We start from the raw sequence: 222200 nt of genomic DNA on the forward strand, positions 1-222200 counted from the left end.
TCCCTGCACCCTGTGTGACTGACTCCTCAGGTAATTGCTGCCACATCAGGTTTGGAAATTGCCAGAATAACAGCACACCTGAGGCAGAGTAAAGTGTACCTACTCATCGCTGCAGCTGTAGCAGAAAGCCAGAGCCTGCTTGTGTGTGTGTGTGTGTGTGTGTGTGTGTGTGTGTGTGTATGTGTGTGTGTGTGTGTGTGGACCTTAACCCAGTAGAGAAGTAGGAAAACTGAGGTCAAGATCACCTTCTACCTCCATGCTGTGTGTATTCCTCCTGTTGATTTGGCTGTTGTATAACTTAGAATTCTGGAAGAATTTTAGAGGCCCGGTGAAGTTCAGAACAGGCATTCAAATGCTTACAAAATGTGAGCTAATTTGCAACAATTAACATCTTAATTTAAATTTCCCAGAACATTAGAGAGTAAAGTGAATTATCAGGAGTATGAATCTTTACCTCCATGTTGTGATCATGCAATTTAAAATGCCTTTTTTGATGAAGAAATTAAAAGTCTACATACAAGTAGTATTAATGCCACAAGTTGACTTTAGAAAAAAATTTAATTATTCTTTTTTAGACTAATATGTAGAAACACTGCCCTGGCTTGAGAATATACGTCATGTACTTAGCTGATCTCTGGTTTGTCGCAGTCACTTTGTTACTGAGCTTTCTTGGTTCTAGGTATGTGACATTAAAAACAGTCATGATGCATTCCATTAGTTAATGCATTTTCTCTTCTGAGGCGTAAGCATACGTGTATGAGTACAGCATAAAAACAAAGCCTAAGAAGACAAAAGGAGCAATTCTCCCTTGATGTTAGTTTGGAAGATTGTTTTAGTTAGGGTTCCTATTGTTGTGAAGCGACACCATGACTGTGGCAACTCGTATAAAGAAAAACATTTAACTGGGGCTCACTCACAGCTCAGAGGTTTAGTCAGTTATCATCACGGCAGGAAGCGTGGTGGCATGCAGGCAGATATGGTTCTGAAGAAGGAGCTGAGAGTTCTTACATATTAACTCACGGGCAACAGAAGTGGTCTGTCTCACTGGGTGTGGCCTGAGCATATATGAGACTTCAAAGCCCACCTCCATGGTGACACACTTCCTCCAACAAAACCACACCTACTCCAACAAGGCCTCACCTCCTAATAGTGCCACTCCCTTTGGGGGCCACTTTCTTTCAAACCACCACAAAGGTAAATAATAAATTAGTCTTGCCTATAAAACCATGATGATAATTTTCCTTACTAGGTAAAGTATTTAAGTGTGAAATCAGTTTGATTTGCTTTTACTTCAATCCTATATGAAATATTCCATATAGAGAGGCTTATAAAACTGTGGTTGTGTTCTGATAATTCCAACATGAGTTTAAAAATATCTCTCATGGGTCAGAAATACATTTAACCTTAACGCACAAGAATATCATAGTTTAACAGATTGGCACAGAGAGTGTTAATTATTTACACCCATGATCCTATGAATGATTTGAGAGCAGTGGCTCATTGCCATAACGCACAAGACTGCCTTCCTGCATATCCCTAACCTGGGAGCTGATCAAAACCAAATTTTGAAGTACAGTCTATACTGAATGGTGGTGTTTTTACAACATTATAAAGTGAAAAACTAGTCAATCAAACCATGTTCACTGGGGATAATCTGTGAGACTAAAGCAGAAGAGCAAGGTTGTTGTGGTACTGACTCTCCATCACGTTCCCTGGGAAGCTGGCTCAGAACAAATTAGCAGGCAGGGAACATCAGGGAGGCCCTGGGACCAGCACCTGAAAAGACGCGAGCTCTGGTGGAGAATGTCTAACGCATAGTCAGAACATGCCTAGGTAGCACCGCGGAGCGCCCTTCTGCACTCACATACTAGTAGAAGACAATGCTCCTTGGCCAAAAACAATCTTCAAATATGTCTTCGGGATGGAGCTGGCCCGCTAGCAGATATCAATGTAGAGCCTTCAGTCTCCGGGGAAGATCAGTATCTACATTTACAGTAACAGCATCTACTCTACCCTCCATTCTTTTCTTCCCTCCCCTTCCCATAGTGCCTGAGTCCTTCCAGAAGCCCCATTCTTAGCTGGGTGTAGCAGTGTACCTCGTCAGCCAGAGCACTCAGGAGCCAAAGGCAGGCAGATCTCTGAGTTGGAGGCCACCTGTTCTTTGGAGTGCTATGTAAATTATTTCATTGTAAACGAGTTTGTCACAGTGGTCAGAGGAGGGCTGAGCTGTGTGACCTGGCATCTCTCACAGGGCTAATAATGGATGGCAGTAAAGTTTGTGTGCACAGTTAACAGTGTGTGCAGCAGAGACCTCCAGACAATATTAGGAAGTGGCAAAAAAGTACATAAAATGCCACCATCGAGAATCACAGGACATCCATTTTGTGCACATAAACTACTTAGATTACTATCTCACCCAACCCCTCAGGTGGGGCAAGTCATCGTCAAAGCTTGTCTTTGAGCTGGTGGGTTCAAGAGTAGATGTAGGTGTTTCCAACACTCTGGGTTGAGCTTTCTGGCTCTGTTCCAGTTCTCAAGGCAGTTTGAATAAATAAGAATAAAAAGACTTTCAGAACATGTTTGAAATAAAATATTCAATGTTGGAGAAGAACTCATTTATTCAGAGACCAGGTCCTGTGTCCCCCACCCCCACACCAGCATGCAGTTGCAACCTATTTATGACTTGGCTTTAATCATGATTTTCCTACTTATTTTTAGCACAAAGGATCTTTGCATCCAGATTTGGTAGTTCAGCAGGCACACACACAAAAAAAAGCTTTCTCCAGTCTTAGTCCAGAATATTGTAGAGCCCTTACAAGTCCTTCTAGCTTCTATTTTTATCCCTAGAATCTTAGTCATATACCAAGATCAAGTAAGACAATGACCCAAAGCCAGTTATATACCAAAACTATAACAGTGCTTAGCCATAATTTTCCCTTTTGCTTATAGGAAAACAACAGAACTATGTTCAAACAAACTTTCAGATCAAAAGATTTCTTTATGTCAGATTTGAATTTGAGAGTTGGCTCTGCTGTTTACTGACTGCAGGATTTGTAAAAATCTTATCTACATCTTTTAAAGTTCAAATACTTACCACTGACTGGGAGAAAATCTTCACCAACCCTGCAACTGACAAAGCTCTAATCTCCAAAATATATAAAGAACTTAAGAAACTACACCGTAAAAGGCTAATCAGCCCAATATAAAATGGGGCACTGAGCTGAACAGAGAATTCTCAACAGAAGAAGTACAAATGGCCAAAAGACACTTAAGATCATGCTCAACTTCCTTAGCGATCAGGGAAATGCAAATCAAGACAACTTTAAGATACCATCTTACACCTGTCAGAATGGCTAAAATCAAAAACACCAATGATAGCCTTTGCTGGAGAGGTTGTGGAGAAAGGGGTACACTCATCCATTGCTGGTGGGAATGCAAACTTGTGCAACCACTTTGGAAAGCAGTGTGGCAGTTTCTCAGGAAATTCGGGATCAACCAACCCCTGGACCCAGCAATACCACTCTTGGGAATATACCCAAGAGAGGCCTTATCATACAACAAAAGTATATGCTCTACTATGTTCATAGCAGCATTGTTTGTAATAGCCAGAACCTGGAAACAACCTAGATGCCCTTCAATGGAAGAATGGATGAAGAAAGTATGGAATATATACATATTAGAGTACTACTCAGCAGTAAAAAATAAGGACTTTCTGAATTTTGCATGCAAATGGATGGAAATAGAAAACACTATCCTAAGTGAGGTAAGCCAGACCCAAAAAGAGGAACATGGGATGTACTCACTCATATTTGGTGTCTAGCCATAAACAAAGGACATTGTGCCTATAATTAGTGATCCTAGAGAAGCTAAATAAGGAGAACCCAAAGAAAAACATATAAGCATCCTCCTGAATATTAACCTTCATCAGGCCATGAAAGGAGACAGAGACAGAGACCCACATTGGAGCACCAGACAGAAATCTCAAGGTCCAAATCAGGAGCAGAAGGAGAGAGAGCATGAGCAAGGAACTCAGGACCGCGAGGGGTGCACCCACACACTGAGACAATGGGGATGTTCTATCGGGAACTTACCAAGGCCTTCTGGCCTGGATCTGAAAAAGCCTGGGATAAAACTGGACTTGCTGAACATAGCGGACAATGAGGACTACTGAGAACTCAAGAACAATGGCAATGGGTTTTTGATCCTACTGCATGTACTGGCTTTGTGGGAGCCTAGGCAGTTTGGATGCTCACCTTACTAGACCTGGATGAAGGTGGGTGGTCCTTGGACTTCCCACAGGGCAGGGAACCGTGATTGCTCTTTGGGCTGACGAGGGAGGGGGACTTGATTGGGGGAGGGGGAGGGAAATGGGAGGCGGTGGCGGGGAAGAGACAGAAATCTGTAATAAATAAATTAAAAAAAGAAATTAATATAACCAAATGAAGTGATTTACATATAGAAAACTGTCAGTCAATCTTACCATTATCAAATATAAATGTTAGTATCAAAGACATAGCATTCACTTTAAATTTCATGCATTGAGAGTCATTAAAGCTTATTCTGTTGTTGGTGCAAGAAAAGAAAATATAATTCTAGAAAAGAAAATTTGCTTTCAACTCTTTCTAATTTAAGTCCTTGTGAACTGTTGTTGCTTCTTGAGGACCCCAGAGTTGATGAGCAAGATACAGGGTCCTGTGTAACCACATCGTCTTTGGCTTTGTTTGCCTGAAAGACTTAACCACAGACCCACACAGTTTGTCGCCCCCTTTTCTTAGCAGTCAGATGGGAAACCACACTCAACAGAATACCCACAGTTCTGTTGTGAATTTGAACATTTCCAGCATAAAAACAATCCTGAAAACACTTCTAACTTCTGTGTGACATAAGCCCAGAGTATTATGGTATATTTACAGGATCAGAGAGAACATATTAACACTTTGTCATCAAAGTAAAAATTAAGAACTTAGCTGTGTGGTGGCTCTCACCTTTAATTCCTGCACTTAAAAGGCAGAGGCAGGTGGATCTCTGTGAGTTTGAGGTCAGCCTGGTCTACAAGAACTAGTTCCAGGACAGGCTCCAAAGCTACAGAGAAACCATATTTCAAAAGAAAAAGAAAGAAAGGAAGAGAGAGAGAGAGAGAGAGAGAGAGAGAGAGAGAGAGAGAGAGAGAGGAAAGAAAGAAAGAAAGTTGAAAGCCTAATGCACTAGTATATATTATAATTTTAGTGCACTGATTGAGATACTTTACCAGTTAAACACAATTGGACTAGGTGTAATCCCCACTCAAAGTAGTATTCTCACATAAAAAACAAAATCCAACCCTGCCAATGTCCACGGATGCAGTCTGAACACAAGAAGATAGAAGCCAAAGCAATGTGATAAATGGGTAGTAGTATTTTCATAAGTCTTATCTTTGTTGGTCTATGGAAGTATGTTGCATATATAATGTGATATTTCTTTGACTTTGTTTTGATCACGCCAACTCTGCCATTAAAAGTGTTCTATCTTGACTCACCCATTAGTATTTTCAATCTGGCTCACCCTTCACACTTCCTTCCTCTCCACACAATTCTCCAGGCCTGAGAGTAGTTCCTTGCGGTAGATGTTCATAGATATGAACACCTGTGGCCAATCTTTTTTTCCATCTCATAGAGCTCCAAAACCGGTTCTCCCACATTTTCTGCACTGTCAGGTTGTGCTCGCAGGGACATTTATGAGATGTTCAGATAGAGCTGGGCTTGGACAGGTAGAGTGCTCCTCGGGCATTTCATTCGCCAGCCGTGAGGGACGTTTCTTGGACGCTCTGTGCAGGGCCAGCTGATCACAATTGCCTTTGCCGTGGAAACTTTGCGTTTCCCCTGCACACCACATGGCTGACACACAGGTCTGTGACATAGGCTTTCTCCCACCAACCTGGCTTGCAGATGTCTTTAGGGTATCAGAAGACATTTGTTTTCCATCCTAGCCACAATTTCCCCCCATCCTTTCTGATCCCCTCCCCACGCTCCCTCTGTTCCCCCTGCCATCAACTCCTCCTCCACCAGAGGACATTTTTTAAATGACAGAAATACCTAGAAGGAAACAAAGAACTGGAGTTTAAGTCTTGGTTATGATTACAGGGGTTTTCCTAGCACCCTTTCCTGACGCTGGGTGGTGCTCTATGGTCTCTGTCAATCAAGTAAGACAAAGAACCACTGAAACCACTCTATTTCACCAAATGAATCAAGTCTCTGTCTCTGCCTGCAGAATGCTCATATCAGAAGCATGCAACTGTTAAATCCTCAGAGTATATCCACACTTCGTATGCCCTATCAGCTTTGCTAGTCAGAGAGCAGTGTGGCTGTCCCTCGTGACCAGCTTGTTGGTCTTGTGAGGTCTATGCAGGGCCCTGTTCCCAGAACCATGATTTTACTACAATCTAGTTTTTCGAAGCGGCCTACAGATAAGATTTAAGATGTCGATTTTTGAGTAGTTTGAACATGCAATCATAGCAAAACCAAAATAGAATTTCCTGTGAGACACCATCTGCTGCCATTTTTTTTTTTTGCCTTTCAGTACATAGCAAGGAACATCAATACGAACTCATCTAGAGTTTAATATAGATGTAGATAAATACATATGGAGATAAGCTCGGAAGTGAGTACATGCGCTAAAGATGTTGTGATTTAACTGTGAAATGCCCCTGTGTTGTCAGCATGCTCATATATACTGAGTTATTAGAGTGGCTTACAGACTGTGGCCCACCTAGCCCAACAATGGCTGTCTTCTAACAGAAAGTCAAAGAATCTAGCAGTTATTCCATCCATGAGGCTGGGTGTCTCAGTTGGTCTTCAGTAGATGTGGGAATCCTGAAAAGGAGGCTCTGTTGACAGCTAAGTATTAAGCTTGCCAGTGAGGGCTAGAATAAGCAGGCAGAGCAAAAGCTTCCTCTTTCCACGTCCTTTAGATAAACTGCCACAAGAAGGTGTGGTCCGGATTTAAGGTGGATCGAAAGGTCTGGTTTAAAGATGGGTCTTCCCGCTTCAAATGATTTAATTAAGAAAAATCTGTCACAGGTGCTCAGCTGCGTGGGTTTTAGTTGATTCCAGATGTAGTCAAGTTGACAACCAAGAATAGCCACAAGATCACTCCTTGTCTACTTGACACACAGTTGTACCTCCTTATATCATGGTTAGTTTCCAAATGCAAACAATTCCCAAGTCATAAGTACACCTAACATGATATAACTGTCCCATGTACTATGGCAAACACATGTATTTTAGAATAGGTGGCACTCTCTCTTAAGGAACATTCTTTTAGAATTTCAAACTTAAATATAACAACTACTGGTATTCTCTCAGTTGATGTTACATTGCATGATAAATCAAGAAAATAAAATACAATGCCTTCACAAACATATTCTGTTTTTAAAAGACTTATTTTTATTATGCATACGGTGTTCTGTCTGCATGTATATGCACACCCAGATGAGAGCACCAGACCTCATTACAGATGGTTGTGAGCTACTATGTGGCTGCTGGGAATTGAACTCAGCATCTCTGGAAGAGGAACCTGTGCTCTTAACCTCTGAACCATCTCTTTAGCCCCTGCACAAACATATTCTTAACAAAATATGACAGAAACACTCATGTCAATTATAATCCTCGTTTTTGTAACTGGTTACATGACAAGCAGTTAGCTGCCTTCCTCTACTATCCATTCTGTCTTTCCTCTTCTCTCAGCAAGCTCCTTGGTAGGTCTTTTCCTAGAGGGGAGGAGTGACCATTAACTTTATTACTGAAGGGTCTGTGCCCTTTGTCATCCTGGATTGGGGTGTTGTAGTTTCCTGTTGTCTTTAAACTTCTCTTTTATCTACTGTTCTATTATATGAAGAGACACCATGGCCAAGGCAATTCTTATAAAAGAAACCATTTCTTTAGGGGGGGGGTGTTTACAGTTTTAGAAGGTTAGTCCGTGATCATCGTGGGAAAAAGCAGACAGGCATAGTGCTGGAGCAGTAGCTGAGAGCTTTACATCCTGAACTCAGGCAGCAGACACAGAGGAGACTGGGCTTGGCATGGGTTTTTGAAACCTAAAAGCATACCCCTTGATGTAAAACCTCTTCCAACAAGGCCACACCTACTCCAACAGGGTTGCACCTCCTAGTTCTTCCCTAATAGTTTTGCTAAGTGGTGACTAAGCATTCAAATACACAAGCCTATGATGGTCATTCTCATTCACCTACTGCCTTAGGCTCAAATGTTTGAACACTTGGCCCTCAATTGGTGAGGCTCTGTAGAAAGGTCATGAAACCTTTCAGAGGTGGAGCCTTCCTGTAGGAAGTGGAACATAGGCTATAAGATTTGATAGCTAGTTCTCTTCACTCCCTGCCTCCTGAGTGATGGATGCAGCCAGCCTGCAGCTCCTGTCAAGCATGCCTTCATGCCTTATTGCCATGTCCTCACCACCATGGCAGAAGACTGTAGCCTTCTGAATTGTAAGCCAAAATATACCATTACTCTCCGAAGTTGCTTTCGTCCGGGTATTTTATTACCACAAGTGGGAAAAAGCTAAGAGAAGAAGTTAGTATATACTACTCCTCCAAGCTTAGAGTGCCTGGAAGCAGACCCATCACAAAACCAATCAAGAATCCCGAAGTGGGTCTCTGTTCTAATACTGTTCTCCAATAAAAGGAGCCCAGAGTCCCTGGAGAAGTGGCTGATTTCACTGCTGGGCAGGCAGCAGGCAGCATGAGCCTGAAATATCTTCCTGTGCTCGTGCTCAAGAAGTACCAGGACCACATGAAACTCTTTCATCTCATCTCTCTCACCCTCCCTTCCTCCCCTCCTCCCCTAACACACTCATGATCATGTGCACACACACACACACACACACACACACACACACACACAGTAGGGAGTAAATTGAAGAGACAATTGAAAGAGCTCTCAATAACCAACTAGCTGGTACAGTCCGTGCAGCAAAGCCTTAAAGGGCTCTGGAGAGGAGCTGGAAGGAAGGCAGCCTGGCAACTTCCCCTTTATTGGTGCTCGCCATGGAGCCTCTTCCATACTTCAGGGTATCCCCCGAGAGTCCCTCCTTGGGAGGAAATAGCAGGTGCTGAGTCCCCTCTGGAGTAGAGGTTACTCTGAGACTTGACAACCCCTTCTGACAGCACCACCTGTTTTCCGCTCATTAGGAGATCCTCTAGTTCTCGGGAACTTGAGTGTCTCCACCCTAGGCACGGTTGTTCTGCTGCCGGGGTGTCCAGCGATGACTGTGACACTGTGCGCAGTGAACATGCAGAGCAGCGAAGCAAGGGGGCAGCACACCCAAGCTGCTCTAGAAATTGCCCCGTGTTTTAGTTTCCTCCTTAAAAATACCAACAAATAGTTCCCCAAGAGGCAAAATATTGCTGGATAATGGCTAAAGCATTGTTTCCTTGTGTGATAATTTATGTACTTAGCACATAAGAGTCTCTACTTCTTGTCTGTAATTTGTCTGCCACAGAGAAGTGGTTTTCCTTTTTTCTCTCCTAAAGAATGATCTTTATTATTTTTTTAAGTACCACAAAAATATGTTAACTGGGTTTCTTTAGTAAATAAAACTCTTCTCAAAGTTTTCCACAAGGGGCTGGCCTTCACGATAAAACTTTCCAAAGTATTTTTATTTGCCACAATAAAAACTGCATGAGTGGTCAGGCCTGGTGGCAGAGGGTGGAAGCCGGCGATGCCTGGGTGACGACAGAGGGTTTCAAGGCCCAGATGTGAAGCTTTTTCCTTCGGGCTGTGCTTGGTCTGTGGGGACCAGAGGCTGTGTGTCATCACTGACTGCTGAGACAGCAAGTTTAATGCCAAAAAAGGGCAGACATGACACTGAAGATTTTTGAAAATGGAAATTTACCACTACTTATCCCTTTTATTTAATTTTTAGACAATTACTTGCACAACTGTTTGCAACTGGCGGGGGGGCAGTGATTAAAGCTTAACTTCTGGAATCCCTGAAGACATTTTTGCAGAAAGTTCCCTGCCTCTGCTTCTCTTCCGTTACCAAAGCAGAATGCCAGGAAACTGGGAATAAACACAAGTGGGGGTCAAGAGGAGTTCCTCACAAAGCCCTTTGGGGTGTCTGCTTAGCGCCCTTGTGACTTTTTTTTCCAGTTGTTAATAATGCCTGTCTTCACTGGACTAAATAAACAAGTGACCAAAACTCATTTCTTACATTTAATACTTCTTCTATGATATCTCCAAATGCTTTGGGGTCCTGCTTAGGTGATCCTTGCTGTATCCTGGGTAGTTTAGGAGCTGGACGTAATAGCTCAAAATAAAGAACCACAGTAAAGGAGTACAGTGAGAGCGAGTCCAGCCATCTCCACGCTGTCGCTTGCACAGCCAGCCATCTTTACAGCCCCCACCTCCCTGTGGCAACAGACCATTAAAAAGGTGAGTCCTCCAAGAGTTCAAGGCATTAGGAGGAGAGCACTGGAAATGGGGGGTTTCCACATTTACTTGGAGGAAGGGAAGGCCAAGGTTTTCTAGGACAGACTCAGAGCCACAGATAATGGGATAGATTGGAGCTTCCCACAGAAGCCTAAGTGCCTCCGTGTCCAATCTTAAAGAGGCAAGCAAATCTCATCTAGAGCCTGCTGTTCCCATAGCAACACCAGCAGCACAGCACAGGGCCATCCAGCGTTAGGACTTGTTCTCGTTGGGAACTTACAGGCATATGTACAGAAAGTCAGAGAGAGAGACAGATAAACAGATAAAGAGAAACTTTCTGAAATAGATAGATAGATAGATAGATAGATAGATAGATAGATAGATAGATAGATACTTTCATTGCAATGGGATCATGAAATTGGCTACTTAAATATTTTTTTCACTGAACTTGAATTAGCATATAGTGAAAACTGACAATATGGGCCAAATATCAAGTCAGAATCATAGCAGTGTACTTCCTGTTTTACACATAGGTTGTTCGTTCTATATTTTAAATACTATAAAACAAATATTTTATGACTGAGACAGGCTGCACTAAGTAGTCCAAGCTAGTCCTTTTTGATTCTGATGCTGAGGTTACAGAATAAGCCACCCATCTGTTATATATAGTAGATCTATATAACAGCTGCCCGGCTATTCTGGCTGATGTGAAAACAAGGATCCCTTTTGAATGGTGAGTTATCACAGTAACTTGTTAAATTTTAAGTCCACTGTTGATATGTTCCAGTGAAAATGGCTACTTAGTCTGGGGTTTTCTTGAATTATTTGGTTATTTGTTAATATGTGTTAAGATATAAGAAAAGGCCATGGAGCTATTGACAATTGTTAGCTTCTGGGACAGGGAGAGCATACATAGCCCCTGGAAAGCCAAACGTGCTCCAGAAGTCCACCATCCAATAGGTCATCCAGACAAAACTCAACAGAAAAATGCTGGAGCTAAATGATGTCATAAACCAAATGGACCTAGCAGATCTTCCTATTACATTTCACCCAAACACAAAAGAATATAACTTCTCAGCACCTCATGGAATCTTCTCCAAAACTGACCACATACTGGACAAGTCTCAACAGATACAAGAAAACTGAAACAATAGCTCGTATCCTGTCTGCCATAAATTAAAGCTGGATATCCAGGGAAAGGGAAAGATGGGCGGTGGGCAGGGCCCTTTTATAGGGGAACCTAGTGGATGTGCACAGGAGGTGTTCTTAGTGACTACAGCTGAGGATGTGTACCCCAAGGTCAGGCCGTTACAGATGCCTGAATACTAACATTCAGGACTCCACGGACAGACTCAAGACTGAGATCCCTGTGCATGAGGCTTCTGCCTCTGTCAACGGAAGGGGCTTTACTGAACTACTACTGCAGGCAGGGGACACTCTACCCTGTCTGGGTCTCCAAGGCTCTACACTGCAGTCAGCTGCCTCACTACAGCCACCTAATCTTTGACAGAGGCGTCAAAACATGCCTGCGGGGAAGGAGGAATACAGTATCCTCAACCAAGAGAAATAATGGTAACACTGGATGGAGTTTATCCTTTGAAAAGAAGGAAGCGCCGTCCTTTTCTCGCCCTGCGCAGGGCAAAAATCAGTTTACAATGTACCAAAGACCTTAATGCAAAACCCGTAACTCTGACATTTCTGGGGCAAACAGGCGTAAGATACTGACTGCCCCCAGAGCCCTGCGCGGCCGCCGCAAGGGTTCTCTCAGCCACACCTCTAGCTCAAGGCTGTCGTAGCTCACGGCCACCACTCGTAGCCTCACTGAGCACTGCTGCTCCTCGTACGCTGTCTTTTAAAACACCAAGAAGTCTTTCTTGTTGGGGAGAACTATGCCCAAAAGTCAACTTCTGAAGAGCGGCAAAACTGAGCTCAGATCCTCGGAGGTGACGTGGCTCCCCCTTTTGGCTGAACAGAAATCAGCTCCTCTTGCTCTCTACCGAATCTCATTATCAGCCTTCGTGTAAGGCTTTCATTGGTATGACCTAATGCTGTTCTCTAACTTTTTATAATAGACCTAAAACGTTAGTCTTCATTTAAGAGGCAAATGATTTGGTTTTCCCTGAGGTATTTAGAGGGCTTAACTAAAACATTAACTAAGACATAAGAAATTGTATTTATTATTACAAGTTTTTATTATTCTTATTTATTATTGATCTAGAGTGGGGCTTTTGCTATTGCATGCGCGTTGGAAGTCAGAGGACAACTTCATGAAGACAGGTTTCCCCTTCCACTTTTATGTGTTTTCTGGGATTAAACTGGGGTCACTGGGCCAACACGGTAAACAGTTTACTAGCTGAACCTTCTTGCTGTTCCCAACACGGTTTCTATAAAATGTAAATTTTTATGTATAAATTGTAAGACAATTTGATGTCCTATCAAAATACTTGAAACAAATTGTCTAAGGAGGGGAAGAAAGTTGTTGATTGTTTCCTGTAGCTGCTGTCGTTGGCTGTCCTCCATTCTGATGATGTCTCCTTAGAAAGCATAGCAGCCCTTGCCAATTCAGCACTAAACGTAGCAGAGTGAGCTCTCTCTGTGAAGGATCGGACAGTAGACACCTCAGGCTTCACAGACCACGTGACTCCTGATGCAGTCTCTTAAATCTTTGAATAAAGTATGGAATCAGCCCACTATGGAAAAGATGACCACTGTTCCACTCCAACAAAACCATTTCTGAATAGTAAAATTGAAATCCATTACATTTCACTGAATTTCAATAGATTAGTATCTTTCTTTGGGGGCAAAAATAAGCCTTAATTTTTGAGTTATGCAAAGTGGGTAGTGGGCTAGCTAGCCAGGGACCAGACTGCTTGACTCCTATAGCCAGGGCCAACCTGCTTGAGTCTGTGTCTCCCATTTGGACACACATCCTGAGTTGCAGCTACCTTCTCAGTATTCTCCAATTCCTCCCGCTGTGAGTATCCCGAAGCACCTCAAACCAAAGCCCTTTCAAAGCAGCTCAGAACATATGTCTCATCCAGGCCCGTCTGCCTGTCGAAAGCCACTATTTCTGTTCACAGCGCATCATCTCCCAGTCTCCAGGCCTGACAATTGGAACTCACAGTACCCTAGCAGGACCCTCGTCTAGTTCTGCCTTGCTTTGAGACTGTCTTTGCTTTCAGTCCTCATCTCCAGCATCTGGGTTGTGCCCTTGCCCTCTGAGCCATCTTGACAGCCTAGTACTACTTGTATAAGAGTATTGCAAAGGATAGAATTCCATATAAAGAATATTGCACTGTACACACTACTATCGTCATTAGTTGTCATGGTGATACTCATGCCATGCCAATCCGGAGGGTGTTCAGGACATAAACACAATGTAGCTTGCCAAGGGGTAGGAGGTTTCGGTTTAGAGAGTAATTACCGCAGGCCAGACTTTGGGTGATATATATTATACATCATTCTACTGACTGAATTTTTTTACTAAAGTTTTATTGGATGTTTTAAAACATGATAGTACTGTTTTATTCCTTCCTTTTGCTGCATAGAAAGGGTAGAATGACCTTTTCTGTAAAGTGCTGGTCAGAAAGTATTTCAAGTTCTTGCATAAATTAGTTCACAAGCATGGCTGTGTTCCAACACATTATTTACAAAACAGAAAGCTGTGCCTGTTGTTTTCAACTTGTGTCAAGAAACAGTAATTCTTGAGCCTGAGAACATGAACCCCTCATGGGAAACTTATTTTAAAAAACCATGGAGACCAGACTAGACAGATCAAGATTATAAAGATAGATTTCAGTACTAATTGACTTTTTTTGTTTGATTTTTTGTTTTGTTGTTGTTTTGAGACAGGATTTTTTTCTGTGTAACAGAGCCCTGGCTGTCCTAGAACTCACTCTGTAAGCCAGGCTGGCTTCAAACTCACAGAGTTCCTCCTGCCTCTACCTCCTGAGTGCTGGGATTAAAGGTGTGTGCCACCATGCCCAGCCTGATTGGACTTTTAGAGTTCCTTTTCCTTAAGAATTTCCAAGATGGTATTAAAATATTTTATAATCAATAAGCTAATCTAAGTTACTATAGAAATCAGTGTACAGACTAGAAGATTTTAAATGCATTTTGTACTGTGCTTTCAATAAATTAATATTATACAACTATTTACTAGACAAGCAAGCTGTACTGTACAACATTTATCAACACTCCAGCAATTTCCAATCCTTTGCAGACTTTAGTACCTTGTCGCTGCAATCTCTTGTTTGACACAGGTGTCTCTGCTCTAATAATTCTTCTCTCTTAGCCATGATTTGATCAGGAAAGGGTTAATAAATTCCCCATCAACTCAATAGTAGTTAGGTGACTTGTGGTCTAGGGATGTAGTTAGCTTAGTGACAGAGGACTTGCTTAGCATGTGTGAGTCCCTGATTTAAACCTCAATTCTGTTAGAGAAAATCAATTTTTCCTGTTACTTTTTTTTCAATCCTCAAATTATTTACATAAAGACTTTAGCTTTTACTGGCATATCATATCTAGTTAGTTAATACTCCTAATGCCTAGTATGTGCAGGGAGAATGAGCATGGATTTCCTTTACTGGATGTCTTTGGTGATTTCCAACAGGGGACCATGTTTATCTCCACGGGACACAAGATGACTATCTGAAGAAAGTTTGGGTTGTCACGGGAGAAAGTATGTGTAGCTGCCATCTCTTGCACAGAGACCAAGAATGTTTCTAAACACCCTCCGTGTACAGAACAGCCCCGTGACAAAGAATCAATTGGACCAGACACTAATGCTGATACTAAGACGCCCTGTGCTAGGGACGAATATATACATCCTAAATTTATCAGATTACATTGAAATTACATTAAACCACATTTTTACAAATAGAAATAAAGCTCACAACTTAAATGTCATTCCAATGGACACTTCCTTTATTGCTCTATTTTCTTCAGCTTTCTACAATTCCTAAATTATGCTGTTAATTTTTAATAATGAGATCAATTTTCCTCATAAATTTAAAAAACAGTGGCTTGTATTTATCCACTTCCAGTTCTCTTCGTTTGTTCTTTTCTATAATCTGGGTGTCCATCTGCTGTTTTTTCCCATAGGCTGCTGCGCTCCTGTAAGCATTTGGTTTTGCTTTGTTTTTGGTTTTCGTTTGTTTTTGTCAACCCTCTCTTCCAGAGTCCAGTAACTAGATCTAGGTCTCAAAGCCCACTTCAGTGTTTCCTTTTGTATATGGATCTCCATTCTACTTATTTTTGTATCCACTTAAAAAGTTTTAATTTATTGCCACTGTCTAAAATGCAACCTTAAAGAAAAGCGTAATTTTTTTGTTTTTTCTCTCTCTATCATTCCTAAGGAGTCAGGGTCTTTTTTCTTCCTTTTATGTAAAAGCAATTTTTCCAACTCTCCCTACATTGCTTTAAGCTTTCATTCACCTGCAATTTGCCTAATACTCAAATAATAACTGTGTCCTTGAAGTGTTTGTTTGGTGGTTTTCCTTCTGTTTTAGCTCAGAGGAGAGTGATAGTTTTGACCCACTGTCATGTTCAGCCCCCCCCCCCTTGTCCAAGACCCTAAGTGCTACGGGGTATGCAGAATGGGTATCCCATCTACTTCCCAACCCACCCTGCGCTCTTGCTTTCTTGTCGATGTTGTGACTGGTGAGTGGGAAAATAAGGGTTTTATTTTCAAATCTGCAGAGTGTTCTGCTGACACACTGCATTACACATGACCACGGATTTAGTAGGTCTAGATCTGAAAAATGAAACATTTGAACTGAAATCAAATAGTAATATTTGAAATGGGAACAAATGTTTGACTACGCTTGGGGATTGCATGAATCAGACTGGCTAGGACCCCACGGCAAGGGGCACGAATCATTTAGAGACAGCACTGATCACGAGTGTGCTGACGGATGCTGATGATGCACGTGATCCAAACACTCTCCTAAGACCTCTCCTCATGCGGGCGCCTGAAATTGGATTTGCAGACTTAGGAGAACCAGTTGTGCGGCCAGGAGTGGAGCAGCTAGAGACTGCTCCACACTGCCACCTACAGCACCCTGAAGACCTCGGAGATGGGTGAAGTTGGAATTCTTGGTTGTTTTGTTTTGTTTTTCAGGACGAGTCAGTGTATAAAGCAGAGTCGGAGTTAATTAAGACAGATCCTACAATGGATTTAAGCTCCAGGGCTAATAGGAAAAGAGGTGCGGGGAAAGGATAAACTACACCTAAATATGGGTGTGGCTTCTCAGAGAGTTGGGTTTAACTATCTTTACAGTAGCTAAGTACATGTCTTTGAAGGTTTCTGTACTTACTTCTCAAAGAGTTATGAAGGAATTTAAATGAGATGAGAGGGTGTCCCTGAGGTGCTCGGGATAGGATTATAGCTGAGAAGGTAAAACCCTAGGTCACACAGTTGCACACGGCAGCTAAGACTTATTATTACTGTAAATAAGGTTTATGGTCCTGTTAGTGAGTTCCCAGAAAGGAATAAGACCATACTTGAAGGCCATATATGCTCAGGCCTTAGGCATGTATGGTGGTTTGAATAGGGATGGCCCACACAGACTCACTTGTTTGAAGGCTTGGCCCACAGGTAGTGGCACTATTAGTAGGTGTGGTCTTGATGAAGGAAGTATGTCACTGTGGGGGCCGGTGATACCTGCTTGAACTAAGCCCAGGGTGGCTCACTCTCACCTGTTGACTGCATGTATAACTCGCAGTTCCTTTTCCAGCGCCATGTCTGCCTGCATGCCACATGATAAAGGGACTAAACCTCTAATTTGTAAACCAGCCCCAACTAAATGTTTCCCTTTATAAGAGTTGCCATGGTCATGGTGTTTCTTCGTAGCAATAAAACCCTAAGGTAGCATCGTTAGTTGTTATTAATATTCTTACTAATATAATTGTAATTAATATTCTTATTCAGAACACTTCTTTATGAAAGGAATATTGTCCTTAGGTAGGCAACCTCCAGAACAAGTGTTACTTGTGCTGGAATGCTTGACTTTTCAGCTGGCGAGAGGCTTTAAACTTCCACTTTGGAGTGAAGGGTTCTCCTCTCATATTCCCTTGAGTCCCCCATCTTTCTATCCTGCCTCAGAAGCCTTGTCCTTTTCTTTAAGTTAGCATCAGAGATAACTGCCAGATAGTAGATATTTCTGCCACTATTCGAAGCTTGATTAGATAAAAGGGAAGGCTCCTGGGATGTACCATTCAATGGGAAAACTGTTAAATTGCACTGTAGGACAGGACACCATCAGTGGGAGATGATGAAGTCACGTGGATTCTCTGGCTTTACAGTGTTTGGTCTCAGCTCTTCCTCTTGTGGGGGCCTAAGGCTCTCGTTTTCAGGACAGTGGTGAGACCTGTGCAGTTTCTTACCCTTCTTTACCATGATGCCTGATGTCACACAAGCACTGCAGACTCTAGCTGAAAGGTTCTATGTAAAGATCTTCCAGTGGAAGGCACTGCGGGGACATTCTTAGTGTGAAGGTAATGTCTCCCTTCCCACTTCCTGCCCATATGGCAGCAGGTGCATGGGCAGGAAGGAGTCATGCCATGTTCCCCAGTGGTGAGCACCCTCCTGCACAGTGAGTGGGTTCAAAGTAGGCGCCTTCAATTCTTGTCTTCTCTGCAACCACGATGGAAGACAGTATATCTCCACAGCACCTATTAACCATCTCAGAAATCGTGTCCGCCTTCAAGGGACTTCTGAACCTCTAAATTCCTTCCTTGTTCAATGTCCAGGGCTCTCAGGCATGATAGCTGTTCCCTGCAACAGCCACATCTGTAGGACCTGGGAATTTCCTTCTAGCATTAAGCACAACTAACTGGCTTAGTGATTCCTTGTGCTGAATTCTCCCCGTTCTAATTAGTAATGTGGTTTCTGGCTTGGCAGGAGAGATTTGAGACAAACTCTGCCCAATAAATGCAATAGGCCACTTATATAGTCATTTGTGTGAATGCCTCTCCTGTGGAATGGAAACGTTTGGCAGGCAAAGAGGGAAGCAAATCACCTGGTGTCTTGTAAATGATGTTGAGCAACCATGCTAATTTACCACACACCCATAGGGCAGACAACAAGCTGCTAGTGATTCGGTTACATAATTATCCTGTGTGTCTTCAAGCATACTTCCATGTGCTCGCTTTCTTTGAAAAGCATCCACATAGTTCATTTCTCTACTTAACTGCACACATGTAAAGTAAAAGACTATCATGAAAAAGAAGGGATTTCATTTTTCTGTCTTGCAAGTCTCTGTGTGCTGGCTGTGTGTGTGTGTGTGTGTGTGTGTGTGTGTGTGTGTGTGTGTGTTTCCTCACCCCTAATAAAGCCTTTCTTCATCTATAGAACAGAATTTATAAGTATCTGGAATACTTTGTTAGTATTAAAAAGAGTTAGGTAATGCTGGGCCAATTTAAACCTGAACTGGATAATAAACCTTTCACATGATATTATTTAAGCTGCCTAAAGGAGATTTTATGAATCTAAATGAGATATTACAAATTCTTGCATTGAGATTGTTCTGTTTGGGTTTAAGATACTATTAATAGATAGCAATGTCTCCTTTTATTGAAGATTATGTGACAGACATGGGCTGAAAGTGTATAATTTTTCCTTACATTCAGGGTACCTTTTCTTTTCTTTTCCAATATAGGGTCTCAGTATATAACTCTGGCTGTCCAAGAACTCACTATGTAGACCAGGGTGGCCTCAAAATCAGAGATTCAACTGCCCTTGCCTTTGAGTGCTGGGATTAAAGGCGTGCACCACTATAGTAGTATGAATACACTCGGAGGGGCAAGTCTAAATAAAAGGTTGAATTCTGGAAGAGGAAGCATTTCTCACAGGATGCTTCTACGGAACTACAAGGTATATCTGTATACTTAGTAATCAGGAACATTCCCAATTAGGGTATTTAAAGTTCACATAATACCGTGTCAGGATTAATATACTAAGCAGTTGACAGTATTTTATCCTCCCAAAATAAGCTTTTTAATAGTTTTATTTTGTTGAAGAGGTTTACTGTAATTTCAGTTTTATACTGGTCATATGCCACATCCTGTGTTAGCTTTGGTAATCTAAACTATGAAGTGAATTAAATGAAATCTGTGTCCCTGCTTTACAATAAGGAAAACAAAATTCTCCCCAAGAACTGCTACCATGTTAGAACATGATCACACACAAAAAGATTACTAGCCAATGAGAAATTCTGAGCCAAGAAAATCAAATTCGGAATCAAATGATCAGAAGACAGGTGGAAGGTACAAAACATTTTCTGACGCCAGAGCATCTATGAGGGAAAAAACTTCATAATAAAATACTAGAAAAGAGAATTTTGAAGCAGGCAAGGAAGAAGAGGGGCCCCTACACCTGAAAGGCAAGGGCAGGACTCTCTAGAAAGCTGACATTAAAAGTCCATCCCTGGGGTGGATTTATGTATGTGTCTCTTACTGATAAACCGAATATTCCACTTGGTCAGTTGTGACATAAATGTGCTCTCTAGTTATGATAAATTTCACACGTGTATCTTGGAATGTTCTTGGCTATGGTTCTTACTAACTTCACCTTCTGCCCAAACAGAAAGAAAAACAAGATTGTACCTTAGTAGGAACCCAAGTCTATGCCAGCAGCACTGGGTTTTCTTCACATTATCTGTCTCATAAATATCCCTTGTTTCCAGGTTGTCCATCTGTCAGTTCTTAACCAACAGATCAATACTTGACTGCATGGAAAAACTTCAAAACTGCATTACACATATTTACCCAGAAAGCTCCCAACCCCCAGCATGGTGGGGTACACCTGTAACCTCACTATTAGTTCAATAGTAGGGAGATCTCCAGTTAGGGAGATCTAAGCTACAGGGCAAGACCCTGTATCAAAAACAAGCAAGCAATTAGCATTTTCATACATTAGTCAAAAGCATTTCCTCTATCATTAGCTTTTAAAGATACTTCTGATGACTACAAAATGCGAAATGCCAGCAAACTTACCATCCTTCATATGTTAATCATTTAGTTTGGTGATTATTGATGAATATTTGCAAATCACTTCCCATCACGAGTTTCCGTCTGAGGCTCAAGAGAGTGCCGATTCACTGTACCCTCGCAAAAATAATGGGATATTCTATTTGCAAACCTTTCTTTACCCATGAATGACTTATTATTTTAAGTTGCTTAGATTTGCTTAGCAAAGTTTTTTTAAGGTTTATTCATCTACATTGATTCTGAAGAGCATCCACATCTCTAACTAAGCCCTGATTTAAACAGTGTTAGTATTTACTTTTCATGGAGGTTTTAAGAGCACCTATGAGAAGTACCCTGTCAAGTCTATAGCTGTAATTACTTAACGTTTGTTGTTGTTGTTTTTGAAATGGGGTTTCACCATGTAACTCTGGATGGCCTGGAACTCCAATATGTAGACAAGGTTGGCCTAAATCTCCCAGAGATCTACCTGGCTATGCCTCTCGAGTGCCACCATGCCCCATCCATTTCATAAGTGTTCTAAATTAGCAATAATCATGGGGTCACATGACATTTATGTGACTGAAGAGAGGGGTTAGAGGACCTGAGCTGGGTTGCCAGCACCTACATCTGGTGACTTACGACCACCTGTAACTTCAGACCCAATGTCCTTTTCGGGTGTCCATGGGCATCTGCATGCATGTCTCACCCCCCGCACACACACACACACCCAATCTTAAAAAGACATTAAAAAAGTATTATTTATTATCACCGTTCTACCTTAAGCTCCTTTCCCTCAATATCAGTGTCCTACAAAACAACAGGGCAGCACAAACAAGGGTGTGCCGATAGCCACAGAGCCAAAATGTAGGCTTCCTATCATGAATCCACTTCTTATTACCTGTTTGTCATTTGTGTCACTGTCTTCTTTTAGAATTTCCTACAAGTATACTTATGCAATATGTAAGCTTTGCAAACTAGTTGTTCATTTAGCCTACTTTTCTACAGACCCATGCTCTCGAGGTATGCTCGTCGGCATTATGGGTAATATCCATAGGATTCACGTACCAGCATCCTTAAACATTTATAGTTCAATTTCAAAGACTACTTTATTAATATTGATTTCAGGTACAGGAAGGAAGAAGGAAAATGCAGTAACAACTTAGGTTTCAAACCATTAAGTCATTTCACAGGCATCCACTGAGCCAGTTTGCGTACTTGGATACCAAAGAGTCAAGTGCATTAGTTTAAGTGCTAGCGCTGAAATCCTGATTGGTCTTGACAAGAATCAACAAAATGACCAACTCAAAAAACGTTTATCATTAATATTATTTTTTCAGATGAAACTACTTGCCTGGCATTGAAGCACGTTAAGACGGTAAGATCTGATTGCCAATGAAGCACAAGGCTAGGCATTTATGAAACCGTGTTTTGTATCCAACTGGGGCCAGGGCAGGATTTCATTACATAATCCTAGCTGGCCAGGAACTGGCCCTGTAGACAAGGCGGGCCTCCAACTCACAGTACTCCTGCCTTCAGCTTTCAAGGCTATCTGGTGCCGGAAACCAGGTTTTAAAGCACAATTTGAGAACGTGGACCTTTCCCTTAGACTTGCTTCACTTTGGGACAGGATGTTTGAATTGGCAACGGCTAGTGCTCCTGAAAAACCCAAGCCCTTTTGATGATTTCCCCTGGATCTCAACTTTCCTACCTGAAATACTTGAACTTTTTTTTTTTAAGGCAGGGTCTCCCGCAGCGCAGGATGACCCTGAATTTAGGATTCTGCGTTCACCTCCCAGGTGCTGGGTTTGGAGATTTTCCACCACTTCAACCAACTGAGCTACATCCCCAGCCTGGAACTTTTCATTTTTAAAAGAAAACCTTGCTAGTAGTGCACCATTAAGGTCTCTCCACAATGCTTGCAGTATAGAAACTGTCCCGCAAAAGAGACTATTTGAAGAATAAAAAAAAAAAATCCCTTTTGTGTACTCTAAGTAATGGCAACGAGTCCTTAGCATCTACCTCCAGCTATGGTTGCAGTACTGGAAGCCACTTGCTGGGTGACTTCCGACCCGCTGCTGCAGGCGGGAGACTCGCATGTCTTAGCTACAAAGTTTAAAGCTCCAGGCTCCCCGCGAGATCCTCCCCGCTCGACAGCGACGAAAAGCCAGAAACGCCACAGAGAGAAGAGAAAAATCGCCTAGGATCAGAGTTCAACCCAGTAAAAGACAGCCAAGAACAGCGCCTCCTGTGAGGCTGAGACGCCAAAGCGGAAGCGGGAGGAAATGACGCACGCGCCGGCCGCCGGAAGCGGGGCCGCAGGAAGCGTGTCCAATGGGAGCACGGGAGCGGCAGGGGGCGTGGCGGCACGGGCCTCCCGGGGCTGCCGGGGCGGTGACCGGCGCGGGCGGCGGATGGCGAGCGGGCCATGCGGACGGCTGGCGACCCGGGACCCCACGGCCCTGCGCTCGTCCCTCGCGCCGCGGTAGCCCGGTACCCGCGTGCCTAGCGGTGGCCTTTGTCCCCTGGGTCGCCGATTGCCGCGCTCCGGCCGGCGCGGATGCAGCTGCTCCGCCTGGGCTCGCGGCTGGAGGAGGAGCGGCGGCGCCGGGCGGCATGCGATGGGGAACTGCTGCTGGACGCAGTGCTTCGGGCTGCTCCGCCGGGAAACGGGGCGGCTGCAGCGAGCCGGCGGAGGGTAAGCGGCAGCGCAGGCCCGGGAGGCCCGGCCGAAGGTCGGCGGTGATGGTCCCTGCCGCCCCCGTCCAAGCTCTCTGTCCCCGAGGATCCGCCTCGGGAGGCAGCGTCCCCGGTGTGCACCCGGCATTGACTCCTGGACACACCCTACTTTGAATTTGTTTCACGTCAAATCGTCCTTCCACGTCTTTGAGTTTCTTTTGGGCCTTAACAGAGCAGGTGAAAACCCGGCCCCGAGGTTAATGCCTCAGGTGAATTTTAAGTAGAAGTCACTTTCTCCAGGCTCTGATGAACTAACTCTGTTAGGTCTAGAGCTGCCGGATCACAGCGCACATTGGACATTTAAGTGATTGGTGCGGCACTATGTAATTCTTTTCATATTAATACTTAGAAATTTGGAAAGGATAGCACACTGTGATTGCTACTCGCGTTCTTGGTAATCCAAGTATCGCCAAACATCACTTCTCTTGTGCGAAGTGGAATATGCTTATGATTTTTCTATCCACGCCATCCAATAGCAAAATTTTATGATTATCTCCTTCTTATACTTTTTATTTCCTAGAGTACTGGGAAGAAAAACGAGGCACATAGCACATAGCGTTGATGTTGACTTTATTGTTACTAAGTATTTCCCAGGAACTTTAGCCTAGAATTAAAAAATCTAAGCCAGGCACTATTTTGTACTTTCTTAAGCATACTGCCAGATTTTCAGCCAATAGCTTTGTACCTTCCAGCATGCATACTGTAACCAAGGGATTTGTAATTTAGAATCTTTGAGTCATGGAGACGTTTTAAAATGTGATTCACTAATCGGGCAGCGTATCCCCTGGGATACAGAATAACTAAGGCTTTACACTATGCATCCTTAGAATCGGAGTGAATGGACTTAGAAGATTTCTGCTTAGTTTGGAATTTTGATTTCCCTTATTTCTATAGTATTATGGTCACAGGGGAGTGACAGCTGTTTAATATTGTCATCCAAAATCATATTGCTGTAAATTTTATGTGGATAAACCCTTTCACTAAGCTATGCAAATAGACTCATGACAGAATTGGACATGTACCATCTTTGGCTTTAGGTTATTACCTTGGAAGTTGTAATGTTCCAACTTAGGGAAGGAGTCTTTTATATTCTGTGATAGATAAAATATTTTTATATTTAACATTACTTGGATTCCTGTTTTTTATAAAAACGACATTTTATATATGCTATTCATTAAAATTGTGGGTTCTACTGGTTGAACACAGGCTTGGCAGCATAGGACAGGAGTCACAGGAGGAACTGAGGGAGTCAAGTGTGCGTTGTCTGTACATACGTCATAATACTTGATCGTGAGTCTGCACTTTGCCCTGGGTAGACACTGAGTAAGCCCTATATGGCGTGGATACTTGATCTAAGACCATCTGACCAGTACCAATCCTGTTTCTTTTCATCTGCAAACACAGGTTTCAACAGTTTCCTTACTTGAATCTTCTGGTAAACGCACTGCTTAATATTAGTCTTAACAATTCTTAGCAGCATCCTGGAAGCATGTAGTTACTTAAACACAGTAAGATTAAACAGTCTTTCAGTTTAGTTGCTTTGTTAGGCATGCATTTGACCAGTTAGTAGTTACTTCTAGAGGTGAAAAAAAAAATGGGTAATCACAAAAGTTTACCTTGATTTTATGTCACTGTACTTATCATGACTAGAAAAATATAGGACATCCTAGCCTTTCCTAGGCTCATTTAGGCTGAACTCCACAGGGGTGTTTTGTCATTCGAGGCCTGATTTCTTAGCCTTGCAGATTTCCCTGGAGTCTCTCAAAACGAGATCACTAACTCTACACTATGCAGTCTCAACACTATAATTACCAGCTGTACTCGAGTGCGCTCTAGGATTTTATATGCTAGAATAACTGCTGACCAGTCAAAATATCAGTGTAAGTGCTAAAGCAAGTTGGAGACCTTACCTGCCAAAAAACAGAATGTTGATATCCTGAGGGGTTAACCTTCTTCATTTTGAGGGTTAGCTGATGAGCACATTTTGAAGAACTCTATATGCTCGCCAATTCTGTTTCTCTGGACAATATTAGAAGTGTGTGTTAACTTTTAGCATGTCCCTTGAACTTCTAATTGTTCTGTCTACAACTCCCAAATTCTGGCATTAGAGGTGTGCAACCTCGCCTGGTTCATGCAGTGCTGGGGCTTGAATCCTGGGTGTCACATGGTTTAAGACAGCTCTCTCCAGCTGAGCCACATCCCCAGCCGTCCATGGCACTTTCTCTTAGATAGGTTCTTGGAAACCTAGTTGTGTTTTGTTGTGTTCTGTTTTAATTCCAGACTTTAGGTCGCAGTAAAATTGCCCACACTTGGTCCGGTTAAGATGTATGACTTATGCAAAACTGATCATGTTCGGTGTGCTCTATTTAATGGGTGTCAGCCCTTTGGGTTCTAGCAGCAGACTTGCTTCCAGACAATGGTTTTCAGTGATTTGCTTATCCTTTCCCAGTGAAAATGACTTGGTGCCTGCAATGTTTAGCTGTTTGCTGTGTGCCAGGCAGAATTCGAAATACTACACGTTATCTCGTTTATTCTTTTGCACACTCCTGTCTGTTGAAAATTTTGTACACTAGCTAGCCAAGATGCTTGAGACCAATTTCTTAAATTTTTCAATAGGATTTTGGAATATTCCTATATACAACACTCTTAGACATGGACTCAAGTTGTATTTCATACACACTTTATATACCTGAAAGTGATTTTGTAATATTTTTAGTCTGTCTGGTTTTACACTGTTTGCTTTAAACAGTGTAATGTTTATGTAATGTTTGTCTTAATGTTACCCAGGCTGGCCTCAAACTCTCCTGCATTTGACCGTCTTCCTGTCATGTGAAGTCAGGTGTGGAATTTCCACGTTGTGGCCTCAGGTTGGCTCACAAAAGGTTTTAGAGTTTGGAGTATTTTGAATTTTGAACTTTTAGATTAATGTTATTGAGCTTGCACTTGTATTATAGGCTGAAAACCAAAGCTTAGAGAGTTTAACTGGCCTGAGATAACAGAGCTGGAATTGCAGTCAAAGTCCCTCTGCAACCAGAGCCCTTATCTGGTAATAGCTTATAGCTTTTTATTTTGTAGATAACATTTCTTACCCTCTGTGTCTGAAGAATCCTGGATGCTCTTGGTGAAGAATTTATGAGTAGCTCAACAACTTGACCCTGTCTCGTGTGATAAGCTTCTTGAAGCTGTTTACTTGATCTCTGCAGCGTCCTGCCATCTCCTTTTCTGTCTCTTTCTTGGCTAGTCTTACTCTTTCTAGCTGTCAGATAATGGGGTTTCTGGTGTCTTTCCTTCATTTAATTACCTTTACATGTACACTGCTTATCCCAAGGAAATTTAGCCTTTCCTCTTACTTCAGCCCCTACCATTTCGTGTACCTTTGTAGACTACTATAAGGATGCTCTTGCCTAAGATTCTGTTTTAGTTTCCCTTTATACACACTTGGACTCTGTTTTGTCTTTCTAAGTGTTGGCTTTCTTTTCATCCAATTAGTGGCTTCCAAATTGTTCTCCTAGTACTATCTGAATCTCATAGTAGTTGGGCTTTCTACACTGCATCGTGGTGTTTCCTTGTTTAATGACTTCTGCTGCTATTTCCTATAGCTAAATTTCTGGATCTTGTTTTTCTCCTGCAGCAGCCTGATCACTTATGTGGAATTCATGTTCATTTCATATATCCATCATATATCCATCACATATCCACCACATATCCATCACATATCCATCATATATCCATTTTATCATATGCATTCCTGTGCTTCAGCATCTGTAACTTAATTTTGTTCTCAGCTAAAACACATCAATACAAATAGATCTGAAAAAAAAGCATTTTTAAAAATTAAAGAAATGAAGATATTCTTGTTTCAAAACAACATATTTACAAATCTTCATATTTTAACTTTTTGATAAAATGTTATCCTTCATTTGAAAATAGTATTGATCCTATCTTGCCAGCCTTACTCTCCTCAATTCTCCAATTGGCCACTCTTTTAGCATCCTGTGCTCCAGCCGGATTGTGTTATCCCTGATGCTAAGGAGCAGTGTTCTCTCTCACCCTTTGCCTTTACGTGTGATGTTTTGCCATACTGTGTGTTGCTAAGATAGGGGAATCTGTGTTGTCAATAGTAAGTGATTTGTTTTATTGGTGTGCATATTTATGGGCTTTGAGAAACTTACAGATTAAAGATGCTTCTGAGATTTCACAAGTTACCTTTCACAGTAGTGGATTTAAATTGATACAAAAAACGTGGCCTGTTCTGTGTTGCCGCTTAGAGATTTCAGGACTTTGCTCTGATCTTTGTTCTTCCTGGATATATTTTTTCCCAGTGTACTTTTGGGTAGTACTGTGAACCACATGCGTTTATCCACTCCCTGTATCCTGTTGTTCCATCTGCTCCGTCTGTGTTCTGAGGCACTACCTGCTCACTCCCAGTGGCTGTCAGTACAACTTGCAGTCCGCCTTTCCTTCTCAGCCCTTTCTTCCTTCTGGTTTTTAAACCCGAATTATTTTTTACTTTATTGTTTCCTACATTCTTAGAAAACTGCTCTACAGCCACCTTGGCTGTGAACCTGAGGCTCATAATACCCCTTTCTTCCTGTGTCTGCAGCCTCTGCATCTGTGCTGGCTCGTTGTGTGTGTTCGTTGTTGTCAAGATGACACAAACCTAAACATATTTTAGAAGAGGGAATCTCTCCTGAGGAACTGACTGCATCAGATTGGCCTGCAGATTCCTCATTTTAGTGCTTACCCCACTTCTAGGATAAAGGCTAAAATCTGCAAAACCTACACTATGTATTTCTTGCCTGTTTTTTCTTTTCTTGTCTCTGTGTTACATTCTTCCTTGAATCTGTTTCTTCCCTTTTCACTTAGATAACACTTGCTTACTCATCTTTTCACTGTCTATTCAAGAATTATCTTCCAGAGTTTTCTTGAAGCATCACCAATCCTTTGGCAATAAGAGCTCACAGCCCTGCTGAACGGTCTGCTCTTCTGAGCTCCTCTTACCTACTTAGCCTTTTGAATACACGCTTTGCAGTCGTGTCCACGCTGATCTTGGCTTCCTGTTGAATACCTGAGTCCTAGTTAAGTTCCTAGCCCATAGTAGATGTAAATAATTGTGACTCTGGGAATATAGTTTCTTTACTATGTCACTGTTTTCACATCCCTGGCTTTTGATCTCTGATATTCTGAACCACCCTTCCCCTATTTGGTATGGGCTGATTCCTCTTCAGGGTGATTAAAACACAGCCTTGTTTGTAATTTAAATTTGTGTCTTCCCTGTTTGACTTTAAGGTTAATTATTATTTATTTTCATGTCCTAAATATTAACACGTTGCTTTGCCTGTCATTCAGTAACTTAGAGAAGGAAGAAGAGAAGATTCTGTGTCACCCATGAAAAGAAGTCACATATCTTACTTTCCACAAGCAGGGGATGGGTGAGCTCAGGTGTGCACACAGCATGGAAGCTGGAGGCCTGAGCTTCCTTCTGTTACTAGTGTCCTCTTGAGCATGCTCTTCTCAAGAAGCAGTGGCTGTTTTGTTTGTTTTTAGTCTATGTTTTCTGTCTTTGCCATGCACAGAGGGAAAACCTAACTCCACTGCTCTTCCAAGGCATAAAAATAATTTTCTGAATATCCATTCTAAATTTCATCACTCAGAAGGCACTGTTAATAGTAACTCTTTTTCCTTTATGATTACCAGTTCTGTAAGGCCTCCACAGATACATAGCCATATGTCTACCAGTAGCTGCAACGTAGATACACAGTGACATTCGTTATGAGGGATTGGCTCCAGTGCAAACTGTCAATGTCTACGGTATACAAGCTACTGACCAGGAAAGCCAGTTTGAGTCCTAGCACATAGGCAGAAGACAGCCAGGCCATCAGCTCAGGCAGTGAGGCAGAGAATAGGCATGGCATACTCACGTTGGCATCATCCCTCCTTGAGACATCTGTCAATCTTACCCCTTCAGATTTGAGTGGTTAAACCTCCGCTGAAATATTTGATGTCAGCTGGAGAGCAGTGCCCATCATCATCTTCATAATAGCGTTTGCCAGGCATATGATTCATATCCTGCCCAGTCTTTTGTTGGGAGTGGGGAGGTATCTTGGGAGGCTTTTAATTTTTAGTAGACTTTGGAACCACTTACGTTTGTTGCTCATCATTTATTTATAATCTTCAACCAAAATACGAAGGATCGTCTTACTGTATTTCACCAGGTAGGATATAAAATGAGTTGAAAAAGAAGAATACCAATGTGTACTTTTGAGTTTTATTGTTTTTTAACCCACTATGCAACATAACAGAAAAGCATTAAAAACTTCATTTTCAGCCTGTTTTCAACAAGATTTAAATTTATCTTTGTATCTTGATAACAAGGCAATACATTTTTTTACTCCCAGGCTATTCTGAATTCCTGTTATTAATGTTTCAACCACAGTCTGTTTTGCTTCTCTGCTGCTCTTTTCATGTTGAGCCCACATTCACGTTTTTAGTGGTAGAATGAACGCAGGAATCTGTCTCATGTTGAGACTCTTCAGGGACATAAGGACTGTCTACTAGTCAAGCATGGTGACGCTCAACTTTGCAGAGCTCCAGGCTGAGATGGGAAATACACTTCTGTTTTCTTTAATTGCTGTTTAGATCGCCCTGGTGCTAAGTGTGCATCTTATTACAGCCATGGTCAAGTTTTGCCTGCTATTTCTTACCTCCCTTTTCTCCTGCGCAGATGCTTGACTTGATAAAAGTTAAATGTACATGAGATGTGACCTTAATCATTGTCTTCTCCGCTCAGCTCTGTGGCCCTGCTGTATTCCCAGAGGACTCTGCTGGCTTCTCACCTCCCTGTTTCTTATCCTTTCCCTGCTGAAGTCTTGCATCTCTAACTTGCCCTGTTCACATTTTCGCTGTCCCCATTCTTGCCTTTTGTCTCTTGCACATGGTACCCCATTAGGATTCTGACCTCACTTCCCATCATTCTCACTGTCCCATCCTTCCCCGGGATGTTTTTATCCGCTAAGTATTTGCCTGCTTCTCTCACTGGCACCACCCTAACCCAAGCGATCCTTGGTTTCTCCCCAGCTTCAAGTTGGTCACATGTATTATTCATGCGTTCACTCTGCATCATCTCCACTCAGTGCCCTCAGACTCTGTGGTTCCTGGCACTTGAAGCAAGCTTATGCTGACTTGCCTAGCTAGATTTAAGGAAAGAATTGTGTTCTTGCTCCTCTGTAATTACCTCAGATACAGTAAATTTGTTATGTTTGTCTTTGCTCCCAGTGACTTTGAACAATGCTTGTCTGAAACTCTATTTTCATACCTGATCACCCACTCATCTCTCTTTCTTTGCAGCATTAAATTATATTTTATAATACCACAGTTTATCCATTGATAAATTGATGGGCATTTCTGTTATTTCGAGGGTGGTTGTAGTCTTTTCCTTTTGTTTTTTGCTGTTACCATTAGTTAGCATTCTAATGACATCACAAGAGAGTCCCAGGAATGAAACGACAGGTTCATAGCTTATGCACATCTTCATCAGTATTAAACTATGTTAAAGTTTTTCAAGTTTATGACAGTGTATACTTTTACTAATAAGAGATTTCCATTGCTCCACTTCCTTAGTACTAAGAAGGTACTTTTTTCTAGCCCATTAATGTGGAATGCCAAGTGTTTGTACAAGAACTTTATTATAGCCCTTTGTGCCTGTAACAAATAGAATGTACAGAAATTCTCTTAGTGATAGCAATGGAAATAAATATAAGAAACTAGGAATGAGTAATAGGAAATTTCAAATTATAACAGTAGCCGGGCAGTAGTGGCAGCACTGGGGGGTGGGGGGGAACGGTAGATCTCTGAGTTCAAGGACAGCCTGATCTATAGAGCTAGTTACAGGACAGCCAGGGCTATGCAGAGAAATCCTGTCTCGAAAAAGCAAATACAAAACCAGAAGTGTAGACATAAAAATAGACAGAGAGAAAGAGAATAGAGCACTGGTAGGTGACACAGCCGTCTTCATAGCAAGGTGACTGCCTCTTGTCACGTTGGGAGAATGGCTGCTTCCAACCTGAAATAGTTAGTGGAACTAAACAAAATCTGTTATTTTATGTATGTTGTCCAATCCAGAGACTCTTCCTTCTTGTGCCCCTTCTTTTTCTCTTTTTCCTAGCTCAACTATCCAAGGTGGCAGCAGTGACCTAGTAACCCATTTTTCTGTTGATTTTTGCTACAAACAGGACCTGGGGGACTCTGTAGGCGGAGTTTTCCTGTCCTGCCATAGTTCTCAAATAAACACACTGAGACTTATATTAATTACAAATGTTCAGCCAATAGTTCAGGCTTGTTACTAACTAGCTCTTACAACTTAACATATTTCTATTCATCTGAATGCTGCCCTGAGGCTTGAGGCTTTTACCTCTCTATCCTGCCTTGTGTATCCAATTCCTTCTGGCTGGCTGGTGACTCCTGACTCTGCCCTTCTCCTTCCCAACATTCTCAGTTTTACTTTCCCACCTAACCTTATTCTGTTCCACTATTGGCCAGTCAGCTTGTTTATTAAACTAATCACAGTGACACATCTTCACAGTGTACAAAAGGATTATTCCACAGCAGACTTCCTCATTTGTTGGTGCCATCTTGCTTGTTAACTCCAAGAATCTCTGAACTTGGGAGTTACCTAGTGACCTTATTTTATTATCATAAGTGAAATAATTTGGAGCTGAGTAGCTTGGCCCTTACCTACTTTTTTAATATTTATTTATTTATTATGGATACAATATTCTGTTTGCATATATGCCTGCAGGCTAGACAAGGACACCAGACCTCATTACAGATGGCTGTGAGCCACCATGTGGTTGCTGGGAATCGAACTCAGGTCCTTTGGAAGAGCACACAATGCTCTTAACCGCTGAGCCCCCCCTTACCTACTTTTTTAAGTGTATATTTTCTTCTCTTAACCCTAGTGTTTGAAATCTGTACCAAAGAAACACTAGCTCTTCTTCCCAAAGCATTCAGTGTCTTTAGTCACGTTGTACAAATGTGAAAAGAGAAAAGTTTTTATCTTCTTGTTTTCTCGTATAAGCATGATAGAAGAAAATCAGATTTTCCATTCTGGATTGCTCTTTTTTTTTTTAAGTAAATCCAGAAACTTTTGTACAATCTGACCCATTTAAATGTGCTAACAATAGAGTTTTAGAAAGTAGGATGGCTGTTTATCCCTTATTCATAGATAGTATGATTTAATTACTTGACCTGTTTTGAATGTTATCAGCTATTTGTTACCAATGTTTGGTGAGAATCTTTTTTTTTTCTTTTTTAAAATTAATTTATTTATTAAAGATTTCTGCCTCCTCCCCACAACCGCCTCCCATTTCCCTCCCCCTCCCCCGATCAAGTCACCCTCCCTCATCTGCTCGAAGAGCACTTAGGGTTCTCTGACCTGTGGGAAGCCCAAGGACCGCTCACCTCTATCCAGGTCTCCTAAGGTGAGCATCCAAAATGCCCAGGCTCCCCCAAAGCCAGCACGTGCAGTAGGATCAAGAACCTACTGCAATTGTTCTTGAGTTCTCAGTATTCCTCATTGTCCTCTATGTTCAGCTAGTCCAGATTTATCCCATGCTTTTTCAGACCCAGGCCAGATGGCCTTGGTGAGTTCCCGATAGAACATCCCCATTGTCTCAGTGTGTGGGTGCACCCCTCGCGGTCCTGAGTTCCTTGCTCGTGCTCCGTCTCCTTCTGCTCCTGATTTGGACCTTGAGATTTCTGTCCCGTGCTCCTCTGTCTCTGTCTCCTTTCATCGCCTGACGAAGGTTAATATTCATGAGGATGCCTATGTGTTTGTCTTTGGGTTCACCTTCTTATTTAGCTTCTCTAGGAACATGCATTATAAGCTCAATGTCCTTTATTTACGGCTAGAAACCAAATATGAGTGAGTACATCCCATGTTCCTCTTTTTGGGTCTGGCTTACCTCACTCAGGATAGTGTTTTCTATTTCCATCCATTTTGTATGCAAAATTCAAGAAGTCCTTGTTTTTTACTGCTGAGTAATACTCTAATATGTATATATTCCATACTTTCTTCATCCATTCTTCCGTTGAAGGGCATCTAGGTTGTTTCCAGGTTCTGGCTATTACAAACAATGCTGCCATGAACATAGTTGAGCATATACTTTTGTTGTATGATAAGGCCTCTCTTGGGTATATTCCCAAGAGTGGTATTGCTGGATCCAGGGGTAGGTTGATTCCGAATTTCCTGAGAAACCGAAACACTGCTTTCCAGAGTGGTTGCACAAGTTTGCATTCCCACCAGCAATGGGTGAGTGTACCCCTTGGTGAGAATCTTTTTTATGAAAACGCAGCCATGTGTTACGTGAAAGCACTAATGTGGATGCATCACATCTAAAGTGAACACAGCTAGACTCACAGCTGTGCTCTTAGTCCTGGAACCTGTGTGCGGATGTTTTCAGCTGCAGAACTGATAGATTAAACACAGAGATGAGATGAATTGATGACGTTCTGGGCGTTTTTCACATCTGACCTTGCAAATACGCTGAGGAACTTAGTGACTGAAGTAGATATTTCAGTTGCTTTTGTTGTGTCTTTAACATCCAGTTTGGTTTGATATTTCATAGCCCCCCAAATTCAGACGGTTGCATTTCCAGTGCTTCATAGCATTTACCGTACCGGACAGTGGGGTTCCCTCTGGGGTAACTGCCGCTGTAGGAGTGTGGAGGAAAGGAAGTTCCTAAGAAACAAGCGGGAACCGTTCTGGACACGTTCTGTATTCTTGAAGTCTGCGCTCCTCGCCGTGTTAGCACCCGGACGCTTGCCTTCTTGTGGTCGTTGCTCTGCAGGCTGCACACTTGTTCCGTTTCCAACCTTCCTCATCTCCGACAGCTCCATCTTGATTTCCGCCCTCTCCCATAGTCCACCTCTGTTAGCACATTCTGCCTGTCTGTCTTCGTGGTTCTTGTCATTCTCTGTGCTGCCTCTTACAGCAGCAACTCATCTCTGAGATCCCCTAGGGAAGTTCTTACAGCGCTGAAGGCTTCTGAAAATTGTGTGAGGAATTGAACAGTTATGGACTTGCGCATTCTAGTGAGGCAGAGCAGTGGCTGTTGATGGGTGTGGCAGCCATGGTAAAGGTGAATAAGGAACTAACCACAACAGTGGATGCGTTAGGATCTTGGGTGATTGACAAAAGACTCACCCTTCACTCTGGAACAGATCTGTGAGGTAGAAAATAAGTCAAGATAGCTTTTTGTATTCCAAATTTGTTAAACCTAGCAGTTCATAGTGTGGAAGACTTGAGTCCTGGGTCCTTCATGCTTTTGATGGAGTCCCCACCGAAGGGCCCTGCGGTGGACTGGCATTACCTGTGCTCTAAGGAGGCATTATTGAAATGTTCTTTCTTGTTTCATTTGTGAAGGCATAAGAAAAAAACAAAAGCTTTCTGTGAATATATGACTATTATCTAGAAGGCTCTCTTTGTCTTGTTTTGTCTTAAGACTAAGACCTGGCTATGTAGCCTGAGCTGGATTCAGACTCACAGCAGCTCTCCTGTCTCAGCCTTTTAAGCAATGGGATTGCAGGCAGGGGCGCCCCCAGCTGTAGACCATCATTCGGCTTGACACGTTGCCAGATATTACCCTTCCAGAGTTGTGATATTTTGCATATCTAAAATATAAAGGGCATACTCATTGTATATTATTTAGTATGATCATTTGTGTATTTTTAAAGGACTTTCTAGTTTTTGACATATTAATTATACATAATAATGAAATTCACTGAAATATTCATACATAATATGTCAATGCATAATGACATGACAAACGCATAATGTGATTTGGTTATATTCACCTCCATTATTAACAAGATATTTTACTTGATAACAGTAAAGGAAAATAAATTTTAAATGTCATTGTATTCTTTACTTTGTGATAATTGTATAAATTATTACAGTCTTAGTATGCATTAGTGCCAATAAAAAGATTGGTTAACTAAATTTAAACATCTAAACATCTGGTGCGAATGCCTTTAATCCCAGTAGTCGGGAGACAGAGGCAGGCCCATCTCAGTGAGTTCGAGGCCAGCCTGGTCTACAACGTGAGTTTTAGGACAAGCAGGGCTGTTATACAGAGAAACCCTGTCTCAAAAAAACAAAAGAAAAAAAACCCCTAAACTATATAGTCTTGGATAAATTTGGTTTTTAGAAATACAAGGTGTTCTATATTTCTTGTTGTTTGCTTTATGAATACTTTATGCCATAATATTAAATCTATTTTAAGAGTTCGTTGTGATTTTTATCATTTTTATGTTTTTCTTCCCAGATCAAAGTACTTTAGAACATGCCCAAGAGGAGAGCATTTGACCATAGAGGTGAGTCCTTGAGCATTTAGTGGAATCCAAAAATGTCCACAGTTCTTTTTTTTCTTCTTCTTTTCTTTGATGTGTTTTATGTGTATAAGATTTTGCCTGCACGTGAGGGCACCATATGTATGCAGTGCTGACAGAGACCAGAAGAGGGCAGCAGATTCCTAGTGAGTTACAGACTTTTTGAAACAAGGCTTTACTAGTAGCTCTGGCTGGCCTTGAACTGGCTTTGTAAACCAGACTGGCCTTGAACTCTCTGAGCTCCTCCTGACTCTGCCTCCCAAGTGCTGGAATTAAAGGCAAGTTAACTGACTTTTGTGAGCCACCGGGTAGGTGCTAGGAACTAAACCTGAGTCTTTAAGATAAGGGGAATGAGGGCTGGAGACGTGGCTCAGTGGTTTCGAGCACTAGCTACTCTTCCAGAGGACCTGGGTTCAACTCCCAGCACCCACATGGCAGTGCACAGCTGTCTATAACTCCAGTTCCAGAGAATCTGGCACCTTCATATCAAATGAACATTAAATAAAGTTAAATAAATACTAACAAAGAAAGATGGGGAATGGTGCAGCACCACTTCTAGTATGGACTATAAAATTTACATCACGTGTCCAGTGTTTATTTCAGTATTGTCCCTTGTTTAGGAGGCAGGTCCCAGGAGTACTTGGTTAGCACTCTGAGCCACGTCCGCATCCCTCTTAGTTCACTTTTTATTGTGAGATGGGGTCTCACTGACTCTCACAGGCTGGACTTAAACCCACGCCGTCACCAAGGCTGGTCTTCCTGCCTCTGCCTTCAGAGTAACTGAGATCTGTACCACCAGGCCTGGCTTAGTATTGTGAATTCTGATGCACAGAAAAAGAATTATATATGCTTGCTTGTGTTGGCCATTTTGTGGACTAGAATATACCAAATATGCTGATTATAAAAGACACTCATATAAAGATGTGTTATTTTGAAGGTTAAGAGTCGTGTCGGTTTCTTGTGAGATGTGTACACTCGACAAACATCCCTCCTGATGGTTGTCTTTTTATCCTTTCAGTTTGAGAACCTAGTAGAGAGCGATGAGGTAAGTATATAACTTACAGTCTGTTCTTCCTGATTGGTGCTTTAGTTATACCTTTATTGTCTTGCTTTATACTTCTTTCTCATCCCTTCTGCATCTTTTTCTTCTTTGATTAATTTATTTTAGTAATAATTCAGAATTTTCTACTGTATTGTGAATATGATGCTGGACACAAGAGGGTTTTTTTGCCTTTTATAGAATCCAAGAAACTTCAAAAAGAAGATATTTCTAATTCCTTTCCTTTACATAAGTAGAATACTTCAATCTAGAATCCCTGTTTTCTGTGGCTTTTTGAGGGTAGAATATATGTATGATTATAAAATTCCTCACTTTGACCTTTACCTCCCATCAATTGTTATTAATATTGATTTTCTGTATCATTTTATTAAAAGCTCAGTCAAATTTAAGATGAAATTAAGAATAGAAATGCCAAAATCTTTTTAAAAAAATACAATTTCGAGTCAGTGAGCTGTGCTATATACTGAATATGCAGAGGCACAGTTAGGAGAGCTTGAGTCTGTGTGCTGAGGTCCAGCGTTAGCCGTGTGAATGTGTGCAGAGGACTCCCCTTCCTAGGGTCCTCTGAAAGGAAAATGTGTCTACTTTCCTCTGAGTGTTTACATCACGGGACCACGGAGATAACTCAGCGGGTAAAGGCCCTTGCCACCAGGCGTGAGTTCAGCCGCCAGGACCTACCTGGCAGAAGAGGGGAGCTGACTCCTGCAAGTTGTCCGCTGACCTCCACATGCCTGCCATGACTCACGTGTGGAGTTGAGCACGAATATACATACATAAGTAATAAAATGTAATTTTAAGTTATTAGAGTAGTTTAAATTTGTCCATTTCAACATTTCGCAAAGTAATTTGATAGAAAGACTGCCCCAGCCAGGCAGGACTGGCACACACCTTTAATCCCAGCATTTGAGAGGCAGAAGCAGGTAGATCTATGGGTTCAAGGCCAGCCTGGTCTACACAGTGAGTTCCAGGTCAACCAAGGCTACACAGAGAAACCCTGTCTAGAAAAACAAACAAAAGAAAAAAGATCTTCCAAAAGCAGGCACATACAACATCATCTAGTAGACAGTTTAGGGAACCAGCCTTCGTTTTTCTAGAGAAGCAGCACCCGACTTCCATGAAGTCTCTTCCCTTCCATTCTCAGCGGTTCCTCCGTCTCCTCCTGCTCCTCCACAAATAAGGCTTCTTTCAGCTTCACAGCCCATCTCAGCAGCATCCTGCTTCTCAGAAGAGCCGGTGCCTTTCCCTGAGGTGCTCTTTAGGAGTCTGCTAGGGGCTTTTTGCTAGCTCTCACTCTGCTGACCAGCCCTTCTCCTGCCACACCTGGTCCTGGCTACTTACCATCCTGTTTTGTGATGCTACTTCCCACATGACTGTGGACCTTTGAGAATTTAATTCATTATTTTGTAAAAGAAACTGAGCCAGCCCATTTTTTTCTTCTTTTTAGATTTATTATTTATTTTTATTCATGTACGTGTATATTCTTCTGAGCATATGCCATGTGTGCAGGTACTTTCAGAGAGCAAAAGAAGGCAGTAGATCAGGTCCTCTGCAGCTGGAATCACAGGCGGCTATAAATCACACGGTTTGGGTGCTGGGAACTAAATTCAGATCCCTCTGCAAGAGCAACACTGGACATAGTAATCATTTTCCCAGCCCCAACTCATGTATGTGGTGGTTTAAGTGTTTCAGAATCCCCATGAATGCTGGCAGCAAATCCTCCTAGGGGAACTAAGATAGACTCCTGAAACCTGTGTTCTTAGCATTTCATCACATGATAAATTTATAGGCTTATTCCATGTGTTTCTATTGAAAATACTTTCCTTAGCATAGGTGCTAGCTCGAACTTTGAACTCACTGTCAACACGCCTTACTGAAACTTTTCTGCCCACATAGTCTCTGTGCGAGATCCGTCACACCTTGTGCTAGGAACATCAGGGAGCAGCTGTACACCATAATGGGGGGGAGGGTTGTATTTTAAGCCAAAATCTCTCAGTGCTAGGGATTATTTTATTTTATTTTTAAATTAGAACATTGTTATTTATTATGCCATTTTTTAGCTTTTAAGCCCCATGGCCATTACATTTTTTAAATTTTTAGCTTAGTTAATCATAAAACAACTTTTGAGGCTTTTGCCTGAGAGGCTGACTACTTGTAGTTTATAGAAGCATAGTTTAGTGGGTTTTACTCCATTGTCGTACCTTATTTATTGCTTTTTTTTACAATTTTAATTTTGTTTCATAAGGCCATGGGCAGTCAGCCCTAAAGCCCTAGGTTTTTTAGAAACATTATTTATTATAGTCAAGTTTTTTTTTATTTTAGTATAATTCTTTTATTATTATTTTTTTTTAATTTATTTATTTTAAATAGTGAAGCCACAAAGCACAAAATGTAGGCAGCATGACAGAAGTTCCCCTTCTGCGTGAGACCTGTAACGAAGGCAGAGTGACAGCCATTGTACTTCCCATCCTTGGCCGGCTCCCAGTCATTTGCTCGTCTGCATGCTCTCAAGTGGCCAGAAAGTCTACGGCAGTGGTTCTCAACCCTCCTAACACTGCAGCCCTTGATACAGTTCCTCATGGAGTGGCCCCAGCCGTAACATTAGTTTGCTTACTTCATAACTGTAATTTTGCTACTGTTAGGAATGATATGTGATCCCCACACACAAAGGGGTCATGACCCACAGGTGGAGAACAAGAGTACTGACTTCCAGGGCAGGGTTACAAAAAAAAACTTTTTAATAGGTATGTAAATTTTAAAATTTTAAGATCCGAATAGCAGACCGCCACAAATGTTGAAGACATAGTGAGTGTGTTGTCTGACACTTCCTAACTGTGAGTTCATTTCCTACATAACAAATATTAGAAAAATTTAAGAATTATCCAACAGATGGTTATTCTATAATTGAGTTTTGCCTTTGAAAAATAGTAAAGGTTTTTTTGTTTGTTTTAAATCCTTTTAATAATGAATTTGCTTACTGTGGCAGAAGTAGGTAAGTAAAAATATTTTTGATTAAATGAAAATTGCTTTGGCTTGCCTTAGTGAGTACAACTAGTGAAAATCCTTTTACTTGTTTAATTTTCGTGCAGGGGGAGAGTCCAGGAAGCAGCCATAGGTAAGGCTTTTCAAAACAATAAAATGTTTAAGTGTTATGTGACAGAACTTTTCCTGGGGAGATACAACACACCCATCTCTCACTCCAGACAGGGAGCCCAGACAGACTACAAAGTACAGACACCACTGAGTCCCCCTTGAGGTACCAGTGAGTTAGCAGAAGTGACTCAAAAGACAGCTGGATCACCTAGGCCACCCCAGCATGGGTGACAGCTCACAAGACTGGGGACCTGGAGCTTGCTGCACAGCCTACAAGTGGTTCAAATGGCTGGGCTACAGGGTCCTTTCCAGGTACCTTGGTTGGTCTAAAGTTCTTGTAGGCAACTGGTCTGATCTCAGAGTCTTCTTTGCAGCTTGGTTTATCTAAGAGGGACCAGCAGCTTTCATTGCTCACTGTAGCAGGAAAAGGGCCTAGTGAATCCAGTCAGTTTCAGGGACTTTCTGAAGCCATTTTGAGTGTGTGAGCCCTTGAAATAAGCATTCCAGAGAGTTTCTTATCATAGTCTTCAAGACCGTGAACACTTGTGTTTCAGAAGCAAAATTTTCTCTTTATATAAAAGAAAAATAGCCAGGTGGTGGTGGTGCACGCCTTTAATCTCAGCAGTGAGGAGACAGGACAGGCTACAAAGATGCAGAGGAACCCTGTCTCAAAAACAGAGAGAGAGAGAGAGAGAGAGAGAGAGAGAGAGAGAGAGAGAGAGAGAACGAACTAATAATTGCCCCAAATACTATTTTGAATAATAAAAATGTGTGTTTATGCCAATTTATCGATTTTCTGTCTAAGTTAGGCCTAGGTTATAAATAATTTAGTTTTCTTAGAGCCACTTAGCACTGACAACTCCATCTCTTTTCTTGTCCTACCCCGTTTTCTTCATTGTGACATTCTAAACAGTGGTTCTCAGCCTGTGGAAGTAGACCCCCTCTGGGGTCTTTTCACAGTGGTCACACGTCACATATTTACATTATATACATAACAGTAGCGAAGTTACAGTGTGAAATAGCAACAAAAATAATTTGGTGGTGGGGGAGGTCACCAAAACGTGAGAAACTGTATTGAAGAGCCGCAGGGTTAGGAAAGTTGAGAACCACTCTACAAAAACATTCTACAATTCAAAACCCCTCTTACTACTTCAGAAGTAACTAGAACCTTATACTGTAGTTTATTCACATAGTCTTCTGTGAATTATCTGCTGTTAAATTGCATAGACTGCGTGCTAAAGAAGGCTTAGTCTTTAACTCAGAAGTTCCTAAGCAGGAGAGATGGCTCAGTGGTTAAGAGCACTGACTGCTGGTCCACAGGTTTGATTTCCAGCACCTGCAGGGTGGCTCACAATCATCTGTAACTCCAGTTGTAGGGGATCCAATACCTTCTTCTGGCCTCCCTGGGTACCAGGCATGTCGTGGTGCATAGACATACATGCAGGCAAGACAACCCATACACATAAAAAAGAAAGATGTTCCTAATGTCAAGGGAATTGTTTCCTTTTTGGTCATTTTGCTCTTGCATTTTTTTAGTTTAGCAAACCTTATTGGGCAGCTATCCATGTGCTAGATACTATGTTAGGTACTGGGATTGAAAGGTCGAGTGTGCACTTGATGTGATGTTGCAGATTGTGATGGCTGCGCTGGAAACAAAATCAGGTGAGGTAGGCTTCTGATAGCATACTCAGGAAGATTGCCTGGGCTGCACGAACCTCTTAAAAAGAAAAAAGCAAAGGCTGAGAATATAGTTTGGTGGTAGAATGCTTGTGTAGCATGCACAAGGCCTCCCTTGTGCAAAGCCCTGGTTAGTCTAGTCTCAAGCTCACTGGTACGCTCTCGCGCGCTCTCGCGCTCTCTCTCTCTCTCTCTCTCTCTCTCTCTCTCTCTCTCTCTCTCTCTCTCTCTCTCTCTTAACTATTATAAAACAAACTAGTGAAGCTAGGGAATATGTGACAAAGTATGTGTGGGGAGGTTGTCCAAAGGGGCTTCTTTTAAGCCAGTGACATCTGGCTTAATGATTGGTTAGCAATTATTAGCCTGGCGAAGGAGACCTTCATGTATAGTCAAAAAATGTGCATACAAAGTGAGAAAATTGATGAGAAGGAAGCACTGGGGGACTGTATAGAGTGATGGAAATGTGTGTCTTGCTTTCAGTGGAAGATATGGAGAAAACAGTAAAAGTCCAGGGTCTCTGCACAGGTTCAAACCAGACAGAATCCCAGCACTGACAAGGGGGAAGTTAACACAGGGTCCCACCCCTAACCAAGAAGCTGTTTGTAGTTGGCACCTGCCAGGACAAGCAATTTTAGTTCTCTTCGATGGAGTGTTTGTGTGTGTGCGCATGCGCTTATGTACATACGTATATGTATATATATGTATATACATCAGCCACACCCAGGAGTAGTTGGCCAAAACAAAACAGATTCCATTTTTTTGTAAGCCTTTTGTTTTGTTTTGGTATTTTTTTTAATCTTAACTGATTTTCTTTTTAGTTATCTGTTTTCATTTTTGTTCTATGTTTATTTTTCTTCTTTTTGAGGCAAGAGAAGAGAGGGCATGAAATTGGATGGAGAAAGAGGTAGAGAAGATCTGGGAGGCATTAAGGGAAGGGAAAGAATACAATTGAAATATATTACGTGAGAAGTTTTAAGTTAGCTTTTAAATAAATATATCTAAGGTCTTAGTATTGTTGTACTTTGCTTTGTTTCAGGATGTGTTTGTCTGGGGTTGGGAATTTGCTACACAGCCCAGCTGGCCTAGAGTTCTGTGTGGTTCAGAGTGGCCTTTAATTATTGATCCTTCTGAATGCTAAGAATTTTAGCCTACTTTGCCATGCCCAGGGGTAACCAGCTCAGTGGTAGAGCATTTATCTAGCATTTACTAAGTCAGAGGGTCATTTCCCACCCACCACCTTGGAGGGCTGGGCTCGCAAACCTGTGGAGGATGATAAAATGGAGTGGGAGGAAGAATGTGTGGGAATTACAGAGGCACTCAGTGGAAGAGTTTGAAAACAAATGAGAAGTGGTAGGAAGAAAGAAAGGAAAATGAGAAGGGTCGGGCCAGGCTAGGTGGGTGCTCAGCCTGTTCATGAAACCTCAGTAGGAAGGACTTAAGTTGTTTAACAACACAGAAGCCATTGAGTCCAGCGTACTGGAGTGGCGGAAGCTGAGGACTGTGTACCAATGAGGGAGGGCAAGCGAGGACGAGAGGGCAGGAAACAAGGGGCTGGACCGCCTGCCTTATATCCTAGTTGTGCCACGTGCTCGCCCTTAATCTGCGTCCATCTCGTTGCCTTCTCATGAAATCGCTGCCTCTATACTTCCTATGTTGTTGGGAGCAGCTGGCACCATATACGTGCAAAGCATCTAAGTGTAGCAATGACCTCAGGCAGGTTACTGCCTCGTTAGGACAGGGAAGGAAGAATAATTTGATATATTTAAGCAAGGGAGTAGAGGTCAAATTAAGTTACCATTAAGAAAAAGTTTGAACTTAAAGTTACAGAGTTATGTAGGCAGTCACGTGGTAAGTTAAAGGAGTGTTGCTGGAGACTGGGGGCCAAATTGTTGCCGCATTTTTTCCCTCGCAGCCCACAGCAGAAAGGACTAAAGTGGAAAATGTTCAGGACCCAGAGATAGGCAGAGTAATTGGTATGATGAACACAGGAGGGTGTGTGGTAAGAAAGGAATTGGGGCCTGCTGTGAGATCCCTGATGTCCTGAGTGGAGGCCAGGAGATACTGGCTGGAAGGCGCAGTGTGAGGAAGGAGCCCGGGGTGATCGGTGGGAGGGCTAGGCTCTGGCTGTGAGCCCTGGGAAAAGAGTACAGCACACTGAAGTTGTGCTCTGTGGTGAGCTGTTTGGGTGTAGTGTAGGATAGCTGTCAGGTAGAGCCTGTGCAGAGAGTAGCCAAGTCTGTACTTCCTAACGGGCAGCTACAGAGAAAAGGAAAGCATATCCTCTTACACCAACAGGAAGACTACTATTGTATTTCAGTTTATAGTCTCACAATTGAAGCTCTATCAGGTTGCTTTCATTCAGTTTTGGGTAGGAAAAGTTTAGCGTTCCCCTGGCTTTGGAATGTTTTATTTGGACTCAGGTTCATCAGAAGGCTTTTGTTTGTTTTGTTTCCCTTCCCCTCCCTCCCTGTTCCCCAGGCCACTTACTGAGGAAGAAATTGTTGACTTACAAGAGAGGCATTATGATTCGATTGCTGAAAAGCAGAAAGACGTGGATAGGAAACTCCAGAGGGAGGTAAGTGCTATACCCTGTTGATTAAATATTCTTGAAGCCTGTTGGTGGGAGTCTCACCGGTGTGTTACCAACAGTCACTGGCCTCTGTTTTCATAACTACAGAGAAAAATGATTTAAAAGTGGAAGCTTATTCCGCCTTACTGTGATTGGTTTGATAGAGGTCATGTGATGTCGCAGCAAAACAGGTAGTTCTCAGTTCGCTAACAGGAATGCCAAGCCAGAACAAGCACCTTTGCCGCAGCCAGCCTAAATCAGCTGCTCCGTTTCTCACTGAGCCGTGTTTAAGGTTTTGTTTGTCTTGGGTTTTTTTGTTCTCAGTGAACCAAGGACCCTACCAGTCACAGTTGTTACATATATCTATGGATGTGGCTTGTGATCACAGCTTCATTATCACTGAACTAAAGAGAATTAGTTGTATTCCACTCCACAGTGAAAGCAGTCTTTTGAGCTGGGCATGGTGCTGTATGCCTATAACCCCAGCCCTTGAGAGGTGCAGGCAGGAGAATGAGTTTGAGGCTAGCCTTAGGAACAAGCAAGTTCAAGGTTGGCCTGAACAATATATTTAAGGAGACCCTGTACCAGAAGTAACCTTCTGGTCCTCTAGGCCAGCTATAGTGTACAAGGTGCTGGGCTCAGTCTGCAGTACCAGAGGGAATTGTTCAAAGTAAAAATAAAAACAGTACGTTTAGTACCATTAGTAAGTTACAGTGTGTTAATTTAATCTACACAGGAGATGACGACAGTACTCTAAAGAAGAAAGGTTAATACTTGGTGTGTTAACTTTGGTTTCATATGCAGTACTTACCACTGAGCTTCTGTGTAAGCTATTGTGGGGGATAAGAGCTTAAATTGGAAAGCAGTTTTTGAATGATGAATGCTAATAAAATTGAAAAATATGTATGGATGTCAATTAAATGGAAAGACCAGAATTCGGAAAAAAGCATAGATATTATTGGCCTTGTATTTAGGGCTCTTTGATTTGTGAGGGCCAAACCTACTATAGTCGGGGTGACAAGTATTAAAATGGTGACTGGAAATGAGGATCATTGCATTTTCTAAAGAACTCAGTCATGTCTTACATAAATCGGGGGTATGTTGTGGGCAGCCACAAAAATAGCAGGATTGATATGCTTCATAGATATCATTATTTTCAATGATTTCTGTTTTGTTTTGTAATCGGAATAGCTGGTGTTTAGAGCAGCTAGACAGGTTCTGGTTTCCGTTAATCCTTACCGTTTTGTTCATGTACAGTTAGCCTTACAAGAGGAGAAGTTAAGACTAGAAGAAGAAGCTTTATACGCTGCCCAGCGTGAAGCAGCCAGGGCAGCAAGGCAGCGAAAGCTCCTGGAGGTGAGGGGGAAGACCCCAGCGCACACCAGGGTTACCTCTCCTTGTTTTCTCTGACTATTCCAAGTTGGGACTTTCCTGCTAGAATCAACAGCTCCTTGGGAAGCAGAGGATGTACTTACGCATATATCCCTAGGATTCTCAAAGGCAAATGAATCCATCCTGACCTTCTAGAAGAAACATAAACATGATACTGTGTACTCTACAGCTTTAGATTAGCAGGAACTGATCCTTGTTTAGCCTAAGATGAATACTAGGGTTCTGAATTCATATCCTTTTAGGGAAAATGTATTTAGAAGGCAAATATTTCAAAACTTGGTCTTCAGTATAATTTCTCAAGCATTTTATTGTATTTTCATGAAGATTTTTTTAAACAATTTCTTAAATTATAAGATTCTTATACTTAATATAAGTCAAGATATATGATTTATGGCTCACTAGGGGTTTTGTTTAATTCTCAATTTCTTATGTGTCTGAGACACTAAGAGGTAGAGTCTTGAACTTCTTTGGCATATTATCAGGAAAGACAGATGTACCATCTCTTACCGTAACGTGGGGTTATGGCATTATTCCACGTGCTTGACAGCTGTCAGGAGCAGATTTTTATAGCAGTGTCAGAACGCTACTAAGAAGGTTCTTAGTTGAAAATTCACAGCAGTCTGGGAGAAAGGGGGCATTTGAAATCCCTACTCTACAGACGAGGAAGGTGAAGGGCAGGTCTTATAGCTGGGACCCTGGAGAGCCAGAGTCGAGGCCAGTGGTTCTTAGCCGGTACACTGCTTACTGTCTCCCTCCGTCATTGCCTGGGTGGGTTTGCCACCAGTGTTGTGGTCCAGTGTTGAGTACAAAACTCAGATCACACGGAGATTTAGACAAACTGAAAAATCTTGTCTTTGTGATTTCTATGCCCCCACCTCTCTCCTCCTTCCCTCCCTCCCTCCCTTCTTTTCTTTCTCCCTCCCTCTTTCTCTTTCTCTCTTCATGGGGGTGGGTTTCAGCAGGGTCCTTATGGGGAAGTGTCCTTTTTAGTATATCCTAAGTACTGGAAAATGTTAAAATCAACTTCACTTTCTATGAAACTAATTGATGCTCTTAATATAGGCATTCTTTTTACAATAATAAATTCTCTGCCGTATCTGGTTAAAGCAGTGGTTCTCAACCTGTGGGTTGTGACCCCTTTAGGGGTCAAAAGATCACTTTCACAGGGGCTGCATATCAGATATTTACATTATGATTCATAGCAGTAGCAAATTTATAGTTATGAAGTAGCAATAAAAGTAATGTTATAGTTGGGGGCCACCACAACATGAGGAACTATATTGAAGGGTCACAGCATTAGGAAGGTTGAGAACCACTGGGTTAAAGCATTTCACTGAAGCATGTGTCACTGTGGGTAATCGAGGTTCTCTGTATTCTTGCTTCCATGGCTAAACGCTTGTTCTGGGAATACATCATTTGCATATCATACATGAACCCAACTGTACAGACACGTGCTGGTTCATTGCTTTTCATAGTAACTGAATCTGCTAAGGCAGGAAAGTAGCCGTCTGTATTTAAAAGATGCAGACGCAGAAGGTTACACTGTGCCAGGAATACACAGCCACTATCAAAGCACAGCTCCAAGAGGTCTAGAGAAGCCTATGCTAAGTCCCAGATGCTCCACCGCCATTAACATTCCCGAGTCAGCTCAGCCTTCCAAACCCTTACATTTCTCCTTATTCCGTGTCAAAGAAGAGGCAGCATGACCTGAATGCAGGCTTCCTGCCATAGCCTTCTAGTCATGGAGGTTCTTAGAGTGTTGAGAACGTGAGGGGCTCCAGTACACTTCACAACAGCAGAATTCTCAGTCCGACAGCATCACACTGATGAGCTGAGAGTAATTCTGGCCTTAAATAAAAGGATGTAGAAGTAGCGATGAAGGAAAAGACTTCAGTGGAATAATGCTAACTTTTTGTTTTTAGAAACTAGGCAAAAGATGTTGGCATGGGTATTTTTTTTTAAAGCGTTAACATCAAAATAATTCTGTATTACATTGTGTTTCCAAAGCAAGAAAAGCAGAGAGCTACACAGCGCTATCATCCTGGCAGTGGAGACTATCAAAGGTAAAGAGCAACGTGTTTCCTCCTCCATTTGTGGCAGAAAGTGTTATTTCCAGACAGACCACTGTTCTCAAGATGTGTGTAAATGTATTCACACACTCGAGACCCCAGGTTCAATCCTAACACCCTTTCATATATATACTCATATACTTTCCTCTAAGACATTATCATAGAGAATACTGAGAACTTTTTCTTTTAGCTCTATGATCATTTATTCAAAATGACTTTGATGCATTTGTAAGGATAACAGCATCTTCATGTAGAAAGGGCTGTGGTAACTGGACTCCTTCAGGTAAGTTGGTAGCAACCTTCATTGTTTATTTTCCTTAATGAAGAACATGCTCATGCTTGTTGGTCGAGGGTTATTGTGAATTGAACTTACCAATCAGCTTTGAGGATTGGCCTTCACAGTTAATCTGTTTTCAGTTTCATGGTAGCATTAAAAATATTAAGACCCATTTTCACCAGAATATTCTGATTGTACAGCAGTTACAACTTGGGGAAGAGGCTTCAGGCGAGAAATCCCGTCACTCACATAAGTATTCTGTTAGTCTATTCCAGACGCGTTTCCTAAATTCGCTTTTATTACAGTGCAGGACCAGAAGATGACTTCGAATCTTGTTTGAGAAACATGAAGTCACAGTACGAAGTTTTTCGAAGCAGTAGTAAGTCTTTTAAAAGATTCTCTCCACATTTTCAGTTTACTTTTTGCCACATTAAGAGCTATGTTTGTGGAAGCTTGGAGGAACATGAAGATTTAGAGAGAGAGTCGTTACCCAGGAAAAGATAAGAAAGCCCACGGCTGCTGTGAGAAGAGCGCAGTGACATCTCGTTCGTTTGGTGTGTGTTCCAGGACTCTCATCTGATGCCACAGTACTGACACCAAATACTGAAAGCAGCTGTGACTTAATGACCAAAACCAAATCAACTAGCGGGAATGACGACAGCACCTCCCTGGACCTGGAGTGGGAAGATGAAGAAGGTCTGTCACCTGTTGTCCCTCAGAGTCACACTGACCCTTGTTGATCCAAAGGTTTCTGCCTTGTTTAGTGGTTTTTAAATTGAGTATATTCAAGCCCATTAAAAAATTATTATCAGACTTTTTTTTTTCTTTAGTGGAGTTTCACTGTGTAGTCTTAGCTGTCTAGGAGTTCACTCTGTAGACCAAGCTGGCCCGAACTCATAGAGATCCACCCACCTCTGCCTGCTGAGTACTAGGCTTCAAGACATGAGTACAACATCCAGCTAACAATGACTATTATTTGTTTCTTAATGTGTAGGTTTCTATGTGTTTATGTGCACATGTATAGCAAGTCTTTCTCCATCCTGCCAGCCAACTCCCAAATTATGACCAGAGACTTCCTATTAATTGTGAAAGCTCAGCTGATAGCTTAGGCTTGTTTCAATTAACCCATACCTTTTTATGTACATTCTTTTACATGGCTCGGTTACCTTTATGCTGTATTGCCCGTGCTGCTTCCTCTGCATCTCCTGGCATCTCTCTTCCCAGCGTCCTCTGCCCAGATTCCTGCCTAGCTGTTGGCCGTTCAGCTTTTTATTAAACTAATCAGTGACACTGTGTGCAAAAGGTTTATCCCACAACACACATGTGCACACCACAACATGTGTGAAGGACAGGGAACAGCTCTTCTACAGGATTCCGGAAGCTCAGCCCAGCACTTAGCTGTGGATCTCTGCATCTGCTTCCATCAGTTACTGGGTCTAGGTTCTGTGATGAAATTAGGGCAGTCATCAGTCTGTTTACAGGGGGAGGCCAGTTCAGGCACCCTCTCCACTATTGCTAGGTTTCTTAACTGGGGTCATTCTTGTGGATTCCTGGGGGTTTCTCTAGTACCAGATTTCTCCCTAACCCTATAATGAATGGCTCCTTGTATCAAGATAATTGCTTTCCTTGCTTTCCCTCTTTGTCTCTCCCCCAATTCAACCATCCTGTTTCCTCATGTTCTCCTTCCCTTCTCCTTAATCCCTCCCTCTTTTTTCTCCTCCCCTTTATTCCTCCATCCCCTCTCCCCCTTTCAATTTCCTCAGAAGATCTTTTCTATTTCTCTTAGAAAGCAAATATTAAGTTTTAAAAAAATGTTTCTAACCTAACTCAGGAAGTTTTCCACATGAGGGATTACTGCCTCTTTCTGAGCAGTTTAAAGTCAAAACTCGATTAATGACTGATTCACTATAAATGAGCAATTTAATTCTTAAGGATTTTTTTTATAGAACACAAGCTGTTGTTCTATAGAAGTCTGAATTTTATCTGGTTAGTCTTCCAGGACATAGTATCTTACATAGATTGCCTAATCTCTCTAAACCATGGTTGTTCATCCTCAAAATGGAAGAATAAAGGATAATTTTCATGTTTTGTTTAAGTGCTAATGTATTGCTATATATTGCTAAACAATCAAATATCTGTGTAAGGAAGGTGTAGCTCAGAGGTGGAGTGTTTGCCTAGCATGTGCAAGGACCTGGCTTTGATCCTCAGCACACAAAAAAGAAGTAATAAAAAATTAATAAACATTTGGGGAAAATGAATATGGTAGACAGTCAGTATATGAAACACCTAATAGGGAATGGTATTACATACAAGTGCTCAGAATTATAGTTAAATTATTTACTTGTTTTCAACACAATTTCATTAATATCCAATTTTTTATCTTCATGTTTAAAAACAGACAATGTACGAAAGAACTACAGAATATAGAACTTAAACGAAAATCATAAGCTTTAAACAGTTCATAGAATGTTGAAATGGATTGGATCTTAGATGCCTTTAATCACGCTGGTTTGTTTGTCAGTTAGAAGACTTGACAGGCAGAGCTCGCATAGTGTTATGACAGGCTACATTAGTCTGTTTAATCTTCTCCAGTCCTGTACGAACCTTAACGTAGGCTTGGATCCCAGCACCAGTGCGTTTGTACTCACTCTGCCATCTACATGTGCCAATCATATTCCTAGACTCAGCTCATTAGCAAAATCGTTCAACCAGCGTAGGCAGAGGAAAGAATCCACTGGAAACCTCCTTTTTGGTCGATACACAGTTGCCGCTTCCTTTAGAGAAATTTCAATCCAAGGTACAAATCCGTAGTCATAGGCATTCTCAGCCTACATAGCTACATAGTTTGTTTTTGTTTTTGGTGAGTGTAGATGTGTGTGTGCTCGCACACACGTCTGGAGGCGGGAGTCAACCTTGCCGTCAGCCCTCTAGAGCTATCATTCTTTCTTGAGATGGTCTCTAGGACCTGGGTTTACTAATGTTGCTAGGCTGGCTGGCCATATTTTTATAATGTTCTCATCTTGTACTAATTAGTTGCTTTACTGAGTTGTCTGATTTTTTTCAGGAGTGGCAGACAACAGTGGTAAAGATTTACTACTCCTTTTCCTTTCTTTACTGTGAGAGCTGATTCTTTAAGGTCAGAAGATAGAGTTGTCTCCTATTCCTTAGAACCTCTTTGCCCACCCTAGATTTTAGTTTTTACCAATGAAGATTAGTATTTAGAAATTTTTGTTCTTTCTCCCCTCCATCTCCTTCAGTATTTTTGAGATTCATGTTACTAACAATTTATATCCAGAATGAATACTGCACTCTAGTGTAGTAGAGAATCTAAATAGCACGAGAACACAGACTTTGGAGCCAGACTTGGCTAGGACGAAATTCAGCAGTAGACTTCAGCCTGCAGAGAGCCCTGGGTTCAGTCCCTGTTCTACTTCATAGCTGTGTGACTTCGTGGACACGTGCCTCTCTGTTGCAGACTCTTTTCTCTAAAGTCTAGCTGGTGCTTGTGCTCCACTTAACTTCACAGGGTTGGCTAAGGAGCTAGAAGTGCAGGCAGTGTTAGCAGGGACCTGGGAGATGCAGGAAAGCCTGTCTTCTCCTTTCCCCAGGAAACACAGCTTTCATCCAGTGGGAAAAAGACCTTGGCAAAGCTACTGAGTGGCCTTATGAGACTCAGAGCAATGGACTCTCGGTCTCTGTTGTGTTTGATTTATGGCCCTTCTGAGATCCTATCAGGGGATGAGTGTTGCGTTTTTTATCAGAGACATGTGACGTGAGTGCACCCCAGATTCTTCTCTGAAGAAAGCTCCCACAGGACTGGCTCCCTAGGTTAATTCACAACTAGAGTCACAGAAGAGCAGTCCTGGTTGGTTCATTGGTTTATTCGTTTTTTTGAGACAGAGTTTCTCTATAGCCCTGGCTGTCCTGGAGCTCACTTTGTAGACCAGACTGGCCCCAAACTCAGAGCTCTGCTTCCTGGGTACTGGAATTAAAGGTGTGTGCCACTATGCTGGTTTAGTTGGCAAGTTCCTTAATACAGCTTTTTATTATGCTAGGAATGAATCGGATGCTGCCCATGAGAGAGCGCTCGAAGACAGAAGAGGACATCCTTCGGGCAGCACTGAAGTACAGTAGCAAGAAGGGCAGCAACCCCACGTCCGCCTCTGATGATTCCAACGGGCTGGAGTGGGAGAACGACTTCGTCAGCGCCGAGATGGATGATAACGGCAATTCTGAGTACTCCGGGTTTGTGAATCCTGTCTTAGAACTGTCGGATTCTGCCACCAAGCAGTCTGATACGGACCAGCAGATCCGATAGGATGAAACTGTGTGACCTACTTACCAAATGTTAGAAATCACCTAGAATGTACAGATGGATGCTGAGCCTTTTTGTAAGGTGGCATAGGAACCTAAGTGCAGGAGTGAAGAGACAGCTGAATGCTTCGGTCAGGTGCGGTCTCAACGTCTGCCTTCTGTGTCCCAGGACTGACTCAGTGAGCTGACATATCAAACATTCATGGCATTCCTGTTCACCCTGCTCAGAGTTCTGCATCTTAAATCATTTTTGTTTTACTTTGACTGCTTTAGTAAACCTATTTTATTACAGAAATAAAAATCTGAAAGTCTTTTGTTAGTTCTCAGCAGATGTAAAGGCAACATGAGGAAGGGATGTTGGATTTATTTAGAAGGCTGGTCCCTTTTCCAGCATCGTTTACGTTGATGACTTCCTTTTATTTTGTTGTCGAGTAGTCAACAGTTAATCGGAGATGACCCCAAAGCGTGCTGAGATCTCACATATACACATCCTAATCCAGTGTTTACTCAATCTGAATAGAAAATAATAAGATTAAAGAAACTTTCAGTTTGGATACTTTGAGTTGGTAATAATCAAATAATAGTTAACAATATAAATTAAATTTTTTTTACTTCCTTTTACATGCCACTATGTTGGGTTTAAATTGAGATCTTAACTGTTTGCTTTCATTTTTTTTATTTCTATATTTCCAGTGGATGATCTTTGCAAGATTTTACACAGAACATATTCTGTGAATGAATTAAGAAAACATTAAAATACGGGTATTTCCAAGTAAATAAAATCCTTTCTGATAGGAAAGGTCCTGTTGATTGTATTGCCCTTTCCTTTGCCTTGTAGTACAAGGTGCTTTGTGGGACGGAACTAATGTATCTGTGTATTGACGGCCTGTGTCTGGATCCATGTGGAAGACCAGAGCTGAGAAACGCTCCCTAACTGCATTCTTTGGTTTGGCTGAGGACTGAGTGTCACTGTGGTGGGCACACTGTTCTGTCTCCCTTGCTGTCTTGCTTTCTTCAGCAGTGATGGTGCATGCTCTCAACAGTACAGGAAGGCCCAGGTAGAGATAGTGAAGTTCTTCTGTCCATGAAAAGTTGTGTGGCCCTTTCGATATCTGAACTGCTATACAATGACATCTGCAGTTTTGTCATTTTTAAGTCTCATAGAAATAAATATACTTTGATATGTAAATATGTATTAGGTTATGCTATTATTTATATCTGTCTTAAAATTTAAATTGCAGTTGTGCCATGGAAATAATTTAAAAAATACTCTATATTCACATTGCCTGTGTTCCTGCTTTTTAAGGTTTATATTACATCAGATGTATATTTTTGGTTTGGCATAAGCTACTGTTGTAATTTTTTGGCTTTTTGTTCATAAAGAATTTTCTGAAGGAATGGTAACTTCTCAAGGATTGTGAATAAACATTTTTACATTTAATGATATTTGCATATTGCTGGTATTGCTTCATAACAGTAGAGATAGTGAGACTCTTTGGTATATAATTATTTTCCTTAATCAGATATGAAGATAAAAGACTGGAACTGCCAGTAAAATTATGCTTTCATTACCAAGAAAAGGAATTGTTGTGTTTTGGGTTTTTTTATTGTTGTTTGTTTTGTTTTTTTCTCTTTGCTTTGTTTATAGAATGCTAAGAATGACATTTGTTCAGCAGACTTTGGCGAATCTGCTGGGTAGGGAAGAGTTTGAGGGGCCCTGCTCTCTCACTTACTGTTCTGATGAGAGACGTTGATGAACACTGTCTTAGTGACTTTTCTCCTGCCAAAACAAAACACCGCGACCAAGGATCTATTGGGAACTTATGGTTCCAGAGGACTGGAGTGTACAACCGTCATGGCAGGGAGCAGGCAGCAGGCAGAGAGGCATGGTGCTGGAGTAGAAGCTGGGAGCTCACGTCTGATCCACAAGCACAAAGCAGACAGAACTAACAGAGAAACGGCATGGGCATTTGAAACCTCAGAGCACAGCCGCTCCCACCAGCTGTACAAAAAGCATTCAAATAGATGAGTCTTTGAGAGCTGTTTTCATCCAGACCATCAAATTTTGCTTCCACTTCCTGGCCCCCATAGGCCCATGACCATACCATAATATAAAGTGCGTTTAGTCCAGTTTGAGAAATCCCCACAGCCTTGCACAGTCTCAGAGTTTCATCTGAGGCTCAAGACAGTCTCTTAATGGTAACCCTTTGCAAGATGGAAAAACTATTAAATTACATGCATCTGATATACAGTGGCGCAGAGTGTACAGCACCATTCGAAAGGGAGGGATGGTGGCAAAGCAAGGAAGTACTGCACCAAAGCCAGACAGAAACAAAGAACAAACTCCCAACTCCTGTAGTTCTTTTTCCAATACCAGCGGGCTTACATGGACCCATCCTTCCAGCTTTGCTGACTGCAACACACTTCTCTATCGAGGGCTGGTTCCACTCCCTCTATGGCGCTCTCCTTGACAGACATTCCAGGGCTCTGACATCTCCAACACCATCTAGGCTTCACCTCCACATCTTCACTCAGTGGTCTCCGTACAAAGACTCCCCTGCCATACCTGGCTTCAGGCTTTCCTTAACTGGAGCGTCCATAGCCCCTTACTCCCCTATCCTTAAGACTCTGAAGTCAGAACTACAGGGCCCTTGTTGCCAAGTTTGGCTGCCCCCTAGGGATACGACCTATCTCCTCATTACATTTGAATAAGCCATGATTTATTGGTGCTTTTCTTTATTGGATAAGCTTTTCTTTATTTTAGAAGATTGATTTGGCATTTCCTTTTTGTAAGGTGGACGCATAGCTGGGTGGGGCCTTGCCCGGAAGGTACCACTCCTGTGACTCCATTTCACACCAGACCTTTCTTGAGACTTCTCTCTTTAATCACAGGGTGGCTTCGGCATTAAACTTCCTGGTGCCCTTTTTCTCTTCACACTGTACATTTCGTGTGCCTTTTTGTCCTGCGTGGACCTGCCTAATGGTGTTCACTAATAAGCACACCACAGCCACTATTAGGCTGTCTCCTGTGCCAGGGAAGTTAGTCCCCAACTCTTCACTTGCTTCAGGCAGAGTCTTAGGACAAGGGTGAAAAGCAGTCACATTCTTTGCCAAAATAGTACAAGAATTTCCTCTAGCCCACTAATATTGTTCCCCTCTGAAACCTCTTGAGCTGGGACCCTGGAGGTCACATTGCTCTCAGCACCACTCAGGGTTTTGTTTTGTTTTAATTTTTCAAGACAGGGTTTCTCTGTACCTTTGGGTTCTGCCCTGGAACTAGCTCTTGTAGACCAGTCTGTCCTCAAACTCACAGAGATCCACCTGCCTCTGCCTCCCAAGTGTTGGGATTAAAGGTGTGCACCGCTACTGCCCGGCCACTCTAGCTTTCAAGCTTCTGCTAGGATAGCTTACAGCATTCAACCGCTTCCCTAATCCCAAACCCTCTGTGATCCTTCAAAAAACAGCGTGGTCAGCCTTGTCATAGCAATACCTTACTCACTGGTACCAACTTCTGTCTTTCTTGGCAGAAGTTTCTGTCCTGCCTGGTCCTACAACTGTTCAGTCCCAAAAAAGCACATAGAGGTTTACATTCATTGTGAATTGGTTGGCCTCTTAGCCCAGGCTTCTTATTATCTTTCACATCTTAAATTCATCCATAATTCTTATCTGTGTTAGCCACAGGGCTTGGTACCTTTTATCAGTGAAGCATTCTCATCTTGCTTCCTTTGCATCTGGGTGATGACTACAGACTGAGCCTTTCCTCTTCGCAGAATTCTCCTGTTCTAATTACCTCGCCTTTACCTCCTACCTGGCTACTGTCTGATCAGAATTTTATTAAACCAGTACAACTGATAAATCTCTACAGGGTACAAGACCATTGTCCCACAGCATGTCTTATTCCATTGCTGTGAAGAGACACCATGACTAAGGTATCTTCTACAAGATAAAGTGTGTTGGGGGTTCGTGGCTCCAGGGGGTTAGAGTCCATATCCATCATGGCAGGAAGCATGGCAGCAGGCAGGCAGACATGGCACTGAAGCAGTGACTGAGAACTCCTGGTCCACACACATGAGGCAGAAAGAGTATTGAGACATTGCACGAAGCCCACCCCTAGTGACACATCCTCCAAGGCTACACCTCCCAATCCTTCCCAAACAGTTCCGCCAACTGGGGACCAAATATTCAATTATAGGGGCCATTCTCATTCAAACCACCACAAATATATATGTCCAGAAAAAAAAAATCACAGACCAGTTAGGAAATACACAAAGCGACAGGGCAAGGCAACAAGATCTAGTGAGGTCTTCCCACAGGTCAGGAGACTTCATGGAGGAGACATTTGTTTTGGGTCTTGAGCAGATGGGAGAGCCTGGTGAAGAAGATTGTAGGTCAGGAGAAGAGTATTGCAAAGTTCATGGGGAAAAAGACTCAGGGACTGAAATATCGCAAGTGAGGGGAGGAGTTGTAAGAGATGAGAGGAGTGTGTCAGGGGCCATTCATGGACGCTTCACAGGCCATTGTCAGGAGCAAAAGAGAGAAACTTGATGTGTGATAGAACGCGCCTGACAGAGTGATCTTCATTTCTGAAAGTTGTTAAGTAGGGAATAGGTCATAAGAAGGGCTAGCTCAGACACATAGTACTCCCAGTGGGGTGACGTGTGGCTAAGTTCACAATGGCCATAGAGAATAGGAGCCAATTTTAGAGGGAGACCCACGAGGGTTTCCCATTGAGTTGAATATGGGGATAAAAGCAAGGGCTGAATCAGATCATCTGCTCGATGTGTCCAGTCCATACAGGCAGGACTCAACACTGATGCAGATCTTGGCCGAAAGCCTTAGAAGCTCTCTTGGGATGTGGGAAAGTAGTCAGTGCATATAGGAACCGTCAGGCATTTCTCATCTCCCTCTCTGCCAAGAGGCGGTGCTCATCCAGCTCCATCACTCCAGTGACGCATAGAACTGACGTCACCCCATTGAGACATCTTCTAAACTTCTTGGCCACAGTTCAGTTGGTCCTCAACAATGTAAACATACTCTGATTCTGCTTATGTCACCTCTAATTTGTCCCCTGTGACTCAGTGACATCTTAAGAGCATCCCTGAGAATGACCCCATGCTCCTTTGGTTTGCTCGTAAAAATAAGTATCTGAGTTCATTGTTTCTGGATAAACCTGTGGATACTTGACAGCCGACCTGGCAGTCACAGCCTACCTGACAATAACCTCTTGCCTCTGACTTGACTTAATCAGAGCAATGGAAAGAACAGGATTAGTTAGGTGGGAGAAATGAAATTTTTTGTTGGAAAACTCGAATGAGATATTTCCATGAGGGGCAGATCAAAAGGTGTTTGTGTATGTCTGCCACTCAGGGAAGAATTGCCGCTGTAAGTTTGAGGATTATTGGCAGACATGTCTCATTTCTGCCATTAAATACGCAAGCAACAGCCACTTAAGGGGAAAAAAATTTGTTCTGACTCACGGTCAGGAATGCAGTCCATAACAAAGAAGTCTGGACATGGACACATTCTGTCCACAACCAGGAAGCCCAGAATGATGATCCCAGGCCTCGGCTAGTATTCTTCTTTCTGTGTAGTCCAAGTCCCCACCCCCTCAAATGGACCGTCCGCAGTTAAGGTGCCTTTTCCCACCTCCACCTAGAGAATCCCTCCCAGCCACGCCCCGAGGTGTGTCTCCTAGAAGACTCTAGATCCTCTAAAGTGACATTAGTTATCCCAGTAAGTGGGTGCTATTTTAAGTCGTATCAGCTGAGAAGTCCAGCTTCTTGGGATAGGGTGGGGGGTATAGAAAGCCACCTATCTGATGCAGATACAGAATTTGAGAGTTGGGTCACTGGCACCAAATGATTTGAAAAGGTGACCATTGAGCTTAGGGAATGGCAGGATTGATGGAATGGCTGATGGAATGCGGGTGTTAGACAATGGAAGGGTGGTGAAGAACAGAGAAGAGTCGGCATAGATATTCTGTTTGCAGGGTTTTTCTGTAGAAGTGCGGTAGCTGGAGGGGGATGGAGCGTCGTGGGAGGATCTCAATGAAGAGTCTACGGTATCCCTCTGAAATGGTGGAATTTGGAAAGGGGCCCCTTTTTTCAGAAGTTGTATAAATATATTCCAGCAAAGGTCAAACTTTACATTTTACTTTTGCTACAGTTACCCCAATCATAGATAATTAACAGACATCTACTAAGATATTCTATTCAATACAATATTTTCCTATCTCCATTTACTTTGTGTCTCCTATTAGTATTCTGATCGCAGAGAGAAAAATGGAATTCAGTGAAAGAAACAGCTTCACCAAAACAATACTTAGAAAACATTAAAGAAGAAATGAGATGAAATTTGGAGATTATTCTTATGAGTATTTGATTAAAATTACAAATTTATTTGAAGGAAATCCTTTCCCTGATACCTAGACGTAGTAACATCCTTTCTGTGTTAATCCTTTAGGAAAATAACGAGCTGCCCCGCGTTGAGGAGTCATAACGGCTGACTGGCCAGTTCAAACTTAACCATGTGGGAGAGTTAGACTGTTGTAGACTCAGGGCTAAATTTATCCCGAGTCATTTGTAGTTCTTTGAAAGCCTCCATTGCTTGCCCTTCTGCCCCACCAATATTCGTAGAGTCATCCAAACCTTTGAAATCTATTTTTGGCAGAATAGTTTTATCAATCTAGAAGATAAGAATTCATGCCACCTGTCCACTAGCCCCACCCCCTTGTAGTCATTCTTTGGTTAATAAAAAAATAACATATATGAAACATCTTCTGGGGCAATCCTGGCATATGGTTGCTCTAATTTGACTCAAGAATAAACTCTTATCCCCTTTTTAGTTCATAGAGGTGAGAGCTCTTTTAATTCAGAGAACGTTAGACCAGATGCTCAGTGTTCCTCCTCCCACAGCACGGAGCACTGTGATGAGGGACTCCAAGTTACACCTCAGCTGGGCCTCCCAGAGGCCCTGTGTGGGAGGTGCTGTCTTAATCCTCAGTTTCAGAAAAGGAGAAGGGGAGAAAAGAAAGTGTCAGGATACATAGGAAATGAGTAAACCCTGACAGTGGGTCGATCATATTGCTGATCCCATAATCGAGAATAAGACCACTACCCCAGGTTAAAGCTGAATTGGAAGCACGCTTTAATGAAATACTGATCAGGTGTGTGGGTTCTGGCCGGGTCCATACCCAGGTTCCTGGGGAAATGGCCCAGAATCACAGTGTGTAGAGGAATTGTGGGAAAACCCACAATTCATTGCATTTCCTATCCGGTCCAGTCAGGGCAAGCCTACCTCTAGGCATAGGTCCATCCTGTGAACCTCCCACCTCTATGTGATCAGCATATCGGTGCAGATGGGTCAAGCAAACTTGTTTAGGGGAACGAAAACCAGTGGCTTGTTGACGCCCGTAAACAATAGCCTTGGACATTTCAGGAACTATCTGTCCTTGGGCAAGGGGCTTACAGATCAAAGACGTTTTTGTTTCATGGGTCTCTTAGGCATAGTAATTAAAACTAAAAATGTAACTTTGGCTCACAATAGGCCACAATTGAACATCATGTTTCCTTTTCTAGAAACTGGGTCCACACTGTTTATGGATGCTCGGGAAGTTTGGGGTTTGTTTTGTCTTATTTTCTTTGCTAAGGTTTTAGAGCGAGTTTTAGGCTAACCCAGTGATTGTTCTTGTAGAAGACTATCTCCTGTAGAGTTCAGAATAGTGCGGTCCAGAGGCTAATCTCAGTTTATCTCCAGCTATTTTTAGCCCACCACACAGCCACTCCTGGCTCCCATCTATGTTAAAAACCTAACCTCCTAATTACAGAGAAAACCTTTTGGCGTCTATTAAGAATACCTTATACCTGAATTTCCCACCACCCCTAAGGGTATGAGTCATCAAACCACATAGCAGACTTCTAGCAGAGATTTTCCAAGCTGCTGTAACCACCCACCCTGTCACACCACTGCCTTTGAAAAGCACCTTGATTTACGACTTCCCTTGTGTTACTATAAAAGTGTCATGAGACTGCTTCCAAGTCGATACACGAAATTTGGGGTAACCTAAATCTATGTTTCCAGGCCTCGGTCACTCATAATTTGGCTTCAGAATGAAACTATTTTTTATCCCCTTTGAGTTGAGATTTTTTTTTTGTGCCCGTATCTCTGAGTCAAACTGCTGTGCCCACCTACACAGGATCATCGCAGCTGGCCTTGCTGACTCCTGACTTCCTTCATGGGAAGAGGATCTTGGGACCCTCACCCAAATATCCATCCCTCTCTCGGGACCACTTGCATGCTTGGTTCAGTGTGTGTGACTTCAGAGAGAGTCAGAGTACACAGTGGGAAGGTCTAGGGGAGGAGGCTCCATCTGTGAGGCCAGAGGCCACCATCCACTCTGGGTGCCCCAGCCCTTCCTTCTAGTATGGCTCCTTTAAGGCCAGCCATGCTCCTGCCTGTAGCCCTCACCTACTGCCCTGTCTGTAAACCTACTCAGCTGGTGAGAATGAACTCCATTGGAACCACACCTTGCTTTGTGGTTGGGACTTCAGGAAGAGGGGTGAACGTTATTTATGTCTTTTGGGGGGGGGAAGAAATTAACCTCAGAAGTTTTCTGTTTTACCATGATTTGGACGTTGGGGCAGTGACTTCACTGATAGTGGTGGCAAGGCTAAATACTCACCCTTGGTTGCTTGGTGGCTTTCCATCACGAAGAAAATGAACCATGCAGCAGATCTGAAACCACTGTCCCCATTCACTTCCCCAGAGCTCGTGACCCTGAACCTAGTGATGCTTAGCAAGTGAGCTCCAGACAAAAGACTCTTCTCCCATAGAATAGCTGAATGATGAATAGCTGGATTCTGGAGCAATGCAGACCAATGAGAAGCTCAGCGAATCCCAACCACACTTTTCCACGCTCTCCTTAGTCACTGTCTGCAATGCGGAGTGATGATCTCAGTCACAGGCTGTGAAGTGGTAACCACACCTACTACACTAACAAGTGACCATCAAGGAACCGTATGACTACTAAGTGAAGAAAAATAAAACAAAAACAAAGGCGCCATTAGGTAACATCGAAAGCGGCAGCTGGTACCTGAGACCAAAACAGGAACACTAGACCTTGCCTGTTAATCGGAGACCAAAACCGGAAAAATAAACCTTTGCGGTCAGACAGCTAAGAGTAAGTTCCTATTTGTCCTGTGCTGGATAAGGTTTCTGTTTGTAGTTGAAGAATAAGTTCCTGGTTTTCCTATGTTAAGTTCTTGCAAGTTAAGGCTTCTGTTTGTAATTAATAATAAATTCCAGCTAGTCAGCAATGGTGCACACCTTTCATCCCAGCATTTGGGAGGCAAGGGCAGGAGGATATTTCTGAATTCAAGCCTGGCCTGATTTACAAAGTGAGTTCCAGGACAGCCAGGGATACACATGGGGGCTCTGTCTCCAAAAACCAAAAGCTATAAACAAAACAAAAAACGAAAGAAGGTTCCTGTTTGTTAACTGCAAAACATGTTTTTCAACCAACACTAAATTTGCAGACCCATTCACGTGAGCATATCCTTACCCTCGTTCCTTCCCGTTCATCGTATTTTCCTGGCAATGTATAACAGCCGACTCTCTTGCCCCTGTGAATACCTTATTTCTCCTATTAAAAAGATCTCAAGGGGCTGCTCTCTCAAATCCCGACTTACAGGCGAGACAGACAGCTGACCAGTCCCAGGTGCACCCCCAAAATACAGCTTGCTCTAATTGGGCATTTTTGGATTTGGTCTTTTCTCCTCGAGAGTCTCAGGTCTAACAGCTACGCAAACTATGAACAGTATCTCCTGACAGAAAGGCTCTGGCCAGTTGTCTCAACACATAGATACTTTCTACATCTGTAAGTTATTTTTTAAGGTAAAGCCCCGGTGGATACACCCCCATCCTACACCCACTGAAACAACTACTTTCATTCGTGTTTGAGTTTCTGCCTGTCAGTAAAGGTTCTGGATACAGAAATAAAATTTTCAAGAAAGTAGTTGTAAAAATCATATGTGGGAGGACGTAACTGACCCTCAGAAGTTGTCCTTTGACCTCCACCCATTCATGTGTGTAAGTCTTCACATAAATAAATCCAATTTTTTAAAAAAAAAAAAATGTAGCCTGATTTTTGAGCCTGGAGAGATGACTCAGCAGTTTAGATGGATTTGACTACTGCCTGCTTTTGCAGAGGAGCCAAATCTGGTTCCAAGCAGCTCACAACTGTCTGTACCTCTAGCACGTATCCACACACAGGCAAGCTTGTACACATAATTTTTAAAAACCATGTCATGTGAGTTTGCTTCCCCGGTGGATTGTATGGCTTGTCTTGAAGCTCCAGATCCAAGGAAAGAATGCTGTGACACTGGCACCAATTGGCATGACCTGTTACAAGCCGGATGCCAACTCCCAGAGGCAGAGCCCTCAAGACCTGTGTGGAAAATTTTTACTTAGCTACACAGTTTGTTGCATCAAACACCACTTTTCTTTTGTCCTCATTTCCGATCCACGGTGGTGTTTTTGCTGTAGCTGTTGTTTGAAAATGCTTCTTCCTTCCACATGGTCACCCACTGGGGTGGCTGTTTCAGAATGTGATTGTGTCTCCTTTGAGAGTTGACTGGTGGAGGCATGGACATCTCAGTCAAGCTAACCCCTTCCATGAACTGAACTAGGTTCTCTGCGAGGTTCATGTATGCAAACCTTGGGAGTTAGTGTGCAGAGTGGAGCCACCAACTCCCAAGGACTGAGGCTGGGCAGTACAATCCCAGCACAAGCCTGCAGTATTCCTTCCTTTCGTCCAGTGAGCTACTACAGATTCCCTTTACTAATCCCCTCTGTGCTTGAATAACTCAGAAGAGGTTTCGTTATTTGTAATCAGACATTTTTATTGCATTTCCAGGCCACCTTTGCCATGAGACTCTTCACACTGTCAGCCCTCTTTCTTTCTTTCTTTCTTTCTTTCTTTCTTTCTTTCTTTCTTTCTTTCTTCCTTCCTTCCTTCCTTCCTTCCTTCCTTCCTTCCTTCCTTCCTTCCTTCCTTTCCTCCTCTTTTTGTTTTAACTTTTGATTCTTGCTGGATTTCACACCATGCATCCTGATCCCCCTGATCTCTGTCCCCTGGCTTCCCCCCTCTGCCCTTGTAACCTCCTCTCCACTGTAAGTACTTCTAACAAGTTAGGTAGTCTAGTTCACACAATTGCATCAGACAAGAAGGTATAATTCTAAAGCTAGGTAGCATAATGAAGGCCATAGATTGTCAGTGGCAAGAAATGCCAGTGTATAACTAGAGTGGTTTGAATAAGAACGGCCTCCTAGACTCTTATATTTGAGTGTCTGGTTCCTATTTAGTGGACTATTTCAGAAGGATCAGAAACTGCTGCCCTATTGGAGGAAATGTGTCATTGAGTTTGAGGTTTCAAAAGCTGCGGCCAAGCCCAGTCTTCCCCTCTCTGCCTTCTACCCTTGGGTCAGGATGTAAATTCTCAGCTGCTGCTCCAGCGCCATGCCTGCCTGTTTGCTGCCATACTCCCTACCATGATGGTCATGAACTTACCCCCTGAAACTATAAGCAAGTCCCTAATTAAATGCTTCCTTTTATAAGTAGCCTTGGTAGTGGTATCTCTTCACAGCAGCAGAACAGCAACTAAGACAATAACCTTACATTAGAAGTCATAGGTTTGTTTGCTCTTTGCTGCTGTAACAATTTGCTGTAATTTGCAACATATTAATCTATGTATCATCAGGATGCTGTGGCCTACCAGTAATGTTCCCGTGTTATTCTCCTTCCACAGCTACATGGTGTCTTCCTGACTACACCTTTATATTTCTTTATATCTCTTCCAGTCTGGCTATATTCTGTTTTGCCATAGGCCAAAGCAGCTTTATTTATTAACCAATAAAAGCAGCACTTATACAGAAAGACATCCCACATCATCTCCCCTTTTCTCTCTAAATAAAAAGGAGGGTTTTAATGTTAACATAATAAAATTTCATATAACAAAACAGGTATCAAGCAAGGCTTACTGTTATGGTATTTCTTGGTGAATCTAAAGTTTTATATTTAATTTATCTTTTATCATAACTAAGGAAAACTATAACTGTCTTCAACTCGACCAAAGACCCCAGAAGAATATAATATTACCTAAGTAAACAGGAAGTGAATTGTAAGCAACTTCCAAAACTCTAGAACTGACAGAGACAATTCGCTGCTTGGACAGTCACCCAAAGTTCTTCTGTAACATTGGGGCATCCATCTTCAGCCTACAGGCCCATAGTATCTGGCAGACTTTTTCATGAAACAAGAAATTTGAAAGACTGTTTTTGCCTGTGTTGGCAGTTTGTCAGTCACTTTTTTCTGTGTCCTGCAAAATATCATGAAGCAGGAACCCTGAAGAACTGTCTTATCATCTTGAGGCAAGTTCAGCAGTCATTTTTCTGTGGGTCCTGCATGTCCAGTTCATACAGCATATCATCAAGCAGTCCAATCAAGAACAATTTCTTACCCAAATGGCTAACCTTGTCACATTGAAGGCAAATTTCATAATGAGTTTAATGTCCATCAACCTCTCTGAAGTAATTGGTGCTACCAGAAGCAGACATATCTCACTGTTGAGAAAAGTTTAAGTTTTTAAAATATTTTAAATACCATGCTCTGTAGGTCTTTGAAAGGTTTGAAAATTTATTTATCTAACTGAAATATATCTCTGTGTATCTAGAAAACCTAACTAACATGATTATAAGTTTGACTTATTTATGTGACTATTCATCTGTAATTTTTAAGTGTATATTACATTTTAAAAATGAGTTGTCAAACATAATACTTTAAATAAGAGTAGAAATATATATATATATACAGTATAACAAAATTGACCTTAAATGTGTATCAATAAAAAACAAAAACAAAAAAACCCAAAAATCATATCAATAGACCGAGATTCATACCAATGCAAAGTATTCATTTCCTTATCATATCCCATTTATTTATTTATTTATTTTAGAAATTGACTGTGACCATCAGTCACTTACAATCAACCCCCCCAAAATGAAAACAAATATTTATAAACAATCATTGGGAATTTTGGTGTCGTTTTCTCCAAACTGCTTTCTGCTGTTTATTGGGTGAAGTATTTTTAGGGTTCACAGAGACCTTTTGGGAGTTCTGTTTCATCAAATCACATTAGCCTAGAAGAAATTTACAGGTTCTTGTCCTCTGTGGGAACAGAATCTCTTTTCCAAAGTAACATATCCTAGACTCAAATTTTGAAGTAAATATACCTTTAAAATATATGTTGGTTTAGTTCAGCAGCCTGTACAATGAAATGTCTCTCTGCATTTAGCTCATTCACAGTCAAAAAATTCAAAGAAAACACAATAGTATATATAATCCGGACTCTCTGTATTTTCCATCTTTACATGGCTTTTTTTTACTCTATTGCTTTTTAATATTTAATTATCCTTAATCCTTTAATCTATGACATCCTGTATTCTTTCTTCTATCTCATAAGCCCATACACTATGCCTATGTACACTATGATACATTTAGAGGTCTTTTTCCATCTGGATATGCCTTTATTGCATATCTGTAATCATTTTCTGACCAGGTGCACCTTTTTTTTAAATGCTAAGCTGATATGACTAGGACCGACTCTGCAGCCATGCCTGTTTGTTCCATGTAGTCCAACATGGCAGAGGCATGTTCACCACCTCTATGGGCAATACACATCACCTCAGCTCCAGGGATGCAGTGGGTCTATGTCACCATTAAGCAATTTGTAACACACTGCTCACAGACACCTTTTAAGTGCAGGACCTCTGGAAAGAGCCAGAATCTCATGCTACCAGCATGAACCAGGAAGATGGCTCTTAAAGAAGCCACTCAGTTTTTGCTACTAATGCTGAGTCAGGAAGTCTTCTCTTTGAGGAATCATACCTCTGCCTGACTCTAGCAAACAGAGCCCACCTGAGAAAATTCTGCTACCAAGAAGCCGTGCTTAAGTCTGTTTTTTTTTTTGTGTCTAGAATTCCTTCCCAAGTTCTCTCAGGTTTTATGTGCACATAGTCAGCCCACATTGACACCATCTGTAAGTTCGGTTCCTATTCCCAGCACACGCAGAGGACTGTGGATCACTACTATTTCTGTGAGTTTATCCACAAATAAATAAATCTCTGTCATACTCCATTCTGGGTTACTGTGGAACTCTTTTGTATGCCAACATCTTGCTGAGGTTTCTGCCCTTTCCAGCATGTAGATCTCTAAGCACATTCTCTGGCTTCAAGCTGTTACTGCATTCCTTGGTTCACGGCCTCCTTCCTCCAAGTGCAAACCCTTCACAGCAGGTCAAGACCTTGTCACACTTGATCATTCTGATATCTTTTTTCTTACCCTCCTGCTTTGAAGGACCCTGTCATTAACTGGATCTGGAATAATCCAGGATGATCTCTTGTAATTCAAGGTCAGCCAGTGAGCAACCTTAATTGTACCCACATCATTCATTTGTCTTTGCTATGTCATGACACACTCAGGTTCTGGCAGTTAGCACACAGTCACCTGTCTGCCATGCTTTGCTTACCACAGTGGCCAGCAGCAAAGCTAGACAAGAAATGAAATAGTCAGCCTGGCATGTAGCACAGAGACAGAAAGCAGTGCCCATAGCAACAGGCCCTGGCCTGGGATAGCAGCTGAGATCCTGTTCCATAGTCTAGGAGTGGCTGGCAATCTACATCAAGAGGCATAACGCGCATGACACGCACATGGCATCAGGCTGGAAAATTTATTAGAAATTGTTTTGAAGGGTGGTTGTAGAAATATAATTACATTAAGCTAAGCACAGGGTTGCACACCTGTAAGCATCACATCCAGGTGGCTGATGCAGGAGGATTATGAGTTCAAGGTCAGTCTGAGCTTCAAAGCAGGAGATTGTCTCAAAAACAAAGAAACAAAAAATATGTATATGGGCCTGGCGGTGGTGGCGCACGCCTTTAATCCCAGCACTCAGGAGGCAGAGGCAGGTGGATCTCTGTGAGTTCAAGGCCTTCCTGGTCTACAAGAGCTAGTTCCAGGAGAGGTTCCAAAGCTACAGAGAAACCCTGTCTTAAAATACCCAACCAAAAAGTATATGATGTGTTCCCCCACCTCATCTGTTATAGCACAAAATTTCCTATACCAAAGTAATTACACAGGGAACCTTACTTCCTGGTAATGTTAGAATTTATCTTAACTTGGTGGTTGTTATTCTCTTTAACATAACAGTCACTAACATTTATCTTAATCAGATCAAAATGAGTTGAGTGAGAATCTCTTAAAGAAACACAACTTCTAAAAGTTGTAAAAGTTCAGACATATGTAAGCATTTATTGCAAATATTCACATATACTTAACTTCTACACAGCAGTCTAAGTATGAACGCTTTCCTTTAGGAAGTTTCAGAGAAGCAGCTAGGGGGCTGAACTCTGACTTTATTATATGCAAAAAGGCTGTTAAAAGTTTTGATCTGTACAATTGAAAAAATATGTAAGAGGGGCTGGAGAGATGGCTCAGCGGTTAAGAGCATTGCTTGCTCTTCCAAAGGTCCTGAGTTCAATTCCCAGCAACCACATGGTGGCTCACAACCATCTGTAAAGAGGTCTGGCGCCCTCCTCTGGCATGTGGGCATACATGGAGGCAGAACGTTGTATACATAATAAATAAATATTTAAAGAAAAAGAAAAAAATATGTAAGATACATAAAATTCATTTTTAATTTTGTTTTTTTGGAGGGTTGTTTTTATTGTTTTTTTTTTTGTTGTTGTTGTTGTTGTTTTGTTTTGGAGACAGTATCTCTGTGTGTCCCTGACTGTCCTGGAACTCATTTTGTAGACCAGGCTGGCCTCGAACTCATGGGGCTCTGTCTTCCTCTGCCTCCCAAGTAGAATCAAAGGCATGCACCATCACCATCCTGCCATTTTCAATTTTAGCAGAAAACATTTTTTTTTTTGCAACACAACAAATCGCCTTTTTTTGGTATGCACCACATTTCAACATTTAGTGGTCCTGAACAGAGTGGGGACCATGGCAACGAGCTAGGAGGCCAGGCCCATTGAAAACTCGTGACAGAGAGTTCCTCCATGTCCCTGCAGAGGATCTGAGTCTAGAAGATCAAGGCCTGTGTTCCAGCTGTTCAGCTCTACCTCAGACCTGATGGGTGACCAGGGAGCCTTGTCCAAACCTCTTCAGTGTATAAAAGCAAAGTGATTATGAGAAAAGGAACCGACTCAGAACTCTATGTGCTTAGGACTCTCCGCAATGGCCTTTCTCTAGGTGGAACCCCCAAGGACCCTGAGCAGTGCTGGCAGGTTTGTCGCCCCATGACTGCTCTGTTCACCTTGAGCCCTGAGCTCAAAGTTCATCGGCTGATGGTGGCAGCAGGACCGAGAACGCAGCACTCCCTTCCCAGGGTGGTGGCAAGTGAACATGTGGTCCAGAGCTACGTGAGGGAGGCCAGGCTCTTCCAACCTCATCTGATGGCGTCTGGCCACAGCAAGTGTTGGGTGGTGATGGGGAACAAGTGAGTTGAGGAGGAGGGGGAAAGTAGCATCCCTTGGTAAAGGTGGGGAGATGGAAGCCCTGAATTCCTCACTCATGGCCAATTTCAGAGGGAGGGGAGGGTTACAATCTAAGCTTTGGCCAAGAATGGCAGTGGAGAAATAGGGGAGACAAAGGCTTGGATGTGGCATCACTTAAGACTTAAGAAAGCAGGGGTGCAGTCAAAGCACCCCCAAGCCCCGTAGTGTAAATGGAGACTGCACGTTCATTTCCCCACCACCCAGACCTGAATAATCACACAGAAACTATATTAATTCTAACACTGTTTGGCCAATGGCTCAGGCATATTTCTAGCTAGCTCTTACATCTTAAATTAATCTATTTCTATTATTTTATATTTTACCATGAGGCTCATGGTTTACTGGTAAGGTTCTGGCATCTTTCTCCTTCAGCAGCTACATGACATCTCTGACTCTGCCTTCTTTCTCGCTGCATTCAGTTTAGTTTTCCCACCCTGCCATAGGCCAAAGTAGCTTCTTTATTAACTAATGGTAATAAAACATACTCATAACACACAGAGGAGAATCCCACATCATCTCCCTTTTTCTGTCTAAATAAAAATCAAGGTTTTATCTTTAACACAGCAGTAGTCCCATGGCTGCTACCTGAAGCCTTACCGTCTATTCTAAGAGTCAACACACAGCTGTGGCAGGAGGGTGGGGTAGGCAAAGTCAAACCCAGGTCACATGACAGCAGTAGGCGATTGTATGATGTGTCTATTCACAGTTGTGTTAGCTGTGCCCACTGCTGCCAAAGGAAACCTATTTCAACACACCTTCTTGATCCCAGAAGTTCAACTAGGCAGCCAGTGGTTACACTCCACAGAAGATATTACACAGCACAACTCAGGCATTTCAAACAGACAATAAATCAGTATCAAAACAGTGTCTAAGGATGGATGAAGTCTCAGTGGAATTTCCTCTCCAGGACTTTGAGGTCTACAGAATGAACCTAGAAAATTCATCACTGTGGAAAATAAAGACTTAGGTTGGATTGGGAAGACATGGCTGGGGCCTTAGTGGCTAATTGTTGTAACACTGTCCTTCTGGTGGCTGTGTCAACTTCATGTTCTCTTTTGACACTGACAAGCACCGAAGCTCCTGTAGGGGGACTTTGAGGCTGTGGAATCCTGCCACTTTGCCAGCACCTATGTGACCCATGTATCCACCACGCCATTTGAACTACTCACACCACTCAATAACTTTCGTTACAAATCATACAGATGGAAGTGCTTCTGGGTATTTAGGCCCACGTCCTATTTTATTTTATTTTATTTTTGTTTTTTTTTTCCGAGACAGGGTTTCTCTGTGGTTTTGGAGCCTGTCCTGGAACTAGCTCTTGTAGACCAGGCTGGTCTCGAACTCACAGAGATCCGCCTGCCTCTGCCTCCCGAGTGCTGGGATTAAAGGCGTGCGCCACCACCGCCCGGCTCCACGTCCTATTTTAAAGCTGTATATTCCGTTTTAATAAACTGTTCTTGGAGGCCCAGGTATTATCCCTGTCCATCTTGTGTCGGGTCTTCACCGTCCTCTAGACCTCAGCGAACTGTGCTGTGCCTACTCCCTCCTGGCCTTCTTCCAGCTCTTCCAACAGTCATAAATTCTGAGGGACTTTTGCTCCTGAGACTGTGGTGGCTGCCACCTTGTGTGGCAAATAATTTTAATCTCAATGTTCTTTAAATGTTAATTGTAGGTCCTCCATACAGAAAAGCAACACTGACATCTTAGGAGTAGGCATTATAATTCCACAGAAAGAAAATCAAGGTGTTTTTCTCAAAACTTTCCATAATGAACCCACAGTGACTCAGAAGGGACTCGAGAACTCATTCCAGATTTCCGGCTCTGCAAGTAGGAACATGTCACAGGCACCAGCGAACAATCCGCCTGCGCTCTGAACCTGGAAGCCAAAGGCTGCTATGAAATGATGTGACCAAGCCACGAGATGGCTGTTACCAAAACAAAGCATGGGCGAGCCATCAAGCAGGAAAAGGAGCAAGAATAACATTACACAGAAGATACATCTTATACACTAACCCTTACAGGTGTATACTTAATTCTCCGTAGGTCCAGAATGCAAAGAGCTGACGAAGTTGATGACAAACACAGTCCACAGACTTCCAAATGCTATTACTAAACCCAAAGTCAGCATGCAGATATCTGTGCAACTCTAGGCTCTAAACTCTTAAGAGGTAGAGTGTCTTTCAAGGGTCTACCCATGTGTCCTCATCCTTCATGAGTCTCCGCTTGGACTCTGTTCACACTTCATTCTCATCCATCTCTGTTGGAGAAGTCCTATGGGTGAAATAGGATGAATAGCCCCCATCCTCGGGTATAGGGCTCTGCGTTGGACAGTTGTTTTCTTGTAAGAGTGGTCTCGGAGACAAGATAAACTGTGTCTCAAAAGATTCCACTGACTCCCCGTCTTCCTTTTCCAACAGGAGCTGATACTCTCCAAACCTGAGCATGCACTTGTAGGGCAAGTCCATTTTATTGAGGTAGCCAAGCTCCTGGTTGTCCACCATCAAACTGGTCTTCTTACTCATGTTTTTGATTTCAAATGAGAGAACAGAGCTGTTGAACTGTTTAAACGGCTGTAAAGCAAACTGCACTCGGGAAACCTGTTTGTCCTGAAAAGTGTAGCGACAGACATTGGAATTCCTTCCAAATCTCACCACTTCAATAGAAGGAAGTTTCTCTTTGTTGCAAAACCTGATTGATTTAAATATTCCACTTTGCTGCTGGCTGGGATGATAAACAGTCATCTGGAGACAAGTTACGGTCTCTTCTGTGTCAGCATCTTCAAAGGACAACATGACGCTCTCTGGCCTGCAACAGTCGAAACACCAGGTTAGATCAGCCCAGACTGCCCTTTCTAAGAGGATGCTCAAAATGTGGCCGGGGATTCTAAGCTAAGAAAACGATGTACAGAATACTAGACTAATCCGTCTTCTCTCTCTTTGTTTCATTTCTCCTCTGACCATTTTCATCATGCAGGTGATGATTATTAACAGCGCAGTGATTCAGGGGAAGCCGAGGGAAGTCTCAATTCTTTTCTCATTTAAGTAGTGACACACGCCTAGAAACATGACGGATGTGGTTTAAAAATAAAATCAGGTGTGTCTTGGTGGCACACCCTTTTAATTCTTGAGATGTGGAGGCAGAAAGATCATGAGTTCAAGCTCAGCGTGGGCTACCTAGTGACACTGCACCAAAAACATTTGGTTTGAGTTTTAATATCCTCTGAGGATCGATACACAGTGAAAACCTACACTCTATTAATTCTAGTATAACATGATTAATATAAATTGTGAAACCTGTTTTAAATTAAAAAAAAATTAAAGGCTATAAACAGGGAGCTGTACAGATGGGGTAGCTGCTAAGGGCACTGGTTGTTTTTCCAGATGAGCCTGGTTAGATGCCCAGCATCTATATGTGGCTCATAATCTTCTGTTACTTCAGTTCCAGGGAATACAACGCCCTCTTCTGGCCTCCTTGGGCACTGCATGCACATAGTGCACATTTACACATATAAGCAAAAACACCCACATACACAAAAAATAAACATTTAAATTAGAATTATATAAATAAATCTTGCAACATTACCACCTTAAATAATGAAATGTTGAATTTCTAGTAGATTAATGATTAAAAAGTAAACACTTTGAATGATTGCTGTATTCTATAATTTAGACGTCACATATTTAGCAACTCACATGAGGCCAGCTCAGTACCATGGCCTTCACTGCTACTGGGGTAATTTGTGTCCACAGTGTTTTGTAAACATCTTGGAAAGCCTTCTTTAATCATGGCAATTCCACCTAGCTCCTGTTGGCATCCCTGGAGCCCAAGGCCTGAGGTGCCCCAACTAGACCTCACACTGCGCGGATCTACTACAGTGCTAGTGGGATGGGGTGTTGTTTACAGGATTACAACAGGATAGGAACATTCATTTCTTAACATTTCCTAAAGCTTTTTAATACAGAACTATCATTAAAAAAAACATAACGCTTTAAAACTATATGCACATATGACTTAAAAGTTCAAGAAATAAAAAGCACTTAGAAACAAGGCTCTCATTCAATCCTAATCTTTTATTTTTTTTTTGTCCTAGAGAAAGCCACTTCAAAGCGGCCTTTAACTCTACATAATATCCTCTATAACATAAGCATAATTATGTGAGCATGCACACACGTGTGCACGTATACACACATAAATGCATGCAAGCACATGTTTCTCCACAGAGAATAATTTCTCTCATAACAATAGAAATACATTATATTTAGTATTTGATCGCTCCATGCCTATGGGTGACATTTTGCCATAGCCACACAACTTCTACCAAGTGTATTGACGCCACAATTGTCAATAGTTGCTAAGTGTTCACTGTGGCCTCTTAATGACTCTTACTTGTCCATGTGGTTGGTTTTTATTGCCTAGGAAGCAATAGTCTTCAATGATGTTTTTACATTTTATCTATTTTTATTTTATGTGCATTGGTGTTTTGCCTGCATATGTTTGTGTGAGGGTGTCAGATTCCCTGGAACTGGAGTTACAGACTGTTGTAAGCTGCCATGAGGATGCTGGGAATTAAACTGGGGTCCTCTGGAAGACCAACCAGTGTTCTTAACCTCTGAGCCATCTCTCCAGTCTCCATCAATGAGACTTTATAATTAAGTGAAATTTATAGTTGTTCTGGTCTTGTTTATAACAAAGCAAAAATCAGTATTCTTTTTTTTTTTTTTGCTTTGCTTTGTTGTTGCTGGTTTTTTGAAACAGGGTTTCTCTGTAGCTTTGGAAGATGTCCTGGAACTCACTCTGTAGACAAGGCAGGCCTTGAACACACAGAGATCTGCCTGCCTCTGCCTTCGGAGTGCTGGAATTAAAGGCATGTGCCACCACTGCCCGGCTAATCAGTTAGTATTATACTACTATCTTGGTCTCAAAACAATGATGTTTTGAAAACTACTTCCACTACCCTTTGATCTTTGCCTTTTGCTGTGTTGCTTTTCTTGAGAGGGTCTGTGGTGGTTTGAATGAGAATAGCCCCATAGACCCATAGACTCATATATGACAGTATTTGGTCCCCAGTAGGTGGAATTGTTTAAGACTGATTAGGAGGTGTGGCCTTGTTAGAGGCAGCATAGATGGTGGCCTTTGGGGTTTCAAAGGTTCACACCATTCCGAGTTTATTCTCTCTGCCTGGCGTTTGTGTTTCTCAGCCTACTGTTGCAGTGGCAAGCCTGCCTGACGGCTGCCATCATCCTCACGATGAAGGTCACGGACTCTAACCCTCTGAAACTGTAATCCCCAAATAAACTCTTCTAACAGAAAGCCTTGGTCATGGTGGGCGTCACAACAAGAGAACACACCTAAGTCCGGGTCTCAGTACGTAGCCCCTCCCTACATTCCCATCATACCCAGTGCTGTCTGCTTGGAAGACATCATTCTTCTCTGTTTTACAAAGTCAGGCCGCTAAAATCAAGCTTCGTTCATTTATTCCATAAATGACAGCCAAGCAAAATGTCTTTGGTAAACTTATAAATTAATCTTTCATTTTATATTCATACCTCTTAGACATTGTTGCAGGATACAGAACTTTGTAACAAAGAAAGAGATCCTTGTGTAAATTAAAAAACAAAAGCAGTGAGAGGAATCCTCAAAATCTTGGGCCAAGGATATAAAAATAATTAAAACTAAAGCAGGCAAGAATTAGCTAGCATGCAATGGGAAGAATTGATTAAACCGCTTCACGATATCTTTTGAATATTCTCCATTATGATAATAAAAGTCTCATTATTCAGGAAGTAGACAACATGCATGAGAATAATGACACTAAGTTATTCAATGATGTAATTAGCAATTGATAAAAAATTCATTGTTGTGAATCTTGTGTGATATCGAATTTCCACCTATATTCCCTGTTTACTTAAAATTTTTCTGCAATAAAACTGCATTGCACTTGCAAGTTAAAACATCAAACTAAAATGAAGGACTTGGAAGATAGCTCGGCTGGTGAAGCACTTGTCTTGCCAATGTGAGGAGTGCGCCTAAGTCTCCAGGACTCATAAAAACCTGGGAGCGTGTCCCACATACATGTCATCCCAGTGCTGGTAAGAGAGGGGGCAGCAGCATGCAGGCCCCTGGAGCTCACTGGCCAACTAAGCCTAGCCTACTTTGCAAAAGGTGTAGGCCAATGAGAGGCCTTGTCTCAGAGAAGGCAGGAGATGCCTGAGGAGTAACACCTGACCTTAGTTTCTGGTCTCCACAGGCATGCAGGTACCTGTGCGTACAACACATATCACACACACTCACACATGCACACCACACACACACATGCACACACAACACACACATGTACACCACACACACACACACACACACACACACACACACACACACAGGGTTTTCTGATAAGGAGCAAAGAGTTTTTTAAAAAAGAGAGAGAAAGAAGAGCAGAAACTATCTTCATTTTTGTCCAGGGAATGCTTCAGCTCTAGCTCATCTGCGAGCTTTGATGGTTATAAAAGAACTATATTAAAAAACAGTAGTTTCCCAAATACAGTGTGTTTAGTGACAGCTAAATAGTGTTTTGTATGCTTTAAATAACATGTCTGTCTTTTGAATGGATCCATTTGCCAAAAGCGTCTGCTGCAAATAGGCTCTCAGCCCCGGGGACCCAGGGCAGACAGACATAGCCCTCACCGTAAGGGGAAAGCATACTGTAAGGGGAGGCATACTCTTTAAGTCAGGGGCCCACAGGAGTCTTGGTGTGAATGCATTCTTAGGATAGACCTATGAGTCCACAACTGTGATTCCTTCCAGCCAACACCAAGGTAGAATCCTTACTGTTCCTTGTTCTCTATTGTTCCCAGTTGGTCCTTTAGAGAAGGCTCCCCTACTTGAGACAGCTGGCCCATTAACAATGACCAACACTCAGTACAAATAGAAACACTTGTGGAAGCTGTGTAGAAGCTTACTTCCTGGCAGGTTTTTTTTTTCCCTCAAGACAGGGTTTCTTTGTGTAGCCCTGGCTGTACTGGAACTCGCTCTGTAGACCAGGCTGGCGGTTCCCCCAGCCTCTGCCTTCAGAGTACTGGGATTAAAGGTGTGCACCATCACCAAGATGCTTTAAAAGCCATCGCTGTGCAGTTTCGCCTTCCTCCATGCCTTGCCACAACATCAGCAGCCCCCTAAAGAAGTGGCTTAGGCTGAGTGCCAGAGAGAAGGGCCGAAGATGGACACGTAAGGCATATAATTATCATATGGGCAAGAGATCCATTTCCTGGGATTCTCAAGGCATTTGCTGCTGCCTCCTAGGGTCGCCTAAGATGACAAATGCAGTCACCTGTCTCGGGGCGCTGAAATGATGACAAACTGACAGAAGACGTCTACTTACGATGTGCCTCTCACATGCTAGGCGGGGTGCTGAGTCCTGGACTGTACCATCTTAGCTCATCTTCAAAAGAGTCCTGTGGATTGCCCTTTTACAGGTGAGGGAGACGGAGTTACCGAGAATTTAAAGAATGGGTTCTAGTCTAAAACAAGGTGTCAAAGCCCGGATGCAAACTCTAATGCACTGTCTCTTAGCCCTTCACAGACTGCCTCCCTTCCGGGGCTAAGAGTTATACTTTGGAAACTAAGGAAGCTACGAGAAGGGGGGCTCAGAAGTATGTATGCTGTTGCCAGCAAGGTACCAACTTAGACACCACTGTGAAGGGGGAATAGCTGCTGGTGCTGCCTCATAGACGACACAGTCCAAAGCATCAACTTCCCACAAATGCCAATCATCCTGACTCCTGCATATGAGACCATGAGCACAGGCCTACCATTCCCTGGCAGCTGAGCAGGTTATTTGGGGAGTCACAAAGGCTCAGCAAACTAATCAGCTAATTTCCAGAGGCACAAGGTCCCTCTCCAAAGCAGCTTGATCTCTCCAATCTCTAGTACTTCAGTATTCAGTAGGAAGATAGAAATGAGTAACTAGAATAATAAATTTAAAAGGGGTAGCAGTAGGTTCACAAAAAGTTTTGAACTATGCTAGTTTTCAATTACTAAATACACAGAAGGCCATCAGGCTATACAGGGTAACTGTGTTGTCTCAGGAAAGGCAAACCAAGCACCAATAAGAGAGACCCTTCTCACCTCACACCCTGCATCTTCGGAATCTGATTACCATGTACACTATGACCTATTCAAATAGTTAACAATATTTTTCTTTACCAAAACCACAAGTCATCTCTTTGTGGAATAAAGAATTAGAGAGAGTAAAGTCTCATCAGCAATGCCTGCATTACCCTGTCTGTTACTGCTGTCTGACATCACTAACTTGTAAAACACTACCGTCTGGCCAACAGCAAACTCTGTTAACAAAGAAACTATTCTATAACAAAGAGATACATGAAATAAAAAGCAAGTTCTGCCAACAGGCATGAGCCAACAGACCTGTGCTCCAGACTCAGAGCCAACCTTTTGCATGCTGGATCCCAAGAGGCACACTCACCTGAGAGCCTCCCAGTGACGGCAGTTAGCTAGATCAGGACTCCAGAGCCTTGTCTCTTCTCCTGAGGGGAGGAAAGAAGAATGATACGTGTAGGTGTGTTAGGTGCAAAGTAGCATTGACACCCCAACTAAACACACGGCACCTCCTCTCTGACCCCTGTGTCCCGAGAAACCGGTGAAGAGCTACCAGGCTCCGCTTTGGCTGGAGGCTGATACTGGTTTCAAATGCCACAAAGGAAGATGGAGAGCGATGTTTTTCTAAAATGAGCCAGGAGGACAAACAGTTTAACAGAAAGTTTGCTCGGCTCCCCTGGGAGGTCACGTGCGATTAAGGTTTCTCACATTTTGAGAATTTGTTTTGTTTTGTTTAAAATAGTGCTGGCTGTAAAGAGAAGTTTCTCCTCTGAATGGTGAGCTAGGAAAACTACCCCTCTAGAACGTTCACCTTCATCTCCCCTGCTCCAGCTCTTGGCCTCTAATACAGAGTATGATTTCAAGATGGACATTTCTATTTTTAGCAAAAGCTGTTCTCCCTGACAAACACCCAAAACTGAGATGGTAGAAAGGGAAGAGAAACTTAGAAGAAACAAAAGGCAAAAAACGATCCTCTTGTCCGACTCCCTCAGTTGCCATGGCCTCGCGGGGTGGTTTAGAAGACTTCTCTCCGCTAATTTTATGCCAAAGAAGACCTACTCTGCAGAGTCAGCAGCCTTTTTTGTTCCCAATCTTGTAGGGGGAGTGAGGAAAAGCAAAAGCAAGCAGCAAGAGCGGAGAGCGGGAGGCGAGCACAGCGCTTCCCAGTGACCGTGAGTCTCTGTCCCGCTCTGCCCACCCGCCAGCTTCTACCCTCTTCCGACTCCCCTTCACCCCCCTTCCGTGGCTGCGGACCCCCTGCGGATCACCCCTCCCCCTCCAGCACCCGGAAGTTCTTTCTGAGCCGAAAGCCCGGGAAAATCCCCGACCAGGACGACAGCGGACTTTTCTGTAAATCTGGTTGCAGCTGGGAGGTGGGTCTGGACCAACCAACCCTGTGCACTCCGGACCGGCTCTCCGGGGAGCCTTGGGCAGGTGGAAAAGTTTCCTTAGTTCAATTACTGCGCTAGGTGGCGGGAACCAGGACGTTGGTTCCCGTGAGCAAGAATGCACAAACGGCATTCTTTTTCTGGTTTCCGATTAGGTGAAAAGTTTACAAAGAACGGGAGAGAACAAAAACACACACACCCGCCCTCCCAGTATTGTTCGTTCCTCCCTATTTTGGAAAGATCACATACTAAATTTATACACCTGGGATCGAGCTGTCTATAATATTTTTAAACTTCCTTGTTGTGTAGTGCACATCTGCCTGTAAATCAAGCCATGGAGGGGCGGCAGGTGATGACCCTCTGAAAACTTTTTGACAAAACTGCCCTCTTGGAGGGGAAAAAAAAAAGAGAGAAAATAAAAAAGAAAGAAAAAGAAAGTGACAATCCTCACCCTCATCCCAGACTGTTGACCTACAGGTACCTGGGGACTTGAGGGTTCGTGAGCCTTGCTGAGCCTCTGATGAAAATGGCAGGACGTGGCCTCGTGGGGGGACCGTCCCTGCCACGGCAGTGCGAGCTCGCCGAACCCGCCAGACGCCGATCCTCCGGCGCCACGGAACCTCCCACACGCGCGCCAAGAGCGGCCTCCCGTGGGTGACTTCGCAAAGTCCTCGCCGGGCAGGAAGCCCGCAGAGGCAGCCAGGAGGTCACCACCGTCCTCCCGGCCCTTTCTCACAGGAAGCCCTGCCCTCCGAGGTCTCCTGACCCGGTTTGGGGAGCCGGGCACCAGGGCTGACCGCGCCTTCTCCAACGAGAGGCTGCTCTAGACTACGTGTGACCCGGGAGCTAGGCTTCGACAAGAAGGGAACTGGGGCCCTTCCAGGTGAAGGGCGGCCGTGGGGTGGTGGACCAGCAGGGAGTTGGAGGAATAGTTGAGGATGAGCGCCCGCTCTCCAGGATGGGGACCGTGACTACTCTCGGCAGATGCTGAATCCGGGGCGGGGCGAGGGGAGTAGATAAGAGTCCAGCCACAGCAAAGACAGGATTGGAACCTGCCCTCCGGATGTTGCCACCCTGTACACACAGCAGTCCAGAAGCTTCCTCACCTGTTACTTCCAGCCGACCCTCCCTTCTTCGCCCAACACAGTCCTGGATGGTGGGGTGGGGAGCAACCTGTTGGGGGGGGGGGAGGAGGGGGGGTCCTTCAGAGCACAGTGAATACTCGAACACTGATTTCCGAAGTTCAAGGAGCCTGGATTGGGAATACAGAAGGTGAGAGTCCGGAGATGGATGGGAGTGGGATTCTGTATAGGGAGAAAGGAGATGAAGAACAGGAGAACAAACCAGAGCGACTGGAGATGTAGCAGAGGACGTACAACCATCCTCCGGGCTTGGGAACCCACGCACCAATTCTTCTCGTCATTTATTTTTCTGAAGCTATTATTTGTCTGGATTCTGTCCTTAATTTCAGTGGAGCTATCTATTTGTCTGTCTTTTTCTTTGGCAATTAAAATGATGAGGACTTTGTGGTTTCTGCTTTGTTGGCAGTTTACCTGGAGGGCTTTTTTTTTTTTTCAATTTCAGTTGGGAACCCAAGGGTGGACCAAGAAGTCTGCTTTTAAGTAAAGCATATTCCGGTAAAGGCTGTGATTTCGTTTGTTAATGATCAACATTTATTATTTCTAGAGACAACCATAGTATCTTCTTTCAGTTGGGCAGCATCAAAGCAGGTGGAAGATAAGACATTGCCAATTTGATTGTGCCGAATAAACTCATGCATAAAATAATGCAAAAATTGGGGTTTCTGTTCTCTAATCTTTTTGTTGATATTGGTTTTATTTTTTTAGACAAGGCTTTGTCATGTAGCTCAGGCTAGCTTCCATCTCATGATCCTCCTGCCCCAGCTTTCCTGAGAGCTGGCATTATGGGCCTACTCATTACACCAAACTCCTTAATCTTTAAGGTTAAGTCAAAGAAAATGTAGGAAAAAAATAGGTAGAGTAGCCGGGCAGTAGTGGCGCACGCCTTTAATCCCAGCACTCGGGAGGCAGAGGCAGGCGGATCTCTGTGAGTTCGAGGCCAGCCTGGTCTACAAGAGCTAGTTCCAGGACAGGAACCAAAAAAGCTACAGAGAAACCCTGTCTCGAAAAATCCACAAAAAAAAAAACAAAAAAAACATAGGTAGAGTAAGGAAGAGTAGTAAATCAGTGAATTTGGTCAAAGTGCATTATACACAATATGGAAACCTTTGCTTAATTCCATTAATGTAGGAATAGGGGCTATTAACACTAATAAGGAAAATACAGGCAAAATCAGGATACTAGAGAGGGAATGTTCTCTTAGTTTCCCTGCATTGATTGAATTGGTTGATCCAGAACAGGACTTTAAATTAGCAAGTAGTTTGAAATGAGAATTTAAGCTCTGGGGCCTAGCGATGGTGGCGCACGCCTTTAATCCCAGCACTCGGGAGGCAGAGGCAGGCGGATCTCTGTGAGTTCGAGACCAGCCTGGTCTTCTACAGAGCTAGTTCCAGGACAGGCTCCAAAGCCACAGAGAAACCCTGTCTCGAAAAACCAAGAAAAAAAAATTAAGCTCTGTCACAGTTGCTTCCCTTGACAACTGGTCAAAAATAATGGATCCCAGAACTGGAAATGAACTTGTGAGCAACAAGAATCAGCTAAGTGTGTGCACCTGGGAGCTTCTGTTGCCTCGGGGCCTGAGGGATAGGTAGTTGGCTGCGGTTACTGACCTGGGCTTATCACCTTCCAGACAGTTACAAGGCGGTCATTGTAGTAATCTTGGCCCTCCCAGGCTTCTTGACAAGTGACAGAAGGCCCAGGAGTCTAAAACCTTGTCTCAGACAAGGGCCCAAAAGGAACATGCTCACTTGTGTCTGTGATTTCAGTTTGTTGAGTCTCCTGAAGATCCCCAGAGGACACACACAAAATAAGTGACCTCAAATCACTCATTCCCTGAATTAGTCAGTCTCTTCTAATTGTGCCTTATTGCTGTTCCTTCATATAAGACCATTAAAAGCAGTTTTCTAATGAGATTATTTCAGAAAGTTGCTTCAGATTTTGCTTCATCTTTATTCAGTTTTTTTTTCTGTTTTTTTTTTTGTTTTGTTTTGTTTTGTTTTGAGACAGGATTTCTTTGTAGCTTTGGGGCCTGTCCTGAAATTTGCTCTGTAGACCAGGCTGGCCTCAAACTCAAGGACATCTGTCTGCCTCTGCACCCTAAGTGCCTGGTGCAAAGTTAAATCTTAAGCAAAGTCGTGTTAGTCAGCTTGGAGACATGCACAGCCCACTGTGTTGCCCTTACACATCTACCCAGAAGGAAGAGCAGAAAGAGCGTGGTCACAGCATATTGCATGAAATTCTCAAAAATATATATATTTTTTAATCTGCTAAGAACATGACTGCTGGAACTCATGTTTTATTTCTTCTTCCTCCTCCTTCCTGCTCCACCTCCTTCTCCTCCCCTCACTTTTTCTTCTTCTGCTGCACCCTTAAAGGGAATGAAGGGTCTCCCCGTACAGCCCAGCTTGGCCCCAGATTTATGCTTTTCCTGCCATTGTCTCTTTTCAGTGCTAGGATTACAGGTGTGCACCACCCTGGCCGGTTCTGTGGTTTCCTTTTTGAAAAGGAAGCAAAATTTTCCCTTTGCTTTACTGTGGTTGTCACGTGAGCAAACCCTTCTTTGGGGCCCTTGTGAGCCTAGCTTTTAACTGCTGAGCCCTTTCTTCATCCCACAAACTCACCTCAAGGAGTGAGACTTCAGAGATGTTCGTGGCTGCCAGCGTCTTCGACATCAGAGACCAAACTCCTTTCTCGAGACCTTACTGAAGGCCTCAGCCGACTTGCACACTTAGTTAGCCTCCCTTGACTGAGCCAAAGGCATTGAGTGACGTGGGATTCATAGGAAGTACACTGAAACTGAGCTGAGCTCTTTAGGGAAGTGGCTACTCCAAGAGCCAGGCCTGAATCGCTTACTAAGCCAAAACCAAAGCAAGCAGTATCCTGTGTGTTCTTAATACAAAAGGAAGGGGTGTCCTGTCGTAATGTGACTTAGTATTTAGTTTGAAAATAACATCAAACGCCCCCAACCAGGAAATGTCTATCAATCCTTTAACAATTTGAAATACACAATTTCTATTCCTGTTTTAAAATTAAATAAAATTTTGTCAAGGCTAGTCAGTTAATGTCTCTTTGTAACAGTCTGCCCATCATCACTGCCAACCCCCATGATATAGGTTCCATATAATTTCTAATTATCCTTAGCTTCTTGGCAGCATTAGCCAGGTGGTTCTGTTCTTAGAGTCGAGAATATGAGAAAGGGGTTGTGGAATCTCCCTCTGTGGCTAAGGAAAACCGCTGAGGCTAGATGTGTGTTGGGGTGTCCCTGAGTGGAAGCCCAGAGAGGCCATTGTGTGAAGCTATGAAGATGAAGCCTGGATTGTGCTGGAGACCCCAAGATGTTGGGGATGCCACAGTTGTGAGATATCTGCCAAAGAGAGCTGCAGACCCAGTGTGGAACCAGTCCAAGAGAGAGCGAGAAGTATGCGGCAGTCAACAAAGTTGAAAAGCTTTAACATTAGACACAGCAATGCAGAGAGTTCGGGGTTTGTCCTGCTGGTTTTGGTCTTGCTTTAGTCCAGTATTTCCTCACTATGCTCCTTTTCCCTGCTTTTGGAATGGTAATGTGTGTCCCATGTCATTGCATGTTAGAAGTATGTGGTCTGCTTTTTTATTTTGATTATACAACAGGTTAGTGCTTTTTAAACAGTGTTGAGATCATTATAGACTACAGGGACTTTTTTGAAGTTGGACTGGGTTCTTTTTTTTTTTTTTTTTTTTGGTTTTTCAAGACAGGGTTTCTCTGTGGCTTTGGAGCCTGTCCTGGAACTAGCTCAGTAGACCAGGCTGGTCTCGAACTCACAGAGATCCACCTGCCTCTGCCTCCCGAGTGCTGGGATTAAAGGCATGCGCCACCATCACCCGGCTTGACTGGGTTCATTTTTGCATTATGATGTGGCTACAGGCCTCTAGGGAGTGGAATGTGGTGGTGTGAATAAGAATAATCTACGTGGGCTCTATGTTTGAATGCTTGGTCATCAGGGAGTGGCACTATTTCAGAAGGATGGGGAGGGTGGCCTTGTTGGATAGGTGTGACCTTGTTGGAAGAAGTGTATCACTAGGGGTGGGCTTTATGGCTTTAGAAGCCCAAGTCAGTCCCAATGTCTCTTTCTGCTGCCTGCTGATCCAGGTAAGAACTCTCAACTACTTCTCCAGGAATATGTCTGCCATCACCTTTCCTGGCTACCCAGCCTTCAGGCAGGGCTAGTATCAAGTGCACGACCCTGGCTGAGTCTGATGTCACTTTGTTGAAATCCTCAACCAAATCACTTTTGAAGAGGAGCTACATAGAATGTCGCTGGTTTTATCTGATTTGCGGTACATAATTTTGTTTTTTCTTTACTGCCATTTTTTTTTAAAAATATATTTATTTATTTATTATGTATACAATATTCTGTCTGTGTGTATACCTACAGGCCAGAAGAGGGCACCAGATCCCATTACAGATGGTTGCGAGCCACCATGTGGTTGCTGGGAATTGAACTCAGGACCTTTGGAAAAGCAGGCAATGCTCTTAACCTCTGAGCCATCTCTCCAGCCTCCCCCACCCCATCCCATTTTGGACATTTTCTTCCCAAATTCTTTGTAGATCAAGATTTTCTCCATAAATCCTGGTTTATAGTCTAGTGATTGTGTCAAGCACTGAATTTAATTTTCAGAACAAAGAGTTGGAGGAGGAGAGAGAACAGTCATCTACTTCCTAGTATCATCTCTATATTACCGTGTGTCTATCTCTCCTGTCCATCTCCTTGCTCATTTATAATGCTGGTTCTTTTTTATCACCACTAAGTTATCTACTTCTATGTGCTTATTGTCTCAAGCCTGTTTGTTCCCTCCATTATCAAGGTTAAATTGAGCCCAGCCCTCAGTTATGTCTAGAATATCACAATAGCTTTAGAATTCTTGTTTCTTGATTCCTACCATATCCCATAATCTAGCCTTCCTACTCAAAGTTTTATTTCTAAATTTTATTTGTTCATGATAATAAACCTGAAGGTTTTCCAAGATTTGCCAGTGTTTTTGAGACAAAAGTGCATACTAATTATGACGAAGCACAAAGCACTAATTGTGTATGCCTACTCCTGCCCACATACCCAGCCAATTCTCAGGCCTATCCTCTACTCACCTGTCACCGTGGGTCCTTGAGGGCAATTGCTTGTGTGCCCTGTCAGCACCCCAGCTCCAAGGCGACACTTGGCACAAACCTGGCACTTCCATCATGCTATACAAACGAACGAGTGACATCAGCGTGTTTCAGCATTTTGTATTCAAAGTTATAAAACCTAGATGAGCATGGTGGGGTAGCCAGTTTTTCTAAATATATTATAATGTACTTGCTTTATAGTGCCCACCTCAGAAATTTACAGAAAATGAGGCTTTTGCTTTTAAATTTCTACGTGAAACCGTTATCTTGGAAAGCTTTCTGGAACCCACACTGTGATTAAAAATAGGATATCACATCTCATCTTTCTATGGCTCTGAGAATTTTGCCAGGAATCCTTATCAGAGATAGATGTGGCCTTTGTCCAAACTCTATAAAGACAAACGACTCAATCACTGGCTTCTTCTCCCTGTCAGCATCTTCTCATAGTTCCGTGTGTTCATTGCCTTCTTTTAGGCACTAAAATTTCACTCCTGCTCAAATAATTCCTGACATTTTTTTTTAAAAACTCACCTGTCTCCAAACAGGGGTCTATGAAAAAGTAACAAATACTGAAGTTGATGATTATCTTTTATTATAACTTTAAATAACTGCAAAAGATTTGTGTGGTTTTCCTAAACCAAGCTCTACACATTCTTCTTCCATTTCTCCCCCTCTTCTTGAGACAAAGTCTCCTTGTGCAGCCCTCATTGGCCTGGGAATCCCTCTGTATCAGGCTATCAGGCTGGCCTTGAACTCACAGATACTCTCCAGTCAGTCCTGAAAGTAAAGGTGCGAGCTACCAGGCCCATGCAGATTCTTTTAAAGACCAAACAAAATTATATAGCAAATGATTTGGATCCCCCTAACATCTCTCTACAAAGACATGAAGTCATTGGAAAAGCAATGATTGGAAAATTTTTATTTTATTCTTTTATCTCTCTAAGTTTCTATTTCCATTTCATTTCCTTTATAGATTTTTCTTGTAATAGAAAACTATATACCTTTAAGTTTTCGTCATTCATATACAATGGCAATATCTATATTAAAATTATTTCTCTTCTTTGCTACAAACACTATGGAATAAACATTTTAAGACATATATTTGCAATACTTACAATAACTGTATTTTTGGTTTGTAGATGATTTAAAAGACAAATACAAAGTTACATATTTGATGAATATTAAATAATAGAGTACTATTTAAGAGTGCATTTCTCAATGAGATTTATGGCATTTAAAAATTAGTTAACAGAAACACATTACATATGGTTACAATAAGGCAACATTTCATGAAAGTGAATACATAAAATAGGAAACTCAGTTTAAATAAATAGAAAGTTTTGTTATAGCAATCCTATGTACTTGGCTTGAGCAACTTCTTTTTCTGTTTGTCTGCTTTTTCTTTTTCAAGACAGTGTCTCATTACACAGCCGTGGCTCTCCTGGAACTCATCACATAGACCAGGCTGGCCTTGAACTCATGGAAATCCCCTGAACTCTGCCTCAGGAGTATTGGGGTTAAAATGTGCATCACCATTGCCTGGCTGCTTAAACAGCTTCTGAAGTCATATGTGAAGAATTATTGTCTATCATAAGATAGTTTTTAGGCAACCTAACTTTTGGCTGTTTGATTCTACTTTCCTTCTACTTTTGGGTGGAAGAGTTGGAATCTATCCAACTGGCCATAGCGTTTGTTGTCCAGGTATGGATCCATTCACATTCTCATTTAGGGGGTTGTGTGCCAAACACGTTACCCAATCACAGCATGTTGCTATTAATAGAATCCATTCTTTATTCACGCTAAACCCTTTCACCAAAGCAGGCCCAGAAAGGCTTGGGAAAGTTAAAATATTGCTGACCTTTTAATCTTTTTCAATAAAATATATTTTTGATAAACTTTTTATCATCTCGTGCATTTTTGATATGCTTTTGTCAAAACCTGAGTCACAATTTCGTGACTCATTGGCTTCAATGAAGGACAAACCAGTCGGTAGACAAGTTCCCTCTCTGGTGAAACTGCAGGAAAACTCCTTATTTGGACGAGGGCAGAATAGAGTGAAAGAAGAGACGGCCAATAAAATATCATGAATACTGTGTTGACATCATCAAAAGGCAAGCCCTCATAGTCTCATTTCTGTGACCGGTCTCAGAGTTAGAGCGCAGAGAACTACGTGTCCCAGAGGCACGTGTGTTAGTATGTTTATTTGCACCGGAGAAAGAAGTTGGGGTTTTTCTGGCAGAAGGTGCCAGCCTGAGTACCACAGTTCCCAGCATAGCTTTCCCGGCTGGCCGCAGCCGCCAAAGGGGCGTGTCCAGTGATAAAGTTACACAAGCAGGTTCAGAGCCGGCAAGGGCTTTTCCTTTCACACTCCCACTTCCGGAAACCAAAGCTGTTGAGGAGAAACGCTGTGTTTCCAGGAAGGCTGTGCCGGAATTAACGATTGCCAGAGTCACACTGCGGGTCTTAAGTGTTTCTTAACTTCTCCTGGGATAAAAGTGAGTACCAGCCCTCTAATGAGAACTTGCAGGAGATGCGGGTGCAGATGCAGGGTGGAGGCGGCAGTTTTTCCTCCGAGGTAACCGCGGGAGACCCAGCCGGCTCCGCCTCCTAGTCTCCACCACGCTTAGTAACTCTGGAGCTCTAAGAAACATTTGTACTTCTAGAAGTACCTTAGTAGGGAGAGGGAAGTGAGGGCTACCTGCCATGGTAAGCTTCAGTTGTTGTGAAGGGGGGGGGGGGGCAATGAACCCGTTTTAAAATAAAAGGATTAATAGCAATAGCAATGGACTGTCACAGAACTCGCCAGACCTGCTAGTGAACAGCTAACCTTATTTCTCAGTAGACCAATGTTTGATGAAGGCATTAGAGGATTGTTGGGATTGCGTATTTGAAACGGGGTTTGAAACCCTAAGGAAGTCATTCTAGAAACTGCCACTTGTATGATGGAATCAATAATTTTGCCAGGACAGGGCTAGATGGAAGTCTCCCTGCACACTTGGAGAGAAGTGACAGAAATTCTGGGTATGGGCAAGACTTTTGTTAAAAGGAAAGCACGAATTAAAAATTAAACTCCTTTGTGTGCCTGGGTAGAACAGTCCTTTCACTAAGAGTTTTTAGCATTGGAAAGCAGCCCTGGAAAGTCACATATGAAAACCTTAGAAGTTGTGGGGATTTATGGCTTGCGTGCTGGCACCAAGGCAGGAGCAAGGGAGAGAATTTTATGTCACAATGTAATGGCTTCTCCTTTCTAACACTCGCTTCTTGGCATTTGTAAAAGCGTTGTGCTTCTAATACTCCTTAAAAAGACAATATTGAATTTTGCCCTGCTGAGACTTCATTGCTAAAAGTATTTTAAGATTTCCAATGTGTAAGTGTTGCTTCTGCCCAAGTCTGCACATGTCTTCATGCGTCTTTCTCCTGGATGCTACACTGAGAACACTGATGACTGTACCATAGAACCTGCTCGCCCGGATCACACTTTCCCTGAGGTGTAGTACACACCCTACTGATTATAGACGACACCGGTCAAGCCCCTCGCCTTTAAAGTGTTAGGTGACATTCTCAGTTTAGCATGCATTGGAAGGGTAACTATCAGTTCCAGAGATGTGGCTCTGCGGGAAAGGGGGCTTGTTGTCAAGCCTCACCTGGGTTCAGTCCCTGAGATCATGGTGCACAGACAGATAAGATTCTCACATGCTGTCCTCTGACATCTGTGTGGACTGTGGAAAGCAGTGGCAGCTGAAACACTGCCACACAGTGAGTGTTCCCGACTTGAAATACTTGAACTTGAGCCTGGCGGTGGTGGCACACACCTTTAATCCCAGCAATAGAGAGGCAGAGGCGGGGGATCTCTGTGAGTTCGAGGCCAGCCTGATCTACCAAGTGAGTTCCAGGACAGGCTCCAAAAGCTGCAGAGAAACCTTGTTTCGAAAAAAACAAACAAAATAAAACAAAACAAAGCAAAACAAAACAAAAAACTTGGACTTGATGTATTTTTGAGTTTGGGTTTGTTTCTTGGTTGGTTGGTTTTGGTTTTTTAAGATAGGAATTTTCCTAGTAGCCCTTTTTAATCCCAGCACTCAATGCAAAGTAACAGGGTCTCACTGTATAGTTCTGGCTGTCCTGGAACTCACTGTGTAGACCAGGCTGGCCTTGAACTCACAGAGATTCCCCCTGCCTCTGCCTCCCTAGTGCTGGGATTAAAGTGTACATTACCACCACCTAGCTGAAGTTTGGATTGAAAAAAAAATTGTATATACAGAATAAGATATTTTGACAAAGATGGCCAAGTAACAAAATCCACTTATATTTCTTCTATATAAACTCATAGCGTGAAGGTAATTTTATATTTTTTATTTATATTTTTACTGCACCTGCATTTTGGCTATGACCTACCACATGAGGTCAGGCGTGGAGTTGTGCACTTGTGACATTACATCAGAGCTCAAAAATTTTGGAGTGCTGGATCTTTTTGGTTTTCGGATTCTCAAGCTAGAAACCTATGGCTTGCAGTTGGCTTTTCTTGTGGCTGGTTGTTTCCATGGCTGCTCTTCACAGTTGTCACTGAGGTCGACTTAGCCCTAGTTTGTAAACAAGGAGAAAAGGGAGAAATAGAAACCCTACCTGCTATGTGTGCCCATAGCATCCTAGCCAGATGCTTCGTTCGTATAGGCTGCCATTACCTGGATGCTTTCACCTGTGACTGCTAAAATGCGCCTGTGTTTAATCACCGTATCCGTACCCAGAATGTGCCTTTGGCTCCCCCAGGAAGCCCTGCCTAGGATCTTAGCTAACCCCAGTTCGTCTGTTGGCTGTGGTGCATCCCACTGGTACCTAAGCATGCAACGTCGTCAAATTGCAAGAAAATCCCGTCAGTTCATCACTGTCTTTCTTTGATATAAGCGCATTTTAGAGTTTTAGCGCAGTTCCTTTCTTCCTCTTGTTTTGTTAACATGGCCTATATTTAAAGTTCCAGCAGTGCAGGTTGTCATTTTCCGAGATAACCATGTCCCTGTCCTGAAGTTTCCTCCCGTGACTCATGACCTCCAACGATTATCAAGAGATGAACCCTGTGGGTGAATACCGATGAACCAGCTTTGATGGTTATTCCTATGAGTCGCGGGTGGCTTTAATAATTCCTTTGTGCAGAGGGGATTCTCTCTCCTCTGTCCCTCCATGGTGGGCAAGAGAGACAAGCTTGAGAATGTAGGGCTATGAGGCTAGGAGCACAGCTTGCCAGGGGCTCTCAGCAGCAACCAGAAAAACCGTTGGCATGCTCACTCTGTGCTATGTGGGTGACGGCCTCTGTCTGCAGATGAGACCGGGCACCTCATACTTCTAGCCTGCTGAGAGCACTTCTCCCAATGTTTCCACTCCATAAAACGAACTCTCAGCATGCTATGCCCAAGCAAATGTTCCCAATAGAAACGTCATGAAGGACATGCTGTGAACATCACTTCCCCAAGCTCTACCACTGTTCGTTTCCATTGTCTCTGTAGGCAATATTTCCTTCATGTGTTCGGCTTTTCTACTCTGGTATGTTTCTCCACCCCATCTCCACTGGCTCCCAGATTCAGATTCTGGAGTTGGCAATCACTAAGGTAGACTGTCGCTCTCGATTTCATTCTTTCATGCCCATTCTCTACATACAAAATTCCTCTTGTTCTTTGTCTGTTATTTGTTGTTGTATCTGATAAGACCTCTAGGTTCTAGCCAACTGACAGAAGGGTTTAATAAAATTGTTTGTTTGTTTATTTATTTATTTATTGAGACAGGGTTTCTCTGTGTAACAGCCCTGGCTGTCCTGGAACTCCCTCTGTAGACCAGGCTGGCCTTGAACTCACAGAGATCCTCCTGACTCTACTTCCTGAGTGCTGGGATTAAAGGCGTGCGCCACTACTGCCCAGCTTAATGAAATAAATATATTAACATTGCAACAATCACAGCAAGTACTGTCACCCTGTTACTGTTGTTCAACTAATGCTGTGTGTGTGTGCATGTGTGTGTGTGTGTGGTGTGTGTGCATGTGTGTGTGTGCATGTGTGTGTGTACATGCATGTGTGTGTGCATGTGTGTGTGTGTACATGCATGTGTGTGTGGTGTGTGTGCATGTGGACACACCATATATGCACCCGTGCAGGACAGAGGTAGAATTTGTATTTCTTAGTCTGTCTCTCTCCACTGACCAATGGAACGATTCATTCAATGTCCCCAAGCAGAACAAAGTAGCACAAATTCCATTGCGTTACTCATAATGACATGTCATTCTTAAAACTCTGTGCCACTTGAACTTTCCATTTAATATTTTGAGCCACTGTTACCCGTTGAGTTCAAACTATGGATGGGAAGGCTGTTGTGATCATTGCAAGCAGAAGGCATCATTCATTGAGACATACTTGTTGCTTGGGTCCTATGGGTCAAACTGTGTTAGGATGCAAAGAATCTGTTCCCGGGGAAAGGTTTTGATAAAGGTTGACTAGTACCAACGATGGTTGGCTGTTCAGTTACCTCTGTGTCTTTAGAAATGATGGCCAACCAGAGGGGGGGGAGTGATGACAAGTTTGAAAGAAAATCTAAAGAAAACAGAAGCTGGTACATGCCAGATTCATGCATGATTTAGTTAGGATACAAATGAGAAGAAGCAACAACCAAATGCCAAGCATCATTTCCAAATACACTTATGCATTTTAACTGAGAGACAAAAGTCAGGCTGCCTGGTTACCCTCAATCAGGGAGTATCACATCAAACTTTAAAAGCTTATACTGTATAAAACCACATTATGATTATTATAGATATACAGATAAATGAGGATATAAAATATTTCTGATTTTTATTTCTTGATGGAACCGTAATTGTTATTTTATTTTTTATGCCAAACTTTCTGTGATAACACTTTTTGCACTTATAAGAATATATTGTTTTTAAAATTTCTTTGATTCATTTTATTGTGATGTGTAGGAATATTTGCCTACACATATGGATGTGCTCCACATGTGTACCTGGTACTGGAGGACATCAGAAGAGGACATTGGATCCCCCGAAGCTGGAGGTATGGACGGTTTTAAGCTATCATGTGGGTGTTGGGAGCTGAACATGAGTCCTCTCCAAGAGCAGCAAGTGCTCCTAACCACACTGAGTCATCTCTCCGGCCCAAGAACACAATGTTTTGAAAAACTATAGCCTTAAAAAAACAAAGATAATTACGACTCTTCAAGATTGTTATGACTTAGCCCCTCTCAGAAATCTGGGAGCATTCAGTGTGTTCTTTGCCAGGCAGATGCAGTACATGAAAACAGAAGTCAGAGCTGTAAAGACGAGAGGGGGGAAAGGTTAACTCTTATGCAACACACTGCAGAAGTTCCATGGTTTCTCAACACAGTTATTCCCCCAATAACAGTAGATAAGAAATAGCCTTTCTGGATGGGAACTGCACATTCCTGAAGTAGAAGTGGCGCGAGTGAGCAGCAGAGCATCTAAGAGGATGCTCTGAGTTCTCTCCACAGGGCGTGCCACTTCAGGTGCTTGCATTTACGCCTTAGAGAAGGAACGGTCCCTGCCAAGAGCAAAAAGCTTGGGGTCATTGACTGATGCCTCCATGAGTGAATGTGTTCAGAATGTCATGCTTGGGGCTGGAGAGATAGCAAGGGGTTAAAAGCACCGGCTGCTCTTCTGGAGGACCCAAGTTCTGTTTCCAGTACCCTCGTAGTGGCTCACAACCATCCTTTCCAGGGGATCTTAAACCTTCCGATGCACATACAGGCATGCAGGCAAAATACTCAGATGCAAATAAAATAAAATAAATACGAAAGAAAATATACCTCTGAAGGTTTGGACTGGAGATGGAAATCAGAAGTTGTCAGCAAACTCACAGTGTTTACATGTATAGTTATAGGGTAGGTGTGGTGGCGTATGTCTTTAATTCCAACACTCAAGAGGCATAGGCAGAAGGATCTCTGTGAGTTTGAGGCCAGCCTGATCTACATAGTGAGTTCCAGGACAGCCAGAGCTAGACAGAGAAACCTGTATGAGATCCACATAGCATACAATGGGCCATCATAACCACTTTAAGTACACAGTTTGATATCATTAAACAATACACCATCCCACGGAACCCCTTATAGCTGCAGCCCTATTTCCACTTATGCTAATCATTCTTTCCCTCCTCTGAGCCCCTGGCCATCACCGTCCTACTTTTCAATGAATCTGACGGTTCAAAGTACCTCAGAGAAGTAGACTTGAACAGCTTTGGTCCTTTTGTGGTTTGTGTCTTTCACTCCCTATGAGCCATCTCAGCCCATCCATGCTGTGGCGTGTGTCCTTCCTTTTCATGCTCATGTATGTATGCATATGCAAAGTTTGTCTCTCTGTTGATCAGCAGATGCACAAGTTGCTTTCACCTTTTGGCCATTGCAAATACTATTATGAGCATGATTGTATGTCTTTGAGACACCGTTTTCAGTTCTCTGGGGCGCATGTCCAGAAACGGGATGGTTAGAACAGATGGAAATTCTATTTTTCTTAAGGAATACAAGGGTTCCAGCTTCTCTGCATCCTCCCCAACACTTGGGATTTTCTCCTAATATTCCAATGGATGGGAGATGGCATCTCATTGTTTGGGTTTGGATTTCTGTGATAGTTAATGGCAATGAGGATCTTTTTGTGTTCTTGCTGGTCTTTTATGTAGCTTCCACGTCTATTTAAAGGCTTACCCAGTATTTTAAAATCAGGTAGTTTTTCAAATGTTATTGAATAATAAGTGCTTTTCATATATTATAGATATTAACTCCTCAGCATGGATATGATTTATAAACATCTTTCCCATTCTGCAACTCTGCATTCTGTTGATAGTATCTTTTGGCACACAGATGATTCTAATCTTGAATTCATCTTCTTAGTCTATTGCTTGTGCTTTTGACGTCGTATCCATGCAATTATTTCCAAGTCCAAGGTCATGAAGCTCGACGTCTATGCTTTCTTCTAAGAGTTTTACAATTTTAGCTCTTACATTTGAACCTCTGAGTCATTTTGAGGTCATCTTTGCCTCAGATAAAGTTCAAACTTCATTCTTTTGGTTTGTAAACATCCAGTTTTCCCAGTATCATTTATGGAAAAAGAATTGTACTTTTCCCCATGGAATGCTTGCATCACTGTTGCTGAAATCATTTGACCACAAATAAGATGATGCGTGCTGCTGTCTCTCATTGGTCTCAATAGGTGTATGGTGTGGCTTTTGATAGCTTTGTGGTAAGTTTTGCTTATTTAGTTTCTTATTTAATGTGTACAAATGTTTTGCTCACATGTATGACTATGTACCAAGTGCATGAAGATGCCCCAGGAAGCCAGGAGAAAAAAAAAACCTCTGGAACTAGAGTTCCAGACTCTTGTGAGCAGCCATGTTGGTGGCAGGGATTGGACCAGGACATCTGGAAGAACAGACAGTACCCTTGACCCTTCAGCAATCTTCCCAGCCTCTGTAGCGAGTTTTAAAATGAGGAAGTTTGAGTCTTCTACCTTTATTCTTCTTTCAAAATATTGTTTAAGCTGTTCAGTCAAGGATACTTCACTTTCTATCTGAGTGTTCTGTTGGATTTTTTAATTTCAAAAAATTGCTGGTGGTCTTCAATACTTTTTTAATGTTTTTAATTTAACATACAAAGCAATGGGTTTTTACACATGTGTATCATTATAATTTGTTCTAGTTCATCCCTTCTCCCCTTCCATTCTATTTAAACAGAAATCGTTGCTGCCACCCTCTATGAATAAATTTGTATTTAATTTTGTTACTTACTACATGTTTGTGTCATTAAAAGAACAATACAGAAGCATTATTTCAGTGGTTAAGTACAGGGCAGTGTACAAATAGAAGTACAACAAAACCTTGTAAATATTTTTTCTCAAATCACGTTTTGTATACCTTAGATACTTTATGAAGAAAACCTGACTGATAATGTCAGTTTTAGAATACAGCATTTCTAGTAAGTAGGGAAAATGAAAGATTGAAGTATAGACCTATGTTAAGTTTCAGTAACTACAATTCTGGGATTTATTTACTTCTAACAGTGCTGTGAGCCTCATTTAGACACTGATGAAACTAGGTTCGGGATCAGAGGGCTTGCCTAGCAAGCATGCTGCTAAGATTCAGTCCTCAGTGCCACCAAATAAATGGCTAAATTTTAAAAAATTGCAGAGATTGATGAAACTAAAGGTCATTTCCAAAAGCCTGAATATCTCACTGAAAGTGACTCAGTGATTAGTAGCAACGCAAAAGACAAGTTCAGACTGGAGATAGCCTGAGCCCAGCATGGGAGACTTGGAGAGGGCAGGAAAGCAAAACCATGTTTTTAAGGCACAGTTGGCCACCCTTCATCAGCTTCCAGATGTGCTAAGGACAAGGAGAGGGAAAGAGCAGAAACAAGGACCTTGGAGCAGATGCATGGTCAGAAGCATCCTTGAGTTTCATTACGTGGAAGATCCCTGGAAGGCTCTTTGCCTTGTTGGTGTTTACTTTACATATTCAGCCATCCTGAAATATCCTTGTAATAGACCCCCTCACTTACACCCCCTCTCACACACACCCAAGACGTTTAAGCATGCCTTGAGAGTCTATCCACAGATCTGGTAGCAAATTCTCTCTCCATAGATAGCATAGATGTAGCCTTTGTCACCCCCACACTGAAGTTCTATGAATTTGTGAGACAACTGATCAGTAAGCTGTTTTCCGAGATGAAATTTGGACAGATGAATGCATTGTGGAAGCTCAAAAAGATTATCGATCGGGTTAACAATACACACGGCTATTTTAATGCCCTAGAAGTTTTCCTCTGGGTCATCACCTGCCTTGTAACACATGAGGCTTTTTGCTCTTCAGAGTGCTCCATTTGCCTTCATTAATAAGTAAAATAAACAGGAAGTTCAAGTGCATCGATGCTGGTGTAGTCCACCAGAAGAGGGCAGCAGTGATACTCCAAGAAGAACGGATTTAGGCAGCTCTGAAGATGACTTTAAAACAGGTGGACCAGGGGTAGTGGGGAGGCATAAAGAGCTGGTGCCAACATCCTGGTTAGCATTCTAAATTAGCTCATCTTCAATTCCAGAAACACGTTCGCTAAAATTTCAGAAAATCTTATGAAATACCATAGTGTGACGAGGTGACATTTGGGGAGATTTCTGTTAATACTGATGAGGGTTGATACTAAGAGGTATTCTGAAAAACTTGCTCTTCTTTGTAGAGAAATGTTAGAGAATGGCTTAAAATTAAGCCTTTTGTTTCGTGCTGGGCCTATATAGAAAAGCTATAATAGTTGAAAATTAACAAAAAAAAAAAAAGCAGCTTATTTTCTTGGAACATTACCAGTGTCCTTGAACTAAAAGGAAAATTTTCTCATCGATTCAACAGAAAAAAAATGCAGAGTAGGCAGCCAACAGTGGCTTCCCAGATGGAGCTCACACAACTTCTGTAAACACTGAACAGCAACGGAGGGCTTTTCTCAGGAGATCTAGAGATTGATACTAATCTTAAGAAATACTAGCATTAGGTCCACAGAAGGAAACAAAACAGATTATTCTTAGCTGGCTTCGAGTATTATGTTATTGTGGGGAAGAAAGATACTTCATAAAACTGAATAATTTGCTAGTTAACAATTGAGAGAATTTTTTTTAAAGAGAGAGAGAAAAAAAGGAAATTGGTCTACATAACACCTCCAAACCAGAGCTGACATGAAAAGGGAACTGAAATGGAAAGGAGAACTTGTTTTAAATTAATTTTGGAAGGAAGGGCTGGGTGGAAGGACTGGACCCCTGACCCCTGCTTCCAACTCCTGACTGCTAAGATTACAGTCAGGGTAGTACAATTCCCAGCTGTTGATTTTTTAAGGCCCATTAACAACAATATGTTGTGTTTTATTTTCTTCTGTTAATTGTAAAGAAAATGGAGAAGGCCAAATGTACAGCTTCCTGAAAATCAGTAGGTATTGAGTAATAATTGTAGCAACTTTGCCAATTTACAGAGCCATAGGATATCCCAAACCTCCCTGAACGTCTGTATGGTTCAACTACGAGTCTGCCATCAGCTAACATAACAGAAGCTGGAAAACCTTTCCTCGGACCACTCATCTCAAAGGTCTCTGATCCCAAGCCCCCCTAAGTTCTCCCGTCCCCCGTCTTTACAGGCTTCTCCACCCTTCCCAATTCCCAGTCTGCTGGGTCTGGCTACATTTTGTTGGTCACCTAGGCTACTTGTGTTTTTACAGGCTCCTTAGTCTGTTCTGTTCCTTTGTTTTCTATTGCATCGTTTCCTGGGCAGGGATTGACAGAGCACTTGGGGTTAAATCCAAGACAGTCCCCAGCTGGCTCAGACTGGTTCTGGATGAGCTTCAGTTGGCTTCATCACACACCTTGGTTCTTTTATCACCCCCTACTCTGTCTCCAAGGACCCTTTTCAACTCCAAATCTAGCTTCCTACTCCTGCTTCCTAAAACCCAGATTTCCCTCTCCACAGTTCAGGGGACCTGGTTTTCCAGGAAGAACCTTGGCTTGCCTGGAAATCATCAGTCTTTATGTATCCAGCACTGTGCCTTGGGGAAACACAGTCTGCTTTGTGCCCAAGCCTACTCTACTTTTCTTCTACCCCTTTTATGAGTCTTCTCGTTGTTCAAATTCCCTCTTCTGTTTTGACTTTATTTTTGCTTCTGACATCTTTTCCTTAGCTGTTGGCCAGATATTGGTCCACAGGATAATTCTTATGAAAAATTCATTTCTCTTGAGACTGTTAACTGCTCCCTCCTCCTTCTCCTCTTAACAGAAGTGCTTCTAAAAATAGTGCATGTGCATATACTTCCCTCTTTTATCTCTCTAACATTCACCCATCAGCCTCTTCCTGTCTGCCTTTCAGGGAAATAGCTACTCATTAGATCAACAAGAGCTTCTTACCTCTCCCTGGACTTCTATAGCACTTCTGCTGTGCAAGGAGTCCTGTCTGCACTTTGACGCTTTGAGGATTCTAGTATTTTTAGTTTCTTCTTCTTCTTCTTCTTCTTCTTCTTCTTCTTCTTCTTCTTCTTCGTCTTCGTCTTCGTCTTCGTCTTCGTCTTCCTCTTCCTCTTCCTCTTCCTCTTCCTCTTCCTCTCCCTCTCCCTCTCCCTCTCCCCTCCTCCTCCTCCTCCTCCTCCTCCCCTTCCCCCTCCTTCTCCTCTTCCTCCTCGACCAGCCTGGCCTCAAACTCACAAAGATCCGCCTGCCTCTGCCTCCCGAGTGCTGGGATTAAAGGCGTGCACCACTACTGCCTGGTTTAGTATTTCTAGTTTCTAGATCTTATTTTTTAGTCTGCTTTCGTGCTGTCTGGGCTCTGAGTAAAGTCATCCTCTCAAAATCTGGCTCCCTTTCATAGTTTATATCCCTCCAGCCCCCGCACCAGTTGAATTTAGGATTGTGTGCTTGTTATTCAAGTATGCAACATCTGGACTGCATTCCCCAGCAGTTCGCAGTTATCTTTGCATGCACTGAACACAAAGGTGTCTTCCCCATGTGGATGGTCCCCAAATATCTCTAGTTCGAATCTCTCATGAGTTTCCTTCACAATTGCCAGCCTTCTGTGAAACACTTCATCAGTCTTCAGGCTGCTGTGGGAACTTCCAATGGACCAAGCCTAAACTCAGGACAGCTGATATGGTCTGCAGAATCACACCTCTGCCTTGCTGCAATCCCGACCCCACTCCCTCAGTCTGGCACGCACCTCTCCACACTGACTCTCTGCTCCTCAGATCCAGCCTGTCACCTGTCACTCACTGGCATCTTCCTACATAGCCTCTACATATAGCCTCCACTGATCTTCTTTTTTTAAATTTATTTATTTTATTTATTATGTATACAATATTCTCTTTGTGTGTATGCCTGCAGGCCAGAAGAGGGCCCCAGACCCCATTACAGATGGTTGTGAGCCACCATGTGGTTGCTGGGGATTGAATTCAGGACCTTTGGAAGAGCAGACAATGCTCTTAACCTCTGAGCCATCTCTCCAGCCCCTCCACTGGTCTTCTGAACAAAGCCTCATGTAATGAAATCCCTCCTTCCTCAAAGAGACGTTCAACCATTTGTGACCACAGAAGTCTTGATATATGTTTTGAATGTTGAACCCTGAAAGTTCTCATGCCTTTTTCATCCTTGGAACCACTCTAGACCTGGGCACACAGCAAGTGCTCAGATAACTTACATTGGTGGAAGAAAGTTGTCATAGACTTTTCTTTTTAAGAATTGGTGTTCTTGCTGGGCGGTGGTGGCACACGCCTTATTTATTTTTTTAATTGATTTTTATTGAGCTCTACATTTTTCTCTGCTCCCTTCCCTGCCTCTTCCCTCCCCTTCTACTCTTTCCCATGGTCCCCATGCTCCCAATTTACTCCGAAGATCTTGTCTTTTTCTTCATCCCATGTAGATTAGATCCATGTTTGTCTCTCTTAGAGTCCTCATTGTTGTCTAGGTTCTCTGGGATTGTGATTTGTAGGCTGGTTTTCTTTGCTTTGTGTTTAAAAACCACTTATGAGTGAGTACATATGATAATAGTATTTCTGGGTCTGGGTTACCTCATTCAAAATGATGTTTTCTAGTTCTATCCATTTGCCTGCAAATTTCAAGATGTCGTTATTTTTTCTGCTGTGTAGTACTCCATTGTGTAAATAAACCACATTTTAATTATCCATTTTTCAGTCAAGGGGCATTTAGGTTGTTTCCAGGTTCTGACTATGACAAACAATACTGCTGTGAGCGTAGTTGAGCACAAATCCTTGTAGCATGGTTGAGGATCCTGTGGATATATACCCAAAAGTGGTATTGCTGGGTCTCAAGGAAGGTTGTTTCCTAATTTTCTGAGAAATCACCACCCTGACATCCAAAGTGGCTGTACCAGGTTGCACTCGCACCAGCAATGCAGGAGTGTTCCCTTTACCCCACAACCTCTCCAGCATAAGTTGTCATGAGTGTTTTTGATCTTGGCCATTCTTGCAGTTGTAAGATGGAGCCTCAGAGTTGTTTTGATTTGCATTTCTCTGATGACTAAGGATATTGAGCATTTCTTTAAGCGTCTTTTAGCCATTTTAGATTTTTTCGTTGAAAGTTCTCTGTTTAGGTCTGTACTCCATTTTTTTTTATTGGATTATATTTTCTTTTGATGACCAATTTCTTGAGTTCTTTGTATATTTTGGAGATCAGACTTCTGTCTGATGTGGGGCTGGTGAAGATCTTTTCCCATTCTGTAGGCTGTCGTTTTGTATTTACCGGGCACACACCTTTAATACCAGCACTCAGGAGGCAGAGGCAGACGGATCTCTGTGAGTTTGAGGTCAATCTGGTCTGTGGATTGAGTTCTGGAACAGCCAAGGTTACACAGAGAAACCCTGTCTGGAAAACCAAAATAGAAAAGAAAAGAATTGGTGTTCTTGACGAGCGCAGAATTTATAGTAGGCAGGCTACAAAGTGGAAGATATAGACACGTTTTTAAAAGTCCCTTACGCCAATAAAGTTGACACTTGTTTTTATTTCTATCCTAGTTCGGTTTCTGTTGTTGTGACAAACACAAGGATCAAAAGCAACTTGGGGAGAAAAGGGTTTATTGAGCTTACACATCAGTCCATCATAAAGGACGTCAGGGCAGGAACTCAAGGTAGAACCTGGAGGCAGGAACTGAAGAGGTAGAGACCATGGAGGAACATTGACTCCTGGCTTGCTTTCTGTTGCTTGCTCAGTCTATCTTTTTAGACCACCTGCCCAGAGGTGACTCTACTCCCTCCGAGCTGGACCCTCCCACACCAGTCAATAATCAAGCCATTCTCCCATTCCTCCCCACATCCCATTTTCAAGCGTTTGCTGTGCTCTTTCCTGCTACTGGGATTGCTCCATGCTGCCCACCTGCAATAGCAACCCTTTGGTTACCATTTTTGATTGAACAGGGATGGACAGCTAACTCTAGGAGTTGTTGAAACCATGCCTTTCTAAGATTTTATGTCTGAGTTAAGGATGCCGTGGCTGAGTCACTGTTGAGGGCATGATTCAGGGAGGGGTCATGACAGCAGACCTGATCAGAAGCCTGGTTGGAAAGGGATACCCAGAAATGCCTGCTGGCTTCATCTCTGTTCCCTTACCAACTAACATGGTGCCTGGCACTTAGTAGGCCCTGTGAGGCCCAGGGAAAGACTGACACAGACAGCTGCTCTAACAGCTTCCTTTTCCTGGTTTTTACTCCCCACCCCTTGTAAGATGACTTCCTGTCCTTCTTTCTTTTTTTTTTAGAAGTCCATTAAATATCTTTATTTTTTTTGCTTTTTTATTTTATTTTTTAATTTATTTATTTATTAAGGATTTCTGCCTCCTCCCCGCAACCGCCTCCCATTTCCCTCCCCCTCCCCCGAACAAGTCCCCCTCCCTCATGTGCTCGAAGAGCAATCAGGGTTCCCTGACCTGTGGAAAGCCCAAGGACCGCCCACCTCTATCCAGGTCTCCTAAGGTGAGCATCCAAACTGCCTAGGCTCACCCAAAGCCAGTACGTGCAGTAGGATCAAAAACCCACTGCAATTGTTCTTGAGTTCTCAGTATTCCTCATTGTCCGCTATGTTTGGCTAGTCCGGATTTATCCCATGCTTTTTCAGACCCAGGCCAGCTGGCCTTGGTGAGTTCCCAGTAGAACATCCCCATTGTCTCAGTGTGTGGGTGCACCTCTCGCAGTCCTGAGTTCCTTGCTCGTGCTCCCTCTCTTTCTGCTCCTGATTTGGACCTTGAGATTTCTGTCCGGTGCTCCTCTGTCTCTATCTCCTTTCATTGCCTGATGAAGGTTAATATTCAGGAGGATGCCTATGTGTTTGTCTTTGGATTCACCTTCTTATTTAGCTTCTCTAGGATCACTAACTATAGGCTCAATGTCCTTTGTTTATGGCTAGAAACCAAATATGAGTGAGTACATCCCATGTTCCTCTTTTTGGGTCTGGCTTACCTCACTCAGGATAGTGTTTTCTATTTCCATCCATTTGTATGCAAAATTCAAGAAGTCCTTGTTTTTTACTGCTGAGTAATACTCTAATATGTATATATTCCATACTTTCTTCATCCATTCTTCCGTTGAAGGGCATCTAGGTTGTTTCCAGGTTCTGGCTATTACAAACAATGCTGCCATGAACATAGTTGAGCATATACTTTTGTTGTATGATAGGGCCTCTCTTGGGTATATTCCCAAGAGTGGTATTGCTGGGTCCAGGGGTTGGTTGATCCCGAATTTCCTGAGAAACCGCCACACTGCTTTCCAAAGTGGTTGCACAAGTTTGCATTCCCACCAGCAATGGATGAGTGTACCCCTTTCTCCACAACCTCTCCAGCAAAGGCTATCATTGGTGTTTTTGATTTTAGCCATTCTGACAGGTGTAAGATGGTATCTTAAAGTTGTCTTGATTTGCATTTCTCTGATCGCTAAGGAAGTTGAGCATGACCTTAAGTGTCTTTGGCCATTTGAAGTTCTTCTGTTGAGAATTCTCTGTTCAGCTCAGTGCCCCATTTTATAATTGGGCTGATTAGCCTTTTACGGTGTAGGTTCTTAAGTTCTTTATATATTTTGGAGATTAGACCTTTGTCAGTTGCAGGGTTGGTGAAGATCTTCTCCCAGTCAGTGGTTAAGTATTTGAACTTTAAAAAAATGTAGATAAGATTTTTACAAATCCTGCAGTCAGTAAACAGCAGAGCCAACTCTCAAATTCAAATCTGACATAAAGAAATCTTTTGATCTGAAAGTTTGTTTGAACATAGTTCTGATGTTTTCCTATAAGCAAAAGGGAAAATTATGGCTAAGCACTGTTATAGCGATTTGTTAACTGTGTGACCTGCAGGTGGCGAACTTGGACAATAGAAACCCTAAGCAGCGACTGCCTGGCCAAAGAAAGCTGGGGTTTGCGTTTAAAACCAAACAACCAAATAACCAACCAACCAAACAAACAAACAGAAAGAAACTCTGGTGCTCTCATAAAGGTTGATTGTGGTTTTACCACAAAAGGATTCCTTAGGATGAGAGAAAAACCTCTGAAGAGACTGTTTATCTGGGGAAGTGGTTTTACTCTGTGCCACACGGTTGAGGGGCTGCTAGAAGTTTTGGTTCTGGCTGAGAGTCCACACTGGCTTTAGTGTCTGATGCTACAGAAAGGTGCACCGTGCGGAGACCATAGGCTCCTTTCCCAGCAGCCCTTGCGTGTTTGCAGAAGCGCTGCCTCTCCAATAAGTGGACACACGGGTACTCGATAACCCAAATCCAGGCTGTGCCCACAGTGCCTATACCTTTCTGTCTATATAAATAATTATGCACTCCGCTGCTTGCTTGTGGCCACAGTTGAGTGTTTGTTCTTCTTCCTCCCCACGGTAACCCTTTAGAGACCAATTACCGTCCTTTATTGACATCGTTTTGCTGCCTGACAGAGATTTCCCGAGCGGCACATCGGGCATTCAGGGCTCCTAAGAGACCTCTTTAACACTCTCACGTAATCTATTTGTTCTACTTGAGAAACGTTTTTCTCTCTTAAAAATTCTACCACAGAGTAAGATGGAATTTTTATCATCCCACGCCGCAAAGCCATTATTTGTGGAGTTGGGGGGAGGGCGGAGATCAGTGTGGCTTCCCAAACTTTGCCTGTTCATGGAGTGGCCCGAGAGGTTTTGTTGGTCTTTTTAGCTGTGAAAGGCCAGCAACTCCCCTGACATGATAGATGGGTGACCTTTTACTGCATTATGAATCAGGGTCACCGTTTCCAAAGAGCCTCTTGGCTTGTGGGTCAGGTGGAGGGACATCTCTGGGCTTCCATGGTTCTCTGCCCTGCCATTTATCACAGGGCTGTAATTATCACCTCCACACCCTGGGCTCCCCATGAATGCGAGCGTTTGGAATCTGCATATCAGTGTCTTAATCATCCGTTCGCTCTTTGCCTATGTCTGGAGTGTACGCTCTGTGGACGATGAAATCCTTGTGCTTGGAGATGATGCTAAGACAGTGAGCGAGGTGAAGACCAGATTAGAAGAGGAAATACGAGCCAACTGCTTATGGAGCAATGTACCCCATACGAGACAATATTTTTTTTTCCTAAGGAATAGTAAAAGAAAAAAAGAGCGGTTTATGGTGGCCCATGTCTTCAATCCCAGCACTTGGGTGGCAGAAGCGGAATCTCTGAGTTCAAGGCCAGCCTAGCCTAGTAGAGCGAGTTCCAGGGCAGTCAGAGCTACACAGAGAAACCTTGTCTCTAAATAAATAAATAACCGACAACAACAATAAATAGGGCATGTTTAATCTAATCCATTCATTTTTATGCTCTTAAGAAGCTAAGGTACAACTGAATTTTGGTGGCTGTTTCCCGGGAAAAGCTTGTGTCTCCAGAGACCTCAGGGTTGCTTGCTTCTGCCCTTTCTTAAATACCCCAGTGTCATGTCTTCAAAGCAGAATCCTTAGCTCTCAGGATGAGGCAGATTTGGTTTGAAGATTGCTTTTCAATCGTGAAGACGCAGCTCATCTATGATGTGGTAAATTAGAACCTTCCAGAAAGCTTGGAAATGATGTTACATCAGGATGGATTTGGGGTTCAGGAGAGATGACTCAGTAGGTGAGAGATGTATTCACTGACCATACAGATGACCCAGCATCCATTCTCAGCCCCCACTTTAGGCAGCTCCAGGAGATCTGATGTCTGTGGCTTCCACAGCCACCTTCACCCTGTAAATACACCCCGACGCATGCATAGATACCCCAATTAAAATAAAATAGGTATTTTTAAAGTTATTTTTAAAAGATTGGGCTTGGATTTGAAAATACCATCAGTGAAAGACAGACCAGAGAGGGGTTGGTCAAGAAGAATGATAAACACACATTGATTGACAGATAGAAGCAGTGTCTTTCCATGCCACTCCCACGAAGTGCCCCGAGTAGACAGTGGGACATCTGGCATGAAACAACAGCAACGTTCAAGAACTCCAGGACACACACACTGATGGAGTACAGGACTGCCGTGTCTGTCCCTGGCAAACACTCAGTGAAGACTAGTTAAATAGTCTTTGATAGCCTCTTAATCCCAAAGAGAGCCTCTGCTGCAGAGTATCACAATAGCGGCGTCGTTCACTTTCATCCGCAGATTTAAAAGCCCAGCCGCCATCTTGCTTTATGATGGTGGTGGGGCTATAAGGAATGATACTGTAGTGGATAAGTAACAGACCAAGCAAGCAGCCCATTCTGAAAAGTGTCCATTCCCACATCCTCCAGCCTATGTGTGTAAAATTCTGTTAAATTTACATTCTGTTAAATTTCTAGCATCTTGGCTTTATTAAGTGTGGGTCACTGCTGAGTTCAGCATGACCTACCACCGACACCTGTGATGCTTAGCGTTCACTGTCAATTTGACAGACTCCTAAGGACCTCTGGACATACTTGGCAAGGATTATCCCGATCACACTAATTGATGTGGGAAAGTCCATCTTAATTGTAGGCAAGACCATTCCCTGGGCAGAGGACCCAGGAATATATATATATATATATATATATATATATATATATATATATATCAAAGGAGAAGGCAAACTGAGCTCCAGCAAACATTCATTGCTTCCTGGGTCTTGGCTGTGCATGTAATGTAACCAACTCCTGATGCCTTGACTTCTGCAACACAATGGGTTATACCTTGAACTGTGAGTCAAACAACTTTTTGTGCCTCAACTTGGCATTGGTTGAGTTATTTTATCACAGAAACAGGACACACCCACGTGCATGCGTGCACGCACGCACGCAAACACACACACATACACAAACACACACACTAGTGCAGACTTGGATTTAGCAAGTTTGAACAAGAGCAACAGTGGTCCAGTGTTCCTCTTTGCTGTGGTTTTTCAGTACCCCTTTCCACATTTACTCTACAGTTTCTGCTGATGCAAACTATTTTGCTTAGTTTTCCATGAACTTGACATGAACTAGAGTCATCTGGGAAGAAGGAACCTCGAGTGAGAAATGCCTTCCTCCTTTTGGCCTGTGGACAAGCCTGCAGGGCATTTTCTTGAAGGATGATTGATGTTGAAGGACCCAGCCACCGTGGGTGGTGCCACGCCAGGTCAGGTGGTCCTAGGAGGTATAAGAAAGGTAGTTCAGGAAGCCTCTGGTGTTTATTGAGCATGTTTGCCAGTAGATCTGCTACTTTGCAGGAAGATTCTCTTCATTCCTGAGTAGTATTCCATGCAGTGGATAGTCCACATTTTGTTTAGCTGACACTGGTGAGTAGACCTTCGGGTTCTGTTGCTTTGTCAATGTGATTGATGCCTCTGGGAGCAGTTGTGGGTGACTGCTGGGATTCACATGTTTTCATTTCTATTGGGTTCATCTTCTGGAACGATCTTCTGGAAAGATCGTTTACGACAAATTGATGTTTATTTTTTTTTCCTGAGGCAGGGTTTCTCTGTAGCTTTGTGTGGTCTAAATATTTTGAAAATAACACAACTTTAAAACATGGCAGCATCTCAACAAATGACAAACTAAGGGCTGGAGAGATGGCTCAGAGGTTAAGAGCACTGGCTTCTCTTCCAGAGGACCCAGGTTCAATTCCTGGTGCCCACATGGCAGCTCACACCTGTCTGTAACTCCAGTTCCAGGGAACATGACAGTCTCAAACAGATGTATATACAGGCAAAACACCAAGGCACATAAAATAAAAATAAATTGTATACAAAAAACCAAATGACAAACTAATTCTTCGTTAGATCTCAGGATTTCTCTTCAACCAATTTTCATAGTCTATCAAAATTATCCTAGAAAACATACATAAACTTCATGAGATTTTAATAGATTATTTTTAGATTAGACTTTTTTTCATAGTATTTTTTTTTTTTTTTAGCCCAACACGCTCTCACGTACTTTAGGCTGCCCTTCCTTGGCCATGTCGTTCAAATAAGGATGACTGTGGGCCTTTGGTTCTCCTGCCATTAAATCTGAGTATGGGGACTTCAGCTGTGCGCCGCCTCACCCCGTTTATTCAGGGCCATTCCTGTGCTTCCGGCATGCTATGCTAGCTAGCACTCCACGAGCTGAGCTACATTCCAGCCCGTGGTAATTTTATTTCTCTGTTGTTTTATACCACTATTCTGTGGTCATGTTCATTCATGCGCCTGGCTGTTCGAGCTTGTGGCTTTCCTCCCACTGCTTTGCAGCAAAGGCTGATTTTTAACTTCTCTGCTTTTTCCTCATTAGAGACTATGCAACTATTAGTTTTCTTCTGGGTCTAGTTTGGTCACATTTGTTTAGTTCAGAAATGTGTTGAAAAATGATAGACTTATGTCTAGAGGCTACCGAAATTTCCAACTGACTTTGAAGAACATTTCAAGTTCCCCTCACTGGAAGACACAGATGGACCGAACCAAGGGGAAGAATGAACAGTCAGGGTAAGATGTTTTGTAGAGGACCGTCCAAGTCAGAGAAGCTTGGAACAGAGCACAAAATCTAGTTCCGAGTTTCCTGCTCAAAAGCGATGATGCGGGTTAGGGTTTGTAATCAAATGGAAAGAAACTCATCATTTGGCACGGAAATAGAACTGCCACTTGCTTTGCAGTCATAGAACTTACTGGGTGGGCCTCAAGCAAAATCATTGATCATTATAACAGACCATCATATCAGTTTTTACACAGTAATTTTCAAAATTGCAAACTAATAACTTTATAACCAATTATATATTTGTAAGTTAGTTATCAGAAAGTAAGGAAAGCAGAGTCCACCTTGTTTGTATATAGAACGTCTTGTTTTTATAGAGCCTAATGATTAAGAGAGCATTTTTAGTGTATTTGTGTGTGTATATGTGTGTGTGTGTGAGAGAGAGAGAATGTATGTGTATGTGGGGTGTGTAAGTGTGTCTGTGTGTGTATGTGTGTGTGTAGTGTGTATGTCTATGTAGGGTGTGTGTGTGAATATATGTGTATGTGAAGTATGTAAGTGTGTCTGTGTTTGTATGCAGTGTGTGTGTGGTGTGTATGTATATGTGTGGTGTGTGAGTGTGTGTGTATGTGTGTGAGAATGTATATGTATGTGTAAGTGTTCTGTCTGTGTATGTGTGTGTAGTATGTATGTGTATGTGGAGTGTGTGTCTGTGTGTGTATGTGGAGTGAGTGCGTGGTGTGTATGTGGTGTGTGTGTGTGTGTGTGTGTGCGTGTGCCCATGCCCATGTGGAGGTCAGAGGACATTTTGTGAGAGTCAGTTCTCTTTTTCCTCTCTGGTCCTCGGGCTAGGCAGCCAATACCTTTTGCTTATCCACCTCACCAGCCTTCTTTCTTTACCTTTAGCTCAAATGCACACACACACACACACACACACACACAAACACACCCGCGCATGCTTTTTCTGCAATGTTATACAGTTTCTAGTGTGTCCCATGTGTTGACTTTCAATCTCTGCATTATTTAACCACTGCTTCGCTGGATGTGGTCAGTTCACCTGTCTTTGTGGGAAAGCAAGCTACCTACAAACTGCAAGCAAGTTTAATGCTATCCCATGTGAGAGTCCAGGGGCAAGGCTGGTGACATCACCGAGCCTGGTTCCCCTGCTTATTTGGGAACAGAGTCCCTACTCAGAGCATGTGGTTAGCACTTGATCCTAATCAAAGGACCCCAAATGCTTGGATCTAGTTCATTTTAATCTTAGCTGAAAAGAGTGTAGATGGACACTTAGGGCAGAGTGAAGGCAGCATAATATCTCCCCTTCAAGTGCTGCACAGCCTTCAGAATGCGACCTGGATTTCGGCCTCGTAATTCTCCTTGAAGCAAACAGAAGGGGCTCACAGCACAGAAAGCAGCGGTTTATGAGGCCAGTACAGACAGCCGCACAAGAGGACTCTGTTCATGGTCTTCAAAGTGAGGCAGCGATGGCATGGTTGCTGCTGTGGCCACATGTAATATCGCCTGTAGCTCTTTAAAGAGGATTAGCCCAGCGTGCTGAGAGCATTCAAAGCTGGATTTCATGTCGGGCTGAATATGCTAATGAGATGGTAATGTGTACGGCAAACATTTCGTAATATCAAATCCCTTCCAAATCAGCTTTGTCCCTCCCACAGTGGGAAACCAAACTTCATCTTATCAGAAGGGCTAGTTCTTTCTGCCTCGTGTATCTGCCTGGATAAAAGATGAAGTTCAATATATGTGCATTCATATTTAAGCTAAATTCAACTCCAATGTAAGCAGAAAATCAAAGGCTGTTTATAGACAGTCATTTAAAAAGAATTTTACTAGGTCTCTCTGCCCCCAGGGGTGAGTGTAAAATACTCGATCCTTGTAGAAAGCAATAAATACATTGCTGTAACTTCGCTTTAGAATTTCTTTTTGTGATTCTCTCTCTCTCTCTCTCTCTCTCTCTCTCTCTCTCTCTCTCTCTCTCTCTCTTTCTCTCTCTCTCTCTGTTGGAAAACACTGCCTCATGACTTCCCAGGTCGTGTCTCCACTCATCCAGATTTGAGATTTGCTGCTTTTGTTTTTTAAGCTTGCTGTGTGCTTGGGGGATGATACACAAGTTGGTTCCAACTTAGTATTTCCATTTCAGAGCCTCTTTGGCATGGCCAAGATGAATTCTTTGCAAGGCTGCGATTGCAATCCATGTAGCTGCATCCAGCATCCTTGCATCCATGCACATGGGTGACTGAAAACCCCCTGAAGACTTCATCTCAATGGCTGGGAAAGAGAGAACCAGCAAACACATGGAACCCAGTGCCCGTGGCTCGAAGTCTGATGCGTGAGCTTTTGTTAGTTATCATCATCTCGTTGCACTTGACTGAGGAGCTTAGGCTTCCTTAGTTTTTGTTGGTTAGAAATGGTGTGCGTGCGTGCGTGTGTGTATGTGTGTGTGTGTGTGTGTTTATCGAAGTTTTGAAGGGTTTGTCTGTGGACACAGAGGGACGGTGATACATATTCATGAAAGACTGCGCTCTCCACTCCATGTTAGCTCTGACAAAGCCTGAGCTGTTTCACACAGCAAGCTGACTGGGGTTGTGTGGGGGGGGCTGCATGGCCAGATTAGTGCAAACAGTGAGCCCACTCCTCTGCTTGTTAGGCCTTTTCCTGACAATTTCCCCAATTGTCGCTTGTGACAAGGCTGTCACTAGGTGATGGCTTCTTTTGGCCATTTTGAGATAAAGATAATTTCCTTAACTTCCATTTTATTTGACCACAAGCACTGTGGTTGAGAGAGGAAGTCCTTCCGCAGTTTAGGGATCAGGGCACTGTCACTTCAAAGGCAACTTTGATCTAAAAATATGTGCTGTACCAAATTCATTATGTCTTTCCTTAAAGAGCTTTTAAATTTATTGATCTTCTCCGCAATTATTCTCCTTTTACATCCAGTAAGGATGTATGAGATGCAGTGTTGGAAGAGCCTAAGGAGGAGTTGGGGGCTGCAGCCAACTGGCCGCTTCTAAGAACCGAACAACAGGTGCTTTTGTTCCCCCCTTGAGCCTCTGCTGAATCCCTGAGCAACAGAGCCCCTCTGCTGCTTGTGGACGCACACTGATATTGGTACCAACAAAATAAGACAAAACGACGTTTGATATTGCAGCTCAATAAAGGAAAAAAATTCTATACAAAAATGGTGCCAACGGTCGTCTCGCACCCCCCCCCGCCCCCATTGTGCCCACGATTTTGAAGGCCAGCTCACAGGGACTGTGCAGGGATAGCACGGCCTCTTTGTTGATGAATAATTTGGCTTCCACCGGGAACAGTCTTCCCCTGGGCTGAGGGTTAGCTTGATTAAGTTCATATAATTGGATTGATGGAAGATTATACAAAGCAGAAAAACAAGAGGATAAAAATCTCTATGTGAAAATTTCCTTTAAAGTAATAAGAGCCCAGGACCGATCTGGGAGATGACAGAGGGAGGAGCAAGGAGGTGATGCGGTTGAAATACACTGTGTGAAGTTCTCAAGGAATCAGTACAAAATATTTTAATGCGCAAAAATGTCATTGCTTGTAGGAGAAAAAGTCTGGATGATTTAAGAAGAATGTTTTTTGTGGCATCTTTAATTTGCTTTCAAGTAGTTCTAATCCACACACACACATGGAATGCGCATGTAAATAAGCATGTTCGGCAAGTGTTCTGCACAGGGTAATTAGATTTCATTATCCTTTGAACTTGGCTGTGTATTTAAATTTTTCATCATACAAAAACCATCTTCAAAATAAAATGTCAGGGGGGGAGGGACAAAAGCTTCAGCGTAGGAACACTTATGACCTGGGGAGCAGGCCCTCTTTCTGGAGACTTTGCTGCTCTCAATTCCTTCTGCTCTTGCTGTTTCAAGACGCGGATACGTGAAATCGCTGTGGTTTCAACAACACCTGAAATGCAGGGTAGAATAGTTTCCATGAGAAGTATCACGATCAACCATTCGCTTCTCAAACAACACATATAATGGTCAATTTTGGACTGAGCAAATGGCTGGTGTTCATTCCCACAATTGAGAAAAGTTTAAACAGCTTAATCCAAGTTTTCTTGTCCCGAGTGCTCTTATTTCTCGCCATTTCAGAATACCTAGGTAGTTTTGGTGGTTAGTAAATTCATTTCGGCACGCCATAATTTCAAAGTCTTAGTCATTCAGGAAAATATGTAATTTCTTCTCCCAGTGTTGGGAATCCAAATCTAGGGGCTCATGTCTGCTACCAAGTTACACCCCTGATTTGTAAGCATGTTGAAACATGTTTAACACATGCTGTCAAATCATGTCCTTAGGCTCCCAAAAGAATGGAAAGTGCTTCTTTTAAAAAAAATCAGATCTTTGAATTTCCCAAAATGCTTGTAGTATAAGACTACCATTGTTTTGAAAAGCTGGTTTGGCACCAGGGAACACGTGCTTCCTAGGCACCAGGATGCCCACGGCTTTCTCAGCAACGCCAGGCACTCCGTGTTATGTCAATTCATCCTGATTGAGAGGGAGATAGTATGGTTAGCTCAGATTTATGCATGAGGAAATTGAGGTCCATAGAACCCAAGTGATGTGGCCCTTTCTCACATCTGGTCAACGGTACAACCGGAATTCAGACTCAAAAACTTGGGATCTCAAGCCGTGTTGTTACCACAGGGTCAGAAGGCACAGGGCTCACAATACATGAATGGGCCGGTTTGCTGCTTACACCAGGCAAGGGAAAGTGTGTCCTCTCTACAGCCCCAGTTTCTTGAGCTCCCAGGCTCAGTGTCCTTCCCTGTGTGCTCTGAACAAATAGACTGAGATGCGAAGAGAAAGAGAAAGAAGGGCTGAAGAGGAACCATCGCTTCTCTCGAGTTTATCTCGTGTCCTTTCTCCCTCTCACCGACAGAGATTGACCTCTGAGGTCTGCTCCGTGGGGACAGCAGGACTCAGCATCCACAGCTCTGCCTCATAAACAGCCCCTTCGTTACAGAACTCTAATGTAATTTCTCTTGACGGTCATTTAAACCTGGAAACCTTGATTTTGGCTCTCCTTGTGAAATCGGTCAAGGGAGGAGGGACGTGGTGGGGTTTAAGAAGGCGCTTTTTTGTGTGTGAGGGGGGAGGGGGAGGACCTCTGTATTGCCTTAGAGTTCACCTGCTCTGTGACATGCAAATGAACGACCAAAGCTGGCAGCCAGCAGCCCCATCAGCCTGCCTCAGAGGAGACAAAAGTAAACACGTCCTCAAAGAGATTGAACTGAAATATGATATCAGCTGCAAGGGAGGACCATCTCCTCCGGTCAAATGAGAAAAAAATCATATTATCCTCACTGCAGTATACAAATAGCTTGTAAGCCGCATTCCCCATCTCGGATGGCGACTATGAAGTGCTAACCTCGCGGCTGCAGGCCAGCCTGATCCCATCTCCAAACACAAACACTTCTGCCTCGGTTTTGGCTGGGGGCAGTGCACTGGCCTCCCAACCCCCCACCTCCCCGCAGTCTCCCCCCCCCCCCCCCCGTTAATTGGCTGAGACCACCAGAATTTGGAGGACACAGATGTCACTGATAGTTTTCCTAGGGAACACATTCATGCCCATCTGTTGCAGCCTAGAAGGCTGTTCATATATCCACAAGGCCTTCATTTAATTCTTGTCAGAAAGTAATGTAAATCCAGTTTACCTCAGAGGTCGCAGCCGAGATTTATGCCAATGAGCCCCCTGCAATTTACACACACTGTAGTTGTATAGGATGAAAAGAAACCCTTTCATGTCGGTGCATACTAACCAGAACGCCTGCCTTCCGAGAGGCTTTTTGACTGAGCTTTCTCCTGATTTTAATACAGCCCATGCCAGTTGGTGTACCCAGCTTTAGAGGGGAAAAAAAGAAGAAGGGGGGAAAAAACCCCTAATCTTTAAAGTTTCTTCTTTTATAAGAGGTGAAGGCGAAAGAGAGAAATCTTAGCAAGAGGCAGTATCTAATCTGTAATTATCTGGCAAGGGACGGGAAGCCCCCGCCCTTTGATAGAGGCTGGCAGGAGAGCTGTTCTGGCTTGAATTATTGGAGTTTGAGGGCTAGAGAGAATTCAGTTGTGAGCAATTATCGTTCAGTGTGAAAACGGTAGAACTGCCCCGTTGAATTAGTTCTGCTGACTTCTCAGTTGTCTCTCTTTAGTATGGACGGAGGGGACGGTGGGATTTGATGAATTTTCTTCAGACCAAGATAGGCAGAAGTTCACAGGTAAAGTGGAAGAGTCCGCGCCGAGAGAGCGATTTTAAGGGACGCCTGAGAATGGTTCAGCGAACGTCCACGGATCATGTCGTTCTGTGTATTGATACATTTGGAAATATTCGGGTTTGTGGCCGTAGGTTGGCGGGCAAAGGGCTTTGAAAAATACCCTCGGGGTCAAAGTGTTCTTGAAATTCTGAATACACCCCTTTCAGGGTGTATGACCTTGGCAGGACCCTCAGCCTTCTCATCTCTAGAGTGGGGATAAAGCCAACAGCCCACAGTTTCCTGTCTGGGTGGACAGCACAGTATCTCAGGCACAGAAAGGACTTAGCTGCTGGCAGCTGTCCCTTCTCACCTTTGTCCAGGCTGGCAAGTGTTACAATGGTACAAAATCTCTCATCGTTTTGATCGCTACGATGCTTTTCCACATTTGCAAAAGCAACATGTTAAAGGGAGGACAGAATGAGAGATTTTCTTTTCCACAACTCATCTTTTTCGTTTGTTTGTTTTTGTTTTCAGCTGTTTAGTTTATTTTGTCCTAGAGAAATGCTTGCCTTTGGGTCAAAGAAAGCCTGGCCGTTTTCCCCATTGAGTCAGAGCCTCTGATTTCCCAGGACAGCATTACTAGGCAATGTGCTTCTGGGGTGCTGTAGATCATGCCCATTTGCTTCTGCCAATAGCTTTGAAGTACGTGGGGTGATTATTTTGGACATTTAACCTTTTGTTTGTATTTCGCTTTCGATAGGATTAAATCTCGGTTGTGTTTTCCAAGCACACCCTAACAGGATCTTGCACCGGAGGAACCTAAGAATGTTCTGTTGGCAGGGGCTGGAGGCAGTTGGGCCCTGATTGAAAACACAGTGTGTTGTTCATCACACATGGAGTAGATACTCCAAGCGTGCACTGTGTGGGCTTAATTGCAGAACTGGATGGGACAGGCGTTGCACTTTGAGGGCTAATAGTCACACTATAGGGGCTGATGTCCAGGGTTGTTGACTAGCAAAACCGGGGGCCAGAACAAAACCAATATAGCTTCAGAATGGAGGTTGGGAGGATGGCTCAGTGAGTAAGAATGTTCATTGTACAAGTAGGAGGGTCCGAGTTTGAATCTGTAGCACCCACATTAAAAAAGTCATGTTGCACTAAAAGCTATTATAAATATATTATACACAGTATATAATATAAGTTCTTTTCTAACCTATTGGCTTCAAATGAAATTTGATGTGAGAAGCCACACTATAAAGCAGCCGGAAATGAGCCAGCTCTGAGGCCTTTCTGCCCACCATTCATCCCGTCTATCTTCTCTGTCTTGGAGCCTGCAGGTTTTAGAGCACAAAATGCTTTGTATAGACGTGCACTGTTTGCCCATTGTGATTCCACAAGATCAGCTGCGGGGGAAGCCATGCGGGCTGTGCACATAGCGGTGTGGATGAGATGGTCTTCGGGGCATGTTCCGCTTCCTGCTAAGTCAAGTGCTTCACTTAAAGTTATTACTAGATTTATTTCGGGGGGGGGGAATCTACTGTGCTCATAAATAAAGACCCCGCTCCCGGCTGACTATATTGAGGTCTCCTGGGAGGAGATATATTGCCTCCTGTCAGGGTTAATCTATAAACACCTTCAGTACTTAGACCCCATTAGTCTTTGCTCACGGTCTTTATTGGTCCCTCTGGAGTCATCTTGTCACTTGTACCAGGTGAAAATTAGGATCCTCTTTCCCCAGGAAATAGGCATCAGTTAGCGTTTTGGTGCCTTCCGATTTGAGGCCCGAGTCCAAGCCCTTCTGCCTGAAGTAGACTGGAATATGAGCGTATATGATAGAAACACTAGTCAATGTTTCTATTTTGGAGTGGGATGGTTACTTTCTTCCCCAGAAATAAAAATAGACGCAGAGCGATTTCATGTTAGGCCGTGGTGGACTGGATGTTTAAAAGCACATTGTCTAGCTCCTGCCACGTAACTCTGAGGAGCTGTGTCAACTTAGACCATCACTGAAACGTCAAAAAAGAAATTGAAAGGTTTTTTAATTATATGTGTGCCTATGTGAGTAGATACACACGTGTGTGCAGGTGCCCTAGGATGTCAGAAGAGGGCACCAGGTCCACTGGACCCAGAGGAATGGGCAGTTCTTGGCGCTGGGATCTGAGCCCCAGTCCTCATGACTGAGCACCCGGTGTTCTTGACTACTGGACTGTCTCTCTGGTCCCTAAACTTTGACTTCTCCATTTTCACATAAAGACTGCATTTCTTGCTGCCGACAGTATAATGAACTCTAATTAATGCTGTCATCAGAATTTTGTAACATTAGGATTACAAACCCAATCCTTCTATTTTCTTTAGGTTCTAAATGTCTGTGCCTCCCTCCCAAGTCAGGCAATGGTAAGAAGGACGGTATAAGCTGTAAAGTTTGTCTCAGTTTGCACCAACTGATCCCGTGAGGCAGACCTGTGCTCTAGGGAAACGTATTCAGAAACTGAATTGCGGATGTGCCCACTTCCAGATATTTGTCATTGATGTTGAAAAGGTTTATTTTGATTCTCTTGGCAGGCTTCAAAATCACCACATTGCTATATGCAAGATACTGTGTGCTGGTAAGTAAATGCTAAATGTCATTGCGGAGTTTACAAATAGTCTGTCTGAAACTTGTAAATTAGCTTTAAAGTCAAGCAATAAGAAAAGTCTAGAAGCCTGGGGTGGCGCACACCTTTAATCCCAGCATTTGGGAGGCAGAGGCAGGTGGATCTCTGAGTTCGAGGCCAGCCTGGTCTATAGAGTGAGTTCCAGGATAGCTGGGGCTACACAGAGAAAATATAGGAAAAAAAAACCCACAAAAAACCAAAACCAAAACAGAACAGAACAAGAAGAGATAAGTCTAGAAAGTGTAAAAATTGTGTAAAAGTTAATGTATTTCATTTTTTTTTACTTTCATTTATCCATTTTAGCATTTCTTCTGTGTCCCTGTTACTATAACTCTGGCAGATATTTCTTCATTAACTGAAAACAAATGGTTGAATTAATACGAAGCCTGAGATCAGCAACCACTTTATTAGAGAAAGGAGGAAATGAGTTCCTCCTGCAGAGCAACTAAGAAAAGAAACTTAGAGCCATTTGAAATCTCACAGAAATCAGAGCCAACAGCTGGGGAGCCAGCTCAGGGGAACAGTGCTCACTACAAGCCTGAGGACTGGACTTTTGATCTCCATGGCCCACATCAGCCATGACCGTGGCTGTGACCCATTTCCGGGAATATAAGGACAGGAGGCTCCCTGGTGCTCACTGGTCAGCCGGTCTAGCTCCACTGGTGAGCTCCAGGTTCAGTGAGAAGCTGCTTCAAAACTAACAGGGAAGCCGACAACTGAGGAAGACACTCAGTGTGCGCCTCTGATGCTAACATGTGTGTATGAACACACACACACACACACACACACACACACACACACACACACCAGCAGAATTCTGTCGCTCTGAAACTCTACTCATTTTTTAAAATTTACCTGATGACTTGAGGGCCCAGAGCTACAGGCAACAGGATGAGCTATGGTTTCTAAGAAAAGCTGTGGCTTAACAAAGTCCCACATTAAAGACTCTGCCTTTGTCTGTACTATAGGATGCTTAAGAAACAATAACAATTAGATGAGCTGTCTTTTCTCTGTAGACCTTCTTAGAGGTTCTTCCTTCAGGTCACTCAAGAGCAATAAAATCCTATTTGTTCCTTGTCCTGAAGAAGCCCTAAGTGCTAAGCCTACCGAGCTGCCACAGGACGGAAGGGGTTTGGTGGGTGGACGACCTCCTCAGACCGTACCTCTACCTGTGCGCTCAGCGACACAAGTAGCTCTCCATGGTGGCATGATTCTGCTTCTAGTCTGGACATACAAGTCCACTCTTGTTTCCAAGCCAGCAGAGGGCTGCCTGCCAAGAGCCATCGTTTGCTGGTGACAGACACACCCTGTGAATGACGCAGCCTCATGGTAGATTTTATGTCAGCTCAGGGCGATGGTCCAGCGCATTGCCAGTCCAGGGGCCCAGGCCTGGTGCCTTTGAGATTTTTAAGTATAAAATAAATAGAATTGGCATGTGCTTGTGTGTTTGTGTTAGAGATAAGAAGAAGGTGAGAGGCTGGTTGCTGCTGCCTGAGCTGCAATCCTTGGACACTCTTCTTGGACACTGTCAGTCATTTAGCCCCGCCCCCTTTCCGACACCCCGACAGAGGGGGCTGAGAGCCTGAAGGCAAACAGCCGATTACACCAAGTTGGTTGGGCTTGGATTTTTTTTTCTTTCTTTTTTAAACAAATAAAACACATCTTTCTCTTCAAAAATGTCTAACTCCCCATACTTCTCGAGTTTGCTAACTGAATTTCTGTTTGTTAACTAAAGGTGGTCCTGAGAAATTATTTAAAGAATAGTTTCATTATCACGTAGCCAGTATTGGTTTTAAAATATCCAGAACTTTAAAATTTGAGTGGCTGGGCAATTTTCTTTCTCAAAACCGTAAATGCTAATGAAGTCAAGCAGGATACAATGGCCTGCCTGGGTCAGTCAGTGTAGAGGAACCAAAGGACCCTTTGGAGAAGTAGTGTGGGATCGAAGGGTTTGGGTGGGTAGATGGTAGCACAGCAATATCTTGATGGCAGAAATGTAGAAAAGTGGGTAATTTTTTTAAATTTTTAAACTTTATTTTATGAAATTGTATTGAACGCTACCATGAAAGTCTACTAAGCATTTATTATTTACTGGGCAAAGATTTATGTTTTATGTCTATTTACGTCAATAATTCAACCGATCCCTTAAAACTGTGAGATTTATCCTATCATGCCTCTTGCAGACAAAGAAGTCAAGTCATGATTTGTCTAGCATAATTTAAACCCTGGAATCCTGGCTGTACCCTGCAGGTGCCTGTCTTGGCTGTTGGTTGATGACTAAAAATGTGATCATAATTCTTTGTTTCCACAACGTTCTTCTCCCCCTTCCCCCGCTATAATTTCAAAGCCCACTCATCCCTTCTCTCCTTAAACTTTTCTGTTGTGCACTGCTGCTTACATCAAAATCTATGTGTTCTGTGAGAAATTAATGAACAGTTTTCACTCTGACCGTCAGAATTATAATTACAGATTCGGAAGTATTTTGTTGCATTCTGAGCCTTTATTTCCACGTTTATTGCTCTCATCAAAAGTGTGCATTGCTGGGCTAAAGAGATGGCCCAGCAAGGAAGAGCACTTGCTGCTCTTCCAGAGGATCCAACACCTGGTATTGGGTCACTGACAACCACCTAAAACTCAAGTTTCAGGAGACCCAGTGCCCTCTTCTGGCCTCTGCAGGTACTGCATGCACATGGTGCACATACAGTCATCAGCCGCACCTACATACACAGAGAATAAAAGTAATTCACTTAAAAGTGTGCATTCCTACACATCCCTGGCCAGTTCATGCCAGAGTTCCCTGTGTGCCATTTTCATGTATGACACTCTCATCTGTCTTTCCTCTTCCGGTCCCCAGAGATATGCAGCATTTTTGCATTTTTTTTGCCATCTGACTGTTAATATAAGTCAGACATTTCCACCCACTGCAGTACAGTATATACTCAGGCTACCTCATTTCTTCTCCTGACAATTAACTCTCTTCCATGAAGTTATCCTTGCTGGGCTTTCCTCCCATCTCTGGTACGATTTAATGGGAAATGAAGTAGCCACATGTTTTGAAGTTCAGAGTCCTGAACATTTTAAAAATCTTGATCTTCTCAGCTTCCTCTCCTCTTCAAGTTTATTACGCTAGAGTTTGGGTAGTCAGTGTCTGCCTCTCAGGAGCACACCTCAAATGAAAGCCCTTCAAAGCTTTTTAAAAAATATCTTCCTGCTTCATGAATGCCCCTCACCACTTGGTGTCTCTGGATCAGGAGACATATGGAGCACATTTCTGTGAGTGCCCTCCTGTCACTTAAGGTGCAAAGATGCTCCTGGAAGGACCATTTCAAAGCCATCAGCTTAGGAGCCTGGAGCCAGGACCAGATGGCTGGCTTGACTCACCTTGACCTGAGACACAGCTCTTCAGCCACGGGGCCAGGCTAATAATTCTTCAGATGTCACCGTGGCTGATGGAGCAGGTAACTGTAGCTGGGAGAAGCCACAACAGCTCCTGCAGTGTGGCCTTTTCCTTTCTCCTCTTCTTCCTTCCTGGGGCCACTGCCTAACCTGTTTGTGACCCAGAACACTCTTATTGCACCTTCTTGCACAGCAAGTTTGGTAAACACGCTCAGAGGCAGGGAACTGGAGAGGGCAGACCCAGGACAAGAGAGGCAAAGGCGGGAGGCAGCTTCACCATCCAGTCTCCTGTTTCAGAAGGTGTGGCCCACAGGCTGGAAATTGGGTAAGAAGGGGTTGGAAAAAACTATTTTAGCTTAAAATTTTTCATAAAATTTATTCATCCTTAAAAAAATATCAAAGCATATTTTTGTTTTGTTTTCTACCCAAACAGATCACCAGGATGAATGAAAGGTCCTTTCGGTCTAGAGTTTGTTTACCTAGGGATTCAAGCTGCCCCTCAAGGCTTCTGGAACTTACTCATGGGTCACACGAGTGTCCTCCTCACATTCTCTACCCATGTCATTGTCCAGATCCACCTCTACCACAGTCCCCTACCCAACAGCTTTTTCTGTTCTGAAAGGCTGACTCCAACTATTTCTGCCTAGAGTCGTGGGTTCCAGCCTTCAGGGCAGTAACTGATATTTATGAGCTGTTCAGTACATCTAGGCTTCAGGACAGCCTTATCCTTTGGGGTTTTTAATTTTCAAATGGATATATAGATATCTAAGATGGCCGCCATGTACGGAACACAGTGAGCATGGGAGCAACCCGGTTTAAGCAAAAGAGCGTGCTGCATGCAACACGTTGACTTTTAGCCCCCGGTGCTCACCTCCATCCCATCTTCTCCTCTTTTCCTAAAACTCAACGATTCTAGATTTCTACTTGATCTTTCCTTCTTTTAAAAAATTATTTTAACTATACACATTTGCAGTCCCTTAGCGATAATTTGATAAATGTAGATGATCCCCTTGTTTTCCTTTGTGAAAATTTTCTGCTATAATTGCATGGAGTGGATTTTCTATGTCTTCCATATTTACTGCAGCTCCTCTTCTATCATAGGTTTTTGTGTTTGATTTCTAGATAGAATTCCAGACATAGACATTGTGGTCATTTCTCATTCACTTCTTTTTCTTTATTGTTGTTTGAGCTTGGTATTTTCTCAACATTATATACCATCCCTTATACTTTTCTCTTTTTCTCTCTCAAATCTGTTAGTGATGTCTTCCAGTGTGTTTTCGATTTCGTTCGTTGACTTTTTTTTTATTTCCAACACTTTTATTCTATTTGTTTCAAAAACCTCAATTTCCTTGATGAATTTTCTTCCATGTTGGTAACGTTCTCATCCATCTTGCTGACATTTGCTCTTATATTGTTCACATTCATTTCCAAGCCCTGGATTGAGTTTGTCTTCTTGTACATATTCTTTTTGAGATTATTGGTCATTTAAAAAAAACAGCTTGAAGTTTTGTTTATCTATTTTATGCATATGGGTGTTTTGCCTGCATGTTTGTCTATGTTACACATGTGGGGCTGGTGCCCTCAGCGACTAGAAGAAAGCGTCAGATCTCCCGAGACTAGAGATGCCATGTGGGCCCTGGGAATCTAACCTGGGTCCTCTGGATTCCACTCATATACACACAAATACACATGTGTAAGCAGACACGCACACACACACACACACGCACGCATGCACCTGAATATACACACACATACAGAACAAGGGATTTTTTTAAAAAAAAAATCAAGTATTGAAACAACTTCTTTCTGGGTCCTTAAAAATCAAATAGCCTTGGGAGGGTTGAAGCGGGGAGGAGAGAGGCAGGGAGGAGAGCAGAGAAAAATGTAGAGCTCAATAAAAATCAGTTTAAAAAAGCAAATAGCCAAGTACACAGATCAGTTGTAGAGTGCTTGCCTTAGATGGGTAAAGTCCATGGTTCAATTCCTAGTACTGGATAAAGAGGGAAGGAGAAAAGAAATGAAGAAAGGAAGGAAAAGGAACGAAGGACCAAAACGAGGGTGAGCAACTGTAGTTATATCATGGGTTGGACGGCAGATGTCTCCTGGAGCTTCATTTCCTTTAGTAGACTTTCTCTTTTTCAACCCAGGAGCCTCTAAAGACCATCCTTGCCTTGCAGTCTGTGATTTGGACAGGCTTTCTCTCACCCTCCTGGGACTCTCCAATCCTTCTTCCTAGGATGGCTAATATTCTCACTAGGAGTTGCCTTCCAAGTGTGTTGGGAGTGTGGAAAGCAACAAGACAGCTGAGATCTGTACAGGGAGAGGATCAATCTCAGGATCTTCGTATTTTATAAGACCTCACACTGCTGGAGGGATGCATCTACGTGTGTCAGGCCGTCCCCTGGAGCTGCACGGCTCATGGGCTGTAGTGAAGAGCAGGTGGCTGACTCCAGCTACTCACTGACATCAGGCTGTGCGACTCCCAGGTTGTCATTTGTTGAGGTCTGCTCCAGGCCACTGAGCGTGTGTGTGTGTGTGTGTGTGTGTGTGTGTGTGTGTGTGTGTATGTACATGCATAGTACATATAAGTGTGTTACTGTTCCCTATACACTTTCAATACCAATTTTCCTACCCACGGTTGTCAGCTCCTCAGCATCTGTCCCTCTGTCCCTGTCACTCTCCACAGCTGCCTCCCAGAGCTGTCTTTCTCCCTAGAGGAGATGTGAGTTCAGACTTCCTAGCTGGTGCTTGTTTACTGTTCTCAGGCTTCTAGGAGAGCAGTTTCAAGGAATTGGTTCTCACTCAAGGTAGCACCTCACCTGGGTCATACACAGTGACAAGGAATTCCTGTGACCCAGTCCTGGGTTTTTCACAGTGACAGGGATTCCTGTGACCCAGCCCTCGGTCACACACAGAGACAGGGATTCCAGTGACCCAGTCCTGGGTTTTTCACAGAGACAGGGATTCCAGTGACCCAACCCTGAGTCACACGCAATGTCAGGGATTCCTGCACACTGCTGGCCACCCACTGGAGAAATCACTATCTAAAACCCACAACTGGAAGCTTGGGAGTATTTTTAAGTCCTAAATGTAAGACTGTGTACAACCCACCCACCCCTAGAGTCTTTTATTTTTATTTTATGAGTGTTCGGCTACATGTATGCATGTGCACCACATATGTAAGTACCCGTGGAGTCCAGAAGAAGGTATCTGAATACCCCTGGAACTGAATTTACAGATGGTTGTGCGCTGCCCTGTGGGTGCTAGGAACTAAACCCCCGTCTTCTACAGCAGCAACAAGTGCTCTCAACTGCCGGCCCATCTCCACCCGTTAGGGCCAGCTGTGGCTTACTTTTCTGGAGGTGTTTTTTTGTTTGCTTGCTTCCTACCACGGCATCTCGTGGCTGGAGCAAGTTTGCCTTGTTTTCTTTGCTGCCCATCTTTTTCTCCACACTTTCGTACACTATCACTGTTGTGAGGATTTCTGAATTTCCTCCCATTTCTCCCCCTGAAACAGAGCCTGTTTCCCCCTTATTCTGATTCTTCTTCATGCGGTCACATGGAGGCAGCCAGTGCCTTTACTCGTATTTTCAGTCTGGTTATATAGTCTGATAAAGACACGTTTGCAGCCTCTCCCTGCTGAGTCCACTACCTAAGGTCAGAGGTTTGATTCACTAAGTGTTTTCTGTGCTTCTGCCCTTTACTTGTTGTGTGATTTGTCCACAAGCTCACATTTCTTAGCACTGACTGGAATCCCTTGAAGATTAGGCTGAAGTCCAATCCCTTTAGAGAGCTGCCTAAGAACTAACCTAATGTTATTTTTACATTTTATTTTATATGGCTGTGAAGAGGTTTTATAGACTTTGCAGTCCCAACCTCCAAAGAGAAGATTTTTGATCCCCTTCCCAGAGGAGTGTTTTGGCAAAGGCAGTTCCCCTGGAAGACGGGAGGGGGGAGCGAAGGTTTGCTGTTACTCTCCTTGCACTGCGGGTATAAATTATTGGAACCTGGGACATGGGTGGCAGTGTCCTTTTACGTCCTTACCTTCTCCAGCCTTTGGGTGTCATCGTCTCTCCAAGATCAGGAAAGCCAAAGTATAAACTCACAGGGCTTGGTAAATGCCCACTTCTTGTGCCCACCCGCTTTAAAGGCAGCCCTCCGTGCTGCAGTTCAGCTTTTCCATTCCAGCTTTTGGGGGTCTTTGTTTCGTTGGTTTTGTTTGTTTGTTGTTTGTTTGTTTTTGGTCCTTTAAGTAACTCTTCCTTTCCCACTTCATTGATGCATTTCTTTTTAGAGATTTTAAACTGTTCTTCCAGCATTTCAGCGGAGATGTTGGCTGAGCATCCTTCCGAGTTGCTCTAAATAGAAAAGTACTCTGAGTCTTTGAGACTTTCCTCTCCAACTTTGCCCTTCCTTTCCCTCTCTTTATGTAGCTCGCACACGCTAACAAATGCCTGCAAGTCAAGAACATCCGAGCTACACATGCGTACTCTCCAGTTAGATTTAATCTTCTTCCTGCCCCGCTCCACTCTGCCGCGAGCAGTCCAAGAAGCTACATGCCGACGTGAGTGTGTCCATTAGTGGCTCAGAGAAGGGGAGATGGTTGGAGGCTAGATTGTCACTGTCGGTGGCTATAAGACCCAATATTCCCGCACTCTTTCATCCAACTTCTAACAAGGCCTGATCCTGTTTATCTTCTACTCTTGGGGCAGTGTGGCTACTGACGGCAATTTTGTTCTTCATGTTTTATGTTAAAGTCCAAAACACATTTGCTCATAGTAATAACGTCTCCCAGTATCTCTCCCCTTTAGGCCCCTGGGAATCTCCTTTCTATTCTCTTTTCTATGAACTCTAGAAGATGATGACTTTCCCTTTATAAGAAAGGATGCTAAGTTATTAGGATTATATTGTAACATACTTTTCTTCTTCCTATGTGCACCGACCAGTTCTTCCCACTCTGTTGTTGTGTTGCCCTTACCCCCCCCCCTCCAAAAAAAAGATTCTGGGAAAGATAGTCTGCTTCCTGCTTTAATTTGGGATTTAAACCAAGGTGATCACCTGACTCACCTGCAGGTCATGAGCAGCAGTTTGTTCTTCCCTTGCTGGACTGCCAGCGCCTACCTCCATCTCTGAACCAAGCTCACACTGTAGCCAATCCCTTCCTTGTCAGTGGCATGGTGAGAACGGGATGCTACTGTCACAGGCCTCATGGCCACTCTAGTCCGCTAATTATGTCTTGCTTGCTCGCTGCAGTACGCAGAGGGATGAGCAAGTCCTCATTTATTTGTAGCAGAAGTCTGGGGATAAAATTCTGACTAGCCCTGGAGGCCTGTCTCTTCATAGCTAGACACACTAGTGAGGTGCTTATTACACAAAACACAGTGGCTCGTAGACACTTCTGTTAAAGGGGGCTTTGGACACAGTTTAGTGCAACCACCCAGTCTGTGCAGGAATCCTTTCTGAAACGCTCTAGTTGAAAGAGAGAGGGTAAATTTATACTCAGCCTTAGCTGATTTCGTGGCCAATTTCTCACTATCCTCATTCATGCCAGTGCTCCTCGAGTGTGATAAAACATCAACTTGAGAGCTCTGCTTGTGTTCACCGATAAATACATTATTATTCTGAGTCAAATAAGCTTATGATAGCCTGAAGGCTTAGTTTGGCATGCTTTAAAATCCAGACCACGGGATAGAAGGGCGCATTTAATATCAACACAGCAACTCTCTGCTTTAACATTCTCGGTGATGTCGTCGTTGTGCGGATGAGCTCTGAAGCAGAGGCGCTAGCGCCGTCCTTATAACTGTTACCATCTTTCCTGTGAGACTGTCGCTCTGGTAATGCACTTCAACAGCCCCGTCAAGTATCAGAGAAATGCCACTCCTTACTCTGTCAAGGGCAAAGAGGATAATGTCTTTTGTTTACAGGGTACTCCTTCAACAAAAGGAAGACAGACCAAAATATTTGCTAACCAGGAGTTGCTTTTTGTTTATTGGCTAGGCATTTTCACTGTTAGTGAATTATGTTATTCTCAAACTTAGCCTGACTGCAGTTGCTCCTTCTGTCTAGCTCACATTTGCATAAGGAATCTACTTGCATTTTATCTGCCCACGCCAGTCCATCCATCCATCTCTGGGATGGCTCCATCCGCGTCAGAGCTAGGGGAAATTGGGTTTTCTGGGGTACCGTTTTCTCTATTTTACTTGGCAATATGCCTGGCAGTGAAAAGCTTTAAATTTGGCATCTGTCATTGCCTATCTTGATCCAAATCACATAGCGCTAAATACCATGAAGAATGCCGCACAGGGGAAATCAGTCGTGGGCTGTGAAAGCGGGGACCTTCATATTACCGCGTGCTTGAGTGTGGCTATTAGAACTGTCAGCCAGATGCTTCCTGTGGACTTCCAGAAAGGGGAAAGGCTCTGAGCTACTGCGACCCAGGGGCACTGAGTGAAGTACGCAGAAAGTACATAAATCACGGGCACATTCATTTTATTTGGCCCGTGTGAGTTCACCAACCTCACCGTGGGTGACCCAGCTCTATCCCCAGACTCTCTCCCTTCTGCGCTCTATGCCTTCAAGGTACCGCCCATCTAGACCAGACCCAGCAATCATTTCACATGCTCCCCTAACAGCATCCTCGGGGCCTGTCATGGATTTTCATGTGTTTGCTCTATTATCCCTCCCTGCTTGAGTCTCACAGATAATGGATGACGCTTTAGTTAATCATCCTTCTCGCTCTTTTGTTCACCAGGTACCTCGGCCTTCAAGGGACTTCTTTATTGAGAATCAATGCCTCTCCTAGGTAATTGATCACCGTAGACCCAGGGACACTCAATTCATCCTGGAGGGTGGGTAATCATCATGAATAATCAAGACGCTGTGACTTCGATATTGCATGAATGCAAGCAAGCGCTGGATCATCTCTTGTTGGAAACGCCAGATGTGTCTACCGAAGACAAGAGTGAGGACCAGCGGTGTAGAGGTGAGGTTCTGATGGGAGACACCAGGGGTTGAGCCAGCAGGTTTAGTACCTTCACCCTCGCCTGCATGACACATTCGCCTTTCTGCCCTATTTTTCTGCTCCTGGCAGATGACCGCGGAGGGATGAGTGGATTTCCAGGATATGAATGGGACGGGCTGCAGGCTGACGGGCAGGGAAGAAGCCCACTTTGTTGCAGAGAATTGCTGTCAGTTCTAATTTTAGGCTTCAGTAAACATGAGGCTACCAGAAACAGTTTAGTTCAGGAAGAACAAAGGGTCCAAGTTGGCTGGTGCACTCAAATTTCAATTATTAAAAAAATTGAAGCAACTTCTGAATGGTAGCACATACTTTTTCTCAAACAAGGGTTTTGTGCTTCATCAACTTCCATAGACTTCCATGGCGTCCATAAATAGGTCATCTCTATTTTCTTTGTCGCCAACAAGCTCCTCATGCCATTTTAAAAATATATTCAATGATCTCACAAAAGACTGTTTACAGCGTAATCATGGTCTGTATTTTTTCTTACTTCCTGGTTTGTGCTATTTAAGGTTACAGATATTGTTTAAGAAATTCAATCACAAAATCTCTAAAGCTACAAAAGATTCATTTCTTCTTTCACTGGCTTTGGAGAGGTAACCTGTTTATTTCAGTTCTTTTTCATTGTTCAAATAATTTTCCTTCCACTTGTTTAAGTATGTTCTTTGTATGTGCTTTTAACTTTGTCCTGTTTGCTTTCAGTGTTTGGATGTTTCATTTAAATATAAGATGCCTGAATAAAATACACCCTGTAATGGGTAGGTCCTGGGATGGGTTTTTCCCCGGTTATGGTTTACAGGCACATACATGTCTAAAATGGGGCATTTCAGGTACCTATGGCAGCCTCCACTATGTAACCTGTCTTTCTACTTCCTTCTGGATGAAGTCCTGTACATACAGTCAGTTCCCAAAACAAACCTCAGCGTGTAATTGCATTCTTTACTAGATAGACCGACAAGCGTGTGACTGACAGCTAGCTGCATGTACTTGTCAACCTGGGATCATAGGCTCCGCGTGTCGGTGCCTGGTCCTCAACCACAGGTTCTAGGCACCCAGCCAATAAGGGATAGCTGGCTCTCTGTCTCCCTGGGGCTGTGCGTGGGTTGGGTTGTTGCTCTTGTTTTTCCTACAGCTTTCCTAGTGTCCTCTTTCTGTATTTAGTGCGCGTCCTCACCTAGGCTTCACATTCTCCCTGCTGAAGTCCGAGGCCCCAGTCAGATGCCATTTTCTTCAGGGATTAGGAGAAACAATGGATTTAATGTCATATAAGGGCAAATCAAGGCTGTAAAGTCATTCAGTAAGACGTGGTCTTTCAAGTAAGCTTCTAGAACTACAGCCAAATAACCAGTGAGGAAGGAATTCTCACATGCTGAGTGGTGCGCTTGCACGAGCCTCACTTCCTGTGGCCTACACCTGTGCAGAACCCCTCCTGCTCAGGCAGACAGGTCGCTGTAAACAGCTTTCTTTGGTCCACTGGTTGTGGCCCTATGGACGTTGTTACTGTCTGGAATCACAGAGAAAGATGTTCATACAGGGTCACTTACGGGCACGGCAGCTGGTGAACTTGGGAACATTGATTCAGCGTTTTCTCTTGCCTTTACCTTCAGCTCCATCTCTCTCGTCCTTGTTCCCGCCAGCCTGGGAAGTGGAGTAAGATATGCAATGCAAATGCAGTACAGGAAATGCAGTCCAGGTTTAACGCCTGTCTTTTAGGGGTGTCTTACATTCCCGTGTGCTCCACTGGCTTATTTACGGGTTGGCTTGGAGAAGGGTTATGGAGGGAACAAAAACGATCGTCAGTTGAAGAACTGTCATGTGACTACTCTTCACTCTTTGAGTCTAGGTTATTTACAGTCAAATTGAAACACTGAGAATGGAAAGGGGCATTATCTGTGAGTCCCCTGGACAACACGGGACCATCCTCTCCAGCAGTCACCTTACTCATTGCCACTTAGAAGAAACTTGCTCTGCACAAATGTTACATTTTTAGAAACTGAAATTCTTTCACGAGCAGTTAAACAGACATATTTTGCAACCCAATGTGAGCACATAGTTCTAGGGCTCTGCTAGGGGATGCTGCTGCAGAGTAACCGCCCAGGGGTTGCTGAACTTGGAGTCACACTTTCAATGGGATACGATAGAGTCATCTCTGGTCATTGACACTAGTCACTCATTGGTGTGGTCCCATCAATGCCAAGCAGTCTTTCCCCACCTAGAAAGTTCCTTACCTTTGCTCAGCTGGTGGCAAGTTCACATAAAGATATCCAGGACTAAGGCAGGTTTTCTTTCTTCTTCTTCTGCTCATCTGTCACGTTCTATTTTCTCTCTTTAGTATGGATCAGGTTGATATATTGCTACCTTGGTGTTTTAACCAGGACAGTATGCTGCCATAGTGATGGGATTTACAAAAGGAATGGGATAGGATACACAACAGCTGTGTTGAGGATGCTTTCAGCCCAGGAGGGCAGGGAGGTGTGTTCAGAGAGTAGTGGAATGTAGGCTGAAGGGAGTGTGCATCTGTGGGTTTGGAAGCACATGGAAGAGGCATTTCAATTCCACCGAGAGGCCATGACAGACTAACAGGAAATGACCATCTTTGTTTTAAATACCAAATGCAGTGGGCCTGAGTTTGGTCATAGGTTTTGGGAGTAGGAAAACTACAAACTAAAGAACTAAAAAATGTTGTGAAAGGTGTTGTCCTAATCTAGCTGGGGAGAGACTCAACTTTGCAAAGGCTTGTGAGGATGGGCTGAAAATACCAAAAGGAAAAAAAGAGAGATAGGCTGTAAGATCTACGGGATTTGATAGTTAGCTCGATTTATGGAGAGAAAGAAGGCAAATGTCTAGAACGACTGGGCTTCAGATTTGGTGGTTCCGTTCATTAAGAGAAAATATAGAGGGAAATGGAATTAGAAAACCACGGATGAAGTAAGTTTGGGATGTGTTCAATATGAGACACAAGACCAATCTCTAGACAACCTTGTTCAGAACACTGGCATCGCACCTACTTCAGAACAGACTGTCCCCATTATGAGGAAGGTCCTGTGGAGTGTGCACTATCTATTATACCTGGAGTGACATGAACGAGGGGCCTCATCAGTGCAGAACTTTTTGCTGTGGAATTTTGCGTGTCAAGTTGGACAATCAACCCTACTCAACTTTGGTGTGGTTTAAATATCAAGTCTAGGGGAAATGCTGGCAGTTTTCAGAGCTTTTTTTTGTGTTTCTGAAGTTTTGACCAGAGACTGTCAACCAGAATAGCTAGGATTGGTACCCACTGAGAGACTTAACACAGTTACTCGTGGGAAACGGGGTCACTTCACAGTTAACTGGTATCCTCAAACATCCTGCTTGTGGGTTTGTGCTTTCTGTCTGTATTTAGGCATAGTCAATGGTTAAAGGGGAAGATGGGCCAAGGTCTTAGAGAAGCAGAAAGAGGCTGAGCAAATTGATTCCCTTCTCAGGTGCCACAAGCTCAAAATACCATTTCCCTCCAGCCCCTTTCTCACTTTACAGGGAAAAGCATCGTTCCTTCGTGCCTTTCTCTGATTCTTCATGCAGAGACAGTCACTCAAGTGCTTGACTTCCTGTTAAAAACCTCTCTCAATGCCTGACTACCCCAATTTACCTGTAGGGCACAGTAGACTCAGGCCACCCATGACAGATAGCTCCTTGCTATTATTCTTCGAGGCAGCCCCAACAGCTTGGACCAGCCAGCGACAGATAGGAAAAGTGTTTTAGTCACCGAGGTGCTTCATCATAACACGGGGGGCTCCACGGCCCTTTCTTTGACGGCAATTTCCTTAACTGACCTCTGACCTTTTCAGCATCACTCCCCGGCGAGTTAAGGACCCTGATCCAGGAGGCAAAGGAAATGAAGTGGCCCTTCGTGCCTGAAAAGTGGCAGTACAAACAAGCCATGAGCCCAGAGGACAAAACAAACCTGCAAGATGTGATTGGCGCCAAGCTGCAGCAGCTACTGGTAGGAAAAGTCACACCACCTGTCCCTCCGACATCCCCAAGGGAGGCAGTTAGACTCTAAGTGGTCTAACAGATTAAATTTCTCTGAAGTACAAGACAGGCCCGACTCTTACAGTCAGCCCTGCCAGACTGACTAATGTGAGGGAAATGGCCATTTGAAAGGCGTCATTTCCCTGTAACCTCCTGTGGTAGAAGGACAAACCTATTATGAATGAAGAAGGGCGGATGAAGGGCACAGTCTGAGACCTGTTGTCTTGAGATAGTCCCATCTTCTTGGTGGACTTCAGTTGTTTTGGTTCTACTGTGCTTTAAAATATTTTTTTTATTTTGAAATGACACTTCCTAGAAATTGGATTATTAAAAAAAAAATCTCAGCAGGGCACTCATGGCACCTGCTTTTATTCCCAGCACTTGGGAGACAGAGGCAGGCAGAGCTCTGTGAGTTTGAGCCTGGTCTACAGAGTGAGTTTCAGGACAGCCTCCAAAGCTACAGAGAAACCCTTGTCTCGAAATCCACCCCCTAAAAGAAAAACAAAACAACAACAACAATAAACCTCCCCGCTATCTCATGTTGATGACTAAGCTCTTGATCCACTATTGATCCATGTCAGGTCATTTCTACACACCCTGGAAATCCTGTCCACTCTCTGGGCTCCTCATGACCAACGCCATGCTGGAAGCACAAGACCGGGTCATGAATGCACTTGGTTTTCAAAACACATTTTTCAATGCATTGTAATGTAAGGTTTGAAACTGTTCCTTAATGATCCTCTAGGTTTCACTAGCATCTGTTCTAATAGCTCTATAATCTTTAACTTCATTAAGCGTGGTTATTTTCTTAATGTGGCTAAGCATTTGTCTACCTTATTGCCTTTTCTTTCTTTTTTTTAAAGATTTATTTATTATGTGTACAATGTTCTGTCTATATGTATGCTTACCGGCCGGAAGAGGGCACCAGATTTCATTACAGGTGGTTGTGAGCCACCATGTGGTTGCTGGGAATTGAACTCAGGACCCCTGGAAGAGCAGCCAATGCTCTTAACCTCTGAGCCATCTCCCTCTTATTGCCTTTTCAAAGAACTATTTCTTTCATTAATTTTTGTATTACTCTTTTAATTTCCATTTCATTGACATATACCCTGATTGTTATTATTTCTTCCTATTTGTTTGAAGTTTAACTTGCTTTCAAACAATTTGAATACATCATTGGATGATTCGAGATCTCTTTGATTGTTTTTAGCCTGGGTGCTTCTATCTCTAAACTTATCTCTTCAAACTGTTTTTTGCTGTGCCCAAAGAATTCTGGTAATCTGTAGTTTTGCTTGTTTCCATTGGTTTGTATAACTTTTTAAGTTTACTCTTTGATTGACTCAATTACTCACTGATCATTCAGAAGTATATATGTGAATCTTCAGGGTTTTATAGATTCTGTAGTTGTTCTTGATATCTATGTCAAGTTTTAGTGGGTTATGATCTAATAAGACCCAATGAATGATTTTTGTCTGTTAAGACTTGTTTGTATACTTTGGATAGGAATATCAGTGCTTTTATTTACAAATTAAAGTTATACTAGCCCCCCCCCAACACACACAAAAGGAATCAGCTTATGGGTCTCAACTCTTTGGGGGTTGCATATTAGATATTTGCATTAATATACATAACAGTAGCAAAATCACAGTCATGAAGTAGCAATGAAATAATTCTATAGTTGGGATCATTACAACACGAGGAACTGTATTAAAGAGCCACAGCATTAAGAAGGTTAGGAACCACAGAACTAAACTGATAGCACCATCCTCCATAAGAAAGAACATCAAGAACAGTGGAGGGGTTATTAAAAAGGAAGAGGGCATGAGTTGGGGGAATCTAGGAGGAGTGATGGAGAGGAATGGGGAGATGAACATGATCAAAATGTAATAAGTGCATTTGTTTTCAAGGAACTATTAAAACCATTGTATTTTATAATAACAGCATAAGAAGCCAGGTAAGGCTCAAGACCCAGGCTTGAGTTCTAGGGGAGTTAAGAGGAGTATCATTTTTTTTTTTTTTTTTGGTTTTTCGAGACAGGGTTTCTCTGTGGCTTTGGAGCCTGTCCTGGAACTAGCTCTGTAGACCAGGCTGGTCTCGAACTCACAGAGATCCGCCTGCCTCTGCCTCCCGAGTGCTGGGATTAAAGGTGTGCGCCACCGTCGCCCGGCAAGGAGTACCATTTTCCTTTGTGGTAGCATTATTTTTTTTAAAAAAAATTTATTTTTATTTTATGTGCATGCATGTTTGCTTAAATGTGTACACACGTATGTGTACCACTGCATTCCTGTTGCCCAGAAGGCTAGAAGAGAGTATCAAATCCCCTGGAACTGGAGTTAAAGATCATCATGAGATACCACAGGAGGGTTGAAAATAGCACCTAGGTCCTATGTAAGGGCAGTATGCTCTTCACCACTGAGTCGTTCTCTCCAGCCTCATAGTAACATTGTTTTTACTTTTAATTTCTCAGGAGATCTATGAACACACAAGAGCATCTTCAGGAATTCCCAGACAGGGCAAAATAGGTTAAGCAGACTGGAGATTCTTGGCAGAGGAAAGTAAATCCTGTAAAGAGTGAGATTTTAGTTTGTTGGTTTTGTTTGGGTTTTATCTTTGAGACAAAGTCTCAGTATGTAGCCCAGGTTGGCCTTGAACACTAGATCCTCCCTCCATATTTTCAGTGTGTGCTAGCAAACCTATCTTAAGTGGAAAATTTTAATACCTATGGTTGGTACCTGTGTCAAAGTAGAATGATTGTAACTATAATTTGCGTATTGTGGAATTTACATACGCATCAAATCTTTCTTATCAAAATAGCCCTATAGTGATTATTGCCATTCCCATCCTCTTACACAGGGGACCAGAGAGCAGCCTCTTCCTCTGTTTCCCTCTTCTGTTTTCCAGCGAGTCTAAGGGAAGAACACGAAAGACAAAGCAGATGCTCAGATTGCTAGCGGAGATGCCAGTGACCACGAGCTGCCCACAGAACTCTTGGTAGCCGTGGAAGCACTCGGGGTTTGTGCTCTGTAGTATGGCAGCCACTAGCCACATGGGGCTTCTGACACCCGAAATGGCCGGTGTGGCTGAAGAACTCTATTTGTAGTTTTGTTGACTTTTTATATCTTTCTCTATGGGTAGGATGTCAACAGACATTATCTTTGCCTGTTGAGTTGATGTGTCCCTATTACACGAACATTCAAGAGCATCTCAGGGAAGTACCAGGAATAGCAAAGGCTAATACAACCCTACAAGGCATATGACAGTATTGCTACAATGCTGCTAATTCCTACAGCCGTAGTTCTTACACTGAGACCCTACACACACACACACACACACCATGTGACGGTGTTAGTAGCATGTATCATGTAGGAACTTGGAGATTCCAACTCTTCACCCCCAATCAATAATCTTTACTGGGCCAGGGGCTGGATGCAGTTCTCTCCCTACATCCAAAGCTGGTAGCGGCATCCCCTTCATAGTGGTGAAAACGGAAGCAGCTAGAGTTCAAGTTGTAGTCTCTGGGTTTGGATCTGCAATGTGAATTAGAAGGGGAAGCTGTTTGGGGTTGTCCAATCCATTTCAAGAGCACGCACCTTTCCTCCTACCGTCCTCTATAGTTCATGTAACTCTATAAATTATATGGATTCCCATCTGTGGAAACAGAAGCAGGGAGAAAAGAAGGACTTTGTTCCCCTCACAAGGTCACCCAGTGGCAGCCCTAAGAACCCACCCACTAGTCTTTCTTGAGTCCTTGAGTATTTAATCCGTTTCTCTTGAGCACCGTTTTTCTTTCGCTTACCCAGCAAGCTATAAATTAAGCGGCCACACCTCCTTAGACTTTTAGGATGCTTTTCCATTGTGCCAGACCCCAAGCACACAATCGCTAAAGCTCTCTGCGTACGCATAGAGAGAACTATAGCTCTCCATGGGCCAGGCTCTCTGGGACACTTACTGCCCGCTTTTGAGATGCAGCTTGTTGAGAGTGGACCCAGTAAATCCTGTAACTTACTCGGTCAAGTATGCTGTCTGTTTCAATGTCACAGTCCGAGGAGCCGAATGCTCATAATTTCAAAACCGATGAACTGTCAGATTCCCACTGACAGGAAAAGTAGTTAAACACCTAAATCTTTCTTTTTTTCAGTCATTAATTCTTCTTACATTTCCTATGCAGTCTTAACATGAATTCTTCTTATAAAAAATCTTCCCCAACTCTCCAATCCTCTCCCTTTTGGTGTGTGGCCACCGACAGAAATTTATTAACAGGGGCCAGCCTCCTTTACAGTCCACACAAAGCTTGCTGGCTCGAGAGACTTTGTCAGCGCTCTCCCAGAAAAAACACCTGCAGGCCGCTCTCTGAGGAACCTGGAGAGATGGGAGATTAATGTGGCTGTAATAGCCCGGGCAGGGGTTTGGGTATTATGCCTCTCCCCAGGTAGGTGGGTCTTTTCTGAGATGATACCAATTATTTATAGCTGAAACATCTGTTGATAACTGCAGCTGCCCTTGCAAAACAAAGCATATCAAGGGGTCACAGGCCACGGGGACCTAAAACCCTACCTCATGCTAGCTTTGGCCTATTCACCATCACCCCAAGTCCATGGGTTACCGTCATCTTTAATGTCTCATCATGCCATGGAAAACACTTTATAAACACCGCACCGCCCTGCCCTGGAGGCTTTGAAGCATTATTTCATCTCCATCGGTAATTTATATTCCAGTGCCATTGTGCTGTGGGAAAAGAGAGGGGAAACCTTTTTTTGTTTTCCATTTAATTGTAGATCGCCTGACACTTTGACCTGTATTATTAGTATCAGTCAGAAAAAGGATTTTCTCCCCCCTCTTATTTAAAAATGAAATTTCAAGGCGAAAGCAAGCGCTCCTTCAGCTCCTTTCACTCCAAACAATGTTTACACTCCAAGAGGGGGAAGATGAAAAGCAAGAGCAACGCTTTTTCAAGTGCCGGAGAAGGGCGCTGCAGTTTTTGAAAGGGAACAGTACAGCCCTTACAGATATCATTCAGTGAGACCTTTGATGGGGTTTTTCAAAACGCAGTGAAGGCATTCGACGCTGGCTTCTGTGGAGCCCCGCTCTGGCTTGCAGCCGCTGGCACTGACGAGGAGAGCCGGCCCTTGCTCCTGGAAGCGTGGGAGGAAGATGGGTCCAAGTTGCTAGGTGGATGCCTCTTGGAGGACTGTTTCCAGCAACTTTCGTTTTTCTGAAAGTGACGGCCACTGCTTCATCAAAGAGAAACCTGGGAATCAAGCTTCTGTAAAAGGAGAAAAGGACAGGGCTGGATTTTGCATATCTACGGCAGTAGGGAGCAGAATTGGTCCTTAGACCCTGAATTTGAGGTGGGGTCCAGTTGGTGGTATCGGACTTGGTAATCCACACTTGTCTCAGAGAGGGGAGATCCTGCCCTTAGTCACCCCTGCCTTTAGTGTGGCTCCCCATGAGGAGAAATAGGCAATGTGTTGTACCTTGACACAAAACCACAGTCTGAAAAGATAAAGTCGGGTCAGGGTGGATTCTTTATTTCCCTGATTTTTTGTTTTGTTTGTTTTGTTTTGGTTTTGACTCCCATATAGGTAGTCTGCAGCTATTATGCCACAGAAAAAAAATTTGAAAGATTTATGCTCCAGGAGTGATTTGAAAAGACCCCCCACACACAAAAGTCTCAATGTTTCCTAATGTTATTTATTTAAAGAAAGAAAGGTGGTGGGCAGTGTTGGCACACACCTTTAATCCCAACACTTGGGAGGCAGAGGCAGACGGATCTTGATGAGTTCAGTGCCAGCCTGGTCTGCAAAGTGAGATCCAGGACAGCCAAGATGGTTACACAAAGAAACCCTGTCTTAAAAAAAAAAAAGATGCATCCAAGATTTCAACAATTGTTAAATATTTTGGTTAGGTCCAAACAGGTGGGGGTTACATCTCAAAAGTGGAAAGCTAGATGTGGGGTTTATACAGGCTGGACACTATAGCTCAGTAGTAGAACACTTGCCTAGAATGCAGAAGATGCTGGGTCTAATCCTCAAAACCTCAAAAATATACTGCAAAATGTACTGAAGTATAGACAAGACCTGTTATCTGGGTTCTCTAGAGTAACAGAACTTATGTAACAGATAACAGATATGTCTCTCTCTCATATATATATATATATATATATATATATATATATATATATATATTCATTTATTATTAGAATGAGTTACAGGTTGTGGTCCAGCTTATATGACAGAGATTGCCTATGAACTGAAGGTTCAAGAATCATATTCAGTCCATGAGACTGGATGTCTCAGCCGGTCTTCAGCATATCCTGGAATCTGGAGGAGCTAGGCTCTAATGCCATTAAAGGAATGGACTTGCTAGTGAGGCAAGAGCAAGCCGGCAAAGAGTAAGAGTGCCCTTCTCCCATGTCCTTATATAGGCTTCCGGCAGGAAGCACGGTCCAGATTAGAGGTAGGTTTCCCCCACCTCAGAAGATCTAGATTAAAGGTATGTCTTTCTGTATCAAAGATTCAGATTAAAGCTGTGTCTTCTCCCCTTGAAGCAGATCTTCCCACTTCAGATTAAGCAAAAGTCTCTCACAAGCATGTGCCTCTATTTGGGGGGCTTTAGTTTAGTTCCAGATGCAGTCAAGTTGACAGCCAAGCATAGCTATCCCAATAGCGTGTGCGAGCCAGTTACATGGGGTGGTGAGCACTGAGGATAGGTTTCCAGCCTCAGACATGAGGGGCTTGGCAGGGTTTCCTGAGCGAAGGACACAGAGATGGAGCTCTGTGCTCTTCCTCAGCTTCTTCTCGTCGACATCTTACAGACAACTCAGGCCGCCTCTGCTCACCCCCAGACACAGTCCTCTTCTAGACTCCATGGATGGCACCTCCAGCCATTCACCAACACACTGGAAGCTTCCATCGTTCCTGTCATTGTCCTCTCTCTTACTTGCCAACAGCTTTTGCTTATGAATATCTCTTTAGTTCACTTTCACCGCGCCTTCATCTAAGTCTGCTTTCTGTGGTTGTAATACAACGGAATCCCTGGGGCTAGATAATTCATAAGGAACAGAGAATGTTTGCCTCACAGTTCCAGAGACTGAGACATCCAAGAGCATAGACCTTAGAGTGGGCCTTCATGCTGTTCACCCCTTGGCAGAAGTGAAATGGGAAGAGAGGCTGAGGGTGAGAAAGGACCACACTGGCTTTCCTGATAAATCCGCTTTCATAGCTAACTCATTTTCTCAGTGATGCCCAAGTCCTCATGATCTAATCACTTTCCATCGGGCCCCGCATCCCAACACTGTTACACTAAGGTTGCTCCCTCCACAACAAAATGAAAGGGAAAGATTCGAACTCTAACACCACCCTGACGGAGCTGTAGTGGCATCTTTACGGGCCCCTGCCACTGCTTCTCAAGTTCTCTCTCGTGTCTCACGGCTCCACGTCTTTTCTTAGGAAGGGAGCAGTATGCAGGCTACAATCCTGGTCATCCCACCTGAGTATAATAAGGGAATCCTGAGCTGCAGAGAGAGGCCTGAGGCCCCACTACATGCAGGCCTTGCCTCCGCTGCAGCTGCCTGCAGATGGTCTTTCAGTCCTCACTCCTAGCACTTATTCCAAGCACACGGCTGCTCCTGCTCTCTGTCCTGCAACTCTCTCTCCTTTAGATAAGTTTCTGTGCTTGCCTTGTGTGTCAGCTAGCATTTCTATTCTTCGGGGAAGCTGCCTCTCACTCGCATGACTGGATTAACAGCTCCCCCCCACTCCGTCACATGCTCTCCTAATGTGCCGCTATGTGTTTACACGGGTTGGAGGAACCTCTCTTATTGTTATCCCTCTCTCCTGCTGACAATCAGCTCCATGACAACAGGGGCCCTGCCTGCCATGCCTTTCTTTTCCTGACATTTATATCTCTTACATTTTCACAATAAACACCCTTGATTCTCTTCTCCCGTCCTGTGGAGACTGTGGGTCAAACTGAAGTCCTCGGGCTTGGTAGCAGGTACCTTTAACCACTGAGCCATCTCCCTAGCTCTTGAAATAGAAACGCCTGAATGAATGTATGCATGCATGAATGAAATGTATGTTGCTCATAAAACATGGCATTTGAGATGTGTGCATGGTGGCTTACAAATGAGGCTATCCTATGTGTAGCCCCCACCCAATTGGCTAAGAGGTGGTCACAAGCATGATGGTCACATCTCTCCAGAAATGGAAAGAGTGTGGGTCAATGCTTTACAGACTTCATGATAAGAATTACATAACTAAAGAAGGCAGTCTTACTGTGTGTATTATAAATTGAAGTGCGGAGTTTGTGTTTGTGCTTAGGAGTTGGGCAAGGTGGGGCACACGTGAATCATATGGGAATTAGGAGGCCTGAGGATTTGAGGCCAGGCTGGACTACCAGGTTTTTCAATGCTAGACTAAGGGCTATAGCTAAACCCTGTCTCAACAAACCCCGAAGAACTAGGAATGCAACTTAGTGGTGTAGCATTTGCCTAGTATGTGCAAGACAGTGGGCTCAATCCCAAAACTAATAAGGGGGGGGGGAGGGAGAAGCGGGTGGAGAGGCACAGCGTACCATACAAAGCAGGTTAGTGAACCGTTGTGCTGGTTCAGCAATTAGGAGTCTTAGGTTTTTGCTTTTTTGTTGTTCCTGAAATAGGATCTTTCTGTGTAACCTTAGCTGGTCTTGAACCCATAAATAGAAATTTTCTTTCCTTTAATGAAGAACATAGGACCACTTCTTCTGCCTGCATCCCGGACACATAGGGAAAAGCCCAGGATCTAGGTGTGTAACCCAGGCTGTAGACAATATGAAATATGTACAACCATTGACTTGATAAAGGCAATAAAACATACAGCTGTGGGTTACTGAAACGTGGTGGGCTGTGTGGATGATCACAAGTCAAATGAGGACCCAAATGAAGAGGTCTGCTTTGAGGACCTTCACCCCCTTCCATCTCCTCAGCTACCATACCCTGCTAAGTTTCCCCACACTGTCTCTTGTTTGGGTTTTCTCTCCTCCAGTCCCACCGAAACTACAATGGCCTAGGCTACATCATTTCTTTCTTAGGTTACATTCAGCTTTTCTTACGACTTCCACCCAGATTTACTGGATCAGAAAAGTTATGCCAGAGAAGAAACAAAAACTTGCAAAGCTTAGGGCTCACTACATTAAAAAACCTGCCCCTTCTTCTTACTCCATGCCTATCCGGGATCAGTAGGAGGCCGTGCCTCATGTTTCTCTCCCTAGGGATCTGTACCCATATCTTCATCATCCTAAAACATCACTGGCTGCCACCGAAAGGGAGGCAGAAATGAGGAATCCCACACTGCATCTTAGAAAGGTCTATACTGGTCTGATCATTGGCCAAGAGGTAGGGCATGAATATATATTTCTTCGAAAGAAGCATAATCCTACTATGTGTGTAGAAGAAACTCTTGTAGGACTGGCCAGCTGGCCTAGAGAGTAAAGCCAATTTCTGCTGAGTTCAAGGATCTGCGTTCTGTTTCTGGGACAGACATGGTGCGGGGAGGGGAGGGTGGAGAACATATTCCCAAAAGTTGTCCTCTGACTTCTATATTGTGTGTACACGCATGCATGTGTGTGCATGTGTGTGTGCACATACTCATAACATGCAATAAAGAATAGGAATTCAAAAAAAAAAAGAAAGCCAGATCTGAAGATGGGATGGCAGACAGAACATCCGGGTCTGCCAGCTTTCCTCACAGCCGTAGCAACTTGCTCATATTTTTCAACATGAACTTGGAAAGTGAGCAGAAATCTTGCTAATCTCTTTAAGGCATCCCCCTCCCCACTATGCAGATCTCACAACAGTATCTAATACTAATCCTGAATGAGGACGATCTTCTAAAGACATGTGAACGGACATTTCATTTACATGGTGGAGTTATTGGTTACTTATATTTCATGGAAAGAGAAAAGAGAAGAAAGGGGATGGGACTTATTAATTAGGTGTCTTTTTTTGTTTTTTTTTAAATTATTTATTTATTTTTTAAAACAATCTTTTCTCATTTTATGTGTCAATCGCAGTTCCCACTCCCTCCCCTCCTCCTGCTCCCCCCCTTCCCCCTACCCCCGCCACCTGCTCTTCAGAGAGGGTAAGGCTTCCTGTGGGGAGTCAACAAGGCTGGCACATCACTCTGAGGCAGAACCAAGGTCCTCCCCCCTATATCTAGGCTGAGCAAGGTATCCCTCCATAGAGAATGGGATCTAAACATGCACTAGGGGTAAATCCTGGTCTCACTGTCAGTGGCCCCATAGACTGCCCAAGCCATACAACTGTCACCCACATTCAGGGAACCTAGTTTGCTCCTATGCAGGTTCCCACACTGTCAGGCTGGAGTCAGGGAGCTTCCATTAGCTCAGGTCAGCTGTTCCTATGGGTTTCCCCATCATGGTCTTGACTCCTTTGCTCATATTATCGCTCCTCCCTCTCTTGGACTGGACTCTGGGTGCTTGGCCCAATGCTTACCTGTGGATCTCTGCATCTGCTTCCATCAGTTGCTGGATGAAGGCTGTATGATGATAACTAGGCAGTCATCAATCTGATTACAGGGGAAGGGCAGTTCAGGCACTCTCTCCATTATTGCTTAGGGTCTTAACTGGGGTCATCCTTGTGGACTCCTGTGAATTTCCCTAGTGCCAGGTTTCTCAATAGCCCCATAATTGCCCCCTCAATCAAGATTTCTCTTTCCTTGCTCTCCCTCTCTGTCCTTCCCCCATCTCAACTATCCTGTTCCCTCATGTTCTCCTCCCACTCCCCTTCTCCCCTCCCCTTCTCCTCCCCTCCCCCTACCAATTTTCCCAGGAGATCTTGTCTACTTCCTCTTCCCAGGGGGATCTATACATGTCTCTCTTAGGGTTCTCCTTGTTACCCCTTCTTCTCTGGGGTCATGAACTATAGGCTGGTTATCCTTCGTTTTATGTCTAATATCCACTTAGTAGTACACACTGTGTTTTTCTTTCTGGGTCTGGGTTACCTCACTCAAGAATTTTTTTCTAGCTTCATCCATTTACCTGCAAATTTCAAGATGCCATTTTTTTTTTTTACCACTGGGTAGTACTCCATTGTATAAATGTACCACATTTTCTTTACCCATTCTTCGATTGAGGGGCATCTAGGTTTTTTCCAGGTTCTGGCTATTATGAATAATGCTGCTATGAACATAACTAAGCAAATGTCCTTGTGGTATGATTGTGCATCCTTTGGGTATATGCCCAAGAGTGGTATTGCTGGGTCTTGAGGTAGATTGATTCCCAATTTCCTGAGAAACCGCCATAGTGATTTCCAAGTTTGACTGTATAGGTTTGCACTCCCACCAGCAACAATGGAGGAGTGTTCCCTTTAACCAGGTATCTTTAAAGCTGGATAGACTCAAATGTACACAAACACACACTCCCCACTAACTTACCAGTTAAATGAAACACTGAGCTGTGAATTGTCCTAGCAATGAACACACCAAGGTCCTAAATGACTCAGGCAATTCATCTTTCACCAAAAAAAACCGAGAATTCCTAGTACAGCATTTTAATGCCTGCATTTTCTTTTCTCTTCATAGTAGGTGGCTTGCTACAGATTAAGTATCATTCTTTGCATGTGTACCTTCAGAGACCATGTGCACGTCCACATGTACTCACACTTACTCCTGTGTATGTGATAGGAGTAAGTCTTCAATAGGAGGTGAAGACTTTAGCTATCATTTCCTTCAGGAAGGGAGCTGGCAGCTCTCTATTTCATGTCCATTGTTGGATAGCTGAGGAAAGTGAAACCTGGGAAGATAAGTGCTCATTGTCACAAAGGCAACTGCTAAAAAGACAGGGCAGCAGCCGCATCAGGTTTCCTACCTGAGTCTCTGTCTTTCTGTCTCTCTGTCTCTCTCTCCTCCTCTATCTTTTTTTCTTTGGTTTTTTGAGACATGGTTTCCCTGTAGCTTTGGAGCCTGTCCTGGAACTAGCTCTTGTAGACCAGGCTTGAACTCACAGAGATCTGCCTGCCTCTGCCTCCTAAGTGATGGAACTAAAGGCACCGCGCTACCAACACTGTTTTGTTTTTTAAATGTACTCCAGCTCTCTCTACTGCCAGTAACAGAGTCTTCTGTCCTTTTGTTATTCAAACAGACTTCATTTTAAAGGAAATGAGGAAAAGTTAACCACCAGCATCTCAAACTATAATTTTTGAATAATTCTGGGCCAGTGAGGTTGTTCAGCCTATAGAAAAAGACTCTTGCATCCAAGCCTGAGGACCCGAGTTTTCTGTCCCATGCTCCCAGAAGTTACCCTCTCGCCTCCACATATGCACAGTAGTATGTGCTTGCCAAAGTGTTCTCTTTCTACACATATGCCAGGGGCATGTGCTTACCAAGACCCTACATACACACACATACACACTGAGAAGAACAAATTAAACTTAAATTTTTTTTAAGCTTTAATTTCATCTGCTAAATATTCCTGTTCTTACTTTGAAAAACAAAGTCAGAGAAGAACCAAATGTTATTTAATAAGTGAAAATTAGCTACCAAGGGAATGGGGCTGAGAAAGAGAAGTAACTGACTGAAGGCCTGTGCATTTTCAGAACTTAGGGAAAGAGTATGATGAAATCCACTAAGGATTTAAACCCTGCTCGAAAACTCTGCCAAAAGCAGGGGGCTTTTCATAAAGTACTCTTAAGTTTCAATGGAAGGTAAATTAAAACGGTGTGGCTTGTCCTTAGTATTCTACCAGCGAAACTCCTGTTGCCACAGAATCAGGCATGCAAGTTATCCCTTTGATGAGGGCTAACCCTACAGTGTGAATTTCATGTCCTCATAATGAGGGCAGAAACTGAGCCAAGTCCTGGAGGGACTGAGGCAGCTCAGACATGTGGGCAGAACAACACAGCTAAAGTGTTAGCAGAAAATGAGCAAGGTCCAATGTCGGACAAAGAGGTGACCTTCAGCAAATACATCATCCTAGGGGTGCACTTACCCGCCCTTGTAGACAAGCCAAGCGATGTCACCTCTCAAAGTTAATATGGTGACTAAATTGGGAACTTAAGCAATAATATCGTCTCCATTTATCTAGCAGATTTACGTTAGGTCGCAGCGAATGAAAATCCCACCCTTGCTTATCAACAGATATCAAACACTAGATTTCATATGCTCAAGCTGATAGATTCTTTACAATCTATCTTCCTGTTGGCAGCCCTGCAGAGTGGAACTTTAGGCCCATTTTGCAGATGAGGTGAGGCAATTGGCTTCACAAGTTAGAGATGCGCCAAGCAAAATGTGGAGTGCAATTAAGATGGAAGCCCACCCTGTCTCTCCCCTAGTGCCCTGTCCAGTGTCCCCACTCATCATGTCCTCTTGCCTGCCTACTCACAAAGCAAGCTTGCCTCACACTCAGAGAGAATAGCAAGTGCTCTTTAGGTCAATGAGTCCATGAAAACTTGCATAACTGTGTGGGTTTTTATTTTAGGACGTTTATACAGCACAACAGAGATTTTTATTTTCTCATTGGAGGGTTCATGATGAATCAATTCTTATAAAAATCTGTTCTTATTTATTTCTCATCCTAGCAGTAAAATTTTATATCTCTCCCTACCATCCCCTACCCCGTGTGTGTGTGTGTGTGTGTGTGTGTGTGTGTGTGTGTGTGTGTGTGTTTAGGTTTGGTCTTTTTAAGCTGAAATCTCACTTTATTGCCTACAAACAATGAAATTCTAGGATTGCACTGCTGTGTCTGGCTTCCATCAGTAAAAATTTTGAACACTCACTAGGACAAATATATATATTTATAATGTACACATTTTGAGAGAAAATTGCCTTATGTCACATACGGTGGCCTTAAACTGAGTGATTGGTTTACTTGTTTAATTGCATGCGTGCCTTGTTCGTTTTGTCATATACATTTCGGCAAGCTAGAAAGGTAAAGCTGGGACAAGAATTAAGCTGATTTAAGGCAATTTTTATGGTTGCATTACTGGCATGAGGAACTGTCAACACTGTCATTGGATATGTTTAGTTACAAAAATCTTGATTAGTATTCTGCTTGGAAAAAAGTAGCTAATATAATTTGTTTTTTTTGTGTGTGTGTGTACCTGATTTTAATTGCTGTCATTATAAAAATTATATTCAAAGACAGGTAGGGCCAATTAGGAATGGTCAGCCTAACCCATGCCATATCTATGAGAAACCAATCTCCAGCACCATAGAAATTGGAAGAACTATTACAATGAAGAGTTCTAAGGGGAAGGCTCAAGGCTCAAGCAATTCTGTTGTGCTACGTATCAGTGACTGTGTTTGTACATGTTTGGGGCAACAATGGCTAAGCCAGTCTGGATAATTTATGACAGCAGAGTCGACTTGAGACCTTGACTACTAAAGCTTGAGTCCAGCGCTGCCTGTTGTTAGCATGGAGGACACTGTGGCTTCCATGTCCCTACATCTGTAAGAGCAGCAGCAACAGAATCACTCTGCAGATTGCTTAAAAGATTAAAAGAGTGGATAACAAGGAATGCTTAGACCCACAGCCCATACTCAAGGGATGGAATCAGCACTAGTTGATTGACAAGAGGACATGGCTCGGAGTCAAATAGAAGTTTTTTCATTTTTCAGAGTATGGGTGTTTTGCTTGCATGCATGACTGCCTACCACATGCATGCAATGCCTGCAGAGGACAGAAGGTGGTGTCAGATTCCCCAGAACCAGAGTTACATGCGGTTTTTAGCCACAATGTAGGAGATGAGAATCAAATCAGGGTCCTCTAGAAGAGCAGCCAGTGCTCCAAACTGCTGAGTCATCTCTCCAGCCCCCTACATAGGCTTTTTATAGTCAAGAGGCAAGACATACAGAAGCTAAGACCAGAGTAATCAATCTTCTAATGGAATCATGTTGTAAGGACTGAAAATCTGACGGTGGTGTATTCTCAAAATTATAGGTTAGCACGTGTAAGCTGTCTTCTAAAGACTGCCAGCAGCTGAACATCAGGATAGTATCTGGGAACCCAGTGGTGTGAGGTCATGGTCCTTACAATACCATTTGGGGGGGGGGGGGTGCTTATCACTAATGCACTAATCTATCTGTGGGAGAACCTCAGGTGGCAAGATTCTCCTTGCCAGAGATCCCCTCCCGCAACAGTGCACTGACAGCCAATAGCTGAGTCTGTTTGATCCAGTGCCCTGGGTTATCTGCTGGATTGTCTGTGGGGAAGCCTGACATTTCCTTGTCTTGAGCCTGGTAGAGATACTTACTATTCGTGTGGGTTGGACTTAATTCCCAGGAGACAAAAAAAGCCACCATCCCTTCATCAGTCACATTGGATCCCATATTATGTGGGAGGCTTCTTTCCTTTGGAGCTGTCTCGGCACCCTTTAGGAAGAATAGCATCTTCCTGGAGCTGGGCGAGGAGGTTGGGCTCCAGGAGAGAAAGACACTGTCTTCATTAGGAAGCTTCCTCTTGTATTTCTGAGTCTTTCTGATGAATCTTATTCCAATTAACATGATAATGATAATGATTTTGGGTGTGTGTAATATGAGGTCAGAGAGTGGGGTGGGAGAGGGTAGTAGCAGGTGTGAATAGATGCAAACCACAATCTATAAAATATGTTTGGAAAGAAAAGGAAAGAAAAAATTAGAAAAGACTGTGAGGTTTGATCCTTCACAAACGAGTGAATGAAGTGTTCTCTTTGAGCCGGTGAAGCACGGACAGAGGAGAAAACAAAAACTCGATTTCAAGCACATGAACATTCAGCATGGACTCTGCACCTGAGCCAGGCTCTTCCTGGCAACTTCCTATACAACCCGGATTTCAGAGAAGAGACTTGGGGCAGGTTTAAATGTGTATGTCACCAACTGTATGTATGTGAGGTCATGGCGATCCAAGTGAAGGTATTGAGGAGGACAAGCATGCAAGACCCTGAAGTTGAGGAAAGAGTAGGTAGGGCCAGGAAAAGTCCCAGATGAAGCAGAAGAAAAGCCAGGGAAATGACCCTGTCAGAGGTGGCATGAAAATAGAGAGGGAAAAGGGCTGGCTCAACTAAGTGCCTCTGAGAGCATGGAGAAGATGAAGATTAGTAGACGCCCATTGGACTTGGCGTTTATTGACAACCTTAAGAGGGTGAGTTCAGTAGTGTTGAAGATGAGAGTTATGGAATTAAGGAAATTTAGAAGTGAGGACACAAAGAGGAGATTAGGTGACTCTTGAATTAGGCACCATGGAAAGAACATGAAAAACAGGCCAGAAGGCACCCTCTCCATAGACATAAAGCACCATCCTGCCAAAAGGCAAGCTTGTTTCAGTCCATGTCCTGTTACTATAACTAAAAACTACAGTCTAGGTAATATATTTAGAATAAAGGTTTAGAGATCCAAAATCAAGGCATTGCATGGCAAGAGCTCTTTTGATAGTGGAGACTTGGTGTACAGTTGACATACAACAAGATCATCAAAGACAAAGAGGTTTTGGGCCAGTGGGACTAGCCTGCCAGATGAATTCTCCATGTGGTTATTGAATTGACCAAGATTTGTACCTGGAATCAAGATGCCTAGAGTCAGAGACAAACAGGGCACTCTACAGTTGCCAGAAGCCACAGGTGGCACTGGGGCTCCCTGTTTTAAACATTTTGTCTTTCCCTGTCATGAAGAACCATCTCCATCTACTACAGATCTGAGCAGGGGAGGGGAGCAAACCAACGTATTCTCTCTCACATGCAGCAAACCTCACAACTGTTTTTCATGTCAATCTGTATCTTCCATTGGTAAAACTGACGATCTGTGAATGTTGACAGACCCTGGGGATAAAACTTAAGATACGTGTCTGTTTTTCTTGGACCAATGAGGGGCACGCCATGCTTGGTCTTCACTTGGCCTAAGGTAGTCCATTTTGGTGGGTTCTACTCCTACTGCTGACTTTATTGATACACAACCATGCCCGCATCCATCATCGTTCCTCACGTGTTTGTTTTGCTAATTTCTCGCCTCAGAACATGCCCCTCCCCCTCTTACATCTTCCCTCTCCTTTTCTCCTTCTTCCACAATAATTTCCCAATTGTGGTACCAGATGGCAGGGGGGCTCCTTGCCCAGCCCCCTTGACAACAGCTGCCATTGTCATTGCTGTGCGCACATCCTGGCTTTGAACTCCTAGCTGGGACCCAAACTTGAGGCTCAGCACTGGGAGGGGCTTGCAGCCATGCAGCCTCAGACCTTAATAAGACAGGGCTTGTTAGCATGTGTTTTTTTTTTAAATCTTCTATCTATCGAAATCTCATCGGGGAGTTTAGTTTCTTCTCCACCTGACTCGACTTCCTAGCCACGAAGTTCCCTTTGTGTCTTAAACTCAATTAGAATCCCATATTTCCCACCCCGTATTCCCCATCCCGTCAACAGCCCACACAACTCTATGTCTGTGGGCTGTCGGCACGTGTATCTTTGTGTGCACAAGTGTGAGCCTGTCCCCTTAGGAGTCTAGTAAATTCTCTTTGTGGTCTCCAAGTGCTTTATTTAAACATGGTCACTCAGCAAGAAGAATACGGTTGCTGTCTGTTCTGTCTCAGCCTGTGAGTGGAATCCTCATCCGTTTCTGAGCATAACATTGCTGGGTTCTCAACAACCCGGAAATTTTGTTGCTATGGCATATGATCATATTGTCGAGTCCCCAGAGATGGCAGGTCAGTCATGGGTCTAAAAATCCAAACCACAGCAATAACAACAAAATTCCATATTTTTTGTGAACCCATATGCATTTTCAAAAGCACTCTCCTATTGTAGGCTGTGGGTTGGAGTTTGTGTGTGTGAGTGTGTTGTTCTCGTTTTCTTTCCTTTTTGGAGGGTGGGGAGGGCAAGGGGCTCCCTTTCATGTTAATCTAATTGTGCACAGCCCAGGCACATTTTTGCCACGCAGGGAGATTCCTTAATGTCCCTTCCCTACCACACACCCCGTCCTCTTTCATTCTCCCCCTTCTCATGTCAGAGCGCCCCCTCCCCCTCCCCGCGCCCTGTACGATGGGGAGATTCCCAGAAGGGTGATGTATTCCGCCTCGCTGCTGAGGAATGTCCTGTCCCCTCACTTGGCAGCAAATGAAAGTGGGTATTAATTTCTCCAAGAGCGGGTAGAAACAGAAAGCGGGGCTGCGAGAACCACACCACCCAAATCTGCACGTAGGACGCAGCACGCTGCCGCTTCAAAGGAGGCAGAGAAAATGAAAGCGGAGAGGAGTCCCCTGACTTGACTTCCCTGTTCTTTGCATCATAGGCTTTGGATGGAGATGCGAGAGGTTCGGGGCCCCGAACGGAGCTAAATTATGCAGCTGCGGGGCCGCCAGGGCCTCCAGAATAGGATGCTTCGTTTGGATTTTGCACAATGCTATTGAAGTGCTTAGTTTCCTCCTGAAGAGACACAAACAGATGCAAACTTCTGTAAACACTTTAGAAATGAATTCAGTGAGTTTGGCCTCTCAGCAGTGCTCAATGGCTGACAGAAAAATGTCTAATTAGTGCAAGTGGAAAGAATAGGGCCACTTGGATTCCTTCCATCCTCCTCCAAGTCTCCTTCTCTAAGGAGCTCAAAGGCCCTTTTGTCTGGCAGGTCACCCTCTCCCGGGCTTTTGTGCTCCAATCTATTAAGAGTATAAGGGGAGAAAAATAGATGAGGCAATGTTCCCTGCTCAAATATATGGCATGTTCGTGCGGGATGCAGAATGCGCCCTACAGGTGCTGGGGGAGGGGTCCCTCCCCCCCCCCCCCGTCCGCCACAAGCAAAAGCAACGCGCATGCGCACGCGAATGCTGGAAGTTTTCCCTTTGAAGAACTAGCTCCCCACTTTCTCCATGAACACCGAGACCGTGAGGCTTCTTTTTCTCTGGGGGAGGAGGGGGAATCAGGCCTCATGGTTGGTGAAGGGACGAAAAAGATGAAAAGACATGAGATTTTTTTTTCATTTTCTTAGAGAAAACGTACAAATTCGACCTTAGTTTCTTCTAAGTATTGGAAATTCTACTGCAGTTTACTCCAGGGGGGAAATATTTCGTCACTCAAGGAAGTGAGACTGAGTGACAGACTGTTGTTTTGTTTTTCTTCATGGCCTTCCCCATCATTTTATTAAGCAGCCACACTCTGCTGAACAACTTGAAGAATTTCCGCTGGTTCTGAAACAACACTGCAAAGAGCGACTATCCTTATTTCCAAGACATCAGAGATTGGAACGGTTAAATTATTTGCCAGGGCAACCTCGGGAGTTTGGAAACAAACGCGAGCAGAGATCCATCTCAGAAAGTGCAGGACTCACCTTGCATGCCTGAGGCCCTACTGCCCATCCCCAACACCACAGCAAATGAAAGAGGCCCAGATAGTTGTGGCTTCATCTCAGAAATTATATTTCTTAAGCGTTGACTTAAATGATTTTTGTATCATGCATTTGAGTATTTAATTTTTACTCCACTTCCTGGAACATTATCTAATAAAGTTGTGGTAGGCGTCTGTCCTTTGGGACAGTAGATTGCCAGTGTAGAAAGGGTTTCTTTTCTGGCCCGGCGCCTGGTCTACAAGAGCTAGTTCCAGGACAGGCTCCAAAACTACAGAGAAATGCTGTCTCAAAAAATAAACAAAAAAAGAAAGAAAGAAGGAAGGAAGGAAGGAAGGAAGGAAGGAAGGAAAGAAAAGAAAAGGGTTTCTTTTGCAACTGGTAATGTCACTTCCTGCTAGTATTGTAAATATTTTTAAAAATTTTGTTTCTCATGCATTAGTGTTTTGCATATATATATATATATATATATATATATATATATATATATATAGCCATGTGAGGTTGTCTGATACCCTGGAACTGGAGTTACAGTTATGAGCTGTCATGTGGATGCTGGGAATTGAACCCAGGTTCTCTGAGAGAGCAGCAATTGCTCTTAACCACGGAGTCATCTCTCCAGCCCATGCAGACTTTACCTTATTGGATGGGAGATGTTTTGTGGATTTCTTAAGCTTTGCTCTGTGAAGCAGTTCAACTTTCTTGAAGCTAGCTAATAAAATTCCAGACTCTGACGAAAGATCCCTTCTTCTGAGGCGAACTTTGTTTCATTTTTAAAGCCAGATTTTCTGGAACATGCTGTCCTGTGCTCTGAGAAGGACAAGACTTACAAAAAGACAAGCCGTTTGAGACATAAAGAGGACTTGAGTTTGGATTCCCAGCACCCATATAAAAAAAGCCAGGTATGGAAGTGCCTATAATCTCAGCAGAAGGAGGGAAGGAGGAGGAAGGTGCAGGATCCCTGGGATTTGCTGGCCAATGCATCTAAGTCACTGAGCTCCAGATTCAGGGAGAGATCCTGCCTCCGAAAATAAGGTTGTGAAGAAGGAGGAAGATAACTGGTCTAGAAATGTAGACCTCTGGTCTCCACACACAGGCACACGAATGCATGCACACCTATACACACGTGCACATACACCTGATAAAACACACGTGCAAATGTGAACAGACACATGCATGTGCACACAAGGAGATACTGCCCGTCTGTGTTGATGGCAGCATCACTCCCAAGAGCAGAGAAGGAATTGCCCTAGCTATGTGTTGATGCGCAGATTGATAATCAGCAATAAGTGGTGTGTGCATGGAGTGGCGTATTGCTCACCTTGACAAGAGAGGGAATTCTGTTATATCCTGCAAAGATGAAATTTAAAGGAAACACTAACTATAATGTCATAAATAGATCAGTGCTGTATGATTCCACTAGATATCTAAACCAATCCAGTTCTTAGAAACAGAAAACAGGATGGTGCTTTACATCAATGGGAGAGTTGTTAAATTCGTTCTTTCAAGTTCTCAAGATTAAAAAAAAAAAGAGTGTCTTTAGCATAACCGAATTTTACACTTTAAAATTTTGATCGTAAATGTCGAGCGAGATGGAAATGGAAACCAATTCCTATTCGCCGCTGATTTGCGCATTTGATTTGTAACCTGAAAAACCACTGAGCCTCTCATCTCCTTTCGTAATTTAAATCTTAAGGCTCCTACAGAATTCTAATAAGATAGTACACGAGGATTTTTTTCAGAAATGCAGATGTTGCCGCAAAGTTGAAACTCACTATTATTGATGAGGAAGAGATGTGAGGACCATATCTGGAAAGCGGCTTTGCCCCTGAACCTGTCCCAGGGACTACTGCGACTACCTGAAGCAGACATGGACCTGAGGAGAAGGGGGCAGAGTTACAGGTGTAGCGGTGAGGCGTGCACTCAAGTACTACATCAAAGTACATCACCAAGCACCCTCCAAGGCTCAGGGAAACGAGCAAGCTGAAGGAGAATGGTTCTGAGTAAAATATGAAGGGCCGGCAGAAAGACAATCTTCAAATTCTATGACATGTAGGTAGCAGCTGAAGTTGCCAGCTGGGGAGCAGTGCTTACCCCATGCCCACAGGAAAGCCTCTCACTCAGACCCTATTCTTCCCAGACAGACCCGGGCATACATGAAACCGTCAACTTGCTTTTCTATCTTTGGACCTGTGCTTTAGGACGTCGAGATGACTGCACTCATTGTGAAATTTGAGAGAGTGATTGTTTACTCAGAAAAGAAAAGCTTAATGGTGTTTCGGTTGTAGCTTGCCATTTTGGGTGGGAAGCAAGAGAGGTTCAATCAAGTAAGCTCACAAAAAAAGTTTACATAATCCTGAAGATGACGGTGGGATAATAAAGAAAAAATGCAGCTTCAAGACAGCATGCAGGGAGGTGAGGAGCTGGAGAGATGGGTCATCCATTAAGAATGAGCATTGCCAGGTGGTGTAGCGGTGGCACATGCCTTTAAATCCCAGCACTCAGGAGGCAGAGGTAGGCAGATCTTTGTGAGTTCGAGGCCAGCCTGGTCTACCAAGTGAATTCTAGGATAGCCAGGGCTACAACACAGAGAAACTGTGAAAACAAACAAACAACAACAACAACAGAATATTGCTCCTGCAGAGAACCTGGGTTTGGCTCCCAGCACCCACATCAGGTGGTTCACAATTGGTGTCTGTAGCTCCAGCCCCAAGGGATTTGGTGACCTCTAGCTTCTGTGTGCACCTGCATCCATGTGGTGCACACACTCACATGCATGCTGACGCGCACATGTACATATGAATGATAAAATAAATACTTCTTTCCATCTGCCGCAACAGGCAGCTTCTCTCTTCATGTCTCAGTTCAGATGGAGACGTTCATTTTCTGGTAGTTCAAGGCTGGGTGTCACATGGCTCCTATTGGGTTTGTCCCAGGGCGGTGGGGGCTGGGACTGGAGACAGATGTCAATGAGCAAAATACATGGTCACTTCAAAGACAAATGGACTCTGGTGACTTTTAAAAGAAAGGTAGTATAAATCTCATGGTCCTTAAGAATATCCAATAAATAATCTCTCTTCCTTTCTTGGATTCTGAGAAAATTAGGAAATAATGCAAATGTTTGGTGAATAAGATATTAGATATTAAATATCGTATGCACATGTTTGTCATTTATGTGTGTGTGGCTTGTGTGTTCTCTCCACTTTACTCTGTTGAGAAAGCATCTCTTTATTAAGCCTAGAACTAGCCATTTAGTCAGACTGGTTAACCAATCAGCTCCCAGAATCTACCTGTCTCTCTCCGAGCCCCCCTACCCTTGTCACCCTCTGTGCTGGGGTTGCAAGTGAACAGAGCCACATCTGGCTTTTATGGAGTGGGCGGGGGCACTGTGCATCCGAACTCAGATCCTCAAGCTTGCACAGCAAATGCTCTTAGTAGCTGAGCCATCTCTCCCTGTCAAGAGATGAAATATTGGGGCTGGAGAGACGGCTCAGAGGTTAAGAGCACTGACTGCTCTTCCAGAGGTCCTGAGTTCAATTCCCAGCAACCACATGGTGGCTCACAGCCATCTATAATGAGATCTGGTGCCCTCTCCTCTTCTGGCATGCAAGTATACATGGAAGGAATGTTGTATACATAATAAATAAATAAATCTTTAAAAGAGAGAGAGATGAAATATTATCTTTAACCCTGACAAAGACCAGATTGGATGATAAAACTTCATATTAGAGCACAGGAGATCTGCCATATAACCTGCACAATTACACAGACTTCCATAGTCACAGAAATTACCTGACAAAGCAGAACATCTCCTTTAGGGGCTTGCTCTATAGGCTTGCTAGGTGAGACTTGGGGTATAGAACATCCCCTATATAAACTTGCTAGGTAAGACTTGGGGTACAGAACATCCCCTATATACGATTGCTAGGTGAGACTTGGGGTATAAAATGTCCCCTATATAGGCTTGCTAGGTGAGACTTGGGGTATAGAACGTCCCCTATATAGGCTTGCTAGGTGACACTTGGGGTATAGAAGTGCAGAAAAGAATGTTTCCTTTAGACAGCTTGTTCCAGAGAGAAAAGGAAAATGATTGAACCCGAGTTACTCTTACTACATAATCTGGCCAGAGTCATTCTGTCTCCCATGCAGCAAACTAAAGAGATAGAAGCCAGAAATGCTGTAATCATTGACCTCCTGTAATAGGGAAGGAAACAGTAAGACAAGGCGAGATGTCTGTTAGCTGATAAAAAGGAAGAGGAGGAGAGATAAAGGTAGCGATTTTCTCTACTAAGGACTGACATTTCCATCACAGTAAGAACAATGAAGACTCAGGATAGCAAGATAATATAACTAGGGATTATCCTCTCCATATGAATAAATGACCTGATGGTTAATGAGACAAGAAGCCATCACTTTGAAAGAGTAGAGTAGTTGTGCTGTCGTTGGAAGGCACTGCCTGATCCATGAATGCCTATGTACATAAATACATATATATTACATATATGTACATATATGAATGACATGTTCTATGGATCAATGTTATTTTCTGTGCAGTGCTGTATAGATCTTTAGACGGAAAGCAAAATATAAACCAGAAATGAAGCCGTGTAAATAAATACCATAGATGAAGCTCAGCGTGGATGAGAAGTAAACGTTTAGCCCAGTTTACTTAGAAAATGCAAATTCTTTAGTCAGCTTTCCGTCACGCTAAGGAAGTAGCAGAAAACTATCTCACAAATAGGAGAGTTGTTTTGCTTCTCAGTTTTGAAAGTTCTGTTCCACAGTCCATCAGATCTGTTGCTTAGGAGTCTTTCTGGTGGGCATGCTCAGTAGCAATGGCTATGGCCAACTGCTCCACCATGGCCAGAAGAGAAAAGAAGACTAGAATGGGTCCCATAGTCAGGGCACACCTCCGAGGTCACTGTCTTGAGGACCTCCCGCTGAGCCCTACCACCAAAAACTGTTCTAGCACTTTCCAGCACCTCACCTAAAAACCAAACCTTTGCCATGTAAGCTTTGGGTAGGGATGGGGATCGGGGGTCCAGGGTGTGGACCACAGCAATGCTGAAACCCTGCAGAGCCTTCGCTGTGAAGGGGTCCAAAGCAGAGAGCATTTTCTCTCAGCAAGACTGCATCTTAGTTTTGACAAGAGAGAAATTCTGAGAAGTCCTAAATGTAAAGATTTATTTTTATTATTTGTTACAGTGTGTGTGTGTGTGTGTGTGTGTGTGTGTGTGTGTGTGGTCTGTGTGTGTGTATCGGGGACTGGGAAGGAACTGGATCTCTCCTGGAACTGGAGCTAAGGGCAATTGTGAACTGCCTAACATGGGTCCTGGGAACCCAACCTGAGTCCTCTACATGAGCAATACATGCTCTTAACTGCTGTACCGTCTCTGCATCCCCGGTATGCCCTAAATCTAAAGAAAAGGACTGGAGGATGCAATAAATAAATATTAAGAAATAAAGGATTGGAGGAGGATAGACAGAAAGAAGAGCAGAGGAGGAAGGAACAAAAAGCCATTCTGTATTTTTTTTTAATGTTCTTTAAAACCTAATTCAAATCACCACTGCTAGGTGACGCTATACCTTACTCATCGCCCAACTAATCCAGAAACACGGGGCACTGCTCCCAGCTATGGCGTGCTCCCCCAGCTTGTGCTTTTACGCCCTTGCTCCTTACAGCTGGTGCGCAGGCTCCACGTGCCTTGCTCCCCAAGTTTTCATTACAGAAAACTGTCCTTAGCTCATGTCCACTGACTACATGTTTTAGACTTCCTTGACCAAAAGAGCTGGTCCTTATTGTTTATCTGTTTGTTTCTGTTTTATGAAACAGTTCTGGCTGTCCTAGAATCCACTCTGTAGACCAGGCGGGCCTCAAATTTACAGAGACCCGCTTGCCTCTGCCTCTGAATGCTGGGATTAAAGGCGTGCGCCACCACCGCCCAGCCAGAGCTGGTTCTTTTTCTTGATAACATCTGTAACAGCCACCAAGATTTTTCAGGGATGCGCCACTCTTTAAATTCTGATTGAACTCTTTCAGTGTGATGTTACACCCTACACCCTACTTAGATCAGCAACTACAGCAATACTGACTCCATCTCTGGTGCTGGTGAGCATAGTTATCAAGTAATTGGCTGAAGCACAATTAATAAAAACTCAAGAGACAGATATTGGGGTTCAACCTGAAGGTCAGAGAAGCAAAACAGCTGCCTGAAATGTCTGAAATGGCAATCCTGCCTCCAGGAATCCTCAGAATGAGACCGTCTTTGAGAGCTGTCTCATCCCGAATTACATTCCTCTCTAGGGCTGGGATTAAAGGTGTACACCACCACCACTTGGTTTCTAGGACAAACTAATGTGGCTTACTGGGATTAAAGGTATGCGTCACCACTGCCTGTTCTGTAAGACTGACCAGCGCAGCTGTTTTACTCTCTGATCTTCAGGCAAGTTTTATTTATTAAAATACAAATGAAGCATCGCTACAATTGACACGCCGGACTCCTCTGGCTTTCTTAAGGTAGAGTGAGCCTAAGAGGCGGGAGCTTGGTCCATCTGCACCTGGCTCTCCCGCACTCACTCCTACTCAGCCCCTAGGCCCAGGTGATGTCAACTTAACCTCTTTGAGCCTCCATGTTTCCCTCCTGTAAGTGAGGTTAATAACAGAATCGGCCTTGGGAGGCAGGGTGGGGGGTGCTTGGCTGTGGCCACTGGGAGAATCAGTCACAGAATGCTCGGAGTGCTGCTGTGGCTGAAGTCTAGCTTGGTATGTCAAGGGTTAAGACTTAGGATGGTGTTGTGAAGAAAGCAGGGCCCAGTGCTGAATGCGAATCCCATTGAGGGTAGAGATCCCTTACAGTGCCTCCCCATCTTCATCTGGGAGCAAAGGGACCTAGAAAAGACTCAGGTGGGTTCAGTTCAGAATATGAACTCACACTGAGTCGTGCGGCCATGAGATCACTGGCTTCCCTATAATCAACTCCCTAACAACAAAGACGACTGTGTTTTCCATAGAAATTTACCCTGTTTATTTTTACTTCTCTTTCCTTCCTTGTTTCTTTTGTTTAAGAAAGAGTCTCTAACCCAGGTTGGCCTCTAGTTCACCACATAGGTAGGCCAGGATGACATTGAACACTGGCTACCACATCTGGTTTACTCATTGCTGGGGATCAAACCCAGGGCTTCAAGCTATGCGAAGCAACCATTCTCCCAACTGAGCCCTAGATCTGTTTTCACTTCTCACTCACATTACTTTTTCCCCCTTTGTATATATGTGTGTGTGTGTGTGTGTGTGTGTGTTTGTGTGTGTGTGTGTGATTATATTAACAGGATAATAAAATCAAATTTAAATTTTAATCTAATATACTATTTTCTAATTAAATATATGTAATAGGGGTGGATGTGGTGGTACGTGTCAGTAATCAAAACACTTAGAAGCTGAAGCAGGAGGGAAGATCAGGAATTGAAGCCAGCTGATGTTAAACATACATGCATAGTCTGTCCTGACACTGTTCCTGTTGAACCAGCTCCTGCCACAGACCAGCCAGTGTTAGATCATTCTGTCTCCATTAGGAGGGCTTTTTTCTGCCATGAAGGGCAGTTGAAATGAATGCCAGGCCAATGTGCTCAGCCCGAAATGGGACAGCTGCCACTAAGGCTCAGGGATCATTTCAGGAGGAGGAAGAAAGGTTGTTAAGAGCCAGAGCCAGGGGACATCCGCAGTGATACAGTATTTGCTGGCCATGGCAATGTTGCTGCATATATGAGCTCCCAGCAGCTCTAGCTACATATATAAGACCTGCTCGTGGTCAGGCTTGTCATAACCCCAGCATGGCTGAGGAAGTGAATCATGAAGTTACGGCCCTAGCTGAGGAGCTCTTTATTGATGATGGATGGCAGTGGGGTGGAGAGATTGAGCTTGCTTTTTACTTTTCTTTTCTTTTCCCCCTGAGACAGGGTTTCTCTGTGTAACAGTCTTGGCTGTCCTAGAACTCACTTTGTAGACCAGGCTGGCCTTGAACTCACTGAGATCCGCCTGCCTCTGCCTCCCAAGTGCTGGGATTATAGGCGTGCGCCACCACTGCCCAGTTTGAGATTAAGTTTTCTTTAGGGATGCAGTCCCTAATTGAATTGTCCTGCACCCGTAGGCATTAAGTGGACTCAGTGGCTTAAAAGGAAGAACACATGAATGAAGAGTAGGGAACAGGATAAACTGAGGAGGCAAAGGGGAGTGGATTTGATGAAGCCGCATTGTATGCCTATATGAAATTCTCAATCTTCTCTGTGTGTATGTGTGTGTGTGTGAGAGAGGGGGGGAGGGAGGGAGGGAGGGAGAGAGGGAGGGAGGGGAGAGAAACTGACGCGAAAAGCTCTCCTGGATAGGATGATGCCTAAACGAAGAAGGCCAAGAGCAGTGTGTCTAGTGTGATCTCATTAATGACAGACAGAAAGAGAAGGAAAGATGCCACGCAAGACCAAGAACCAATGTCTATGTCCACATAGAAGGGGACGCACCTGTTCAGACGGAGTTTACCTAAATCATTTTCAGGGAGGACAGGCACCAGAGGAGACAGAGGGAGGGAAAAGTGGAAAGAAAACAAGAACGGAGTGGGGAAACGGCACACTAGTCTGTGTCCACGTTTGTGTTGTTTTAATTTAAAAGAAATATGCACTTTCCGCCGGCATGGTTTTAGACTTTGGAGGGGAAATGCAATGAAGACAATACTATTTTATCAACAGAAGTGAACTTTTCCTTAATTACTTTTTCCTTCTTAGGATTTTATCGCTTACTAAAGTATACTTCTCCCACTAGCTACAAGCTTGGCTGTTGTTTTAATTAAAAGTACCTAGATGACTAGGCTCTGTTCAGGGCGGCTTTCTTTGGGGGGCTGCGGTGTTGTGTGGTTCATTGTGTCCTGTGGCTGCTTCTGCAGGCGGCCTTGCGAGCCTCCATCCTTGTCCGGGACTGCGATGCCGCCGCCGCTATTGTCTTTTTGATGGACCGGTTCCTGTACGGACTCGACGTCTCAGGAAAACTCCTGCAGGTCGCCAAAGGCCTGCACAAGTTGCAGCCCGCGACGCCCATCGCCCCGCAGGTGGTCATCCGCCAAGCCCGGGTCTCCGTCAACTCAGGTGGGCTCCATCCCTTGGCGCCGGCTGGTCCCCAGCCCGCTTGCTCCCAGCTACTTGACCTCTACGGGCGCTGGCGGGCACCGGCGGGTGCCACCTCGGCTGCCCCAGCCCGCGCTGCCCCTGCACCCGCCTCTCGGCAGGCACAAAGGCCTGGCGTAAAGGGTTTCAGAGCCAAAAGCAGGAGAGAAAATTGTGAAAGGGTGTGGAAAATACTAATTGGAGCCTTTGTCTGCTAACAAATCTGTCCCGCTGCTTTCAAACAGGGGCATCTGAATTGCTGTACTTCTGACCAAGGGCCTTTAAAAAGCTGATTAGAAATCGACTCTTTTCTCCTAGCTCTCCTGTCTCCTTTCTGTAGGGCCACTTGACTAAGCCGACAATGGAGCTGACAGCCCACTGAAGCAATTTGAGGGTTTTCATCATTGAGAACACCGGTACAGTACCTGATTAGGGCTGAAAGTATCTTTTTTTCTCCCTGTCACTTTGAATGAAATGAAAACTGAGGCTGACAGGGGAGCGGGGCTGAGGTGGGGGCTGGGTGGGTGGGGGACGGCACAGCCCGCTCCCACACAGGTCTAGAGTTATTTTAATTACTCATAATCTGTAAATTTAGAAACGTGGAGCGAAAGTATGGGAACAGAAATCAAATCTCCCCTCTCGAGACAACCAGCCCAACCCCCCCCCCCTTTTTTTGCTTGATTTCAACTATTTCTGTTATTTTGGTAACTCTGGTCTGTACGAGGTGGACGTCTCTTTACTTCATTTCTTTTGAAAGGGAACTGCAGAAACTATACTAAATGGGACGATTGTTTAACGCAGAAGGGACAGATAAAATAGCATGAGAGAGAAAGGGCATGTAGAGATTGCCTTTTCAAAAACCCAGTCAGGGCTGGAATACAACTGTAAGTAGAGTGGCTTGCTGGGCATATGGGAAGGCCTAGATCCAGCCCAAGCACCACAAAAGCCCAAGTCCACTCTGGCAAACTCTTCTAACTGTAAATGGTGCCTGTGACTTACTCTTGACTTTTCCTGAATAACTCTAGAGAAAGCTGAACATTTTGCCTCGTGGGGGGATAGAACCCATGGCCTCATGTTTGCTAGTTAAGTGCTCCACCACTGAGCTACATTCCTTTGCCTTGCTTTTTCATTGTTGCCCTTGTACCTATAACATAGGTGGTAGAGAGTTTTTCTCCTTCCGAAGCCTTAATGTCATCATGGGAAGTCTATTCCTTGACTCACCTGAATCTAAAATAAAAGACCTGGGTCTTATTTCTCAACTGTGAGCTCGTCTTTTGCTCAAAGGCGTTTGTACGAGTGCTACTAAAACACACAGCCTCAGGATTGGCTCTTGTAAACTACACTAAAACATCTGTACACCTACCTAGCATTCAGATACAATGGGTATGTATGTGGGTGCGGAGCATTTAGAGTTGACCATGTGAAGGAAGCCCTGGGTACAGAATGGGGGACTGTACTCATCAAACAGGGCAAGGGAAGACAATGAAAAGGCGAGAAGACAGTAGTGTAACTGAAACCCCCTCAATCAAGTCCTTGCTGGTTTCCACCCAAAATGTGTCGCAGATATCAAAATAGCAGGTGTCAGGGAGACAAGAGAAGACCCCATGGACCTGCTGCTCAGCTCACTCTGAATCCAGAGGCAAGCATTCCAAGCCACAGTGGCAGAGAAAGGCATAGACTTCCCGTTCCGTACAGATGGAGGACTGAGCCGATACAGGACCTTCACTCATTAGGAGCATGTAGATACGGTGAAGTGAAGGCTTGCAAGAGCCTGTGTCTGACACAGTGGCTGCTCAGAGCCAGAGCATGGAACTCCTGCTCACAACACATATCCAGGGGTGTTCATATTGGATATAGTCCTAAGGGAAGGGACAGGGGTTTGAATCTCTGTGCAGACACCAAACACAGGACCCTGAGTTGTCACGCCCACCTCGACCAGCAAGGAAGACGCAACACCCGGAGCTCTTCTTGCAGCAATTTTATTCAGGACTTTATTCACAGCAATCTTTCTCCTTCTCCTTCTCCTTCTCCTTCTCCTTCTCCTTCTCCTTCTCCTTCTCCTTCTCTCTCTCTCTCTCTCTCTCTCCGGGCAAACCTCTCCCAGCCCTTAAGTAGGCATGGGTTACCAACCCCAGATTGCCAGGTGGGCACTGCCCATAGGTCCACGCATATGCAAGTAGCTGACAATCATTGCGTGATGATAGCATAAGTCAGGTCTTAGCCATAATCAGAGCTGATTATCATAGAGAGCACTTGCTTTCGGGATCGCGGAGGGCGGGAGCAAGTACCATCAGGTGCGGCTCCACGCAGCTCTCTACATTGCCATCAGGTGTGGCTCTCTACACTGAGTCACATGATTAAAAATGAATGCAGAAAGATAGAATTCTATTTTTAATATTTATTTATTTTTTATTTATTTTATTGAGCTCTACATTTTTATCTGCTCCCCTCCCCTTCAACCCTCTCCCAAGGTCCCCATGCTCCCAATTTACTCAGGAGATCTTGTCTTTTTCTACTCCCCATGTAGATTAGAAGACAGAATTCTTAAGGCTTTGCACAGGCTGTGAAAGGAGACACCGTGACTCCCCCCAGCCACTGTGAAGAAGTTTCAAGGAAGCTTATTCAACCACGGGGGTCGCATATCAGATATCCTACATATCAGATATTTACATTACGATTCATAACAGTAGCAAAATTACAGCTATGAAGTAGCAATGAAAATAATTTAGTGCTTGGGGTCACCATGACATGAGGAACTGTATCAAAGGCTCACAGCACTGGGAAAGTTGAGGACCACTGATGTAGAGACGGAGTATACCCAGAGCTCTTCCCATGGGTGCACTGAGCTTCTGGCATGTCATGGCTGAGAAGGATGCCCAACTGCTAAAAACTGTCATTGAGGACATGGCAAGAAAGTAACTGGCTAGGAAAATGAAGGAAAGGGGAAAGTATTTAAGAAAAATAAACAAGTTTCAAATTTTATGAAATTATTGGGCAAGCAATAGCAGTGGTTTCTAAGTGCTCACTCTGTTTTTCATTTAGTCACCCTTCAATCCATTCATAAAAAGACCCAAGCATGTGATAAAAAGACAGAGTGAATGGTGTCCCCTGGGCAGTGCTGCCTGCCTCCCACGAGTCCGCGGCATCCTGGAAATGTGAGGAAGCATGAGTTCTGCTACTGAAGATCTGGGGCCAATGCTGCTTACTGGGGGAGCCAGGGACCAGCTAACACCATGTGCCCCCTGTGCCCCTCACTACGTAACTGGTAACAGCCTGGAAACCAAGGTGCATTTCCTAGGGCAGGCTCCCCAGGTGTTCCAGTCCTGACCTCTTGACCTATATTCCTGCACAGCACTAAAGGCAGGAGGGAAAGACAAAGAACTGACCATTGAATTTAAAGAACATACTGAGAATAAACAAGAGAGACGAAAATGTGAAGAACTCTGAAAGCTAAAAGAGAAAAAATGTGCATGTACACTACACACACACACACACACATACACACACATACACATACACACACATACACACACACAAGCATAGCAGGAGTTCCAGAACTGAGGAGATCCAGAAGTGAGACGAAACACATCTTTATAGTGAAAGAGTAAAGCAATCCTACGCCTTTCCTGGACCCAGTGTGGCAAAACTACTAAAAAATATTAAAGGAAACAAGAAGAAAAGACAAATCATTAACATAGAAAATATAATTAGACCTGACTAAAATCGTTAGATAAGGAGGGATGATTCATTTGTTAAAACTACATAGTGCTCTTGCAGAGGACCTGGGTTCCGTTCCCACACCCATGTTAGGTGGCTCACAACTGCCTATAATTCCAGCTTCAGGGGATCTGATGCCCTCCTTTGGCCTTTGTGGGAACCTGCACTTACCTGTATATACCCTGTCCATCCCTATCCCAGACCCCTAAACACACATTCAACATAATGAGAAATAAAATAAATCTTTAGCAAGCATGGTGACATACACTTTTAATCCCAACTCTCAGGAGGCAGAAATGAACAAATCTCTGAGTTTGAAGCCAGCCTGAGGTATATGCAGAGATCCAGGCCATCCAGGGCTACATAGTGAAATCTGGTCTCAAAAAAAATGTCAAAACAAACAAAGAAATAAAAATAAAAAAAAAAAACAGTCTAGATAAAAAGAAGAAATATCCCAGAAAGCAGTGGAATAAAAACAAATCTGAGACAAAATAATTTGAACCTACCTAGAATTTTATAACCAGCAAAACTATCATTTAAAAGTGTAGGCAAAACAGACATTTTGGAAGATTATTTCTCTAAAGCAAAATTAAACATAGATGAGCCTCTTGGTGCACAAACTAGACAAGGTGTGCAGTGTCTATTAGACCATGTGTCATTGCTGAAACAGGTCATTTGGAAATGAAATCTGACACAACTGATCTGTGTCATTAGGGAAAGCCCTAGGAGACAATGACATTTAGAGGTTTTTGTTCTTGTATTTGTTTTTGTTTTATTTCATAAACTTATGTGTATGCGTATGAATACAGAATTGGATATCAGAACTCCCTGAAGCTGGAATTACAAGAGACTGAGCTACCCAGCATAGGTGCTGGGACCTGAAATCTACAAGAGCAGCAACTGTTTTCAGCCACTAAGTCATCCCCAACCCCATGACAATAACAATTTAGTGAAGAGTAAAAGAAGGAGAAGGAGGGAGAGAAAGTCTTGGAAATGTTTGGAATAATGGCATTCCAGGCCAAAATAATTATGACATGTGATAATGGTGATGTGAAAGCTAAGCCAAGAAATCACAGGAAAACAGGAAGCAACTGTGACAGAGTAGGATGAGAGGGAGAAGAGAGAACTCAAACATGGGCACAAAGAGGTAGAAAAGTCCTGATTATGCAGGGTTTCGAGTCAATTGGAAGAGGAGGCAATTAAAAGGCAAGTGGTTGAGTTTCCTGTTTATGAAAAACAACAACTCATAGATAAGGTTTCTTAAGTTTCTGTCGCAACCATTCAGTACCAGAGAAACATACAGAGACTTATATTAGTTATAAACTGTTTGGCCTATTAGCTCAGGCTTATTATTAACTAGCTCTTATAACTTAAATTAACCCATAATTCTTGTATATGGTTAGCCACGTGGCTTGGTACCTTTTATCAGTGAGGCATTTTCATCTTGCTTCTTCTGCATCTGGCTTGTGACTCACTGTTTGCCTTTCCTCTTCCCAGAATTCTCCTAGTCTAATTGCCTCACCTATACCTCCTGCCTGGCTACTGACCAATACGTTTTATTAAGCCAATACGAGTGACAAATCTTTACAGTGTATAGGAGCATTATTCTACAGCATAATGTCCCTTCCATGTGGTAGCAAGCAAAATAAACAAAATATTTGGGAAAAAAGATAACTGCAAATATCTAGGCATAGGTGAGGAACTGTTGTGTAAATTGTCCCTGTTCTTGGGCAACTGTAATCTGTTGTGGTACAGCTTTCTCAGAGAGAAGACAAGCACCCTTTGCTTGTGTTTGCCTCTTATATCCTGCTTTCTCTGTATCCATAAACTCTCTCTGTGTGTGTATATGTGTGCATGTGTGTGTGTATAAGGTGTAAATCTAATTGCCCCTTCAGATACTATATAACTTTCCAGTTTATCAATTCTTGAAATATATAATTTTTTTCAGTTTTATATTTGATGTAGTTGTTGATTTAAATGTTAGATCTGGGTATTTCCAGAGGGGACATGGTCCCTGTTACAACACATCAATAATAGAGCAGAAACCATCATTAAATATTTGGATGTCTGGAACCCACTCGTTGGTGTCTGCTTGCTTCTTCTCAGGGAAACTGCTGAAGGCGGAGTTCATCCTGAGCAGCCTGATAAGCAACAACGGAGCAACTGGTAAGTGTCTCACATGTTTAGAGTAATGCGTCTCTCAGGCCCTGCCATGGTCCTCATCTATAGCCGCTTAGTCTGTGTTGGCTACAGGGGACTACCTGGGACTGGATCTATAGTGAGAAATGAAGCAGCTTCTGTCAAGCTTCTTTCTGCTCTCTGTTTCTGTTTTCTCTAAATTCAAATGCATAGCAGAAGATGCTTGGTGCCTCATTGCTTCATTATACAGCACCTCAGCTAGCTCACAATGACTGCTAATGTGGACAGTTTGTGAGCCCCAGCAAGGGCTCAGTGGTAGCCCGGGCCAGAATCATGGGGTGGGGTTGGGGATGAGGGTTCTAGTTCAGAAGAATGCTCCTATGGCCTCATGCATTTCAATGTTTTGGAAATTCATTTTGCAAACTTCCATAAAAAAGTTATTTTTGAAGTTACTTTCTTTTTGATATTCAGTAACATATGAAATGAAGCTTTAAGAGTTGTCTAGCAGATCATTTAAACCTAGGAGGTTTTGTTGGAGTCCTGGTCATATCAGTCAGCAAGTTTCCCAAAAAGTTGAGTACAGTTTTTTCAGTCAACTTTGAAGTTCAATGGGCTGAGATCCATTGGCTCTTGGTTCTTGAAGCTTGTGGGGTGCACATGTGTGTGGAAGACATGTTGGGGTGCAAACGTTCACTGCATGCCTTTCCTTTGTGGCCGCCAGCACAAAACCACAGTGCTCATATTTTCTGTTTTCTATACTATACACGCCCACCAGAAAAACGCATTTACACACATAAGCATATGCCCTACACAAACACACACATGCACACACATGCACAACCTATACGTGCACACACAGGAACTAGGAAGAAAACAGTGCAGTTTATTGAAGAGCCCAAGTCCACTTTTTCCCACTCACATTTGCTATCCGCCCTTTTTCCTTTTGCCACCCACTGGGCCAGTTGAGAAACAGAACAAAAAGAATAGAGGACACAGTACAATGTTTACATGTGGGGAAATGTCATAAAAAACTCCCTACATTGAAGAATTAATATATGTTAATACGAAACTGAAAACCCAGCCTACTTACCCGCAAACTCCAGACCAACTTCTTAGAATTTTACCTGCCTCACACAAATGCCCACATAAAAAAACCAAAGGTACTCACTACTCCCTTCATTCAGTCCAATGGCCAGCCTGAGTGCCAGCCCAGGTCTCCCTAGCAAGCATCATTACATGGGCAATGAATTCTCTCTTGGTCTGTGTGGATCATCACCTTCAGCATCCAAACAAATCTTGTGTGGTTGGAAATGACCGTGCGGTCTAAGATGCAGCCACAGACAGTGGGGTCTCACCGTGGGTAAGATAACCTGAGGTCAGGATCTTTGGGAGCATTCAAGACAATAGCACTGAATCTGGGATCTGAGAAAGAAGATGAACTGTTAAGAGGCCAGAGAAGAGCATCCCAGGTTGGGATGATGTGAGTACAGGTAGGTGCATAAAACAAGAGACCAGATGAAGGTCCTAGGGAGCAATGGGTCCATTGATCAAACAGTCACAGACTGTATAGAAGCTGGCCCCTGTAGAGGTTCAGGGATTGGAGCTGTCTCTCAGATCTAAATCATGTATGCACATGAAGAAAGACATCTCTGAAAATAGGTTTATTTTACCATGCCCTTTCCTTATTGACTCCAGGCAATGTCTTTGTTTTTATTTCAGGTACCTGGCTGTATAGAAACGAAAGTGACCAAATTCTGGTGCAGTCGGTCTGCATACAGATCAGAGGACAAATTCTGCAGAAGCTAGGTACTGTCTGATGTCAATCATCATTCCTCTCAGGGCTCATGTACGGAAGCTGGCTAAAAGAATTTACTGTGGCGTTTACTTATTATATCTGGTCAAGATTGTCACAATCTGCTTCCCTTGGTTGTCCTGTTGAGAAGAAAATAACATTTAAGATATTAAGAGCTGAGTTGAGCATGGTTGTATACACCTGTGTAGTCAACTCTGTAGACTAAGGCAGGAGGATAGCTTGAACCAGGAGACTGAGGCCTGCCTGGGCAACATAGTGAGACTCCATGTTTTAAAATGGCCAGGTGGTGGTGGTGCACACCTTTAATCCCAGCTCTCAGGAGTCAGAAGTAGGCGGATGAATCTCTGCGAGGCCAGCCTGGTTTACAAAAGTGAGTTCCAGGACAACCAGGACTATTACACAGAGAAACCCTGTCTCAAAAAGGCCCATAGCTTAAGAATATTAATAAGAGCCAGGCAGTAATAAACACATGCCTTTAATCCCAGCACTTGGAAGGCAGAGTCAGGCAGATCTCTGAATCTGAGGTCAGCCTGGTCTACAGAGCAAGTTCCGGGACAGATGGGGCTACCCAAAGAAACCTTGTCTCAAAAAACCAAAAACCAAAAGCAAGCAAACCAAAAATGAATATTAATAAAAGAAAGTCATTTTTTTCTGTATTGTTAGCCAAATTTTCAGTTATGATTTGTGGCTACTCACTGACTGTGTTTCTCACACATTCCTTGTTTGCAGCTGTGATTTGTGGCTACTCACTAACTGTGGTTACTCACGCAATCCTTGGAGCGCTCACAGATTTTTTTGAGTAAAGTTTTCAAACCCTAATTAGACTAAAAGGCAAACTGAAGGTTTTGAAATTATAATAAAAGATGATAACTATCGTTCTTATAAATAATGGAAATGACCGTAGATTATATGTTTATGTATGTGTGCGTTACAGACTGTGCTGGCTAGTTTTGCATCAACTTGATACAAGCTAGAGTCATCAGAGAGGAGGGAGCCTCCATTAAGAAAATGCCCCCATGAGATCACGCTGTAGGCAAGCCTTTTCTGAATTAGTGATTTTTGTAAGAAGGCCCAGCCCGTTGTGAACGATGCCATCACTGAACCAGTGGTGCCGTAAGAAAGCAGGCCGAGCAAGCCATGAGGAACAAGCCAGAAAGCAGCAGCCCTCCACGGCCTCTGTGTCAGCTCCTGCCTCCTCGTGCCTGCCCAGTTTGAGCTCCTGTCCTGACTCCCTTCAATATGAACAGCACTGTGGGAAGTGTGAGCGAAAGAAACCCTTTCCTCCTAAGTTGCTTTGTTCATGGCATTTCATCACAGGAGTGGTAGCCCTGATGAAGATAGATACCAAATGCTTGATGACTCTCACAGTTCCATGGCAATGTGGGAAAGTTATCAATGTACAGCCAAAGGGAAGAAACAAATTGCCGTGCCAGTCCTCTCTACGCCAAGTTCTCCTAACAGAAGTCAATGACTGCTCCCAATGCCCTTGCTTTCTAAGTTCTTCCTCATTGTTTACTTTATTTATTTATTATTTATAGCTATAAATGATTACTTGTTCATTATTTATCTGTTTGCTAAGACACAGATGCTGACGGTCTAGCCCTATTCTTCCCCTGTTTTTCAGGCATGTGGTATGAAGCAGCAGAGTTGATATGGGCCTCGATCGTAGGCTATCTGACGCTCCCTCAGCCAGACAAAAAGGTTGTGTGCCTACATGCAGCGCCTCCTCTCCCTGCTCGTCTTCGGATAGTTGTCTCTTTACAACACAATTAATTTCATGACATATCAAGTCTATCAGCACCATCTTCTTTACCTACACAAGCACAGGACCAGGAACATTAGGGAACTTCCTTGTGTGTCATAGTTAGTCTTGGCCTATGGCAGGTTTCTATAATAATTCCCAGCCATCCAACTCTAAATTGAGCTCTCTGCTCCACTGGGTCCATCCTATCACATATTAGGCTTCACTTGGTTCTGTGACAAAACCGAGATGGCCATGATACTTATGTATGAAGTCATTTTCCAAGTCCCGTGAGCAAAGCTCCTTTTAGTTGTGCGTGTGATAACATTGTTAAGAAATTGAGCCAATCCTTGCCTTGCTGTTAGTCATTTCATTCTCTCTGTGGCACTGTCCTCTCGTTACCTGAGCCTCCACTTCCCAGAGCTGTGTCAGTGAGTGAGGCCTATCCGCTTCTGCAACACAGACAGAGAGTAATATAAGATCTCTTCCCATACCAATTATTGAGGCCTATTAATTAGGTAAATTAATGGTGATAACCCAGTAAAGCCCAACTTCAAAGTAACCACATTTCACCATTATGCCTTGGGATGTGATGGTCTCTCAAGCCCAGAGATGTTTAATTCAAAAGTATCTCCAACGTCATAGTCATAGAATAATAACAGGCAGATAGTTCACCTAGGATGGAGCCCTGGACTACAGGCCACAAGATGAGAGAATGCCAGTCTGATTTGTTTGTTTTCCTTACAGGGCATTTCCACATCACTGGGTATCCTGGCAGACATCTTCGTTTCCATGAGCAAAGCAGATTATGAAAAGTTTAAGAACAACCCACAGGTTAACTTGGTAATTGTCATTGGTCAAAAGCATGGTTCCGAGTGGCATGCCCTGGACGCCTGTCAATGCTGCTTCCGGTTACCCCACTTCTTTCCCAGTAGAGGAGGGGCTGGGCGCACAGTCCCTCCTGTGTTAATGGGAACAGCTCTGATGGGTCCTATTTGTCTTGGTCTTCCCAGCCTCTAGCACTGAATCAAATATACAAAGGGCGTGGAAATGTTCAAGTGAATGAATGAGAGGATTATCCTCAGAGCGGCTTTCAGTAACTATACATTTCCTTTCCATGTTTTACAAAATGTACTATGCAAACTTGGCGATAAAAGGATAATAATTTTAAAACAAAACAAAACCACAGTGGGGGCAACAGAGGGAGAGAATTCAGTTGGTAGAGCGTTTTCCATATAAGGATGAGGACCTGAGTTGGTTTGGTCCCCAACACCCACATAAAAGCCAGGCATGGTAACACGTGCTTATAATCCCAGTGCTGGAGACGCAGGAAGAACCTTGGCGCTTGCTAGTCAGCCATTGTAGCTGAATCTGTGAGCTCCTGGTGAGAGACCTGTCTCAAAACAAAACAATAAAGGGTGGAAAGACCCTGAGAACCACATCCACAAGCCATTATTTTTGTTGTTCAAAGCAGAGCATTAAGGATTTGCTCCGGATTCTTAGTCTAATATTACCATTCTTTTTCATCACTGTATGCTGGTCACTTCTTCAATACAAAATGAGCTCCTACAGGCCACTGTCTCCTCAAGTCTAGAACAGTGTCTGGCTCCATGGAGGGGCCCAATCAGTGTTTCCAGAATGAATGAACGAATCCTTGTTAGTATGAAGCCATAAAGAAACCCTTGCCAAGAACAGCACAGAGATCACCCATCAGTCTGGATACAAAATGTGCGGTTTCCATGAACAGGGAACTGTGCCCCAATTCCCAGAGAGGCTCATCTGATTTACTTTGTCTAAAGTTGTACATGGTAGAGCCTGTGCGTTCTGAATGCAGGATAGGAAAGGACACCTGGTGCTCTGGACCCACTTAGAGTTTCTTAGCACTTGTTCTAACAGGCTCACAGCAAAAAGAAGATCCCTGGGCATCTTGAAAGAAATGCATTGCAATGCCAAGGGCTTTGTCTTCCCGATGCAGAAATAGCACCTGCTGCTTCACTGTCCGTCCCCTTTCCCCACAGGCCTTGCTCAAGGAGTTTGACCACCATTTGCTGTCAGCGGCCGAAGCCTGCAAACTGGCAGCTGCCTTCAGTGCCTACACGCCCCTGTTTGTGCTCACAGCTGTGGTAAATACGGGGTTTCCAATGCAGCAGGGAGGGGAAAGTCTAACCTTGAAGTAGATGCTGGCTCCTCACTGGCAATTATCCTAAGACTCCACGCGAGGAAAGTGCTGTTGGTCAGAAGGACCAGATTCTGATGGCAGCCAGGTTACTTCAGTCCAGGCATATAAGGCTGTTTGTTCCAAAGCAAGGGTTCCTAGGGCTACCACCCCAGGAGCCTTTTCAAAACATGTGTTTCCCGGGGTCTGCTCTGTGCCTGTTAAATGACAAAACCTCTTGGACTAACGGTCCCAAACCTTTCATCAGCGGTTAAGAGCAAGTACTGCTCCTGCAAAGAACGTGAGCCAGGTTCCTACCACTCACATCTGGTGGCTTGCAGCAGCCTTGTAACTCCAGCTCCAAGCCATCCAGCACCCACTCTGGACTCCAAGGGCATGTGCATGAACATGTAAACACACACACACATACACATAACTTTTAACAATGACTATATATATATATATATATATATATATATACATATACATATACATATACATATATATGTACATATATATTCAACTCCGTATCTGTAAGTTCCGCACCCTTACATTTATTTCAACAACTTTGGATAAAAATTTTTGCATCTGTAGAAAGCACGTACAGAAAGGCCTTTTGTTCTTGTCTTTCCCAGACAATGCAGTATTGACACTGTATTACACATTAGAAGTGATCTCGAGGGGATGTATGTACACGTTTTATATGAATACCATTTTGTGCAAGGGACATCAGCATCCACAGATTTTGGTATCTGCATGGGAAACCAATACACAGATTCAATACACAGATAGATGTAAAGCCCACTGTTCTGTTTTTTGGGTTATAATTAAATCAATACCCTTTCTGCATAAAAAATGAGTTATGCTTATATCCTGGGTGTGGACTGTGTCAGTGAGACTTTTGTCACTGGGACAAATACAAATCCTGTGAGAAGTAATCTAAGGGAAGGAAAGGGCTCTTCTTTGATTTTTGTTCTGCTTTAAATTTGGTGTTGTTTGCCTTTTGATTTTACAGTTTCAGAGGCTTCCATCTGTGGCTTGCTGGCTCTATCACTTTGGTCCAGAGATTAGATAAAATGCCTTAGTAACAGGAGCTATCAAGAACAAAAGGTTCAGCCTCATCGCTACTAGTGCTAGCAGGCATCCATCCTCCGTCTTCCCCTCTTATTCCAAACTCACTCCTGCTTATTGGATTGTACAACCCACCCTCAAGGTGGGTCTTGCATCCCTTATGTTGTCTCTGGTAAGTCTTCACAGACTTATCAAGTCAATCAGACAGACAACCCAACTGTCATGTACCATATGCTAAAATGAATAGCAGCAAAGGTCACAAGTCTGCCATGTTCAGTGTACAAGCATTAGGGCTGAGGCAGGATGGAAGGTAAAGATAATGTCTTATCCTCCATACAAGTCAATGGCTCTTATTGCTATCCTTTCTTACCAAAACAAAATTCACACCCCCCATTAAACATTGGGAAGCTTCTTTAGAATGTCTGTGGTGTGTATCTCTCTTTCTGTAATATTTTAAGTGGTCATCCTCCAGGAATTAAAAGGGTTGCTGGGTTGGTGGTGGTGCACACCTTTAATCCCAGCACTTGGGAGGTAGAGGCTACTGTGAGTTTGAGACAAGCCTGGTCTACATAGTGAGCCCCAGAAGAGCCAGAGCTACAAAGAGAGACCCTGTCTCAAAAACAAAAGTGAAGAAAAAGAAAAAAGAAAAGAAGAAATGTATCTAGTACTCGGTGCACTATCTGACCTGCATGCTCTTTTCCACAGAATATCCGTGGCACGTGCTTATTGTCATATAGTAGCTCTACTGACTGTCCCCCGGGATTGAAAAGTGGGTATCTATATGATGCCAAAGAGGCTTTTGAGATTGGCCTCCTGACCAAGAAAGATGGAGAGCTGGTTAGTGGGAAGCAGGAGCTGCACAGCTTCATCAAAGCCGCTTTCGGCCTCGTCACAGTGCACGGCAGGCTGCACGGGGAGACAGATGTGGTCCGTGCTGCAAGGCAGCTGTGCAGTGAAGCTGTGGAGAAGCTGTATAGCTATAGCACTTCCTCCACCAGCCAGGACCGAGAAGCCCTGTCTCGGGAAATCATGTCTCTTGTCAGCCAGGTGAAGAGACATCTACAAGTTCAAAGCTTCCCAAATTTAGATGAGAGATCTTACGTCCCAGAGAGTTTCAAATGTGGCTTGGGTAAGCCTATCTTGCACGGGCACATGGATTTCCAACGAATTCTTGAAACCTATTCCCAACACCATACTTCCGTGTGTGAGGTATTTAAAAGCACCTGCGGGAACAGAAAAGGCAACCAGAGAGACACAAAACCAGACGTCTGTATCACTGCTCTGAAAACAGAAACAAACACCATGGATACTATGGGTGCTACTCTAGAGAAACTGTGTTCTCAAGGGAGCAGGAGTATAGCTTCCTCCCAGATGGCTGAGAAAGACCAGGAGAAGCTCAGAAGGGTAAGGAGAAAAAGTTGGACCCAATCTGAGGCATTTCGAGTCTCCCTAGATCAAGATATGGGGACTGAGACTGAGCTACCAAGCCAGAGCAATGGCAGGGCAAATGTTCCCCACACGTCTCTGAGTGACAGCCGTAGCTCCAGTTCTTGGAGCAAACTGTCAGGGCTCAGCTCTTCCGCAAGCTGGGAGGAGGTGAACTGTGGTGTTGAGGCTATGGCAGGGAGAGACTCCAGCAAAGCAGAACATCTTGTGGACATTCAGTGCTCCACGGCCCTGTCTGAGGAGCCCAAGACCGACAGAAGGGGCAGAGCTACAGACTTGTTTTCAAAGCTGTATGGCGTCTCTCATCAGGAAGCTAAAGACCACGGTCTGCAGTCTACACAAAGCCAGTTGCACAAACACACGTCCTTAACACCCATCGTTCCTCTCAACACAGCAGACGCTTGCTTGGGCTCGGGTACGGGGTTCTTAGAAGGCCCTGAAAGAAGCCAGGATGCCAGAAATGGAGGACCTAGGAATACTTCTTTTCAGTCCAGTGCTTCATGTGGCTCTGTTTCCTGGTCCTTGTCTAGTTCTGACAAGTTCACAGACATGGCCACATATCCTTCAGTTCAAGAAGAAGAAACCTGTGAAATAGTTGGTCCCTTTCCAGAAACCAAGTTTGACACCAAAGACGGGTGTGGAGGAAAAAATGGGGGAAAGATCACTGAAAGATTCACAGGGCCTGCATTTACAGATGGCAACTCCTCAGTTGACCCGGAAGGGGAAACAGAAGAAAGCAAAGAGAATGAGCCACCACCCTCTCAGGTAGTTCTGGAATGTTTAGAAGGCAGCCATTCAAGGTTGACGAGTAGCACTTTCTCTCCTCGCCTCTCTGTTCAGAGTGATGGCTCAGCAAAGACGGGCAGTTCAATTAAAGACCAGGGCCTGGACCCTGATGCCCCCATAGAGAATGAGGAAGGGCAACTACTTGACAGCACAGAGGTTTACCCCACTGGCCAAGATAGCGCTTTGAGGCCAGGTCAGAGAGACGAGAGGCCCAATTCCTCTGTCAGTGGTTACAGTTCCTTCCCTGTCCTCAGCGAGGACTTCAGCACCACAGAGGAGGAAAAGGACCTTGGGAGCCTGCTGAAGAGCAGCCAGAACTCCAGCTCATCCTTACAGTGGTGGCAGAAATCACCTGCCTTTTCCAGCAGTTCTTTGGAGGGGGAAAGTTCATGGTCTCTTCTCAACTCCAGCAGAAGTTCATTCGCCTCATTGCCAGGACAGACCAGGCAAGAGATCCTTGAAGCTCGCACCCTGCAGCCTGATGACATTGAAAAACTCCTCGCGGGAGTCAAAAATGACTGGCTGCTTCAGAGACTGGAGAATACAGGAGTTTTAAAGCCCAATCAACTCCAACGTGCACACAGTAAGTACAACAGTTTTTGTCTATAGCTTCGGGCTTCAGAAGGTTTCTGTTGGGAGCCCTTGGAAGAGTTTGCTGGGTGTACCACTCACTTATCATGAAAGATGCATAATGTGACTCATCAGGAAAATTGCTTCTCTAGCGATGGAATTTCCTGCCAGGAACCTACAGCGAACATGCAAAGTATACTCACTGGGTGCCAAGACCTGTTCAAAACGGCTTAAAGAAGTCTAACCTTATTTTTTTTTCCAGACGCCCTTCTGCTAAAATATTCCAAAAAGTCTGAATTGTGGACAGCCCAGGAAACTGTGGTGTATTTAGGGGACTACCTGAAAGTGAAGAAGAAAGGCAAGCAGAGAAATGCATTTTGGGTCCACTATCTTCACCAAGAGGAACCTCTGGGGAGGTATTTACTGGAAAACGTGTGTCGTCAGCATAATTGGGCTAATTTCCTTTTGCTTGAGTAGTCATTCATGAGATTTTGAAAGGGTTGAGATATGGCCAAAATGTAAGTTTTCAGATAGTGACTTCCTTCTTCATCATTAGTCAATTGATAACAGTTTCCATATATCACAGAGCTGTGCCATGTGAGTGGCTGGATGCTTCAGAGTTCCCAAAACAAAGAAACCAATCGTAACTCTTACAGTCAATCCAAAAAGCAAAGCAAGGCTATTTACATACAAAGAAACATCAGTTAGATAGACAGCTGACTTCCCAGTAGCAACACTAGGACCCCCAAACAATGGAAGTCACATACTTGAAAATATCTAATGCAGAGAACTATGAAGACATTTTCAAAGCGGCCAGTTTTGATACTAACAAATCCATGCTAAGGAAAACTAGTGTACAATGAGAAGAAAAGTGTCTCTCTTGTCACAGAGTGATGAGCCACACTTCCGGAAGAATGTTCCAGAAATGCTTCAGTACTGGTACCTCACAGGGGGTAGCCCTTTTATACATACTCTGTCAATAAAGGAAACACTCTGGATTGGTTCAAAGCCTCTGCAGACCTGCATTCAGTGCTGGGGTGTCCCTCTCAGAACATCCCAACAGAGCATCATTGGGATGCTCTCTGATGCTGCGGAGGCTCCACCTGTGTGTGCACTTTTCGCTGTCAGATCCCTTCTCCCACTCAGGAGTCTGCATGTTCAGAACTATAGAGCCAGAGATTTCTAAAGGGGGCGGGTTGCTCTCATTATGGCATACAATGCTGACAACTTCCTCTGGTTTTTATAGGTCTCTCCAAGCACATGGGACATTACTAATAAATTCATACTAACTTACAGCAATATAATCACCACAGTGACATATAGTACTGTCATTATTGCCTTATTTAATTCCTTATTACCGTGTATAGGCTCTGTCTGATTATACTCTGAGCCCTTGAAAGTTTTATGTCTTCAATCTCGTACATTTCTCAGTACTCTCAGAGCTAACACATTGGTGTGCCCGTAATAGGTGTTGATAAAGTTAGTGCCCACAAGAATGAAATCACTCAAGGAAGGGATAGTGGAGGGCTTCATGCCAACTAATTGACCTCTTTAAGAACACACTGCAGACGATAGAGTCTCGGGCTCCAGACTTCACCATGTTGACCCCTGGTTTCCACAGAAGTGTGAAGAACGGCTCTGCTCCCTTGAGTAGACTGAGTCCCTTCATATTCCATACCATTTCAGGCCAGCTAGCACGACCCCTGCTCTCTTACAGAAGTGGCTCTTACAAAATTATTTAAATCTGAAGTTAAGACGATGATAGTGATTTGATGAGGAACAGAAAATATCTTTTAAACCACGTGTCTCTTATCCCCTCTCACTTGCTCTGGAGTAATGATCATTTCACATGTCGCCGTCTGTGTTCTGTCCTCAGATACGTTGGGAAGGAATACAAGGAGCGGAAGGGGCTGCGGCATCACTTCGCAGATGTGGAGCGGCAGATGACGGCGCAGCACTATGTGACGGAATTTAACAAAAGACTCTACGAACAAAAGATCCCAACGCAGATATTCTACATCCCATCCACAGTATTGCTGGTGAGGACTTCGAAAGCATGAGTTTGGTTCATTAAACAAACCTACAAATAGATATTAGGTTTTATTTCTATTCCAAGTCAGGCTTCTAACATGGTCCTGGCAAGATCTTAACACATTCAGTTAATAGACTTCTTCATCAAGTTCTTTCTGTTAAAAAGATCCACGAGGAAAGTGACCTCTGCCCTCCTCCAACACTCTCACTTGAACTAGACAGTCCAAGGGGTGACATTAGAGTGACAGCCGACCCTGAGATCTGGTTAGCACTCTCACTAGACATGCCCTGTTGTGTTGTCTCTGCAAAGGTCTCTCTAGGTTGTGTTTTGAACAAATTAGTCCTTCAGCAAGATACATAAACCCCTTGTGTCTTTCTTTCTCCAAGTCCTTGCAACCACGTGATACTAAGCTGTATCTTAAACACACTTAGCAAGAAAAAAAAATAAGTACTTTCCTTTCAAATTCAGGAAATTCTTAAATTTGACCCAATCTGTCTTCCTCTCTCCTGGATCCAGAGACATTGAAACCATTCTGTCTCCACTAAACACCACTTGAAAGAGATGAAGGCAAATCTCCCATTTTCTCCTTTTTGGATCAAGAATACCCTGTTTCTCCAATATGGACTAGCTCCTTCCTGTATTCATATTTGTAATGATTTTTTTCATTGCCCAGAAAAACTTCAACTCGTTTTTTAGGGTTTATAATATAGCTATCATCTGATCTGTACCTTCACATCAGAAAGTATTCAAGAGTCTTACAGGCATTGACCCTAACCTGTAAGTCAAGCTCATCATATGGAAATGCATGAGCTATTAGCCTCTAGTCCCACGGCATGCTCCACTCACGTGCTCTGGAAAGCCAGCCTGAAGCAAGGTCTCTGTGCCCTAATTTGTTTCACGGGTATGAATATTTTGTCTACATTGTTTGTGTATCACTGTGTGCTTTGTGCCTCTGGAGGCCAGTAGAGGGCATTGGATCTCCAGGACTGGGTTTATAGACGTGAACCAACGTATGGATGCTGGAAACTGAGCTCAGGTCCTCTGGAAGAGTAGCCAGCGCTTTTAACCTGACCAAATTTCTTAAGTAAGTAATTTAATCTATGAACAATAATCACTTTATATTTATTTTTACGCTACAGGTAATGCTAGGTACTTTGTATTTGTTTCATCATTTAATGTTTTTGAGAAAACTAAAGAGTTATTATTATGACTCCTAGACCCACCTCTGAGGAAAGTGAAGTGTAGAGTAATAAATCTCCAAGGCAGAACCTCAGCCCAAATTGAGATCCAGCCCACTGCAGAGACTGTTGCCTTCACCACTGTGCGTACTGCCTCCCATCTTTATGTTTCAGATTTTGGAAGACAAGACTATCAAGGGATGCATCAGTGTGGAACCTTACATACTGGGAGAATTCGTCAAGTTGTCAAATAACACAAAAGTGGTCAAAACTGAGTACAAAGCTACAGAATATGGCTTGGCTTATGGCCATTTTTCTTATGAGTTTTCTAAGCACAGAGATGTTGTGGTGGATTTGCAAGGTATGTAAAGCAGGGGGTTACTTTTTATTTTGAATATTGCAACTGATTTCACTAGTCATTAATCATGTTTCATAGACCGTTCTGTGTGAAAGGTACTATTTGGAGTTAAGTTTATGGATTTTACTGCATGTTGCAAATGATTCCTGAGTGACTTGAGCATCTTGTTATCCATGCTATGGTCTCTTGGGCTCAGTTGCAGAGTGGTCCCTAGAAACTTCTACTCACTTGAGTGGATACAAATAAAATCAGTTTTTTTGGTACCACATTTCACATCCTTGGCAGAAACTTACTAAATATAAACCCCAGGATGATCAAGTTTTCCATGTATCTCTTTAAGCATGCATGTGTGTGTGCACCTGCGTGTAAGCTTGCACGGGTGTGCATGTTTTTATGTGCTGACATTTCTGGTGCATGTGGTGTTCAGACAATCCGTTCTCTTTTAGGTTGGGTGACTGGCAATGGAAAAGGCCTCATCTATCTTACCGACCCTCAGATTCACTCTGTCGATCAGAAAGATGTCACTACAAATTTTGGAAAGCGGGGGATATTTTACTTCTTTAATAACCAGCACACAAGATGTAATGAAATATGTCACCGTCTTTCTCTGACTAGACCTTCCTTAGAGAAACCAAGTAACCTGTAGGCTGTAGGTTGGCAGCTTGACAGCCCTTCAGGAGCCAAGCATCCAATCTGCCTCTCCCAGGACGCACAGCATGGCGTGATTGATCCGTTCAGCCGTTGACTTATAAGAGAATTTGGAAATGTATGATTCCAGCCATTGACTTACAAGAGGAATTGGAAAACGTCAGTTCCAGACCCACACTTACTTGCCAGGACAAGATTCTGCAGACCTTGCTCCCTGTGACACGGGAACATGTCAGGGGCTGTACTGGATTGTATATGATGTATAGTTGTATATGATGTTGGAGGTCCTGAGTTGTATGGTGAAGACAACATATAGGATAGAAAACTCGGCTGAAAATAAACTTCTGTCGTTTAAGTCATTGTGATTTGGGTTTGGAGGGGGTTGTTTTGCATGTGTGTGTGTGTTTATTTTTTTCATCTATTTGGAGGATTTTGGTTACTATCTGTTATGCTTGACAGTATTGCTGTTTTCCTACTAACCTGAGAGTTCTGTGTACATTTAAAAAGCTCAGACTCAGCTGGGCAGTGGTGGTGCACGCCTTTAATTGCAGCACTTGGGAGGCAGAGTCAGGCAGATCTCAGTGAGTTGGAGACCAGCCTGGTCTAAAAAATCAAGTTCCAAGACAGCCAGGAATGTTACACAGAGAAACCCTGTCTCTAAAAACAAATAAAATAAAAAGCTCAGACTCTTCTGATAACCAATTTTTGTTTTTCTTTTGACATTTTACTTTTTATAAAACTGTGTTCCACAAAGAATTTTTTTTAATTGAGATGAATTCACCAATGTTTATTTCATGTTTGTGTGTGATACCAGATAGCGTTGTGTTCTGGCTTCCTTTCCAATTCTTCCATGTTTCTATCTTCTGCATTTCAGTCGATGAGAGATGACGGAAGAATGATCACGTACCCCATGGTCACCACAGCCCATTCTTTCCCCATAGCTTTTCTGCACATGAGATCAGTAGTTTTAGTTCCTGCTGGAAGACCTGTACAAAGGGAGGGCTGAAAATGCCTCAGGGCTACCACCCACATTTAGGGTGTGTCTTCCCACTTGGGTTAACAGAATCTAAAAACTCCCTCCTGGACATGCTCAGAGGTTTGTCTCCTAGATGAACCTGCATCGTGTCAAACTGACCCACCTGTTGGGAGCAGTGAAACCCCAGATCCTGAATTTCTTATAATCCTCTGATCTGAGTGCCTACAGCTGCTCTGAGCACGAGACCTTCAGGAGTTCCTGATGGCAGGAGAGTGGTTTCTGGTGGGCTTGGCTGGGGCATGGCTATCTCTATATAATCTACCCCTGAACACAATAAAGGGGGCATTCTTGGGGAATTCAAGGATGACCCGTGTCGCTGTCTCTCTATCTGTGTGTGTTTGTGTATTTTAACCTCCAGCCCCTTGCCTGAAGCTTGTGAACTGGGTGCCAGCGCACAGAGCGCAGACACGGGGGCATGGTGCGCGGCACCCACCCTAGATTTGAGTGGGATAATTACTTTCGTTTGTCATTGGTTGGTTTGGGATGACGTTTGTTTCCATCTCCCCAGGAAAGTTACAGGGAAGTGGCTAAAGAAATACCATCTTGTCCTGACTCCGTTTCAAGTCTGCATAAACACTGCTCAGCCCTCCACCCACCAACAGTTACAGCTGACTTGGCAACACTTTTGACATCCCCATGACCTTGACCATCCCGATGTATCGACCTTTGTAAAATAACTGAAGAAGGTACAAGTCCAGAATAAGTGTCATGGTATGTCTGACATAATTACTATGTCCTGCCAGAAACCAAGGCTGCTCTGGCCCTCCTCTAACTCTGTTGTGAGTTAATGCTCTTGTGACTTTTGCCCTGAGCTTCAACCCCAAAATACTTTCATTCATGGGCCCATTCTTGGTCGCCAGCTAATAAAAGGATGCACATGCTTTTAATTGGCTTAATCAGCATGGTTGCCTGTGTCTTTCTTGTGTGGATTCTGACCACATGAGAATCATGGAAGGGGAAAGGACAAAACCCTGCATATTTGGTCATATGTGCAATCTAAATTTAAGCACATGTGTGACGTCAAGGCCGAAGAGATACTTGGGGAGAGAAGTGATCGGAAAGGACAGTGTGGGGGGAGGGGATATGAGCGTATGAAGATGTCATAATAGGGTCAGCGATATGGCTCCGCAGATAAAAACGCTGTGCAAGCCTATGGCCTGAGTTCAAACTCTGGAGTGTACAAAAGGGTGGAAGGAAAGAGCCAGCTCCTGAAAGATGTCCACTGGCCTCCACACACCCTGCAGCATTCCCATGCCCGCTTCCTCCCTCCCTTCCTCCCTCCCTCCCTCCCTCCTTCCCTCCCTCACACACACACACACACACACACACACACACACACACCAGTCATAAAAATAATTTTAAAATGTTAAAGAAAATGTCATACTGAAGTCCGTTATTTTGTATGCTAGCTGGAAATTAACTCTTCAACTTTCTTTGAAAAACATCTTACCCAAGAGCCGTTATTCTCCCAGGCCCCATTGCAACCCATGGCAGCCTATTTAAGCTCCCCAGATAACTGGATAGCTGTTGTTCAGCCTGCACCAGTGCTAACCTAAGATTGGACCATATTATCCACACTGGAGCTGAATGCTAAATGTCTTTCTATTATTTACCTAATACTGTCACTAGCACAAGTGTTTCCTAATCATAAGGGCTTAAAAACTGCATTCCTTAACTACCTTGCAGTTTCTGTAGGTCGGAAATCGGGGTTGGTTTAGCTAGAAGTCTGTTAGGTGGCAATGGGGAGTCAGTGGGGGCTGTAGTCAGCAGGACCTGGAATCTGCATCCACTGTCTCTCACGCAGTCATTACTAGAGGCTTCTCCCTTCTGGGCAGAGGGTCAGTGGTCTTGGTTCCTCCTTCTCTTCCAGAGGACCTGACAGTTTTCTTCCAGCTGGGAGAGAAATCCAGCAGCCAGCCAGGCAGTAACCACAGTGCCTGTAACAGGCTATAAGAGTGTTCTGTCCTGGGACAGTGTCGGGAGTGCCAAAGGGCAGGTTGGGAATCACCGGGAGCCTTAGTGGCTAAATGCCTCACCAGGGTACACTGGGCCTGCAGTGTCTTCATTGCCTAGCACGTTTTTTTTTGTTTTTTTTGTTTTTTGGTTTTTGGTTTTTTGGTTTTTCGAGCTGCCAGAGACGTGTGTGTGTGTGTGTGTGTGTGTGTGTGTGTGTGTGTGTGTGTGTGTGTGTCTTGTTCAGTGATGGCAATGGCTCCCTTCTTCTTGCCGCAAAGATAAGAAGCAATAGGCAGTATCTGGGCCACTGGACTTAAAAAAAAAAATGACTCTGCAGCTAGAACAAAATTAAAATTCAGAATTTTCTCAATCCGACCCTTATTTTATACAGAAACCTAGTTTGCTAGTCTTTAAAACTGTCCAGTTTCCTTCTCCATCTTTTAACGTATCCCACTATTCATCAGATGAACACTAAGAATTCAAGGAAGTCTTTGGAAAGCTCCATTATCATTTTTCTAAATTGAACGAACTTTGATTTTATTCTCTCACTTATTGAGTATGCAGAATTTTGTCTTAAAACTTGAGTTTCAGGAGTTAAGTTCAACTTAAGAATATTTAGTCTTTACCCCTTCAGAGATGAGAACTACCAGGCTGACAGTACTGACTTTAGCGTTCCTGACTTTAATGGGGCCATTGTTCTGAAGAAAGTGTTTGTTTTGTATTATTTGGATATACAGACAACGTCCTCAGCCTGAACAGTTCTGTAGAAACTAGGTGTAACACGTTAAAAAAAAAAAAAAAAAACGAGAGAATGAAAGAGAAAAGAAATCTCTTTATTATGGTGCATAAGCCTCCAGTGCGCCGGAGCTCTGCAGCTGCACGGGAGAGAAAATGCATTCAGAAATATAATGCAAGTGTGAATAATCCTCTCTCGAATGCTGCTTGCAAACTGCACCGGCTTTGTCAGGTGAACTTGAACTGGGCCATCAGCTTTGCCCCGGTTCCCACTGCACACTCTTGTCTGTCACCCCAGGGCATTCACCATCTTGACTGTTGTATAAAGGGAACAAGCCATCCATCACTGAGCCAGGGAGTCACTTTCTCATAGAAAAGCAAAATCGGCATGTGACAGTACTCAGCCCGAGTGTTTCACAGATTAAAATGATACATGGCGACTCACGTGTTCCTAGGAAGATTAAGTCGGTTATCTTGTTCCAAAGCCCAGACAAAAGAATCCCCCTCCAGCAGTTAAGTGGCAGTTTCACAGGAGCTGAAAACCCTCGCCCGGACTACTAGGTGGTAAGGCAGAGAATGTGTGAAGAGAAGAGAAAAAGAATGTTATTCTACGGCTAAGCGCTGTCTCTGTTCCTTGCGTGTGCTAGCACAAAGAGAAATCCAGTTTGAAAGGGGAGCTGTGAAATCTTTGTACAAGTCTTCGCTGCTGAAGATGCCAACTTGATTACCGGAGATGGACACACAATTTATAGTCTGATTGCCGCCACGATTGATTTAAATTTGGCGAAATAAATGAGCAGCCGTTGGCCCCCAGGCAGTGGGCTTCATCAGAGGAAGTTACAGATCTGTCATCCGCAGTGTCCAGTTATCGAGGCTGCTGTTCTATTGTCCCAGCCACACGCTAATCAAATTTTCAATAAATCTCTTATAGCCACAAGCTCATAGTGAGAGGCGAGGCTTAGAACCTTAATCTCCCAAGGCAGAGGCAAGTAAGTGCGGTACACAAAGTATTACTTTTACATAATCAAATATGTAGCTGTTATTCTTGCTCTCAGGAAATATTTTCAAAAACAAGAAGACAAATTACTTATCAAAGTGTTTCGCGTCACAACAAACAGTGGTAGAAGTGAAAATGCACAGCCCAAGAAAAGGCCATTTCTTTCCGATGAAATATGCTTAACTAAAAAGATTTCTCAAACCTTTAAAACTTACCATAAATAGCACTGATTAAAAGGAATTCTGGGTTTTCTTCTGGGTCTCATCATTTCAGGCAACACCATTTAAAAATTTTTCCCTATTATTATATTTTTAAAGTATAGTTTTCTATTCATAGAGATTTAAAATATGCTAATTTGTCATTTTTCACCTGTTTTCATCTCTATTCTGTGAAATATATACAGTGTATACACACATACAACATACTCTATATGAGTGTGTCTATGTTTAAGTATATCGTATGATCAAGAGTCAGCCTTGGACTTCATGTATTTTCTCTGTTACAGACAGTCATGAGATTTAAACTCTTTTCCCTACACAAATCACCAGAAATGAAAGGGGCTGTTTAAACACTTTTGTTAGACATTTTCCATGGTCTTTCCACAAAACAGAAGAACACACAGCGACTGGCTTTGAGGGGCCATGTTCCCAACAAGATTTCAATAGGGAACATTCTCTCTGGACTCAGCACCTGGATCGTGGGCTGTGTTCCCTTGGGCTGGGCAGCAATCACGGAGCCACCTGCAGCAGAGAGGATGGAAGATGGGAGCCAGGAGCCTCTGGCCAGCTGTATCCTTCCCCAGCCTCCAGGGCGAGTTCATGCAGAGAGCCTGGCTGGGCCCACACACAAGCATCCATGTGCCAGCCTCGGTCTCATCCTAGACAAGTTAACAAGATCTGTCAATGGGGAGGCATACAGGCTCAGAGCACGAAAGCCTGGAAGCTTTGGAAATGTAGCATATGCAAAGACTCAAAACTGCAAATTGTCCTGACAAAAGCAGTTGCCAATGCTTAGGGCATACAGACAAGCACCAGTGAGAACAGTCTGAAATCGGGCTGTCTAGTCAGAGCTCCACAGCTCTGCTGACTGGCGACATCAGCTGTGAGTGAGACCTGAGAGACCTGAGCCTGTCCCCTGCTTTCTGTCTTCTCTCTACTCCACAGTGCTCTGCTTTCCTATCTGAGTTAAGCTGGGATTCTGCCAACCACCAAAAAGGCATTCCTAAGCATCTTCAGACGTCACTCTGTACAAGGGGGAATTACACTCAGCCCCCAGTTGGGAGAGGGGATAGTGCAGGTGATCAAAAAAACTGTTAAGATCCAACCGATGTGGGTCAACAACTTTTTTATGTGTAGTGGTTAAATCACAGTGAATGACCAGAGGACAGACTGTTTGAAATTGTCCAAGATGTCAAAAGACTGTCTTCATGTTCTTAAACGTTGGATTAAAATATAGCTTAGGACGGAGAGGTCCTTTGGTGGGAACTGAGCACACTGGCCCTTTGGTGTGGATTGACATTCACCCCTTTAATCATGTTTGAAGATTTGCCCAAAAGGGTCCAATTACAAACATTTTCCAACTAGTATGCATCTCAAATGCTTAGAAGACAAAATTGAAAGATGTCAAAGGAAAGGTGATGTCTTTATAGCCACTCATCTTAACAGTCATTTCAGTAATCAAGACAATGATGTTTTTAGTGATTATTATTCTAGCTTGGTCGTGCCAACATCATGCAATTGCTGAAGGAGAGCTGGATGAGGGGTTGCTTATTTATCGCAGCGTCTTCTATTGGAATGATGATTTTTCCATTTCCCTTTTGACCATGCAAAATAATTCGAGTAATTTCCTTAGTCACAGGTAAATCAAAATCTTATCAAAAGTGCTAAGACTAAGAAAGCCAGAGGAACCCAAGTCGAGATTCAAACTGCTAAGATTTTTTTGAATATTTATTGTTTTAGTTTTTAATTATGAGTATATATTTTCAACCGCTGAGCCTAAGATTGATTTTCAAACTGTTTTAAAATATTGCCTGTGGATGGCTGTTTCTCAGTTGTCACCGATTCTCTGAGTGTGTGGTCCTCAGTATTGAGGAGTGACCCTTGTCGTCACTCCTAGCAGATAGGACTTCAGAAAGACATGAAAAGACACGCCCAAAAGGTGGTTTCTAGAACAGACCTCCAGGACAATAGATGAGATGTTATGCTCACGGCAGAGCTTCTGATGCACTGGTCTCCTTGGGTGCTAGAATGCTTTAGAGGCTTAGAGGTGGAACCATGGGAAATCCTAGGCTCTCAACCACACCACCGCTGCGAAGTGATGATGGCACTCACTTCAACCACTTAGGACCACTCCGTTACTGACTTGTTTAGAATTTTCATGCAATATTCTCTCGACTGCATCTTCCTTGCTGTGCAAGTTTTCTAAGGGAATAAATTGGTGAAGATCTGATGATATAACTTTCCCTCTTGATGTGAGTCCAGTTGATGCAGACATCGCTAAGCACAGTGTCTTTTTCTTGCCTCAATAAACAAAGGGTTCAATTAGAGACCCATCTGATTTCCGGCATGGGATGGCAGGACTGTGGAAGCGCTCTGCCTTCACTTTTCCCACACCCATGTTCTATAACTTTTCTCCTTTGTCCTTCACTGAGACTAAAAAAAAATAAAAAGAAATTAGCAAACAAATACTTGCCCTCTGAAATAATTCCTGGAGCTACATATCCTCGCCAATCCTTCCCTTCTGCGGGGTGGCTGGGAAACTTCAGTTGGCGATCAGGTCCATTCTCAGCACTTACAGAAACGTTCGGGCCTCCATGGAGGGCAGTGTTGAGGAAATTAGATAGAAATGCACCTAAGTTTGACACTCATAAGCAAATCGGTCCCAGTTAAGTCCTCTTGGTCACTTGGAGCCTTGGTGTCCCCACATAGAAGAGGTTTGTTTTTGTGTTGTTGTTGTTTTTCAGACCCACCTTGGGGACACTGCTATAGCAGTTAGAAATAACGTCTGTGAAGGACTTTGCATGGTGTCACTTTTGGTTGGTTTTCAAAAAAGGACCAAGTGTTGTTTTTCTTTTGTTTGGGTGCAACTACAGATATGAACATAGAACTTGGTGTATACCAAGCAAACACCTCACTCTGATCTACACTTTAAGCCCCAAGAAAGGCATTTTGATGTCAGCATTACCCTACCTCTTTTTCCAATGTAGTTTTGTTAAATTCACTTTCCCAAGAGTACTTAACTCTTCAGGTGGAATACTGCACAGCTGGAGTTCCAGATACTCTGTACTGAGGCAAGAAGATCAAAATACCCAGGATAGCTCAAACAATCCTGAGCAATGAAGGAACTGGTGGGCATATCACAACTCCAGAGTCTGGGTTACACCAGAGAGCTATAATAATAAAACAGATTCTAGTAGAGGCATTTAAAAAAATAAAACATAGTGATCATTGGAATAGAATTGAGGACCAGGTCATAAATCCACGTATTTACAGATACCTCATGTTTGACCAAGAGACCAAATCACACACCAGAGAAAAGACAGCCTCTTTAAAAGATGATGCTGATAAAAATACTGATAAAGAGATTCATGTAAAGGAAAAAAACAAGATCGATCCTTATCTCTGGTTGTGCACAAAACTCAACTACAATGGATCAAGGACCTCAGCCTAACACCTGATACCCTAAATCTGAAAGTAGAGAAATTAGGTGATAAGTTTGAGCTCTTTGTCACAAGAAAGGCCTTTCTGAAAAAGGCCCTGGTAGCATACAAATTAAGACCAACAATTGACAGATGGGACCACAGTGAAACTAAAAATTTTTATTACCACAAAGAACACCATAAGTCAAGTGTAGAAGCAGCCTATGGAATGGGGAAAAAAGCATTACCGGAAAGAATTGAAAACCCTAAAGATCAAAATAACAATAATAAAGCCTAAATGACCCACTGAGAAACAGGGCATGGAGGTAAACATAATTTTCAACATTCTTGCTTATCAGAGAAATGCTAATTAAAACTGCTTTGAGATTTGTCTCTTTTTTGTTTGTTTGTTTTGTTTTTGTTTTTCAAGACAGAGTTTCTCTGTGTAGTCTTGCCTGTCCAGGAACTCAGTTTGCAGACCAGCCTGGCTTCAAACTCACCAAGATCTGTCTGCCTCTGACTCCTGCGTGCTGGGATTAAAGGTGTGCTCCACCACGCCACCGGTCATACTTTGAGGTTTCTTTGGAAGGGCCAAGATCAAAACAAGATAAAACCAAACAAAAAAGATAGCCAAGCCTGTTAGCAATTGGGTGGGGGGACACTCATTCACTGCTGGTGGGAGCGCAAACTGGTACAGCCCCTGTAGAAATCAATGTGGAAGTTCCTCCAAAAGATACAAATAGACCTACAAGATCCAGCTATCTCACTCTAGGGCATATGCCCAAACGCTTCTATATCTTATTACAGGGATACCCGCTCATTCATATTCATTGGTGTTCCATTCATAATAGCCAGAAAATGGAAACAGCCTAGAAGTCTATCAACTAATGAATGGATGATGAAAAAATGACACATTTGAAGAATGGTATACTATTCAACTGTTAAGAAAATATGAAATTTCTGAGTTAATTTATGGAGCCAGAAACAATCATTCTGAGTAAGGTAACCCTTCCTCAGATTTAAAAATAATTACCATGTTTTCTCTCATATGTGGACGCTAGCTTTTTAACTTTAGATATAAATGTTTCTTTTGAAATGTCCACAAAAGTTAGGTAGCTAGTAAGGGATCAGGAATGGGGAATCTTTCAAAGAAGGGAGAAATATTGCCAGGCATTGGTGGTGCACGCCTTTAATCCCAGCACTCAGGAGGCAGAGGCAGGCGGATCTCTGTGAGTTCAAGACCAGCCTGGTCTACAGAGCTAGTTCCAGGACAGGCTCCAAAGCTGCAGAGAAACCCTGTCTTGAAACCCCCCCAAAAAATAACAAAGAAGAGAGAAATATAATGAAGTATTAAAAATAGAAGGAAAGGATTAAATTGTGTGGGGGTGGGAGGAAAGGGTAGAGAAGAAAATATGGGGAGGAATTAACAAATACTAAAGACCTTTGGAAAAAAACACATATAAATCTACTCCTGTTGGAGATATGTAGAAAAATATAAGTGGAGTTACCCTATAATGGGGGACAGTACCCCAACTAGACATCACATACTCACTCCTAATAAATATCCCAGTACCAGGAATGGGTTACTTCCTTTTGAGTTGTTTGTGAGTAGGGTCCCGTAGACCCACAAACATTGCAGCCCATTACCCTTCAGAAGCTGACAGTAGGAACTTACTGCTGAATAAATCACATGTTTGAGCCATAGAACGTGGAGAAATCAAACTGGACCTTACCTGGGAGCTTCATCCCACTAGCAGTTCTAGAAGGTGCAAAGCACACTGCCAGAGGAAAAATCATTAATAATACCTACCCAGTTATGAATCCTGAGAATTATAATAACAAGCTCCCTGGTAAAAATATGCCCGCTTGTGCAATAGTGGCACAAATGTTATGGGCGTAACCAATCACTGTTTTTTAAAAAATTGAATTTAAGGCTCATCCACAAGATGGAACTTGACACTGTCAATTAGAGCAAGAACCTGAGGCTAGACAGGCCATGGGCCCTATGGGAAAGCCTACTAAGATTACTCTGCTGAATGATTCCTAGTGACTAACTGCTATTCCCATAGAGCAATGCACTTCCAAACCATCGTCAGAGAAGCTTCTTCCTGCAGTAGATGGTGATTAACACAGAGGCCCCCAGCTGGACAACATGCAAAGAATAAGAGTCAGAGACATTCTCAGCTCTAAATGATGCGTCGACATCACATCGTCCCTCTCCTCATGGCTCAGGGGTCTATGAGAAGAATTTTAAGAGTCACCTTAGGTATAAGGTGGCAGATGACTCCAAGGTAGCGGTATTTTCCAGACACAACAGGGAAGATGCTAATATGAACTCACAGTGGTTGTGACAGCATGCACAAGCCTTGCACAAATTCAAACCGGGCAGAATCCCAGCATAGAAAGGAGAAGTCGGGAGGAAGTTCCAACCCTAACTGCAGAGCTGTTGGCATTTTCTAGCTGCTTAGAGAAGAAATGTCATTTTTCTTTAATGATCCGACACCTAGTAGACTCTTACATTCCAGATCAAGTCCCAGGTCTCAGAGGAGTCAGACAATACAAGTTGGACTGGATGGGGTTTGTTGTTGTTTTTTTGTTTTGTTTTGTTTTAGTTTCTCTTAAAGTGACAGAGAAGAGGATAGAACATGAAGCTGGGTGAGTACTGAGACTGTGGAGGATCTGGGAAGAATTGGGAAAAGGATGTTAATACAGTCAAAATATATTGTATGGAATTCTCACAGAAGTAGTAAGCGTATTGTTTTAAAAGCTATTCTTATATCAGCAAGGGCACCTGGACCTCCCTACATGTTCTCAAGCATGATTCTCTCCCTCCATAACTTTCCAGCTTGATCTCCAGGTCGAATCCCACCCTCTCAGGGAAGCAGAGCAGCTCCCTCCCAACTGTCTCCCTGTGCTTGCATCAGCCTGCAAAACTGTCTTCAAGGAGACCTTCTGTAACTTCTCTCTCTCTCTCTCTCTCTCTCTCTCTCTCTCTCTCTCTCTCTCTCTCTGTATGTATGTATGTATGTATCTATCTATCTATCTATCTATCTATCTATCTATCTATCTATCTATCTATCTATCTTTCCTCTCTCCTTTCCCCCCTCCTTTAAAGCTACTGCAGACTTTTCTGATGGAACTTCAATTGCACAATAATTAGTTGTTTCTGCACACACACCCTCCCCCCATTGGATTATGAACACGTAAAACCAGAGGCCATGAGTTCATTTTGGCAACCCCTGTGCCTAGCCTGGCACTTCTTTGTTAAAAAGGCCTCGCCTCGGTGAATGAAAGAATTAAATCATTAAAAATCACAAGATTAATTAAGAGTATGAGTTTATGATTGGTCCATTGTGGGCCAACTTTCAGTGTAACCAGTGTTTAGCACCGGGCCTTAAACGCCGCACGTGCTTAACGAATGTTTGTGAGATGCATGAATAAATGATGGCAGGTGAAAAATCTCTTAATTAGATCCAGAGGGCCCTCTCTATTTGTAAATCCAAATAAGAAAGGCATTCCTAGAGCCTTGGAAAAGCTGTGTCCAAGCCCACAGCTTTGTTTCAGAAAAGACTCATCTGAATGATAATGACTGTGGAAAAGAGATTGGCTCCTGCGTAGACGGGTGGGGAGGGGCGCTCTTTTTGTTTATTTGTTTGTTGAGTTTTGTCTGGGCTTCTAACAAAGCCAAAATGCTGGAACCCACGCCCCATGGCCTAACAGAGACCTGTCCTTCTTCCGGTCTGCAGGAGTTTCTAGCGCGCGTTTCACTAAAATTAAGTCATCTGTGGCACACGGATCAAAACTGGGCAAAGTAAAGAGACTAGTGTTACGCCACTGCGGGTTTATGCTGTTGTTTGTAGATCTGCAAGCCACACACCCAAAGCTTTGAGGGCCATCTGCTCTCCACTCTGGAGATGTGATGTCATTATCTCTAGGAGTACTCTACTGCTATGTCGCCAAAATGGCCTGAGCCCCAGTCTTCTAGGACAATTAATACAGTCTGCTAAACTTTATTATGTGCCATGCCTTCAATGAAACACAGACATGTATCTGTGGGAGGACAGGGTCTCATTGTGTAGCCCTGGCTGGATGGAACTTCCTGTGTACTCCAGGCTGATCTCAAACTCCCAGAGATCCACCTGCCTCTGCCTCCTGAGTGATGAGATAAATCATGTCCAAGTGTGGCTTTTTTTTTTAATTTTATCTCTGTATGGGCTTGAACCACGCATGTATGTGTGTGTATTCAACATGTACATTTGTGTATGCAGCACATGACTATACATGTGTGTTGTATATGTGCCTGTGGTTAGCATTTGGTACACACACATGAGTGTACATGTGCATGAGCATACAAGTACATATGGGGGCCAGTATTCACACTAGATGCCCCAGATTTCGGGAGGTCAGCTAGTTCAGCTAGTCAACTTGCCGTGTAAATCCCTTGTCTCTGTCTTTAAGCGTTAGGACTACAGAGAGGCTACTAAACCTGTTCAGGTGGGTGTTGTGGATCAAACTCAGGTCAACACATTTGCAAAGCAAGTGTTGAAGCATAGGTTACTTTTTTAAAATATTTAGTAACCATCAAGCATAGCTTTCTTCACATTTTATGAGTTTAAAAATGTGTCTTCTACTTAATATGCACGGCATCGAAAGACTGAGAGTCCATGACGAAGTTAAAAGAGGTGCTTAATTTTCCTATGCCACGATGGTATACTTATTTCCTCTCTCTTCCCTGATTAACTCAGGATTATTCTTTATGATCCTTGCCCAGTGGAAAGGAGAAATTAACTATAAGAATCAGAAAGAGCACATAGAAGTTGCTAGAATACCACCTAGCCCAGAATGGATGCTCCAGACGTAGTGGTAGTTTTGTCAGTGTTGTTACTGTTTGTCCCTCATATTTTCATCCCCTCAACCAGCAGAACCACAGTGGTCCACGCTATATTTAACTGAAACTTGTTCCATGTGGTTTGGAGAATGACTTGCAATAACAACGACTTCTATTCGGAGTGACTGAGCTTGTTAAACCTACAGCAAGCCAAAATAAAAAGGATAAAATGTGTGTGTATGTATGTGTGCACATGCATGCAGCACCAGTGTCATGGCACAAAGGTGGAGGGCAGAGGTTCCTTGGGTCGACCTCAGGTAGTCAGGTCTGGAGGAAGACACCTTTATCAACAGAGCCATCTCACCCAATGTGAATAATCTTGAAAATATTAGCTGGAAGAAGCAGGACCCAATAGAGAAAGCAGGATATGATTCTACTCCTATGAGCTCCCTAAGGACGGCAGTTTTGTGAAGAAAACACGTGTTTCCAGGAGGCAGGAGTGGCGTGGGACTGTTGCTTGGTGGGCACAAAATCTCTGAGATGCCAAGCAAGCTCTGGAAGTGGACGGCAGTGCAGATTGCATAGCATCAGGAGCGCAGCTGATTCTCTTAGTTGCTCTTAAAAACACTAAGATAAAGTTCGTGTTAGGATTATTTCATCAGAACACCAGAGTAATACGTGCTTAGGGTTGAATAGTATCAAACAAGTGGTAGCTACCGATTTTAAAAGAAGAATGATCCTCTTGCCTCGCGGCTATCAATTGCCAGTAGCTCCTCGATTACCATGAGGCCTCATGAGCTCCTCCTCCCCCATGGACGCTGGAAATTTGGCTGTCCTGATCTTGTGTAGACCTTGTGTGAGCAAGCCCAGAAGTAGAGTCCCTACCTCTTTTCTACCTCTTCTTCCCTGATGTTCCCTGAGCCTCAGCAGTGTGTGTATGTATGTGGGGTGTGTGTGTGTGTGTGTGTGTGTGTGTGTGTGTGTGTGTGTTAAAGATGTCCCACTTAAAACTGAGTATTCAGCTACTTGCTCTCAGCACTGGGACCACTTATGAGCTCCTGTGTTGACTAGGCTCCACTGCAAAAGAAAGCTCCTCAAGCAGAGGTTAACAGCAGCCCAGGCCCTATGCATATCGGTATTTAGAAGGCAAGAAAACAGCATTATATTCTACCCTAGGGCCTATGACCTTCCCTGCCATGGGCTTTGGACCAGGTTTGCTTCTGCATCCCTAGGACTCTAGGGAGGAGTTTTATCCTAAGGAATAGGCCTCAGAGACAACCAGAAAGTGATTTTTGTCCTATAAGGGTCATGCCACTACTGAACCGGTGGGCCCGCCTTCCCTGACAGGTTAATATTGCAGCATGCAGGCTTCAGTCCTTGGTGAGATAGATCAATGATGTCTTTTCCCCTCCATCAGCCTACCCGCCTCCAGGAACCACAGAAGCTAGCCATCAGGGAAAGTGTTTCTTGATGGTTTGAGACCGACTCTCGACGTTCTGTAGTTAAAGTATGGGTGTTTTCAATAAGAGTCTTACCATGCTGCTGTGGTGGGCAATCAAAAGCAATGATTTAGCCTGTGCTGTCTGGAAGAGCTCCAGGGCCTCCCTGACCAACGTATGACTCGTAAGGAGACAGTCCATGTCTGGCAGTGTGATTTTTATTTAATAATCTATGTGTGCTGTTTGTTTTATCTCTGTCAACCTGACCCAAGCTAGAGTCATCTGGGAAGACGGAACATCAGTTGAGGAATTGCCTTCATCAGATTGGCCTGTCGGCAAATGTGTGGGGAGATTTCAGTGATTAATGATTGATATGTGTGTCTGATATGTGAGAGAGAGGCCCACTGTGGGTGGTGCCTTCCTGGGTTATATAAGAAAGCTAACTGAGCAAGCTCAGGGGAACAAACCAGGAAGGAGTGTTGTTTTTCTGCTTTAGATACTTCCTGCAATTCTTTTTCCATTTTCCCTCAGTGATGTTTGTTTGTTTGTTGAAGCAGGGTTTCTCTGTATAACAGTCCTAGCTGTCCTGGAACTAGCTCTTGTAGACCAGGCTAGCCTCGAACTCACAGAGATCGACCTGCCTCTACCTCTCAAGTGCTGGGATTAAAGGCGTGCGCCACCACCATCTAGCTCTTTTCATTTGTAAATATCTTAGGTGTTCATTTGTTTTGAGTTGGTCTCCAATTTATGACCTCAGTCTTCACACTTCATCCTCCTGTAAGTCCTATCTGGGACTTACTTCAGTCAAGTTCGGCTTCATCCAGCTGTAACACACCTGTGTTTTGAACCTCTACTCTGTGGGAGCATTTACCTTAATTCTGGAACTCGCAGCATTAAACAGCGCACACATGGGTAAACACAAGCTTGTCCTCCTGAAGTTTACATTTTAATGAAAGGAGACAATACAAACTAAGTAGGTAAGAGAGTATGCTTGTCAATGATAATGTCTGAAAAATGACACAGGGCGGTGGTGGCGCATGCCTTTAATCCAGCGCTCAGGAGGCACAGGTAGGCGGATCTCTGTGAGTTCAAGGCCAGTCTGGTCTACAGAGCAAGTTCCAAGACAGGCTCCAAAGTTACACAGACAAACCCTGTCTCGAAAACAAAAACAAAGAAGAAAAAGAAAAATGAGTTTTGTCGGGTATAACCCAAACAATAACATACCTCTGGGGGGCTGGAGAGATGGCTCAGTGGTTAAGAGCATTGCCTGCTCTTCCAAAGGTCCTGAGTTCAATTCCCAGCAACCACAGGGTGGCTCACAACCATCTGTAATGAGGTCTGGTGCCCTCTTCTGGCCTACAAACATACACACAGACAGAATATTGTATACATGATAAATAAATAAATAAATATTTAAAAAAAATAACATACCTCTGATATGGGGAAAGAATGAAAACTGAATATCATTCTATACATTGTCTCTGACTGAATTAATGTCTCTTAGAAGCTGGTAAACTCTGAAAGGGAACCATGAGAAAAGTGGGCTTGCTTAATAAAAGATTAATACTTTTACAACTTACGGTGAAGTTCAGGGAAAGGCAGCACACTTTGTTAGTTCACAGTTCTAAGCTGGCGCTCGAGGAACACTGGTGCAGAGGAGAAGGGAAAATCCCAAAGCCTTTTCCTCTGGGTCTTTCAGATTTCACGGCCTTCCCTCTGCTCTCCAGCCCTAGGCTCCAAGGCCACCCTCTCCCTCTTCAACACACCAGCCCGTCATGTTAATAAGAACTGATCTGTAAATAGCCGTCCCCTCACCCCGTCTCCAATCCCCCCCCCCCTTTGGCCAGACTCCTACTTTTCGGCTCAATGGCACAGATGCAGCTTTGAGATGACGGGACCAGGCAGCTATTAGCAGCAAATCCAGTGCGGGAAATTAATGAAGGGGATAACTAATAAAAGACAGCTCAGGACAGCCAGACTAACTTGCTCGGAGCAGTAATTAACTTTCTTTCCCCCCCTTTTAGCTCATGAAGGTAAATATGCCGTAGGCACTCGTCCAGTCTAGCTCTTCCTTATTAAAAAAGAGCAGAGCTTTTCATGAGGAGCCGAGACTTAATCTGTTTCCCCCCCAAGAAGAGCAATTTTCAATGACTATGTGATGGGCTTACAGATCCATGCTGCTTAAATCTAGAAACACCTGTGAGGATCAGGGAGCCAGAGAGAGAGAGAGAGAGAGAGAGAGAGAGAGAGAGAGAGAGAGGGAGGGAGGGAGGGAGGGAGGGAGGGAGGGAGGGAGGGAGGGAGGGAGAGGGAGAGGGAGAGGGAGAGGGAGAGGGAGAGGGAGAGGGAGGAGGCGGGATGAGGGAGGTGAGTCTCCAAATGAAAGAAAACATCCTCCCCCCTCCACCTGGAATCAGCTTAAAGAGACACCTCCCCATCCCAGCCCCCAGCCCTGAGATACTCTGATTTCTCTTCGAGGGTAAGTGGTGCAGGGTAACTTACCTGCCAGTGACACACCTTAACACAGCTTGAAAAATACTTCTGTTGGCTCTCCTCACGCTTTTATCTTTCATTTTAATAAATTTGTATTTATCATTGCTATCAGCACAGGGATGCATGTGTGTATAGCCATTTTGTAGCTTCTGTTTTCCCCTTCTGGCTTTTTGTGGATTCCAGACACTGAACTGGGGTCTCCAGGCTTATGTAACTAGGGCATTTGCCTGCTGGGTCTTCCCCCTCATCCCTTTTAAAGAGAGGGCCAGAAAAAGTGTTAAGGAGATTGTACATGCCTTTAATCCCAACCCTCCAGAAGGAGAAGCAGTCAGATCTCTATGCTTTTGAGGCTAGTCCAGTCATCAATATGGGCTCCTTGGAAAATGAAACCTTTCTGAAAACAGAGGCTGGTGTTGTAGCATATGCTTAGCATGTGCAAGGGTCTAAATTGAATCTGCAACATGCACACACATACATGCACATGCACACACACACGTGCGTATGCGTGCCCACACACACAAATCTTTCTGAAGATAAATTAAAATGTTAGGTTTTGTTTAGTAAAATTTCTCTGTTTCATGGAAATATTAGAAATCTTCTGACTTGAATCTTTGGGAAACCCACTTCTGATCATAAATATTTGGCTAAATCTTTTTTTTTTTTTTGCTTGTTTGTTTTGTTTCTTTTGTTTTTTCAAGACAGGGTTTTTTTCTGTAGCTTTTTGGAGCCTGTCCTGGAACTAACTCTTGAAGACCAAACTCAAACTCATAGAGATCTGCCTGCCTCTGCCTTCCGAGTGCTGGGATAGTGTGGGACAATGGTCTTTTTTTTTTTTTTTTTGGTTTTTCGAGACAAGGGTTTCTCTGTAGCTTTGGTGCCTGTCCTGGAACTAGCTCTTGTAGACCAGGCTGGCCTCGAACTCCCAGAGATCCACCTGCCTCTGCCTCCCGAGTGCTGGGATTAAAGGCGTGAGCCACCACCGCCCGGCCGGGACAATGGTCTTGTACCCTGTAAAGATTTATCACTTGTATTGGTTTAATAAAATACTGATTGGCCAGTAGCCAGGCAGGGAGAATTCTGGGAAGAGGAAAGGCCCAGTCTGAAGTCCTCACCTAGATGTAGAGGAAGCAAAATGAGAATGCCTTGCTGATAAAAGGTACGAAGCCACGTGGTTAACACAGATAAGAAATATGGGTTAAGATATAAGAGTTAGTTAATAAGAAGCCTGAGCTACTAAGCCAACCAGTTTATAATTAATGTAGGCATCTATGTGTTTCTTTGGGACTGAATGACTGCAGGACCCGGCAGGGCAGAAACCTCTGTCAATACTAGGAGTAAAGGCGTGTGCCACCACTGCCAGTTATATTTGGTTAATTTTAGGCCTACCAGACACAGAGTCTCTCAATAACTGGAAAGACTGTGAGCTAGGCCTCTTGAGTTCACGAACTTTGGATTCCCCCAAATGGAAAACAAAACAAAGAACAGCAAAACCAAACAAAGAAGTTTCACCACATATGCTAAGTTAGTGAAATCATCACAGCCCTTCAGTTTAGTATGTGGTTTAGTGGCAGTTAACCATACTATCCCCTTTTAGGCTTCATTATCTCAGTGAATTTTATCCATGTGTCCCAAGATCAATCTACTCTTCAAACTGCCCTCCAGCCCTGTAAAACTGTCTTAGGCCCTTCCTAGAACAGATGAGACAAACCGTAGTTACCTGTGGTAGTTTGAATATAATGGGCCCTCATAATCTCATAGGGAGTAGCACTCTTAGAAGGTCTGGCTTTTTGGGAGTGTGTGTAACCTTCTTGGAAGATGTGTGCCACTTTGGAGGAGGCCTTTGAGGTTTCCTGTGCTCAGGATACTGCCTAGTGTCTCATTTGACTACCTGTTGCCTGCAAGATGCAGGACTCTCGGCTACTCCTCCAGCACCATGTCTGCCTGCATGCTATCATGCTTCCTACCATGACGATAAGGAACTGAACCTCTGAAACTGTAAACAAGTCACTTCAGGTAAATAGTTTCCTTTATAATAAGTGCCATGCTCCAGGTGTTTCTTACCAGCAATAGACACCCTAACTAAGACACAACCGACAGGACTCTTTCAGGGGTAGATGCTGTCCTTAAGGAGGGCCAACAACAATGGGAGCCTTTGATGAGCTACTACGCAAAGGTGAGATTGGCCCCATGTAATCCATCGGGACTGGTTGTGGTGAGGGGTGTGATTTTACACACACTTCCACACGAGTGATGTGAAAAATGTGAAGCTGGGTAAACTGGGAGAAAAAACAGTACCTTTCATGCTTCCAAAGTAAGATCATTTCTGTTATATGAAATATATTAATGCTATCAAATTCACAGGAGCATAAAGTAGAATAACAGTTGCCAGGAGCTGGGGGGAAGGAGACATGTCATGGAGAGCTACAGTTCAGTAGGTATAAAGTTCAGGTTTTCCAGATATAAAAAGTTTATTTTAGAAATCTGTAAAAAGTTGTGCCATTTGTATAATAATGTGATACACATAGCACTAGTGAATTATACTGCACACTCAAAAACTGATTAATTTATTTTTATTTATGTGTATATGTGTTTGTCTGCATATATGTATGTGTTCTACTTTTGTGCCTGGTACTCACATGTTGCAAGGAGGCCACTTGTTGGTTCCCAGCTGCTCAGCCGCAAAATAATCATACAGAAACTGTATTAATTAAATCACTGCTTGGCCTATTAGGTCTAGCTTCTTATGGCCAACTCTTTCATCTTAATTTAACCCATCTCCATTAATCTGTGCATCGCCACAAGGCTGTGGCTTACCGGATAAAGTTCCATCCTTGCATCTGTCTCCAGCAAGGGCTACACGACTTCTCTCTCTCCACCTTCCTTCTCCCAGCATTCTGTTTAGTTTTCCCTGCCTACTTCTATTTCCTGTGCAGACCCAAGACAGTTTCTTAATTAACCAATGGTATTCATAGCATACAAAGGGGAATCCCCCATCACTCACAGAAGCCAGAAGAGGGAATTGGATCTCCCAGGGCTGGAGTTGTCGACTATTGTGAACTGCTGGGAACCGAACCTTGGTTCTCTGTAAGAGCAGCACGTACTCCTAATCATTGACCCAAATCTCCAGCCCAAGATGTTTGGAATGATGAGCCATCAAGATGACTCAGTGGGTAAAGGGTGCTTGCCACACAAACCTAATGGCCTCAGGATGAACCTGCTGGTATCCATGCAAGAGAAGAAAGGAAAAAATAACTCCAAAATCTGGCCATCACACACGCACTGTGGTACATATGCCCACACATACATACCAAGCATACAGACACAACAACAATAATAATTTTTAAATACATGGAAGGAAACTAGTGAGTCATCTGATGCTATAGATTCTTAAGGCTCAGATACACCTGAGTGGTATATACCACCTTGTTTAAGGATACTTGGTCTTGTGTTTGTATTGTGGTTTAGTTTTTCTAAGATAAGGCCTCACGATTTAGCCTAGGCTAGCCTTTAAATCAAGATTTTTCTCTGTTCGTGTTGGAATTATAGGTATGTGCCATGCCACCAAGCACAGCTTTAATGCTCCTTTTGGATTTGAAAACAATTCTCTAGAATTTGAAGGTGAGTTACAAATAAAAGGGGTGAGCGAGAAGCTCAAGGAACAAGCGCTCTCTGAAAAGTGGTAACATCAAGGTCAGAATGACCCTGGGCAGGGTTTCACTCATTTTCCACTCGTTCACATACCTCATTGCTGAGATAAGAAGAGGACACTATTGAAAAACAGAAGTGCATTTATGATGTCTATTATTTGGTAAAATAAAGAAATGCCGTCTACCTAGCAAACTCTCAGTAGCTGTTCTGCAGCAGTCCGCTTTTCCATGGCTTGTAGGCAGTGCTAACTTAATGCTCGGGAGTTAGGCAATATCCACAGAGCACTGAGCCACTGAGCTCTGTGTAGGTCAGGGAGGCACCACTGCCCTGTGCGGTCCGGCTGCACCTGCTGGAGCACATAACAACTGTGTCCCGAAAAAGAAACGCTTGGGCATCTAGAAAAGAAATCCCCCCTTCCCGGTGCTGGAGAGCACAATCGTCTAAAGTATCTGAACACACAGCCAGGAGCCTGGAAACCCTTTTCAAATTATTTTCATACAGAATGATAAGAGTGAGTTTCTTGATAGCTGAAGAAGTCTAGTGAAGCCTTCTGTATCTAATGGAAGGGATGGGGCTCTGTTGCAGATGCTGTCAAGGGCTCCACTGGAAATCTGTGTTGCGCACGTGTCTGTTGTTAACAGACATCATCTAAAGTCACCCCCCTCCTAAATCAAAAGGAACACTGGTCTTGAACAGAGGACTGAGGAGGAGCATTACTGTTTCACCTGTACAATGTTTCTTCCTTATCTGCCTTCAAGCTAGAGGCATGGACATTTTGAAAGTAGAGAAAAAGAAATGTGGCTAATTTAGATACATTTGATCTAAAACTGCAGGTGCGGGCCATGTTCTAGGTACTTTGGTGGTAGGAGAAGCACAGATGTACCAATACCACATTCCTCTCAAGTTGGTGCCTAGCCATCCTGCTCCAAAGCTTCCTAGATGTGTTTAAGGCTTTTCTACATCTGACTTATTTCCCAAAATGATTGGTAAAATAAAGCAAGAAATAATTGATCTGTGTCCTGACATTGCTTCGGTCTTCTTGTATTAGTTTGAATGGGTGTTTTGGTAATGCAAAAACACAAACAAAAATAATTCTTCATTTTTCATTGCTTCAATGCACAGTGAGATTTATGTATCACAGGGAAAAATAACGGCAAGCTATAGGGTCCCTCCTTTGTCCCAATGGCACTGGGTTGGCTTCTTTCTGCTATTCTTATGCCAAGGAGGCAATAAACCCCCTTGGGAGTCACAGAGACGCCTGCAGTGCCCTGTCAGGGCACACAAGCTTTTATGCCAAAATACAATACACAAAAGGATCATAAACACGTTTGAAAAGGAAGATGACCTCTTTGTCACATAGAATTAAGCTTTACTTCAAGCTGCTGCCATGGAAACCAGCTCTCCGTTCTCACTTTCAAGATTCCTGTTCCCCTTTTCTACGGAGTTTCACGCTTTTCGTTTGTTTCTACATCAAATACAATCGAGAGATCTGGGTTCTTTGCTCCGCTGTTTAACGTCTCCAGGCATGCTTCCAGGTAGAGAGCAAAGGGGACTGAAAATGGAAATGAGGTATGAGGATAAGCGGGCAAGGTGAAGAGGGAGGGACAAATGGGACACGGTGGCTTCGTTAGAAAGGGAGGGGGGCTTGTGGACCACTGGGTGATGGAATCCACAAGAGATCTCTGGTCCTTTTTCAAAGACCACCTACAATGGGAACAGCTTCCCTTCCTGGTGTGTGTCTAGAAATGGCATTAACTCTTTGGTCTTCTTTTCTGCAGTTCGGTGTACTCTATGTCCGACAGCAGTCCCCAAGCCAGATCTCGAGGACAAGCTTCCATCTGGAAGAATTAATCGAGAAACCCTGCCTTTCTTTCTTCTAATGTGTATTGACTTTGTTCTTTTCTTTTAAAACTACATACAAAGAAAGCCAAACGCTTACACAGTTACAGCCTTGAAAGGAAAAAAGAAAAAAATTGAAGGGTAAGTAGCGCGCAGGTGAGCGGACCACACCTGAAGCTTTGAGATCCAAAGCGGGTGGACCACCTAAAGAATGTCCCGGTGAAAGGCTGGGAAAAGAAGCCGACCCTGGCGGTGAGGGTATTCCCAGGGTCCGGCTGCTTTCTGACATCCGTTTGCGCTTGCTGAGAAGTCCTTGTTGTATGTAGACTGAGCCTGAACCCGGGCCTAGGAGCTCCGCATGATTAATCCAAGCCTAAAAAGGAAGAGATCGCAAGCACAACCCTCTCTCCCTCCTCGCCCCCCCCCGCCCTCCGCCCCGGACCTTGGTACCGGGAGGAGGAAAAGTCATTTGATTACAGAGCAAGCACCATCAGGAAACTTTCCCACCCGGCCACCTTGCAGTAGGAATAATAATAACTCCACACACAGGCCTTGGCGTTCTGCTTTCCAGATGACGGGTTCTCTCTTATCCCGGGAAAGGCACCCGCTAAAATTGCCCCAAAACTGCGCCCCCCCCCACCTTCAGATTGCACCCCGGGACTGGATCTCTACTCTGATTTGAATCTCCCATCTAAATGAACCTGGTCCATCTTGGCGGGATAAATCAAACTGGGAAAACCAAACACTGGGGTGGGGTGGGGTGGGGTGGGGATTGCAGAAAGACACACCACAGCAGACCTTGCCTCTTCTGGTCCCTGGGGACCCCTGTGGGGACCCTCGCCAAGCCACGTGGGACGGCCTGAATCCAGGCGCACCCCGCCCCCACCTCAAGAGCCTTGGAAAACAAACTCCGGAGGACAATGAACTCCAAAGCGCCGGAGAGGGGGTGAGAACGTTCATCTCTCACACACGCACACACTTTGGACATTCCTTAAGTTTAATCATTAAAGTAGATCCTTTTAAAGGGGAGGCAGAGGCTTAACGTTGCTGTTAGTGACAGTCTGCCCCACACGCTCACCGCGGAATGAAAGAGAGATCTGGACCCAGCTTTGTTGCTTCATTCCCAATAGCAGACTTGGGGGACACCAAACCTCTGATTTCTGGCCACATCAAAGCACTGATTATGCAAATACCCATTTTTAGTAAGAATAAAAGAAACGGAGAGGGAATTATTTATCACACAATGAACCCCCTGCCAGGGCGGGGAAACAATAGATCAGACCAGATAGCCCCTCTAGCCCCAGGCTTGGGGAGCAGGAAGGGAGGGGTGCTGCAGCCCTCACGTTTTATTGGCCTAACCTAATTTCACTAATTCTCTTTTCACACATTTCTTTTGCTGATTCGCAGGCCAGGACTTTCACGCTCATGGGAGCTCCCACCACTGGCCGATTCAAGGGCAGCCTGCTTTATTTAATTAATACATTCAAAGCTTGCCTGGGAGCCCTAGGCGAGTGGGGGGAGGCCCTGGACTCGCGTGAGAAGTATCTTTTAACGGGTTCCAGGTGTCGGTGCCCAGAAGTCACCACCAGCCCACGGCTGTGGGATGCAGGAGATGCTCGGGGCTGCGGGCAAGGCCCTTCCGCAGCCTCAGCACCTGCGACCGCGACCGCCCGGTGGCGCTGCGGTGACCGGCGTGGGCCTGAAGGCCTCTCGAGCTATTACGACCACCCAGCCCTAGAGGCCAAGGCCACCGACGACCCTCTCCTCCTACAAAGCCTGGAACCACTGCCCATAGCCCCCAGCTGCACCTCTGAACCAGGGTATTTCTCTGGTCCAGCTCCTGATCTTTCTTCCCCTTCTTAGCCTCAGATTTATACTTCACAACAAATAATGGGTCCAATGTCGAACCTCCTAGTGTCTGGTCCCTCGAGGACTGGACCAACCGAAACTAAGCCTCTTTGCTAGAAAGATCTAGTTACAGCGCTGTTTGAAATCTGTCTTCATTAGAGCCTGCTGTGATGGGATGACGTAGTCCTAGAAAGGCGAGACCTGTAGTGCAGACAGACACAGCTCACCAAGATCTCAGGGCATGGAGCAGGGAGAATGGGAAAGCTCTTTGGTGCCAACTGCAGATGCAGCTGGGGCTTCTAGCCTGTGCGGGTGTTCATCCTTACAAGGAAAAGAGAGGACCGACTGGGCCTCAGGCCACTCGCTTTGGGAATGACAGTGAGACACAGAGAACTCCCAGGGCTAAGTGAGCCAGTAAGAACAGTAGTGTGTGTGTGTGTGTGTGTGTGTGTGTGTGTGTGTGTGTGTGTGTGTGTGCGCGCGCGCGCGTGTGTGTGTGTGTGTGTGTGTGTGTGTAGAGTTGAGGCCCTCATTTGGTCTGTCACATTGGTGAGACTCTATGGGTGAGAAGAGTACACACTAACTGGCTGTTTAGTGCCCAGTTGTCAGCGCTGAAAACATATACACAGCTAGCATTATACGGAAGGAACAGGTTATATTAGGAATATATTACTTATACATATATGCATGCACTAACAACATTGTTGTTGTTTTTTTCTTTAAAGCATGGATTTGGAGGAGAACACGGAGGGGTGTGCAGGAGGGCGTGGAGGGAGAAAAGAAAAAGGAGAAATACTGCAATTGCATTATAACCTCGAAAGGAAAAAATGGATCTGTCATTGAACCTGAGCCTCACAGATTGGGACTTAGCTGACTGGCAGTAACACCCAGGAGTCTGCTTGTCTCTGCCTCTCCACGTTGGGATTGCAGCAGAACTGCCATGCCTGGTTTTCTTTTCACTTGGGTGCTAGGGACCAAATGCAGGCCTTACTATACAGCAAGCATGTTCTGTGCTGAGCTGTCTTCACTGCCCTGTGACCTGCGTTCTTAGCTATTGAATATGAGTAGGTGTCATAAAAACAGCGGCACCAAATTTGGTGTGTCATAGCCTGTGATTAAATGGGGAAGGAAGAGCTACAGTAGGCCTCTGGGGGTGCTAAGCAAGAACCCCTGGCAGGTAGCACATGACGCTTACCTGTGGACTCCCTGCAAGCGCCCCCACCTTCAGGAAGTCCACAAACTTCTGGGCCTGGAGACACTGTGGAGACTAGACTACCTGTTGGTGAGTTACCCAAAGCTTTGGTGGCTCTGCCGTCTACTGCTTAAGACCTTAGAACACCTGGCTATGGGATGCTCCTGAAGGATGTTTCTTCATGTGTTTCCAGAGGAGATGTGATGTAGGACTACTGTCATCATCAACATGTTTGGCATCAAAACACTGATATTTTCAGCCTTTCCCACTGATCTTCCTGTGCTGCTGGTTGGCTTTTCCAGTACTAAGACAACAAGCAGGAAGAAGAAAAGTATCACTTGGTCCCATAACGTACCATCGCACCACGAATAAGGGTCTAAACCACAAGGAACTGTTTTTGAGGTAGAAGAGCTTGAGAGAGTGCTTTCCTAGCTTCCAGGACACACTGGGTTCAATTCCTAGCCTATCACAGGAAGGGGGCGGGCCCAACAGACCCTCTTTTGTCCAGTACGAAAGCGGACTAAATCTTTGGACCAATTCTTCCTTTAACTGAAAAAAAAAAACCAATGTAGCCATTAAGATCTTAAACCCTGGAGTTGGAAAGGTGGCTTCTGAAAGCACCGTCTGCTCTTCCAGATGACCTGGATTCACTTTCCAGCAATGGCGTGGGACTCTCCTTTCTGGCCTCTTCTACACTGCACACACGTGGTGCCCAAATATACCCAGGCAAAAAAAAATATTTATGTATAAAATAAATAATTTCAAAGGTACTAAACGCCATAAATTCCCTGTTAGTGAAGAATTTCAGACAGAAACCTCAGAAGAAGCAGTTATTTCTCTATGCAAAGGTACTGAGGTACTGAGGATTTAGCCATGACAAAACCGGGTATGACATTTATAGGAAGAAAGTACAGTGAAAAACTGTTTTAATTACATGGTTTTATTTTTGCTGTGTCCATTTGTTCACCTGGGGCTTAATTCTTGATGAATGTGGTCAACTTTTACTTGGTCGTTTTTCAGCCACGGGAGTGTTCGGAGGGTGAGTTGTAAGTCACCTTACTTTGGCCTTTTCTTCAAATGACTCTAACAAAGATTAGAAAGCAGAGCTGTTTCTTTCAGTATGTTCTTTGATTCTTTGTATTTGAACCATCTCTGAATGTCTCCTTTTCTCTGGAACTTCGTCTTTTGAAGCTAACTAGCTTGTTGAAGTGGCTAGTACAAAAATAGCCTTCCATAACAAACGAAAGAAATATTGTTATATTATGCAAGTAAGAGCTGGAAGGGGGAGTTTGGGGGCTGATATACAATTCCTACAGATGGAGAATGAATCCAAAAGAAGTTTAACTGGAAATTTATACACACTACCAGCTTAGGAAGTGAAATCTTCATTTATTTAGAGACAGGGTCTTACTTACTATGTAGCCCTGGCTGTTTTGGAACCCACTATGTAGACCGGGCTGGCTCTGAACTCATGGAGCTCTGCCTGTCTCTAAGAAGTGACTTGTTAAAGGCAAATTTGGGTTTGTGATGAATTCCACTCTTATCTCAGTATAGGTGTTTCAAATATGATTCGATATTTTGTAATTTCTTAGTGAAATTCCCCACCAAACATTACCCAGGAAATACAAATATACTCAATTCAATCTGTCAAGAACTTTAGTAAAATACAATTCATTCTGCATTAAAGGCCGCATCAGGGGGGGAAAAAAGAATTCAATACAAACTTATGAAAATTAGATACTTTATTTATAGCTTAATCACAAAACAATTTTCTTGTTCTTCAAGATGTAAATACATACTAGAATAAACTCTGTAGGATATACAAAAAAATACATACTTTTCCCATGAAATTTTTCTTCAAAATAAATAGAAGGGAACACGTGTGTGGCTGATCCTGGAATGCCCCGTGTCTGCTTAGGTTGTCAGACTGTTGATTTATTTTTAATCTCTTGAAAGGATGGGGGAGTTCCTTCTCCCCTAAAAGGTCGAGATAAATAATACATGAAGCAATCCTCCCTCCTGATTTTTCCCTTTTCCTCCACTTTTTTTTCTTTTGATAGAGAGTTCAGCCTAAATTTCCACGCTCGCATTCAGTCCTTACAAAGGCCTACAAATTATACAATGACTTCTAACCTGGCCCTCTAACAAAACAAGTTTTTCCCCTTATAAATCATAAGAGACAGATGGCAAAATGGAGAAAAAAAGGAAAGAGAAGGGCGGGACAATAGGCATTGTGACGAATCTGGGAAAAAGAACAAAGTGCACATCAGAGAGAGAAAGTTTGGTTTGACAGGTGAAATTCCCACAGCCTGCAGACAGCAATGGGAATAGAGCAGATGCCAGCCATTGCAAATGTGTGGATAATATTATTACCGGTAAATTCATTCAGATGCTAAGATACATTTCTTTCTACTGACATTAACATCTCTATGTAGAAACGAAGGTGAAAAGATCACAGGGACCAGTTGCATTCCCTCTGTGAGATTCACACGGAGTTCTCCTCCAGCAGCTCAGAGAGAGGGGAGGAGCGCCAGTCCGCTCTGCAAACTCGTTAGTTACGGCACCGGCATCTTTTCTCAGGGTCTGTCTTTATACTTTCACGAAGTCTCCCCCTCGCAGCCCCTCACCCCAACCCCACACGCCACAATCCTCTTTGACCCTAAATCCTCACATCTTCAATAAATCACAGAAGGTCTGTGTGTGAAGTTAGCTCACAGTTGAATGCACCAGCCGCCGAGGATCGATTGCCAGGGCTACCTCTGCTCTGTGAAGCGGAGTTCACGGCCTGGAGGGTGGGGGCAGGAGAAAGATGGGGAAGGAGGGCCAGGTTGAGGACGTTTTGGGTGGGGGAAGCTCGCGGCTCTAGATACAGTCCCTGGCAACGGGCAGGTGAGGTGCATAACGATGCTTATCCGGAGGTGGGGGCTGCCAGTAGTCCACATCTGACCCGGGGCTGGCGGGTGACAAAGTGCAGCTGTATGGGGACGTGGAGGTGGAGGAGGCGGAGGACGACGCAGGGCTGTTGGTGCAGCTCCAGGAGGAGGAGGAGGGCGAAGGGCTGTCCCCGCTGGCGCTGAGCGCGGCTTCGGGGCTCAACAGCACCGCCTCGGAGAAGAGCGACCCCTGGAGGCCGCCTGCGCCGGCGCAATGGTCCGCCAAGCGCAGGGTCTCGGTGAGCGCCCAGATGTAATTGTGGGCGAAGCGGAGCGTCTCGATCTTGGTGAGCTTGGCATCTTCCGGAAAGGTGGGCAGCACCTCCCGCAGCGCGTCCAGCGCCGCGTTCAGGTTGTGCATGCGGTTGCGCTCGCGGTTGTTGGCCTTCAGCCTGCGGGTCTTCTTGATGCGCTGCACTGTCTCCGCCGTCTTGGCTCCCCGGGAGACGGCCCGGGCGCGCGAGGGGCGCCGCTTGCACTCATGCACCAAGCCCAGCAGCCGCGCTGGCCGGCAACCCCCAGCACCCGACGCCGAACTGCTCTGCACCCCCTGCCCGGGTTCCACCCCACGTTGCCCAAGCACGGCGCCAGGCCGCCGCAGCTCCTCGTCCTCCTCCTCGTCCGCACTGGAGGACATCGGAGTCAGGGTCGCCGAGGCAGGGGAAGCCGAGCCCAGGAGCATCAGCACCTCCTCTTCCTCCTTCAACTCCAGAGTCTCGGATTTGACGAACATCCTGCGAAAGAAGAGGCAGATGAAATTTACTACAAGAACAGACCGGTAGAAGGGTCTCTGTCGTGTCCCCGTTAGGTGCACCCGTGAAGAAGGCGAGAATGGAACTGGGGAAGAGCGCCGCTGGCTGAGTCACCCGTTGGCCCTGCACTTTGCGGGCCACAGAAACCGTTGCCTCTAAAGCGACGGAAAGTCAGCCTGTGCGGGGAAAATAGCCTGCGAAGTTGGGAGGCGCAGAGCGCACACTTACCTACTCCGCTCCAGATGTGTCGCGGCACAGCTGCTGCTCTGGTGTGCGTCTGGGAATGTCCCCACAGTCGGGAACCAAGTGCGTTGTCCTTCGCTCCTTTGGATCGCCGTGGGTTTGGCGCTCCCTAGGCGCACCTCTGCGGGGGGCCTCTCTGCTGGGTGACTTTGCCAAGAGCCCCGGCGACCGCGGCAGCCCGCCCGGGTCTCGTGTGTTGTGGTGCTCGTGCGTGTCTGTCTGTCAGTCAGTCCCTGGCCGTGAGGCTGCTGGCACGCGACTCTCAGGCACTCCAGTTAAAGCCGAGCTGCTTGTGGTTCAGTGGCTGCGTGTCTGGCACACGACTCTCCTTAAAACCCCTTATATACCACCTAGAAAACAATCAGATCTGCCCCGGGGCCCCCTCTTCACCTACCCTTCCCCCGCCCTCTCCTCCTCCCCCTGGTCCCCCGCTCACCCTCCCCAGCTTATTCTTTTCATCGTATTATCATCATTCATTTCTTTCCCTTTCTTTAGTCTCTCTCCCCCTCCCCTGGCCCGGCCATCCATCCTCCTCCTCCATCACCCCTCCCCTCCGTCCCCCCTTTATCTAATCAGCATAAAATGGTTCTAAAGCTCCTGTTGGCGCTCCAGGCTGCAGCCCAAGCTACCGAAGCCGCGGTGGCGGCAGCGGCTCAAGCTGCGGCTGTTGTCGCCGCCGCTGTCTATTGTGATTGGTGGCTCGCGCTCGGCTGGAGCGTGCCGCTAATTTATTAATGAAAGGAGGTCGCGAGGCGCAGCTGGCCAATCAGTGTTCCCGGGACTCCGGGAGGCCTGCGAGCCACGCGCACCGGAGCCCGCTCCCTTTCAGCAACTCATTAGGGGCCCGAGCGCTGGGGGCCCATGGCGGGGGGGGGGGTACACCCGGACTACTGCTCCCGCCCGGGTCCTCAAGGCAGCAGGGGCTGCCCCTGCCGGGATGCGCGAATACGCGTCCTACCCATTGCTGTCTGGCCTCGCGGACGACGGGAGCCTGGGAATTAGTTAGCGGGGAGGGAAGGGGAGAGGTCAGAATCCCGGAGAAGGAGGCCGGGTGGTGCTGCCGAACATGTCTCCACAAAACCTCTTTGGGGCTGCATCAAAGAGTAGACGGTGTTTTAAACCGCCTTCGTTTGGTTCGGGAAGGGAAGAGGGGAAGAGGTACCTACGAGTGGCAGGCAGTAGGCACTCTGAGAGCGACTGTATTTGAGTTTTAGAGAAACTCACATAGGACGATGGGGGGTGGGAGTTCACAAAGACGTCCCCTAGAAAGGAAGATCGGCCGCAGAGCATTTAAAGAAATAAATGCCCCTTCTTGACACACTCACTTTACCTCCTACACAGTGAGGCTTCACGCGCTGACATAATGGGGTGGGGACTTCTGGTGTAGGGTAGATTGGGTATGGACAATACAAGCCTAGACCTGATGATACTTTAGTGTGGCTTCCTGTATGGGTGGCAGAGGCAGGAGGGCTGCTGCTCCTAGGAGCAAATGGGCCACGCTGACACTTGCGTGACCTCTGCTCTGCTTGCGCAGGGCGGGCGGAGAGGGGGGCAGGCATTGTTGGAACCCCGGCCCGTCCTCCCAATTCTGCATTTTCAATGAGAGAGACAGAGAGACAGAAACAGAGACAGACAGACAGAGAACTTGGAAGGAAACTTGTTCCGAATTGCTGGTCAGTCCTTCCCCCTTAGTTCCGCCCCCCACGCGCGCCCCCTCCTGTCACTCAACGGATTTCTCCCAAACGCAGAACCAGAGGCCCAGAAGTGAGAGTTGCGGGTGTCATTGGACTCTGTCCCCTGACATACTTTTTGCAAAGACCTTTAAACTAGAAGTGTCTTGGGAGTGGATTTAGCAGTCCTCCCGAACCAGAGAAAGAGATTATCTGTAGGTCTCCAACTCCTTGTTTTGTAGGGACTGAAAATAAGTTGAATTTCCGAAAAGAACGCAGCAGGAGGATGTTCTCGTCTTGGCACTGTTTTCCCAGAATGCTAATGAGCAAGACCGGAGTGCATAGGGTGAAGAAAAGGATAATTAAGGTCCCCGGAAAGACACTTGGTCTTTGCAGCTTTCCAACCTTCAGATTTTTCTGTCAAATTGGAAATGATCTTTAATTTGTTTTTTGATACATGCTTTCATTTCTTCCTTTAAAAACAAATTTCCTAAATTTAAAAGCATTATTGCATCTAGTTCCCACTAGAGCCTCTCAGAACAGTTGAGTTTCTCTTGTAGAAAGGATTGAAATGACAAAAAAAAAAGGACAGGAAAGACACATTGTGTCCTCAGCATACAGCATCTGTCCCTCTCAAAATGCCTTCTTTGGGGTTTCTGGCTCTGTCTAGGACCCCTCAGAAGCAGAACATTCCGGAAGGCAATGTGATCACTCAGAGTGAAAGATGTGGGATGGTCCAGATGATTGCAGGTGCACGTGATCGTTATTTTATAAGTAGTGATCATTGAAGCCAAACACTTAGCCGCTCTTCAAAGCCCCCCCCCCAAAAAGAAAACCCACTAAGGATCTGTTTGGCCTTGGCTGGAAGGATGGGAATTGAAGGAACTTGTGGGAGTGGATGCAGAGTTTGTGTTTGTTCATAAACTTGAATGGAATAAAGGATGGGAACCATAGGATCTGGTGAAATGATCAAAGACCATTAGAAACCAATACCAGAATGATGAGAGGAACCTGCTGTGTCAGCCTGGGGATAGCTCCACCTCTCCGCAGGGGCTGCCTGCAAGGAAAGACAAGCCTCTAAATTAATGCAATAGAAAACAAAGAAAGGCTTATTTGGGTATCAGTAGAAAATACATCTCTTTGGGCAAGTTGCTTCCTTTTGTTTTTTTTTAACCAGGGAGTGTTGGGTGACTTAAAAATAAAATATTGGCAGAACACAATCATAGTTCAGTTAAATGCAAGCTTTAAAGGGAAACCTTATGAGCCTTGTGTAGCCCCAAATGACAACATCGAGCTGGGTCTAACTAACACTTGGTGCCAGTGGAAGGCACAATGGAATTCTTTCATTGCTTCTTAGCAATATTGGGGTGTTTGAGTCCCCACTTTTTAAAATCCTGCTATCATTGTATGATGTTATGATTCCCCGAGTATGTACATGCCTTCCTTTGACGAATCCACACCTAAAGGGCTGGAGAGAAGGCTCAGCACTTCACAGCCCCTGTTGCTCTTGCAGAGGACCTGGATTCAGTAACCAGCACCCACATTGTGGCTCACGACCACCCATAACTTCAGTTCCGGGGAATCTGTCAACCCTCTCTGGCCTTTTCCCTCCACTTTTGGTCTCCACAGACACCAGGCATATATACATAGAGTCTATGCTTACATGCATGCGAAACACTCGTAGAAATAAAATAGAATAAACAAATCTTTCAGGGTTTCTCTGTGTAATTCACCACAGTTGTCCAGGAACTTACTTTGTAGACCAGGCTGGCCTTGAACTCACAGAGATCCACCTGCCTCTGCCTCCTGAGTGCTGGGATTAAAGGTGTGTGCCACTATGCCCAACAATATTTTTTTAAAAAAGGACAAGTTGACACTGTGTCTGTGGCTCAAGCAAACAACGCACACGGAATTGTCTGAGCAGCTGTCGACAAATGGAGAAGAGGGTGAAAGGTGACTGCGCATTTCTTACTGTGGAGGTTTTCTTCAAAGAGTACAAAATGCATTCCAAAACAGTCAAGAAACTTAGAATTGTGTGCATATTCAGATTTGATATCATCAGTCCCTAATTTATTTAAATATCAAGATGTCATGGCCTCATCGATTTTCACTTTCTGAGTAAGAAACTCATGTTTGGTTTATTAATGGGTCTGTGTTAGATTAATGTGTGAAGTACAGATGTAAACATTTTGAAATTGAGAATTATGTGTGTGCTGTTGCTTTAAATAGCTGCTTTCTGTGTCTGTCTTTGTCTCTCTCCTCTCACTCTATTTCTCTCTTTCTTCTTTCTCTCTCTTTGTCTAATTTTTTGAGACAGGGTCTTGCCAAGTAGCTCTGCCTGGTCTGGAACTCACTATGGAGACCACCGGCCTTAAACCCTCAAGAGATCCACCTGCCTCTGCCTCCTGGGTTCTGAGTCACAATGTCCAACCTTCTGATAGCTCTCGCTGTAAAAAACAATATTCACAAAAGGGAAAGAAACAAGCCCGAAGATAAGCTGGCATCAGTACTGTGCAAGCCAGAGGCCAACTAACCGATCGTGTGCAGTTGTCTGGAGAGCAGATTTCTATTTGTTCAACGTTGTGCACAGTTTTGCTGGGAAAACCAAAAGACAACTTCGGTTTGTACTCAGCTTTGCGAAGACGTGACCAACGCCAACCATCCTTAGCTAGATCCTTCTAGCACTCTTTTAACTTAAATAAATTCAAGAGGCACTTGTGTGGTCTGAAAGTTTGTGTAGATGAAACCCGGCTGAAATGCTGTGTGAAGGGGGCGGGGAACGCGTGAATAGCCCGGGCGAGTCTGGCGACCCTGGGCCGCGCCTGTCCATAGCGTGAACTGTCCTAAAGGGTCAAACTGTTCATCTTCAGTCCCTCTTTCAGTGTGCAATCCTACTTTAAGAGAACAAAAGCCCAAAGCATGCTGTTATTACGAAACGGGAGCCTGGTGATTTAAACTCATCCCCAACCAAGCCTTAGAAAGGAGGCGGATTGCGCGTAGCTAGAGAAAAAGTTGAAGTAAGGGGAGGGGTGAAGGGGTGGAGATCTTTAGAAAACCTTTGTTCCTTCTGAGAAGCTTGAACTTTGAGATGGCCCAAAGCCCTAAAGTTTAGGGTAGGTGTCTCTGTAGGGAGGTCAGCACTTCGACCTCACAAGTGGCGAGAGAGGACAAATGGTCCAGACTTTCGACAGATGACTATCCAGGCGTGAAGGAGGGAGCCCTCCTTGTGCGTGCTCGTGGCTATCCCGCGACGGCGCCAAGAGGGCGCGTGTCTACCCTCTGCAGAATGAGACTGCTGTGTAGCCTTAATCCTAACTCTCCGAGTGAGCTGTCCGAAAGAAAGGCAGAAAGATGGCGAGAACGTTAAGTCAGCAAATCCCGGGGATCTAGGATATAGAGGGTGTCTGGGGCTTCCCTGCGGGTTCAAAGTGCAGTTTCCAGAACTCGGGACGCTGGCATAGGAACAGTCAGCTTTCTTTGTAAAATAATCGTGCATTTTTTAAAAAAAAAAAAAAACGAACAGTTTCTCTGTGTAACAGCCTCGACTGTCCTGGAACTTACTGTGTAGATCAAGCTGGCCTTAAACTCAGGGATCCGCCTGCCTCTGCCGCCCAAACGCTGTAATTAAAGGCGTGCGCCATCACCACCAGGCCCATTCCTGCGATTTAAGGTTAGTTATTGGTGGTGGAGGCAGGAGAGAGTTCCACCTCCCCTGCTCTCCTCAGGGAGTCAACGAGCAGCAGGAAGTAGTATAAACTCACACCTTCTGAGTCCTGGGTCCCCCCCCCGGCCCCCCCAGCTCCTGTTTGGGAGTCTCACACCCTCTTCCTTCTTAGGTCCTGTGAGGGGAGGGTGTGGTTTCCACCAAGTCCTGGAGGGGCTCCCACAACGTGGTGGCGCTAGCTCATCCCGGTGCCAGCCCCTTCTTCTGTTTCGGAGGAACCAGTTAGAAACAATTGAGCTCAGAGAACTTTCTCCCAGGCCTGAGATCTCTGCTCCAAGCCTCGAAGCGTGCTTTGGGTGCCCTCAAGTCAAACACACTGATGAGCCCGTTTGCCTTACCGGGTCCGGTGCCAGCTCTGGGGAAGGCAGGGCCTGGAAAACTCTTGTCCCCGCTGCTCCTCTCTTCTTCCCCAAGAAGGAAAGAACTCGCTGGGGGAGATTCTGCTTTGTTTTACTCAGGTGAGGGGGAAAGAAGAGCAGAATGTGAAGCTGGGGGACCTTCTAGGGAGAGAACGCCTCCCCAAGCCTGTGTGCCTGCAAAAAGGGACATTGGCTATCCAGAGAAAGTGCAAGAAAGAGCACTAATCGCTGAACCAGGAGACAAACGCGATTACCAGCCCCGAGCCCTGAGTCAGAAAGTCTCATAGACTTTAAGATGTTAATCCTCGGCATAATCCTTCCTTTGGCGTGTAGGAATAGCGCTGCCACAAGAGCTGTTTTGTTATTTATATTGGCGTTTAATAAAACTCAGCCAGCAGTGAATGGGTTGCCCACTCTCCAATGGTAATTAATTCCCTATTTCAGTGACCCAATTGTCCTGGGACAGAGCAGTGGGCCCGTCCCGGTGCCCCGTCCCCCTTTGTGCGGATACACTGCCCTCGCGCTTCAACAGCTATGGAAACTCGTTCTTTTGATGTCATTCAAGGACTTTCCTTGGGCATCTTCTAAACTTCAAGGACCCTTTTCTTTCTCCATTTCATGAAAAGCAGTGCTAGCTTGACCACCTCTGTAGAATGCAATGATTTGGTGAAAGGACCCTTTGGGGTTTGTGTTAGGAGTTAGACAGAAAGGAAATCTGGCAGCCCGTGGCCTTCAAGAACTGTCCCCAACCTGGAAAGCACAAACCTTATGCAGAGAAACGGATGAAGATCTTGAAAGCGGATCCCCACCACCACCACCACCCACTCCTGCTCTCATTTTCCCAGTAAGGAAAACAAAAGCCAAAACCTAAAAACACTTCTAGAAACAAACAAGAGTGTCTTGCTGGTACGTTGTGTGTTAAGTAGTGAGGCTGGGTTGTACATAAATTTGAATCTCAGCAGGCACCATTTCTTAATCTACGTTTCAGGGGAGTAAGATATTTATTTTAATTTATTCATTGCCTTTTCCCTCCCTCCTACATTCAAGGGTATTTTTTGTTTTGGTTTTTTGTTTGTTTGTTTGTTTTTTCTTGATAGGGTCTCGCTTTGTAGTCCAGGGTGGTCTCGAACTCACAGAGATCCGCCTGCCTCTGCCTCCCAAGAGCTGGAATTAAAGGCGTGCGCCATCACCGCCCGTTCAAGAATAATCTTAAGAGCATCCAATCCCTGCCAAGCACTGGGCTAGCCCGGGGAAGTATCCGAGTGCACAACATGGGCCCACTCCATAGCTGCATGGAGCTTACATTTAAACAAACAGAATTTTGATTAAACTACAGGCGTCTAAACATGGTACGTGCTATAAGACAATGCCAAAGTGTGATGCAATACACCATGGCAAGAGCAGGGGAAAGGAGATAGATATTAAAGCCCCTTCCCCTTAACCATTCAAGGTATATATACACCTATAAAGCTGATTTGTTCACTCTTTCATTCACACATACTGTGTGCCAAGCCAGGAGAGAGGCGCCGAGTCCGCACTTGGGGCGAACTCCGCAGTGGGTCACAATATTGAGATCATGCTTCTGCTGGAGCAGGCCTGGGCGGAGCTGGGTCTCCCGGCCGCCGGGAGGGGGCGGCCGCGGCGCGCCCCGCACAGCTCCCCGCACAAGTAGCTCTTCTACCTCTTTATATGCACTTCCAAAAAAAAAAAAAAAACCTTCGCAAGTCACAGAAACAATTCAGAATTCAACTGAAAAAATACAGAGTGAACCATATGGCCTGGGTGGCTCGAGTCGGCTGCATTTTCCTCCAGACAAAGAGGGGATTGAGAGTTGAAGGAAAGGAGAAAAAAACCAACTTTCCGGCTGATGAAGCTGTTGTCTGGAGGCAATGATCCCAAATCTGAAGGCTTTATTCCGGCTCCGACGGAGACGTGATATGTCATATGATTAGCATCTCTCATATTTACAAGAGAGGTATGGGCTGCCAGTCTTGAGAAAAAGGCGAGAGAAAGAAGGGGCATATGCTGAAATGGATTTAGCATTTGAAAGAGAGAAAGGAGATCGGATAAATACACTTAAACGAGGATTTAGTTTTACTCCTGTTGAGTTCTAATGGATTGTTGATTGAGATTTTAGGGGCCTGGAACCGAGGTGTCAGCAGTAATTTAAAGGAGGTATTCAGTCCGCCAGCGCCTCTTTTCTCCATCTCGCCCGCGCGCCCCTCCCACTCCTCACTCATTCACGCCTAGGAGCCGTGCGGGGAGGAGAGGCTTTTACAACACAACACCGGGCCTTCCTCCAGCGCCCAGCGGTGGGGACGGGGCTCTAACAGCCCGGGGCGGTGGGGGCTGTGCGACCTTCGGGCCACACCTGAGTCTCGACACCTCGCGACCGTAGCCGGAGCGCTGGGCTGGCAGCGAGGTCGCGGCTCCCCCTGGCGGGACTTGGCAGTACGACTCCTCCCGGGGCCTGGGGAAAACCCCGCGGTCAGCGTCCACCAGCCCCACAGGGACCGAGGCGACGCCTCCCTCCCCCGACGCCCTTCCCGAGTCTCCACGGTAAAGACGCGCGGTACTCAGGCTGCGGTTCCACACGGCGAAAATAACGAGATAGACTTACCAACACTTCCCCTCGGGGTTCTGATGGCAGCCAAGCTTGAGAACAAAGGCACGTGGCCCTCAAGACTGTTCTGAGAAATTCTCAGTTTAACCAGAGGCCGTGAGGCCCAACAGGCTGAAAGGATTTCGACTCCAGACAGTGAGCAGGGCTTAGTTGTGATGCTCAGAGAATCCATACGGTCTGTGCGCAGATAAACAAATGTTGTCCTTGCGACTCTCCAGACTGCTGGTTTCTTTCCTCTCTCTCTCTCTCTCTCTCTCTCTCTCTCTCTCTCTCTCTCTCTCTCTCTCTCTCTCTCTCTCTCTCTCTCTCACACACACACACACACACACACACAGACACACACACACACACCAATGAGGCTTTATTAGCAAATGATAATTGCTAAGAGTAGTGACATACATGTAGAATTCCCTTCATCAGGCTTGGTGCCAATCTCCCTTACATGGAGCCATTTCACTGGCGCCTAACTGTTCATTTCTTTTTAGAGATCATGCGTATAAAGTGTCAGTGACATGGCTGGAGATGGCTTGCTAGTTAAGAGCAACTGGCCACTGCTCTTGCACTCAAGTCTCCAGGCCCATGACGGCTTACCACTCCACTCCTGGAGGCAGCCACAAACACAATGAAGCTTGTGCCCACACAGACACAGATACATATACAATGATAAATATAAGTCGTAAATAAATAAAAATGTTGCAATTGACAGCTCCTGGAGAGGGCAAGTTAGTTTTCTTTAGTGTGGTCCCTGGTAAGTCAACCATTTTCTTCTTATGAGGGTTGTTAGAGTCTGTTTACTCTAGAAGAAAGACTCATTTCATGATGGCAACATTGTGTAGGAAAAAAATCAAGGGGAAAAAAATGAAAAGATAGTTTCTAAGTCTGTGGTAAAAGCCTACCAAGAAACGTTGTAAGCACAAAATAAACTAGAAACTCAAACAAAACTCTATGCCAATATTAACTAAATCTGAATTCATTGATTGTTGCCAATAGGACAGTTTCTTCAAGTTCCCCTCCAGGGGAGAATCTAATTCACCACAAAAAAGAGGGTGGGGGATACAGTTTTGCTGCTTTTGTGAATCTTAAATTCTGTTCTTGGCAAATCCTCCAAGTCATTTGAGTTCTATTGGACGAACGTGTTCTCCGGAGCTGAGCATTGCAAGGCTTGAGGACACTGCTTTAGGGGGAAGGGCATTCTTTAGGATAAATATCTAGCCGCTCCCAAAGAACTGCACACTTTTGGCTTCTCCTCTGGCTTTCTTTGGCTCCCGCTATCTCAGGACACTGTTCCTGGTGACACTTTTCTCCATGCTGTTACCAGGACAGAGATCATTTACTCACACGAGACTTGTTAAGAAACGGTTCTTCATTAAGGTAACGGCCTTGCCTTCCCCAGCGTGATTTTTCCCTTCCTTATGAAGTGGGTCACAGAAATACACACAAGTACTCCACTAGCCTCCGTCTCAAGCATCAGGCCAAAGAGGTACAGCTGGACAGCAACTTCAGCCACAGTTCACTGACAGCTGGAACTTCTCTAGAATTTCGTATTTAAGAAGAAAAGTCTGTCTCTATCAAGCAGTTATGTCTCTTTAATCATCAACGATTTGGTCAGAGTGGGAGCACCAAGTTAGAGTTCATGGCAGCCTGTGGACATGGTGACCCTCCCTCTTCTGCCATTTTGTCATTGGATAATATTAATTGGACAATGCATTTCCCCGTCCCGCCAAGACAGTGTTTTCTCTGTGTATTGCTGGAACTCTCTCTGTAGACCAGGCTGACCTTGAACTCACAGAGATCTGCTCGCTTCTGTCTTCTCTGACTTCTGGGATTAAAGGTGATTACCATCACACCCTGCTTATTTGTTTGTTTTCTGACTCTTTTTTAGGTTAATTTCTAACACATACCTACTAAAAATTTTTAAGGTCAGAGAAACTCCTAGCAAGAAAGCAGACCCAGTGATCCAGGAACTTCTATAAGAAAGCAGACACACATTGAGCCAGAACTGCACCAAATAGGACTCTGCAGATAACTCCCTCACGTAGATCCCAAAGAGGACATTACTGCCAGTATCTGCTGCGGAATAATCCTACACACTGTGAAAATGTGTTGCTCTCATTGCTAATAAAAAACTAATTGGCTGATAGAAAGGTAGGATTTTCGGGACAGAGAGAATGCTGGGAAGAAGGGTGGAGTCTGAGGAGTCTCCAGCCAGACCCAAAGGGAGCAGGACAGGTACAAAATGAGGTAGCAGGCCATGAGCCACGGGGCAGCATATAGATGAACAGAAATGGGCTGATCTAAGTTGTAAGAGCTGGCTGGAGACAAGCCTAAGCTATTGGCCGGGCAATTTATAATTAATAATAAGTTTCTGTGTGGTTTTTTGGGAGTGGCTTCAGAGACAGAAAAACTCTGTCAATTACTATTTTTACATGAGGGTGTCTTTGCTGAAGAGTGCCTGTCTAATAAGGGCCAACATCCCTGTGACCGCTGTAGTCTGTTGTAATGGTATTCAGGCCTGAAACTCCATCATTCCCGTCTCCTGAGCAGAACTGCTGATTCCAGTGCCTACCAGATTGCTTCCCTTGATCCCACTGAACACTCCCAACTCTGGGACTCTGGTACCTCCTGCCTTAGCTTTATTAATTTGTGTTGCTTCACTGTTCTGGCTGGGTTTTGGTCCTCACGTTATCTTCATAATTGGTTCTTCAGATTCTCCTATTGACTTTCTTAGATTGAGCTGTGCCTTCCTCATCAGAGCCTGACTCATGGGCTTGATTTGCATAGGGCAGTTTTACTTGATTTGGATCTAAATTGTTTACTGGAGTTTGGTTTGAAGAGCACCCGTCTTGTGTAATGAACACAAACACGGTATTTCTCATTCAGACTTGTATTACCAAGTAAAGGCAGCCATGGCCTGACAGTGAAGCCCGTGGATAACCTCATTTTCTACACCAACACGCGCAGCCCAGATAGTGTTTCCAGTCAACTCTCAGTGTCTCCCTCTTGACTTTATACCTTTAGTCCTAGCACTTGGGGGGCAAGGCAGATGGATCTCTATGAGTTTAAGAGCAGCCAAGACCATATAATGAGATCCTGTCTCAAAAACAAGGCAACAAAATATATAGAAAATGTAATGAAGAAAGTGGTATTTTGAAAGCAAACAGGCTGTCTGGTCACTCTACATTTTTTTTCTGCAAAGCTCATTGAACCCAAAGCCTTGCACATGTGGCCAAGCGCTTTACTCCAGAACTGCATCCCCAGCCCTGTTCTTAATTCTTTTTTAAAAGATTTATTTTCTTATTATGTTTACAGTGTTCTGCCTGCATGTATGCTTGCACACTAGAAGAGGGCACCAGCTCTCATTACAGATGGTTGTGAGCTGAGAATTGAACTCAGCCAGTGCCCTTCATCTCTGAACCATCTCTCCAGCCCCGTTCTTAATTCTGGTATCACTTGGTGGATAGCTTTTACTGCTCACCTCTCATGCTAGTGCCAGTACCAAATTACAGATGCAAAACACAGTCTGAAGAGTCATTGGCACTAAAGCTGTATTGTTCCTTCACCAACACACAGCCTGTTCTATCCTTGGTACCTCGTTCCGTTAGTTTGCTTCTTCCACAGGTATGGCACGTAACAGCAAGTACCATCTCAGACAAGGGTGCTGAGATCATCAAATCTCCCTGACCTGCTTGCTGTTTATTACATTTTTGCTATGCCCTGATTCTGTATCTATTTAATGGCACCATGTTGCCCAAGAAGGTTATCATCATCCAGTCAAAATACCAGATATCTCCTAGCTCCTGTAATACCTAAAAGGAGCCACAAGGACAATAAAAGATGCCATTTGATCTCTACTTGATCTCTCTTGTGTGTGTGTCTCTCATTCTCACATACACAGAGCAATTTTTAAAAATGAATTAATTTTACAGTACATGAGTGTTTGCTTGCATGTGTGTCTGTGCACTATGTGCATGTGACCACAAAGACCAGAAGAGGGAGTCAGAAGCCTTGGAACTGGAGTTATAGAAGGTTGGGAGCTGCCATGTGGGTACTGGAAATTGATCCTGGGTCCTCTGGAAAAGCAACCAGTTCTCTTCTGAGTCATCTTTCCAGTCCCCAGCAGTATATATTAAAGAATGGGAAAGAAGAAAAAGAGGAGGAGGAGGAGGAGGAAAAGAAGGACATAATCCCAGAGGGAACAGAGCCCAGAATCTGTGCTTCTAGAATGCTTGGAAGTCTCTCTGTAAGGGAGAGTATACTTTGCCCCAGGCGCTGAGGTTAGAGTAGCAAGTAACCAGACCCTCATCCAAAAAACAGACTGCCGTGGAGACTTGAACTACACTATTCTGTTGCTCACTTCCTAATTTTTACACACGTGGAACACACAATCACACACACTTATTTATCCCCACTCAGATTTCTCTAATTAAAGAGCAGAAAATTAAGGAAAACCAATAACTTCAGAGACTAACAGAAAAGGTTTAGATTTTAATTGACACAACTAGTGTTTCTGGGTGGAAAGAATGGAGGATTAGGGAGCAGTGGGCACTATTTTTCCTTGGCTGTATAATCAAGTCATATTAATATAACTTGGCCCAAACTTACTTTCTGCTCATGAGTAATAACGAGGCAGGCATTTCAAATCAGTGCTGAGTTAATGTTTTTAGAGCAATTATTTAATTTTCAAAGCCCAATTATCTGTCAAGTAAATCACCAATTTCCAGTTCATTCTTATTTAATATAAAAAAATCTAATTAGTATAAAGCTACTTCACAGCTGCCTTCAAATTAAACTGTAGTTGAGAGCACGCAGCCTCGGGGGCTTGCCTTGGCATATTCAAACCAAACACGTTTGCTCAAACGTGAAAGAATAATGCCAAAAGTTATGTTTTATGTTGCTGTCTAAAACTGTGCTTTGTAACTTCAGAATTTAATTTCTAATATATGCTTCCAAACACAGGATTGGCTGCAGAGAGAATCATAAAACAAACATGTTGTCTTTAAACCACTTGATTATCAAATCCTGAGAATTGTAAGAATAACCAGCTCGGCTACTAATACTCCAGTTAGCCACTATTCCTTGCTTTAAGTAGCATGCCCGATCACAGCGTTGCAGACTTCCCTTCCTTCTATTGTATTTTCTCCATTGGTTTTTGTTTGTATATAAAATAAAGGGCTTTTTAATGAAATCCTCGTGTATACTCATCACTGAGCTTCACCCATATCCACTCACCCATCACCCCTTTTCTTCTGTGGGCCCTTTCTCCCCAAATTGTCTCCCTTGGCCTTCCATATCAGATAGGTAGAGATCTGCCTCAAAATAAAGCACATAATATCTTATAATTGTACTATTTGGCTTTCTCCCATCACCCTCTTGTTTTCCTCCCTTCTCCCCTTAAACACTTTCTGCTACATAGTTCTACAGAGTCCACCTTCAACTCTCATGTCATTTACTTTAAAAATCCAAATTCTGCTATAGTAGAAAAATGCTTGTCTTTCTGGATCTGGCTTGTTGCATTTAACAAGATGATCTCCAGTCCTCTTCTTTTACTGGGAATGTCATAATTTTGTTCTTTCTCTACTGATGAATGAAATAACATTATGTTTGTGCACGTGTGTGCATCTCTTTATCCAGTGATTGGATCTAAACTGACTCTCCAGGTTTATTCCTAGAAATCTGATGCTTTTAAAAACATTTTGTGTGTATGAGTGCTTTGCCTGCATGTATGTCTGTGCACCATGTGCATGCCTAGTGCCTGAGGAAGTGGTGAGCCTCCATGGGGGTGTTGGGACCAGACTCTGGGTCCTTTGCAAGAACAGCAAGTGATCTTAACTACTGAGCCAACTCTTCGGCCAGATACCTCGTGGTTTTTGAAGCTATTGTGAATGGGATTTTTTTTTTAAACCTGGAACTTCTTAGAAAGCTTTCTCACTGATATAAAGACAATTTACTAAGTTTTTAATGTTGATTTGTATTCTGCTCCTTTGCTGAAAGCGTTTATCAGATCTAAGGTTCCTGGGAGTCTTTGGGCATTTTAAGTATTATCTGCAAAAGGGATAATTTGTTTTTTTTATGATTTTCATCTCTTCTG

The 222200-nt window shown here is 43.8% G+C and overlaps 4 protein-coding genes across 15 annotated transcripts; 2 read left to right on the forward strand and 2 right to left on the reverse strand.

Moving 5' to 3' along the window:
* The first annotated feature begins 22860 nt into the window (after window positions 1–22860).
* Window positions 22861–53404, forward strand: Ap1ar (adaptor related protein complex 1 associated regulatory protein). Of its 4 annotated transcripts, XM_075981361.1 has the most exons (10): window positions 22861–23082; window positions 35447–35495; window positions 36529–36555; window positions 39657–39682; window positions 43816–43912; window positions 45164–45262; window positions 47306–47361; window positions 47950–48023; window positions 48212–48340; window positions 51700–53404. In XM_075981361.1, exons 1-10 carry the CDS (start codon window positions 23006–23008, stop codon window positions 51960–51962), a joined length of 897 nt encoding a protein of 298 aa, XP_075837476.1. In that variant the 5' UTR covers window positions 22861–23005; the 3' UTR covers window positions 51963–53404. The 4 variants fall into 4 exon arrangements, with proteins under 4 accessions (XP_075837476.1, XP_075837477.1, XP_075837478.1 ...); XM_075981362.1 differs by lacking the exon at window positions 45164–45262; XM_075981363.1 differs by lacking the exon at window positions 39657–39682 and having other exon boundaries at window positions 23041–23082.
* An 11524-nt stretch (window positions 53405–64928) lies between these two features.
* On the reverse strand, window positions 64929–81947 carry Tifa (TRAF interacting protein with forkhead associated domain). Of its 6 annotated transcripts, none has more exons than XM_075981365.1 (4): window positions 81833–81947; window positions 79179–79245; window positions 77052–77112; window positions 64929–71377 (listed from the first exon to the last, which is right to left on the reverse strand). In XM_075981365.1, exons 1-4 carry the CDS (start codon window positions 81881–81883, stop codon window positions 70807–70809), a joined length of 750 nt encoding a protein of 249 aa, XP_075837480.1. In that variant the 5' UTR covers window positions 81884–81947; the 3' UTR covers window positions 64929–70806. The 6 variants fall into 6 exon arrangements, with proteins under 6 accessions (XP_075837480.1, XP_075837482.1, XP_075837484.1 ...); XM_075981367.1 differs by having other exon boundaries at window positions 79179–79324; window positions 81833–81916; XM_075981369.1 differs by lacking the exon at window positions 79179–79245 and having other exon boundaries at window positions 81833–81916.
* A 4670-nt stretch (window positions 81948–86617) lies between these two features.
* Alpk1 (alpha kinase 1) lies at window positions 86618–180056 on the forward strand. 4 transcript variants are annotated; one of them, XM_075981371.1, is made up of 15 exons: window positions 86620–86846; window positions 115549–115592; window positions 125788–126018; window positions 129882–130036; window positions 158290–158488; window positions 164330–164389; window positions 166082–166168; window positions 167800–167876; window positions 168664–168759; window positions 169935–170039; window positions 171848–173957; window positions 174207–174360; window positions 175821–175983; window positions 177329–177515; window positions 177959–180056. In XM_075981371.1, exons 3-15 carry the CDS (start codon window positions 125898–125900, stop codon window positions 178156–178158), a joined length of 3714 nt encoding a protein of 1237 aa, XP_075837486.1. In that variant the 5' UTR covers window positions 86620–86846; window positions 115549–115592; window positions 125788–125897; the 3' UTR covers window positions 178159–180056. The 4 variants fall into 4 exon arrangements, with proteins under 4 accessions (XP_075837490.1, XP_075837486.1, XP_075837487.1 ...); XM_075981375.1 differs by lacking the exons at window positions 177329–177515; window positions 177959–180056 and adding an exon at window positions 176493–177321 and having other exon boundaries at window positions 86618–86846; XM_075981372.1 differs by lacking the exon at window positions 115549–115592.
* A 26614-nt stretch (window positions 180057–206670) lies between these two features.
* On the reverse strand, window positions 206671–207802 carry Neurog2 (neurogenin 2). Its single transcript, XM_075978999.1, has 2 exons — window positions 207722–207802; window positions 206671–207475 (listed from the first exon to the last, which is right to left on the reverse strand). Exon 2 carries the CDS (start codon window positions 207472–207474, stop codon window positions 206671–206673), a length of 804 nt encoding a protein of 267 aa, XP_075835114.1. The 5' UTR covers window position 207475; window positions 207722–207802.
* Between the last annotated feature and the right edge of the window lie 14398 nt (window positions 207803–222200).

Source organism: Microtus pennsylvanicus, chromosome 7 (genome assembly GCF_037038515.1).
Source record: "Microtus pennsylvanicus isolate mMicPen1 chromosome 7, mMicPen1.hap1, whole genome shotgun sequence".
Taxonomy (NCBI): Eukaryota; Metazoa; Chordata; class Mammalia; order Rodentia; family Cricetidae; genus Microtus; species Microtus pennsylvanicus.

Excerpts from the sequence above, each read along its gene's own strand:
- Ap1ar (XM_075981361.1), top strand. The coding sequence starts at position 23,006 with ATGGGGAACTGCTGCTGGACGCAGTGCTTCGGGCTGCTCCGCCGGGAA. Across the intron at positions 35,496-36,528 it reads GAGAGCATTTGACCATAGAG|TTTGAGAACCTAGTAGAGAG; the intron begins GTGAGTCCTTGA and ends TTATCCTTTCAG. Across the intron at positions 39,683-43,815 it reads AGTCCAGGAAGCAGCCATAG|GCCACTTACTGAGGAAGAAA; the intron begins GTAAGGCTTTTC and ends CCTGTTCCCCAG.
- Tifa (XM_075981365.1), bottom strand. The coding sequence starts at position 81,883 with ATGTCGAAGACGCTGGCAGCCACGAACATCTCTGAAGTCTCACTCCTT. Across the intron at positions 77,113-79,178 it reads GGGTCGGCTGGAAGTAACAG|GAGAAGAGACAAGGCTCTGG; the intron begins GTGAGGAAGCTT and ends TCCTCCCCTCAG. Across the intron at positions 71,378-77,051 it reads CGTCACTGGGAGGCTCTCAG|GCCAGAGAGCGTCATGTTGT; the intron begins GTGAGTGTGCCT and ends CGACTGTTGCAG.
- Alpk1 (XM_075981371.1), top strand. The coding sequence starts at position 125,898 with ATGAATAATCAAGACGCTGTGACTTCGATATTGCATGAATGCAAGCAA. Across the intron at positions 130,037-158,289 it reads CCAAGCTGCAGCAGCTACTG|GCGGCCTTGCGAGCCTCCAT; the intron begins GTAGGAAAAGTC and ends CTGCTTCTGCAG. Across the intron at positions 158,489-164,329 it reads CCGGGTCTCCGTCAACTCAG|GGAAACTGCTGAAGGCGGAG; the intron begins GTGGGCTCCATC and ends GCTTCTTCTCAG.
- Neurog2 (XM_075978999.1), bottom strand. The coding sequence starts at position 207,474 with ATGTTCGTCAAATCCGAGACTCTGGAGTTGAAGGAGGAAGAGGAGGTG.